This window comes from Castor canadensis, chromosome 12, assembly GCF_047511655.1.
Source record: "Castor canadensis chromosome 12, mCasCan1.hap1v2, whole genome shotgun sequence".
Classification (NCBI taxonomy): domain Eukaryota; kingdom Metazoa; phylum Chordata; class Mammalia; order Rodentia; family Castoridae; genus Castor; species Castor canadensis.
Genome location: NC_133397.1, coordinates 55,877,039 through 56,165,396, shown reverse-complemented (window position 1 = coordinate 56,165,396; position 288,358 = coordinate 55,877,039). Strand labels below are relative to the sequence as shown.

The 288,358-nt window shown below is 41.3% G+C and overlaps 2 protein-coding genes, 1 long non-coding RNA gene, 1 other non-coding gene and 1 pseudogene across 9 annotated transcripts; 1 reads left to right on the top strand and 4 right to left on the bottom strand.

The window, feature by feature from the left end:
* Window positions 1-63,328: 63,328 nt before the first annotated feature.
* Trnat-ggu (transfer RNA threonine (anticodon GGU)) lies at window positions 63,329-63,400 on the bottom strand. Its single transcript has one exon. It is a non-coding gene; the product is annotated as a tRNA-Thr (tRNA).
* Window positions 63,401-76,525: 13,125 nt separating this feature from the next.
* Sertad2 (SERTA domain containing 2) lies at window positions 76,526-180,143 on the top strand. Of its 3 annotated transcripts, none has more exons than XM_020161688.2 (2): window positions 76,526-77,161; window positions 174,949-180,143. In XM_020161688.2, the coding sequence occupies exon 2, from the start codon at window positions 174,953-174,955 to the stop codon at window positions 175,904-175,906; it is 954 nt and encodes a 317-aa protein (XP_020017277.1). In that variant the 5' UTR covers window positions 76,526-77,161; window positions 174,949-174,952; the 3' UTR covers window positions 175,907-180,143. The 3 variants fall into 3 exon arrangements, with proteins under 3 accessions (XP_020017277.1, XP_020017276.1, XP_073905955.1); XM_020161687.2 differs by lacking the exon at window positions 76,526-77,161 and adding an exon at window positions 158,543-158,843; XM_074049854.1 differs by lacking the exon at window positions 76,526-77,161 and adding an exon at window positions 158,976-158,997.
* Window positions 180,144-203,429: 23,286 nt separating this feature from the next.
* LOC141415040 (uncharacterized) lies at window positions 203,430-207,254 on the bottom strand. The gene is made up of 4 exons (XR_012440067.1): window positions 206,991-207,254; window positions 204,264-204,490; window positions 203,998-204,113; window positions 203,430-203,524 (listed from the first exon to the last, which is right to left on the bottom strand). It is a non-coding gene; the product is annotated as an uncharacterized lncRNA (long non-coding RNA).
* Window positions 207,255-214,637: 7,383 nt separating this feature from the next.
* Aftph (aftiphilin) lies at window positions 214,638-287,356 on the bottom strand. Of its 4 annotated transcripts, none has more exons than XM_020161691.2 (10): window positions 287,131-287,356; window positions 251,218-253,181; window positions 238,671-238,822; window positions 236,803-236,929; window positions 236,355-236,411; window positions 232,236-232,358; window positions 226,838-226,898; window positions 225,239-225,322; window positions 221,253-221,376; window positions 214,638-215,770 (listed from the first exon to the last, which is right to left on the bottom strand). In XM_020161691.2, exons 2-10 carry the CDS (start codon window positions 253,147-253,149, stop codon window positions 215,626-215,628), a joined length of 2,805 nt encoding a protein of 934 aa, XP_020017280.1. In that variant the 5' UTR covers window positions 253,150-253,181; window positions 287,131-287,356; the 3' UTR covers window positions 214,638-215,625. The 4 variants fall into 4 exon arrangements, with proteins under 4 accessions (XP_020017280.1, XP_020017279.1, XP_073905954.1 ...); XM_020161690.2 differs by lacking the exon at window positions 287,131-287,356 and adding an exon at window positions 286,648-286,785; XM_074049853.1 differs by lacking the exon at window positions 287,131-287,356 and adding an exon at window positions 285,985-286,249.
* On the bottom strand, window positions 261,808-263,404 carry LOC109685033 (heterogeneous nuclear ribonucleoprotein A1-like; annotated as a pseudogene).
* Window positions 287,357-288,358: the final 1,002 nt, after the last annotated feature.

The following is a 288,358-nucleotide window of genomic DNA, read 5'->3' as shown; positions in this document are numbered from 1 at the left end:
TTGAGGCACAGATAAGAAAAGGCCCAGTTCCCATCTGCAAAGAGTTCACGCTTTGGTGTTGAAGACAGATATGTTGGCAGTGTCACAACCGCACAAAAGAAAAAGAGGCCCATGCATGTGGGCAATTAAGGATGACTTCACAGGGGAGGTGGCTTTAACTAGGGTTTTGTAGGAAAGATAGGAGTTTGGGGTAGAGAAAAGAGAGGCCTCATCCTAGGGAGAAGTTTCTTTCTTAGAGGCTCAATCTGGGGAGAAGGAAGCTGGGCTGCGAAACTGGGAGACAAACCACTGTAGGAGATAGTTTGTCTGAGTTGGTCAGGATGTCTGGGAAGGACTGAAGTGGACACCTGTGAGTTGTTCAGGAGTGCCATTGTGCAGAGGAGGAGATGGGGTGGACCAACCATGAATACCTCCACGGCACCCACAGAACTTCCCCCACGAACAGCCTCCTGTGGGCTCTGGGGCAGGAGTGAGGTTCTCCAGCAGACTCGCTGTCTCCCCCATTCAAACACCATCTCCCTGATGCCTGAAATTCTGCTTCTGGAAATTCTCCCCAGGGTTAGCACCAATCTGTCTTTCTGACAGCTTCTCTTGCTTTTTTCCAAAACTTTTTTTTTTTTTTTTTGGTGGGACTGGGGTTTGAACTTAGGGCTTTTTCACACTAGCAAAGCAGGCCACTTGAGCCACTCCACCAGCCCTTTTTTTTTTTTTTTTTTGTGAGGGGTGTTTTCGAGATAGGGTCTCTCAAACTATTTGATCCTCCTGATCTCTGCCTCCTGAGCAGCTAGGATTACAGGCGTGAGCCACCTGGTGCCCAGCAGGGCAGTTGTTCTATGGTACAATGTGCAAGATGACAATTGAGTGCAAGAAGCCATCTGCTGAGAGCAAAGATGGAGGTGCGCATAGGCAGGAGAGATGAGAGCCCCTGGAACTTCAGAAAACGGGGGACTGTAAGTTTGGGGACCTCTGAGTTCTCTTGAGGCCACACTGTGCACTCTCTCTGCCAACTCCAGTTCTTAGCATGCGGGCTGCCTTTGTGCTTCACCTTAAGCCAATGCAAATGAGTTTCAATTTCTTGTAATTGACAGAGGCCTGGCCTAATCTTCACACTGTGCCATAATTTCCTTTTTCACTTCTAGTTTCCCTTTCAAAATGCAAATGCTCCTGAGGACCGAATGCACACATCACTAATGCTTTAGCATAAATCCCGTTGTCATCTTCCTGAGTAGAGGAAGGAGGAGGCAGCTCACGTGGCGTGAGGGTCAGGGAGGAGGATGCCAAGGGGTGGGAAGTTGCTGCCAGAGACAGAGGCAGAGGCTGCCTCCCAGCTGCACCAGCTGCCCCAGGAGACAGAGTCCCTCCCTTCCCTGGGGTCTGGGCCTGGCTGCAAAATGTCTGCAGGGTTGTTCCAGAGCTCAGGGGGGGAACCCAGGTGGTCAAGACTGGCCAGAAGTGCTGTATCTCCAGACCATCCACAAAAATTCAAGATGCTCTTATTTTGCCTCAAACTCAAGATGCTCCTGCCTCAGCCTCCTGAGTGCTGGCATTACAGGTGTAAAGCACACACCTGGGTACACTTGAGTACTTTTTTCCCTCACTCTCATATCCCAGACAATAAACTGTTATTGAGGAAGAATTTTTAAAGCTCAGCATTTTTAGTTACTTCCAAAATGAGTGGCCATTTTCAATGGCTGGTTTTCAAAAACGGCATTTGAAAAGCCCGCACTGTCAAGGAACCCTCAAGAGCAAGCACCGAAGTGGCATTTTTACTTACTTGAACTTACACCCTTCCTCACTCTACAGGGGATATCGGGGCCTCCCAGCCTTGTGTGTCATCAGTATCAGCGCTCCGAGCGTGCCATGAACACTGGTGCTACAGTTTGGATCTGGAACATCTCCCAGAGGTCCATGTGGACAAGACCTAATCCCAAATTAGGTGCTCTTGGGAGGTGGTGAAACCTTTAAGAGGTGGGGCTCAGAGGGGGTCTTCTGGTGATTGGGGGTGTGTCTTTGAAAGGGATATGGGGACCCTGATCTTCTTCTCTCTCCCTTTTTGATTCTCCTTCATGGGGTGAAGAACCTTCCCACACCATGTGCTCCTGTCACTTTGTACTGTACTGCCACAGGCCCAAAGCAATGGGACTGAAACCTCCAAAATTGTAAGCCAAAATAAACTCTTTTTTCCTCTCGCTTTTTTTGTTTTAGCAGTACTAGGGTTCGAACTCAGGGCTGACACATTGAGGCAGTCCACCAGTTCTTTTTTGTGATAGGTGTTTTTGAGACAGGGTCTCACAAACTATTTGCCAGGGGCTGGCTTTGAACCCAAATCCTCTGATTTCTGCCTCCTGAGTAGCTAAGATTACAGGCATGAGCCATGTTCACCTGGATTCTCTCCTTCTTTTCATTTTTTTTCCCTTTTTTTGATGGCATTGAGGTTTGAATTCAGGGCTTTGCACTTGTAAAGCAGGTGCTCTACCATTTGAGCCATGCCTCCAGTTCATTTTGCTATGGTTATTTTAAAGATAAGGTCTCACAAACTGTTTGCATGGCTGACCTCAAACCTCAATCCTAATAGCCATCATCAGCAACACCACCAACAACAGGTGTTGGCGAGGATTCGGGGCAAAAGGAACCCTCTTACACTGTTGGTGGGAATGTAGACTAGTACAACCACTCTGGAAAAAAATTTGGAGGCTACTTAAAAAGCTGGACATCGATCTACCATTTGATCCAGTAATACCACTCTTGGGGATATACCCAAAAGACTGTTACTCCAGAGGCACCTGCACATCCATGTTTATTGCGGCACTATTCACAATAGCCAAGTTATGGAAACAGCCAAGAAGCCCCAGCACTGACGAATGGATTAAGAAAATGTGGTATCTATACACAATGGAATTTTATGCAGCCATGAAGAAGAACGAAATGTTATCATTCGCTGGTAAATGGATGGAATTGGAGAACATCATTCTGAGTGAGATTAGCCTGGCTCAGAAAACTAAAAATCGTATGTTCTCCCTCATATGTGGACATTAGATCAAGGGCAAACACAACAAGGGGACTGGACTATGAGCACATGATAAAAGCGAGAGCACACAAGGGAGGGGTGAGGATAGGTAAGACACCTAAAAAACTAGCTAGCATTTGTTGCCCTTAATGCAGAGAAACTAAAGCAGATACCTTAAAGCAACTGAGGCCAATAGGAAAAGGGGACCAGGTACTAGAGAAAAGATTAGATCAAAAAGAATTAACCTAGAAGGTAACACCCACGCACAGGAAGTCAATGTGAGTCAATGCCCTGTATAGCTATCCTTATCTCAACCAGCAAAAACCCTTGTTCCTTCCTATTATTGCTTATACTTTCTCTACAACAAAATTAGAAATAAGGGCAAAATAGTTTCTGCTGGGTATTGAGGGGGTGGGGGGAGAGGGAGAGGGCAGAGTGGGTGGTAAGGGAGGGGGTGGGGGCAGGGGGGAGAAATGAACCAAGCCTTGTATGCACTTATGAATAATAAAAGAAAAATGAAAAAAAAAAAAAAAGAAAATCCATCCAAAAAAAAAAAAAACCTCAATCCTCCTGATCTCATCCTCCCAACTAGCTAGGATTATAGGTGTGAGCCACCAGCACCCAGACAACTTTCTTTTTCTCTCTTTTATCTAGGGTATTTGTTACAGTAATGGAAAGCTTAGAAACACAACTGACTATATGCAGAGGGCTAGAACTGTAACAATGGCTGACATGAATCCAGCATTACTGTAGGCAAGATCTTGTACTAAATGACTTACATGACTCAACCCATTCAGTCTGAGAGGTAACCTTGTTTCACAGAAACAATAAATTTCTAAGGAAGAAAAAACGGATCTGTCAATTAGCTGGAAGATGCAGTAGCAGTGAGAATATGCTAGACTGTGCTGTCGAAATCTCAATGGCTGAAAGAAGATTCATGCTTCTCTCCCTTCAACACTCACTGAGTGCCACTCAGCTCCATAGCATCCTTGCTGTAGGACCCAGGCCCATGGAATAGCCTGTGTGTGGAACCCTGCTGCCCTTGGAGTGGGTGAATAAGAAAGAACATGGGGTGAGCCACTGTTGCCACTTAAAGCTCCAGTGCAGATAGGAAGGGTGTACCTTCCTTCACACTCCATTGGCCAGAGCAAAAGGCCACCTTGGGCTCAGCAGGTGGGATGCAGCCCTTCTCCCATAGAGAGACCGTCAGAGGTACACAGTAATACAATCTCCACTTCACATCAACAGTGAGAAAACCCCTGACCTCAGAGATATTAAGATGTGAAAGGTGGTCCATTCCAGAACTGGTGATGTGTGGCGCTATCACCCCCAGTACACAGGTAAGGAATGGAGACATCGATGGTCACAAAACACACTTGATGTCTTAGAGTGGCAGATCTGGGGCTTCAGCCCATGTGTCACCTTTAACTACCCTCTTTCCTCTGTGTGGACGATAGTGTTCCTCAGGTACTGGGGAAGTCCTGAGGGCCCCTAAATTACTCTCCATTTACTTATGATTATTATTTGGGTGGCATGAGTATTGAACCCAAACTGGGCAAGTGCTCTATCACTGAGCTGCACCCCCCTTTCCCCTTCTTTGTGATTTTTTTTTAACTCTTTCATTCAAACGTGGTGAGTCAGCACTGTGCTAGGCCCACTGCTGACGTCTCTAGTTCCTTTAAACTAAGTGTCCTGGGTCAATCAGGGGTCAAAAGAAAGGATGGGCAGAGGTCAGTTATTGGCGGTGGAGAAAAAGGAGTGTGCTCACAGGGTAAGACACATGTGAGCCCTTCCCATACTGGGCTGGCCCTGGTCGTAAATTGTCCCATAAAGAGATGACTATTTACTCTAGGCAGAGGCCTGAGGCCGTGGGTTGAGTACAGAAGTGGGTGAGCTAGCCATTGGAATGTGAGTGTGGGTGGGTGGAGAGGGGAAGTGGTCACCAGCTTCCACTGAGTCATGGAGGGTGAAGGGGAGGGCTACTTGGCTCCACCTTTGTGCAACCAGAAGGAATAAGGACAGGAAGAGGCAAAGGTGGGGTGAGGCAGGGATAGGGACAGGGAGGAGGACCGGCCCAGGCTGCAGCAGATCCCTGCATAGGCAAGCAGGCCTTTGATGTCAATGTTGCCTCATGATACCCACCAGGGATCAGCTGGCTATCTAAGAGGGACCCTCTGGGGTGGCCTTGACAGCATCCATATCCCCTGCCTTTGTCCGGCTTGAACTTGAGAAGCTGCTGGCTGGTGTCTGAAAAGTAGAGGTTTAGGGGCCCTTAGCTGCTGTGTCTCCTTACCAGAGGGAGGGTCTTGACAGAGCAGTTTCAAACCTATCAAAGGTGGTAAATAAGAGAAGCTGAGGGTTAGAAGGAAGTAGAAAGACCATTGGGTTAGAGGGGGACGAGGGGAAAGTACAGACATTGCGCAAAGCCAGGAGCAGAGGCTGGTGGAGTGGCTCAAGTGGTAGAGAGCCCAAGCCTGCCTAGCAAGTCTGAGTTTCTGAGTTCAAACCCCAGTACTGCAAAAGGAAAAAAAAAAGCAGCAACCACAAAAAGCCAGGTGCAGGACATTTGCCCACTTAGCCGAGGTGTAATCCTAGTGTGTGGTGCCCGCTTTGCTTTAGAAAATGAGAACTTGCTCAAGGCAAGTTCCCCAATTGCCTCCCAGCCTCCACATTCCCCTCCCAGCCCGTGTCTGGCCTGTCTGGTGGCTTTCCCTGCTCCTGCCTATGTGGAGCCTCCTTTCAGGTCCTCCCTGTCTCCTCTCCACTCTCCAAGGCCACCTTCCTGAATTACCTCAGCTGGGCAAGCATTGTCTGTTTGACTGCTCTGGGTGAGAACCGGCCTGCCCCAGTTAAAAGGAAAAAGGAGGGAGTGCGTTGTCCCATGGAACCATCTGGCTGGTGGTTTTCCAAGGAAAAAAATCTCAGGAAGTCTGATTGGCTGGGCCTGAACCACCTGCCATCCAGGTGGCCCTGGTGTCTGAGTGGACTTTGGAGGGGGTGGAGGTGGAAGCCCGGGCAGCCTGCACCACAGGAATAACTACCATCACACCCTTCGCTCTCGGTTGCTGGTGTTAGTTGACCTGGGGCCTCAAAGCAGGGTTCTCTCCTCTGCCTGTCCGGGTGACCCCCAACAAGCAGAACGTAATACATTTTTGCTGACTGATTGTGTATAAAACAAACAGATATGACAGGAACTGCTAATTACTAAAAAAGAAAACTATCTGTGAAACTCAGAGTGGTCTAGAGTCCTCAGGATCTTTCAGGCTCTTTGGGAATCCAAAGGAATAAGGAGAAATTCAGACCTCTTCATGCTTAGCTGCTATTAAGAATAAAAACAGCCGGGCACCAGTGGTTCACGCCTGTAATGAAGGAGGCAGAGATCAAGAGGATCCCAGTTCGAAGCCAGCCTGAGCAAATAGTCCCATGAGACCCTATCTTGAAAAAAACCCATCACAAAAAAGGGCTGGTGGAGTGGCTCACCATGTAGGCCTGAATTCAAGCCCCAGTACCAGAAAAAAAAGAATAAAAACAGTAGGGCTGGGGATGTAGTTCAGTGGTAGCACACTGGGTTCAATCCCCGTACCACAAAAATAAATAAGAAAGACAAAGAAGAAACCAGTGGTAATCCAAGCATTGAGGAGGTGGAGGCAAGAAGATCAAGAGTTCGAGGTCAGCCTGGGCTGCATAGTAAGACCTGTCTAAAAGAAAACAAAACAAAAAATAGCCTGTGATGGTTATGGCAGCAGTCACTTAGCAGAGAGGATACTAAAGGTCTGTCTTAGAACAGTCAGTGGGTTCTAACTTATCACTTAATGTGCCCATTTGAGGAGTGAAAATTTCTGTCCTGTTCAGCTTTGTAATCATTTCTGTTTGCCACCCCAGCCTCCCAGGGCTGCCCAGCAATGCCCCCTAGGCTCAGAAGCACCCTCTCCTCCTCACCTTCCTCTCAGCTCTCTCTCCTGACAGCTGGTCTACAGGTTCAAAAGCAGAATAGTTACTTGTCCCTCAATCTGTGAGCATCTATCAATTAATCTGCCAGCCACTAAGTCCTTAGTGAGCATCTGTTGTGTGACCAGCCATTGTGTTGGGATCCAGAGGACCCCTGAGAAGTGTTAAACTGGGTCACCTCCCACCCAAGGAGCTCTGTCTAGGCAGGGAGCTCCAAGGAGAGATGACACTGGACCAGGTGGTCATGAAGGTTCTTCAGGGTCCCGATATTCCATGATGATAGACTAAATGTTGGGTTTGGGCCCAGCTTCTGTGGATGGGTAAGGTCTGGCTACCAACTAGAAGGTTTAGGGGAGGAGACGGGGAAGACAGTCCAAGAACAGGGAAAGTCAAAGAAGTTTTTGTTCTGGGATGGACGTGCTTGACCAAAGCAGAGGATTTTTATGAAGAAAAACATAGGAGGCTTATGAAAACTTAGTAGGTTGGCTAAAGCTAATGGGTAATGTATCCATAGGTAGAAGAGAGCCAGTGAAAAACAGGTAAAAAAACTACAATTGAATGGTTTTCATAATGGTGCTCATATTTCACTTACCCACTGCTGCCTCTGTAATGGACACTGTTGATTTATACTCAGTGATCATTCCTCCTTCTTTCTCCCTAACAGGACTCCAATTTTTTCAAGAGCTACTCCTCCCACCTGCTGCTACTTCCCTCCAGGCAGCTGAAGCTGGCTGTACTGCCATACTCCAAAGTGGGGCTGACTGGTCTATCTTGCTAATGATTGGCTCTAGGTGGAGCATGTGACCCAGTCCTAGCCAACGAGAAAATCCCCATTAGGGGATTTCTAAGAAAAAATGGCCTGTTTCTAAGAGATGCTAACACAGTGTTTGTTCTTCCTGTGGACATTGTCATGTCTGGAGGTGGCCATTTTGCCTCTAGTCACTGTTGATGAAGTCAATAGAGAGGATAGCAGAGAGAAAACTTAATCTGATTATACCATTCAGCCACTGAATCAACCTGCCTTTCCTGTTACATGACATAAAACATTGTTTATTGTTTAAGCTACTTTGAGTCATCGTTTCTGTTACTTGCTGCCCAAAAGCATCCTTGCTGCTTTCCTAACAGCTCTTGACATTCCTTTTTCCAAGCCCACTCTGTAGTGAACTCACTGGAAATACTAATTCTGTGACCCTTCCTTTTCCTCCAGTTCCTCTCCTGCTTCCCATTCTTATTGTCTTTATGTCATCCTAGATATTTGCATGGTAGTTGACCTCCACTCTGGTCTTGTCAGCTCCCTCCAGTCCTTACTCCCCACCACCTAGCACCCTCACTTATGAAACGCTGGCACATGGGTCCATCCAACTCTGCTTTTGCTGCTACCGTCCTTGAGTTATGGTAACAAACTGTTGTGCAGGTTTGTCTGAGATCAATACACTTCCTGGGATTCCAGAATTTCAGTGCACACTGGGATGGGTCTGGTAAAGTGGGTGACCCCACCCTGAGCTGGTGAAGTTGCTGGGGAAAGCACCCAATAATGACCCACTGGTCATTATGGGCTCTAGTTTCCATCAGACCCTTCTCCCATTTGCCAAATACTCCATTTCATCCTCCTAAAGTCCTCAGTGGCCTCCCATTTCCCGCAGGAGATTCAAGTAAATGAGAAGTCCGGTATGAAAGGTTTGAGGGCTCCTTAGGAGACATTCCTGACGTTTGATCCTCTTGGCATAAGGTTTAAGCAGGATGCATCCTCCAAGAACAGTCGCTGGGTGTAAGGACGCAGAACCAGTTTCTTTCTCCGGGCCTCCCCTTCCTACCAATTGTCCTCAACACGCCAGGAGGGGTCAGTAGTGAGCCAAAGGCAGTGTCATAGGACGCGGCTAGTGACCTGGCTTCTGGGCTTAGCACCCAGTTCCTGGGCAGATGTCCGAAGAAAACACTCTGGCCACACAATTGGTCTTTCATTAGCACCTTTTCTGGCAGTCTTGGGGAGAATTTAGGACTGGGATGACTGGAAACAATTATTCTTACTTTTCTCTCTTTCTCTTCTCCCCACTCCCCCTCTGCTCCTGCTTCTGGGGCCAGGAGACTTCAGGGCTAGGAGCAGAGGGATAGGAACAGAAGTCGGGGTGCCCTCTCTGAGGCCCCAGCCCAGGCCACCACCAAGTGAGAAATGTCATGATAATTACTCCCTGGCATCCAGCTGGCCAGCAAGCCCTGCCCCCAGCATGACTCACCCTTTTTCTGCACTGACTGGCAGCTCCCCAGGCATGCACCCCTTAAATGGTACATGCCAGGGGGAAATTCCTGGGGTGGTGTCTGGCGCCCACGGGTATGTACCACCAAATGGACTCACAGCCTGACTGAGCTTTGTTTGGATGAGTCTCAGCCCACACGCCACACACTCCCTTGGCCCACAGCTGGAGAAAAGAAACATGGAACTCTGGGTGGGAGGAGATGGGCTTAGAGCTCACCTCTCTGCTCACTTCCTGGGAAAGCAGCGGCAGAGGGAGCTGGGTCTCTGAAGTCAGTGAGCCCGGCAGTGTTGGTTGGGGACCTGAATTGTCAGGGTGCTGGTGGGGGATGGGATGGTAGAAAAAACCCAAATGAAAGATCCAAGGGTAGTATCTATCTTTCTTGTCAGTTACCCCTGGGCAGTGGGCTGACATGGAGGGGCCCACAGAATCAGATCTGTGGGTTGCCACCCACTTGCCATAAATCATGGGGCCAGTTTAAGATTAGCTAACACCAGCTGTTTATTACCCTGAATTCTAGGGCTTTAATCTTAGAAATGTCAGAGCATCCATGATCCAGGGGCCTCATTTGAATGAGGAAACCTAGAGGGCCAGATTTCTTGATAGGGGCTGCGCTATTCTGGCTGTGAGGAGTGGAATCTGGAGCCCAGATCTCTCCCTACACCTATGGTCAGGTGAGCTTTGTCTCCTAACCTTACCCTCAGGTGGAGGTTTGGGGACAGGACCAAAGGTGCTGGTGATAGGGAAACACCAGTCAAACCAGCAGTCTCCTTTGGGTTAAGAACTTGAGGGAAAAAAAAAAAAAAAAACATTTCAGGGGAACTTTGCATCACCTATAGCACACTCGTCAGAGTTAGGAGATTCTGGTCCAGTTTTGTTTTGGTTTTGGAGACCGGGTTCTGGATTTGTTGCCTAGGTTGGTCTGGAACTTCTGGGCTCAAACAATCCTCTCAGCCCTCCTTCCTTAGTCTCCCTAGTAGCTGGGACTGCAAGGAGTGCCCCTGCACCCTGCTGTTCAGTTTTTTAAAAACTATTTCACAACTCTAATTGTACGTTATTGACAAATACATAAAATCTGTTGGGTAGAGATTTGACTTTTTCCCAATCCTACTCACTTTGCAGGACAAAACAATCACTTTGTCCTCATTTGCATTTCATCTCAATATTCCTTTACTCCATATAAATTTGTGTTTCTATTTTTCTTTGAGCCAGTTATAAGCTCTAATTACCCGGTTCCAACCCATCATTTTGTTACCAGATGAGGGGGTTCCCTCAGATTCCCCATTTCCAAGCAAATACAGACACATGAGATGAACACACATGAAAAGAACTTCAAGGTGCCTCACAACAAGGTGGAAGTTTTAGCAAGGATTTATTTTACTGTAACAGGACACAGTAGTGTAAAGTGGGGGAAAGAGAAGAAATGTTTCCTGCTCCCGGTTCAGGACATGGGAGTGAAGACTCAAAATGGCAGTTCTTATCTGTAGTCGCCTACTTTCTGAGCTGCAGGAATACGCCACATGGCCATGTTGTCTAGCAACCCCTCATCATCAGCCAGTGGTTCTGGGTGGTTAAGATGGTGCTGCTTTTTATTTTAAGCATGGAGATGTGACCTAGAGCTACCCAAAACAGAGGGACAAAACAGAGTGGGTGTTTTAGGACTTCTTTTGCTGGCCATGGCTTTCATTTTTCTGCCCGTCTACCCATTCAAGGAGCCTTGCAGCTTCTTAACATCTCAAAATGAAAGGCAAAAGCAGAGAGCCCCTCTGACTCCCTGTTCTTGTAACTTGGCATCTAAAAGGAGATTGCAGGGGGCTAGCTGCTCTCGTTAATGGCAATGGTGGTCTCTGATCAGAAGATTTCCAAATTCTTTGTGTCCCACGTGAAAGAATCCATGGCGGGACACATGGGTATAAATGGAGTTTATTAAAAGTTGGGGAAGAGGGAATTACAAAAGAGGGCATGATGGGGACCAAGTGGAAGCTGGAAGCTGAGAGAGACGCTTTCTCTTTTCCAGGTGCTTTTAAACCTATGGGAAGGGAAGAACCTAGCAATTCTCATCCAAATAATCAATGAGAGGTTGGGCATGGGTGGTCCCTGGACCAGGTGAGGGTGGTTTGAGCTGTCCTTGAGCTAGAGTGCAAATAACCCATGCACATTTGCAATTGAAAAGAAGGCTCAGAGAAAGGGAGGAATGTTCAATCTGAAATACAATATTAAAGGTCATATTTTCTAAGAGTCCTGAACTTTCCCTAATTCTAGTCTGCCTCACTCTGACTTTTTAAAGTTTTTAGTTCCTGTCCAATTTTTTACTAAAAATAATATAATTTCCTTGTCTCCTCATCTATGTGTTCTGCCTCAATTTGAGTAACATAAATTCTTTACTATATGCTCCTTTTTATATATTTTATGGAAGTCATGATTTTAACTTTAAACAGTATCATACCTTCTCCCTGGGTCCCACAATCTCATGTCTGGTGTCAGGAGTCTGCTGGCTTGGTTTGCTTCCAGAGCTGCTCTTACTTGGGAATGGTGGGGGAAAGACAGTATGGGTGCAGGGATGGTAGTGAGGCCCAGCTCAGGGGAGCTTTTCTCTTTGGGGTCTGAGGCAAAGAGTGAGTGATGTGTGGGTGGTAGTGGTAATGTCTCAGATAAAACCTGGCTGCTTAGGAGACTTTGGGGAGTTGTTCAGGAAAACGGAAGTGGTTTGGGGTGGCCCTGACCTTTAAGAAAGAGAAGGGGCTGAGCTCCAGGCCCATATGAGCTCACACTTTCTTTCTGCCATTAAACAGCTACTTGAGTAGACATCATTTCATTTGTTCTTTCTTCATTGGTATTCATTAGGTATTTTTAAATGTCTAATTGTGAGAGAACTCCTTCTAAGAAGGTTGAATTTTCATGCTAGGTGTGAATTAATATCCAGTAACTCAGAGCCTGTCTGCTTCACTACTTAATTTAGAGATATGCTAGTTGGAAGAAGCCTTCTGGTGCCAAAAAATCTTTCATTTCTGAAACCTTCTAGCCAAGCTCAATGAAAAATACATCCATAAATACTCATTCCAACGACTCTGCAGACCATAGTCACAAAGATTTTCACTGCATTTACTCGGGGCTCCCCAGCCAAAATATCTGGCTCATAGTTCCCCAAGGTTGTGTGTCCCACTACCTGCCTTGCCATGTACCTTTTTCCTGGCACTCCTGGACCAGCCAGTGGTCTATGTGTTTAGATGCCAGGTCAAAGGTGTCAGCCCTGGCTTCCTGCAGGCCATCTCCTGCAGTTGTTAACATCTGCCTCTCTGCTTACCAAATGGTGGTGCTCCAGCCAGAGACCTCAGAATCTGAAGCTTTGCACTTTGTGCTGTCACCATGGGAGGCCCTTGCTGCTGGGTTTAGCAGGTTAGGCAGAGCTTGTGGTCACCCAGCTTATGGGTGGTGGCTGTAGGGTGGACTTACAGTTGAATTTAACAGGGGGAATAGGGAGGAAGGTCTTGGAAGGACATAAGGTCCTTTTCCCCACTGCATGAGTTGCCCTGTAGTCCCTAGGGCTCACTTAGAGCACGAACGCTCCTCTACCATTCAAAGGCCAGGCACTGCCCAGGCCCTAGGAGGATGTGCTAGGATGCTCTCAGTGCTGCCCATGTACCACAGCCAGCTGGAGACTCAGAAATAATGGTGCCTGAGCCCCATCCAGACCACTTAAATTCACACTCTGGGGTAGCTTGGCCATTGGTTATTTTTAAACCGAGTTATAACTCAGATGGAGTAACACTCACAAATCCTAGGAATATAGCCTGTTGAATTTTTGTGTGTGCATCCACCCTGTGACTATCATCTAGACCTAGATGTCTATCACCTCTGGCCTGCTGAAGGCTCCAGTGTGCCTTTCTGTATAGGGAAATTTGTTTTTTCCCTTACTAAGGTTCTCTGGCTGTGTCCCTACAAATTAGATCCACAAAATACAGATCAAGGATGATAAAGTAGACTTGGGAGGATCTCAAAGTGATAAAAATGTTAAAGTTTGGGGGTGGGTGGGAAAAGGCGTGGCCCTCCATGTTACAGAATAAAGCCCTGAAGTTTGTTGCCAAAATAAAAGACAGATCAAGTAGAGAAGTCTGTTACTGTGTATGCTCCGATTTTGCCCAGGAGCACTCTTAAAACGCAGCTCATGGCAGTGTTAGAACCTGGCTTAGGGCATCTTAACAAAAGCACTTTAGCTTTGTAGGAAGTGACAAGGCAAAGGACTGAAAGGACATTCAGCTACTGGGTCAGCAAAATGCAGAAGATAGGGCTTGTGGAGTGGCTCAAGTCTGCCTAGCAAGTGTGAGACCCTGAGTTCAAATCCCAGTGCTGCAAAAAAAAAGAGAGAAGAGAGAGAAAAAAGCAGAAGACAAATCACAGGGCCATCAAGGAAGGCTGAAGATGAGGACATGAGTCTCGTTACACAACTCCCTCCTGTGTCCTCCTGGGCTGATGAGGGTCTAGTTGTCTCTGGCGGTTGACCTCTGCCTTTCCTGGTAGAAAGGAGAGAGGACACCTTCCCAAGTTGGACGTCCTGCTGTTAAGCAAATAGTGGGAACTTTTCTTGCATCTGCTTCTCAGTTGCTCAAAACAACCCTTACGCCAGACTTCCTACCTGCAAGAATACCATGTTAACGCTGGGAGTCCATTTCTGGGGCCTCCCACATGACCTGAGGGGAAGTGAAATGTCCAAGATCTTAGGACAATCCTTTCCTAGTACCCACACTATTAACAGGTTGAAGCCAGGGGTGATAGTACACACCTATAATCTCAGCATTGGGAAGCCTGAAGCAGGAGGATTGTGACTTCAAGGCCAGCCTGGGCTGTATAGCAAAACCCTGTCTGAAAAAAACAAACCAATCAACCAACAGCAACAATAACAGAATCATGTAGATTGTCTCACTTGACAATAAGTGAGCAAGGTGTTTGGAAAGGCACAACTCTGTTTTCTTTTCTTTCCTTTTTTTTTTTTTCTTTCTTAATTCAGCAAGTCCTGCCCAGAAGGTCCAGCACTTTCCCTTAAAAAGAGGATATTCTTCTTACCTACTTTTCAAATTTAGGAACCTCAGCTGTGCCTGACACAAAAAGGCCCATCTTACCTCCCTGACCTTCTTTGTGTGTGTATGGTTAGTAGACAAAACCAAATTTGCCATTCAGCATACAGTCCATTAACATTGTTGTTCAGCCACCACAGCCATCCATCCACAGGAGTTCCTCAGCTTCCTGAGCTGAAACTTCACCCACTAAACAGTAACTTGCCATTCTTCCTTCCCCAGCCCCTGCAACCACCATTCTACGAATCTGACTATACAAATTTACCTTTTTGTCCTGGGAAAGAAAACTTCCTATCCTCTGATGGTTCCATAATAGAGTCTACAAATAAACAGATTGACAGGAGAAAAATGATTTGAACAACCTGACATGCGATGCACAGGACTCCCACAAAATACCCGACTTGCAGAAGGGCCAGACAACTGAAGTTGGTATGGCACTGGGAGCTACAGAAGGGAACAGGGGCTTGGGCTTCTGCTGGGAGGGGTGGTGTGAGTTATGGTGAATGTGTGTTGTCTTGTTACGCAGAGACATCTCTCGGGTGATGAACAGCTGTCTGGAGCAGCCCAGCAGAAGGGGTGACAATCCTAGCCTGGTGCCTTCTTTCTTTACTGCAATGCAGCTAATCTCCCAGACTCATTACAACTGAGTTCCCTTCCGGAAGATCTACTTTTAGGAAGGTAAAGGAAGGAATTTTAGAGAAAGCCCCTCCCTGAGCTTTGGGGGACAAGGGAGGCAAGAGCCAAGAGGGCAGGAAAAGTCCAAAGAGACCTCACTTCTAAGGCTATTTCTGAGGCTTGCCATTCTTTAGTTCAAAGTACTTTAGTGCAAAGTACTTTGCAAGGCAAAACACTATATTTTGGGGGTATCACTTTCTAGGCCCCAACACCAGCTTAATTCACCTGGCATAGTGTCTTTAAGGTTTATCCATGTTGTATTATGTATCAGAATTTCTTTCCTTTTAGACTGGGTATGGTGGTACACACCTGTAATCCCAGCTACTCAGGAGGTGAAGACTGAGAGGATCAAGGTTCTAGACCACCCCAGGCAAATAGCAAAACCCTCATCTCAACCAATAAAAAGTTGGGCATGGTGGCACTTGCCTGCCCATAAGCAGTAGGACCATGGTCTAGGCTATTTGAAAAATAACTCGAGCAACAAAAGAGGGTATAGTTCAGTTGGTAAAGTGTCTGCCTAGAAGTGCAAGGATCTGAGTACAAACTCCAGTACTGTCAAAAAAAAATTTAAAAAGAATTTCTTTCCCTTTTATAGTTGCATAAAGTTCCATTGTACACACCTCACATTCTGCTCTTCCATTCACCCCTTCATGGATATTGAGGATAATTCCACTTTTGACTGTTGTACACGATGTCACTGTGAACCTCAGTGGACAAACAGCTGTTCAAGTGCAGCCTCATGCACATTTTCAGATGTCTCCTCTCTATCTATTTCTCAGAGCTACAGCCAGTTTAATTTCGGTTTCACACCCTCCAACTCCCCATCCTCCCAGGGGTCAGGGTTCTGAAAGCAAGGCTGGTACCCAGGTGGGAACCTGAAGCCCTAGAGCAAGGAGTTAGCATCCCAGGATACTCTAGCCTTCTGGCTTTCATAAAGCAGTTCTCATACTGATAACCGAAGCTGACAGGCAGCAAGAGAAAAGTGCATTAGGTCTTCCTGTTGGTGGGCCAGAACTGGTCAGACCTTTCTGGGATCTCTATCTTCTCCAGAGCTTTTCAAATTAAAAGTCTTCTTTATTAATGGCCAGGGAGCCAGATACCAGAAGTCTTCCTTAGAGCAGGAGCTGGCCCTCTGCAAAGGAGACAGGAATAGGATGGGGCCACCCTAGACAAGCACTGTGAGTTGGAGCCTCTCAGGCCCAGTCAACTCATCTTCTCCACAAGGGGCTGTGCTCACCACACAGCTTCAGTGCAAGTCACATTCTTACGCCTGAGGGGACAGAAAGAGATAAGGCCACAAGAAGTTTACCAGTTGGTTGGGGACAGAGTCAGTCATGGAAGATGAGACATCAGGGCCCCACATAAAGCAGCAGCAGAGAGAGCGTAGTTCTGTGCAGAGGAAATTGTCCCCAACCTGTGTGGGATGTGGTTGTGTTAGGGTTGCCTCACTAGTGTTATATAACTGTGGGGTTAGTTGAAATAACACCAGAAACTAACGTGACTGTGTTAGGGTCAGGTGTGTGCTAAACACTTTAAATGCACAGAGCTGTTTAGTTGATGTGACAATAGTAAGAAGAAAGGACTGTCATGATCTTCATTCCTAGTTTCAGTAGATAATCGCCCTTGCCCTATCCGAAGTTTTATCTAAGTTCCCAGGTGATAGGTGTGGCCAAGTCTTCAGGCCTTGTGTGGATCTGCTGTGACACTGGACAGTCAGGATTGACATTCTGGCAGACGCCTGCCTGATGGTCCTCCTTGCTACACACCTCAAAGCCGGCACCCTTTCAATGACTCAAGACCACAGGCAGGAGGCTGGTTCTGGCCTAATGCTCCCCACACCCTGCTCAGCCTTTTCGCTTGAACACACTTGAGGACAAGTTGCCCCCTTGGAGCCAGTGGCCCTCTGCTCTGAGATCATCCATCACCCTCCTCCCTGGGGCCAGTGGCAGCTGCAGGCCCTTTTCTCAGGGACCTGACAAACCTTCTACCTCCCTCTCTTCTGATCCCATGTACCTGGAGATAAGGTAGTCTTATTCTTGTTTTTTCCCATTCTAATATTTATGCACAAACTGGATGCCTTCTACTATGTAGACTTCATTGAACTTTTGCAGTTCAAAAGGCCTCATTCCAACCAACTCTAAGAGGTTTTGCTGCTTTTCTGCCTTATCGCTCCTCCCGGGGGCAATAATGATAAGGGAAGTCTGCAGACTGCCTGCAGAGAGGGGTGGGCAGGCATAAATAAGGTCAAGAAAAACAAACAACACGACAAAAAAGCTTTTAAAACTGCTCAGAGTACCTTCCTATCACAATCTCATTTAATTCTCAGTGAGCACTACTTTATCTGATGGAGGAAAGACACTGAACTCCATACTTAAGATACTTTAGGGCACTTTGAGAGTATTGTGGATGGAAGAAGTAAGGATCTTTTTATTTATTTATTTATTATTATTAATTTTCAGTCTCCCTCCAGCCTAAGATCATTTGGAACTGGCAAAAAGTTAGAACCAGAGCTGCTGCAGAGGGCCACCGTGATTTCATTTAAAGGCCAACAAAAATTCATTGCTATGAAACCTGGTCTAATGGAGACAAGTCGACTTCGTGCAACAAAAACCGAAAGCACACTTGAAATTTGCACTTGCCATTTGCAAGTTAAGCCTATTGTTTGGGATTGAATAAAATAAAAGGCTTGAGAACTTCCCTCTTAATTAAGTTAAAGTCCCTCTTGGAATCTCTTCAATGATTAGCTTATTAGAAGAATCCTTTTGTTTAGCCACAGTGTAAAATTGAAGTTTGATTAATTCTTCAATAATATTGATCGAGGCCATTTGAGGCCCCCTGTCTGAAGACTGATTAGATTTTTAGTTCTATGGTTTGCTCCATTCACTGTCTTGGAGTTGCCTCTCTTCCTTAATTTGGGCATGCTTTTCTACATTTGCCCTGGGAAGTCTTCATCCATTGAATGCTTGCTGGACACCAATGAGGTGCTGGCATTGTGCAGTCACAGGGGAACAGGAAGTCCTGCCCTGGATGACTGGGGTTAGGTGCCTTGCAGGGGAGAGAAAGTAAGCAAGGAAGGCCAGGAAAGAGGTGCTTAGAATGGGAAGGCTAAGGAAATACCTCACTCAGAACAGGTATCAATGAAAAGTTTGAAGCACTACCACAGTGATTCACACCAGTAATCTAAGCTACCCTGGAGGTGGCGATTGGGAGGATCATGGCTTGAGGCCAACCCAGGCAAAACGTTAGCCAGACCCCATCTCAACCAAAAAGCTGGGCTAAGGGGCATGCACCCATCATCTCAGTTACATGGGATGTGAAGGGGAATTGTGGTCCAGGCTGGTCTGGGCAAAAAAAACCCACAAGACCCTATTAGAAAAATAACTAAAGCAAAAAGAGCTGGGACATGGCTTAAGTGGTAGAGCACCTGCCTAGCAAGCACAAGGCCCAGTTCAAACCCTTGTACCACCAAAGTTTGAGGTATGAATGACATACCCATTGTGTTGGGGAAGAAAAACACATTTTTCTCTACCCCTTACGTGTAGGGATAGGACGCTGCAAAATAATACCACAAATTAACAGGAGAAAAAGACATGGCTTCAATCTGCATGTAGGAGGGAGGCCTCATGGAAATGAAATGAAAGCTCCAGAGAGATGCCAAGCCTAGAGGCTCCTGTCCCATTTTAACACAGGGCAATATGTTTGTGGAGAAGTAATAAGATGAAGAAAAAGGGTTGTAGCTTCTAGGGCCTGTTAGTTGTGGGAAGGCAAATATATGAGGAAACTCATTTATATATATATAAATATATATATAATATATATATATATATATATGTTTGGTGGTACTGCAGCTTGAACTCAGGGCTTCATGCTTGCTAGGCAGGCACTCTACACTTAAGCCACTCCACCAGCTCTGCTTTGTGTTGGGTATTTTTGAGATGGGGTCTTGCGGAACTATTTGATGGGGCTGGCTTCGAACCACAAACCTCCTGATCTCTGCCTCCCGAGTAGCTAGGATTACAAATGTGGGTCACTGGCACCTGGCCTGAAAGGGTTCTTTATTTATTTTGTGGCACTGGGGATGGAAGCCAGGGCCTCACACATGCTTGGCAAGTGCTCTACCTCTGAGCTACACCCTTGGCCTGAAAGGGTTATTTAGTGCAGGCCCATCTCAATGCTGACTTTTGTCTTCTTCATGGCCACAAAACTGTCCAGGGAGAAAAGATTTATGGCAGTTCTCCTTTCTCAGAAGTTCCTGCTCTTGGTTAGATACAGCAAGCTCCAGGAAGGCTGCTTTCTGCATCCATTGATTCCCAAAGGCTTTCTGCTCCAAACAATTCATTTGCTAACCTGGCATATTTTGGGGCAGCAGCAGATCCTAATCATACTCAGTCCCAATGGGTGCTAACACCTCCATTCCTTCTTGGAAGTCTTTTTTCTTTTTTCTTTTCTTTTTTTGTGATACTAGGGTTTGAGCTCAGGTCCTCATGCTTGCTAGGCAGGCGCTGTACCACTTGAGCCACTCCACCAGCCCTCCATTTCTTCTTGGGAGAATAACTCACTCTTCATAGAATGCTACCTCACTAACCTGTTTTGACCAAACCTTAGTGCCCTTGGACAAGAGGACTTCTCTATACCCTTTAGTCTTACAATGCCAGGCAGCACCGGAGAAAAATTTGGAGCAGCAAAGGACATGGCTACAGAATGTGCTTGGGGTCGAACCAAAGGCCTTTTGTGTGCTAGACAAGCACTTGACCATTCAGCTACACTCCAGTCTCGCAAATGAGCCTTTTTTTTTTTTTTTTTTTGGTACTGGGGTTTGAACTTAAGGCCTACACCCTGAGCCACTCTCCTGGCCCTTTTTTTGTGATGGGTTTTTTTCAAGATGGGGTCTTACAAGCTATTTGCCCAGGTTAGCTGGCTTCAAACTGTGATTCTCTTGATCTCTGCATCCTGAGTGCCTAGGATTACAGGTGTGAGCCACCTGCTCACAGATGAGTCTTAAGAGAGTGGATTACTGTAGCGGCAGTAGCTAAGGGTGGCTAGGGCTCTTATTTCTAAAAGGAACACAGTAAAATGTTAATTTTGAAGCTCACAGATCTTTACTTAGGATTCCAAATAGCACTTATCAAAGAGTCTCCAGGTTGGAACTCTGAACCTTAGGTATCCAGAGATAGATTCAGTCAGGGACCATCATCTTACGGTAGAAGAGTCAACACACCTCTGAGTCTTGCTGAGGACTAGTCCTTCTTGATAGAGTGCAGTGCAGTTTGCGCTCGCGGGCCTCTTTATCAAGTTATCTAAGTAGTGTTGATATGGCCACTTAACTTCCTTTTCAAACACTAGAATCAATAATGGCCACTTTCCAGTGCTTACGCAGGTTCATAAGGAAGCCTGGAAACACCTGTATAGGAAGGAGTCAGGCCAACCTGGATTTGAATTCTAGTTTCACTCTTTCCTAGGAGTTGTGGATTAAAGATGATTGCAAACTCCTTTCTACCACCTCCTCCCATTAAGAGATGAGTCTGTTCTCTTCCTCTTTAATTTGGGCTGGGCCTGATTCACCTTGGCAAACAGGACACCACAGAAGCAGTAGCCAAAGTGCCTGGGACAGTCTTTCTTGGATACAGCTACCACATGAAGGGAGCCCTCTGAAGTACTGTAGGTGACAGCTCCTGCCAGAATTGGTTCAGCGAAGCTGTGCTTAGACATCCAGATTGGTGAGGCTTCTTGGTGAGAACAGCCACAGTTGATAGCTAACTGCGTGAGAGGCACATTTGAGGTCCACCCCGCTGAGCTCAGCCAACACGCAGGGTCATGGGCAGCAGACTGCAGTGTTGTGTGATTTTTACTCTGTGCTGGGGTGTACAGTGTAGGCCTCCTGTGAGATCTTAACCACTTGGAGATTTTGTTTTCTTCTGTAAAACAGGCAAAATAACTGAGTCTACTCTGCGGTGTAGTTTCCTTCTGCAACTCCTTCTCCAGGAAGTTCTACCTCCCAGGTGTGGGTGAATCTTGGCTGCTGCTCTGAACTCCCTCGGGCAAACACCAGGTCCTCAAAGGGAATGCCTACAACTGAGCTTGAAAAAAGGGGGAGGGAATGGGGAGGGAATCACACTGGCTTTGTCTTTCTAGGACAACCTGTGACCCTCTTAGGAAAAGTACTACTGCTTTGTATTAGAAAAGTTGTATTTTTTTTTTCTTTCTCCTTTTTTTGCGGTACCGGGCTTGAGCTCAGGGCCTACACCTTGAGTCACTCCAGCAGCACCCTCCCCCCCACTTTTTTTTCCTATGGGTTTTTCGAGATAGGGTCTCGAATTGTGATCCTCCTGATCTGGCCTCCTGAGTAGCTAGGATTATAAGCGTGAGCTCAGGCTTCTTTCTCTTTAATTAAAAAGGTAAAGGAATTAAACTTCCATCTTATCATGTTATTATTTAAACAAGGAGTATGCTTGCCCACACTGGAAAGTACCAGCCCTGTGTCTCACAGCCAGCAGGTTTCTTTTAATGCCTCAGTCCTGGGGAGCTGCAGACTACACAGCAGGCAGACTTTATTGAACAGATGAATAACTGTGGCTTAATCTGTTTTTTTTTGGGGGGGGTGGGGGTTGGTGGTTAGTCCCGAAGCAATTGGTAAATAAGAGGCTGAGGTCAGTGTGAAGGAACAGCAAATGAGGCCAGACTGGGGCACTTTGACCCTTAAGCCTCTTTCATCCCCAGTCCTGAACTGAGCCTGTGAACAGTGGTCAGGACTAATCCTGCCACGACAGGGATCTCCAGAGCCTCTTGGATTTCCTGATTCTAGAGATGTGGATTTTTAATTCAGTTATTTTATATTTTGGAGGAAATGTTAGTTAGTGTAGTGTAACAGAAAAGTGTACAAAACATAAAGAGGGATGAAAACAGGTGGTGAAACCAGCACCCAGGTGAAGAAGCAGGTTATCAGCTGTGCCCTAAATGCCCCTATGCTGCACAGAGATTTACTTCCCTGACTTATTGCCTTCTTCTTATTATTTGATAGCTTATGCATATTCATGTGTGTTCTAGAGAAGTCTATAAGAATATACATCTGCTATTATTTTATACAAATGTAGTAAAATATACTTTAACTACTATGTAGTGTATTACCTAGACTGTTCTGTCTCCTGCTTGTTTCACAGTTATCTCCATGATCTTTGTGTTAGTGGTTGCCATTGTTGGAAAACACCACAATTTATTCAAAGCAAAGCAACTGTGTCCAACCTTTTTGAAGCATATCTACACGCTTCAAAGATATATGAACATATAATGTTCATATATTATATATATCATATTCATATTATATATATTATAATAGATATATGAATTGTTTTTCTTTTTGTTTTTGAGACAGGCTCCCTCTATGTAGCCCAGACTGGCTTCAAACTTGAAATCCTCCTGTCTCAGCCTCCTGAGTCCTGGGATTACAGGTATATACCATCATGACCAAAAAAAAAAAAAGTATATATATCCTGACATAGCTTTGATGACCTTTATTTAAGGTGGCAGCTAAGCACTACTCTCTGGAGACCCTGAAAAATATTAGTTCTTACTCAGTTCTGAACAGTGTTGGGTGTGGGGCCACCTAAAGTGGTTGCCTGTTTTATTTTCTCATCCTGTGAGGACTCAGTTGTTCCATGTTTGAATATGTAACCAGGAAGTGGAAATAATATTCCTGACACCCTCACTTCCTTTTTGAATCCAATTACTTTCACCACCCCCCCTTTCCTTCAGTCAGCTGCATGTATACAGCATTGTTCTGGCTACAGCGTGGAGATTTCTGAACATAGGTCCCAAGAGGGCTTCCAAACAGGACCGATTAGAGGAATATTGCTGATTTTGACTAAGCCATGCCTTCCCTTTCTGCCTGCCTCTTCCTCCTCCTACGGACTCCTCATCCCTCACCTCCCCACTCTGACCTCTTGCCCCTCCCTGTTCTATACTCAGCTCTCAGAATTCTTGGGATTCAGCATGAGTTCAAGTCAGTGCCTACTTCTTTCTCCTAGGGATACTTGCCCTTTAAGCTCCCTATCCCCCATAACAGAGAACAAAAGGCTTTGTCATCTGAAGACTCCATGATTGGCTGACAGCAGGATCAGTGTCTCCTCGCTTCCCTCCTTCACTGGCAGAATCATGCCCATTCTTCCCAGGGCCCTACAGGCCAGGCAGGAGGGTCAGGAGCTCAGGGGGCGGTGGGAGTATGTCAGTATATGATCCATGACAAGAGGTAAGTCCCACAGCATGCGCAAAGGGAAGCCAAGGCTGAATTGCAGAAGTGTATCTTCCACAGATAGAGATCCTAGACTAGGAGCAGCCCTGACTAATGTAGGAAGGAAGGACCTAAGGGTGTAGATGCCAGAGGCAACATCAGTGGGCCACCTCTGGGAGCTGGCAGTGATATCTTCCCAGGGCCTCAAGAGAAGGCACTACCAGCGATCCTTCCTTCTGGTGTAGTTCATAGAGAGCCATGGTAAAGCGCTGTAAGGGTCCGTGCTCTGATTACCATGTGAGGTGGCCTGGACAGTGGCCCAGACTAGCTCTGTTACTACTCCGTTCTTCCTACTCTGTGACTTTTCCTGCTGTCCTGGCTGGGCCTGAGTGGATGGCCCAGCCTCTTCCTGTAGGAGCCACTCTGGTCTCTGCAGATCCCTTCATTGGCCCTGTTTGCATGGAGTCTAGGAGTTCCCCCACGCCCAGGTGAGGGGCTGGTAAGGACAGAAGCACAGCACAAAAGGCACCAACAGGAAAATCAGTAGATGGAGATAGTGCTTCAGCATGTGAGCTTATTCAAGCTGAGTAGGACTCACCCTCATGGCTAACCTAAAGTGGGAGTAGCATTCAGCAACTTTCTTTTGTAGCTCCAAAACTGACAGAAATTGATGGTGGAGTGGCTCGAGTGGTAGAGCATCTGCCTAGCAAGTGTGAGGCCCTGAGTTCAAATCCCAGTACCAAAAAAAAAGCCTTAATCTACTTGTGCTGCTATACCCAATAACTTAATAATTGAGTATGGGTAGCTTATAAGGAACAGAAATGTATTTCTTTCTTTCCTTTTTTTTTCTTTCCTGCAGTACTGGGGTTTGAACTCAGGGCCTACACCTTGAGCCACTTCACCAGCCCTTTTTTGTGAAGGGTTTTTTTTCAAGATGGAGTCTTGCAAACTCTTTTCTCAGGTTGGCTTCTAACCTCAATCCTCCTAATATCTGCCTCCTGAGTAGCTAGGATTATAGGTGTGAGCCACCAGTGCCCAGCTCAGAAATATATTTCTTACAGTTATGGAGTGTGTCAAGCCACCAGCATTTGGTTTCTGGTGAGGGCCTTCTCACTGCATCCTGAAAGGTGGAAGAGCTGAAGAGCAAGAAAGGTAAGCTCTCTCTGAAGCTGCTTCGCTAAAGGCATTTGTCAACTCACAAGGGCTGAGCCCCTAGGACTTAATCACTTTCCCAAGACTCCACCCCTTAATGCTACACTGGGGTTCAAGTTTCAACATGAACTTGGGAGAGGGCACATCCAAACCACATCAAATGTCTATAATGAAGGTTAGAGTTGATTTTCTACCTGAAGTCTTTCCACCTCTGATCCCTTCTGAATTTTTTTTTTTTGGTGGTACTGGGATTTGAACTCAGAGCCTTGTGCTTGCCAGGCAGGCGTTCTACTGCTTGAGCTACTCCACCAGCCCTCCCTTCTGAATGTTTGCTCAGAGGAACTTTACTGGGTTTAATAGCAACTTTCCCCAAACTCAAATCCACACAGAAATTCAGAATATGATTGTACTTGAAAATAGGTGTTTTGTAATTTGTTAAGATGAGAGCTTGTTGGATTAGGGAGGACCTACATTCAATGACTGATGAAACCTTATAATGAAAAGGAGAGGGAAAATTAGACCCAGCCACAAATAGGGAAGAAGGCCATGTGACCATGGAGGCAGAGATGGGAGTGATGGAGCCCCACAAGCCAAGGAATCCTGCAGATTGCCAGGAACCACCAGCAGCTGGAAGAAACAAGGAAGGACTCTCCCTGAGAGCATTCAGAGGGAGCAGGGCCTGGCCAGCACTGTAGTTTTGGACTTCTAGTCTTCAGAACTGTGAGAGAATACATTTCTGTTGTCTTAAGCCACCGCTTCGTGATGGTTTACTATGGCATCCCTGAGAAACTAATACAGGAACTCTCAGCTAACTAAACAAACCAGCAACCCAAACCCTCTGCCTTTAGTATGAACACTTCCATTGATTTTATCTTGTTCAACCCCTTACCCCCACCCTGAGTGGTGGTGGTTGGGGAGTTTTACTACGTTGCTCAGGCTGGTCTTGAACTCCTTAGGCTCAAGTGATCCTCCTGCCTTGGCCTCCTGAGTGACTACAGGCACATGCCATCATGCCTGGCCTTGGCTTGTTTTTGAACAAGACTCTCTGAACCTCAGTTATCTCACATCAAGACTGTGTATCAGTCATTTGTTTCTGTAACCACTCCACAGCTCAGTAGCATAAAACAATGAGCATGTATTCCCATGCTCACAGTCTGTAAGTAGCTGGTGGCTTGACTCCACAGGGCTCTCATTCTTCTGAGACCTACAGGCCTCCCAGGACATGTCCTTATGGCAGTAGTAGGGGCCCAAGTGGGGAACCCCCATTATGTAAATACAGCCAAAGCTTCTCTCTGCATTATGTCTCTTAGCATCCCATTGGCCAAATCGAGTCATGAGGCCAAGTTCAGCATACACACTGTGGGAAACACACTCTACTCCCATGAGAGGGGAAGAGGAGAGAATATTTGATTATTGACGGGCCAGTAATCTCAACCATCACAAATAGGGTAAAATAATCCATTAGCAATGTTACTGACAAGTTTATTGTAACTAAACTAGAATAATAATTATTTATTATTCTGTTTATTATTTATTGACTGGTTATTATATGCAAACACCATTCCAAGTACTTCGCAGGGTATCTACCCCAGCACAAACACAATCCTAAAATACAGTTGCTTAAAGCAACTGCTTTGTCAGCAGTGGCTGGGCTGAGCTGACCCAGAGGGTGTCACCCACACGTCTGGCAGTTTGGTGCTCTTCAGGTGGCTACTTGTGCTTCCTCACAGCATGGTCACTCACCACAGCTGGCCTGCTTACATGACAGCTGACTCCAGAGGGGTAGAATTAGAAGCTGCTAATCTCTTAGGGCCCAGCCTTAGCTGTCACACAGCATAACTCTGCCCCATTTGATTAGGCTGCATTAATTTCTGTTATAACTGCAATAAAATTGCAGGAAAAGTAATGGCTTAAAACAACACAAATGTATTATTTTATAGCTCTAGAGGTCGGAAGTCTAACATGGGTCTCAGTGGAGTGAAATAAAGGTTTGGGCAGGGTTACTTTTCTTTCTGGGAGCTCTACAGGAGAGTTTGGTGTTTTGCCTTTTCAATTTTCTGGTAGCAGGTACTTGCATCACTTGATCTGTGTCCCCCTTTCATCTTCAACGCTACCAATGGCCAGTCACGTCTTTCTCACCCTGCACCACTGGACTCTGACTCTCCTGTTTCTCTCCTTCACACCTAAGGACCCTTGTGATTTTACACAGGACTCACCGGATAATCCAGTCTATGCTCCCCAAACTCAGTAGACTAGCAAATTTAATCTCATTCCCCTGCACCATATATTGCAATACATTCGTAGGTCCTGGGTGTTAGAACTTGGACACCTTTGGTGGCCATTCTTCTGTCTACCATATGGTGAAAGCCAGTGACACCGGGGAAGGGGAAAAAGACTCCACTATTTGGACAGGAGGAGGAGCAAGGCTCTTGTGGCTCTTTATGGTCCACTACGGTGTGCATCAACTCATGCAATCTTCAAACAATCCCGTGAGGCAGTACAACATTACCCACATTCACAAGCAAGAAGCAGAGTGCAGAGGTGTTAGGAACTTGACTGACATCAGCCAGCTGGTTAGCAGGAAAGCTGGGTTTCACATCTGGGCTGTTTGACAGCCAAGATGCTTGTGCCTGGAGTGTCTGGTGCTCAGCAAATGTGTGTTTTCTCCTTTGCTTCTGCCCCCAGGTTTTCAACCTCTTAAGGGCAGGAAGTCTCCTTAACCCTGCTTCCACACACACAGATCTTTCTCACACACACAAGCACTTGCATACAGGACTTATGGTAAAGTTCCCTTAATACATGGGTTGTGGAATGACACCCATTTACGTTTCTATAAATTCAGTTTTGGTTTTCTGGCCATGTCCTGCTTGGTTATTAAAGTTTCTTGGTAACTTGTTTTTCCCTGGGTTCTGACCCATACGTGGTACTGCCACCCAAATGCTACATTTTTTTGGCTTTTGGACTCAAACTCATGTCTGATGGCTGGTCCTTATTCTCAGAGGTTGTGCCAAAAGGAAATGAAGGAAGCAACATTCCAATTTAGCATCTTATCAAAATACACTGGAATTTAGGTGGATTGTGAAATCGAAAATACTTTTTGTATGTGTGGTGTTGAGGATAGAACCCAGGGTCACGGGCTCCATGCTGATATACTGCTCTCTACCACTGAGCTACACCCCCAGAACCCAAATAGGTGTAAGTAATTCCCTAGCCTTTCATTCCATAACCATGTGGAGAGCACTATTCCTAGCACGGGAGTGACACATTAGCCTGAAAAAGAGTCACTTGGATTGGGTTGAGTTCTGCACTTCCCATGCCGGACTGCCTAGTGTGAACACATACTTCCAGACTGCAGTGGACACAGGCTTTGCAAACAAAGTAATGCCTTCTGATTCCTCCACTGGGCCAGCAAATATATACTGAGCGCTTGTTGTGAGTCAACCACTGTGCTGGCCACAGAGGACAAAGATAAATAAATTAGATGGGCACTGCCCTTAAGCTGGTGTGGTAATACACATCAGGAGTCCTAGCTATGCCACCAGAAGCTGAGGCAGGAGGACCTCTTGAGCCTAGGAATTCAAGGCCACTTTGGCAGTATACCAAGACTCCATCTCGAAACAGCCCATGGCTCATAGTAAGTTATTATACACATTTTATACCTGCATATGTGAAGCCTAGAGACGCTAACTACAATGTTTGTTTCCCAGTAAGGCAGGGCTTCTCCCCAACCCCCAATTCAAGCTCAGAATAGAAGGGGTTAGTTTAGTTTTGTCTTTGAGTTGTTACAACCTCTGTCAAGTTACACCAATGCTTTCTAAATTACTTTATACTTAACAATTATGATACAGTTTGAGGAAGACATCAGCCTAAAATCACCTCAATTAATGCTAGGTTTGGATGCGTGGGGGATATCACGGAGTTGGTATGAACATAGACTTGTTAGTTATTCCTGGGAGTGTGACTTCACATCACAATGCTGAAAGTTGCTATAAGCAAGTCTCTTATGCTTACTTTAAAAAAAGGCATCATGATGGGTAATTATGTTGGAGAGACCAGTGAACACCAACTGACTAGTGTTATTGAAGGGCATTTTGCAGTTTGGGATCAAGTTTCCAGTGACAGCATCCTATTCGGAGTTGAAGAGAATCCCCAACACTCCAGATGGAAGCAAGAATGCCCAAAATGGCTCTAATGATAAAGAGGACAGTGATGACCAAGATGCACATAGAGAATCTGAATAGATGTTTTATGAAATTGGAGAGTGGAATAAAGCAGTCTTTATAAATTAATTGATCATATTGTATAAATGGTATTAAATATGTATGCATGTATGAGTTCATAGATTGAATAAGTATACTACAATTTCATTTACATAAAATTTTGTCATTGTTATTGTTTGTTTGGTTTGGTTTGGTTTTTTGAGACAGGGGCCCCCTACATAACCCAGGCTGGCTTTGAACTTGCAATCTTCATCTCTCAGCCTTCTGAGTGCTGGGATTACAGATGTATGACACCCTCCCTGGCTCCATAAAAATTTTATGCATTGGGTTGACAAAACTATTGTGGGGTGATTTGCCTATTGGAAAATGGAGGATAACCTTATACTTTGTATCAACTTTTATTTAGGCATAAGTGGAATCTTTGCCCAAAGTTGAATAAGTAGGCAGGGAACAAATAACATTTTCTTTAATTCTTCATTAGGACTAGATCTCCTAAATCTAGCCCAATGTGTATATGTCCCATTGTCTATCAATTTCATTCCATTTCAGCTCAGAGGATTTACTGAGCCATCAACATAATGGAGGAATTGTTTTTCAAGTCTGTAAATCCTTTTTATTACTGAACTAAGAGAAGAGACTGACTTTTAAATGATGACTATAGAAAAAGAGTGGTTTTGACTGAGAACAAACTGGATTTGGGATTTGCAGGCCATTCTCCTTGTCACACCATGGGTTTTCCCTGTCCTCTTGCTTATTTTTTAAGAAAGATCAAAAATGCCTGAAGACTCAGCCCTCAACAGGATGGTCACAGGGAGCAAGTACATATGTAATTTCCCTCTGCTGACTTTAAAATACTAAACAAACCCTATTAGTTTCTCTGGGTAATAGGATTTTACTCTTTTCTTTATACTTCGCAGTAGTATACATGAATTTTCTACATGAGTGTGTCTTGTCTTTAATCAGAAAAAAAAAAAACAGTAAATATTCTTCTCTCTCTCCTTCTCTTTTTCTTTCTGTCTAGAGGATTGAACCCAGGGCCTTGCACATGCCCCAGTCCCACCAAAAAAATAGAAAAAGAAAAAAATTGCACCAGCAAAAAATAAACTATCATTTGAGCTACACCCCCCAGCTCAAATATTTATTTTTAAAAACATACAACTATTAGGCTATACAATTTTGGTTTCAGCCAAGCATGGGAGTACATGTCTGTAATTCCAGCACTCAAGAGGCTGAGGCAGAAGGATTGCAAGTTCAAGGCCAGCTTGGTCTGCAGAGTGAGACCCAGTCTCAAAAAAAAATCAGTTTCACAGGCCAGATTTGCACTGAGCCTACCTCACATTTAACCTTTTTCCTTATTAATCAAAGCTGCTATGGGTTGGGTACCGTTTAGGTGCGCTGCCCCAAAGATTCATGTACTAGAAGGTTTTTATTGTTGTTTTTACTGTGCTGGGGATTGAATTCAGGGCCTGATGGCATGCTAGGCAAGCATTCTACCACTGAGCTATAGTCCCAGCCCAGTGTGCTGGAAGATGGTCTCTAGTGTGGCAGTACTGAGTGCTAGAGGCTTATGGGGAAGGGCCTGGGGGAATGGAATTAGATCATGGGGGCTCTACCCCCATGGATTATTGATGGTCTCTCAGAGTAGGATGAGTATGTAGGAGTGAGTTAGCTCCTTTCCCCAAGAATGGGCCATTATAAAAAGAGCAAGTCAGACCCCACCCCAGCCTCTTGCTTTCTGACTCACCAAGTCATTCTCGTCTTTCATGCTCACTTTGCCATGATGCTATCCATCACATTGTGATAGAACCAGAAGGATCTTACCAGAGCCAAGTCAATGCAGGTGCCATAATTTGGAACTCCAAACTGTGAGCTAAATAAATTTCTTTATAAAGTACCCAGAGCTGGGCACCAGTGGCTCACACCCATAATCCTAACTATTTGGGAGTCTGAGATCAAAGGATTGAGGTTAGAGGCCAGCCTGGGCAAATAGTTTTCAAGACCCCATCTCCAAAATAACCAGAGCAAAATGGGATGGAGTTGTTGCTCAAGTGGTAGAGCATCTGCTTTGCAAGCACAAAGTCCTGAGTTCAAGCCCCAGTCCCACCAAAAAAATAGAAAAAGAAAAAAATTGCACCAGCAAAAAATAAACTAAGACACAAGCTAAGAGAAGCAAAGCATCTACCTGTGGGTAACATATGCCAGACTCCACTCTTTCAGCATCTCTTGGTTCCTGCACACTACTCTCCTTCCTCTAAAAACCATACATGGAAGAAAAACAGAACAGAAAGATATCATGATGTATAATTTTCTGTGCCAATCGGGTACCCCGATATTTAGCTAAACATTTTCTGGATATTCTGTGAAGGTGTTTCCAGATGAGCTTAGCATTTGAATCAGCAATTCAGATTGCTTCCCCAGTACATGCGGGTATCACCCAATCTGTTGAGGACTTAAACAGAACAAAATATAGACGAAACAATTACCACCCACCACCACCACTACCTTTTTTTTTTTTCTGCCTGACTGAACTGCTACATCAGTCTTCTCCTGTCCTCAGGTTGAGACTTACACCATGAACTCTTCTGGGTGTTTGGCGTTTGTACTCAGATGGAATTACACTGCAGCTTTTCTGGGTCTTCAACTTGCAGAATTGCAGATGGTGGTGCTTCTTAGCTTCCACAATTATATGAACCAATTCCTCATAATAAATCTCTACATATGTGTGTACACACACACACACACACACACACACACACACACACACACATACATGTGTCCTCAAGCCATGTGAGGGACCCAAGAGATGGATCTGGAGTGCTTGGCCTGGCTTTCCTGCCCATCAGAAGACTGAGGAGGCTCAGAGAAGAGGTGTCAGCTGCTCTGCTCCTGCCTGCTGGTGAGGGGGTCTGTAGCAGATATGACCGGAGCCTTTCACTACAGTGAAAGCTATGGCTTCCCAGCTTTTTGTGTTTGTTTTTTGAAGTACTGGAGTTTGAACTCAGGGCCTACACCTTGAGCCACTCCACTACCCCTTTTTTGTGGTGGATTTTTTTCAAGATAGGGTCTCGCAAACTATTTTCCCAGGCTGACTTCGAACCATGATCCTTCTAATCTCTGCCTCCTGAGTACCTAGGATTACAGATCTGAACCACCAGCACCCAGTGGCTTCCTGGTTTTTTATTAACTGGAAATACCTGGTTTACCACATAACTATTTTCCACGAAGATAACTAATATTCCTAGTGTTAGTCCAAGCCCTAAGACACTGAGATTCAGAAGTCCTCGTAGTGTCAGAATGTCTGAGTCCATGGCAGACAAACTTGGGAGTGATGGGTTATACTATTGCAAGTAGCCTTCACGCAACTGCTTTCTACCAACCCAAACAGTTGATGCACTTGGACGTCCCATTCCGCAATCATGTCAGACAATAAATATTTGCCATATCTGGTGGTCAGGTTCAACTGTGAGTGATGTCGAAATGGGGAGAGAACATTTTCTTCCTCCACAGCTCAAGTACGCTTTAATGCCAGGAAGTCTCTCCAAGGCAGCCCTCAGATGAATGATGTTCACAGTGAACCTAAGTGATGAACCTACATGAAAATGCACGCCCCTGCTCTGCATATGACTGCAGATGCAAGTCTCAGAACTCGAGAAAATGCTTCCCATCCCAAACACCAACTCCCCTACAGTTTCTTTGCAGTTCACAACCGGAGTACACTAGGGAGATCAAATTATTTTATTTCAAGTGTGTGGAAACACATTGTTCTCAGAAAACTGTGCTTAAGTCTAAGTGTCATCATGCCTGGTCATCTGGAGTTATCCCAGTCATGCAATGAATGTTGATTTAGCCTTCTGGACATTACAGACATGCTAAATCCAGAGCCAATGTCCACCCAGAAAATTTGAGTTTGTCTGAATAACATTCTGGTGCCTACAGGAAAAATGAATGCGCATGGTGAATTGATGTGTAGGAAATTGTCAGATGTCAAGGGATGTGATGGGGGATGGTAGAGAAGAGAGTCAGGAAAAAAATAAATAAATAAAACCAACAACCCAGGGAGGTCATCTTGGAGAATTAGGAAATCCAGACCTTTTCTGTTATAAGCCCCAAATCTTTCCGGGATTCCATCTGGCTTTCATTTCCAGCCCCTTGTCTTCTAAGAGAGAATGAAGATGGTTTTAAAACTAAATATGAGCCCTTCTAGAAAAAGAACAAACAAGAAGTCCTAACTTTCCCCTTTAGCCTGGTAGCAGAATTTTCTTTTGCACTATTAAAAATGTCGTGGGTCACCTTTTCTCTAAAAACACATGAAGCTGATGCATAACTCTTTTTCAAATAATTAATCTTTCCAGTGGAATCTTTCAAAGCCCCACATTTCCTGTTATTTTATACAGCTGCAATTTGTAACTGGAGCTCCTGCCCAGCGTTCTACGGGCAAAAAGCCAAATCCACTACATTTCACCTACCGAGGTGCCCCACACAAATAATCCTTAACCACAAGTTAAACAGTTAGGTCCCATTCAAGCCGAAAAGAAAAGCTCAAGGAACAAAAGACTTTTAACATACTTCTGTGTTAAAATTTTAGTGGATGCTCACAATATTTTATTTTCCAGCGTCAACATTTGGAGGTATCACCATTATGCCACAAGAAAAGTTCTTTTTTTCAAAAATGGGTTGGTTCTTATGTTAAGCTAATATTTGTGAATCATAAAACTGACAGCCCTTGAGTTATCTGGAAGCCAAAAGCTGGGGTGGTTGTTTCAGACCCGCCTTGTTTGCTTCCTTTTCTACGAGCGAGAAGACCAAAGTCAAGATTGGCTAAAGGATTATCCAGGGTGACAGGATTTTGAGGTTGACATGTGACCCCCTTCTTTCCTGCATTTCCCCTTTCTTTCACACAGTTGTCTCTCCTTCCAGGAGCCCATGGACTGAAGTTCTCTCCAGATCACTAAGTTAAGAGTTTCTTCTAGTTCAAACCTTCCCCACTCTCTGTAAACACCTCCCTCCCCCACCTCACATTTCTGCCTATGACCTGCCTCCTACTTTTCACAAACTGATGCCATTGAATCAGACCCCTAGCTTCCTGCTCCAGCCCCACCTTCTCTGGCGCCATCCCCACTTCCTTTCCTCCCATCCCTTAGCGGATGCTTCCTGCCCCGAGGTCAGGCCCCGCACCTGTGTTTGGGATGCCAGTCCGTCCTGCTTCTTCCGGATCCCTACACTGTAAAAGTCCCCTCTCCCTCGTGTTCGCAGTTTCTCTGACACCTGAACCCGTCCCATTCCATTTAGAGAGACATGCTATGCCTCTCTGAAACACAAACAAAAACCCTATCTCTATTCTTTCTTTTCTTGCTCCTAATGAAGTTGAATGGGTTGTCACACTCATCCTCATCAGCTCCCCTCATTCCTCAGCTCCATTGCCTTGGACAGAGTCCTCACCTCCGATGGCTTCCCTGGGAAGCCATTTTCTCCTAAGCTTTCCTTCCCTGGGTTTCAAGACACCAAGACTCTTCATTTCCCGCCTACCTCTCTGCCTGTTCTTTCTGGTCTCCTCTGCAAGCTCACACTTCTCTACAGAGCCATTAAACATTTGGGTAATCAAAACTTCTTTTTCACGCTAGCTTCAATCCCTACCACCCATGTCCCCTGTTCTTAATCAGACGCCCATATTTAATTGTCTACTCAGAATCTCTACTTGGGTTTCTCATAGGCACTAGTCCAAACACCATGTCAGGAACTTTCCCTTAAATTTGGTTCTCTCTCTCTCACCAAATGACACCACCATCCTCTGAGTTGCCCAAGACAGAACCCTAGACCTCCTTGACACATTTCCCTATTTCTCAAACTCAACTTGTCCCTCAGCCCTGGCAATTTTACCTCCTAGCATGTCTCATATGCATTTACCCTATCTCCATATCTACCTCTCAGCCCTGGACACCACCTACACTCTTCTGGACAGTTGCAATAGTCTCCCTACTGGTCTCCCTACATCTAGTCCCAATCCTCTCAGCTGTTCTCCATAATGTCGCTTGCTGAACAAAAACAAAAGCAAAAAAGGAACTGGGGAGGTGTGGCACAAATGACTGAGTGCTTGACTCCCAGTTGCAAGGCTCTGAGTTCAAACTCCAGCACCACCAAAAAAATAATAAGTAAGTAATAAAGTGGCATTATTTTTTATCTTTCCAATTGGAAAATTTCACAAAATTTGATAATTTCTTCTCTTGATCAGGGCACTCAACAGAGACGTGCCAAATGTGCCAGAGTGCATATGAGCGTTTATGGAGAAAGTCAGTTTTCTTCCTTTACTGAAGACAGTCAGGGAGAGCTATTTGATTACAGTAAATACCAGATCACAAGAGTACATGCTTTCTGCAATCCAGCCCACAACTCAACTTTTAGGTATTTAGCCACTTAGACACTGCCTCAGGTGGGAAATAGTGAATATATAAGACCATTTATTGCAACCTTATGTGTTTTGTAACAAGGTCTTGCTAGGAAACCCAGGCTGGCCTCCATCTTGATTCTTCTGCCCCAGCCTCCCAAGTGCTAGGATTCCAGGTGTGTGCTACCATACCAGTACTGCACCATTTGTAATAGTAAAAGATTTAATATGTGACATTTAGGAACTGGTGAAGCAAATGATGGTATTTTTGGACAATGAAATATTATGTAGCTGTTTGAAAAGACTAAGGAAATGCTATCCTTTTGAATTCCATATTCCTATACATGGAATTTTTCATACTCCTTCTATAGAGTACTCTATATTCTTATATATTCCTATATTGATATAGAATCCTCTCCAAGTTAAGTAAAAAAAGGAAAGAAAGGGGAAGGAAGGAAGGAAGAAAAGAAGGAAGGAAGGAGGACCAAGGTGCACAATAGTTTTAGAATACACCACCATCTGGGTTGAAAATGAACATAAAAACCAATTAGACTATAAAATAAACTCAGTGAGGGTAGTGGCCTCATGTAGTTTTTTCTTATATTGCACAGCAAATGTTTTATTAATGTTACCTGCTTTTTCGATTAACGTTTGTTGATTAATTTTAATAAGAAGAAATGTCCTAAGTGGTAAGAGAAAGGTGATGAAGGAAAAAGAGACAAGTAATTGCTGCTTATACTTGTTAGATAGTTGAGTGAAATGTCATCAAAGGAGAAAGTGCAATGTCACACATAGTCAATATGATGGTTTCAGGTCATCTGTAGATTTTTTTTGTCATTCTCCATGAATTAGCCATCCCCACGGGAGTGGAAGAGCTTGTGTGCCCTTGATTGTCTCAAAAAGTAAAGATACTCTAGAAAGCTCTGCCTACCCATGGCTTACTCAGAGCAGGTCCTTGTTATTGTGTCCTCACTGCTGGTTTATCTGGTTTCTCTCTCTTATACCACATCAGGAAAATCAAATGCAAAGATATTTAGGTATTGGCAGAGAGTTTTGCTCATTCTAAAGAAGCAGGTATAATTTGATTAAAGCCAGGGTTTCATATTGCTGCCCGTGTGTGCTTTTGGAAGATGTATAACTTTTTAGCTTAGACCTGGGAAGTAATAACTGTGAAATCTGGCTGTTGCCAAAGTAAATATCTGCATGTTTTCCTGTCAAAATGCTCAGTGTGAGAGCTCACTGTGCCTCAGTGGGGACATTACTGCTACAGAGGCACTTGTGCCATTTCTTTTTTGAAGGCTCTTTTTTTTCCTAAATAGTAGTTAAGTGTATGTCAATACAAAACATGTTTCCTACTGTAACAAAGGCCCAATGATATTAAAACTCTGGAAACTTGTTTTCTTATTCCGTCATCACTACATCAAAGGCAACGAAGACTGGGGGCATGGCTCAAATAGTAGAGTGCTTGCCTAGCAAGTGAAAGGCCCTGAGTTCAAATCCCAATACTACCAAAGAAGAGGAGGAGGAGGAGGAGGAAAAAGGCAATAAGAATCTCACAAAAGAGTGGGCTGTGGGCTCTTTGCAGGACTGATTTTGACCCCTTGGCTTTATCTCAGGTTGATTGATAAGTAAGTAGGTAGACAGAAGAGGGGCTGGGGATGTAGCTCAATTGTTGAATGTCTGCCTATCATGCATGAGGCTCTGAATTGAATCCTCAGTACAACAAAAAAAGTAATAAAAAAAATAAGATACATAGCTAAGGAGAGGCATGGGCTAGAGATTACATTTCCTAGCCTCTCTTGCAGCTAGATATGGCTATACAACAGTATGTAAGTGCTATTGTTGTATGTGTCTTTTAAGGACTTAAGGGAATGGAATCGATGGGATGAGCTTTCTTTTCATCCTTTGGTGTTTGATGTATTAGAGTGCTGGAGTAATATGGAGATGAAAAAGACATGGTCCTAGCTAGGTGTAGTGGCGTACATCTTGTAGTCCCAGCCATTTGGGAGAATGAGGTGGGAGGATCACTTAGAGACCAACTTGGGACACATAAGGAGACCCAATCTCAAAATAAAAAAAAAGAACAGACCCTTCCTCAAGGTATTTACAATGTACAACACACTTAGATCTGCTGAACAAAAGGCAATGAATTCTAAATGAAGGAGACCGAGAAGTCTGCACAGAGGACACTACATAGACGGGTCTTTAGAGAATGAATCATATCACTAAAAACTTAGATTTACTAGGACTCAATTTCCAGGCAATGTGCAAAATGCTTTACAGGCCTTCTTTCACTTGTCCCATATAATAATCCTGTGAGATTGTCATTCCATTTTACAGATAAGAGGACTGAGGGCCATAGAGGTAAATGACTTGCCTGACATTAGAGAGCAAGGCAGTTGCTGAGTCATAGTCTGAGCCTTGGCCCATGTGACCACCAAATCCTCAAGGATTGCTTAAGCATTTTAAAGGGAATTCAGACGGCATGCTATTCTACCCTTACTTTGGAAAGCATTACCAAAATACCAAGTGTCATTATCACTCCTATCACAATGAAAATACTTCCTTATATATTTATATTTTGAGCAAGGTCTAGCTATGTGGCCCAGGCTAGACTTGAACTTGAGCTTCTCCAGCCTCAGTCTCCCAAGTAGCTGGCAGTACAGATACATGCCACTATACCCAGCTTTTAATATAATTGAATACCTAGTTTATAGTTCATGTTCCTGATCACCTAAAATAAAAATCCTAGCCCTCCCCCTCACCCCCCACCTTTTTTTCCAGTACTGGGGTTTGAACTCAGGAGCTTCACCTTGAGCCACTCCACCAGTCTTTTTTTGTGATGGTTTTTTTCAAGATAGGGTCTTGAGCACTATTTGCCTGAGCTGGTTTGAGTTGTGATCCCCCTGCTCTCTGTCTCATGAGTAGTTAGGTGCCCCAACATTTTTTTTTTTTTTAAATAAACAAAGACCACTGGAACCCTTTCTTTATTATGCTGATTCAGTTTTACAGCCAACTGATAGTAGTAAGCAATCATGTTCTAGGAAAACTTGCAATAGTTGCCAGTTCTTTCTAGGACACAGTTAAAGAGTTAAAACCTTCCTAATCATTCAAGTTGAAAAATACAGATCAAAGTACACACAGTCCTTCATCCTCAAAATGGCTTTTGGCTAGTGAAAAGACTAGTTACTGAATTATAAAAGTTTTTTTTTTTTCATGTGACTTTCCAAACAGGAACAAAGGGAAAATCCTCTTTGCATCCCATGAATACATATTCAGATGAACACAGTTTGGGAAACATTGATTTTGAGAAAACTACCAGTTAAAAGATAGCTTTACTTTATTTAATTTTATTATTTTATTTTTTATTTATTTATTTTTGAGACAAAGTCTCTCTCTGTAACCCAGGCAGGTCTTGAAAACACCATCCTCCTGCTTCCACCTCCTGAGTGCTGGGATTACAGGTGTGAACCACCATGCCTGGCTCTAAAGCTTCAGTTTTCATGGATGCTTTGGTATTTGATAACTGTAGCTTTGGATTCTGATTATGCAGGCTTTTCTTTTTATTTAAAGTCATCACATTCTAAAAGAAAGGGCTGAATAATTAGTCCTAGTTGTGACTCCTGGGACATCTGTGACATTAACAAACACACATACACATAAAGTACTGCAAATCTTAAAACAGATATCATCTAGTTGTAAAGTTAAGATCAAGTCCAAACCATACGAGGCAAATGACTAGATGATTCAAGATCTACTTGAAAGAGATTAATTTAAAAAATACACAGGCAGTATGGATCTGTAAAGTGACAAAGTAATAAACCACACAGCACCATAGCAATTTGGCTTCCTGGTCTACGAAAGCAACTACAATAAACACCTCAAACCAGCACACTGTCTTCTAAATGAAAGGACAGAAGGAATGATTTCATTAATTGATGCTTCAATGGCTAGCTAAATATTTATATACCCCACAAGCACTGTACTCAAAATTTACAAGAGCAAAGCAGGCCTGCAGCTACCAAAATATTGATTGAGTCATAAAAACTCAAGGTTATTAACCTAAATATCTTCTTGCTTTGTGTAAAACTAATTGCGAGGCCAAGGAATGCAATTTCTGAGACAATTACTGGGAATGGGGGTTTTAATGACTCTGTCTTATTGTTTTGCACAAATAAATAGTGGCTGCCTAATGCAGGACTGTTTTGAGTTTCAGTGTTAATTGAAGGCAGCTTCTCTAGGAGCCCAGGTGTTCTTTACCTTAAGTTAGAAGGCAGCTTCTCTAGGAGCCCAGGTGTTCTTTACCTTAAGTTAGACCTCTGCACATTCCAGATGTGAAATTTGTGTTTCTGAAGCAGTACATATCCTCAGATAAACATCAGTATCTGATGATACATTGTCGACCTTAAAGTAGTAGGGAGGAAAACAGCAAAAAATGTAATTTACCGGGGGTGGGGGGAGCTTGTGGAGTGGGGTAGTGCGGCAAGACGAACCCAAGTGTTTTAGCTAGGGTGTAAGCTAGCTGCCTTATAAGACTCTCCAGGGACCCAAGAGCACTTCTGTGTAGAGCATCCATCTTTGTGAACAGGGTTATTTTATTGTTCTACCTGTCCCCTGCTCTTGGTCACAGCCTGCTTACCAGTACCACACTGGAGTTCCAGTCTGTGGGACAAAGGACATGGAAAGTAGAAAATTTGTGGTATGATCTGAGTGCATACCCTCCCACACACTCATATATCAAAGTCCTAGCCCTCAAGGTAATAGTATTAGGATGGAGGACTTTGACAGGTTACTTGGTCATGGGGGTGGAGACCTCATGAATGGGATTAGTGCCCTAATCACAAGAGACCAGAGAGAAATTCCTCATCCTTGCCACCGTGTAAGGATGTACTAGCACAGAATCTTCTGGCACCTTGCTCTTGGGCTTCCCAGCTTCCAGAACTGGGAACAGCTTCTAGTGGCTGCTGTTATTCCTTGCTTTGTGGCCACACCACTCCAGTCTCTGCATGTCTGTCATATTTCCTGCCCCTCTTCAGTCTGTGTACCCCTTCCCCCACTTAGAAGATCACATTATTAGGGCCCATCCAGTTATCTAGGAAAATTGCCCCATCTCTAAAACCTCACCTTAATCAGATCTGCAAAACTATTTTTTCCAAATAAGGCAACATTTACAGGTTTCAGGGCTTAGAACCTGAAAGTTGGGGTTGTCGTTATTCAGCCTGATAGGGGTACACAGTTACTAAAAAGAGGGACAGAATGGTCTTTGCATTTTGTGGTGGTCTTTGCACCACCCAGCAACCAAGATAGTTCATTCTGCTCAATGCAGCTAGCCCTACCCCATGCTGAGGACAAAGAGTCTCCAGCGCTGCACACTTTCCCTATGGGTTCTACATTGGCATGAGGTCTGAGTAGGGATAGGCCCTGGCTGGGGCAGAGTCAGATAGGTAGCCCTGTCACCTGGAAAGGAGGACCACAAGTGGAAGCAGTGGGCAGGTAGTCTGTGGACTATGTCAAGATCTGCCACAGAGAGAAAGCTCAACAATTGATACCCAGGATACATACCAGGTTCTTGCACCAATAAGTGAGGCCTGGCAAAGCCCTGTCTACAGATCACAGCCCCTTGAGATAGAAAAGATGCTTTGTGCTCCCCCACAGCCCTCACTCTCATCACCCCACTCCACCCCCAAATACCAAGCTGTCCAGGGAAAGGAGAAATCCTCTTCGACCCACTTCCCCAATTCTACTCCTCAGAATTAGTCACTCCTAAGATCGATACTTCCTGATTTGTCTTTCTTTGTTTATAAACACACACACACACACACACACACACACACACACACAGAGGGTTTCCTTTTTTTATAAATGGAATTCTGCCACACGTGTTTTCTTTTTTCACTTAGTATTATATCGCAAGTACTGTTGCTTATCAATAATAATAATAAGCCAGACACTGGAGGCTCATGCCTGCAATCCTAGCTACTTACGAGGCAGAGATGAGGAGAATTATAGTTCGAAGCCAGCTTGGGCAAATAGATCCAAGAGACTCTTTCTTATAAAAAAAAAAAAAAAAATCAGAAAAGGGCTGGTGAAGTGGCTCAAGTGTAGAGCACCTGCCTAGCAAGTGTGAGGCTCTGAGTTCAAACCCCAGTACCACCAAAACAAAAATAAATAAATTAATAACAATAAATTTAGTGCCTCCAGTATTCTAGACAAGATGCTGAGTACTTTACATGTTTATTTCCTGTCACTCTCCCAACCACTCTATTCAGTAAATGTTAATATTTTCCTCTATTAAAAGTGATATAACAGTCACAAAGTACTTAAATGACTTGCCCAAGGTCATATAGTTGATGAGTGGCAGAGCTAAGGTGAGGGCAGTTACTTGGATCTCAGTTTTTGCTAGATTCCTTTGTAATTTATTACGCTTCTGCCATAGTCATCTTGTAAGTCCTTGTCACACAGCTCTTTCCCTGGGGACCTCATCAGCTATTGTACCAGGTAAGTTCAACTTTTGTTATCAGCACCTCTTAGACTTCCCTGGAAACCAGCATGGTCTCCTGGCTACTGGGCTGCTGGCTGCCTTATGGAGGCTTTGACCTTGCTGTCCAGGGAGCTTGTGTTGGGAAGGAACCACACCTGCCCTGGTCTGGCCCTTCTCTTTGCCAACTTGTGCTCTAGGGGGTATGGGCCTACTTTATTGCCCCTGCTCAATACACTGACAAGGGTCAAAGGCCTCAGCCACCTCATTTTTCTCTGGTGCAATTACTTACTTGTCACCTTCTGCCAGCAAGTCGATGCCTGTGGTGGAGTTTGATTCCTTCCTGGGTCCCTGGGTCAACACTGCTCCCCTCTGCTGCTGTAGCAAGTGGAAAGTCTTTGTGATGGTCAGCAGCCAGCACCAACCTTTCCCCAGCATCTCCAGATGGCAAAAGCCTGGTACCAATGAGACTTCTGCTCCCCTTATGGGCTGTCACCATGGAAACAGATGCCTCCAATGGGCTATATCCCCCTTTCTTTGGGTGCTCACCTTCTTCCATTAAAACCTTCTCCTGTGTGTGTGCAGGTGGGCATGGCTGATCATGTGACTAGACTTCAGGCCTCTCCGAATCCCCTCAGGGAGTACAGGGCTCTGCTGTGAGGGCAAATGGCCCTGCTGACCAGAGTCACACACAGATGCTGAGGGTTTGCTACTGGGATATGGGAAAGTTCTTCTCAGAGAACTTGAAGTTGGTGAGGACTGACTTCTCACCTTTGGGGGCTCAAGGCTCTGCCCAGAGCAGGACCCTGAGGTGCCAGGGTCAAGACCTCAGCAGCCTCATCAATCTAGGGAGCCCTGCATGTGTGCCACACCCTTACTGGAGATGGCCTCCCTAGTCTGTCCCAAGCAGTCTTTGTTCCCTGACCTAGTTACAACAGGATTTTTCTCAAGCCCCGCCAACCAGAGGGCAGAAGATGTAGAGAAAGCAAAGGGGTCCCCTGAACACTGGCCACAGAGACACAGGTCTCCGGATGAAGCCCATGCAGGGGTTCCAGGTGGTTCCACATGGCCTGTGGAGTCTTCCATTTCCCCCCTTCATGAGCCTGGGCCCTGCTGTTCTGGCCTCCGCAGCCATTTCATCCCTTGGCTCTGCCCTAGGCTCTAACTTGGTGATGCCATGAGCAGCAGGAGGCAGAGTAAGCACTTCCAGGCCTCCCTTAGTGGAGTTGCCCACCTTGGCTGTATTCTCTGCTTCTCCTGCTCACTCCTCTGGAGACTTGCAGAGACAGGAAGGGCATCTCCATCTGGCCAAGGTCCCTACCTGGACATCCTCCCCACTACCTAATAGGCCAGCAGATGCCTGTATGCCCCTCAGAGGCCTGTATGACCTTGGCTTAAACCCTCTTTTTACACTCAGGTAAATTAAAGGCAGGGCAGAATTGTAAGAACCCCTAGAACTGATGTCACAAGTTTCCCCATTCTGCCTTCTGTCTTTTACTGCTATGATAACATACCTGAGATAAACATTTCTAAAGGAAGAGAGATTTGTTTTGACTCATGGATCCAGAGGTTTCGGTCTATGGTTGCTTGGCTCCAGTGCTTCTAGCCTGTGGCAAGGCAGAAACATCATGGTGGAAGGCAGAGGGAAGCTGCTTATCTCATGCCGCCAGGAAGGGGGAAGACTGAGAGGAAGAGGCTGGGGACAAGGTGAACCCTTCAAAGGCGAGCTCTCTGTGACCCACTTCCTCCGAACAGCCCAACAATGGATGCACTAATGGGTTACTCATTGACCAGATTAGTGCCCTCACGATCCAATCATCCCCCCAAAGCACCACCAGCCCTCAACACATGATCCTTTTGGGGAACACTTCATATCCAAACAGTAACACTGTTTCAACCAAACAGAGGCAACTTGGTCAAACTAGAGGCAAAGCTCAGAGTTTCACCCATGTCAACAAACAGGCCTCTCATCCCAAGCATTTTAGAAGTCCCATTATCTTTTCTGAAAGTGTAGGTATCAGCAGCAAGATCCCATGTTGAAGCCTACTGCTAATTTTCCTTACTCACTTTCCTTTCCCCTACCCTCTCAGGCCTAAATGAGGCTCTCTCCTTGTAGATAAGCCAATTTAGTCTCCACTTTTGGTAGGTAAAATTATTAGGGTCATTATCTGCTCCCTGGGTTTATTAAAGTATTTCTTGTAAACAGACACCAAGCTCTTCCGAAGAATTGAGGTGAATAAAAATTTCTGTGTAACATGACACCCCCCACTCCTGGATTTCTGACTGGGGAAGTAAGGAAGATGCTGCTCCCTCTGTCCAAGGCTGGCACTCTGGTCCTGTCCCTAAGAGCACTGGTTCTCCAGGACCAGCAGCCTCAGCATCACCTGGGCACTTGGGAGAGAGGAGGGTTCTCAGATCCACACAGACCTACTGAATTTCCAGCTCTGGGTGTAGCCAGAGCCCTCCAGGTGAACCTCAAATGTGAGAACCCTGTCCTAGGACCCCTCCCAGTCTCTCTCTCCCAGGAGGAAATTGGTCCTCTTCTTGGGTTTCTCCTAGGGAGTTGTGGCTTGTCACTTTACACAAGATGCCATGGTCAGCCTTTGTTAACCTATCCTGGTCTTGGGCCATGAATCAAACAAACTGTCATGAGAAGCCAGCTGTCCATCAGAGGTAGGTACGAGTGAAGCCCCTCCCAGGGGTACTATTGTTTAAAGGCCTTGAAAACTAACTGTGGAGTCTCAGGCTTTGGGTAGGGAAGGATTCTGGAGAGGCAGTGTGGTTCTCCTGGCTATCTTGAAACTACTGTGTTGTTGCCAGAAATCAGGGCTGGGTTGCATGTTACACACTCATGAACTGTTTTGATCCACTCATACTGAAGTCAGACTTCAATTTACCACAATCTTTCACAGCACAGACAAGGCTGGAGTGGGGAGCAGGGGCCCATCATAAATGGCCTTGGACGCCATTTCTAAAAGTCAGACTTTGCCCTAAGAACAATGGGGGACCCTGTAAGACCTTTAAGTACAGGATTTGAATGTAGGAGACAGGTCTAGCCTCCTTGCAAAAGAATGAATTGAAATAGGACTGGATGGGTTCAGAAAGAATGAATGCTAGGAAACCAGTTAGGGGAGCAGGTAAGATGCATTCAGCAGCAAGCCTGAGTTAGGACATGGGCAGTGGTGATGGGAGAAGTGGACAGATTTCTGGAGATTTTTTATATGGAGGGGGCATGAAAAAGAATACAGATATATAACAATTGTGTGCTGCTCTGTCTCTCTGTCTCTGTTTGACTCTGTTTCTCTCACTCCTAGTATCTTGACATTTAAAACTTAACAATGCCCAATCTTGTGAAGTCTGTCCCATTACATTGTTCATTTTACAGATGAGGAAACAGAGGCACAGAAAAGCTAAATAATATGCCTAAATAGTTCCTATTAGACAAAGGCATAGAGTGAGGGCAGAAGGAGTACAGGAAGGAGATGCTTTGGTTTCTGACATGAGTACTGGGTGAATGTAGATGCTACTTCCTGAGATGAGGAATGTGGGAGGAGAAGCAGGTTTTTCCGGGAGGGAGGTAATGAGTTCTCCTTGAACTTGTTGGGTTCTGGAGATGGAGCCATCCATATCCTTAATGTTCTCTTTTAAAGAAGCCCAGTATAATTTTATTTTGCATTTCTTTTCAGAAAGGGCTGTGATGATAAGACATTCAGGTGCTGGAAGAGTGTGTGACCAGTGATATGGATAACTTGTGTGGATTATTTTTAGGACTCTACAGTTGTGCCCAGCTATGGGATGTTTATCCTTGAATCATGGAAGATAAAAGCCCTTGTCTTTACATGAGTGGCTGCCACCTCCTGCATTTAATTATCTTGTTTTTTTTTTTGTTTTATGTAAAGCCACTTCTTTAGAAAAGGATTCATCACCCAAGAGAACAGAATGAATCGAGTAAATATGGATTTAGACATTTTCTAAAAATCTGTAGTTTAACTCAAGAGACCAGAAAGGTTCTTGTCCCCTAGGCACACAGCAATTAAATGGTATATTAAAATATATATTATGTACCTGATTGGTCCATGGGGTAATTATGTATTTTAAGAATATTTCAAAATATGCATCCCACATCCCTCAGCACCATTTAATCCATCAAGTAACTGTATACTTAGAACATGTGTTCTGCACATAAGAGTCGTTTTACAAACCCTCATTAAAGGAAACTGAAGTTAAAGGCAGCAGTGCAGCCCACTTTTCTGAAGTGTTTATGTTAACCAAATGTAGACAGAGAAACAAACCAAGGGACACAAAAATCGTCGGACATGGCACCTCTTCCTTGTCTGGGAGGACCTCAAGGGCTATCCTAAACCCGGAAGAGCAGGCTTTGGGACTCACTTGGACACCTTCCATAGGTAGGTTAGAAGCTGTCAGAAAAAAAGCAAAAGCCACAGGTTATAGCCCCCAGGGAAAAATTCTCACTTCCCTGAAGAGAATGAAAAGCAGGTGTTCTAGCAGCTGGCTGGCAAGTGAAAAGGAAAGGGTTAAGGTCCAGCTTTCTCTGGTGTGTTTTCTTGGCCAAAAGGTGAGTTGGGGAATTTGAGGGGGCACCCCAGAAGAAGAAATAACAAATCCCCCTAGAAACCTGGGAGAGGACATGTGGCTACAGTCAGAGGACAGCAGGTACTGCTGGGTTTCCTGCCTGGGCTATAAGGCCTGCCATGGCCTCCCTGCTGTTCCAAGGAAGCAGCGACTTACAAAGCCTTTGTTTCCTAATGTTCCAGCTTCTCCTGGGCTTCCTAAAGTGCTGGTAGGGTGTTGACTCTCTCAGGATGTAGGGGAGCAAGGATCCACTATGCATGCCTTTTTCCCAGTCTCGGCATCTCTCTAAGCCTTGGCCATGAAATAGAAGGAGCCAAAAGCTGTTCCTGAACTAATGAATTTGGTAGAAAAGAGAGGCTAAGGGTTTCTGAGCCAGGGTGGCCATGAAAGCATCTCAACAACCAGAAGTGCTACATGGGAGAGAAAGGGTGCTTGGAACGTAAGGTCCCAGCTGGGAGGACTGTGGAGCGGGTAGATTCACTAAGTATACCAGGCAAAGATGAGAGAGAGGAAAAAGAAGTAGGCAAACAAGAAGGTGAATAATAGGGAGGAGCTGAGAGGAAGTAATAAGTGGAGGGGAATTTTTTGAAAAGCAAGGAAAAGAAAAGTAAAACTTTCAGAGGAAAAGCCAGGCTGTATCAAAGTATGGGTTTTCGTGAGGCTAACCAGTGATTCGCTTGCTTCAGATCATTTTTCTCCATACCCAAAGGAGGAGGTTCATTGCCCGAACATAGAAGCACCCTTCTTGTTTCACTGTGGTGTCAGAATAGCCGGCAGCAGCAGCTATTATCTGAGAACAGGGGAATTCTTTTGACATTAGTTTTGGACACCATCCTAATCAGCTTTAGAGTATGACATGATGCATTCTTCTAATGTTTAATGTCTAAAGTCACTGATGCTGCTAGACAAGGGAGGAAACGAGCTTGTGAAAAGACTGAGTGGGTCTTGGCACTGCCTTCTGGACTTAAATACCTGTGACCTCAGAACCCGTATCAGGTAAGGCTGCCAAGTGGCCCTGGGCTTTCTAAAGGCCACATATTCATTACTGGGAATGCATGGTGGCACTGGATGGAGGGTCAGGGCTGACCTTGCTTCATCATCTAATAGTCATCATTGAATGAGCACATTCCAGGTGCAAGAATTGCCATGGGGACTTTGCACTTATCATGCCAGATCCTTCCAGCAACCTGCTTCCTTCACAAAGGGAGACTCTAGCATGATCTTGGTCCCATAAGAGTTTTTACTTCCTCTCCTCCCCCATGGTGCTTGGAATTGAACCCAGGGCCTTGTGCCTGCTTAGGAAGTACTCTACTACTGAGCTATACCCCCCGCCCAGGGCTTTTACTATTTTTTTTTTTTTTGGTGGTGGTGGTGGTGGTATGAGATGTTAAATTCAGGGTCTTGCACCAACTACACAGGTACTCTACCACTTGAGCCAAATCTCCAGTTTTTCTGCTTTTAGTTACTTTTAGAATAGGATCTTGCATTTTTGCCTGGGCCAGCCTGGAGTACAATTCTCCTATTTATGCTTGCCGTGTAGCTGGGATGACAGGCATGCTACCGTGCCCAACTTATTTGTTGAGATGGGGTGTTGTTGACTTTTTGCCCAGACTGGTCTCCAACCACAATCCTTCCTCCCAATCAGTGCCTCCCGAGTAAATAGGATTACATGTGTGTGATGCCGTGCGTGGCTGCCTTTACTTTTTGTGTGTATGTGAGAGGTACTGGGGTTTGAACTCAGGGCCTACACCTTGAGCCACTCCACCAGCCTGTTTTTGTGATGGGTTTTTTCCAGAGAGGGTCTTGCAAACTATTTGCCCTGGCTGGCTTCAAACCATGATCCTCCTATTCTCTGCCTCCTGAGTAGCTAGGATTACAGGTGTGAGCCACCAGTGCCTGCCTGTCTTTACTCTTTAGTGTTGCCTTCAGAGCTACCTAAGAGCAGTGTCTTGCTGAATTGAATTATGAGCTCATTCTTTGCAAGACAACAGCTGTCATCCATCTAGACTGCATTCCTCTCAGGGTACAAGAAACAGTCATGAAAAAGCAGTCAGTCCATCAACAACTGTTTATGGAGCATTTGTTCAATAAAATGCTGGATAAGTCCCATTCCAGACCCAAGATAGAGCAATGACCAAAACAGACCAAAATCTCTGCCCCCACAGACCTTATAGTCTAATGGGGCAGAGAGAAAAATAAAACACACACATGTCAGACAGTGATGGAGACAAGAGAAGTGTAAAGATGGGAGGGAGGACATGGGGCTGTTTGCACTTTTGCATGAAGTAGCCCGGAAAGCCTTCATGAAGAGGTGACAATTGAGTTGAAGCCCTGATGGGAGGTGAGCATGATCTGGAAAAGAGTTCCAGGCTGTGGGAAAGGCAGGTGTGAGGAAGCTGGGATGAGCATGCCAAGGTGCTGTGTGCAGCTGTGCAGGGGAGCCAAGGAGGGGGTGGAGGGGCTGAGCTCAGAGAGGGAGGGCATGGCACAGAACCAGAGCAAGAAGGGCTTCCTTATAGGTCTTTGTAAAGACTAGGGCTTCACCAGAAAGAAACAAGTCACTGGAAGGTTTGGAGTGGAGGGAGAAGATGATGCTATTTTTAATCAGCTCACTCTTGCTACTGTGTTGTGAACAGACTACAGTTTTAAAGGAGAGTAAGGCTAGTGCAGAGAGACTGGAGAAACATAGTATCTATCTACATAATAGATATTATGTAGGATTGGCTGTCATGATTCTGAAGGCTGAGAAGTCCCAGATCTGCCATCTGCAAGCCACAACCTCAGGAAAGCCAGGGGTGTAGTGCCAGTCCAAGCCCAAAGGCCTGAGAACTAGGAGCACTGATGATGTCTTAGGGCAGGAGGCTGTCCCAGTTCAAGCAAAAGCAAATTCACCCCTCCTCCCCATCAGTGAGGGTGCTCCCTTTATACTCAGTCACAGATTGAAATGCTAGTCTGTTCTGGAAACCCTTTCACAGACACACAAAGAAATAAGGCTTTATAAGCTGGATACAGTGTTTCACACCTGTAATTTCAGCACTTGGGAGGCAGGAGCAGGAAGATCCCAAATTGGAGGCCAGCCTTTGCTGCACAGCAAGACCATGTGTATCAAAAAAAAAAGGGCTGGTGGAGTGGCTCAAGTGGTAGAGTGTCTGCCTAGCAAGCATGAGGCCCTGAGTTCAAACCCCAATACTGCAAAAAAAGAAAAGAAAAGAAAAAAGACTACCTATCTGGAGCATCCTTTGAGCCAGTCAAGTTGGCACAGAACTAAACATCCAGAAAGCAATCCAGATGTCCATCCTTCTTGTCCTCCTACCCCAACATGTAACTCATTACTAAGACTAAACTGTTCTGCCTTCGTCCCTCCTTGCTGTTCTTTCTACGGACTTCTTGCAGAAGCTTATTATCTTTCAGTGGAATGTACCAAGCACCTGGAAGAGTCTCTTCACCCCTCACCTCTCACCCACCAGACTCGCCTCCCCATCACTGCTAGGGTGAGCATCTTGAAACACAGGTTGGGTATCATTACTTCTCTGATAGCTTTGCTGTGCCAGATGCTGGGGAGCTCAAAATATGAAAGAGCTAATCACTGCCTTGGAGGCCCTCACAGTCCACCTAGAGAGGTACAGAGAAGCAATGATGCAGCACCAGGTGACGTGTTCCCCCTCTGCTAAGCCCTGCAAGTGCAGAACGGGCCCCTTAGCAAGGCCAAGGACAGAGACTGTGGTCACTTTATGCCATGGCTTAATGGATGAGAAGCAAATCCTTGACAGAAAGGAAAAGAAGGGTGTTTGAGGTGAGAAGATCACCTCAAATGTGTCCATTCATCCCAGTCCAGGAAAAGAGCTGACCCTCCTCTGGTACACATTAGTCCAACGTCAGTGACTGTTAATTTTCTAACTTGAACTCTTCAAAAAAAAAAAAAAAAGCCAAAACAAAACCAGACTTTATTGTATAGAGCAGTTTTAGCCAAGCTATGAAATCAGCCCAGGTGCCCAACAACCGATGAATGAATGGATAAAGAAAATGTGGTATACATACAACCTGGAGTATTATTTGCTATAAAAAGGAATGAAATTATGTCATGTGTAGAAAAATAGATGGAACTGGAGTTCATCATGCTTGAGCAAGATAAGTCAAGCTCAGAAAGACAAATATTGCATGTTTTCATCCATGCGGAATCTAGACCAAAAAAAAAGACATGGATGTATGGGGGAACCATTGATAGAGGGGAGGGTAGAGAAGAGTGGATGGTAGGGGGTGAATATGACCAAAATACATTATATTATATATGAAAATGGCATGCAGAAACTCACTAAAAACTGTTCAAAAAGAGGGAGGAGGGAAGTTAAGAGAGTAATATGAAGGCTAGGGGCATGGCTCAAATGGTAGAGTGCCTGCCTAGCAAACACAAGGCCCTGAGTTCAAACCCCAGTACTGCCAAAAAACAAAAGTAATATAGGCAGAGTGAGTTTGACCAAACTACAATTATATGCATGTATTGAATATCACAATGAAACTCCTTCCTGTAACTATTCTATGCTAATAAAAACTTTTTAAAAAAGAATCTCTGCTTTAAGTTGATGGCTATGTGTCTATCGATCATGTGTGGTTTTGTCATTTACCCCTTCCTTATCCTTGTTTGAAGAAAGGTGGTGCTTTGTCCAGAAAGTCTCAGATTTACCTGAACAGGTCCTTCCCTGTGATTTCTTTCCCAACCCCCATGAGCCTCTTTTGTAAAACTCATTCATAATATAGCACTTATTGGTGTCGAGTTCCCCACCTCATGTTTTTTTGAGACAGGGTCCCACTATGTTGCTTTTGGCTGATCTGGTGGGCTTAGGGGTCTCGCTGCCTCAGCCTTCAAAATAGGTAGGAACCACTGAGCCTAGCTTCAGTTTTCCCTCTAAAAAAATAGTAAAAATAGTAAATATTACTCATTTTTTCCTAATTATACAAATAATACATATCATTGTAACAATTTTGAACATCGCATAAAAGCACAAGGGAGCCAATAAAAATCACTAGCACCCAAGATAACCACTGTTCACAGTTGGTCAAAATCAACCTGCCTGATGTCTCCATGAGAAGTATTGATATCTGTTGGTCTTCCTTGCTTAACCATAAACCCTATAGGGGCATGAACTTGTTGCTATTAAAGGAAGAGTAAAAACTCTTACTCGTCCAAAGACCGAGCAGTGAGTGAAAATTGTTTCTCTGCTAAGAGAGCTTGGTCTATCACAAATCTGGACTATCAAGTCTGAGGTTAGGAAAAGGAAAACCTACTTACTTTCTTTGTATCCTAGGAGCCACTGATTTCTTCTTGATCTGTTAGTTGGGCAAACACTGGGCTTTCAGGGCCTGTGCTGGAATTCAGGCATCTAGCTGCCTCTGATAGCTCAGGTTCACCCGTCAGCAGACTGCTGGTCACATCAGTTTCCATCATTGGTATTTGTTCTCCAACAGTATCTGGCATGCAGTAACTGCTCAGTAAATCTCTGCTGAATTTCTGTTCCTCTGTGCTTTCTACAACGTGTTCTACTTTGGGGGCAGTCTTGGAAAGCCCTCTTCTTTCAGCTCGGAGAGACTTTGAGCTCTCTTCATTAAGTTATTCTATACTGAACTGGGACCCCTATTGTTCCTCATCCATCTGGAAGACAAAGGGTTCTGGGCTAGAGGGAAATGGACAGAGCCTCTCTCACTGAAGTCTCCAGGTAGTTCCAGAGACTATTTTGCTGATTGCTGTGAATAGACAATGAAAATGAAAATTAGGTCTTTTCCTCAGAGAAGTCGTCCAAGTTCACCCTTCTAAAGTGAGTGTTCTCACTCCCACCTCTGTATTAGGCAACTCAGCTTCTGTAACAAAATACCATAAACTGGGAGGCTCAAACAACAGGCATTTATTTTCAGGAGGTTGGAAGTGTGAGATGAGGGTGCCAGCATGGTCAGGCTCAGGTTTGTCTTCCTAGCATGACACAAGCACTAGCATGACCTCAGGCAAGCTCTCTGCCTCGTCTGATAAGAGCACTGACCCTGTCTTTAGGGCTCCGCCCTGATGAACTAATCACTTTCCAAAGGCCCCAATCCATACTATCACACTGGGGGTGATGCTTCCATATGTGAATTATAGAAGGACACAGACATTCAGTCCACAGTATCTCCGAACACATCATCCATTCTTTATTTTGGCCCCTTCTTGGCTTTTTCATATTACATCATCTCTGGTCCTTGTTTCCTCTGTTTATTTGGTTCATGCCCATCCCCCCCAGATAAGATAACAGATCAATGAGGGCAGAGAGACACTGTTTCTCTTATTGCTGGGTCTCCATCTCCCAGAACACAACACGTGGCATACGATAGGTGCCCAGTAACAGTTATTGATTGAATTTAAAATGAATGAATAAATGGGTGTGTAATTTCTAAGACAGAGGCTTCACTTGCACCATAGGTTAACGCTGGGAAGGATACTTTCTCCTGCAGAGTGTGAGCTGCAGAAGTGTCTGCCTGACACGTGCACAGCCTCTCCACTTTCTTCTGCTCCTCTGCACCAATCTAAACACTATTACATTTTGGTCCACGCTATATGACTGATCACAGTTGTTCTAATAATTCAGACTTTTTTCTGTGCCCACGACACAATTTCAAATTCTTGAATATTTTGTTGTGAGCTTGAAGAGATTAAAAGATTCTGAATAAGACTACATAAGGGAACAAAACCAGGTCTTACTGAAAGTATCAAAATGTCTATGAGACAAAGGTTTGGGTTTTTTTTTTTGGCAGTAGTGGGGTTTGAACTCAGAGCTTCATGCTTCCTAGGCAAGTGGTCTACGGCTTGAGCCATGTCCCCAGGTCAAACTGTCTAAAGTTTGACCACACTTCTCCATAATGTATCAATATTCTAATCCTAGGTGTGGCTTCTGTAGTATTTAACACATCAGCAGAAAACTGTACATAGGACGATGCCAAATTGCAGTGCTCCTAACCTGGTTGTGATTGTGCATGACCTTTACAGATTGCTCTACATGTGTCTGCCCTCCTATTTAGGGTTTGCAGCCCACCAGTTGCACATCTGGAGTAGTCTATTGACTGTCATTCTTCCCAGTCTCAACTTGAACCAACCAAACAACAAAGCCACTCTTGACATTTTGGCTTCTCCTATCGAGTGACACAGTCCTGCATCACCTAACAGAGCACGTTGAAGTCTACTATGGACTATGGAGATGATGACAGTCACTGAAAATTTCCCATGACCTGGTGACAGTGTTGTCATCATAATGTCATAGCACAATGTAGTAGTGATGCTGGTATAAAACAAGTCTGCTAGCTACCAGTCATAGAAAAGTATAGCACAGAGAATTATGTATGGGACACAATATTTGATAATAATAAATGACTGTCACTGGGTTATGTACTTACTATATTATACTTTTATCATTATTCTAGAGTAAACTCTTTCCACATATACTGCAAAACAGTTACATCAGCAGCAGCCTCATATATCTCATGTCAAAAGGCCCTGTGGCGAGACTGACCTATACCATCTAGGTTTGCACCCTCTGACAATATTACCTTGATGTATTTCCCAGCAGGATCCCCGGAGTCCAGAGACATATGCCTGTATTTCTATCTGTGAGACACAGCTGGGTATTTCCATCAGGATAAGCAGGATAAAGGGAATTGAGAGTGAGCTAGACTATCCCAGGCCAAAGAAGGAAACATGCCAAGAACAGGCACTATTGGTGGGTACTGGTGGCCACATAAAATAGTCAGAAGGAAAGATTAAAAGCCAGATCAGCCAAGAGTCCAGAAGAGCTCCTTGCACAGACTCCAGTCCCTGGCTGTCTCCTAGGGAACTCAGCCTCTGGTGGACCTCTACTTATGAGAAGGTGCTTTCAAGAGCTACAAAACAGACCCCTGGGATCAGACATTCTGTGGCCAAGAACATGAGGGTAGAGCAAGGAGGTTCCCAAGCAGGAGCACAAAATGGGGAAGGATAAGAAATGATGTGGAGTACAAAGGAAGGTGGACGTATAGCTCAGAGTCAGAGCACATGCTTAGCATGGACCAGGACTTGGGTTCAATACCCAGCACCAAAATAAAATAAAAACCTATCCTAGATAGGTTAGACCACACACCAGATTGCTGATTCAGCCTTGGTTAGGAGTTCTCTGACAGGAAGGATTAGGCAAGGATTAAGTGGAGAGAAAGTGAAAGTGGTTCCACATACATGGGCTGTGACTTTCATCAAGGGATGAGATTGGTAGCTAGGCTACTATGTGGCTCCAGATGAGGACCCAGCGAGTCAGACAACAGTCAACAGGTGCCACTGATGTCCAGCTCTATCCCACACCACCAAGTTTTGTTTTAGTCTGGCAGTACTGGGGACTGGATTTAGGGTCTGTTACTTGCTAGACAAGTGCTCTATCACTTGAGACATGCCTCCAGCCCTTTTGCTTGTAGTTTGCTTTTCAGATAGGGTCTTGTGCTTTTTGCCCATAGCCAGCTGTGCACCATGATCTTCCTACTTCCATCTCTTGGGTAGCTGGGATTAGAAACACGCACAACCATGCCTACCTTGTTTTTGTCTGTTTTGAGCATGGTCTCACAAGGTAGCTCATGCTGGTTTCCAACTCTCTATCCTCCTGCCTCAGCCTCCTAACAATTTTTTGCTATTCAAATGTAATAATATTTCAGTAGTAGTTTATCCAAGCTCCAGCCTCCTACCCATCTTCCCACTTCTTCTCACTTACAATTTTACATTTGGGAGCTTGCTCAGCAAGAGAAGTGGGCTACAAGAGTCTGTAAAATTCAAAATAGCTGATTTTACTACTGGTTAAAAGTAGTTTTTTTTTTCTTTCTGCAGAAGAGACTTACATGACAACAATAACAAAAAATAAGAGCTAGTAATTTTCTGTAGGTTTCAGTTGACATCTTCTACTAAAGTACCACCCCTAAAACCATTAATCACCAAGAATCATAGAGTGAAAAGGTTGAAACACAGTTGCAAATATAAATGTAGATGTGGGCATGAATTTTAAATTTAATATTGTCTAGAGGTCATTAGAAATAGAAAGGTTTATTGTTACCAGACACATACCTATTATTTTACCATGGACAAGAATGTAAAAAAAAAAGTTTTTTCTTTTTTTTTGGTGGGACTGGGGTTTGGACTGGGGTTTGACCTCAGGGCTTTGTGCTTGCAAAGCAGGTACTCTTATCACTTGAGCCACACTTCCAAAAAATTTTATATATTTGAATCCATAAATGCTCAAGAAGCCTAAATAAGTTATTTGTTGAAATCTAACGTGTAAGATATTTTAAATAATAGATGGATAGATTAGAGTAGAAACAAGAAATGGGATACTTAAGGTAGCTGTTTTCACTATTTGAAGCAAAAGAAAGAAAAGTTTCACTTACTCATTGCTAATTGTGTGGTGTAGACAGTCAAACTAGGGAATTGAGGCCAAAATACCCAACTGCGACCCAGCCTTTTAAATTTGTCTGCAACAAGCCAATGTTACTAATTTCTCTCTTATGCTATACTGCACACAAGGAAACAAATGGATTCAATTTCCAAACCAGGTCACCACATCAACAGTTTTGAAATCAATTTTTATAATATAATGGTTGATTTCCTCAGAGTTCACCAAAACAGCAGCTTTTGACCTATTTATATCTTTCATTGACGTATAATAACAGGCTATAGAGAGTTTTGAACCCATTCTACCCTCTTAAGTGAGTTAATGAGGGTTTTAAAACAATCTTTGATTACTCCACACTGCTCTTTACAGTTCAGAGACATAGCCCAATCTGAATTCATTTGGTTCTGTATATTAAAAGTAAACTAGTCTGTAACAGTCAGGGCTTTGGGGAGTCGAAAATCACAAAAACCAAACCTGAACCAACTTAGAAAGGGGAAATGTACCGGAAGACATTGGTGTCGCCACTAACTGCAGTCAAGGCAAGGGTATCTGTGGGTCTCAGGTACACAGGATACAAATGCCATCAGAATTACCTGTCTCTGTTTTACATTGCATGTTTAGGTCTTAACCTTCACCTGGTGAAACCAGGGCTTCCAAACAGTGCTGTGCCCCACTCTAGAAACATCCACCACCGTAGAGATGCTGACTCCCCACCCCCCACCAACAACTATTAGAAAAACAATAACAATAAAACCCCAAAGAAGAACTCTGATTGGCCCAGTTTAGGTCAGGCACCACACAGGGACCAATCAACTGAGACTATGAAGGTGGAATCATGTAAGAAAAGGGTGGTTTTGGCTGGAGGTGTGGCTCAAATGGTAGAGCGCCTGCTTAGGCCTGAGGCCATGAGTTCAAACACCAAATACCACCACATAAGAAATTGGTGGTCCTAATAGTTGGGGTAGTGGAGAGAAACAGTTCCCAGAAGATTAGGGGAGATGGTGGGAAGAACCCTTCCCTCCAAAAAATGTCTTCAAACTCATTTACAGTTGTGGAAATTTAGGCTCAAAGAAGTTAGGTGACTTACTCAAGGGTACTTGTATTTACACTCGACTCTTTTGGCCTCTAATCTAATACTTGACTCATTCCCCTACATTCTGTGGAGTCTTTGCTTCAGGTTCTTTAGACACAGGAAAAGCAGAGAGTAAGATGGTGTGGGGAGAAATCAATGGTCTTATACCATGCTTAAACTTCTAACCCAGTCTTTTACTGGAGTTCTAACTCTACCAGTCTTTCTGTTGTCTGGTTTTGCTTTATTTTCTTACAAAGGGAATGGATGCCTGAAGTGAATATCTCCTGTGGCCTCCCACCCTATGAAGTGCTTTGTGTGCATTTGTTCATTTAACTCTCGAAATAGCCCTAGGAGTATGGTAGCAGTATTCCATTCTCATTTTTACACACAAGAAACTGAGACACAGAGAGGTTAATTAATTTGCCCACGGTCACAGAGGGAAGGACTGGAGGCAGGACTTGAACCCAGTGTCCTTGCTGTTAAACACTAAGAAAACCACCAGCCTGTGGACAGGGTCTGGGGCTTCTTGGACGTCTGCAGACCTAAGTGTTGCCTCATCTCTGGTGCTGTTGCTGATTTGCCTGATGAGGGCACCTCCAGCTGCCTCCAGCTCTTTTTGCTCTGGATGTTTGGGAGGTAGGTTTTTGTTCAGGCGGGCCTGGACCTTGATCCTCCTGATCTCAGCCTCCCCCAACCCTAGCCTCCTGCCACTGCCCTCCGAGTCACAGTATCAAGCCCTGGGCTTGCCTTCACCTCTGCTGACAGCTACTGCTGCCATGGCAGCTTCTGGAAACAGATCTGCCCTCTTGCTGCTGCTCCACGTGGGCAGAGGCTTTGCTCCCTGAACTTGGGGGCACAGTTTAGGGGGCAATCTCACTTTTTCAGACTGACAGGGTCTCCTTAAGAGAACCTGAACCAAGTTCCCCAGGGACAAAGGTGATTGCCTTAGTGCCCCTTGCAGGCTGGTATAGGACCTCATAAATACATTCCTGATTGAGCAACTCCTGCTTCCCACTCACCCCAGCCACTCACATCCATTCTTGCTTCTAAATATTTTAGCCACAAAAGATATGCTTTTTTTTTTTTTCTTCTTTTTTGGTGGGACTTGGGTTTGAATTCAGGGCTTCTGGCTTGCAAAGCAGTCACTCTGCTGCATGAGCCATACCTCTGGTTATTTTAGAGATGGAATCTTGCAAACTATTTGTCCCAGCTGGCCTCCCAAGTAGCTATGGTTACAGGTACCCAGCAAAGTATGCTTTTTGTTAACATTTTAAATCAATATTTTGCCTGTATTTCTTCAGGTCTCAAGTCTAGGAGCTACTTGTGATGTGTGAGGTTATAAAGTACTCTCTATCACTCAGAGCAAATTCACCAAGAAGATGGCCCTTCACAGACAGATGCTGGTATTCCAGCTTTAAACATTATATGATCGAAAGTTTGCTTTGAAACAAGTGGAAGTTGTAAAATCCCTATTTATAGAGACCTAATTTGAAAACACTTCCCTCTGCTTTTCCTGCATACCTTTCTCCCCACCCACCCCCACCCCCGTACTGGGGTTTGAACTCAGGGCCTTACACTTGCCAGGCAGGTGCTATGCCATTGAGTCACACAGTCAGCCCTCCTGCATGCCTTCTTATTGTAAGCAAGCACCCAAACACCCAAGACAGTACTGAAGTTTGTGACTTCTCAGGCCAAGCAACATGACCTAAATATAAGTGGCCGGCAAGCCCTCCTTTCTTGCAAGTGGAACTATAGCACATTTCCCAGAAATAAAAATGCCATAAAATCCTCTTGGTTCTCTTCCCCTCCCCCCAGGAATTCTTGAATCCTTAAGGGAACAGGACTTACGGGCAGCAGGAAGAAAAAGTCATGCAGATGTGGCTACCTGCAACAGCAAAATAAAGGAGAGAAGGAACTGGAAGGAAAAATTATGACAGATTGAAATAAAAGGGCAGGGAGAACGCAAAGGAGGCGCCAATCAGAAGGGAGGAAAGAATTGCAGGATAAACAAACAAACAAACAAAACCAAATAAATAAAGCAAGCAAGCAAGCGCCAATGGAACAAAATGGTGTGTGAGGCAGGGAGAGGAGGTAGAGACCCTGACCGGGTCAAGCTGGAAGGACAGGCAGAGTAAAACAGAAGCCAGGGTGGGGGAAATCCCACGGAACGATCTGCTTACAAAAAGCCAGGCCCATGGAAATTCCAACAATGACTTTAGAGATTCAGATCTGAAATAAAAAAGGACCTGAAATCCACACGCGGACTGTGTGTTTTAATCAACTGCACTAGAGGGAATTCTCCCCTGCTCCAACTGACGCTTTGGGATTGTCGATTTCAACGGACCTAAATTATCCTCCACGTGGCTGGCGACAGTGCCCCGCCGCCCCAGGCCCCGGCTGCTCCGTGTTGGCGGGGGGTGGGGGTGGGGGGCATGCAGGGGGCGATCACCAGCCATCCGGGCCTGGCGCCCCGAAGTCCGTCTCCCGCCGGCCGAGGCTCGGGGTTCGGGGGCCCCCGCCGGTCCCGGGTTCCCGGGGAGCGGAGCTGTGACGCGCCCTAGCTGTATTAGAACACTTCACCTACTATTTATAGACACTCCTCCGACCGCAGAAGCAGCTCGCGCTGGCGCTTCTGCCCCTCCACGGGGAAGGAAAAATCCTACCGAATGTGCAAAGACTGGGAAGAACTCCACTCTGTGAGCCCTTTCATAATTCCAAGTGTTCATTGTGGGTCTCCCGCACGGGGAATCCCCCAATTTTCTCAAGCTTGAAAACTCGACACCACTTTGTTTTACATGCCTCCTAAGCATGTCAAATGAATTCGTCTCTTGTGAGTTCATGAAATGTTCTCCAAGAATTTGCTCAAGCTGGCTAAGACCTAAACCCTTTGAAATCAGAAAAAATGATTCCAACCTGGCTCCCTGTATCTACTAAAATGTAGCAATTCTAAACTTAGAATTTATTCGGGAGATGGGCCATAGAAAGGGACACAATTGCACATTTCAAACAAAAGCAAAGTTAGTCTTAGGTGGTGGTTTTTTTTTTTAATTGTGGCTTTTAGATAGGGCCTTTATGCTTTGAGATGTCCATTCTTCATGTAATGATAAGTGGTTAAAAATAATTCGTAGTCACATTAACATTTGTGGCAATTAAACAGGGAATTTAAAAACTGTAACTTATTTCTCGTAATTTGGCTGTTTGTGCTGCAGTCAACTAAAGAGGAAGCCTGCTGCTGATTTTTCATGTTGGTTTCTATTAAGTTTCACTTTCTAAACACCAGAAACTCCGGAGTCGACTGGAGATTTAAGAAAAAAGGTTGGATATACATCCGCAGATACAGGATTGTTTTTAAAAGCCTGGATAACCGCACCTTGATTCCCATGCGGGGAGATCTATGACTGCAAAATGCAAGCAGAGTGGCACACAATGGGCCAGTTCTTGCTAACACCTAGGCTATGAAGTGGGGGTGGCTGTGCCTGTAACAAGAGTACTAGGGCACCGTGCCCTAGTATATGTGAGTACTTAAAGATGAGCACAGTAGCGATCGTTCCAGTGCCCTGTGAAATACCCACTCGATAGTAGGACTGTGTTAAAGAGAATTTGACAACAGCCATCAAGTTTATACATTTGCTTGGACCCAGCATTCCACTCCTTAGAAGTTTAGCTACAGATGCAGTATAGCCATTGGTTGTCGCGAAGCTTGTACTAGCAAAAGGTGAGAAATTACAATTGTAGTCGCCTATATAGTGAATTATTATGCAGCCTTCAAGATTAAAGCAACTGAGGGAGAAATGACCCAAACATTGTATGCACATATGAATAAAATAAATTTTTTTAAAAAGATCAAAGCAACTCCTTTGTAGGGAAGTAACTCCTTTGATAGGGAAGTAACTCCAAGATACACTAAAAGTGAAAAAAAAGAAAGTACAGAAACAGTCAGACATCATGGTATACATCTATAGCCCCAGCTACCCTGGAGACTGAAGCAGGATTGCTTGAGCCCAGGAGTGTGAGGTCATCTTGGGCCCTCCCTCCCGCCACCAAAAAAAATTTTAAAAAGGCAGAAATAATATACATTATCATTTACATTAGAAAAATAAGTACATATATTAACTTGTATATATATTTAAACACACATATATAAAACTGCAAACTGGCAACAATGTTTACCTCCTGGAAGGTAACTGGGGCATGGTGGGGGCCACAGTGGGAGAGGAACTTATCTTCTCTTTAGGTGGAACTGGAGTTTGAACTCAGGGCTTTGTGCTTGCAAAGCATGTACTCTACTGCTTGAGACACACCTCCAGTCCATTTTTCTCTGGTTATTTTGGAGGTAGGGGGTCCCCCCTTTTTCCCCAGGCTGGCCTTGAACTGCAACCCTCTTGATCTCAGCCTCCCAGATAGCTAGGATTATAGGCATGAGCCACACATGCCTAGCTATCTATTCTTTTTTAGCTTCCAAATTTGTTCTATCAGCATGCATCAGCTATTAAAGACTTTAAAATAAAAAATACCTTCAAATTTCTTTCTAAAATTGCCTACATATGGTAAATCTCTAATTTATAGAGGAGTTAATCTTTGGAGGGAAATCTCTGATTTCTTTTACTCAATTGTGAAGCTCTGAGGGCATATTCAATGTTTGTAGAAGTTCTATGCTGGGGATTATAGTTATTTTGGAGAAGTTTATTGGGGGGAAAATAACAAAGCTAACTTCTCATTCTTAGCACTTTTAACCTAGTTGCACTGAATCTATGAATTGTCACAGAAGTGCTTTGTCCAAAGGTTACTAGAACTGTGCTATCAGCATTTTAAATGAAGGCACTGGTGTTCACACTTTTTCACCTATTTTTGTGGCGTGTCATGGATGGGATAATGGCAGAGTGAAAAGTATATTGAGTACCCATTGTGAAATAATTATTTGAAGAGATTTATAACTCATCAGTTCTATGTTGCACCAGACTTAGAACAAAGACCTGTTTATCAGAATTCATACTTCCTATTATGGATGTCTATACTATAAATCAAGGGTAAGATCTCAAACTGTTCCAGCAGGGTAATGTGTTCAGAGTGCTCCTGCCTCTGTTACAAAGTGAAAAGACAGAACTTGAGATAGACAGGAGTGGTTACTACCTGGGTTATGCCAGAAATAAGTCATAGGATTTTTCGAAGTCCATTGCGCATGTTTTTTAGGAGTTGGCATAGTTTGTGTTGTCTGGTCAGTCCAGCAGCAGCAATGGGTCTAGAAGTGATTTTGATGGTGTGAGTTCCCTAGCAGACTCTGCACTTTCTTGTGAAGAAGATGATGATGAAAATTAAGGAGGAGAGAAGCCATCTTTTTTTTTTTTCAGGTGAGAGGCCATCTTTGAACAAATGGAAATGTGTGTTCACCTGTATATGACATATACATATGTGCATAGAGCACTTTTCCATGGTCAGGCAGATAAAAATGGCTCAAAATTGAATTATTGTTGGAATCATAGTCTCTTGGGTCTCCAGTTGTGTTAAGGTCATGGGGTGAGGCTACCCACTGCATGTATCCTATTTTCTTAAGAACCACAAAGTCCCTGTGCACCTTCGTGTACCAACAAAGTGAAGATCCCTTCCTTCCTTGTGGTATAGGGTTTGAACTCTGGACCTCATGATTACTTACCAGGTACTCTACCACTTGAGCTATACTCTTAACCTTTTTTGCTTTAGTTATTTTTGAGATAGGATCTCATATTTTTATTGAGGCTGGCTTTGGTCTGCAATCCTCTTACCTACACCTCTCATGTAGCTGGGATTATAGGTGTGTACCACCACACCTGGTCAAAGATAACAATGAACATATAATATGCATGTAACATTAGAAGAAAATATACTGTGCACATAATAGAATAAAGCTACCTGGGAACCTGCTGAAATGCTCTCATGTAGCACCGTACCCAGTGTGATAAAAGAAAGGAGAAATCACGGTGTAGCTTTGTCCTTGGGGTATTGCTGTAACCTGAAGAGGACCCTGTGAGATAGGTGGCAGCTACTTCTCCCCTTCAGCATCCCAGGCTTGGTTGGGGGAAGTGGTCCTGGGGCTGGAACAGCAGGCTTTACACCAGCTGCTCATGCTTACGGCCGAATCGTCAGAGTAAATGCTTCCCCAACCCCCGCTGTGCATGGTTGGAGCTGTATGTCCTGTGTGCTGTGTATCCGTGTTCCAGTGCATCTCACATCACTGCTGGAAACGGTTCAGAAACAACATTTCAGATAAATGTACTCCAGTCAGCTGCTTAAGAGATATGAGATTAAATTCTGTGAGTGATGAAGAAGACAGTGTTTCTGGGAAAGAGCCTGTTTGTACAGACTGCCTGGCAAACTTCAGGATACAGAAGAAGGGGTTGGGGAAGACTTAACTTTAGGAATTGGCCTCAGATATATAGGCCTGTATGCCATCATATATTCCAAAGATTATATAAAGCTAAGGTGTACATTTGTAAAATAATAAATTGGCACTTGTGTGTCTACCATCCATGTTAAGAAATAGGACATTGATAGTTTTTTTTTTCTTCTCAGTACTGGGATTTGAACTCAGGGCCTACACCTTGAGCCACTCCACAAGCCTATTTTTGTGATGGGTTTTTTGAGATACGGTCTTTTGAACTATTTGCCCAGGTTGACTTTGAACCATGATTCTCCTGATCTCTGCCTCCTGAGTAGCTAGGATTACAAGTGTGAACCACTGGTGCAGGGTATACTGGCAGTTTTTTGAGAAGCCACTGTGTGTCTATTCTAAACATATTTGCCTCCCGGGCCCTCCTCCAGATCCACCTGCATGAGTTTTGTCTTTCCCTATTGTTTGTTTTGCAGTGCTGGGGATTGAACCCAGGGCCTCTTGCATACCAGGTAAGTGCTCTGCCACTGAGCCACACCTCACCCTTTACAGTTTTTTTTTGAGACAGGGTCTTCCTAAATTGCATAGGCTGACCTCAAACTTGCTATCCTCCTGCCTCGGCCTTCCCGGTGGTTGGCGGGCAGGGCACTACCATGCCTGGCTTTATTGCTTTAATGCTTATGTAGGAATTACTGACTCGTGTACTCAGGTTTTGCCTGCTTTTGAACTATGTGTAGTGGAATCTTACTTTTTTCATCTAACAGTATCTCAAATGTGGACCGTGATCCTTTTGAATTATCATTGCTATTATTATTCCCTCCTTTATCTTCTCACTGTAAACCTCTAGTCCAGATCACTTACCAGGACAGATTCTTCTCTCAGCTACTCGTTGTTCAAAACTACCACCAAACTGGTCACCTTAAAAAGCAAAATTGAGCGCTGGTGGAGTGGCTCAAGTGGTTGACTGCCTGCCCAGCAAGTGCAAGACCCTGAGTTCAACTGCCAGCACTGCAAATAAATAAATAGCAAAGTTGAATTAAAAATCATTTTCTAAAAGCATATGTGACCTCACTGGGTATGGTGACTCACATCTATAATCCCAGCACTCAGAAGGCTGGGGCAGGACAAGGCCACCTTGGGCTATGTAATGAGACCCTGTCTAAAAAACAAATGAGGACTGGAGGTGTGGCTCAAGGGGTAGAGCACCTGCTTTGCAAGCACAAAACCCTGAGTCCCACCAAACAAAAAAACCATATGCAGTAGTATGGGAAATATTTATCATGTGTTGTTACATTTCCATATATTTTAAAAATGTATGGCTAAAATTTTAGATTTTAATGTAATTAGAGATTTTAATGTAAGATCTGAAACTATGAAACTACTAGGGAAACTCCTCAAAGATACAGGCATAGGTAATGTTTTTTTTTTAGTACTAGGGTTTGAACTCATGGCCTACAGCTTGAGCTTCTGCCAGCCTGTTTCTGTGATGGATTTTTTTTGAGATAGGGTCTCAACAGCTATTTGCCCAGGGTTGGCTTTGAACTATGATCCTCCTGATCTCTGCCTCCTGAGAAGCTAGGATTACAGGTGTGAGCCACATGCGCCTGGCATAGGTAATGCTTTTCTGATTAGAACTCCAATTGCTCAGGAAATAAGATCAAGAATTGATAAATGGTATGCACTAAATTGCAAAGCTTCTGCACAGCAAAGGAAACAATGACCAGAATCAAGAGACAACTTACAGAATGGGAGAAAAAAATCTTTGCTAGCTATTCATTAGATAAAGGAGTAATATCCAGAATATACAAAGAACTCCAAAAATTAAACACCAAAAGAACAAACAAGCTAATTGATAAATGGGCAAATAAATCGAATAGGCAGTTCTCAAAAGAAGGACAAATGACTGATAACTACGTGAAGAAAAGGTCAACATCCTTAGGCATAAAGGAAATGCAAATCAAAATGACATTGAGATTCCATCTCATCCTAGTAAGAATGGCATTCGTCAAGAGACGGGGGAACATAGTTATTGGTGAGAATGTAAATCAGGGCAGCCACTATGGAAATCAGTACGGTGGTTCCTCAAAAGACTGAAAATATAACTACTATATGATCCTGCTATACACTCCTGGGCATATATTTGAAGGAATTCAAATCAGCATACAATAGAGATATCTGCACACCCATGTTTATAGCAGCACCATTCATAACAGCCAAACTGTGGAATCAGCCAAGGTGCCCATCAACAGATGGATAAAGAAAATGTGGTATATATGCACTATGGAGTATTAGTCAGCGATAAAGAAGAATGAAATTGTATCATTTGTGTGACAATAGATCATTAGGATCATGGTGTTAAGCAAAATAAGCCAGACTGAGAAAGACAGATATTGCATATTCTGTCTCATGTACAAACTAGATCTTAAAAAACAAATGGCAAGAGTGCAAAATGGGGACTCTGTAGGGGTGTGAATGAGCTTGAGGGGAAGGACAAAAGCAGAAGGTGAGGGGGTGAATATGGTCTCAGCACTTTATACACGTGTATGAAAATAGAATAATGAAACCTGTTAAAAATGGTTTAAAGGGGAGGAGAATGGGAAAGAGTCATAGAGGGGGCAAATTTGATCAAAGCATGTCATATGCATGTATGGAAATATCACAATGAACTCCCTCTGTACAATTCATATACAGTAATTCTATATAAAACAAAGATGCATATGCAGTGGTATGAGAGATATTTACCATATTTGTTACATTTACATATATTTAAAATTATCTGTGGGCCAAATTTTAATAATGGCTGTCTCTGGACAGTAGAATTATAGATAACCTAATTTTTTTTTCTTTTTGTGAGTTTCTATATTTACAACAGATTACATGAAGCTTGGAAGTGAGGTAGGGGTCTTCCTTGACTTTAATTAATTAATTCATTTTGGTGGAACTGGAGTTTGAACTCAGAGCTTTGCACTTGCAAAGCAGGTGCTCTACCACTTGAGCTACACCTCCAGTCTATTTTACTCTGGATATTTTGGAGATGGGGTTTTGTGACCCATTTGCCTGGACTGCCATAGAACCATAATATCCTTATCTCCCAAGTAGCTAGGATTACAGATGTAAGCCACTGGAGCCCAGCTTCCTTGACTTTATATTTTTCCACCTCCTGAGGATTTTCTGAGGTCTGACCAGGTGAGGACATGGTCAGAACTCTGAGCCCCATTTCTCAGAGACACATTCGTATGTGGAGCTCCTGGCTTTCTTTCCCATCCGCAGTTCACAGCATCATTATCCTGTCTGTGACAGGGTAGCCTGGCCCTTCATCCACCCTTCCAGATGTGCCCCTGGGCTGCCCTCACATGCGGAAAGTTACAGATCTGGTTTAATGTTCTGCTTGAAAGTCTTTATTTCATTTTCAGTTGTGGTATGAAGGTGGTGTCCACTAAGAGGGTAAAGCATGGGCTGAGGGCAATGCATCAGATGTTGGCCTGCTGTTCCTTACTGCCCAGAGAGCCAGCACTGAATTCTGCTGGAGTCCAGCAAGTTGTAAGTGTGCTTCATCTTGGAGGAAGTGGGGGTGCTGACAGCCCCAGAGGTCACTGTCTCCATTCAAATCCAAGATACTGGCATTCTAAGAGCCACCAGTGACCAAAGAATCATCCTTTCTTCCTTGAGCTATTTCCCATATAAGTAACAAATGCTGAACATACCAACAGAGAAAGAAAGGGAAGTCAGGGAACCTATGGCTCTTTTTCCTTTGTGGCCTTCCTTCCTGGTCAGCAAGTTAAAGGTAGCAGGGTGAGAGAAGTGCAACAAAAAACAGTTGAGTTAATTGTTCAACGTTCCCATCTGTTGATAAGACTAATCACATAATGAAATAGGAGTTGGACAATGTCAGTGATTCCACATAGGCGTTGAATGCTCTTATATTTGCATTTACTGGTATTGTACAATATAAAAATCAACAATAAAATCCAGGCTAATAAGTTAGTATCAAGTTTTGTTTACTTAAGACGACAGTAAACATATAACAATGAAAACAAAATAAAACAAAAAATACTATGACAGGTTGAGAGACAGACTGCAGAAGGAAACCTTTCTATTCTAGTACTTTAACAGCAGTTTTTCTTGGGTCTCACAAATTATATAGCTGGTCCTGTTTCTAAATCTCATTTTTGTAGCATTGTAGATTATGAAAATGCATCTCTCATCTCTGAAACTATAGACTCTGCAGGGGTTCTTAAAGTCCATTTTGAAAACTGGAAGTCAAGAATCAACTCTTTTTGTTCTTTTTAAAATCTCTGTGCTATCTTTACCCTAAGGAAATGGACAGAACAAACCACATTGATTAATACCTCAAAATTCTACTCCTATATTAAAAATAAAAACAGCTAGGCACCTGTGGCTCACACCTGTAATCCTAGTTACTCAGGAGGCAGAGATCAGGAAGATTGCGGTTTAAGGGCAGCCCAGGCAAATAGCTAAGGGCAAAAAAAATCATAAAAAAGGGCTGGTGGAGTGGCTCAAGGTGGAGGCTCTGAGTTCAAGCCTCAGTACTGCAAAAATAAATAATAAATAAATAAATATAAAAAATGAAATCTAGCAACTATAAATCCTTTGAAGGCAAGGACTTTCTTCTCTGGGCTTACCACAGTGCTTTCCTTATTTTTGGCATCAGGGACTGGTCCTTTTCCTTCATGAGTGGTTTGTTCAATTAAACTGAAAACGTGGTTCACATCATACCATTCCACTCAAGAGCCAATGGAGACTTGCTATTGTCTTCTGCTACAAACTGAAACTTGTAACTAGGTATTTCAGGCTCTTATGATCTGGGCTCCATTTCTTTTGCACATACATTGCCCAAGTTTCCCTGGAACTCAGTAAGAAATTATTAAGCAAATACAGAATGACTGATGATGTAGCCCCTGTGAGTTAGAGAAACTACAGGGGGCTGTCATTGGTCCTTTCAGGATTATGTTTATTAAATTGTGTAAGCTAACATGAATGCCCTAAAACTGGAAGCTAATGATGGGTACTATAGACCCTAAGTGAGAATCATAAGAAATGCACTATAAGAACAGTTCTTTCTGCCAGATCACATTCTGCCTTTGCAGAATTGAGGGCCCAGGGTTGGGGGCATAGCGTGATAGAGCACTTGCCTAGCAAGACTCAGACCCTGATTTCAAACCCCAGTCATGCCAAAACAAAACAAAAAAACCTTAACAGAATTTAGGGATCCACTGCTAGTGGAAGGGTTGCTCAGTCCACCAGGAAAGGGTGTGGGCAGTTGGGCTGATGCACACCATGTGCCTTCCTGCAGAACTCTCCACCTGGGCTCAGGCCTGATCTGATGGAAGTCTGAGGTCCATGAAATTGTAGCCATTACTAAGGGTCAGAATTTACTGTGCTAGTAATGAGCCATTAAGGAAAGCTTCAGGCAGAGTCAGGCTTTTAAGGCCATGTAATCCATCCAGGGGTGATTCTGAGTGTACCTTTGTGGGAAATGATTGTTTTCATCATGCCTGTTGAGGAGAGACTCATAACCTAACAGGGCTGGGAGAAACTTCCAGAACCGTCACATCCATTCCTCTGTCTTTAGTTAGAAAACTCCTAACTCTTTTCAGAAAACTACCTGCTATCCCAAAACCTTTGGTAACTTCTTCACTTTTTTATTAATCCTGATTTTGGGAAGCTACATCTGATATTTAACCTAAATCTCTACAGGCAATTCTCTTCATCTCATCCTTTAACTTTAAAAAGCCTTTGTGTCTACTGCTTACTTACTGATACAAAGCTAATAATATAATTATTGTTATTGTATTATTCTTATGGTTATTATTAGTACTGATAGCACAAAGAAGTGTATAGAAACACAAGATACAAAGAAACAATTTTTTCTGAGTAGGACTGAGTTTTGAACTCCGGGCTTCATGCTTGCAAATCAGGCACTTGCAGAGCAGGCACTCTACTGCTTGAGCCACACATCTATCTTGTCCACAAGCAAACACATTTTTAGGCCAGTCTTGAAATAAAGCTTTTTAAAATCCAGGAATGCTTGGACATTTCCAACTTGAAAATAGGGAGTGGGCAACAGAGTGACAAGATTGTGTTCCATATTTCAGGCTATGGTCCACTGCTCAAGAACCACCACTCATCTTGCACCCAGCTTGGGAAGGAAACTTATCATCTGTTAATATCCATTGATCTGGTGAAGGGAGCTCAGGGAGGTGGTGGGGAAGGCCATGGTGGTAGAGACCATGGGGCCCCATAGGAATCACAGCTGTGGAGGTGGGGGGACTGCCTGTAAACCTGCCACCACCTCATGTGAGAACAAGAAGAAAATATTTGAGTCAGAAGTGAGTCCCAATAGCACCTACCCTCAACATTCCTGCTAAGAGCAGAAAGGGAAAAGAGAGATGCACCCTAAAATAAAAGACATACCAAGACCTGGACTTATGTGATCTTGTCCTGTTTCTTACCTTTTTTCTACTCAAAACATTCTGAAGATTTGTCTGTGTTGCAAAATGTACTTTGTGCCTTACTGCCAGCTGCAGGCTACTCCATAGTGTGCAAGCACTGGACTTCTCCAATGTGCTGCTGACACAGGTTGGCCAAGTAAGCTGCTACCCCAAGTGCTGCTGTGATTGACGTCTTCCACCATGCCTGCTATGGACTTGTGCATTTGTGTGGCTGAGTAATCCCAGGAGGGGAGCTGCTGGGTCATTGGCAAAACACATCCTACATTTTATTAAGTATTGCCAGATAAGGCGCCAAAATGTTTGCACCAGGACTTAACTACCAATAGCAAAGCACAAGGGAAGGTTCATCCTTCTTCCCATCCTAGGCAACACTTGGTACTATCCACTGTGCTCGTTAATGGATGTTTTAACATACGTTAATCTGATCTGTTTGAGGTTGAATATCTTTTCATCTACTTCTTAGTTTTTCAAAGTTTCCTTCTATAAATTTACCTGTTTATATCCTTAGGCTAGTTTTCTATTGCATTTCCCATTTTTGTTTTCTTTTCTGATTGATTTTCAGGAATTCCTGATATATTCTCGATGTTAGTCTTTCACTGATGTTAGCCTTTGGAAGGACCTTCCAATCTGCCAGTTCTCTCCTGTTTATAATGTTTTTTGTTGATTAGAAAAGTTTGATTTTTATGTCATCAAATTCCTTACTCTTTTGGTTGTATGGTTTATGCTTTTGGAGTCTTAAGAAGTCTTTTTCTAGCTTAAGATTGTAAAGTGATTCTTCTATTCGTTTCTATTAGCTTTACAGTTTTATTTTTTACTTTTTTTTGTGGTGCTGGGTGTCCAACCCAGGGCCTTGTGTAAGTGTGCAAGTTTTAGGCACGTGCTCTACCACTGAGCTACATCCGCAGCCCATCATGTACTTTTTGATTTTTATTCATCTAGAGCTCACTTTTGCATATGGTAGGAAATATGGATGGTACTTTATATTTTTTTATGGTGAGCCAGTTTTCCCAACATTATTTATAACACCAAGCCTTTGTGATGGATTGGATTACTGTTCCCAATCCTTCATGTACTCCTGGCTCTGGAATCACACACCCATGCCCTTTGTCCTGGGACTTCGCTGAACCTTCCACTGTTGTTGTTTGACTTAGTCATATAATTTATTACATGGAATGTGAGTGGGCATGATGAGAGCAGAGATATTAAATGTGTTTGAGTGATTTGGTTTCATCTTTTGAGCTACTGTCATTACTAGAATGAGACAAATGGAGAAAACTTGAACCTGACCTGCAGTTTGGGACCAAGCTAGCTAAATTTGGCTGAGTCTAACCAAGTTTTTACGAGTCTGGCTGAGATCAACGGAATATCAGTTTATATACAGACCCATGGGGGAGAAGAGCAAATGATAATATCTGAGGATTATTGTTATATAGTATTATTATTACAGCCAGCAATACCTGACCATCTCAACATGCTTTCCCCGTAGGTTTGTGGTGTAACCATTATTATATACCAAGTTCTTACAGGTTAATGGGTTGTTTCTGAGTTCACTATTTTGTTCCATGATTCTATATGTCTGTTACTGTTTCTTATGTCTTAATATCTGGGAGGGCAAATCACCCTTCTCTCACACCAGGTTTACTGGGTGTGGTGGTGAACACATGTAATCCCAGCACTCAGGAGGCTTAGGCAGGAGAATTTGGACTTCAAGCCCAGCCTAGGATATATAACAGGACCCTGTCTCAACCAAAAATGACCAAGTTATAATGGACTTTTTTTTCTGTATATATTTTAGAATAAGTATACATTCCTCAAATCTTGCTCCAAGTTTGATTTGTAGTGAATTTATGAGTTAATTTCCACACCATTAATATTTTAATAATGTTACATTATTCTATCTATAAACATTATATAGACCTTTATTTGGGTCTGCTTTGAAGTCCTTTAATAGAGTTTAGTTTTTTTCCATAAAGATTTTGTGCATTTTTAGGTTAAGTCCTGGAGATTTCATAGTTTTGTTATTATCATAATAGTACATTATTTTCTGGTTTGTTAGTGAAAAGTGTAGGAATACTTTTGGTCTTCATAAGTTGATTTTGTGTTTGAGAATATAGGTATATCAGGGTTAAGTTTGGCTATAAGTAACACACACACAAACTAAAAACTCCATTTCATGGTGAAATAGTTTTATTCCAGAAATTTGGGACGATTGGCTGACATTGGCATACCAAGTGCCTTCTCTCCTGTTGCTCTGCCATGGGAAGCTTCTATACCCAAGATCAGCTCATGGTCTAAGATGACTGCTAAAGTACCAATCATTATGTCTGTATTCCAGATGGTAGGAAAGAGGACAAAGGCACATCTTCTCCCTTTAAGAATGCATGCACCACTTCTGCTTATAACCTATTTCCTGGAACCTGGCAATACTTAGCCACAAGGGAGGCTGGCAAATGTCTTTATTCTGGTTGGCCATGTGCCCTGCTTTTAAAAAAAAAAATCTAATACTATGGAAGAAGGGGAGAACAGCAGCATCTCTGTCACCTTGCTGAGCTCTCATTATTTGTGATAGGTGGCTGTTTCTAATGATTGTTCTCTATGGCTGATTATACTATTACAACAATCCAGCTTTGTTTCCTTCTTTCAGATTCTTCCATTTAATTACTTCCTTCTTTAAATAGTATTATTCTGGTAGCCAGAACTTTCAGTAGTTCCATGCCAAACAATAGGGGCTGCCCTATCTTGATCGCAAACTTCAATGGAATGTGTTTAATCAATTAAGCAATATCCTCACTGTATATTTTGTTCCTTTAGGGCCTTTGGTGAGGGAGTATGTCATGGTGGGAACACATAGTAGAACAAAGCTGTTCACCTCAAGGAACCCAGGAAGCGAAAGAGAGAAAGAGGGCAGGGTTTCCAATATCCTCTTCAAGGCATGCCCTGCAGTGACTTAACTTCTTCCCATGAGTCCCCACCTCCTAAAGGTTCCACCACTTCCCAATAGTGCCGCAGGCTGGGAACCAAGTCTTTAACACACATGCCTTTGGGGGATGTTAAAGATCTAAGCTATAGCAAGTAACCAGACAGATGTATTCTAAACTAAAGGCAAGAAAGTAAGTTTCAAGGTTTCTCCTAGCTCAATGGAATAAGCATGTTAAAATTTAGTTTGCTAATACTTTATTATTTCTGCAACTATGTTCATAAGTGAAATGGGCCTATTTCTTGAATTGTCTTCTTTTAGATTTGGAATCTAATTACGGTGTGTATGTGTATTTTCCCTGATGCTTCTTTCTCACAATGGCTTTTTCTTCATTTGTTTTGTAATTTGGATTGTAAACTGATATTTGCTCAGGGAATACTGAGAGGATTCATTCTGGGATGAACCCTTTATCTGTGATAATTAGCTTCCTGGTCCATGTGGGTAGTATATATTCAAATCTATTTATAAGGAGTTTAAAATCAAATTTGAAGATCAGTTATAACTTTATAAATATTTAAATAACAGTAAAAAGGAAACCTTTTTTTCATGTTGCTTGAGATTTTTTAGACTTAAAATATTACACATGTGATTTGTGATCACAATAGATTAGAAAGTACAGAAAAACAAAAAGGAAAACTGGATGAACATGAATCAAATTCTGCTCATCTTTGACAAACACACCTAACGGCTTCTTAGTCTTTTCCTCAGGCTCCTATTTAAACGCTGCATTGGGTACTTTTGAGCCTCTCAATTAGATTGTAAGCTGTTTGAGACAACACAAATCTTTTACAATACCTGTTTTTTTTTTTTTTTTTTTTTTGCAGTACTAGGAATTGAGACTCAGGGGTTTGTATTTGCTAGGTAGGTGTTGTATTGGTCATTTTGAGATACAGTTTCACTTTATGCCTGGGCTGGCCTGGACCAAGATCCTCCTATTTGTGCTTTGCCCAGTAGTTGGGATGACAGGTGAGTGCCACTGTTGGGTTAGGGGCTTGCAGACTTTTTTCTGGAGTTGAACTCCAACTGTGATCTTCCCCAATCTCCACCTCCCAAGTAACTAGGATTACAGGCTTGAGCCACAGTTCCCAGCTTCAAATGGTACTTTCTAAAGAGTATCCTCTCTAGTCTTAGCACATTCCCAGTCTCACTCTACTGTGTGGAAGATAAGTGACAGTAACAGTATAAATGTGCTATTTTTATGTTGAAATTTGCATTTTGAAAAGTGAATGCCACATTAGAAAAGTTCTATGCCTGTGAACTTTTAGATCATAAACTAGCAAGCATATGATAGACTCAAATTCAGTTACAGTGATTTTTCAGTCTTATACAACTTTTATTTGCCTTCCCCATAATTTTCAGTGTTGCAGTTATGAGATATACCCATGTCACTTATTATTTATTGAAGTTTTTTTAGACAGGGTCTCTCTATGTATCCCAGGCTAGCCTCCAAGTCACAATTCACCTGCCTCAGCTTCTGCTGAGGATTATAAGCCTGCTCATCACACCTGACTTTGTCTTGGCCATTTACAAAAAACAGTTTGCCAGCTTCATCCTCTTTTTTTTAGGGATCATTCCCCACTCAGGGTTGTGTAAAGAAATAGAGAAATGATCACAAAAATGAGAACTAGAAGATATATGGGAGAGAGGAAATAGGTGCTTGAGAATAAGGAAAAGGAGAGGAAGAAAGGAAGGAATAACCAGGGGTTCTCAAACCAAATTTTTATTTTAGTATTTGGATATTTAAAATTTTAATATTCAAGTCACTTGGGATATTTGCTTAAAAAGTTAATGTCCAGGTATAACCTAAAGAGATGATGACTCAGTAGACCTGAGAGCAGACCCGGGAATTTTACACAACGCTTTAAGACATACTAGAATTAGAAAGTGACCCAGTGTGGGGACTGGAAGCATGCCAAAAACAATTGACAAAGGGGCAATTTCTGCCACAAGATGCTAATCCTGGGTATTTGGAGAGCCTTTGAAAGATGTCAGTGTATGTCTACACTCAAAAATCTTCTGTTTTTAGTACTTGCCATAGCATATAAAACAATACTCTAACCTATTACATTCACCTTCCCATAAAAGGAACTCACAGCAGAAGAAGAAAGAAAAGGACTTCCTAAAATGGATCATTAGCACATTCTTAAATGTGTACAGTAACCCAAAACATTAACGGAGAAATTTTCCCCACTTGAGGAATCTAGTTTGTCTAGCCCATCATAGGGTAATCTGGCTGAAGGAACTCTGTCAATCTGCTGTGGATCACCATGTCTTGTGGGGGAGGACCTGACTTCTTTGCCCTGCTGAACTCCAAAGGAGTTTTGACACCTTGAGAGGAGACCCACAGACAAGTGTGTGCTACAAGAAGTTTGTGGCACAGTTCATTTTCCTTAGTGGACTTGGGACTCAAGAAAGAAAACATGGAGTAGGACTAACATTATAAGGGGAAGAGGTAAAAGGTGTCAAGCTGTGTGACAACTAAGCTCAGGGGAAGGTTTTGTATCCTAAAGTGACAATAATCAAGAAAGCCCCAATGGGGGCTAAAGTAAATCTTTGTCTTCACTCAGTATCTTTTCTGAGTTCCAGACCACTCTAGGTTTCAGTTTTCTGAAAAAAAAAAATTACCTTGCTCATTTCAAGACCCTAAATAAATCCTCTGCCTCTCTAGCTGAGTCCTACGTGGAAAATGGATGTAGGGAATTCTAAGTAGATTTGAACAGGAATGCAATGTCCGGTTAGCCGTTCCTTGGTTTCTTGACAGGAGGCAATTGCTTTAAGCTTCAAGAATGCTCCTCGTAGGGAAGGAGGCGGGTCTGCCAGTGTGTTTGTGTGCTTTTTGGACATCTGTATTCGGGCTTATTAGCGGTGGCAGTTACTTCCAAGTGGAAGCGCATGCAAAGGGTTAAGGTCTCTGAAATGATTACTGGACAGTAGCCAACACACTGAGAAAAGCCATAGCTCCTGGGAATCAGCAGGGAGCAGCTCTTCTAGTGGGTGCGCCTGAGCTCAGCGGCTGTCAGGGTTCAAGGTGAAGAAGTAGTAAAGCGAGAGGTGGGATGTTTGCAGGAAGCTAAGGTACATGCATGCACTGAAAAAGCAAAGCCCATACAGCTTCGCTCATGCCAGGTTTAGAAGGGCCAGTAAGGAAACCGTACGTATGCAGGAGCCGTTTCAACCTGTCCACACCCTAGTCTGACTTCCCCAGAAAACGGGCACGCGAGGGGGCAAAGGCCATTGCCAAGCCTCGGCTCTCTGGCTCCCAGGCGCCTCAAGTCCCAACATCACAGCCCCAACCGGACATCACACAGGAGTGGGCACTGCATAGACGTGAGGCCAAGTTTTGGTCTGTTCACTGCAAATCTGGTCTTGCCCCCAACCCCCACCAAGAATGGGATTTGGCCACAGGGGCTCCGCTGCAGCGCCAGGCAGAGGCTGAGCAGCAGCTTGCAAGCTTAGTGAGGAGCCATCCTCCGCCGCCGCCTCCTCCTGCTGGCGCGGAGTCGGCAACACAGCCAGTCCCCATCGCTGTCACTCAGCCAGCAGCGCGGCCCCCGCCCCCCCGCGCGGCCCCAGCCCTCACACTGTTATTTGCGTGACTGACCCGAGCTGGGCGGGCGGGAGGACCGTGCAGAGGAGGGGGAGGCAGGGAAGGAGGGAGGGAGGGAGAGAGGGAGCATGTGGGCCCACCCGCTTCTTCCCGTTGGCTAGCTACGGCAGCTTTCTCTTCCTCATTGGTCTCGCGCTTGCGTCCATCACCCCAAGCGGCGCTCCGATTGGTAGAAGGAGCGGATAGGGGAGCGAGAAAGGCAGAGTGACTCCGCCGGTCTCCGGCGGCTGGTCTTTCCTTCTACACCCGTCCCCCTCCCCCCAACTTCAACGTCCACCCACCTCTCCCCACCCCCCGCCACTCCACTTCCCCCGCCCGGTTCGCGGCAGTGTCCTTAGAAGACTCATTGGGCCAGGGGCGAAGCCAGCCGCCTATGGAGCCACGCCGCCATTGGCGCATGCCCACGCCCATCTCGGCGGCGGGCGTCACTATTGGGCAGCTCTTCTCTGTTCTCCGCCCCCTCCAACGCCTGGCCCTCCCGGTCGCCTCCTCCCCTCCCAGCTCTCCCTCGGTCCCCTTTGCCCCGCCCGTCCCCGCCGCATCTCCCCTGTCCAGCTGGGCGGGGACTGCTGTACGACTCTGTAAAGTCTGTGAGTCACTGCACAACCCATCAATCCAATTAAATGTCTTGAGCGAGCCGAGCAGGCGGTGCTGCCGCCCGCTGCCGCTCGCCCCGCCGCGGCCGCCCCTGCTCGCAGCGCCCCTCTGATCCATGGCTGTCTGTCTGTACTTGTTACGGTGTAACATCCTCCTCCTCCTCCTCCTCCTCCTCCTCTTCGGGAGCCGCTGCAACTTCCCCTCAGCCAGCCTCCTCCTTTGCTTGGGGACTGGAAAGGCATGGGATAGACCCAGAGCCACTTCTGTCTGTCTCCCCTCCCGCCCTCGCTCAGTTTCGCCCCTTTAAATTAAAGTCCGTTCCTCGCTCCTCGCCGTTTTAAGAGATTTATTTGACAGTCTGTTATTTCTTTCCCCCGGTTTTCTTTTCCCTCCGCGGGGTAGGGGTCATAAAGGACCAGGGGTGGGCTTATTTTAGGGAGGGGGGCGCTCCAGCACCCCACCCCCTCCGTTTCTTCTCCCTCTTCCTCGGCCGTGACTCGATTTCCCCTGCTGCTCCCTCCCGTGGAACTCACCGTCCTGTCCTGAGTGACGCACCGACACCCCCCTCCCACAGCCCAGACGTCCCCTCCCTCGCTGCCACCCCGACCCGCCTCGGAGCTGGACCGGGAGCCTACTTCTTCGCAGAAGGGTGAGTATCGTGTTGGGGTTTTAAAAAAAAAAAAGGGGGGGGCCTGAAAAAATGTGGTAGCCGGTCCACTTTTGGGGAGGGCAGACACCGGGTTGTGGGGTGGAGGTTCCTGGTCCGGCGTGGATTTGAGGAGGCGACTCCCTCCCTCGCTCCCTCTTCCCCCGCCCCTCGACTCCTTATTCACTAGCCTTGCTGTATTTCTAGATATTGCCAGACTTCTACCATGGGGCATTATAACGCTTATAAAATAATTGGTGATGGCATGCTTTCTGTCTTTTGGATGCCCAGTGAGTGGTAATAGTCAGCGATGTGATCTGATAGACTCTGTGACCCGCAAAGTGGAAAATGGCTAATGGGGACATTTTCCTCTAAATCAAAGTTAACTTTTATTCAATAAAGGCAAAGTGAAAGGTATTTTTAATTTGAATGCATGGTGATAGAAGAAGAGAAGACTGTTTGCCTAGTGGCGTCATTTAGTGCTTTTATTTTAAAATAATTTGATAGGTTCCCTTTTGAAAAAAATTTAATTTAGTATTAAAGGTTATGAAGTCTTTGAACCTGTGGGGAAAAGCAAGGTAAAATGGAAATTCAGTTTGACACTTCATCTTTAGCTTATTTCTGTTCTAGATAGGCGTTACAACATCGAATTTTGTATTTCTCTCACTGGACACAGGGGCATGTGTTAAGGATCTAGAGAAATATGGATTATGTTTTGCTACTCATATCTGTGTTCTTGGTTACCCTTTACACAGTGTCATTTTACAGAATTTTGTACATGTTTAAGTTGACTTCTTGGTTGTCAGTAGCTCAAAAGCACAAATACTTGCCCATATGTGTTTAATGAGAATCTGTCTTTACACGTCTTGAATATTTAGTTTGAGATAAAAGAATTAGAAGTGGTTACTGAGGCTGCTGTTTAGAATTCAGCTGTTTTAAATTGGCATTACTCTTTTGGAATCAAGTTTTGGGCTAGTTGTCCACAAGAGTCAAATTAGGCCAAGCCAAACATGTTTTGAAATATTCAAGTACAGGAAAGGCCTCTTAGTACTTCATTCTCTCCTTCTCTTTCAGACTAACCAGAATAAGTTGTTACTAAATTTAATTTTAAAGAATAGACTGTTCCTGTACTGAAATCTGCCAAGTTGCTACAGAAAGATTTCTTTTTAAAGAGCAGAAATGTGTTTATGATCAGTCTAAAGTGGTAAAGTTGAGAAGTTGACTTACATGTAAGTGCTATCTTAGGGCGTGCTTGTCACAAGCCCCCAAATCTTTTTGGTGTATTTCAGGAAGACTCATACAAAGTCTTTTTGAATTGTTTGATAACTATCACCATGTGACCTTTTTCATGAGGGTGAGACTGAATCTGAAAGGCTTCATAGCACAGGAGAGGCATCCTGCCTGAATTTAATCTTGTCCTCATCTCTCCCTGGCTCTGTGACCTTGGGCAAGTTTCTAACCTGGCTTGTACTGTGGTCAATGGGAGGGAAGACTCCTCTTGAAAGGGTTGTTGCAAGGGTTAGAGTGCTTGTCCCAGCACTCAATGTTGGCTGGAGGGACACCATCACCATTTTAGGGGGTGTCTAGTGTAATAGGTTAGAGTGGAGCCTCTGGGGGCAGGCAGGTACTGGGCCCCTGTAGCCCAGCTAGTTGGGAGGCTGAGACAGAGGATTGCCTGCCAGACCAACTGGGCAGCATAGCCAGTCCTTGTCTCAAAAGCAAAAACAAGCCTGGCGCTGGTGGCTCATGGCTGTAATCCTAGCTACTCAGGAGGCAGAGATCGGGAGGATTGAGGTTCGAAGCCCGCCTGGGGAAGTAGTTCCGCGAGACCCTATCTTGAAAAAACCCTTCACAAAAAAGGGCTGGTGGAGTGGCTCAAGGTGTAGGCCTGAGTTCAAGCCCCAGTACTGAAAAAAAAAAAAAAGCAAAACCAATAAATAAGTAAAAAACAAGGGGGGGAGACCTCTGGAATCAGATTCTTTATGTTTAAGTCTCAGCATCTCCTCTTGCCATCTTTGATCTTGGTCAAGTTAACGTTAGATTTTTCATCTGTAAAATGATAATAATAGGGTTATAGTGAGGACAGAATGAGTTAATACATGTAAAGATTTTGTGTAGTGTTTGGTACCTCTTTCCAAGTTCAGTGATGTTATGTTAATTGCATGCCTTGAAATATGGGTGACTGTTTTTTAGGAAGATGATCATTGCTGTTAATAAAACAAGCAGAAACTTTATCAATATGCCTGATATTTGAAGTAGAGTTTACATGAAACTTTAAGAAATTTAGCTCTTGGACCAGATGGGAGGCACACTCAGAGGTTGATCAAGTGTTTGAGGCCAGCCTGGGCTACATAGTGAGAAACTGTCTCTAAAAAAAAAAAAAAAAAAGAGAAGAAATTTGGTTATTTGGTGAGTTGAGTTGATCACTCTTTCATTTCAACTTGCATATTAGAACTACGTACCTCCATATTAAACATATCACAAGCCTGCTGTTGTGTGTGATTTTTCTCCCCTTCTAAACAGAAGGCTGTTTGAGGGTAGCAATAGTGTTTCAGTCAGCTACTGTCTGGTGCCCTAGCAAAGTGTGTGGAGTATAAAGAAGCATAATTAATGCTTGTGGAATTAATTAAACAATGTTATTCTTAAGTTGTTTATGAGTACTTGAATAAACATTATAAGTGATACTGTGGAGAATACTGTTATTTGTATTGTTGAATTGAATTTTTACTTTTTCAGTTATTTATAAATAGAGAATAAATGAGATTTACAATGTAATTTACCTTTTATTAAAAAACACTTTTTCACTTTGAAGAGTGAATTGAAAATAGTCTGAAAAGCATGTCTCATACCTTCCTTTGTTACCTCCCATGTCCATTTTTTAATCATAAGACTTTCTGACTCCTAAACTTTATCATTAAGTTGAATGTTATTATTAGTTAATGTGAACTGTACAAGTTAGATTTTGAATGTCTGAAATCATGATACTATGTTATTCTCTGCTTCAGAATAAAAAAGAGAATTTATCATCTTAACAGTATAAAGTAAAATGGTTTAATTTCCTTAAGAACCAAAGCTTTATTTCTCTTTTCATCTAAGAATAAAATTCTTTCACTTGAGCAGGGTTAATAATAAATAGCATAATAGGAATCATAAAGAAGATATGTATAATTAGCAAATAAAACACTTAAAATTTAAATTCCTCCACATGCCTAATGGGCATTGCACAACTGGGAAGTGTATATTTTTAAACAAGCAACATTGATGGGGCCCACTACCAGCTTCATTTATACAATCATTCTATTTTACTTGTCAGTAAAATTCAATTTAATTACTGTGCCCTCTGAAGTTATAAAATGCAAGAATTATCTTTAATAAAAGAAGGCTCTTCAGTAACGAATCTGAATACTTACCACTCAGAAGTGTTACCATGTTCCATAGCATCATTAAAACTTTTCAGATACCTGTCTGTCATAACGTGGATGATTTTGTGTACAGAATCCTTTGTTTAACCAAATCATGTTATCCAGTTTAGTTGAATACATTGCATTTTCATGGGCTAACCAACTTTTAGAAAACTTGTTTTGTTTCTGTGCTTTTTGTTTTGTTTGATTTTTGGTTTTTGAGACAGGGTCTTGCTAAGTAACCTGGGCTGGCCTGGAGCTTGTGATTCTTCTGTGTGTTGGAATTATAGGCATGAACTACCATGCCAAGCTATTTGTATACTTTTAAAGCGGTTAACCTAAAGTTAAGCTTTAAAAAAAAAAAAGCATTTATGGGTACTTGGAAACAACGCTTTAGTGTCTGGTCCGCAAAGTGGAAGGTCTCTTATTTTTCATTTGACAATATTAGCATGATATTGTTTTCATAGCTTGTATCTCTATATTTCTTTTAACCCTTTTTTCTGGCAGAGTGACAAGCGATAAGAGCACCTGCCTAGTAAGTGTGAGGCCCTGAGTTCAAACTCCAGTAGTGCCAAAAAAAAAAAAAATCTGTTCATTTCGCCTTTTTTTGTGAAAATATTTGGGTATATGCAGTGTTTCACCTTTTTTGTATGTGTGTGAAAATATTTGGGTATATACAATGTTTCCAACCTTTTCTTTTTAGAGACAGAGTCTCTATGTTGCCAAGGCTGACCCTGAGGTCTTGGGCTGAATTAATTCTTCTGCATTAGCCTCCCAAGTAGTTAGGAATACAGGCACATGCCACTATACCTGGCTAAAGTTTCCAACTTAAAAAAATACAGCACTTATTGTGAAGAATTACTTGGAAAGAAAAGAAAGCAGAAGTAGAAATAACCTTTTGGGCTTGTGATTTTATGCTTATCTTCCAACATTTGGAAAATGGATAGCTATATACTCTATGTCAGTGATAAAAAGGAGAGAAAAGTAATGGAAGCATTATCTAATGACATGCAACATAGGATGAAGGCCCATGGAGTTCTACATTCAGTGATACCCTGGTTGACATGTGACCTTGGACACTACACTTAACCTCCACTACTCTGTTCAGGCAGTTACCCCACCTTCACTCACAGGGGAAGTCATAGGTGTAAAATGTGAGGGCCTTTAAAAAGCCATGTGAGAAAGACAAAATTCAGGTAAACACAAAGTTAACATTAGTATTTAAAAGAAGGTATTTGTTCATCATTATGTCAAAATTAGGATCTTTCTTTTTTTAAAAAAATATCAAGGGCATTTTTCCTTTTGATTTTAGATTTGAAGAGACTTCTTACTCATCATGCTAGGAAAGGGCTCTACCACCTAACTACACCTCAGCCCTCTAAGGTACCTTTTAAAGAATCAAGGAGCTTTAGTTTAATTGGGGTTTTAAATTTTAGCACTGAGTTTTGGTGCATCCTGGTTTATAGCAGATGTTGATATTTTAAGAACAAACTTTAGATATTTGGGAGATAATATATTTCATTGAGTTAAAGTTTGTCAAACTTGTACTTGCATTTTAGGAGAAAATGTGCTGGCTTAATCAGATGCCATTAGAAGTATATTTTGTTTATTTATTCTTTTTTTTTTTTTGTGGTACTGGCATTTGAACTTGAGCATGCCTCAAGTCACTCACTTTTTAAAATGGAAATGAAATTCTCATATACTCAGAGTAGGACCTATTAAAACAAAGGAGGCATATTATTTATTTTAACAAATATTAAGGATAGTGAATAGTGATCCTCAAACATGAGGTTTCTAAATAGAAAGCACCTTTTTTTTTCTTTTTTTTGAAGGGTATTGGGGATTGAACCCAAGACTATGCATGCTTAGTGGCAGAGCCCCTAGCCCCTAGGGGCAAATTTTAAAAATATATTGCTCTTTTGTCCTTACTGTTTAACAGCCAACCAACTGACACAGAGCAATCAGCTTTCTTCTCCACTTTTGGATTTAAAGTCTGTGTTGATGTTTTGTGTGGTGGTATGTGTAACTCTTCAGCATTGAATGTTTACTTATAGCATATTAAATAAAATGACAAATGCAATCTTTCATTTAATTTTTTTTGTTTTCACAGCCTTCTTTTGTTCTAAAGTTGCTTTCAGTTTTCTTAATATTTCCATATTAGTTTGTTTTTCCTTCTTGTGTGGCATTGTTTTTATTGCTGTATCCTCTTCTCAGCAATCACTTGATCATAGCATTTTTTCCCCCCTGTTTGGTTCTTTGTGCATTTGCTTCTGTGTGAAGTATGGAGTAGTGATTTTCCTTTATTTCAGTCTGCTTTATTACAGGAACGGAAAGGCCTTCTAAATAGATGATTTTTCTTTGCCTTATCTTGAAAGTTGAGCTCTGATCATCTTATCTGTACAAGATTCAAGGAACCACTTTAATAATAAAACTAAAACCAAGTTTTAGCTTATGTGAGGCTAAAGAAAAGGTGTAACATGTTTGTTAGTTACTGATTTTCTGTTAATCCACTTTTTTGGGGGGGAATCCACAGACTTTTTCTGTCTATGTTACCTTGAAATGTCTCAGACATCCAAACTTTGTTTTGCTCCATCCCAAACTTTGCTTCTCCAAACCCTGGTGAGCTTTGGAGAAGGTTTCTGTGATAACCATTGCCACCTGACCACGTTGGGGATGGCTTGCCTGAGCACATCACCTTAGTTGGAGGAGTAGCCCCGTTGTTTTGTTTTGAAGTCTTTAAAGCCAGACAGCACATCAGATCATGTCCACTGTGAAGTTTGCCAAGACTCACCATTGTTGCATGATTAATGGTCCCTGGTGAAGTAACCATCAGCGTTATTGTCTGCCATGGCTTCAACTCAAATAAAATGTATCCTTTTGCGTTTACTTTTGTTTCCATGTAAAGGATTCTTTTTACTCAGAAAATTGGAGTAGGAAAATCATTATTATTATTATTTTTTTACTAGTTTCTTTGTGATGCTGGGAATTGAACCCAGGGCCTCATGCATACTAGACAGATCTCATCCATTGAGCTATACTCCCAGCTCCAAATATGTGCTTTTAAACAAGATTTGCTCAGAAATCTCGAGAGTAAAAAGTTTTTGGAAGGACCCAAATCCATTGAACTGGAGAGAATGTTTAATAGTTTCTTAAAACACTTGCCCTTACTCAGGCTTTAGATACTATTAAATAAAATAAACCCTCCTTTGATTTAGAAAATAAACAGCCCATTGTTACTTTTTATTTGAACAATTAAATTATAAAATTAGATAAACTGCATTTTGGAGTTAAGTAAATGATATTTTTCTAGAAAGCATACTTTATAAAGTCTATGACTTAAGGAAAAAGTTCTTTTTTTGCACACCTGTACCCATTTTGGCTTCCAGTCATTGACTTATTCAGCTCATTAAATGGATTTTTGTGCAGCACTCACCATGTGCCAGCAAGTCTTTAGAGGCAAGTATGATTACAACAGTGAAGAAAAGAAAAAAAATACCCTATACTTGTGGAAATTAAACTATTTTGGCATGTATACAGCTTGTTATCTAGAATTTGGAGTAGTCATAATTAAACATCATACAATAATGACCTGAAAAAAATAAAGATTCTTTGTATGGATTTTATACCCTTTGACTTTGTGAAAAGGGAATCTTAAGTTCCAAAAGAAAATTCCACTCAGGTGGACAATTTATCTATGAATTTGAGTTGAAATATTAAAAAACAATAATGTTATCAGTCGTTTCCACCAGAATCATGAATCTTCCTTATTAGTCCTGAGAAACTTTAAAGTGGACATGGTCTGAAATTTCTCCTAGGTTTTCATTTTACTTTTTAAGTTGTTTTCTCCTGTTGCTTTGTTTTCTTTGTGACAGAGACTGAAAAAAAATAGCAACATTGAAAGTTGCACAATGCAAATGTAGTCATCCAGCTATATTGCACAATTAAGAAAATCTTAGGTTTGCTTTGTCTAATATGATTAAGAACTCATTTTTTTTGTTTCAGTGATTGTAGTTGTATAATTTCCTATATAAATAAAGTTTTTAGTGTTCATTTCCACAAGTGAATATACCTACGTTTTTATAAAGTGCAAGTGGCATTGATACCGTATAACATATAATGTAACAATTTTCATTAATTATTTTATTTTTATTTATAAGTACTTAATACATGCTTCAAGAGCTTGGGAGTGTAGAGACTAATAATAGGACCTGGCATTTGCCCATGATGGTGCTCAAGTCCAGTTGGATACAAAAGACTCCTACGTGGAAATTAGATCTCTTGTATTTGGCAATATGCGATTGATCACAAGGGAAAATCCAGTGTCAATCACCACAGTAAGCCAAGTCCTAGGTCAGGGGGACCTGCCTTCTAGAAGTTGTGAATGGCCTTCTTGAGAATCCATCCTTCCTTTAAGTCTAAGCAAACTGATTAGAAGGCCTTTTTTGTGCCTTGGCCAGCCAAGTATAAAATAGTCTCTCCTGTAGCTACTGAAGTGGCTCAGCCAGGAAGGAGAGAAAAAGAGAACAAGAAGCAGACATCCTGGCCATGTTTGATATTCAGTATTCCCTGGGGAAACAGAAACTGCCCCCGAGAATGGGCTAGATGGACACAGCAAAGATATATTTTAGGTTACTGAGAATAAAAAGAATTCCACTTCTGGGAAGCCTAGTACATCAGTGAAGGCATTGTGGACAAAGGGAGTTCCCTGAAAAATGGAAGAAACACTGTAAGGGGAGGAAAGAGGCTTTTGACAGTTTCCAAAGACATTTCTTTCCTCAGTTTTGCCTGAAGCAGCCCTGCCTGCAAGATAGGTATACCTGGGCCTAATGTGACAAATATAGTACTTCTGTATATGTTGCTGTAATATGTAGGTATAATCTTTCTAAATTATTTTGCTTTGGAATTAGCTGAAATTCCTGATGTGTGTGTGTGTGTGTGTGTGTGTGTGTGTGTTTAAATTCTCAATTATAATGATGTATGACTATGGTTTTTGTTTTCATTTTTCTGGTTAATTTGAAAGTGCTAATGCTCTCTCTTTTTAAAGTACATATATTTATTTATTTGGACCTACATCTAAGATAGGATAATACAATGTATGCTTGTGCCTTAGATTGAAATTCAGGGGTGGAGGTGGAGGGTGGAGAAATCCAAAGCATCACAGTTTATTTTGTCTGTTAATGAAAGTGTTTAGACACTTCCATAGAGACTTTTTTTAAAAAAATAATTTATGGAGTTCCTTTTCTGAAGAGTTTCTCATCTCTGCTAGAGCCATCACTCAGTCTACTGATTCAAAAGGCCACTTGGGATAGCTGTGTGAATTATCTTGTTGATGATGATTTCTAATATGTATACATCTGTCACAACTTACCAAGTTAAGCCAGGAGTGGTGGTGCATGCTTGTAGTGCCAGCTACTTGGAGGCTCAGGCAGGAGGATAGGGAGTTTCAGGCCAGCCAGGCAAAATAGCAGAGACCCTGTCTCAAAAAAAAAAAAGAAAAGAAAAAGTTAAAAACTTACAAATTGTACATTTTAAGTGTATGTACTTAAAGTTTATAATTTATCTTTTATATATCTATGCATATGTATATATGTATATATATATATACGTATATATATATATATATATATATACACACACACACACACACACATATATACATTTTAAGTAAGAAAGAAAGAACTGAGAAAGCCTGTGCAGGGTCGTAAATTTACATATTGGGCCTCAGAGAACTTTTTCCATATGTAGGACTCACTGGAGTATCTTTAAGTAATTAGCATGAATTTGAATTTGGAGAATTGGAATTGTGTAGTCTTTTTGACATGGAGCAAAGAGCATGATTTTAGCAAGGCTTTTCCGTTTTTTTAAAAAAGTGGTCGACCAGCTTAATGTTTCTCAAACGTTGTTGTTCCTCTTTCAATTTTTGCATTTTTATAAACCAAGTACTGGCATGATGGACCATAGACTTTATAGGTTTAGGGAAGAACCAAAACCATTTTGTTCTGTCTGTCTGTCTGTGGTCCTGGGGACAGAACCAAGGCCCTCTGGAGTGGTAGGCTAGCACTCCACACTGAGCTGCGTCACCTGCCTGTTGCGTGGTCTTTGGCACGGCACAAAAGGCTTAATGTAAGGTTGTTAGGTGTGGGATTAATGTTAATTAAATATTCCTTAAGTTACCCCAGTGTATGTTTTAGGCACATTTCTTTATTGTTGAAATTAATGCCTGTATTAAGTTTACAGCATTGGCAGTTTTTCATGGCAGAAAAATAATTTGGAAAAATGATCTGATTGTGTTTCTGGGGTTAGGACTACTGGAGTGTATGAGCTGTGACTTAAAGCTCAGGCTCTTTCTACCATCCCAGCAGGACACTAGAATTATAGGAGCGAGACCCTGGCTTCAGGTACTTGTGAAAGTCCCTGGGTAATTCTCATGTATAGCCACACACTATAGAGCGCTGTCTCCCGTGCCATAGTCCCCGCAGCCAAACTTTTAAGACACAGAAAAAACCTGAAATATTCCCTCTACTTAGTTTCAGTTAATTGTTTACCTTTTGCCATATTTGCTTTATCTTTCTCTCTCTGTATGTGTGTGTGTGTGTGTGTGTGTTTTCTGTACCGAGTGAAATTAAGTTTCAGACTTCCCGACTATCATTAAGTACTTCTGTGTGTATCTCTTGAGAATAAGGATGTTCTCCTACATAACCACAATCCCATTAGCACATCTCAGAAAGTTAATAATAACTTAGAATGCTCCTCAAAAGTTTACTTCCACTTATTAAGACATAAGAATCCATATTCTACTAAAAATTAAATGTCTACAAATGAAAAGTTCTGCAGAATATGAAACTCTGGGAATTTTTGCTAAAGATACTTATTTCTTTTCTGTGTTGCAAGTAAGTCTACTACTTCAAGTATTTTTATGAGGTCAATGGTTTTTCTTATGGATGGTAAAGTAAGAGCCTTTCTCATTCTACCATTATTATATCATGAGGAGAAGCATTGATCAAAGTATATGCCATAGGATGATTTAGTGGAAAAGCCCAGTTTCATCCAGATGGTTTTAATTCAAATCCTTGTTTTGTCACTTGCCACAGGTGCCCTTGGGAAAATTAAATTCTTGTATCAGTTAGGATGCTTTCAGAAGCTGCCCTCAAACTCACTGAAATCTTCAGAAATTTATTGTCGTACAACAAATTCAGAGTTAAGGAAGGCTCTGGGACTGGTCAGTTCTGTAGCTCAGTTCTTAGCTCTTTCTGCCAGCCTCAACAAAGCCAGTCCCAATTCCTTGTTGGCTCCAACTTCTGCTTGGACTCCTGCCAGCTGGTCAGTTCCATACAGTACAGTATTCTGAAAAGTTAGAAACCTCTACACAGCTGTGGGCAGGCCTTTCTGTCTGGGCCTTCTGTCTGGGCATCTCTACCCACATCTGGACCAGTAACCATCTTCAGAGGAGCATTCTGTCCTGACTGGCATAGACTAACCTGTATCTCCCTAGAGCTGGGGATTAGGTTCTCTTTGAGAGTGGAAGGGAGAAATGGACATTACCTGCTTATTGTTCCTTTCTCAGCTTCTATTTTCTTTGCTGTACAATGGGAACAGAAGTATCTCTATGATTATTACTGATGTAAAATAGGTAATCAACAAACACAAAGCTGATGTGTAATTAATGTTGATTCCTAATCTTTTTCCATTTTCTAGAAAATTCTCTCCTTCAACACTGCCACACTATACTGTAAGCGTTTATTAAGTGTCTGTCCCTTAGAAGTCTACCTGTCTTTTTCTTTTAGTATCTAGGGCACAACATTAAAAACAACATATATTAGTGTGTGTGTACATTTATACACGCACACATGCACATATATACACGCTTTGTTTGAGTAGTATAAGAGTTTGAACTCAGGGCTTTGCACTTGTTAAGCAGGTACTCTAAGTTAATCCATACATCCAGTCCTTTTTGCTTTAGTTTTAATATAGGGTCTCGTGATTTTTGCCCAAGGCGAGGCTGAACTGATACCCTCCTGTTTATGCCTTCTGTGTAGCTGGACCACAGGCACATAGCTTATTAATTGAGATGGGGCCTCTCTAACTTTTTGCCTGGGTTGGCCTTGAACTGCTATGCTCCTGATCTTATTCTAAGTAGCTGGGATCACAAGTGCAGTCCACAGTGCCTAGCTGTTAGTGTATATTAATTGTACAAATGGTGTATTTGATCATGGCATTTTTATACATGTATATAAGGGACTTCGTATTCCATGTCCCCTTCCCCAGTACTTACACTTATCTTCCTTCCCTACTCCTGCCAGTCCCCTTCCTATTCCATAATATAGGGCATAGCATTATATGTGAACTTCGTGGCTTAGTCTCATACCTTCCTTTAACCTATCTTGGCTCATCTTATTTTTAATTCTGTATCTCAGTGTCTCTATATTATTCTAAAGTCAAGGAAGGGAAACTGTCAACAATATTTGTCAAGATCCAGATCAAATCTTAACAGAAATCTCTTCAATTTTGCTAGCCATAAAAAAATAGAGTTGAAATATATTTTCCCCCTTTAGTAAAGGAAAAGCACCGTGACCCATGAAAAAGTCAGCAAAATAGAATGCTTTTTGAAATGGAGTAACTTGTCTGTCGGGATAGACCAGGTCTTTGATATTTTGGGAAAGTCCAGGGTTACTGTGGTGGTTGAGCTACACTGGTTTCTCCAGAACTTCCTCCCTAAAAAGAATTATGTCTAATTTTCCACAGATTTTTTTTTAATTGTTTGGTCTTGAACCCTCTTACACTCAACCACAGGAGAGTCATATTCCAAAAAACATGTGTGCTAATGCGTGTCAACACTGAAGGGGCTTTGTTCAGGCATGCCCTTTTCAAAATAGGTAAAGAAAGATTGTGAGTTTTTTTCCCTATGGCATTTCTAAAGCACCCCTGGAACACCTGTCATGTCCCACAAAATTGTTACAACCCAATTACATGGGAAGGTGTTCAGCTTTGTAAATTTTTCTTCCAAAACAACCAGATTGTTTTTGAAAGAGAGCTCTCCATCCTTCTTGACTCCTCTAAGGAGAATGTTCAGTTCCTGTACCCTCTATGGCAAAGGAACAGAAGAAGGGTGAAGTGTGTCTTGGAAGATGCTGAGTCCTGGCTATTCCCCCTCACTTATAGGGTTTTTCACTGTCTTAATTTTTAGATTTAGTGTTGACAAGGTACCTGTTGATCTATTAAGTTCTGTGAATACTGAAAATGCTCAGATTTTGAATGGTCCCACCCACAATTCAAAGCTTCTACTGGTATGAATTATTTCAGTCAGAGGGATGTTCTTAAGTGTGTATTGTTATTTCTTAGATATCTCAAAAGAAGGTTCTGCATATGTTATAAAGTATCACAAGGAATGTAAAACTCTGAACTAAATTATATAATTTTATTGAAGAAGCAGGAAGGGACATTGTGGACTGGGAACCTTGGAGAGCTGCTTCTGATAAGGACTGAAAGTGGTGAGGCCCAGCCCAGAAACAGCTGTCCTGGGTAGATAAAAAACTACCACAAGGAGAATTAAAAAGAGTCTCCCCACACCCTTCAGGGGCATCCGGTTTCTGGACCCTGCTGCTCAAGGCACTTCTCTAAAGGCAGCCTTTCACTTTTGCTTTTTTGGCAAATAAACTTTTCTTGCTTTTATCTTGCTGGAGTTTTCTATCATTGGTTCTTTTAACGCTGTAGAAAACAAGAACCTGTGTTGGCTGAGCATAGCGCACCCATGCATGAAAAAGCCCTAGACTTTGGAGGAAAAAAGTTTGAGGTTTATATTGCACATCCTTGAAGTGCTATTAGTTGCCTTTAAGAAGAGTGAAATAGGATTTTTCCTATTTCATTTTGGGCAAATTTTTAATTTTAGTGCCTTGCAGAAAAGTTTTAGGAACAAGATTGTCTTTTCTGTATAACACATGCTTCCACTGTTTAGCCATGGTCTTCTACCAATGGCTGAGAAGCTGAAATGAAAAGTGAAATGGCTGTTGTTTCCCATCTAATAACCAGATTTTATTTTTATTTCCACTCACCGGTGTTAAAAAAAGAAATGAAAAAAAAAAAAGCAAAAAAGCAAAGATCAAGATCCAAAAGCTCAACAAGCTAAAATTTAAATTTAATTTCCTAACTAGAATGAGGCTGGCTTTGCCATGATGTGAAAAGCATATGTAGGAAACATTTGCTCACAGCACATAGTTGACTATGTGATTGCTGCATTAATGCTTAGATCAGGCCTACCCCTGTCTTCAGACACCAACCTGGCAGGTACAAACCAGTGAAGTCTAAGCAGTTGACTTACTAGCCTTCTTTCTTTACTCCCTTTGAAGAAGCATTCTCATTGTGCTTTTTGCATCTGCTTCTTAGTGTATCTGACAGAATGGGACACAGGTCTAAATAACAGTAGGTTAGAACAAGGAGGAGCCTAGAGTATGTGGTCTGCTTCATATTACAGAAGACTTACACTCATGGTAGGTCTTGTCTTTGCTTCTTTCTGGATTCTGTCTTGAAGCCTCTCACAGGCAACCTCAAGTTGTATGCAGTGGTTCTAAAGACAAACTGCTTTTGTACCAGGTCTTGTATTGTTTTCATTTTTGAAAATTGCAGCATGACTGATGAAAAACTGTTGATCAGCTAAGAAAAATATACTTACATCTTCAACTGTGTGCCCTGTGACTGAAACTTTACTAGTGAATTTGAGTGTTGAGAATAATTCTTTAAATTATTTTGTAGCTGGACAAAAACAAAGGATAGTTTGAGAATGTTATTGGAATTATATTATGTTTGGAAAATTTGTCTGTAATTTGGCAGTTTCTAGACATGGATTAGTTTTATTGTGGACCAAGCCATGGATCCGTCTTTCCTTCCTTAGCATGGAAACCTCATGGAACAGGGGCATGTGTGTCTTCTGAGCATGACTGTGTTCCACTGCAGCTCATCACACATGACCGAGTGATCTGGCTCCAGATTGACTAGGGTATGGAGTTTGGGCTTTATTTTTTACTGTTTTTATATATCCTAAGAATAATATGATGGCAACTGGAGCATTTCCCTTTTCAGCTAATTTAGAATTTGTAACTGAGTCACAAAGGCCTTTGGAGGGCCTGGGATGTAGCAGCTCAGTAGTGGAGTACATGGTTGGCATGTGTGACTTCCAGCACCATCAGCACTGCGACCGCGCACGCGCGCGCACACACACACACACACACACACACACACACACAAAAGACATCTGACCAATTTTTTTTTTTTTCTGTTTTGTTCATACACATCACAACAAAGAAGAGATGGGCAGAGAATCTGGGGTGATGAGGAGAGGTGTTTTGTTGATGGCTCCTACATCTTTTCATATGGCCTCTGGCATATTCTGGTGATGTAGGAGAAATATTTATTATTGAGTATTTATATGAATAAGAATTTGTTTTTGAGATAGGGCCAGCCTGGACAACAGGCTTGACTCAAGTTATCCTTCTACTCCAGCCTTCAGAGTATCTGGGACTATAAGTGTACACAATTGTGCCTGGCAGTATTTTTAAGTAGATTTCCTATTTCCTAAAATAAAGCAGAGGCCTTTTCTTTGATTCTTCTGCTTCATCTTATGTTAGTGATTTGTTCAGCGATAAGCATTGTTGGTGTGGGAATTACTCTTTTCAAAGCTTTTGGATTGTTTTCAGTCCAAGTTGTTGGCCTCTCAGCTTAGCCCTACCTCTTACTTAAGAATACAAAATAAGATGCACTTCGCAATACTTACCCTTTGAATACTGAATACATGTATTAGTGCATACTCAGTACATCATCATGTGGTAAGAAAAAAATGACAGTTATGATGAGGAAGAAGGCCTGGCAAAGAGAAGTTCAGTGTCAGTGAACTTCAGTCAGTCACTGGAGTGGAACCGAGGCTGCTTTTATTAGGTGTCTTTGAAGCTGAAATTATTTAACACCGTAGTGGACGATGAGCGCTAGTTGTGTGAGTTCTCGGAACCCTTTGTGCTCCCGCGGAGGTCGTTCAAGCAGCAAATGTGGCGTGAGCAGTGCTACGGCCTTTCTAAAGCGCATGCGTGCACCGGTGATCTTGTGGGGTGCTGGGGTGCAGCAGTTCAGCCGTGACCGGTCATTCCACTTACACGTTTCTACTCTTCCCATGTCCTGTTTCCTCTGGGTGAACTTGTAATTGCTGCTTTGTAGTGACCCTGGCAGTTTATTTTCTGATGAACAGAAAAGGCAACAAAAATAAATAAATAAAATAAAAAATAAAACATCCCTGACAGCAAGACTGTGCTCCTGCCGCCATGCTGTTATCCTTGTTTTACGTCATCATTGACTTGTATATTCAGGTGTCATTTGCCCCATAAAACAATGAAGCTGGTAACAGCCATTTTCAAATCTAAAACTACTTCAATATTTTTCTGCAACGGTTTTTTTGGCATCCTTTTCCAGTATCCAGGGAAGAGCCCAGGGATGGACCTTCAGGTTTCTTGAGGTATTAAAGAATATGTAGCCAGCCAGGCATGGTGGTACATGGCTATAATCCCAGCTATTTGTAAAGCAGAGATCTGGAGGACTGAGATTTGAGGCCAGCCCAGGCAAAAAGTTCATGAGACTCCATCTCAATAAATAAGCTGGTACAGTGGTATTTGCCTGTCATCCCAGCTACACCAGGAGGCACAGATAGGATTGCAGTCTAGGCCAGCTAGGGCAAAACTTGTAAAACACTATCTGAAAAATAACTAAAATAAGTATGAAGGGCTGGGGGCATGGCTCAGTGGTTGAGTACCTGCCTTGCAAGTACAGGTACAAGACCCTGAGTTTAATCCCTGGCACAGAAAAAAAAAGAATACTTTGCCAGTGTTACTTGCTGGAACGGACCCTGAGCTGGTGCCGTATTTTTCATGCTACTGTTGTGTGTCACTGTGAAGTGAGTGAGTAACACTTCCTACTTGTTTAGCACGTTCTCCTCCCTCTCTCAGAGGAGTTGGCCAATATCAGGCTGGATCCCCAGCCTGTGTTCTGTTGTTTGCTAATTCTTCCTGTCATGGAATGTTGCATAAAACTTTCACTTGTTAACTTCTTTTTTTCCTATGGTCTTCTAAAACAATTAGAAAATAATGCTTACTGTTATCATCCCGGTTCTCAGATGCTGAGAATAAAGCGTGTCTCAGCTAAGTGTTTGACGAGGTCTGTGCTATACCCAGCCCCAGAGCCAAAAATCAGAACTCGGATTCTTCCTTGGCCTCACTTTGTGACTGAACCAGTTTCTCTCCTTTTCAGCTACTCTTACAGGACCAAAGAAAGCACATTTCCTCTACCAAGCATGTCTCGTCTTCAGCGTTCCAGTGTTAGGACGGGTACTAGATTTCTTATCTGAAGTAAAGTTTCATCGCCAGTTATAAACCTGATCTGTGCTCATGTTAATCCTCAGCTTACTGCTATCCCAGAGGGGATGGATAGTTGAAGTGAGAGTCTGATGAATGCACCCCTTATTTTCTTTTTTCTCTTTTGAATTTGATTTAACAGGTTGCTTTCTGCCAGGAAATTTTATGAATGGGTAAATGTTAATAAGCGAGATTTTTTTTTCTTTACAGTAATAAATGGAACAAAATCTTTTCCAAAGTGGATTCAGTTAAAGTATATGAATACTTGCTGAATTTATAGGTAAAAGAACCTTCAACCACTGTTGAAATGAAGTTGTTGCTATAAAACTTGAAGGTATTATTTTATGCTTTGAAATCTGTTGTCCACCGTTCTCATTAGTGAATGTCTGCAGAACTTTAGGATTCTGTAAAAGCTAGAATTGACTGTCCCTCTTTCAAAATGTTTTTTAAGAACCAAACTGAGGATGAAGTTTCTGTGTGTGACAGTTTCTCCCGTCCCCTTCTCTGAGTAAGAAAAGTGAAACTTGCATTTTGAACAATTTTACTTGTCTCCTTAGTGAAAACGGAAGGTTCAAAGTGAGTGTGATGAGCACACACCAAGAGGTTTTGTTGTTTTAGTGCCCTTCATGTGACCTGGTATATGTACACACATGCCACACATAAAGAGCTCATTCTTGCTCATGCAGCCGAGGGAGGCTGGCTACTGTGGTCCTGCGCTCAGTGGAAATTGGCAGCCTTTTTCCTCCTGTAAACAACAGCCTGACGTCACCCCCAGCGGCTGTGATAGCAGACCCACTTCAGAGATTCTCAGTTGGCACAACTGTGGAAGGCTTGGCTGTAATCATCTTCCATCACACTGAGCAAATCAGTGCTGAGAAATTCATCGATGTCAGAAATACTGGCTAACTCTTTAAAATTGTTTTTAAAGTATAGTACTTACCTTTGAATTTTTATGTAATCCTAACAGCAAACCTATGTAATGACCAAGAGAACTGTGGTTATTCCTGCTTTAGAAATGCACCAACCCAAGAATTGAAAAGTCAGTGAGTGGTGGCAGAGGGACCGAAATGCAGGTCTTCCAAGCCCTGCACTCATTCTTCTGTCTCTCTTTCTTCCTTTCTTTCCTTCCTTTCCTTCTCTTCTTTCCCTCCCTTCCTCCCTTCCTTCTTCCCTTCCTTCCTTCCCTCCTTCCCTTCTCTCCATTTATCTCTCCTCTCTCTTTCTTTGTTTCTCTCTCTCTCTCTCTTTTTTTTTTGGACTAGGTCTTACTATGGAGCCCAGGCTGGCCTGGACCTCATGATCCTCCTGCCTCAGCTTCCTGAGTATTGGGATTATAGGCATACTCCACTAGGCTTTTGATGTCTTTCTTTTCACTCTATTAAATAACTTCCTTAGAATGGTAATTGTTAATTGCTCTGTTCTGTTACTTCCTCTCCCATCTCAACTGTGTGGGATGATGATTTATGAGTTTCTTTTTTTCTAGTCAAGACATTTGTGCATTAAAATCAGATACAGCCTTGCTGCATTCAGGAACTCCTAGACAATGAGATAACCTGCTCCTGCATCTGAGAGCCCTCTGAAACATCTAGCAGAAGTCTACACTCACCAGCATAATAAGATGATCCTGCTGCTCATTTGACCTCTGAAAGCTACATAAAATTGAGGGTATGAATGATCCTAATTTCTTGTGTTGTTAACTGGAGGAGGCAAAACCATCATGAAAGGACTGTTGCATTTGTTAGAAATTAGAATTTGATTGGGGGAGAAGACGGTTTATGTAGTTGCATGTATGGTTGTGAATACTTCAGGTTGTAGGTGCCTCTTGGTTTTCTGTTTGTGACTCTGAGTTAGCTTTTCAAGGTGACATTAAGAATAGGAAGAAAAGGTGTTGAGAGAGGTGTGGATTTGCCACCGTAAATTATGCAGACCCTAACTTCTCTGCTGAAGCCCAGACTCCCAGCTCACCTGATTTTGAGGCATATGTTTAGGGAATGCAAATTAATGTTGATTTTTAGCTTATCCCAGACAGAAAATATTTTAAAAGCCTATACATTATTTAAAAAAATAATAGACTGCTTTTAAAAAAATGCATATTAGCATACAGTAGGAACTCAAAATGAATTTTAATTAAAGCTGTATAATCATAAGTTAACTATACTAGCAGTCTTAATAACTAGCATCTATGTAATGCTTGACTAAAATATACCTCAACCAAAATAGTACATTTTGGGTGAAATAAACATACCTAATGAATAACTTAAACCGAAACAAAAAGACTGTTTATTTTGCATTTTATTTGATAAAATAGAAAGAAAAGTTTTTCCTTTAAAAGATGATGCTACCAGTGTTTTAAATCGCAGCAGGCTTCAGGAATAGTGGTGAGGTGCACAGACCTGCTGGAACAAAGGGAGCGAGCTGCTGCCTTCTCTCCAGCTCCACTTCTTTCTGTGAGTGACAAAGAATGGGAGTAAGGAACAGCTGCCAGCCCCTCTCACTTCTGCCTGCAGTGAAGGCCGCTGCCGCTCCTGCAGGCTGGGGAGCGCCTGGGAAGGGAGTGGCTATGCCCAGCACAGCAGAACCAGGCAGAAGGCAGCCAGTGCAGTGCACAGCATGTGGGCTTCCCCACCCTGGCCCGGGAAACCCATGGCTGCTGCTTACAGGAATGGCATCGGGGGTCCCCCAGCCAGCTGTTAGTTAGAAAATTTATAAAGATTCCTCAAGGGTCCCAGCTTATCGCACAGCTTTGGAGCCCCCCCACCCCCAGCTCTGCCCAAGATTGTTTGTAGTTGTAAACAAATAGTAAGGGCAGAGGCCAGCCGTTAAATCACTCAGTCAGCGGGAGACTGACGGTGGGAAAGCCAAGTGGGGCCTCAATCCGATCTGATTGGAGCTTTAAGTAAGTTTCCTTGCTGTCTGTTCCATATGGATGTAGTAAGAGCAGAAAACAAACTAGAATTTTAATCTCAGTCCTTCATGAAAGTTTCATCTCCTTTCAGCTTCTGAGTTTGTTGAAATTTGGGCAGGGTTGTTGTAGTAGCAATGCCACCTGGATCTGATGCTCTCAGGAGCACTTTCCTTTGTGACACAGCCACCCTGACTATGAGGCCTCTTTTCCATTTTATAAGCAAGGATAAACCAGAATTCTCAGGTTTACGGCTTGTCTGTGGGCACACAGCTGGCTCTCACTAGACTGTCTTGCTCCTGATCTCCCCACCCTTTACTGACACAGAAAGCCACAGTCCCGAAACCGCCTTCGTACCATTTCATGTTGCTCACAGTAAGAACATGCTGTCATTGGATGGCCGCTTCTTGAGGGACTTTGTCCTTAATAACTGAGCAAGAGAAGAGGAACCTTACTTACAGTCAATGCTGGGGACCAGTGAGGGCTTTTTCTTTTTTGTTTTGTTTTCAGTACTGGGGATTGAACCCAAGGCTTTGTGCATACTGATTAAGCGCTCTGTCACTTACCTGCAACCCCAGCCCCATCCATTCCCCCATCTCTAACCCCTCTTTTTTTGGCTGGACTGGGATTTGAACTCGGACTAGGCAGCCTGTCTCCCGCTTGAGCCATGCTCCTAACCCTTGTTTGCTTTAGTTATTTTTCCAGCAGAGGCTCATGTTTTTGCCTGGCCAGCCTTGGACCTTGATCCTTCTGTCTGTTCCTTGGATTATTGACATGAATCACCATGCCCAGCTTTTTGGTTGAGGTAGGGGTCTTGCTAACTTTTAGCCAAGGCTGGCTTTGAACCTCGATCCTCCCTATCTCTGCCTTCTAAATTGCAATTACAGGTGTGACTCACCATGCCAGCCTTTGTTTTAATTTGGAGACAGGGTCTTGCTAAATTGATTGTGCTGGCCTTAATCTGTGCAGGCTTCCTGCCTGGGACTGTTGAGTTTTAATATCCATTTTTCAATCTAGAGTAACACTCTTCATCAAGAAGACAAAACTCCAGTTAATTGCAGAGATGAGGGCCCACTTCCTCAGACTAGACCAGAGTCATCTTTCTTTTAAAGCCACCTCCCTGAGCCTAGACTGTTCTTCTCCCCCTAGGAGCTGATTTGCCTTGAGCTTTTAGCAGACATTCCTGGGTATCTAGCCTGTGCAAAGCCCATGCGGAACCGGCTTGGCAAGAGTTTAGACCTAGTGTGGAGATTTAATCCCTAGGAAAATGCATGCAGTGCTAAGTGTTTCACCATCTAAAAGACTCACAGTGTCATTGATAATCCAAATACTGTCTTAGGTGTCTGGAAACAGTTATGAAGAAGCCCTTTCTTGAAGCCATGTGCGGTGGTACATGCCTGTAATCCCAGCTGCTCAGGAGGTGAAGATTAGGGATTAGGGATTGAGGTGAAGATTAGGGATTGCCAGCCAGGGCAAAAAATTAGTGAGATCCCAACTCAAGAAAGAAGCTGGGTGTGGTGGTACAAATCTATAATCCCAGCTACACTAGAGACAGAGGTAAGGAGGATCAGAGTTGAGGTTGGCCCAGGCAAAGAAATGCAAGAACTTACTAGAAAAATAACAAGAGCCAAAAAGGGCTAGGGGTATGGTTCAAGTGGTAGAGTACCTGTCTAGCAAGTGCAAGGCTCTGAGTTCAAACCCTAGTACTGCAAAAACCAAAAATAAAACCCCCAAAAATACTTCTTAATTGAGGTCACTTTGGAACCTTTGGAATGACACTGCTCATTCCCAGAAGGCTGAAGTATGAAGAGGAAAATCAAGTTGTGATTGTTAGAGCCGGGTTTCTCTTTAGGCACTGTCCCTCGAAGTTTTCACAGAGAGAGTACTTGTGCCTTGTTAACGAAGTTATGCTTGTGACTTTTAACTCTGAATGCATTTTCAGAGAGCTGGTGGTGAGCAAGCCACTAGCTTCCTTGTCTTCTCCATGAGCTCTGGTCAGCTGGGAACACAGACAACCTTCGGGATGATGGTGACCTGGCCAGTCTCTAAGTGATACTGAATTATCGATTCACCAGCACGTATTGCCTGATACCTTCTCGGCCTCATCTGCACCGGAATTACACTGCCTTTCAAGCAAACTTGCCTCCAGAGCTGAGCAAGCTGCTTGGTGTGCGCCATCAGTCAGGGCAGCATTCTTCACGCATTGCTCAGGTACACACGGAGGCAGTGGGGTTGTATGTCTCAAGTGCAGACAAGCCTCTGATAAGGCAGCTATGGAGGAAGCCATGCTGGCTTCTCAGAGGAGGAGTGCTGCGTGTAGTTTCCTGGTCTCTTGGCCTGGGTTATACTCACCTCTGTTGCTTCCAGTTTTTGCTTTTAGCCAAAGTCTCTTTTCATTCTCTCTCACATTACTTTTTCAAAAAATTATTAATTATTTTATTTGGCAGTACTGGGTTTAAACTCAGGGACTCTACCACTTGAGCCACTTCGCCAGCCCTTATTTTATTTTTGATTTAACATACATTAAGAATATGAGGGGATTTCACTGTGATAATTCCATACATGTCATGTGTACTGTGTGCCTTGAACAAGTTCACCCCCCATTATATTCCTATTTCCCTCCCTCTCTCTTCCCTCCTCTTTCAAGCAGCGTTTGGTGTTCATTATGCTGTATGTATATATACAGCACACTTGCATCCTCTTCACCTCTCAGCATCCTCTCCTTTCCCTGTCTCATCTCCTGCTGGTGCCTTCAGTCTCCCTGGACATTCGTGTCCAGCAGCAGCATCAGTTTAGGTCTACATTCCACCAGTGAGTGAGAGCATGTGACTTTTGGCTTTTTGAACTTGGCTTATCTCACTCAGCATGGTGATCTCCAGTTCCATCCATTTTCCTGCAAAAGACACAGTATATTAAATGATATATATAACTTTTTTTAGCCATTTATTGGTTGTGGGGTACCTCTGCTAATTCCACAATGTAGCTATTGTGAAGAGACCTGCAACAAATACACGTGTGCAGGTATCTGTCTTATATGTCATGCCCAAGAGTGGTATGGCAGGCCCATAAGGAAGTTCTAGTTTTAGTTTTTTGAGAAGCCTCCATACTGATTTCCATAGTGGCTGCACTAGTTCACACTCCCACCAGCGGTGTGTGAGGGTTCCTTCTTGCCCACATCCTCGCCAGCATTTATTGTTGTTTGTTTTCTTGATGGACAATCTGACAGGGGTAAGATGGAATCTTAGTGTGGTTTTCATTTGCATTTCCCTTATGGCTGAGGATGTTGAACATTGCTTCATGTATTTATTTGCCATTTGTATTTCTTCTCCTGAGAACTGTCTTTTCCATTCATTTGCCCATTTATTAAATGAATTATTTTTTCTTTTTCTGTTTAGTTTAGCTCTTTGTATATTCTAGATATTAATCCCTTATCTGTTCAATAGCTAGTAAAGATTGTTCTCTCATTCTGTGAGTTGTCTCTCAATTTTGGTAACTGTTTCTTTTGTTGTGCAAAAATCTTTTAATTTGGTACAGTCCCATTGGTCAATTCTTGCTCTTCTTTCCTGGGCAGTTGGAATCCTATTCAGAAAATAATTGCCTGTGCCTATATTTTCCAGTTTTCCCTATTTTTTCTGGTAGTAGTTTCATTCAGTGTTCCAGGTCTTACGTTAAGATTTTTGGTCCATTTAGAGTTGATTTTTCTGCAGGGCAAGAGATAGGGGACCAGCCTCAGTCTTCAGTATGTAGATAACCAGTTTTCCCAGCACTTTCTCTCATACTTCCTAAGTTCTTGAGCCACACCTGAGGAGAGCTTGGGTATAATCAGGTGACCCTACCCTCACCCATTGTTCTAGGGCCTGAGAACTCCATGGGATGATTTGGAGTTAGCTTTTAAAATATCTACATGCCTTTCTTAAACAAAGGTCTTACCATACCTCTCTATGGTATCTTGCTGGCTTGAAATCAGCCAAAGGCAGAGGCAGAGTATTATAAATGGTACATACATGAGCTTTGCAAAGAACTTGAGTCTTACCTCCATTTACTGTGTTTACCCCAAAATATCCTTCATTTCATTTTAGTGGTGAAGACCAAAGTTGAGTTTCAGTGCTCTTTTTTTTTAATAGTTGTAGTTTTATGAATTGTGCTGTTTTCCCTCTTGCATGATAAATGGGATGGGGGAAGGAGGACATTCCAAAGGTTTTAAGGGAAGAACCTGCTATTCATTGGAATTGAAATTTTCAGTTCGTTACTTCAGCCCCCAAGGAGAGCAGGTTATATTTCTGCCTCTCAATCTCTATTTCTCTTCCACCTTCCTGGTCTCTCCAGGGCTTTACAATGTCGCTCACGCTGACCTCAGACTCGTGATCCTCCTGCCTCAGCCTCCTGAATGCAGGCATGCATCCCCACACCTGGCTGCCTACCTCTTTGACTGAAAGTGTCAAAAATCTCTCAGAGTTCTTTAGGGTTAAACTGGGATGTTTTGGTTTACAGAATTTAACAGAGACTTGAGCACCAAACTCTGGGAAGGGCAGTAATACAACTGGCCTCAGCATGGCTAGAATTCTGTCTTTCATCTCTGCCTTTTTCTGTGTTTGTTTTATTCCTTCTCATAGCAGACCACTTCTCTCTGTGGCTAGAAACATGACCATCAGCAGTTTATCTTACTAGCTCTCTGTTCTCTGGGTACCAAGTTAAAAAATTGAAAGTAAGAAACTCAGGATGAACATGGGTCAAGTGTCCATATGTTGGCCAGGCTGGTGAGGTCATGTAGCCATACAGATGTAGGCGGGTATATTCCAGGATGAGAGATGGAAAATTGCCCAGCAGGTATGTTCACAACAACATGCCAGACTCTAGTGCCTTTCAAAGGTTTATACAGAAACTCCTAATAAGAAATACCTCTCGTATTGAGGTACAAATATACACACAAGTTTAATTGAAAAAAATTGTGTAACAATACTCGCCTTCACTATGTTCAGGATATTCAGACTTTCTTTTGTACTCATTCCATTGTAGTTCATTTTTAAATAATGTTAATTGTAACCTACCTCATTGATTTCATGACTCATTAGTGAATAATGATCTACAGTTTGAAAACTACCGTGCAAGATATTAAAAGTAACAATTAAGTCCATGTTTCAACAGACGTTTAGGTGTTGGGCATATTTTGAGTCTTGCAGAAATGGCGTACATTCTAGAAAGATGCTAAGGTCTCAGAGGATGACAAATAGGTGTCATGAATGCCCTTTCCAGTTCTCGTAGTGGATATGATAGTACCTTTCCTTTCCTACTGAGGAATATTCTGGAGCTACTCCCCAGCCCTTTGTAAAGTCAAGTAAAACAAGTGTCATGCACTGTCAACCACATACCCCTCAGTTTCAGTGCTTGCTGAGAAGCACTGAAAATTTCCTAGCGTGCTCTCAGTTCTCTCTTAAAACAGAACAGCAACACAGGATGGGCAGCTTTCCTGATCATGGTGGTGCTGTGAGAGCATGGCCCGTCTTTACCTGTCCAGGGGATGGACCATCAGAAAACTGAAGCCCCCATTTTTTATCTTCTATGGCAGCATTTGAATCCATAACCTTCCATTTCTTCAGTTGTATTGAAAGATTCAGGTAGAAACTCAGCATGGATGAGTCCTGAACAAGACGGGAGAATGCAGGGAAGAGAGCGTGAGTTCCTTCCTGCTGACAGTCATAACCCATTGAGATCCTGAAAAAACAATAGCTGTGAATGCATTGGTGAAGTACAGTGCAGTGAAACTTTTAGAAGAATATCTGGAGACTGTAGAGTTAGGAATAGGGAACAATCTTCCACAGGAGACACAAGTACCGACCATGACAGAAAAGACTGATGAACTTGACTACTGCTGGCGAACTTCTTTTCATTAAAAGACAGACTTGGAAAAGTCTGTCTCATATTCTGAATATATAAAAACTACCACCACATGAAGAAAAAGGTTTGCCTTCAGTGTGTAGTGTACTGGAGAGAAGGTAAACCCTGTGGTCCCACAGTTTCCCTCCTGGGTTTGTACCCTGAGTTGGCTGGCTGTTCCTAACACCTTCTCATCTCACTCTATGCTTGATTTCTTTAAAAATATTAAAATATTAATACTTTAAACTTTAATATATTAAAACTTCAAAATATTATCGAGGAGATCAAATACCTCCTGGTAATATGGATTATGTTTATTACCTACCATGTTAGCAAACAGAAAAAATTAATATTATTCATTAAAAATGCATTACATGTTAACGTACATAACATTTTATTTGTTCTTTGGTGCGGGATCTTGTGCATACTAGGCAAGCACTCTGCACTGAATTGCTCCCCCAGCCCGAATAATATATTTTTCATGAAAAATAACTAAATTTTACCAAAACAAAAATGTTAGTGGAAAGAGTAACGTCGTTTTACTATTCCGCAAATCTGTTTATTGTCTGCTTTAACAGAAGACAGCTGGATGGCCATTTCTACTTTTGTATATAGGTAGTTGTGATTTGTTTTGGTTGAAGTATATAATGAAAACGTGGCCTCATATTGGTAGCTGGAAGAAGGAGGAATATTTCAATAACCTTTTCAGATAATTGTGGATATTCTTCTTTTATACTCAACTCAAACTTGATTCATGGTAGTTTGAAAGGTTGGTGGCAGCGTGAGACTTAAAACCTTATCAATGGACGTTTAGTTATTTGTTACATTAAATGTGCATGTTGAATAGGTTTTTACGTGTGCTTAATTTAGGAGTATGAAACATTGATTATTTGGAAAATATTGGTTTACCAAGTTATGCAGATTTCCTTATGGTTAACATATTTAACTATACAATGTGAAATATCTCATTCTTTAACTTCACCACTAAGTATTGGGAAGCTGTCAAGCTCTTAGTGGCAGATACAAGTTTTCTGAAACCCTCATTTTCACTTGATAGCCCAGCTTTTACCACTGGCACCAAAACTGCGACAGGGTCACTGTTGGCCAAATCTTCAAGTCTGCATAAGCGTGGTTGTGTGACTGTCATGCCTTCAAGCAGAAATGGCCTGTGTACTTGATAAAAGCAGCCCTGAGTGCTCAGAGGTGACCCTGGGCCACATGCTTTTCTTCCCAGCACCCTGTGAAACCTCGATGTGGCCCAAGTGCTTCCTGAGTACTCTCCCATGGTGTAGTAAGAATGCGTGCTCATGGTGTGAGGATTCACAGATGTGATACTTCTGCCTTACACTCAGACACTTTGAAGCGGTGTGGAGGTGAGGGAAGGGTGCAGGGACTGCTGGCTCCTTCCTGCCTTTACCCATGAGAAGGTCCCAGCAGTGCCACCCACCAAATATTACCATTGAAAAAGGCAAGTACTACCTTAGAATTATTTATGATATAGTCCTAGCTTTGTGCACCCTCTGCAAGGGCCCTGTCCACCCCTGGGGATCCCACTTTGAGAACCACGCCTTACTGCATGCATAGCTGTTGGGTCTATGCAGGCCAGAGGTAATGGGGGTGGGGCTGGGGAGAGGGGCTCTGATGGAAGACGGGTGCATGGTTGGGGGGTTTGTGGGTAACTGATGCTGTTCTATGTCTTGACCTCAAATGGGGGACATTTGTTCAGAATATGTAAATTTTTCCATTTACACTTGTATACTTTTTTTTTTTTTTCATATTTTGTGAGCCTAGGCTTTAAGTTTTTAACCAGCATTGTTAGCCTCTGGTTTAGTGATGTAAAACTGGTGGGGAGAAGGAGGAGTCATCCTCTAGTCTTTCCCTCTTTGTATTGTATGTAGGATTTACTTATTGAATCTTTTCTGCTTTGGGGCTGTGGCTCCTCTGGTTATATTACAATTGACATAGGAATTAAAGTACTTCTATGTGCATTTTCCCCCTCATAGTTTGTGACATGACTAAGAATGATAATTTTTTAAATCTAAAATTTCACATAGAGCTTACTTATTTGAGGCTGAGAAACCCTGTCTTAGAAGCTGTCCCCAAATAATTATTTCCTGGAAAGGAAACAAAATGAAGAGTGACTTGAGTAAGGACACAAAGTGGAAAGTAAAATCATTTCTAACTTTATTTCATAACTTTGCTAACTAAATCATCAAAATATGTTGGCTTGGTGAATAAAATAAATAGTAAGATTTTGGCATAACTCTATTATGGTCATGCTTTTAGAATTTTAGGACATTTCACTTTTTCTCATTTCATCTCTGTAACATTGTGAATTAAGCATAAAAGTTCTAAGACTTCCATTTAATAGATGAGAAGACTGAGGCACAGAGAAGAGTACTGACTTGCATATAACTAATTCAATGCCAAAACCAGGACTAGCCTAGATTTCATGACTCCTAGAGTTTGTCTTTCCCACAAAGATCATTAATTGTAGCAATTCAAGATAGTCATTGAGCCTGGTGCCAGTGGCTCATGCCTGTATCCTAGCCACTCAGGAGGCAGACGTCAGGAGGATCATGATTCAGGGCCAGCCTGGGGGAATTGGCCGGGGTAGGGGGGGAGTGTTGTTCGTGAGACCCTTGGTTCAAAGCCAGCCCGGGAAAATTGTTCATAAGACCTTATCTTGAAAAAAACATTATAAAAAAGGGCTGGCAGAATGGCTCAAGTGGTAGAGCACCTGCCTAGCAAGTGTGAGGCCCTGAGTTCAAACCCCAGTAACATTAAAAAAAAAAAAAAGATATCAAAATCTAGCTGCAAACCTGACTCTCCCACTTTTGATCAGGGACCATTCTATTTCATATGTATGTCAACATCATCCATTGTGGTTCCTTATGTCCTGAGACTTGGAATGAGAACATTTAGAAAACTACAAGGCTTACTGTGGTGGTGCATGCCTATAGTCTCAGCTACTCCCAGCTATTTGGGAAGCCAAGAAAGTAGATCACCTGAGCACAAGACCAGCCTGGCAACATAGTGAGATCCCAATTCAGAAGAAAAAAAAAGTTAAAAGAGAATGATGGAGGGGGTGAATTCAAATATGATATATGATATATTATAAGAACTTTTGTAAATGCCACAATGTACCCCCAGCACAATTAAAAAAAAAAAAAAGAAAAGAAAAAAAGTCCACAAAGACTGAGTCCATTGAGATATATTTTCTGTGCTACTGAGTAGCCTTCAACATGTACCCAGGTTGGTGAGAAGTGTTTATTGTTTATTCTTCATCTGTATGCTGTTAGGATGACTGGAAAGTGGTGGAGTTGGGCTGCCAGTGAGAGCGGCTAACTTTCAGATGATCCTGCTCTCCCAATGGGAGTATTCTCCTGTTCTTTGGCATTGGTTCACACCAGGCTTTGGGTGTGAGTGTATGCAGTAAAGAATTGTTGCAGTATGCGTGCAGGAGTCAGGCAAGGATTGCCAGGCTCTGCAGTGTGTATGCAGTGGTGTCCTGCAGCTTGCTGATTTAAATGGACATGCAGGCTTCCCAGAAGCGGCCAAGAATCTTGACAGTACAGCAAGGAGATTTGAAAATAAATTAAGGCTCTTTTTGTAGTTTGTCTAATTTTTTTTTTTTAAGGCAGGGTCTCAGTACGTAGCCCAAGCTGGTCTCAGACTCATGATCCTCCTATCTCAGCTTCCCAAGTGCTAGAATTACAGGTGTGTACCACCATGCCCAACTTTTCTACTTCTTTTTCCTTTTTTAAAGTAAGAATTAACCTTTGTTAAATGTTAGCATCCCTAAATAAATAAAAACATTTTTGGATATTATAGGCCTTGCAGTTCACAACCAAGATCTGGATTCAGTGAATACTTTTCTCATCAGATCCCACCAGGATATTATTCGTAAGCATAAGGTCTTCATCTGAGTGTTTCACAAGTGAAATGTAACAGAAATCTAATAAATGAATCTGCTAATTGTGCTCTTCCTGATGCATTTCAAATAGGGCCGTCTCTAATTATAAGCAACCCCTCCAAACAAATGGCTGGTGCTCTTGTCCTAGTTTCCCCTCTAACCAGGCCCAGATGCTGCAGCCACAGACGGCACTGGCAGTAGAAGGGGAGCCTCCAAGTGGAGGAGGAGGAGGAAAAGTTAGGGACACAGCCACCAGGGGAACGGACCCCAGGAGCACAGTGGTGCACTTTCCTGGCCTCTCTTCATTGCCAGAGTTCTTTTTCTTACTTATCCTCATCACATGCCAGCAAACAGAGTAACAAGTTTGGGGTTAACACATGTCTTCTTTTACATATAGCCAGGAGGGTGTATCATATGGTATGAGCTTTGGAGCCTGACAGTCCAGACATGAAATTGGGCAATACTGCTTCCCAGCTATGTGGCCTTTGCACAGGTTTCTGCGCCTCCCATGCCAAATCTGTTTGTCTTTAGTGAAGGTATTTGTACCTATCTCCCATGGTTACCCTAAGGATTAAATCAAGACCTGTATGCATTCAGCGTCCATGACCCCATGCCCAGGATGCAGTAAGATCTCAGTAGACAGCAGTTCTTGTGGTATATGTGGACCAAGAGAAGGCTCATAAATGATCCATGCAGTGTACAATATTTTTATGGCAGTGTATTATTCCAAATGTCTCATCCAACTATTTTTCCTGGAGAACTGACAAAGGCAGAAAGGCAGTATGAAACTTTAGCATGAGATACTAGGGGAGGGGCAGGTCAGTACGGGGAATTCAGGAGATTTAGGGCATCATTCAGACCTGGGAAGTGGGAAGGGGGATGCTAAAGGTAGGAGTGGATGCATTCTGCCTGCAGTGAACCACATTCTCGTTGCTGGGACTGGGACTAGTAATTAATGTGGCTCTACTCTGGCTGCACATTCAGTCACTTGAAGAGCTTAAAATTAACAAAACAAAATAAAACACCATGCTCGAGCCCTGTCCAGCTGTTAAATCTGAATCTGTGTGGTGAGACCCAGCAGCAGCTGTGGCACCTCAGGTCCTGGTGTATAGCCAGGGTGGGAGGCTCTGGAGCTGTACATTGGATGAGGATACTTACGAAAGCTGGCCTGGAACTGTGCCCATTCCCACGTCTCCACCCCCCCAACACCTCTCCACATGCGTGTGGTCTTCTTACCTTCACCAAAACTTAGTTGTTCACTGCTCAACAATTGTGAGGAGTGTAGAGAAGATGCTGTTGTCAGTACATCTAAAGTAGAACATTTTGTGAGTAACTTCCAAGTGTCCAATTAGGATGCCAGTGCAGAGGAAGGCACAGCATCTCTAGTGCCAGCGGGGATGTCTTTCTGAAGGGAGTACCATGTGAGCTGCATCTTAGAACAGTTAGGGTTAGAGACAGGAGAAGGGCAAAGTTATTCAGAGGGATGTCATGAGGAAAGTCGGCATAGCCCAAGGCATGTAGAGGAAGTAATGACTGGTTCTGGGTAGCTGGGGTGGAGAGGATAATAAGGGGGAAACAATAGATGGACGAGAGAGAACTTAAGGTTCATGCTAAGGAATGTGGCAAGTTGATGCAGGTGTTGGAAGAGGAGGGTGATGTGATGGGAGAGCCATCTTTCAGGAAGCTGAATCCGATAGAAGCAGAGTTGGGACTGAAAGCAGATATGCTTTTGTGGACATACGTCTTCCCTGAAGAAAAGAGGCCATGTGAAGGTGTGGATACTGCATGGTGAGTGATGAATGGAGGGGAGTGACATTTAGAGAATGGGAAAGGGCCAGGCACTGGGTCAGAGAAGAGAAATCTCATCTTCACTCCACCTGCCCCTGCCCAAAGTTGGCATGTTTTCTGCAAGACCTATGTTGACCTGACTCAAACCACTGTTTGGGTTATTCCAAGAGATGCAAAACACAGAAAAAAAGCTGGAATTTTTTTTTAAAACTACCCTTTGAGTTTAGAAAATTGGAAAAGATTTTCAAGATAAAGGTGTTTCCATTACAACCTGTTTGTAACTGCTGATTCCTCTAGGTTATTTCTAGAAACCTGACAGTCACAAGACTAATCTGGAAAACTGTCTGAACTCTTACTTCCCTGAATCTCATTCTCTCTGTGTCAGGTATTCTTTGTCTAATGACTCAGATGAAATGAACTCTTTGGGAGAACGTGAGTGCATTTCCACTTTAGAAGCACAGATAAATACTTTATTTAGAAATAGGAAGAGCTTTGCTGTGAGCCTGTTCAATGCAGCTGCACAACTCTCATATTAAGAAAGTAAGGAAGGAGTGTGTATATGCATTGCCTGGTTAGCGCTGGACTTAAGAGTCATGGGAAGGGATAGTGATTTGTATTATGTCCATTTAATATACATTTAATATTAAATGCTAAGGGTGGGAAGAAAGACTGATGTTAGTGCTGCCTTAGAAGTGAGACAAGGAAGAACTGTGTGTGTGAGAAGCTATAATCAGTAGCTGAGTGCCATGACTCAATCCTTAATCCTAGGTACTTGGGTAGTGGAGATCAGGAGGATCGAGGTTCCAGGCTGTTCAGGGGACCGCATCTCAACCAATGGCTGGACTCAGTGGCTTAGGTCTATCACCTGAGCTACATTGGGAAGTACAAATAGGAGGATTGTGATCCAGGCATGCCTGGGTATAAAGCAAGACCTATCTTAAAAATAACTAATGCAAAGAGGATTGATGGAGTGGCTCAAGTGGTAGAGTGCCTGACTAGCAACCATGAGGCCCTGAGTTCAACCCCAGTGCTGCCAAAAAAAAAAAAACCAGATAATCACATGAGCTTTCTATTTTTGCTATTTGCCTATTTGCAAAATACACACCTTTATATAGGTATAAGTAATACCTATACAATGCTGTATGTAGAGATAGGCCCTTAAGATAGAACAATAATTTTTTTGTATTTCTGTATCATTTTTATAATAGAAATTTTTTTAATATGACAAATATTTTATTATGTTTGTAAGTCATAGTTGGTCAAGCAGTTCTCTAATGTTAGATTACGTATGTACAAAAAACCTTTTTAGATCCTAAAGAGATGCTGCGTTATGTATCTTCTACATATGCCTTTTAGATTTTATTCAGTTATTTCCTTAGGTTCCTAGGAGTGAATTTATTGAGTCAAAGGGTATAATATCTTGATGGTGCTTGCCACAGTTCCTTTCTGAAAATAAATACTTTATCTGCTCGACACTCTAATGAATATACACCTAGAAACGATGATGCTTTCTTATTTATTTATTTTGAAGCTTTCTTATTTTGCCACAATTTTATTTTACTTTTTATATTTCAAACTGACAAAAGCTATTATTTCCATAAATTTAGCATCTCATAAATAACTGCATGTGTAATATAAGTTAGAAATCAATTCATTAACTTATAATTGCCTAAATAATCTATAACCTGTATTATATGTTTTCAAACCCCACACATTATCTTCTGTTCTTCAATATTTCCAGAAAGTTTATATGACTAATTTCTTGAATTATAATCCCCTATAAAACTTAAATTTTTCTTTTCTTCATATTATGTGGCATTAGCTCAGTCATAGTCACATACTTGGGATGTCTGAGTTTACTTTATAAAATTGGATGTTTGTGCATGTACATGTGTGTTTCTTTTGTCAGTTTTAAAAAGGAGCAGCCTGATTTTTATTTTAGCCTAGTATATAGGGATCTAGAATATTCAAGTATATTTTTCTGTAAGATGAAAGTTATTTTGTGTTCAGGTAGGTCTTTTTCCAGTGACTCATTTTCTGTGTGTGTGATACATAGCTTTGTTAAGACTAAAATAAGCTTTGTGGCCTAGTATAACTGCTTAGGCCACTGGTCCCTGCCACACTTTTCTTTCCCCTCCAGTCCATCCTATTCATTACTACCAGATTACTTTTCCTAAAACACTGCTTACTGGAAAACCTTAATTGACTCCCTGTTTCTAGATAAATTGAGCATAACCTTTTTACCTTAGTGTTTAAGACTTCAGACAAAACATGCCTTTTCAGGGTCCTGAGAATGGCTGGCAAGGACATCAGTGGACTCTTCAGCTCCTCACCCAGATTTACCTGGTCAGAAACCCCCTCCTTTTTAAAGGCCCAATTGACGCCCCACTAGCCAGGGTGACAAACTCTGGCACTGGAAGCAGGCGGACAGAGGTTTACTCACTGGCTTCCCACTGACAGCTTGATGTTTCTTTCTGTAAAATGGATGAGTAGTGTTGTGAGAGTAGCTACAGTGTGCATACAGTAATAATTGGCATAGGGTGAGCACTCAACACATGCTAGCACTGTTGTTGTGTAGTAATAATAAAGTCACAAGCATCTCAGGCAGATGTAGGCTCAAATCCCAGCACTGTTCTTCCTGTCTTCATACCTTCCCCTAATGCCTGCTCTCTGACTTTCATCTGCAGATAGGGCTGCTATAGGCTTATCTTATTTGATGTAAAATAAAATATTAGTGCACCACTATATAGTAGCCACAAAGTAATAACTAGTGTTTTAGTATGTGTCAGGCACTGTTCTAAGCTCTTTATGTTTTAAGTACTCTTTCATCAACCCTATGAGGTAGTACCATTAATAGGACTTTACAGAGGAAGAAACTAAGACACAGAGAAGTTAAGTGACTCCTGCAAGGTCACACAGCTAATAGGCCTGGATTTTGTACTCAATCCTCAGGCTCCAGAGTCTACTCTTACTCACAATGCTAAGTAACTCCTCATTATTGTATTGTATTGCACTGTTACTGACTCCCTTAGGGTTGTGGGTAATTATTCTTTATTTTTTTTGGGGGGGAGAGTTGTACTTGAAATTGAACTCAGGGTCTACTTGTAGGCTAGTGCTCAACCATTTGAATCACATGCTCATTTCTTGTGCTTTTAGTTTGTTTTTCAGATAGCATCTCAAGTTTTTGTGCAGGCCAGCCTTGGACTGTGATGTTCCTACCTACACTTTCCAAATAGCTGGGATTACAGATGTGTACCATCATGCCTGGTGGTGATTCTTTTTTATATCCCCTAAGCATTTAGCAAGTACTTCATATGTAGAAGACATTTAATAAGTGTATGCTCAGTTGAAAATGATAAACATCCATTTCTGACATCTGATCACAAGTAAGCACTATTGGCTTTCCCTTTCTAGACAACTGTCTTTGGGCAGACCATCTTCCAGCCTCAAGATGTAGGGCTCTGGTTTGCCCACTTAGCTACTGTCAGGAGCCTCTTTTCTCTGAACTTTCACAGTCTATGTTTTTGGGAAGAGAAGAGGCAGGAGGAGGCATAGGACTTGGTAGGGACTCTGGACGTAGCAGGCATCTTGAAGCAGCCTGGTTGGCTCTGATGGACGGTGAGAGGCCAGGCCAGGCCAGGTGAGAGCTGGTTCAGCAGGGAGTAGTCAGCCTCCATCCATGTTACCTTACCCCTGTGACTGGACTAGGAAGATGCCTTAGCCTTGGGCTTTGTGATAGTTAATCCTGGGAACTTTATCACTAGAGAGAGATGCTATGTTCTTACCTCAGATGCATGCCCCTGTTGACTCGCTGCCTCCAAGGGTTCCTTTATGAGCTTGTTGTCTTGTCTGACCTGTTTTGCATCTGCTTGCACCGTGAGAATGTCATCATATTGTCTTTTCACACGGCCGCTTGCTTCTGTGAATTTCACACTTACTCCTTGAAAGACACTTTTATTCTAGTTTTCTCCAAAGGAGATGTTAAGGTGTGCATCATCCTTTATTTTATTACTTATGCTCTGAAAACGTGGAGATTTAATCAGAAATCCCGTCTTACTGAGTAACCTGAAGTTCTGTATTTACCACTGTGATTGTTTTTCTTTGTTATTAAATTTTTGATTGTTTCTTATGATACTTTTTTCTTATTTCATGATTTTTCTTATTACCTCCTCAGCATATATTCATTTAGAAAATTGTGTAAAAATGAAGGAAAGAATGTGTTAAAAAATAAAAACGAGGCTGCATTTTGCCACTTAGTAATACTTTTAACATTTTGGTAAATGTGCTGCTTATGAACACATGCTCACCTTTCCTAAAGTTGGAATACCACCACATATTCTGTGTCTTAATTTTCTTTTGTTGTATGAATTACAAGTATTGTTCTTTGATATGTTTAAAAAATAATGGAAACCAATGAAAAGGAGACTTTGTGGATGCTGCTGACAGTCAGCATTAGGCATATATTGCTAACACATTTCTTAGGACCTAGGCAACCTTTTGTCTGAACTCCATTTAGGAGTCTCTCTCAGTCCTCTAAAAAAGAGTAACTTTAAAAACAAACAAAAAAAGAGCTTGACAGGGAGTTTTGAGTTAGTTTCCTCTGTGGATGGCAGGCTTTGGGGTCCAGTGCTTGCCATTTGAGTCCTGTTACTGAAAACAAAGCTGGCTTTGGCTGTGCGCTACTGTATGTGGTACTTGATTCTATATGCCTTGGTTTTCCACATGCCTTGCCAAATTGGTTTCCTGACCATGACCTTGTAGTTCAGCATTTCCTTTTCCCTCCACCGGTTTCCTGCCTTCACTTTTGATCATTGGAACTTTTTTTTCACATGAATCCCTTGGTAGTAAAGTGGTAGCCAGATCTACAGTGAGGTGATCCCACCCCTGGTCTCCTGAATTCTTTTGGGTAAAATACATTTAACAGGTCTGTACTCAGTAACTGTAATACGAAACCACCATGCAGTATAAAAACATGTTTCTCTTTCTATTTTTTCATAGTGGGTGTTGGAACAAGAAAAACATTTTTTCTTCGTTAATCTTTGTATCAACTTTGTTCTTAAGAAGTATGTCACCTGTATGCGTGTGACCCCTTCATCTTGTCCAACCCTGACATCTCCCCTCTGCTGTACTTTTGTATTTCTGTGTACTGTTAGGACATCTTCAGTTAAGTATAATGTTGTCACTTTAAACTCAGCCTATCTTAAAAGGACCTCATTATCTTGCATAGTGCTTGTCTTTTTGTGGAACTCAATACTTGGAGACTTCTGGAGTACTAGTTACTATAGACTAGTAAGAAAAACCAGTAAGGTGATCAGTTGCAAGGTAAGTATGAAGAACTTCCTGACTTTCCTATACATTATCAGTGTCTACTTTGAAAGTATAATGAAGTAAAGCCCCAGACACCATAGCAATTAAAATTGTAAAATACTCAGGAAAATTTTTAATGGTAATTCTAAAAGACATATACAAAATAATCTTCGCTGAAGGGCTAATACATGGAATCATATAGTCCCAGATGGGAATTAAAGTGGTCTATAGATTAATGCAATTCCACCATGAGGTAACAGCAGGATTTTTAATAGAATTTGATAATCTGATTCTAACATTTCTTCTAAATTTGAACAAAAAGGAATGAGTGGAATAGTCCTATCAGTTACAAAAATATGCCTTCAATCTAAAAATCTAAAACATTGTAGTGTCAGTACAAGAAGAGACACACAGATCATTGGAGCAGAATAGAATCCAGAAAAAAAAAAAAACAACTAAATTTGGTATTTGATAAATGTAGCATTTAAAATCAGAGGGACGAGGAGAGACTATTCAGAAAATTAGAGAAGACTGCACAGGCCTTCATGTGGTAGAGCATGATATGTGCGTCTCCTGGAGCAAGACGGTTCTGTGGCTAGCACTGTGGGGCAGTGGTGGCAGAGGTGCGAAAGGCCAGACCTCATTCTAAAAGTTTGGACTTGCTGAGGCTGGCTTCAAACTCCTGGGCTTGAGTAATCCTCCTGCTTTATCCACCCAGCTAGCTGTGACTATAGACACATGCCACTGTGCCTGCCTCACAGAACTTTTGAGTGCCCTATTCACCCCCAGGTTGGTAAAAATGTTCTCTCATATGTATTTATTTATTTTCCATTTATTTATAGTTTAATTAATTTATTTTTTTGTGGTGCTAGGGGCCGAAACTCGGGCACTGTACATGCTAGGATTGTGCTTTACCTCTGAGGTACATCTCCAGCCCTTCATATTTTCTTTTATGCTTTTTGTTTTAATTACATCTAGACTTTTATCTGGAATTTATTCCTGTTCATTACACAAGGTAAGAATGCAATTTTTGTTTTTAAAATAATATATTTTATAATGATGACAGTTTGCTCTGCTGATTGTACTGATGTGTGCTCCTCCTAACTTTTTGAGAAGTTTCATTACACCCAGTTCCTTCCTTCCTAATCTGATTCATTCATTATTTTATAACTTTCTGAGTGTCTATTTCATGTCAGATGCTGGGGTTTCGGTGATAAATGATTCAGAAATGTTTTTTGCCTCACCAGGATTTGTTGTTTTGAAAAGCTACAATCTTTCTGGGTTTTTGTTTGCTTTTAAATCTCTGTTTGTTTTCTTCTCATTGATTTCAATATCCTTTTATGTATATATTAACTACTTTTATGTATATATAAGACTACTGTCTTGTGAATTGCATATTCACACACTTATTTTTCTGTATTTTTTTTCTTATTTTATTACTATTTTTGGATTGTTATATGGTCAGATCTTTTCTATTCAGACCTTCTCCACCCTAAGATCATAAAGTTTGTTTGCCCATTGGACTAGCCAAGGTTTTTGATTGCAAAAACAGAAAGTGACTGTGGCCTACTTAAGCCAAAAATGGTATTGGGTGCTCCCAGCATTGCCTGGAAAGAAGGAGGAAGGCCAAATGGCAGGAATGGGCCCTGAACGTGTTGTTGCTGCTCAAATAATAGTATGAGGATGATGTGGTTTTCCCACTTCTTCTGTTTTATCCTGTGGTGTCTTCATTCTTAGGGGCATTATCTCCGTGTGGTAGTAAAGACAGCCAGAACCAATAGTCTTACTGTTTTAACATCCCAAGCTGAAAGAATACAATGGTTGTGCACATATCTTGGTGTTCAGTCTCATTGGCCTGTTTTGGGATATGTACGTGTCTGTAGCAAGAAGGAGGGAATGTTTTAATTGGACAGGCCAAGGTCATACTGGTCAAAATGGATAAAAGGGATGGGTACTTCTCAAAAGAAAGGGTGCTATTGTGGAAGAAGGGGTATAGGTGTCTTCTGTGATCATGCTCTATGACTGGATTTTACAGTTAGTTGTTAAGAATTTCACTTTGCAATTTTATTGTTTTGGAAAACTTATTTTTATTAAATCTGTTTTTCTTTATTATTGATTAATCACTAGGTAGAATAAATATTAAAATGCCTATAAGGAAAATAAGTCTCACCCTTCATTTTTTAATCAGTTATGCTGAATGAAAGACAGCTGTTCAGAGGAATAGAGTTGCTGCTTTTTCATTGTGTACGGGGAACATGTTTTCTTAAATATGAAGATTCATACATGGTGAAAATGTACATTTTGTTAAAGGCTCTTATATTTATGAAATCTGATATAGTGTTATAGACATGTTTAGAGGTCTAGATAGTAGCATATACAAGGAAAGCCAAAAATATGTAAGTGAAAAAAAAAAAACAACTTAATCACATGCCAAAAAAAGTTACTGCTGTGTGTGTTACAAGATCATCCTGCAGTTATTCAAAACTGTTTCCCTATTTGAGTCACCACTTGCTCAGTATATTTTCTCCCATGAATGTTGGTAATATGTTCTTTAGCAAATGGAAAAATATGAAGCAAACAATGGAGTATAGTGACACAAACATGGATTTTAGAGCCAGACAAATCTGGATTTCAATCTGATCTTCAAAATGTCATCTTGAGTGTGTCTCTTTTTTGTGAAAAGTGTATGTTTAAATAATGTTTGTGTAACAGTAGCTGTTACCATTATTACTACAATTTGGGATTATTTGGGTGGAAAGTAGCTTTCTTTCGGAATATCAGTTGTGGCAGCATATTTGGAAACAGCTGTGTATAAGAAAGCATAGGACACATTTCAGAACATGTACTAGGATGTGTTTATTTATTTTGTGGTGCTGGGGTTCTGACTCAAGGTCTCTTGTGCTAGACACAAAGGGTTCTACCACTGAGCTACATCTTCAGCCCTGGGATTTGCTTTTGATATCTGCAGTTTGGTATAACTGTGATGTGAAAAAACTAATTTACTAATGACAGGCTGTGATGTTCTACCTGAGATTTTTTTACAGTGTTCAAGGATCTGTGAGATGTGGTACTTTGAGTACTTTTTCAGGTGTCATGTAGACAGCAGTGGCCCCAAGTGCCTGGTACTGCACAGTGGTCTTAAGTTCCTCAAAACTGAAGGAATCATCTGTGGAGTTAGCAATTCTGGTTCATCAGGCTTTGAACTCTGGGCCACACTGTAACACTTTCACTTATTGATGGTCTTATTATTTTGGCACTTTGCAGTTGAATGGCTTATACAAAGGCTTTATTCTTCAGGCAAAACATATATTTGTTGTGTAAGTACCAAGTTTAGCATTGAATAATTTTATGACAGACCACATTTGGCATGCCTAGTTATTCAGGGAATTTTCAAAGAACCGTAGAGGGACTTTTTAGTCACACATCCTCTCTGTTCTTAGTCATCTATTCCTTTTATGGTAGTCATTAGCAAATATCTCTCAACCCCTTCTATAATGTTTAACAGTCAGTGGAAGCTCTCTGTAGTGTTGGCTGTTTTGAGCTCTGTGTACTTAATTATGAGACAGTCAGCATATACTTGTGAAAACAAACTAAATGTTGGTTTATTCTCCACATGGCTTCTTTTTACAGAACCACAGTTGTTGATGCCCACATTAAACTATTTCGAGATCATTAATTAAAAGAGTTTCTCTTATATACATTTTTGGGTATTTTCTCCTCTTGTACCACTTAAGTATCATTGATCACATTCATAATTAAGGAACGAAACCAAAAGTTAGTGTAATTAGAAATTTTGCTTTAATGCACAGGAAACAGACATTTTTTTCCATTCTAGGTGATCAGAAGTGCTGTGTACATTTAACTGCTTTACCCTAAGGCACTGGTCAAATTCTACTATTGCACAGTTGCATTGGCCTTCCCTGATACCTAGTAAATGCAATTGTTTGCCGCCTATTCCTCTTAACCTTTAAAATCTGTTTTTAGACTGTGCTTTTACAAGGGTAGATTAGAAGCACTTCTTGTCACCTTTTCTAAAAATTTGATAATTTTCTCTTCAGCCTCTTCTAATCCTCCTACTTTCTCCCCAGACTGGTAGATACATTTCCCTAAACATATTCTATAGTCTTTTTTTTTTTTTTCATGCAGCTGAAGAAACTGAACACATGTCTTAAAAACATTAAAGGTAATAATTAAAGTAAGATTTTGCTTGATGAGTAAAATAACTGGTAGGGCCTTCCTCCTCATTTCCAGCAAGACATTGTGTTACAAAATACTCTTCTGAAGTCTCGCAGATCCATGACTCAGCATATCCTGACAAACTTGTCTCTCTCCCAGGCCCCTAGCTTTCCCTACTTAATTCTCTGTCTTCTGTCCCATTGTTTTCCATCCCACAGTCATCTAAACTGGAACCCTGCCCTCTGCCTCACTCTATCTATCCCTCAGCCTTTTGGAGAAGAGGGAGAGTAGATCCTGGGCTCCCCTACACCCCAGTGGGCTCACCCAGCAGTGCTAAGAAGGGGTATATCTGTCCACTGTGGTGCTATGCAAATGTCATTTTCTCTGTGCACTGTGATGTAAGGAAGTTTGGAAACTATCCTCTGCAGGGTAAAACATCCCCCCCACCCCCAAAAGGCTATGTGGAAGTGACTCCCAGCTTCATTATCTCTTACCCAATAAGTTCATTTTGTGTTATGGCCTCATCAAAAATTCTCAGTGCCCTAAACGCACTTTGCCATTTCACTCCCCTGTCTTAATTAGCTCATTTGTGTTGTCTTTTCCTATTTCTGCATGGTGAAGTTTTATTCATCCTTCAAGCACAACCCAAACATTATCTCTTCCTTGGCCTCACTAGGCAGAATTGATGGTGTTTCTTTTCATGACTCTAGAGCTCATGCTTCTAACTGTTATTAACGGCCATGGTGAACCAGTAAACCTCTGCTGTCCTGGAATTAGGCTACCTTGTTAGCTCCCAGCTGCATGCCAGCAGAATGACTTTGGATGATTGCATAAACCTTCAAGTACTCGGCTTCTTGTTTGTAAAATGGACACAGTAATAGCCTCTACCTCAGGTGTGGCTGTGAGGACAGATAAAGTATTTAGTACTCAGTAAATGTTATCTTACAGTGATGATTTGATCCCCTGAATATTTGAAAGATAAACTTCTTGTGGTGTTCCCTTTGCTGGGTTGTAAACTCATTAAGTCTGACTTTAAAATGTCTTGTTCATTTTTGTTCAATATCTTTGATAGTGCTAGGCACTAATATCAGTATTGTAAAGCACTCCAGAGATCTTCCTGTATGCTAGGTCCTAAGAACTATATTCTATATCTTCCTGTATGCTATGATTAAGAACTGTATTAACAGTATATCCTTCAAATACCTTCACAACAACCTTATGTGGGAAGTACTATTTTATCCATTGACTGATGAGGAAACAGGTATGGAGAGGTTAAGACCTTGTTTGAGGCCACAAAACTTGTAAGAAGAGGAACCAGAATTTGATCCCCAGCAGTCAGGCTACTCTTAACTACCACACTAGGCTATTTCATAGTAAATGCTTAATAAATATCTGTTGAGAACTGGGGTTGTGACTCGAGAGACTAGCAAGCGTGAGGGCTGAGTTCAAACCCCAGTGCCAACAAAAAAACACAAAAACAACTGTTGGAACAAGCAGATGAAATTCAGATAAAAAGGCTGTGGGACACAGTGCTGAAAGATAGTCTTACTGAAAGAGATGTGTGTAAGAAGTGAAACAAATCAACACGAGATAGAATCAGTAAGTAAGAGAAACACTGATAATAGTAGTGACACCAGGGGTAATTGGTGTTAGTGACCAGGAGTGGCTGGCCCAGTGCAGATGCTAAAATTCTGTTTCTTGAGTTGGAATGCTTCTGGATTGCAAAGGTGACTTTATATCTCAGATTAGCTCAATTCCTACCCAAATTAAAATATAATGAGGGCTTCTTTCTTCCACCATCATAGAATAATTGCTACTGATCCTGTCCTCTTACCACAATTAACTAGAAAGCTGGACAAAATGTATGAAAGAGCTATTCAAACACTGGACAGCAGGCAGTGTGGACTGTGAGAGGGGAATGGGGAAGGCCTGGGGTCATCACAGGTTTCTGCTTGGAGACACTGCTCATCCACTTTGTAGAGCTGAGAATAGAGTTGGTCATTAAAGCTGAAGAGGTTGGGATTTGTGAGGACGGAGCCATGCAAAAACAGCCCCAAAGATCTGCATGGGGTCCCTTGAGTCTGTGGCAAACAGTAAACTATGCATGCCTACAGTGAAACTCCACATGGCTGGTGTGTTGGTGAACCCCAGATTACTCTCGGTTTGCGGATCTGCTGTGAGGACTCACAGGACTCAGTGTATAGTCATCATATTCATGACTGAGATTTACTACAGTAGAAGAATACAAAGTGGAAAATCAGCCAAGGGAAAAGGTGCATGGGGTACAGTGAGGAGGAAACCAGGCACAAGCTTCCAAGAGTCCTCTCCCCCCGGCATTGCACAGGATACACTTAATTTCCCTAGCAACGAGTTGTGACAACATGTGTAAGGTGTTGTCTACCAGGGAAGCTCATCAGAGCCTCAATGTCAGGATTCTTATTAGGGGCAGGCCTACCGTGTTAACTTTATTCTGCATATTGGTCAAAGAACTGAGAGAGACTTCAGGACATTTGGCAATTTGGAGGGACATTTTGTATTGTTACAACTAGGAACTGCTGCTGATACACTGGGTAGAAGCCAGGAATGCTACAAAACACTTTGCAGTTTACAGACTAGCTCCCCTACAACCAACAATTATATGGCACAAAATGTTAGTAGTGTCAAAGTTGGGAAACCCTGGTCTAGACCCACTCTAACAGAACTTAAAAACTCACCTGGAAAAGGATCAAGTTGATTTACAGGTATCTTAAATGCTAGTCAGAACAAAACCAAACCTTTTTAAAGGAAGGCAATAAAATCCAGACATGTAATAATGCAACATGTATAATGTCCAGCATTCAACTAAAAGTCACTGGGCATGTGAAAAAGAGGTAATACGATCTATAACAATGAGAAAAATGTGGCCAATCTAAAGAGGACTAGAAGGGCTGGTGGAGTGGCTCAAGTCGTAGTGCCCTACCTAAAGAGGAACAGAAATGATTAAGATGGTTCACTGGCAGACAACTATTATCAATATGACAAGGATTTAAAGTAAAACATTAATATAAATAAGAATAAAAATAGAAGATACACTTAACTGGAACTTCCAGAGCTGAAAAATACAGTGTCTGAAATGAAAACTTCATGGGATAGCATTCATGACAGATTAGAAATTATAGAAAAAAGGTCTGTGAATTTAAAGACATAGCCATAGAAACTGTCCTGTATGAAGCATGGGGAAAAATAACTACAAAAGAAATGAACAGAAAACCATAGTAATCTGTGAGACTTTATTAAGTGGTCTGATATGCATATAATTGAAGTTCTAAGGGTGAAGCACAAAGCTAAACTAGACAAAGGTTCACAATGTCCACATTTGATGAAAACTACAAGCCCACAGACTCAGGAAGGTACGTGAATTTAAAGCAGGACAAATACACAGAAAACCACAGTAAGGCACATCACAACCAAATTGCTAAAAACCAGTAATAGTGACAAAATAGAGAATGTCATACACTCCACCATCAGAAACCATATAGCAGAATCTAATAAAATAACATTTAAGATGCCAAAGAAAAAATACAGCCAATATAAAATTATGCACTAGGTGAAAACCTCAAAAATGAAGACAAAACAAAGACCTTTTCAAACTAAAAAAAGCTGAGAAAATTCATAGCTAGCATACCTGCACACCAGGAAATCGACTAGGGAATATTTCAGGCTGAGGAAAAGGATCCCAGATGGAAACTTAAATGTATGTGAAAGAATAAAGAGCACTGGAAGTGGTAAATATGTAGTTAATCCAAAAGACTTCATTCTCCTTTAAAATAAAAAACAGCTCTTTAAACAATAATTGACTTTTTAAAGCAAACACAATAGCATTGTATCATGGAGTTTATAACTTTGGTACCAGTGAAATATATGACAGTAATAGTACTAAGGATGTCCTTACAATATATGCAAAGTAGTCTGGTATAACTTGAAGGTATAATGTATTAAATTTTAAATGTGTATTATAAACACTAATGAAATGAGTTATAACTAATACACAAGTGGAAAAAATAAAAAAGAAATCATAAAATGCCAGTTCAAAGAGGGAGGAAAGCTGGAACAAAGAGCAAGCGGGACAAATAGGAAACAGTACCAAAGTCCATGCCTGTAATCCTAGCTATTGGGAGGCTGAAATTGGGAGGATCGCAGTTTGAGGTCAGTCCCATTTCAACCAGTAGCTGGATGTGGTGGTGTGATGAGCTTGTCATTCCAGCTAGGCAGGAGACTGGGGTCAGGAGGATCGTGGGTCCAGGCCAACCCCTGGCAGAAAAAATTTGCAAGACCTCATCTCAACAGAAAAAAAACTGGGTGTGGTGGTGCACACCTGTCATCCCAGCAATGGTGGAAAGCATAAAATAAAATAGGAGGGTTGTGGTCCAGACTGGCCTGGGCAAAAAGCAAGATCCTATCTCAAAAATAACCAGAGGAAAAATATGGCTGGAGTATAGCTCAAATGGCAGAGCACCTACCTAGCAAGTGCAAAGTTCTGAGTTCAAACCCTACCACTGCAAAACAAACAAAAACAAACTAGACTTGAACTAGCCCATACCAATAATTGAATTAAGTGTAAATGACTTAAGCAGCCCATTGAAATGAATTACAGTGGCAGGGGCGGGGAGAGACAGACCCAGCTATCTGCTATCTGCAAGCAGGACCCAAGTATATGTCATCTGCAATTATGTGATCTATGCACTTAGAATATGAAGACAGGTTAAAAGTAAAAGGATGGAGAAAAACTATGCAAATACAATCAGAGTCAATATAGAGAAAGTAGATTCAGAATAAGAAATATTGCTGGACCCTGTGGACTCAAGCCTAGCTTCTCAGGAGACAGAGATCAGGAGGATTATGGCTCAGGACCAGCTTGGGCAAAATGAAAGCAAGACCTTATCTCAAAAATATCCAACACCAAAAAAGGCTGGCAAAATGGCTCAAGTGGTATTGTGCCTGACTAGCAAGCATGAGGCCCTGAGTTCAAACCCCAGTACTGCAAAAAAAAAAAAAAAAAAAGGTGCTAGGGATAAAAGAAAGGCACTTCATAATGCTTGTGGTGACTTAAAAATATGTTCTCAAATTATTTGGTAATTTTTTCGTTAAGAGGTAGAGCCTAATTCTTCTCTCCTTGAATATGGATTGGACTTTGTAACTCAAAAATAGAATATAATGAAGAGAGAAAAAATACTGTGGCTTCCAATTTGGTTGTTTTCTGTTCAGTCATTGACACTGAGTGAAGGTGGGGCTGTGCTGTGAAGAGAGGTCTACCTGGTGAGGAGCTGAGATTGCCAAACAAGAGATCTCAGGTGTGCATAAACCATCTTGAGAACAGATCTTAAAACTCCCACCAAGTTGACATATCATTGGAGTCCCAGCCAACATCTTACTGGCTACCTCATGACAGACCCTCAGCCAGAACCGTATTTCTGACCCTCAGAACCAGTGGCAGATCATAAAACTTTATTTTTTACCTGCTAGGCTTTGAAGTCGTTTGTTACATAGAGTATACATAAAAAGGTCAGTTTGAAATCTTAGGATTGTATCAGTTAATGACTTCAAAATATATAATAGATAAATGTGTAAGCAAGGTTGATAATCCCTGTTCAGTAATTGAACAAATAGACAAAAAAAGAGAGAAAGCAAAAGGAACACTTAAACCCACTGTCAACCAGCCTTGACATAGTTGATTTTTATAGAATTAGTAGTAGCAGAGTATGTTTTATTTTCAAGTGTACATGAACATTCACCAAAGTAGACCATATTCTGGGCTGAAGAAAGAGTCTCAATAAATTTAAAAAGATAAAAATCAGAGAGAATATGTTTCCTGGCTACAGTGGAATCAAACTAGAAATTAATAACAGAAATATATCTGACAAATTCTCCACATATTTGGAAATCTTTCAAATATTTAAAATCATACATGGTATAAAGAATAAAAAATCACCAGGAAAAACAGAGAATATTCTCAACTGAATGAAAACAAAATCATAACATACCAAAATTTGTAGGGTGTAGTTAAAGCAGTGTTTGAGGAAGTTTATAGTTTTACATTATTTTACATTAATAGTTTTGGAGAAGTAGAAAAAAATCCTGCAAATTAAATCTATAGTAAGTAAAAGGAAGAACCTTAATAAGGAAAAGCCTGTAAAATAGAAAAAGGGCAAACACACAAAACAACTGTGGAACAAAAATGATAAAATTGATTAAATGAGTCTAATTTTTTTTATACTCTTAAAACATAGTACAGTATACTGTTAAAATGATTTATTTTTATTTTTTGTGGTACTGGGGATTGAATCCAAGGCTTCACTGGCAAAAATGAATTTTTAGAAACCAAAAAGCTAAGTCTGAGTGAGATGCATGGCCTTGTTTTAAGACCTGGGTATTGAGCTATAATAAAACTTATTTAAGCAGGTGTCAGTGACAAGTTTAGTTCTGATAAGTTATATTTATTTTTTCTAATTATTTCAGAAAATGTCCTCTAAAAGATAGCTATATTTATGGAGATAGTATTTGATTTAAAAAAAAAAGCCTACAATTTTTGTATTCTCTATTTTGTCTTCAGTTTTGAAAAAAAAAAAAAAAAGAAGGCATATAAAGCAGGTCATAAAAAGTTTGAGATCAAAAGCAAAAAGATTTGTTCTGGGAAAATCCAGCTAACATACAGGGGAGTGGAGGGGGTGAATTCAAATATGATATATTTGATTTATTGTAAGAACTTCTGCAAATACTCCAATGTACCCCCACCCAGCACAACAACAACAACAACAATTAAAAAAAAAATATAGGGAATTTGTGGATTCCATTTTGCAAGAAATATATTTTCCTAACACTCACCATTTACTGTCAGGTGGTATTTCACGTACCATAGGCTATAAACAAATACCTGCAAAAAGAAACTATCCAGAGACCAAACCACCATATGCCAAGTGTTGATGCCCAATTTTAGTAGTTTATCTCCTTGGTTATCAAACCCATCAATAAATAATCTGTGGCACTATTTGTGGTGTTATTCATAAGGGCAGAATCTTATAATGAAGATGAAGTTAAGTATGTAACAAGGAGTCATTCTGTCCTTAATGATTGTAATCTCAAATATTCAATTCTATTTGGCTTAGAAGATTTAAAAAAAAAAACAAAACTACTTCATTGTCTGCTTCGTAAATGCTGACTACAAGCTTGAGAAAAAAATAACAGTTAAAATTCTCTTAATCACTAGGATATTTACTAAATTCACATCCTTTCATGGTTATTCACTATCTGATTATTTAGTTCATGAATTATACAGATTTTCGGTTTGCTTATAACATCTTAGACTCTGATAACATAATCCAGCCCCCTCATTCAGTTTCCTTTAGCTTTCTATCTTTTGAAACACTTCACTGATTATGAGCCTTCAGATACAGGAAGAAATACTTAAAACTAAACCAGTCAGTTCAGCCACATTCTAATAGTGCTTCTGAAAGGTTTCTTCATGCAGGAAATGGGGATGGAGGTGGAGGAAGGATGTACAATGACAAAGCAACTAAGTCAGGATTTTAGGATTATAGGTGCAGCAAAATTTTCAATTCAGATATTTAGCTTCATTTAGTCACGTCATGTTGTAGTACGCTTGTCAGGAGTTCCTTTCTGTTTTTGATTATCCTCCTTCTGAAGTATGAATTTTCACCCTAGGCACAAGATGCAGAGTCAGTAGACTGATAGTATAGGAATTCACTTTCTGAGGGAACTTGGGCGATGTGAAGGTCAGGGACAGTGCTCAGAAATAGGGGATGTTTGATTGACCCTAAAACGAGCCCATATTAGGACAGGAAGATCATTCTTCCTGCCTGTTGGGATTAAGTGTAACAGTGATGCTACCCCTTACTGCTGAGAATTATTTGCACTCTTGTTTCTTATATGCATGTGCTCCTTGCACATTGTTGGAATTCTCCATATTTGACAGCTTTGCCTCAGCAGTATTTTTATAGCTCAGAGTAAATCCAGTCTGCTCTAGCTGTAACTCTTTTCCATAATTTCCTCTTTTTTACTCTCTAGTATAAGGGTTTTATTTTTGCTTGCTTGGGCTTTGTTTATAAAATAGTGAGAAATAAACACCAGGTAAAGTTGAATTGTAAGATTTATTATTGGATGAGGATGAGGTCTAAAACTATCATAAATTATCAGAGATATAAAGTTAATTGAAACCTTCCATATTCGCTTTGCTCTGCTGTTTGATTTGTTATAATGATTTTTTCCCTTTTCTCAGCTCAAGGTCTCAACTTATGCTTTCCCTTTGCTTATTACTATTCCTAGAGGTCTCTTTCTGGCCTAGGCAGCTCTTGATATTTTTCTTCTCAGATCTTATGTTCCCTATGTTAAAGGAGGTGGGTAATTTCCTATAACCTTGCTTTTCTTACCAACATTTATTTGACAAATAGCATTTTAAAAAATGAGATAGTGAAATCTGTAAATTTTCTATTTGTTTTCTATCATAGTAGGCAGTAAATAAATCTGTGTTGATATAATTAAATGGATTCCTGTGCTTAAATTTAATGCAGAATTGAGAAATTCAGATTATTGGAATCCCCAGAAAGAGATCAGTTGATCTTGCAGATGAAAGATAAAGATCACGTGTTCCCAGTATTTTAGTAGTTCTGCAGAGGCTGACAAAAGTGAGCACTTTAGATACTGGGTCACATTGCACAAGAAGAGTCTGAATTCTATTCATTTAACAAAATGTATTTAATACCTGAAGTAAGTTAGCCACTATGCTGGTGTTGGGACATGGTGGTAAATAAGGTAGAAGTTGTTCTGGCCTTCATGACACTTGCTTTCTGGGTTTTCTGAGACATCTGTTCCTTACCTAGAGTAGCCATTTCCTATCTGTCTCCCTCTTTCCCTTCTGTTTGGTTTCTCAAACTAGGTCCAGGAGTTTTCTTTGTTACATTTTGTTAAGCCATTACTTTGGAGCTCATATTACAGTATATTATAATTATTAATATTATGTTTTCCATTTTATAATACTATCCTATGTTGCCTCAGTATCTAGCAAAATGATCAGAACATGGTTGGTGTCAAGATGTACTTGTAACTGAATAAGTCAGATCATAAGAATGCTTCACAACTGTCTCCATGTTATGACACTGAAAACACAGAAGTGGGGAGCCCTGGAGAGCCACTGGCTGCAGGGTTCCTATTGCTGTGGGTGCTGGTGGTCCCCACGCATCTCCGCAATCTTACCTCCTTTCTGGCATTTTGCATACTGCAGAGGCCCTTTGCGGGTCTGTGTGCTTTTGCAGGTCTTTGGATCTGAAGACAGTCATTAGAGGGACTAAGGAGAGGCCAAGAGCAAGTATATGACTGGAGGTCTGGAGGGCAGGAGGGCAGTCCTTTGAGAATAAAGACTGAAAAGACATCTAACTAATTGTCTGAAGGAGAACTTCTGAAGCTTTCAAAAAAAACATTCCTGCAAGGTAGCTTTGGAAGATGGGAGGAAGTCCCTTCTTTTTGCTTTCTTTCCATCCTTGCCTATCAAAACACTAAGTGCAAAAAGCAGCTGGTTTTAAAACTCTGTGAATATACCAAAAGCCCTTGAATTGTGTACTTTAAATGGCTGGATTGTACAGTATGTGAATTCTTTCTCAATAAAACTGTTAAAACTTGTTTTCTGCTTTATTTGAATTTTAAAGAAATGAATTTGAAGAGGGAGGGGAACCCCAGTTAGTTACTGTCTATGTGAGAGTGTGCTTTGGGGATTGGAACTGCCAAGACATGAATATTTAAATTACCAATATTTGAACATATCTAAGTTGTGACCATTTAAAACTTGGTTGTTGTTATTGATACTTCTGGTGAATTTTGTACCATTTTTTAAATGGCTCAGAATTCCATCCTGAGTCATAATCAACACGCTATTTTAGTTTGATTAAAAACATAAGCCATCTTAATGGCTATATAACATATGTTATTTATGATGAAGCCATTAATCTCAAAAGATTGAAATAAAATTAACTATTTGGTCATTTTCAAAGACTGATTTGCCAGTATCCAAATTGTGACTGTAAACAAAGCTATGTTCATTCTCTAGATAAGGTATTCTTTTATTTACTTTTTTTTTTTTTTGAAGACAGAGTCTTACTGTGTAGCCCAGGTTGGCCTCAAATTCGTGATCCTCAGCCTCCTGAGTGGGGGGTATTCATTTTCTTTTCACATAAACATTACTTACAAGTTTCTAGTATGTTTAAAAGCTGAAAAATTGCAAAAGGAAATGAATGTATGCCTCTTCAAAATTATGGTCTCATTGATATTTATATTTGATATTTATATTTTATAACATTTGTGTTTGTTATCTGTTGCTGCATAACAAATTATCTCAAAATATAGCATCACAAAACAATAAGCATTTACTATTTCAGTTTCTGTGAGTTAAGAGTCCAAGTACTGCTAGTTGGGTGCCTCTGCCTGAGTGTCTCAGTGTCAGACAGGGCCATGATCTCATTTGAAGTCTAGAATGAGGGAGGATCTTCTTCTAAGTCAACTCACTCTGTGAGTGGGGGCAGGATTCAATTCTTCATGAGCTGTTGGAATGAGATCCTCAGTCCCTTAAAGGATGTTGGATGAGTTCTTTGACATGTGGACTTCTGTCTAGGGTAGTTAACAACATGCAGCTGTCTTCCACCAGAGCAAAATAGAGAGCAAAGGAAAGTGAACAAGATGGAAGCCATGGTGTTTTTGTGGACCTGATCTTGAAAGCATGATTCCATGACCTTTGCCAAGTCTGTGTGAGAAATGAGCCACCAGGTGAGCCTTTTATACTCGAGGGAAGAAAAGAGTGAGTACCAGGAGGAAGGAGTAATTGGGGGCTCATTTTGAAGGCTACCTACCACAACATTCCTTTCAGAAAGTACTACGTAATGTATGTTTTAATTTAGATTTTTAAATTTTTAAGGATTTCATGGTTGGTATCTCTTGAAAATATTACTCAAAGATGTAATAAATAAAGGATTGGGGAATGTTACACTAGAACTATAATGTCACTTTCTGTCTTGTTGTTCCACTGTCCCTGGAACATTGCATTTGTCTAGGATGGCAATTAAAACACCATTAAAACACCCATCAAAACACCCATGGGCATAGTGGTACATGCCTGTGGTTCAAGCTACTCAGGAGGCTGAGGTGGGAGGATCGCTTGAGCCCAGGAGTCTGAGGACAGCTTGGACAACATAGCAAGATCCCATCTCAAAATCTCAAAAACAACAATAAAGACCTAAGAAGGGGAAGATGGAGGGGCATAGCACAACCCAGAGTGACAGTTATAATACCCCACTTGCCAGAACATTATCACATGACCATATCCAGCTACAGAAGTAGCTAGGAAATAAGTCATGGATTCAACTAACAATCATTTTATTGCATAAGAAAGGGAGTATAAATATTGAAGGGGAGGCTAGACGCCTCTGCCGAAGCTTCCAGCAGCATTAAGGATTCATATGGCCAGGCACTAATGCAGTTTACTCACAGGTAAGCTAATCATGTCCTCATTCCGAGCCTCTTACCCTTAATTTAGACCAAAGTCTTATTAAGTCAGTTATGGAGCTACCCAAACAAAGCACTGCAGGCTGAGGACGTATAATGAAAGGCAGGCATCTTGACAGTGCAAAAATTGAGAGCAGAATGTCCAGTAACAGGAACGAACGAAAGGCTGAAGCAAAGGCTAAGCTGGCAAGTGTAGAGGAATTTGATACAGGGGCAAGCAGTCCTGAGCTCCAGGAGCCTGAGGCAGTGCGTCACATAGTAAAATCCTGAGATTCAGTAACGATGCCCTGGGCTTCCACGGTGGTTAAAAGAGAACATTTTGGCACTGTAAATGAGTTAGGCCTCACCAATTACCTGGGAAATTCATTTGTGTAGTACATTCTGTAGAAATGGTTCTTGCCTCGCAATGCTCATCACCTTTATCTAATTACTGCCACATTATTTGCATTGGAAGACTTTCCAAGTTCCATTTCTCTGGTGTAGGATTATATATTGTCTCAGAGCATTTGGCACTTGCGAGTCCTTTGTTTTTAAAGAAAGCGTTTATACTTATCAGTCCCCATATATTTAAAATTATAAACATAAAGCAATTACCCTCCGTCTGCACAGAGTATACAACTCTCCGACTGTACAGAAAATATTACTAAAGATACAGGATTATCAAAGACTTCTCTAGTTCTCATATTTTTTAAGCTAACTGGCATCCTAGCTAGTATTACAAATGTTAACCTTGAATGTTCTTTCCCATTTCTATATCTGGCAAACTCTCATTTAAAACCCAAGTTCACTGCAAAATAAATTCTGTTACAAATATATAGCCCATCAATAGCAGGAAAAAGAACTACAAACAAATTTGTCCAGCAAGTTTAAAAGTTCGCTCCCTGAAAGACCATAATAAGACAATAAAAAGAAGCTGTGTACTGTGGCTCATGCCTGTAATCGTAGCTATTTTAGGAGGCAGATATCAGGAGGATCGTGGTTTGAAGCCAGCTCCAGCAAATAGTTTGTGAGACCCTATCTTGAAAAAAACCCATCACAAAAAAGGGCTGGTGGAGTGGCTCAAGGTGTAGGCCCTGAGTTCAAATCCCAGTACTGCAAAAAAAGAAAGAATAAAAAGATAAGCTGCAGACTTGGGGAGAATATTTGCAAACTATTTATCTGACTAAGAACTAGTATTTAGGATATATAAAGAACTCTCAAAATTCAGCAGGAGGGTTGGGGGTGTAGCTCAGTGATACAGAGCTTGCCTGGCATGTGCAAGGCCCTGCTTGGATTGGATTCCCAGGACCACAAACAAACAAAACAGCAATAACAAAATTTCAACAGTTAAAAAAAAATTCAATGAATAATAATGCAAGCTAAAAAGAGGTTATACATGGAAAAAAGTTTTCATTATCAGGGAAATGCAAATTAAAACAAAATATATATACACTATGGGTCACATTTTTTTGTCTTGGTGACAAAATGCTTGAGAAAACAACTTAGGGAGGAAGGATTTATCTTGGCTTATGTTTTCACAGGTTTCAGTCCATGGTCAGCTGACTGTTGTTTCTAGGCTGTGATGAGGTAGAACAGCATGATGGAGTGGTGTGTCACAGCAAAGTTGCTCAACTCATGGCAGCTACGAAACAGACAAAGAGGGGCCTAAGACAAAATGAGTGACCTTCCAGGGGCACTCCCCCCAGTGACTAGACCCAATGAGGCTCCACCTTCAACTAAGCCCCACCTCCAGAAGTTTCTGTCACCTCCCAATAACTCCATCAACTTATGAACCCATCAGCAGATTAATCCATGGATAGGTCAGAGCCCTCATGATCCAGTCACCTTCCAGTGATTGTATCTATCAGCTGGGGACCAAGCCATTAACACATGAGCCTCTTTGGGGAACACTTCATAGCCAAACCATAACCCATACCTATCAGAATGGCTAAAATTAAAAGTTGTGAAAATGCCAAATGCTGGTGTGGATGCAGAGAAACTGGGTCACAGACACATTGCTGGTAGGACTGTCCAATGTTGCAGACACTCTGCAAAACAGCTTGGCAGTTTTTTAAAAACAGAAAAAACTAAACATGCCACATGACCCAGCAGTTGCACACCTCAGCATTTATTCCAGAGAAATGAAAGGCCATACGGAAACCTGTACACAGATGTTCTGTACACAAATGAGGCTTTATTCACAATAGCCTTCAATGACTGAGTGGTTAAACAGGCCATGGTACATGCAGTACTACTCAGCAATGAAAAGGAACTATAATCTGGATTAATTATGCTGAGCGAAACAAGCCAACCCCAAAAGGTTGCATACTGTATTATTCCATGTACGCAACATTTTTGAAATGACAGAATCATAGGAATAGAAAACAGATTACTGAATTCCAGGGGTTAAAGAAGGTGGGCAGGGAAAGTGTGAGGGAGGATAGTGGATGTGATAACTGTCAAAAGGCAACCCAGGGAATTTGTGTGATGATGGTAGAGTACTGTCTTGATTATGTCACTGTCAATATCCTGTGCTATGAGTTTGAAGATGTTACCATTGGAGGAAAATAGTTAAAGCGTATTTGGGACCAACTGCATGTGAAAATACAGCTGTCTCAAACTAAAAAGATTTCTTAACAAATTATGAACTCTTTAGAACTCCACGAGGGAAGCAGTGTCTGTGTTTCCTAGCTTGTAGCACAATGATTGACTTGGAGAAAATGCTGAAGAATGTTTGTGGGCTGCCTTAGGAGAGAGAGCCCATAGCTAACCGTACATCCCAAAATGAAAGATGTCTCTCTGCTGACCCATTCAGTTAAAAACTATCTGTTGAGCATCTACCTTATGGGCCACCGTGGCTTAGTCGGTTCAAGCTGCTATAACAAATTACCATAGACAGACGTTTAATTCTCACAGTTCTAGAGGCTGAAAGTCTGAGATCAGTGCCAGCATGGTTGGTGAGGGATCTCTTTATGGTTATGTCCTCACATGGCCTTCCTCGGTTCATGCACACACAGAGAGCTCTTGTGTCTTTTTCTCAAGGTAGTAATTTCATCACAGAGGCTCCACCCTCATGACCACATCTAAACTGAATCACCTCCCAAAGGCCCGCCTTCCAGTACCGTCACAGTGGGGAGTAAGGCTTCAACATATGCATTCACAGGGGACATAAACATTCAAAGAAGCTAAAAATACAACAGTGAACGAAATTGGAGGGAAAAGCCCCTGCCTTCATGAAGCTTACAGTTTAACTGAGGCAGAAGACAATAATAATTCATAAGTTATGTAGTATGTTAGGAGATGATAAGTGCCATGGAAAAAAATTTCAATCAGTGTTTCAGGGTCGAGGACAAGGGAAGGACTGCACGAACAGTGGGTTGCAGTTTTAAGCAGATTGAAGCCAGAGCCAAGTACCATTTGAGCCAAGTCTCGGAGGAAGTGAAGGAGACAACGATGTAGACATGGAGGAAGAAAGCTCCAGGCAGAAGGAACAGTCAGCGTAAACATGTCTGTCATGTTCAAGAAGTAGATAGGGGTAAAAGCAGTGTTGGTAGAAAAAGAGTAAGTGAGGGAGAGTAGTTTTGTGATGAGGTTCCAGAGACGGTTAAGAGTAGAGAGGTCAAACTCCAGTCCCACCAAAAAAAACAAAGATGTGAGCCTTCTGGCTTTTACTTCAGGTGAAATCAGGAGCCATTGATAGATTTGGAGTGGAAGAGTGGCATATCCTGACCTACATTTTAAAAAGGGTTATTCTGGCTGCTGTGTTGAGACTAGACAGCACAAAAGCAAGGGTAAGACCTAGGAAGATTGTATCCTTCAGAAGCTATGTCAGGGCTCCTGGTGATTTGGACTGCGGTGGTGGCACTTATTGGGTGATAAGTGAGCCATTTGTGTTCAGGTTGTTTTGTTTTTTGTCATCCCGGGATCAAACCCAGGGTCTTGTACATACTAGGCAAGTGCTGTACCATTGAGCTATACTGCACCCCTGTGTTGAGGTTTGGAGACAGACAACAGTATTTCCTGCCAGATTAGACATGAGGAATCAATGACAACTCCAAGGCTTTGTTGCTGCAGACTTGAACAAATGGTGCTGCCATGAACTGAGATGGAGTGAACCGCAGGAGACAGCTTTGGGGGAGTGGAGGGCGCATGTTGAATTCAAGGAGTCGGCATGGAGATGTTCAGTAGACAGTTGGAAACTCAAGGATCAAGTTCAGAGAAGACAAATACAGCCTGGAGATGCACATTTGGAAGTTGTCAGCATTTATGTGTTATTTAAAGCCACGAAAGTAGAGATTTCCAAGGGAGAGTATGATGAAGAAGCCAAGGACTGAGCCCGGGGACCTTTTGGAGTTTTAGGAACCAGGGAGAGGAACCAGTTGAGAAATCAAGAAGTATGGCAAACGAGAAAGGAAGAAAATCAGAAGTGTATGTCCTGGAAGCCAAGTGGACAAAGTATTCCTGGAGGAGAGAGTGGTCAGCTGTGTGTAGGTCAGGTAATGTAAGGTCTGAGAACTGCCCATTGAAGTCAGCAAGGTGAAGGCAATTGGTGACCTCCACACATCACAGAGAAAGCATTTTAGTCTAACTTAGGCTCATTACAAGGACAAAATTAAATTTCAAATGATTTGTTTTAAAAATCCATTTTTTGGTTCCTCAGAAAGTTAAACATAGAATTACAATATGATGCAGCAATTCCACTTCAAAGACTGGAAAGCAGGGACTCAAACAGATAGTTGCCAATACTCATAGCAGCACTATTCACAGTAGCCAAAAGGTAGAAACACCCCAAATGGCCATCTAGAAATGAATGGATAAATAAAAGTGCTGGAGGCCTATAATACTAGCTTGAAAAAAGAATGAAATTGTGGTTTGTGGTACAGCATGTTGTAAACCTGGAAAGCATACTAAGTAAAATAACTCCGACGCAAAGGGACAAATACTGTGTGACTCCACTAATACCAGGTACCAATAGTTAAATTCAGAGAAACGGAAAAGTAGACTAGAGTCTTAACAGAGGCTGGGGCAGGAGGAAGTGTACTATTACTGTGGGCTTTTTAAATTTACTCGTTTTTTGGTTTCTTTGGTGGTATTGGGGTTTGAACACGGGGCCTTGCGCTTGCTAGGCAGGCGCTCTACCATTTGAGCCATGCCCCAGCCCTTGAGAGTTCTTGTTTAAAGAGTGTAGAGTTTCCTGTTTGGGGTGATGAAAAAGTTCTGGAACTTGGCAGTGCAACAGGAGTTGTTCAGGATTATGTGAGAACGTAATGCCCCTGGATCAAATACTGGAAAAGGGTTAAAATAGTAGATACAAATATCACAAAAATAAACGTAAGGCTAGGCTGGGGATGTAGCTTAGTAGTAGAGAGAGCGCTTGCCTAGCATGCTTAGGGCCCCTGCTTCAACACCCAGCACCACATTTTTCAAAGTGTAGATGCCAGAAACATTGTCTAAAGGCAAATTGATAGTGTGCATATGTATATGTGTGTATCTATCTATATCTTAGAATTAATGTCAGTGAACAAGCAAAAGCAAAGCTGTCTTTCACTTGTTTCTGATTTAAATTTGTAGCATTATCTATACCTTGGCTTTCCTTGTAGATCTTTTAGTACATATATGTTGTGCTCCTACTTTATGGCTCACCCTTAGCCATTGCAATTAAAGAAAATAGTATCCCTTTATACAGGTCATTATCAGAAGGATAGTGGAAAAGTCAATTTGTGATCCAACTAATTATGATTCCTAGAAGAGTACATCTCTTAAATTATATATCTATGCTATGAGAGAGGTCTGTATATATCCCTCACTCAGAAAAACTGTTCTTTCTCTCATATAATCATTTTTTAAAAATAATGTTCCTTGGATGCACATGTAAATAATTTTCCTGCTAAAACCAGCACTTCTAATAATTTCACAGAGCTGATATGGAGAAACCTTGACCATTGGAGGATTCTTTGGTGAGGCATATTTAATAACCGTGACAACTCAAGAATTTTAAGCAGACTCGCCTCCTTGTCTGAGGTCTGCCGGCAGCATTGTGTCTCTGCTGGCAAGCCCCTCAATGCACTGTTTGAGCCAAAGCTGTGCTAATGATGGTGTACCAAATTTTTACAGGATATTTTTAAGTCTTCATCATCTCTGGATTTAAAACAAAAAACAAAGCAAAACAAAAACAAAACTTCCCCAATTCCTTTCCAAACCTGGCACTCTAAAATATGTAGCAATTTTTTCAAAAAGGACAAGTCTAAAATTGCTTTCCAGCCTTGATGAAACAAAGGCTGTATGTCAGAGTGGCTGTGAGAGCGCGGCGCTGCTTCTGTATGATTTCAGAGGTGAATTTAGATGGCTGGAAGATAGATGGGTGCCAGATGCAGTTTGACATAGATTCAGGCAGCTGCTCCTGGGCTAGGTTTCATTAGCTGGTGAGTGCGCCAGCAGAAGCAGCAGCACGAGGCCCAAAAGCCAAAATGACAGTGAGAACAGTGGAACAATACAATATTCACTAAGCGATTTTAATCTTGGAGATTGAATGTCACCCAATCAGTTTCCAGGTTTTAAAAACCAACTCAGATGCAGCCATTAGCGGGCCTCTGTCTTTGTCCATTGGGGGAAGAAAGTTTTTTCTTTTTTTGTTTCTGTCTGTTAGCCTTAACAACAACAGAAGTACTTGAACCCATTTTGGGAGTTTTCTGTTAAAAACGTCAGCCTCCGTAACACACATACTCTATAAGAGAAGTGCACCTATCACTGCAGCCAGCCAAGTGTTGCTCAGTAAATGCAACTTTCTTGTTTATCTGTCCTCAGTGAAAGTCTTGGATGAGCTTCCCAGGCCTCTTCCAGCTTTCAGGTCCCCCACCATCGATGTCACATCCATTCTTTGCCAAAGAAAGGCACAAGTCTTGACACAGAGAGAAGACGTACTTGTCTTTTGAGACCATAAGATCTGCAGAGCTAGTGGTGAAAATACATGCCGAACCATATAATTGAGAACTTTAGAAATGTTCCAATAAAGGATTTTTGTTCTAAGTACTTGCGGGGTCATAAGTAATTATGAAACTGACTCCAGACTTTGTGCTTGATTTCATCTCAAATGAGAAGGGGAACCTTTATTTAGTATATTATTTATACCTGTTAAACTTATCTTTGCTTTTCTGAAAAGAGTGCTATGATCTCACCCACCCATGATGCAACCATTTCATGTGGGCTATTTTTTTCATTAAAAGTAACACAAAGTTAGTAATTGGTTGGAGATGCACGTATTTGAAGTCAGTACCCTGCCCAGCCCCTCCTTTCCTTTCTTAGTGTTAGAAAGCTTATGCAGCACCTCTCATAGTTCTGAGGCATTGCAGGGTATTTTTTCCTCCATATGTTTTGTGCACTCAGCTCTCTTAATAACAATGCAACTCAGAGAAGAGTAGCTTCCGTTGCACTTAATAATTTTTAGTATTTTGCTTAGTAATAATGTCGTACTACTTTTTTTTGAGTCCATAGAATAAGTAAAGATTTGGAAGTAAGCTCTGACTGAGGTAGAAATTCTGTGTTCAGAAGCAAATTATAGGCGGCTATGGTAGTATAATCCCAGGACACTGGAGGCAGAGGCAGGAGAACCGAGAACTTGAGACCAACCTGGGCTACGTAGGGAGATCCTGTGTCAATAAATAAATAAGTGAATAAATAGACAAATAAATATTATTTAAAGTAAATGTTACGCCGTCTAAGTTTGAATATGTACTGGGTTTTAGTATGTTGCCTACATGTTCTGTGAAAGTTTGATGTTCTTGCAGCAAAGCTCCCATCTGTGAATTTCTATTTGAATTAGAGGGAATCACATTCTAGGTGCTGTGGTTTTACTTCATCTGTATCTTTAGGAATTGTTTCTTGGTGATCAAAGCCCCTCTTCCTTCTCCTTTCCTCTCCCGTCCTCTGTGGGTCCTCTGAAAGCATGACCACATTGACCTAAGTACCAAGACTAATGTGTAGTGCTCACAAAGCTGTGCTTGCAGACCTCTTGTATGGGAAGGAGGTGGGTATGGGGTCGTGGAGAAGTGCTCCTTGAGCACTCTCGGTTATGGTGGCATTTCTCTTCAACAGCCTTTAAGGGCCTATCTAACTTTCTCAGTCTCTGGATTTACATACTTGCTCTCATCCGTTTTACTTCCACTTTAGCCCGAGGTCCGGCCCTTAAAAGAGATGTGCGAAGACAGAGCAGGTGATGAGAATAGCATAGGATTTGGAGTCCTTCACCCCAGAGCTGTCCCTCCCAGTGAGACTGAGCCTTGCACCTCATAGGGTGGCTGGAAGATGTGGTAGAGCAACAGAGGTGACACCTGTATCCTGGTACTGGGCACAGGGGCTCATTTCATAGGTCTATATCCTGTGTGTCTTTCCTTTCCCTTACACATCTATCCTCAGGGAAGTTTTGCCTTTAGTCTTATGAGGAAAGTTAGTATGCGTAGAAAAATATACTGTACTCTGGAGAAAACTGCTCTGTGAATAAATCCAAGGGGCCCGTGATTGTTACTAGTAATTACCAGCCAATCAATAAAAAGACATTTCAATTGTTAATAATCTTCTGCCATTATAATTCATTTTCCCACAATGAAGCCATGCATTTAAGCCACAGTGTCTTACCACTTACCACAAGTTCTATTAACTTTCTGTGATCTCCCATTTCATTTTTTGTTTATTTGGGGGTTTGTTTGTTTGGTTGGTTTTTCCAGTGCTGGGGATCGAACCCAGCACTGTACATGCTGTTGTACATGCTCAGCAGGTACTCTGCCACTGAGCTACATCCCCAGCACTCCCATTTCGTTTAAGGAAACTATGATTTTATTTGGGGCTAACTTTGTGCTAAGCTAAGATATTTGATGTCCTAGTATTCTTCTAGCTGAGGTGTCTAGGTTCTTACTCTCTTCTGGCCTGTGAGATGTGGTTAGAGCTCCCTGGGGATTTTATCCCTTTTTTTGAATAAAAAGACAAAGCCTCACAAAAAACAATATATTTAACTCTATTCTTACCTAGAATGTGAATGAAAGGCCTGGTGGGTAGCAACTTTCTTGTGACCCTGAGGACCATGAAGATGGTAGAGCAGGTACCTTTGAGCTGTCATCGTGCTAGTCCTGAACTGTTTAATCCCAGATTTCTAATTTTGTGAGGGGGGAAAAACAAAAACAAAACCAAAAAACCTTAGTCATTTAACCCAGTGTTCAGAATTTCTGTACTTACAACCAAATGTAAATCCTCACGTACCATTCAAACCCCTTAACCCCTCAACCAAAGGAAGTATTTGTGTCTATGATTAGCACCAGTGTTTTTCAGAGAAACTGAGGTTTGTGATCTGTGGTTTGGCTATACCATGGCACAGTGGGTACCACCTAAAGAAAAATGGTACATCTGCTCTAAGTGGGACTTACAGGTCTCTATTTTTGTGTACATTCTGTGTCTGGATTCACTTGCCTAAAATTACTGGCATTTTTTACCTTGAAAAAAAGTATTGTAGTACGATTCTAGCAATAAAAGTCAGGGGAGGCACGCTGGTTGTGTCTTGTTACTTAGATTTGAAGAAAGTAGCTGATTTTTCCTAGTCTTTATTATGTTTTCCCACTGGAATGTAATTAAACAAGGAGAGGAGGAGGAGGGAAGCTCATATAGCCAACGATCCACAGTTTTCACGCTACCATCATTATTTGATGGACAGTCTTAAGCCTTGCATAGGGCTTAGTGCAATGCAATTCTGGAAATGTGTGTTAGACAAAAATAGAGGAGTTTGTGTTAGATTGAATTGCAATGACTGAGTACATTTTGAATGCTAGTCAGATGAGAGTCATTCAATAAGAATGCCTTTTTCCTGTACTCCAGTCTGACCTAACGCTATGAGTGGACCTGCATCTCATCTCCAGCGCAGCACATGCTAATGTGTACCCCAGACCCTTGCATAAGATGCATCGCAGAGCAATGCTGACTAGGCCTGCGGGGACAACCAGCTAAGATAGGCACTGTTGCTCATCGTTCTCAGAGGCTGCACCGCCTTCCTTACACACATGATCTCATTTAATCCTCACAGGGACACCAGTCTACAGGTTCTATTTCTGTGTAGCTCATCCCGACCTCAAACTCATGATCCTCCCACCTCCACCTCCCAAATACTGGGATTACAGACATGCACTAATGTGCCCAGCCTGTATCCCATTTTTACAGATGAAGAAATTGAGACCCAAGCATCTTGCCCAAAGTCAAACAGCCAACACATGGTTAAGTCAGAACTTGAAACCCTATGTGTCCCAGGAGTATATGACACCAAAGTCCATGTTCTTAGGCACATCAACTATATTAACTATAACTTGCTACATTGCATGTAAACTAGTCTCAAAATACTCCGTATTTTGTCCTTTGCTTTCTCTGCAAAAGAAGCAGGAGGTAATGGCATAAAAGCGGCCAGACCCACGAGGAGGACTTTTTTGTTGCTGTAGAGAAGCTGACTGCTAACTCTCCTTGTTTGTCAGTCGCGTGGCATGTGCTCTCCCCAGGTGGGAGGGTGGCTTGGGGGTGGTGAGTATGCTGTGCTGGAGTCACGCGCCGTGGGGGCAGAGGAGCATGAGTGTGCAGGGGCAGAATGCTTCTCACCGCCGGCACGTCCATGACCAAGCTCCTGGCAACCTTGGATGAATCACGACATTGGACCCCACGTGTGTCATCAGCATACGTGGGCTGAGGTAGGCGGAAGCATAGTAGTAATTCTCTGGAAGTACAAACAAGTAAAGTGAACCACGGGGCTCACTACCTGCAGATTTTCATATCCCAACCAAATGCTTGTGAGATCTGGACATTGGGGCTTTTCGTCTTGAGAGCTAATATTTTTACTAGCCAAAACCAACTTAGCACTTTCTATTTAAGTGTCTAAGATTCAGTCGTAAAATTTCACTCTTAAGCTGAAGCTGTTCATAGAAACTTAGCTGATGTGTGTGGGCATATTAAAAAAAGAAAGATGGGCTACACTTTTAAAAGATATGTTAAAGTTTTTCTGATTCATGCTGCTAGCTAGCTAGATAGACAGACAGATACTTCAAGTTCCCATCTGAATTTGTTTTTAGGAATGTGCTTTACAAAGAGTCTTCATTAGAGCATTAACAGAAGTAATGTGTACAATAATGTGAGTTCAAAAGCAAAAACTGGACCTTGAATACAGTTTAGTTCTGGGTTCTTGTCTCAGCTTTGCTACCCAGACTGAGAAAGTTTCTCAGAGCCTTAGTTCCCCAAGTCTTAGACAGAATAATGGGTGGCTTTTGGGATATCGGGGTTGGTGGGCAAATAAGAAAGATGATGGTGCTAGGTGCCAGTGAGTCACACCTATGATCTTAGCTACTTGGGAGGCTGAGATCAGTAGGATCACAGTTTGAGGCCCAGCCCAGACAAATAGTTTGAGAGCCACCATCTCCAAAATAACTAGAGCAAAGTGGGCTGGAGGTATGGCTCTAGTGGGAGAGTGTCTGCTTTGCAAGCATGAAGTCCTGAGTTCAAACCACGGTCCCACCAAAAAGAAAAACCAAAAAAATCTTTACATTAGTGTTATTCCATTTTTTCTGCAGGTGGCATTGACCATATTGTTCCCTTTTCTTCATGATTTGATGGGATCATTTAGATTGCTAAAGTGTTCCGTTGAAATAGTTCTTTAGGCAGGGCTAGTGAGGGGCTTCCACACACATTGCCTACCTTGATCTTCATATAGTCATCAGAGGCAGGTGGAACAGACATTGTTTTTGTACTTTACAGATAAGATAGCTAAGACATAGCTGGAGGTTATTCAGTGCATCAGTGCATCTAAGTAAGGCATTGTGGCTGAATCTTCCAGTGTGTGTGTGTGTGTGTGTGTGTGTGTGTGTGCGCGTGGGGGGGGGTTGTTTGCCCATACTTAGGCTAAACAAGTTTGGGGTACTTAAAGAGATAAATTTCTGGTGACTGTAAAATTCACGTGTACAGAATGCAGGTGTGGTATATAAGTGATATCCCAATATCATTTATATATGGGACATATATATATATATATATATCCCAGTATCTATGGGATATTCCAATTCTGCATGTCTAGGCAGGACCCAGGGATGTATATTTTGCAAAGAGATCCCAGATAATCTCATGGAACAGAATTTGCCCAGACCTTTCTCTACATCCTCCCATCACCATCTCTGCTCACATTGGGAGCTCTCACCTGGAGGTCACAGGAGAGCCCACCAACAGTGGCTTAAACCCCTGGTTTTCAGTGGCTCCATAATCAGCTGATATGGTGGTCAAGTAATGTACCCCATGTCACTTTCCATGCTGAAAGTTATAGTTCTTGAGATGATCCTGGATGATCTGATACTTATAAGAGAGAGGCAGGCAGGGCCAAGGTGGAGGAAATGGGACAACAATGATAGGAATGGTGTGCTTTGAAGATGCAGGAAGTGACCACGCATCTAGGAGTGCAGGCAGCCCCTAGAAGCTGGAAAAGACAAGGAAACATTCTACTTGAAGCTCCAGAGGAATTCAGCTCTGTCAATACCTTCATCTCAAACTTTTGACATCCTAAACTGTAAGAGAATGGATTTGCATCATAGGCTTATCAGACTTTGTGTTGAGAGTACAGTTAGAGATCAGGTTTTTTTGCAATAATTGCTTCATATCTGACTAGGGGTAAAGCCAAAGTTGTTGCTTTGGCTTATAAGGCCCTCCATAGGCTATGCTCCTCTCCTCCCATACTTCCTCTCCTTTTGGGCTCCTCCTCACCCCCTCCTCTTTTCCACATTGACATCCTCTAGCTCATAAGCAGGTGCTCTGCACTGGAGCCTGTTTGCATTTGCTGTTCCCTCTGCCATGAAAGCTCTTCTGCCAGATCGCTGCTTGGCCTGAACCCTCCTTCATTCAGGTCCTTACTCAAATGCCATCTTCTTAGCAAGGCTGTTTATTCTGTTTTCTCCTTTCCCCTCTGGATTGTCAGATCTGTGAGAACTTGGGGCTCCCAGAGCCTAGGACAGTGGGCATTCGTTTGTTTGATGGATATGTTTTTAATGCATAGCTCTGATTGGTTTTGGAGGACAAATTCCTAGAAATGAAATCAGGTCATGCCACTCTCCCATGCAAAATCTGTTAATGACTCCTCATGGCCTTCTGACTGTAAAGGTTGTTCCCCTTCATGTGCCTCCAAGGCTTTCTAGGACTTGCCCATTAAGTTCTCTGGTCTTCTGTATTGCCACTCCCTGCCTGGAACCTGCATGCCAGATCTGTACTCATATTCTGTGCAGTTTCTTACCTCCCTGTTTTTAATCAAGCTGCTCTGTGTGCATGTAATGAATGACCTTGCTTCATGACCTTGGCTGATTCTATTTGCCCTAAAATCAATTACTCCTTCCCAGCTTACTTCCATACTGGCCAGGACTTGTGGTTGCTCACATATGTCTGTTGTCACCCTGTAGCCCATGTGTCACAGTGATGGGTTACTCCTCCAAGAGAGCTCCATGGGAGCATTTCTGTTCATTTTGTTGTCTTAGTCTTTTTTTGGTGGTACTGGGGTTTGAATTCAGGATCTTGCTCTTGCTAGACAGGCGCTCTATCACTTGAGCCATACCCCTAGACCTTTTTGTTTTATTTGGGGGATGGAGCTTGGGTTTTTGCCTATACCTGTTTATGTTTCCTATGTAGCTGGGATGACAGGTGTGTGCTACTACTCCAGGTATTGGTTGAGGTGGAGTCTTGCTAACTTTTTGCCCAGTCTGGCCTTGAACTGAAATCCTCCAGATCTCCACCTCCTGAGTAGCTGGGATTATAGGTGTGAACCCCTGTGTCTGCCACCTGTTGTCTTAGTCTTTTTATGGTGTGGGAATCAAACCCAAGGCCTCACACATGCTAGGCAAGTTCTCTACCACTAAGCTATGCTACCTATCACACAGTTGGTTATGTGCATGGATAGAGGAGAACATTTAAGACTAGAAATAGAGAGATAGATCATTGCAGTAATCAAAGTGAAAGGTAATTAAGGTCTTGACTAAGGCCATGGCGGGAGAAATGGGACATATTTGGGAAAAAAGAGAGAAAATTTGTAGCATTTTGTGCCTGATGAATGTGAGGTAAGAGAGGGGCGATACTTTGAATCTTAGATTTACAGTTTTGACACCAGGTGGACATTGGTGTCTGAGCTATATGTAGGCATTCAAGAAAAGGGGGAAATTTAAGGCAGATATAATTAGGACAACTTTAGATGTGCTGTGAGTTGAAGATGCCCTTTGTGATAACCAGTGGAGATGTCTGATAGGCAATGAGATGTAAACAAGCTAATTATATACCTTTATTATTCAAACCAGGACCCTTTTGCAATTGAAAGAGGATGCCATTCATAATTATGGCATAAACCAGGAATGACCCTGATTCCAACTGATAAGTGTGGTCTTCCTAGGTTTGGAATGTAGTTAGTTAGTTATTAGCATATAGATGCCCTGAAAGTGGGTGAGGTTGCTAGACAGTTTGTAAGATGAGAAAAGAAGACAAAGACAAAACTACAGCAAATACTAACATTTACATTAGTGATTGTCAACTGGAAAAACTTTTTTTCAAAATAGTTATGTTCCCAAATTTTCCTAAAGACTCTGATATCCTAACCAACCTTTCCCATCTCTCGCCCCATGTACCCAGTATCATACATCTCTGGCTCCAAACTGCAGCCAGAGATGATTTTTTTTTCTTCTTCTTCAAATTCCAGGGACTGTCAATGTTAGCACACCAACAGAGCAACAGAGTACTTGCCTAGCATGTGCCAGACCCTGGATTTGATCCCCAAGAAAAAAAAAAAACAGAACAAAACAAAACAAAAAACAAACCTCTGGAAACTACAGGTTTATAAGGAAGACAGAGCCAGCAAATGAAACTCCAAGTGGCCAAAGAGAAAAGAGTCAGGAAACTGCAGTTTAATGGGAAAGAAACAGTGGGAGGTAGGCAGGCTAAGCATTGTAAGCAATGGAAAAGGGTCCAGTGGCCATGGCATTTAGGGACACTGTTGCCCTTTTCTGAGGTGACCAGTACAGTTGTCCTGCAGTAGGCAGAGGAGACAGGAGGAAGAGTAAAGCCATGCAGAGTAAAGACAGGAGTTGCTATCAGCTTTTCTGCAGTAGTTACACAGAGAAAGGTGGCTTCTTGTTTAAAAAATGAAGATAGAGACTGTTAGGCCTATAATTTATTGACTGCAGGAAGGAGCCAGTAGAGAGAGCAAGACTGAGTGTACAGAGGATCAAACACCAGTGTGCAGAGCCTGCTTCCCTTGTCACAGGTAGCTATGTTTTGCTGTGCTATAGTCCATTCCAGGAGGAATCAGTAGGACTTTGAAAACCACCATTCATGGCTGGAGGAGTGACTCAAGTGCTAGAGCGCCTGCCTAGCAAGCATGAAGCCCTGAGTTCAAACCCCAGTGCCACCAAAGAAAAAGGAAAACACCACCATCATCCAGATGTCATTATTGTTGGATTTAAATTTTTCTCTCTCTTTTTCTAAAGACTCCAGGTGGGAGTCTTTGAAGAGAATATCAATTTGTCTTCTCGCTGCATTGATTTGCTGAAATGTCATTGGTAAAATGTTAACACATCAACCTGTATTTGTGGGCTATACAACACATCCTTCTTGATAGTGTCAGTAACATACCACAGGCAAACATGTTCCATTAACACATGCTTATGTGTTTACGTGGTGTCATAGGTATTAGATGAAAAAGTGAGTTTTTAAGTCAAAAATTAACTTTTTTTCCCTCAGGAAGCTCCATTTAAAAAAAAGTTACAATAGAAAGCTGTCCCTTTTTCTGATTTGCTCTTTCATAGTAAGAAGTTAGTTGTAAGGTTAATTAACTTCCTTAGAGGGAAGAAAGCAAGGACACCAGCAAAAGGATAAGAAATGTTTCCTTGCCCTGCAAAGGTTCCAACATGCTCTGAAAAATAAGGATTTCAGGCTTAATGTGTGTGGAACAAAAGGCCGTTGTGAACTGTGTATAAGAGTTGGTGAGAGTTTGTATTCTGCCCCTTTTTTCTGTGGGAGTTATTTCCTGTTGTTGACTAGAGTTCTTTATTTAGAACCACCTAGCTTCAGAATGCCTGCTAGCTCGCAGAAAAGCATGTACTTAAACATAGGCTCATTTAAGACAATCTCTTTAAAAAAAAATTCACACTACTCATGCACTGAGACTACATGATATTCCCAAAGGTCAAGACTCCCAATTTCAAGAGACACAATAAAAAAGAACCAAAAAGTGTTTGGTGTGGCAGTTAGTGGTTACCTGAATATCCAAGTGAAAATAGTTCACAGGAAAGGTGTGTTTCCATTTAAATAACAACAAGTTTTGACTTTGTAGTGCTATATGAGTTCTTTGGCATTTCAAGGAAGTAACCAAAAACCACTCCATCTTTTATGAGGAAGAGTATTGATAGAAATTAACCTAGAAGGTGAATAATATGCTCAGACACAGGCTTTAAGCCAATTATTCCTTTATTCTTGCCCTATCAGATGGGCTTCCTATTAAGAAATTTATGGATTGTGGTTTGAAGCCAGCCTGGGCAAATAGTTTGCAAGACTCTGTCACCACAAAAATAGGACTGGTGGAATGGCTCAGGGTGTAAGCCCTGAGTTCAGACCTCGGTATTGTGAAAAAAACATTGTTATTTTAGCATTATCATTGGATTTTACAGTGGGCTTTTTGTTTGTCTGTTTGAGGGAGGGTCTTGGTGTATAACTCAGGCTGGCCTTGAATTCCCCATCCTCCTGCCTCAGCTTCCCTAGTGTTAGGATTACTGGTGTGCAGCAGCTCAGTCTATTATTGAGAGAGAAGGGGAAGAAATGAGCAAGAGGAATAAATTGTCAGTTAAATCATGGGGAATGACTGAATGTAGGAAATACAAATATTGTCCAGTATTTCTTAACAGACACTGGAAACGGTAGGGAAAAAAAACTTTTCCAAGTTCTGTTTCATGGGCAGCCATTAACCTAGTAAATTCCGAATTAATAAATTTAAATTGTTTATTACAAAGTATTTATCTTCTTTTGAAGTTTTTAGAAAAAGTATTTATTTTCTTTTAAAGTTTTTAGAATTTAGTAAATTCTGAAATAATAAATTTAAATTGTTTATTACAAAGTATTTATTTTCTTTTGAAGTTTTTAACTCTAGGTAAAATAGAAGAAGCTATCTCTCCCTCATTTCATTGCCCTCCTCTCTTCACCAGAGGTTCCACTTCCTGATCTTTATTATCTCTTAACGTATTTCTGTCCTTGTCCGCATACAGATACCTCTAAGCACTATGTAACAATGTTTTAAAATATTTTATAGTAGTGGTATTACATTGTGTGAATATGTATATTTACCGTACTTTATTCAACACTACATTTTTGAGGATTTAACCATGTTGATCTATAACTTGAATTCTTTTTAACCACTCTGGTTTTCAAGTGTATCACTTTGCTCTGATCTTGAGGAACCTTAATGTTACTTCTGATATTTTGCTGTCACTAACGTTCTTCCTATGTGTCACCATGGGGATAAAAACAAGAGTTTCTTTAGAGTCTGGACTTACCCTTTCTCATCTAAAATTCCTCAAGAGAACTAAGCCCCAATACCACAAGGGACTCATAGAAATCAGCAAATGCCACAAGTGAGAGCTTCCTTTTCCACCTTCCCCCCAAGCCTGTTGTTAAAGCCTGTTGTCAAAGGCATACCACTGCCTTTGACATTATGCCATCCTTGGGAGAACTGAGGCAATACGTATGTGCTTTTCTGAATGGTCATGTTCTCATGGAACCCCAGCTGAGATGGGTAGGGGTGTGCATATCCAGCTTTTTACTGAATGGGTGGCCACACCAACTTATAAACTCACCCAGGGTTCAGGAGAGTTCATTTTTTGTCTACATTTATTCATTGTCAGACTTTAGTTTTTGTCGATTTGATAGCTGAGAAGCTATCTCTTTATAACTTGCATTTTGTTTTACTGATGAGGTTGAGTGTCCTTTCACATGGTTATTAGACATTTATTTCCTCTTTTTTCTGTTTTTCTATTGTATTTATGTGTCTTTTTAAAAGCAAACTCAGAGGAATCTTTTCGTTTGCTTTTTTAAAAATTTTTTTTCTAGAGGAATCTTTGTTATTCCTTAATTCTTGTCTTTTGTTGAGTTTACCATGCATTATCACTTTATAACTTTTAGCTTGCCTTTGATTTGTTAGCAGTATTTTTGTTTAATAGATATTTAATTTTTAATGTAATCAAAGTTATTGATCTTTTTCTTTGTAGTTTGTGCTATGGGCATCTTTTCTCTTAATAGAATCTCTATAGGAAACAGAATTCCATTCAAAAGATTCAACAAAAGAGACTTTAATGCAGGGACTGGATTTTTTTTTTTTTTTGGTGGGACTGGATTTGAACTTGGGGCTTTTCACTTGCCAACCAGGGGCTCTACCACTTGAGCCACACTTCAGTCCATTTTGCTCTGGTTATGGAGATAGTCTCATGAACATCTTGTCTGGGTGCAGTCCTCCTGATCTTAGCCTTCCCCAAGTAGCCAGGATTACAGGTGTGTGAGCCCTGTACCAGGCTAATGTAGGGTCTTTTTACAGAGATGTGACAAAAGCTGAGGCATGGAACAGTGACAGTTGGAAGCTTTTGCTGTGTTTGTGCCTGAAAAGGGAGTGGGGGGAAGTGAATGCTGGGGTCAGCCCTATAGAATACACGGTGGAAGCTGGCATCCCCGGGAGGGAGGGGCCACGAGGCAGAGACTGTGACTGTGGAGAGCTGTTTGCTACCAGGCCAGGCCAGACCAGGAGGGAGCAGAAGTACCCCCGCTCTCTCCTTCTGACCCCTTCTGCTGCTGCTGCTGTCTTCTTTGACTGAATTGCAAACTAGTTGGCAAAGGAGCTTCTAGCGGCTGTCCACATATCAAGGTGTGGAGCAAAGCGGAGGCAAGTGGGGAGTGAGCCTCAGGAGATGAATATAGCACATATTTCTTATCCTGAAGCCAGAAGCATATTCTCCTATACAAGCTCTGAAAATTCCTACTTTTGTTTTACATATTTAGATTCTAGTCCACCTGAAATATTTTTTGGTAAATATTAGGTACCCAATTTTATTTTGTATTCAGGTAACCACGTGACCCCAAGCTATTTATTAAAGTCCCTCCATTCTTTCCCCACTGATCAGCAGTCTTACCTCTTGTTATACATTATACTCCAGATGTGGAGATTCTGCACTCCAAAATCTGTTCCATTGATCTATTTGTCTATACCTATGCCACCACCACTCTATTTTAATTACTAGAGCTTTATAATAACTTTGCTATCTAATAGGTCACATTCCCTATCTGTTCTTTGAGCTTATTACAACTATCCTTGGCCTTTTCTATTCTAGGTGAATTTTCAGATTAGTTTACCAACTTCCATAAAAATTGGGATTTAAAAAAACTAATGCGCACGTGCACATGCTGGGGATTGAACCCAGGTCTTTACACATGCTAGAAAAGTGCTCTACCATTAAATTACACTGATAGCCCCACCCCCAAAATTAGGATTTAAATTGGCTACTGATGAATTTAAGAGAGAATTACCGTTTCTATAGGATAGAGTATTCTTTTCCTCTCTACTAATTCTGATCTTCTCATCTGATGAATTTTAGAAAGATGTTTATTTTCTCACCTTTCATTTTTGGCTATAATATAAAGATAGTAATCCTGGAATCTTTATCCTCATAGCTGTTAATTTTTTGTCATTAAAACTGAAAAGCATGATTAAGAATTTTTTCTAATCCTGTGAAATTTGGGCTTTAATTTCTTAAAGAAGTTAAACAGAAATGCAAGTAGTGTTGAAATTACCAATATTAGTCCCACAAAAGTTATTTTTCTGCCTCTCCAGTACTGAATTGTGTTGTACTCTGGGGAATGAGACTGTAGTTACTGTAATTGTAATCAAGGAATCTTTTTTTTTTTTTTTCCCCTGAGGTAAGGTCTCGCTGTGTAGCCTAGACTGGCCTCTAGCTCACAATCCTCCTGACTTAGCCTCTGGTATACACAATTACAGGCATGTGCCACCATGTCTGATTGAATCCAGTACTTTTTAAATGAGATTTTTTGGTGTACTCTCTCAGATGTGTGTTTTCTTTCATATAAACCATCTTTAAGGATGACTAAATACATGCATTATTTGAGCAAAAGCAAGATCATAGTGTATACTGGTGTTTGTAGCAGAACAGAGCAGCAGTGGGCGTTGGTGCTACAGAAGATATTCTCGGAGTATTTGCTGCCATCTACTCTCCTTTCTAAATTTGGTGTTACAGATTCAACTTCTGTTTTTAAAAAGGGAAGTTGCATATAGATCACTCACACTATTATTTTCTCCTTAAAGCCAGTTTCTCTGATATCATATTTCCCATTTAAGGAGTTTTATATGACCTAAACAAGACTTCTCTAAGAAAACAGTTTTGAAAAAAATACTACTTTGCAAGATTAAATTTTTTGCTCACTATTTAAAGCATGTTTAAAAAAACACTTGGCTGGTTACACAAGTGACCCTAATGTGGTGATAGTCTCCATCTGAGCTGCTTGCTTTAGTTTCTTCCTAGTTGACTTCTCTCTGTGCATTTCTGAAATTCTAAATATAAAAGATTATTTTTAATGTAAAGACTTTTTCAGTTTAAAGTAAGAGTCTACTATTATTGAACTGTGGGATGAGTTTTTAAAAGGTCATGCTTATTCTGGCAACAGGTCTTAAAAGACAATTCTACATTGGTAACTAAAAGAAAAGATAGTGTCAGTCTGGGGATGTAGTTCACTGGAAGAGCACTTGCATAGCATGCATAAGGCTCTGCGTTCAACTCTCAGTATGAGAGAGAGAGAGAATGAACAAATATGTCTGTACAAATGTGCAGACCTCTCCTCCAGAAAAGTGGCAAAGAGCTGATTGATTTCTTTGTTTGTGTTGGCTTATATATTTAAACTGTATTCTCAGCTTACGTGCTTATTTTCTTATGATACTTCATAGACTACACTTAGGCATTTCCTGGCATCTGTACACATTAAAGTCTTGAATTTCTTTAGGTAGAAGTTTTATAGCGAGGGTTTCAAAAAATTGGTTTGAGGGTCAGGCAGGTGTCTCATTGCCTATAATCCCAGCTATTTGGGAGTTGCAGATTGGGAGGATGGTGATTTGAGGCCAGCACAAGCAAAAAGTTAGCAAACCCCTATTTCAATAAATAAGCTGGTGTGGAAGCAAACATCTGTAATTCCTGCTATGTAGAAAGCAGGAGCTGGGCTGGCCTTGGACCAAGATCCAAGGCCAGCCCAGCACAAAACACAACATCCTGTCCAAAAAAACAACTAAATCAAAAAAGGACTGGGGTGTGACTCAAATGGTAGGGTGCCAGTCTAGCAAGCATGAGTCCCTGAGTTCAAACCCTAGTACTGCCAAAAAAATTGATTTTTTGATTGATTACAAAAATCACTGCACTTCTTGCAAAGGGCCTCTTTACTCTTAAGTGGTTTTTATTTTGTTTTTGCTTCGTTGAGACAGGATCTTGCTGTGTTGCCCAGGGTGGTCTGAAACTCCTGGGCTCAAGGGATCCCTTCCACCTCAGCCTCCCTAGGGACTGGGACCACAGGTGCTCCACCATGCCTGCCTTTCATAGGTGGTTTGAAGACACAGCCTGGATGGTTAACCACAGTGGCTATGAGAATATGTACAAAAAAATGGAATTTAGTCTTGTCAGTCATATAAACTTGCTGGATTTTGAAACATAAAAAACATCTGACATTATATGTAGTGCTTTTGAAAATAATGTTTTTCCTATCATTTAGGCAAGTTTTCCTCAAAATTAGTATTGGTTGATAATTTTCGTAACATGTTTAATTACTGGCATATTTTTGCATTGCCTCCCCATGAGGGCCTGAAAGTGACATTAATAAATGAGCATTTGAACCATTCAGAATGTCTTGAAATTTGGATAAACAATTAAAGGCTGATGGCCTAAGCTACATTTTGGTTTTCTCCAGCCTTTACCTGCCTCTTTACTCATAAGCATCAAATATTGTATATGCATAATTTTTCTGGTGCTGAGTATCAAATCCAGGGCCTTTTGCATTCTAAGCAAGCACTTCACCACTGAGCTACACCCCCAGCCAAATGCTGTGTTTTTATATATAATTAATGAAACCTTTAATTCTTAGAGTAAATAGAAGAGAAAAATCTTCATAAAGAAGTACAGAATAATGGCATTATGGCAATAATTTGGAGTTTATCTGCAAGGTTGGGCCCCAAATAGTGAGGCTGTGTAGATTAATTTTTATCAGTATGTACTTTGTCAGTGTCCTATAGTCCTTTTATGTTAAGCTCAAATGGAAGATTTTAGAAATGCTGAAATGCAGTTTGATTACAATGTTACATTACTTCCTAGTGTTCCTTCTAACTATGAAAGTTCCAAAATATTGCTTGTGTGTGCATACTTATTTATATGTGCAGCCAGCACACACATACACACACACAATGTAGTGAAAAAGTGGTGAGAGCTCGCATGGTGGTGTACCTTTGATCCCGGCCACTTGTGAGGCTGAGGTGGGAGGATCACTTGAACCCATGAGTTTGAGACCAGCCTAGGCAACATGATGAGACTCTCCATCTCCAAACGAAGGAGATGGAGGAGGAGTCGGAGAAGAAGAGGAAGAAAAAAAAAAAAAAGAAAAGGTGGTAAAAGGGAAGTTTCAGCAAGATGGAACTCCTTGAGTTCACAGATGATCCTGGAGGCTAGACATAGAGTAACAAACAGACAGCTTATGAGCAGTGCTGGAAGTGGATGAAGGTCTAGAAGATGTGGTGAGCTTTATTTCTTTTTCTGTTGTGGTGTGGCTTTAGATTGTCCCGTGGGTTAAAAAAAAGGTCAAGGACAGGTGGGGTTTGTTTTTTTTTTAAGGAAAGAAATAGAATTGACATCCCATGAGCTTAGTGCAGAGATGAAGCTGAGTGAGGTGTCGTTCCTGACACAGCACCCTTGTGCTGGTCCCTCCACTGAGCTGTACTTCCTATATGTCTGTAAACCATCCACTGTTCTGAGGAGTTCACCCTCTTCTCAAGGCACTCAGCATTCTTGGCCTCCACAGAAAGTTATCGAAGGTTAGATGGTGCAGCCTTTGGGCCCCTTTGTCTCTGGGAGCCAGCTTGTTGAAGTCAGGAGTTCCTCAGTTGGTAGGCCCTCAGAACCTCTACTCCTCATGAGATGTGGAGAGCAGCCCCTGCCCTGCCTGTGGCCTAGGGATGGTGTTAAGAAGAGCAAACAAGTAGGTCCATATGAGAGGGCCTTGGAAATTGTCATGCTGTTTGTTGTTCCAGACATCACAGCCAGACGACTTGAGTGACCATAATGGGTAATAAGTCCAGGAGAATATGGGTAGGTCTGCTGAAATTAATGAAATCATGAAAAAAAATCAAGAAACAAAGCCTATTAAAGAGAACACATCATTGTTGTTTGTATTTTTAATCCTTTCATTTAGAAATGTGTGAATGTGAACCTGGTTTTACTCTTCCAAATAAGCTGAGCAGGTTACAAAGCTTCACATGGACTACCCATGAGGGAAGCAGTGAAATCACATTTTCAGAGGCTCTGGGGTTCTAGAAAGGCCTCTTGAAATATGACTCCAAGGTCCTTCTTTTGCTGGGTGTAAAAGCAGGTTTAGATTCTGATTCAGTCTCCCTGCAGGCTGTGGCTGAAGAGCTAGATTCAGAATCACCAGGTTCAACAATCCTGTGCTCAGGCCAACAGAACCCGGTAGTGATCTGAAATCTATGACATAGTAAGTTAAGAAACTAAAATATCATGGCTTAATCATAATTCAGTAGTGGGATTATACAAAGATGTTTACATTCCTTATCTAGGATTCTTCATACACCAGGTTAGTTCCCAGGACAAGAAAGGTCTGGAGGGAGGCACCTGCACATCCATGTTTATTGCGGCACTATTCACAATAGCCAAGTTATGGAAACAGCCAAGATGCCCCAGCACTGACGAATGGATTAAGAAAATGTGGTATCTATACACAATGGAATTTTATGCAGCCATGAAGAAGAACGAAATGTTATCATTCGCTGGTAAATGGATGGAATTGGAGAACATCATTCTGAGTGAGGTTAGCCTGGCCCAAAACACCAAAAATCGTATGTTCTCCCTCATATGTGGACATTAGATCAAGGGCAAACACAACAAGAGGATTGGACTATGAGCACATGATAAAAGCGAGAGCACACAAGGGAGGGGCAAGGATAGGTAAGACACCTAAAAAACTAGCTAGCATTTGTTGCCCTTAACACAGAGAAACTAAAGCAGATACCTTAAAGCAACTGAGGCCAATAGGAAAAGGGGACCAGGAACTAGAGAAAAGGTGAGATCAAAAAGAATTAACTTAGAAGGTAACACCCACGCACAGGAAATCAATGTGAGTCAATGCCCTGTATAGCTATCCTTATCTCAACCAGCAAAAACCCTTGTTCCTTCCTATTATTGCTTATACTCTCTCTACAACAAAATTAGAAATAAGGGCAAAATAGTCTCTGCTGGGTATTGGGGGGGGGAGAGGGAGGGGGCGGAGTGGGTGGTAAGGGAGGGGTGGGGGCAGGGGGGAGAAATGAACCAAGCCTTGTATGCACATATGAATAATAAAAGAAAAATGAAAAAAAAAAAAAAAAAGGTCTGGAGGCTGTGCAGTTACAATGTTCATTGGAATTTTCTGTAGAAGCCAGAACAGTGTCATGAGGAGAATATTAATCCGTCAAGAATGGCATCTCTGTGGCACAGAACCAATGTGTAGAGACCAGTAGTAGTGGCCCCCAGTCTTTACTGGAGTAGTGTCCTGGAAGGCAGGGACCTTGGAGTTAGTGGAGCCACCAAGAAAGATGTTCACATTTCAGTTGACCTCCATACATTTATTGCTGTTGTTGCTGATTTGTTTGTTTGAGACGAGGTCTCACTGTGTAGCCCAGTCTGGCCTCAAACTTGTGATCCTCTTGCCTCCTGATTGCTGATTTTCCAGTCATCCGCCACCATGCCCAGCTTCCTCACAAGTTTTTTTTTGTTTTTGAAAATTTCAGTAGAAAATAGTAGCAAATGGGATAGGAGGGAGCTAATGCCCGCCAAAAAACAGGCATGGTAGTGCACTCCTGTAATCCTAACACTTAGGAGGAAGAAGAAGGATTGTGAGTTCCAGGCTAGCCTAAGCTACCTAGGAGATCCTGTCTCAAAAAAAAAGAAAGATAGAAAATGGTCTTAATTAAAAGCATTTTTCTTCCAATATTGTCATTAATATTGTATTCCAAGTCAAAATTAAAATATTGTCAGATTTTGAAGAGGGGAAAAGGCTTATCTAACAGAAAAATAAACTCCCTTGAATAGCAGCTCAGTAACAACATGGCAAGCATTGGAAAAGCAGTCCTCCATTGGAGTTCTGCTGTGTGGATAGAGACTTTAGGGAGGAGTAGGAAAAAGCCTGACAACAGTGGGTGGAAGAAGGGCTTGAAAAAGTTTGCAGAGGTAGTGAGTTAACTTGGTACTTTGGAACAGCGGAGGTTTAAATCTAGTACTGAACTTGTCTGTGCCAGCTACATGAGGGTGTTAGTTTCTCCAAATCATTGTATCTATATCAGCTCCTTGAAAATCAGTGAGTTAAGTAATATGACTTCCAGAGTTTTATTTTGAAGATCTATTCCAGGTTTTCAATTATTACATTTTGGAGTTCTGTTTTTTCTATGAAGATATTATTTAGTCCAGTTGGTTGTGTAATCCTTGTTAATAAATGAAACATTTATCCTTTTTTGCCATAAAACCAAGACTAATATTTGCAAGGTATATAGATGGATGATTATTGCTAGAATTTTAGGTGGAGCCTAAAATATAAAATATAATACAGGTAAAAGAAAACTTACAAGTTTAAAGCCTATTTTAAAGTTTTTGTTTCTCCAGCTAGGGGGGTAGCTCAGTGGTAAGTGTGCTTGCCTAATTTGTGCCAGGCTCTCTGGGTTCTGTCCCCAACACACACAAAGATAAATAAGTCTGTATCAGTTTATGTATCTGGCTTATCCCTTGTTTCTTTGGCACATGCTAATTAAGTGCTAAAAGTGGCCTTCAGTTAGTGCAGTATTGTATTAGTCTGCAAGACATGGGAAAGTAAGGGCTGGGGATGTACCTCAGTGTTTGAGTGCCTAGCATGCATGAAGCTCTAAATTTGATCCCAGTGCCCCCCCTCCAAAAAAAAAGGATATGGGCACAGAAACTTTCAAAAGGAAGCACTGAAATGTAAGCTGGTACAAAGTACACAATGATGCTGAAAAGAGCTTCTCTGAACTTAGGCTCATTAGCATTTTTAAGTATACTATCAGAGTTGTATGTTTATAAAAGAAGTATTTCCTTTCTTCCTAAACACTTATGTTCCTGATAATTAAATGTCAATGACTGACCTAATTTCTTATAACTATTCTAAAGTTATGTGAAATTGAGGAGAAGCTATAAATTCTGGATGAAGCCCTGAGAGTAGGATTATTTTAAATGGGCTGTTAAATGTCCCAAAGAGTGAAAACGACACTTGCATGTTCACTAAACATTTCCTGTTCATTTTTTAGGAATAAATAACTTTTTTCTTAAAGTCATGCCATTGCATACTTTGAAAGTGTGGGGAAGCCTTTCTTTACCCTGATAGACTTGCGTTTCCAGGGTGGGCAGGGATTGCTGTGCTGGCCTGTGTGTGACTCACGCTGGGGAAGAAGAAGGGGAGAGGGTTAACCACCTGGTGTTGACATTAGCGGCTGCTGAAGCTGCCACTTCATGCTGTGACTTTTTGGTCATAGAAGCGGGATTCTAAAAGCTGGGAAAGTGGAAGTTGTGTATAACATGTGCATTGATACAATATTACCAATTTCAAAAGTGTAAAGAGGTAGAAACCATTTCACTCCATTCGCCCCCCCCAAAACTCAGCTGTTTTCCTAAGAATTCAAACCTTTATTGAGAATGCACAGAGTAGAGACATTAGTGAATTTTGTGTCTACTCTGGAGACTCAAAAGTTGCCATTTTGATTTTAGTTCTTTTCTTTTGTAGAGGATTAATGTATTGGGGAAGCCATTTGCTAGAAAACAAGTGTCAGCCTGGTTCTGATGGCTCACACCTGTAATCCTAGCTACTTGAAAGGCTGAGATCAGGAGAATCATGGTTCAAGGCCAGCCTGGGCAAATAGTTCTCAAGGTCCCCATCTCCAAAAATAACTAGAGCAAAATGAACTGGAGGTGTGGCTCAAGTGGTAGAGCACCTGGTTAGCAAGCATGAAGTACTGATTTCTGAGTTCAAACCCCAGTCCCACCCAAAAAAAAAAAAAATCCAAGTATCATAAAAATTCTGCAAGTCTAACTTTCTTGCTAACTTCAATCAGTTCATGAATAACAGTTTAAATTCATTTTAAATTTAACAGAGCTAATGCCTGTGGCCTCCTACAAAGATATCACAGGAAGAGATTATTGCAGCTTCTATTTCAATGGCTTTTCCTTAAAGTGAGCAGTGAAAGTATAAATGAGTGGGTGGTTAGGAAACTGTTAGTAGTTAGTGTAGTCTGAAAATGCAGAACTCTGGAAATGAAAAATACTCTTGTCTCCCTAGCAAAATGTTTGAACATTGTGCCACCCAGACCCAGACTGAGCAAGACCTGCAAAGGGTCTTGAGCACTACTTCAGTGATACTTTAACTAATATGGAATGCCATTATAATGAAACTTTACAAAGATGTCCACAAAATAACTAGCTTTCCACATTGTACACTTAATGAAACATCTGTGTAAGATTTCGCTATATTGAGGGTTGTTTAAAGAGAAAACTAGACACATCTCAGCTACTATTTTAGCCCAAATTTAATTTTGATAAGATCACCAATTTGATAACAAATCATTACAGAGTAGTTTGAGTAGGTCTAAATTTGTCTTGATATTAACGACTTAACAGTCACCTCTATGTTAGGTCTTAAAGCTTTATAATCCCTAAATAAAACTGGTATAGTGGACCATTAAATGGCAAAGTGATCTGAGAAGACATTATTGATTAGAGTGGCAGCCAAAAATTTAAGGTGCCTGAATTACTTTTCTAATACCTTTACACTGGATGTGTATATAATGTTAAAAATAATCACGAATTTTCCACTTGAGCTGTCTCCCTGGCCTCTTTTCCTGGTGCTCTTTAAGTTCACACCATGTAGACATACACATCCCTGCTAGGTGTGAGTAGTTTAAAGGATAAACTTTCTTGAACGGGGTGTGGTGGGGGGGTGATTATCAACATGAAAAACTTGTGGGCAGAGGTCATCGCCTCCGACCACTTGCGTTTCCAAGCCTGGCTTCTCTCTGCTGTCTGCCGTGTTTTGCACCGTGGTTCAGCCTGCCACGAAGGATGCGACTCGGTTCTGTTCAGCTCCGAAAGTGCTGTTGACTTAGGTGACCCATTTCGAGTGTCAGGCTGAAGCAACCGAGCGCAAAGGGCTTTTTCTGTCCTCAGCTCCAGCTGGAGCCCCACCCTGCCATTCGGACATCTCTGTCCCGCGACAGGGGCGTCGGGTGAGTGCGGCAGCGCCTCGGGGCGGATCCTGCCCCTGGTCCCCTGCAGGGACCCTGCCCGCCCTGCTGACCGGCCCCAAGTTGCCGAATAGCTCGGATGCTTGTCATATTTGCGGTCGCGCGACTCGGCGGGCTGTTCGCGCGCTGCACCGCCGCCGCCTTTGTCACCAGCCGCTTCGTCATTTGCCTATTTTCCAGAGGGTGGGGGTTGCTGGTGGTAGCTGTGGCCCTCCGGCCAGCGTCTCCTCTGTCCCCTCCTCTGTAAGTCTTCGCTTCAGAGAACACGAAGGACGCGCCGGCGTCCGGCCAGGAGCGAGCCGGGGGCGGCGCTGCAGCCGGCGCCTCGCACTCCGCCTGCCCCTTCCTGCTCCTCGGTGGCCGCGGCCCGGCTCCGCATTTATCTCGCCTCCTGGGACCGCCGGGGAGGGCGGGGCGGGGCGAGGGCCGGGGGTGGGGCCGGGGCGGCGGGGCGGGGCCTGCGGAACCGGGGCTGGAGCTCGCGGGAGGCTCGCGGGCCGCACGTCACTCCTGCACGGCGAGTGCTGGAGCACGAGCTGCCGCTCGCTCGGCCGGGCGCCCCCTCCGCCCGCCTCCCGCTTCCTCCTCGCTGCCCCTCGCCGCCGCCTCCACCATTGTATAATGCTCCCGGCGCGCAGGCAGAGGACGCCGGAGTCTTAGCTACGGTCTCGCCTCCAGCCCGCTCCCCGGCGCCACCCTCGGGCCCCCGCAGCGGGCACTCCGCATGGAGCGGGAATAGCTTGAGGAGTGGGCGGAAACCCCTCCTGATGCGTTAGTTCCCAGGTGGAGCTGCATGTGGTAAGTTCTCGCCGCGCTGGGCAGGAGGGGATCCTCGGTGCGCTGGGCTCCCGGTGGGTGGGGGGCGGTGCTGGGGCTCCGCCAGGGCTGGCGGAACCCGCAGGGCGGAGGAGGGGCCGAGCGCGTCGCTGAGAGGGACCCGGGGCTGGAGCAGGTACGCTGAGCGCTCCTCCCCCGGCCGGCGCGCGCCCTGGGACCCCAGGGGCGAGGACCGCGACCCCCGCGTCCGCGGACACATCTGCGGGGGGAAGGGCGGGGGCCGGGTAATCACCCTCGGGGGTCAGGCGGGGGTCGGGAACTGGCTAGAGCCGGAGGCGGGGCGGAGGGAGACCGGAGCTGTCGCCTTTTACAGCTGGGATGTGTGTGCGTGTTGTGACGGTTGTGTTGTTGTGAACGTGCGAGAGTTTTTTTAAGGCTCGGATTGCTGGCACTGAGGCTGCTTCACTTTTGAGTTCCGTGACCGGATTTGATCCAACTTGCTATAGTTTGTGTGAGTTTCCTGGGATTTTTATGTTAAGACAGCCCTCTCCACCCTCTTTTCGTCTGTGACCAAGTGAATTGATTTTGGATCTGAATGTATATTAAACTTAACGTCTCGTTGGTTTTTAAATTAGAAATCTACAAGTCATCTTCGTGGTAACCGCCTATGACGGAGGGGGAGGGGGGCTGAGGGGAGCCAGCTGTCCCGAGTCCTAGACTTTGTACCCTTAAGACAGAGGGTGGCTTCAGAGGGCCATTGCATGGAGAGAAAATCCTGAATTGTTCTTATTTTGCCGTGGCCATGAGTTATCTTATCTTTAGCAGAAGTAGTAATCAATTGAGATGATAGTTGAGTTTTAAGTTTCACAAAAACATCAGACACTGTTGGCCATAGAGTAACTTTGTGCTTGCGAGCTGGGTAGTTTCAAGAGGTAGAAAGTAAGTTTTACAGGCACTGGATGCGGAAGGGCAGTCAGCAGGGTGAGAACTCATCCTCAGACTACAACAGTTTTTCTTTGAATCGAATTGGGCAGCCTCCGTTGGCCTGAAAAGAGCAAATGTTTTCAAGCTTTGTTAACGAGATATGCTTTCTGATTTCCCAGTGTATGTTGTTCATAGCGAATGTATAGAGCCTGGAAGTTGTAGTCACCAATAAGATTACTGAGGTCTTAAGTATTCGAAATCCCTGACTGTAGTAAGGTGGGCTTTGGGCTCCTCAACTCCTGGAGGGCCGCCCACTTGAGAGCCCTCAGTAGTTTTGTGATGGGGGTGGGAAGAGAACATGGTTGCTTGGCTCACCAGAAAGCTCCTCTCATCCTAGCAGCTCCTCTTTTTAGCAGTCTATTCTGATTTGAGCGTGCTGGGAGGATGAAAATACCCATTCCAAGATCCCAGCTTCTGGCCTAAGCAAGAATAGCTTGTCTACAGATCCCTTTTTCTTGTTCATCTTATTAATTTCTTTATGCAAAAAGCTATAGAGGCAAATGTTTCATTTTCCTTTAGCTTCATGGACTTACTTAGAGGTATTATATATGAATATAAATTGTTTATGTTGTACATGAAGTTAGGAGCCCTTTAAATAGTTTTTACTTCTTTCTCCTCCTCCTAATTAAAATGTGCATAACCACAGTGCTCTCAAATCTTATGAAAGGATTTGGTAGCTTTTTTTTTTTTTTTTTAGCACCCTGTTCTATTACTTACTTCGTTTTGACAGGTAGAGGAGAGGACTCACATTTTATAATGCTAACCAAATGGATGGCAGAAGGTGTCCTAGGGAACAGTTTTATTGTCAAGCAAGTGTCACGGCCTCTTAGGTAACAGCTGCTCAGGCTTGCTTCCATTAAAGCGCTAAGAGAAGGATTTTAACTCAGATTTAGAAAAATCTTTACACTCCTGTTTGCTGAATTGTCCCCCATTAAAGCTTTTTAAATTTAGTTGAAGAGCTGAAATGCAAATTTTGCCCACTTGCTACATGCTAAATTATTAATAAATGGGCATGGTAAAACAGCCACATATTTTGAAATTTTTAAGTTTATGTACACTTACATGTGGTAACTGATAGTTTTTAACAGTGCCCCAATGGCAGAGTAACAGTCACACGCTACAAGTGTATCCTCAGTCAAAATGTATTTTACACTGTAGTAGCTAAGAAAAGCAAAGGCTGCAGCAGAAATTGTCACAGGTTTCTTTTGCTCTGGTTTTTTATTAAAGAGCACTGGTAAAAGTAAGAACTTTAATTTCATTCATATTTCAGAATCAAGACCCCTTAGTCAATATTTTATACAGATAAAAGAGATAAAGTCAGCATTTAGGAGGGTGAACTTGTAGAATTTTTTAAACTTTGTGACTACAGAAATTTCGTATTTGCTGTCATGGCATATCGTTTAGGAGCTAGCTCTAGTTGCAGGAGTTTCTTGGGGAGCGAGAAAGAGAGGTCTCTGATTACTGAGTCCAAAGATCAGGTGTATGCTGAAGGCAGCAGAGGGCAAGCTCCAGTTTAAGTGAAAATGGCCTCACAATAAGGTAATGTGGAGGCTGTGCTAGCAATTAATTCTGACTGTCAGACATGAAAATGAGAAGACACTGTGGCCACTTCGTATGCACAAATCATGTATTTTCTGCCTTCCATCAACAATTACCTAGTAATTGATTGAAACCTACAAGCTATGATTTTTGTGTTAAGAAACTTATGGCTGTTTAGATAGGGACATAGCTCAAGTGGCAAGAGTGCCTGCCTAGCAAGTGTGAAGCCCTGAGTTCAAACCCAAATACTGTCAAAAAAAAAAAGTGTGTGTGGATATTTAATTCAGTTACAATATTTTTGAAGGGAACAACAAGTCATCAAAGTTTGTGTGTCTTTTAAAAGGAAAAATTCCTGTCTTAAATGGCCTGCACAGTCAGTATTAAAGACAAATTTCTGCCCTATGTGCAGATGCTGGGGACCCTAATGAACAGAGCTGCCCCTGGAGCGTCCATCACTCATTGTGTAGAGCTGTGTCTTTCTTCATTAGCCTGCGAGCAGTTCATTCTTTGTATGAATCTGTGAATGGCATATGTCAGCCCAATAAGACAAAATTCTTATTCTGGGTAATAAATAGAGGCTTTGTTTTGTTTTTCTCAAAGATCATGAGACAAACAAAAACATGCTTGGCTGTCTGAAATTTTTCTTTGAAATACAAATTAAATTTCAAAGTCAACAGCACAATATCTTTTAAAATAAATGATTTCTAAGAGGACAAAACGGATCTGAATTTTTAATTTTAACAAGTACCACATACAGACCATGCAAACTCCCTATTGGAAATTTGGCTCTCTGTGTGATCTGAGGGGTCCTGAAGCTGGAAAGACTCACGTGTCGCCTTTCAAGATCCCCTGGCGCTCTGAACTTCATTGGAAGTGCCTGCCCAGACTCAGTGAAGCAAACGCCACAACTTGATTGATCTGTTGCAGAAACCCAGGATCACCTAGCTACATTCTGCCCCCCATTGCAGTTTTCAGTTCAGAATGGCGTCTTGTCTGGCCTCTTCCACTTGTGTGCTGTCTGCCTGAAGCTGGTCTTGCCTCCCAGCAGGGACAGCCAAGCGAGCAAGGGGTGAGTGTGCAGGGCGGGTGCAGGAGGAGAGTAGACTGAGTGTGCGGATGTGTGGGGGTGGGGGGCTGAGGGAGGGGCGGAGGACAGCTCAGCAGCAAGGCTCTGCAACTGCTACAGCAGGTCTGACTAGTTTGAGGTGCCCAAAGGCAGCTTTGTTTCTCCAGGCAGTAACTCCAGGCAGCAGCAGCAAACTTCAATTCTTAAACTCATTCACATCTGCATTACTATCTTTTTGTCACTTTGCAAAAACCTGTAGCTTTGCAGGGTTACTAATTGATTGTACACTTTTTTTTTTCTTTTAAAACCTTCATTGGTGGCTAACTGAAAAGCAGCTGAACCAAGCATTTTTATTCTTCTAAGGAGTTTCCTGTAGAATAATGAAGGGGAAGGAATTCTGACTCTAGTGTATGTGTGTAGACACACATTTCAGTGGGCTGTGTGAAATGCTGAACAAAAGTAAAATGTACCCTTGACCATGCTGTGGTCAAACAAACTGAATAATCACAAGCCCCTGGTACAGATCAACCTTTAGCCCTTGCGCTCCTCTTCTCTGGCTGGCTGCTTATCATTCCAGGCCACGCTGTGGCTTGGAGCAGGCCTGCCAGAGTACCCCACCCTTGTGTGGAGAGGCATTGCCCAAGTTAGACTCAGGGAATCTGAAAGTCCCAAGGTCATCCCTAGTCCAGAACAGGTTTGCGTACAGTACTAGCCACATGAATGAGATAATGAGGTGGCAACTGTTTTAAACTGGTTATCCCATTCCATGATAGGTGATATAGATTAGCTTTTCAGATTTCTTCCATTTTTTTGAAGAGGGTATCTCACTGTTGTCCCTGTGGTATCCTCTGTGCTGTCATAGAAAACTGATCTGGCAGAAGAATTTTGGTGCTACAGTCTGCAGCAGAAAAGCGTTTTTTCACTGCTTCTCTGTTTGTCAGGAATCTGGTTATGGTCTTTTCTGAACAGTTTGTTGTGGTTTTTTTTTTTTTTTTTCATTTTGTTTTGTTTTTTTCGGAGCTGAGGATGGAACCCAGAGCCTCATGCATGCTAGGCAAGCTCTCTACCACTGAGCTATACCTCCAGCCCCTGAGCAATATTTATTTCTTTTTGTGGTGCTATGGGTTACAACCAGAGCCTTGCGTATGCTAGCATTGAACAGTTTTTGAAACAGTGTTGTTTTTGTTTTTAAAATATTTTTACCATGTCCAGAAATATAAAATAAAATAGATTTTAAATCCTGGTAGTGATTCTTAGCTATCTGGCAGAAGTAGTTTTACAGATTTAAAATAGAATTTCTTAGGTTGGCTCTGCTTCTTGTAAAGCAACCAGAGATAGGTGGGCAGATAGAATGTCAGGTGTGGCTAGTTGGGTAAGTTAGAGAAAGGTTTCCATAAAGGTCCTTGAAAGTGATTAAAAAGGAGGTATTTCCCTTAAAAAGAAGTGTTTATTACATTTACTGTAGCACTCTGGTTATTTTGACAGTATTTAAGTAAAAATTTGCTTGAAGTTCAGTGACTCATTCGTTATCAATACATAGAAATTCTTAGGAAGAAATGCATTTTATACCTGTTGAAACTGTTCCAGGATTGGGGGGAGATGGGGAAAAAGGGGAGTGTAGAAGGAGTGAATTCAACTATGATGTAGTTGATACATTGTAAGAACCTTTGTAAATGCAACAATAAAGAAAAAAAGAGAAAGAAATGCATTTTATCTCAAAATAGCCCAAAAGTAATTTCTAAAAAATGGTTTTTGTATTTGCAAAGTATCATTCACTACCCTCAAATTTAGCTTATATTCCCATTGCCTTTTTTTGCTGTGTGAATTATTCAAGTATATAACACAAAGTTTAAATTGTCTTTATAAAACTGTATCAGCCTACTTAATTCTTAAAGGCAACTAAGATAAACATTCTGAATATGTAGGTTACTTAAGCCAGACAGATATTTACACATTAGAATGGTTGTTGCCTCCCCTTTACCTGTCTGTGAAGCATATTTCTGTATATTCCTATAGCTCAAATTTTTGTACACATGTTCATATTGTAGAAAAGTGACACCTTTCTTTTAAGGAATCCAGATTTTGGCCATACAATATAATAGTTAGTCTTATTCAGTAGATAAATAAAGAAATTACATTTTCGGTTTTCTTGTTGAGACTGCACGTAGAAGATAAAAGGTGAAATTTATTTGGTATTTGTGAGGATGTTTAGGGGATTTTTTGTAGCAATAAGCCATTTCAAATCTGGAAGCACAATTGTTTGTCTTTCTCTCTTTTCTCTTTTCTCCTCTTCTCTCTCTCTCTCTCTTTTTGAGATAGGGTCTTACTAGCTGAGATTGATCTAGAATGTTCAAGCTCATGGCCTTGAACTCAGTCGTCCTGCTCAGCCTCCTGAGTATTGGGATTACAGTCGTATTCCACTATGCCCAGCCCACAAGATTAGTTTTTAAACTTTAACTTTTTAAGAAATGCTTCTATAAAAGCACTTCCTGAGGAAGTACTTAGTTTTTATTATTCCTCAGTTTTATTCCATTCAGTTCAGTTTTTGATTTGAACTCAGGGCCTCTACCACTTAAGTAACACTACCAGTCCTTTTTGTTATGGTCATTTTTCAACTAGGGTCTCAGGTTTATGCCCAGGCAGGCCTAGAGCACGATCCTCCCAATCTGAGGCTTACAGGGGATTACAGGGGGGAGCCACCACGCCTGGCTACCCTTTAGTTTTAGCTAAGATGCAACTGGTTTTTTACAGAACTGGTCTAAAAATTGTTTTAGTGTGGCTGTTTTATATATCTGGTGAGTCTCTTTAAAGAAAAAACCCGTCACGTACTTTTGGCCAAGCCTTTGGTTTCTACCTTTATTTTCCCCTGACATTGTTTATAAGGGTCCCTAGTGTGAGGGAAAAACAAGCTATCTTTGGGGAAAGGATGCTACAGGAGTGTTGAAACCAGAATCCCATTCAAGCAATTATAAATACTGGAGAAAAAATATTTTCGTTATGCATGGGAATGGGGGGAGGAGGACTGGCAGAGTCAAATCAGAGGGTTCCTTCCCCTAATGTAAGTGGCATTGAGACTCAGGATGTCGTGAACATTGCTGTGTGAGCATACAACATCATATAACCTGCACTTGTAATCTGACTGGAAGGAATTCCAGCAAGTTGTTACACAGTGACTTGCTTCCTTGTCTCCCTGAGGTTAACTGCATTGCATTTTACAATTATGGGGCTCCTCCCCAGTGTCCTTTATGAAGGGCTTTCCCAAATAACTGCCTGAAGCAGTATCTGTTCAGTGTGGAGGTAATTTACTGTTATTAAGAAGCAATAGGATGTTGAAGCTTCCATACTAGTAAAATCCTTAGTAATAAAAATGTGGGAGGTTCGTTGCATGGTTGGGAGTCCAAGTTAGAACCCCCAGTGGAAACCGGAACCGTTGGCTCCTCCAAGTCCACACATCACGACTTGGATCCGTGTTAGGTTTTGTGTGTTTGTTCTCCTTTCAGGAATCCTCCAGGGATCTTAACCAGGATTTTTGAAATATTGCTGTTACTTATATAAGGCAATTTACCTTTCCTATACAGTGTTTCCAGAGTTCGAACCATAGTATAATATAATTTAGTTTGGGCTTGGCAAGGCTCCCAGCCTGCTTAGCACTGCCAGGTGAATACCTGAATTTGGGAATGATTTTGGAAATGTGTAGACTTTGAGAGATCTGTAGGCAGACATTGCAAGTGAAGTCTGCTTCAGGGATGCCTTTGCTGTTCTGCCATGCCCCCTTGTGGCTGGATGTGACATGCTGTCTTTCAGAGTTCACAGCCTCACAGCTGTACTGGGCATTCTTGTTTACATAGAAGCATTCGTACCTTTCTTCTGTGTAAAAACACTTATCAAGTTAGTAAGGGTATAAATAATTTACTGTGCCTATTTGATTTTTTAATTTGTAGAGTTTTAAAAATACATAGACATGTTGTGTGTTTTCAACTCTTATGGAAAATTCCAAACATACTCAAAAGTGAGAGCACAATGCACTGCCTTGTACTTGTTACTCTGCTTCAGCAGGTGTCAACATTTTGTTGATCTTGTTTCATCCATGTGGCCTCTTTTGTTTCATTTTGTTTCTGCAGTATTTTAAAGCTCTCTTCATACATCAGCTCTTGCTGAGTATATTTTTATGAAACTTAAATTGAGAAACTATCATTCTACTCATCCTTTTACTTGAATTAAATGTGCCCTGTTTTAGCCAGAAGCCTTAGGTAAAACATAGGAATGTTAGTAATTACACCATCTGTAGAAGAAGGTGACTGGTGTCCCAGGCTTCACCAGCCTTGGAAATTGAATCCTAAAATACTCTGCTGGCTGACAGCAATAAGTCAGGATATTGGAAACATTTTATACTAGTGATATTTATGTTCTAAAAGCCATTTCCCTGGATGTTTACTAACAAGGCCATAATTTATTCTCCCTATAGATCTCTCACCTCTTTATTCCAAAGACTCTCCCAGAATTTGACTCTTGTTTACTGAATACAGTTGGTTGTCAACATTTTATAACTTCTTCTCATTTTCCAGGGGAAAAGATTACATTTGACAAAGCACAAGGGTTAGAAATTGTCTTCAGTGTAGAGGCATGTAAAAATCCTAAGGGGGAAAAGCTAGAATTTGTTAAAATGTGGACATTAGAGAACAGTCCCACATAGTAAAAGTTTTTTCTTAAATTTGTTTGGAGGTTAACCTACTGGCCTAACATAGTTTATCTTCAGGCCTCAGGTGTCCATCAGGAAAGCTGGGAAGGAGACTTGCTTCTGTGGTCAGGTCCTGGCAGGGTCTGGTGGGACACAGGGCCGGCCAGGGGCTGAGGGGCCTGGGTGGAGGTGCTGCCACCAGCTCGGTGTCAGGTTACAGTCAGCCTTCTGAGCACGGGGAACTGGCTGGATCTAGTGACTGGCTTTATAATTACATTGTTGATTTGTTAGGGGAGGCTTTGTCTTACTTACCAATTAGCATGGATGTTACTGCAGGGACCTTCCAAACCCTGGTTGAGCTTCCCAGTGCAGAAGGCAGCTTTAGGGGTTTGTCACCAGTGCTCTCTGGGCATCCTTGCTTTGTCTGTAAATATCAGAGCCTCTCTCCCCGTTGGACTTTTGTCTCTGTTGCTGTTACTCCCCTGGGCCAGGGCCAGCTCTTTGGGGGCTGAAGTCTACTTTTGGAGTGCAGGTACCATCCCCCCTCACGTCAGCACTTTGCTGGGGCTGTGGGAGACCGTCACCACTCAGCAGGATGCTGGGAGGCCCAGTGGAGGAGGACACACTGGCCTGTTCCTCTAGCTTCCTTTGCGTCCTTCTCAGGGCAGTCTTTCTGCTCTGACTGTGCTTGTTGTTGCTCACTCGGGAAGCCATGGCGTTAAAAGCTTAGATGCCATCAGATTTCTTTGCCCCGTGTGTTTTCAAAGTGTAGTATTTCATGTGGGGAAAGTTGTCTAAGCAAAGTGGTTTCCCACTTTTTCTGCTTGCTGGGGAGCTGCTGTGTCACAGAAAGACAGTAGGTTGCAGAGTAGGCTCAAGGTTCTTTTGACTGGTGGGAGTGTCCTTCTGTCACAAACAGGCTCTTCATTTGAACCACCTCAAAAGGAGGATCTCAAATGCATCTGAAAGTAGGTGGATGGCGGGAGGAGAGGAGAGATGAGAATATTCTGTTTCAGAACTTGTCAACACAGTTTTTAGCTCAGCTTTGAACCACCACTGCCACAAGAGAAACTGGAAGTGTTTCCACTTAAAGGATTGCAGGCTGTGGCTGGGGGCCAGGTCCCAATGAGGCTGCAGCCTCTGCTGGCTGCCTTGGGAGGCACTTCTCTTTGCTCTTTTTTTCTTCAAAAGCAGCAGTTCCATGTTGACATTAATATAAAAAGGCCTCATTTTGTGTTTTTTAGTGTCGGTGTTGGTGCTGCCAGACTCTTCAGTCATCAGTGTTCATTCTGGTAGTCACACTGGACTGTGTACCGAGGAGATTAGGGGAGAGAACATAACCAGTTCCCCAAAGGCCACAGGCCACACTAGTAACTTCTCTGAGCTAACTGCAGGTGCCATACATTATATACAATTGACATTTGTAATACATGTCACTTAAGTTTGAAGCCTGAGAAGGTAAAATGCTAAACTTTTTTTTTTTTTTTTGGTGGTAGTGTGGTTTGAACTCAGGACCTCACACTTGCTAGGCAAGCGCTTGTCCATGTGAGCCATTCCGCCAGCCCTTTTGTGTGTTGCTTATTTTTGAAATAGGGTCTCATGAACCATTTCCCTGGGCTGGCTTTGAACCATGACCCTCCTGATCTCTGATTCCTGAGTAGCTAGGATTACAGGCATGAGCCATCAGTGCCTGGCTAAAATGATGAACTTCTAGTTGTTACTTACTCAGAAGGAAGTTGGACCAAGCTCTTGAAAATGTATACTCAGTACAAACCAATTAGGCCTTCTCTCTCTCCTTACCCAACCTGAGTGCTAACCAGCATCCCTTCTCCAGGTGAAAATTATGCTGGGCACAGACCCTTTACCATGCACCCTCCACATCTGAAGGACTAGGTGCTTTCATTTGCTCTTTGATGACTTTTCATGCCTTTTTGGTCACAGTCACTCCTCCAGTCATTTCCTCACTTCAGAAATTGGGACTCAACTGTCAGTTTTGACCCCTCGAAAGGACCTTTTGTAGCATTAACTCTTTTTGTCTGGGTAAGGAGTAGAACAGTCTGCCAGGGTTTTCCTTCTGCCTAGAATAACGACTGTTGTTTCAGACTTTTACTTTTTTTTCCCCCTGGCTGGCACAATCAGAAAGCTAGTCCTAATAGGCCAAGGGGGGCTCCACAGCGCAACCCAATCCAACCCAAGGGTCTGTCAGCTAGCTAGGCCACTAGGAAGCCCTAGTAGACTGGGGTAAGCCTGCAGGTGAAAATGGTGGGTTTTGTTGGTAGTGTTGGGATGACAGAAAAGAATAATTGTAAGAGATATAGCTTTTAAATAACTAAAAAAATGAGTTAAAGGGTAACTGTTTCATTCACTTTTATGTTTGCATTTTTTCCTGAATGTCTTAAAAACAAGTTGTGAAATGTTATCCATTAGACATAGGTACTATTTCATTTCCTTTTTGGACTTTGGGCATAAGGTCTCACAGGCATTCACGTTAAGATCACAACAGGAATCACCTGGGAACTCCAAGGACTAGTAGAATCTGATGTTTCAGTCTGAGAAATTGAGCTTTGTCACTCAAACTGAGCTTCAGACATCTTAATTCTTCACTGTAGTGTTTTTAAAATATAAGTTGTCGAGCAATGCACGGAGATAAAGCACCTGTAGCCCCAACTACTTGAGAAGCTCAGACAGGAGGATCACTTGAGTCCAGGAGTGCAAGTCCAGCCTGGGCAGCATAGTGAGACCCTACCTCTTTAAAAAAAGAAGAAGAAGAAAAAAGAAAATATGACTCATCAGTTGCCATCACAGACATTCCTTTTTATCCTGCTTGCTTAGACAGAAATAGGGAAGACCTTCAGAGACATGATAAATTGAGTAAAGATGTTCTCAGGCTTACATGTGAAAAGACCTAATGTGAAAGGAGGAAATTGTGGTTCCCAGTGGTCCCCAGACCAGCATCAGTTGCAACTTGTTGGAAATGCAGATTCCTGGGCATAGGGCCCTGCAGTCTGCATTTAACAGGCCCCCCAAGTGCTGCTTGCCCAAATTTGATAAATGAGAGGGGCTCCCACAAATGGACTCTCTAAGCTGGGGGCCTTCTTGCCCCATCCTCTGTGTCTCAGGCTCTACTGCCACGTCCCGTCCCCCTCCCCCCCACCCCTCCCCACCCATCACCCCCATCTCCACCTGTCACCCCCACCTCCACCAACTCTGAGGTCTGTGTGGCTCTCCCTTCCCTTGGAGACACACATGTACCCGTGTCTCTATTTTACACTTCTCTGCTGTTCCTCTATGTCCTTTCTCATTTTTTCCACTTGCTGTTCATTAATTTAGCCACTATAAATAGGACATCTTCTGTATGCCAGGGACTGCCCTATCCTGAAGATACAAAACAGGCAGTCTTTGCCCTCATGGGCCTTACTGTCTACAAGTGAGAGACAATTATTAGGAGACAGTCTTACCTTAAACCTAGGCCTATTTTCCAGAGCCTGCCCCGCTACACCCTCCCTCGTGTGGAGCTGCTCACTCCTGTGGAGCTGCTCAGAAACCAACATTGCAGAACCTGTAGTCAGCTCACACAGTCTCCTGGCCCTCTGGTTCTTTGTCTTCTGAGGAAACTCCTGTGACATTTGTTACTTTGAACATCTGCCCGAACAGATTGTAGCTTTTGAGGGTCGGGGCCTTTTCAATGAAAAGCTTCACAGTTGAAGCCAGGTCTGGCACACAGAGCATTTCTGTTCACTAATCTCCCTGGAAAAGTTTTCATTTATTTGCTACCAATGAGTTTTATTCTTTAAAATTTAGTATGCTGTGGTTAGTAGTTGCTAAAATCTATTTTTGAAAATATAGACAGGGCTGAGGTGTAGATCAGTGGTAGAGCACTTGCCTAGCCTGAATAAGCCCTGGGTTCCAGTTCCAGCAACTCAAAAAAAAAAAAAATCTGTAGAAATACAGAATGCCAGAAATTCGTTTCTAACAAATTTATTGGGGAGGAAGGGTACTGTGTGGTTATTTTGAGGCCCTTTGGGTGACAGAAGAGGGAAGGAGCACCCACCTGATTCCATGTGGCAATCTCCAGTCTAGCCCTGGAATTTGGAGTCTCTGGAGTCTTTGTCTGAAAAACTGGGTAGAAGAGGTGGACTGTGGGCTTGGTCCTTCACGAGGAAGGAGACAAGGTAGGGTGTCAAAACGCTAGGGTGGCCTGGATAAGTCTCCACCCTCTCTTTTGGGTGAACTCCAGAGTCCATGTTCCACTGAAACCCAAGGGAACCTCCTTCCCTAGTTTTCCTGGGAAGCTCTTAATGATCTCCTGCTACTTCTCCTTCTGCAAGTTGCTGCCTCGCCTCGTGAGGCCTTTTGAAGGTCACGTGCCTTTCCAACAGCTCTTAAAGAGCCATTGTTATTTTTTCTGAGTGCCTGAGGAAAAAAGAGGCTTCTAAGGAGCTGGTATCCCTAGCAGTGGCTAGCCTGAGCCAGGCCTGGAGGGGCCCTAGTGCCTGGCTTCTTGCCTTCTGATTCTTGAGGGCATATCTTATGTTTTCTGCTGTAAATTATGCCCTCCTTGATGAGGTGGTTGTTAGTACAAAGACTGGAGAGTTCTGAGTTCTTGTTCCCTTGCCCCTTTCAGGAGTTGGAGGTCCCTCCTGACCAAAGGGTAATGTTACTGTGATGTTTTAAAACTTTGGTAAAACTTCACTTTTAAATAAAAATGTGGAATAGATTTGATTACATTGCATTTTTATTCCTTTAGCTAGAAGTAAGATTAAAAATTAGGATTGTGTACATTCTGCATTTGTACTGGATTGTGGCGCCAGTTTGCCTCAGTACACAACAGAAATGAAAGCAAGCCTGCCTTTGGGACACATTCTGTCAGGGGTCCTTATTTACACATTTGAAGAGCATCCAAGGTTCAATTTCTGTATCTGGTCCTGCTCACAGACTTTGCTTATGCTAGCCTGCTACCCTCCCCTTCCAGGCAGCATAACGGATGTCTTAGCAGGCTTTTCCTAAATCGTTAGGATTATCACACAGCTCAGACAAGTTGGATCATTCTAATTGGAAATTAGGTGCTTCTCACGTTGAAACCTCTCTGAAAGTATCTCCACAGATCTTGTTCAGCTATGGGAATTCTGCTAAATAGCTTACATTATTGTATGGCCTGGACACTTTTTAAATAATGTGAGTTCTTTTGACTTGGTGACAATTTCTAGAGAAATGTATTACTGAAAAAGTACTGAGAGCCAGGCATGGTGGTACTGTACTGTAGTCCCAACTGAGGTGGGAGGGGTCATGAGCCAGGAGTTGGAGACCAGCTTGGGTAACAGAGTGAGACCCTGTCTTATATGAATGAATGAATGGGAAAAAAAGGATTGTTTATTCTGCAAATAATTCTTTAAAAATAGCCCTACATTGGTTGCTAAAAGACCCTCTTCCCAAGATTACCTTTCCTCTAGAAACACAAGTAAAATTTCAAAATGGCTGTGAACTTCCTGATTTGTTTTTCCTTGTATTTGGTTTGGGGAACAGTGCTTCTCAAACTTTCTATGATAGTGGGACATCTTGGTTTTGGTTTTCCTCCCAAGTCCTTCACGAACTTTATAAAAACACAACATAATTACTTTAAAAATAAGGTAAAAATATAAAGATGTAGAAGATAGAAACTTCTGTTTTACAATATAGGTACTTTGTATTTTCTGTAAAAGTTTCTAAATAATGTATCTATACTTACCTTAATTTTGTCTAGAAATAGTTCACAAACTGGCCCCACTGTGAGAAACACTGTTCTAGAATGTGCATGAATGTGTGCGTACGCACATACACATTTAAGTATGGTGGCCTGATCACATTATAAAAACATAGATCAGATAACAGCTTTATATGCAATTTAAATGCACTTAGAACCGCTCTGGAAAAAGTGAGATTTTTCTGGAAGTATTTAACTGTTCAAATTGTAAGTGAATACAGATAGTATACTTAGGAATACAGTTATGTGTTTAAAAACCCAATTGTCTAGTAACCTAACTCTTATTCACCCTCAAGCTTAAAAGCACAGATACTTCAGATAGGAAATGTCCTATGCAAAGTAGATATGCAAATGAGACTTTTAGCACTAAACAGTAGGAACTACATCTGTCACATGAAGCATTTCATAAGACAGCTGTTCTGTTAGCCCTTCATTAATTACAGGACCGGTCTTTGGTCCTAGGATTGATAGCTAGTTTGCTAATGCTTACAAAATGAGGGAAAATGTTTCCTACACATTCTTCCTAAGCATTAGCAGATCTCAAGCTAATGCTGTCATGGAGAGGTTGCAGCTGTCTATACCACTCCCTTCTGGAGACTGAGGCATCAGAAATCAGTCGTCCACACCAGGTGAGATTGTGTACCAGACTCTGTGGCCTCTGTATGTCTGTTTTGAGGGGCACCATGACTTTCTTTTAAACAAAGTATTGGAAGGAAGTTCTGTCTGTGAACTGTATATATCCTGTTAGCCTTATTCTTAGGGTGAGACTCAAAATTCAAAAAACGCGGGAGAAGATGGTCAGCTTCTTAAAGACCAAACTTTGCTCATGGGGGATTCCCACTGTGCCCAGCAGAGTGCCTTAGACAGTGTCGATGTAGAATAAGCTAATGAAAGAAAAATCAGCTAACTACCAAGCAATTGCACATCTATGGAGATGTCACAGGAGTGAGTCACACTTGGAGAGGATTAGCACGTGCCCAGGTGTGAGTGCTGTAAGAGAGAGCTCTGGAGCAAGCACAGGCCTGGCTGAGGTAGAACCATGCCTCCTGATCTGGACAGCAGAATTTTCTGGCTTAAGTGGTTAGAGATTGAGGTCTGTGAAGCAGAGGCTACTGGCCTGAGATCCTTCTGTTTCGATGATAGAAGTTCTGAGAGGAGGTGATGATAGTATAGCAATGGAGAGGCCAGAAGGTGACAGCCAGCTAAAGACCAGTATTCATTAAAGAATCTTAAATTCAACGCATTATCACATCTCAAGGTCTGAGACATGGGGTCCTTGTTCCTTTGAAGTGCATTTGAATTTCTAGAGTCACAGTAGGTATTTCATTATTGAATATCTCAAATACCCAAACAGCAGTGCTTATAATCAGAGCAAATTACTTTAAAATTAAAGCAGTTGCATTCAAACATGGCCCTGTGCAGTGAAATTGAGCCAAGGAGAAACTTAGGGTGGGAAACATGTGTTCCTGCACTTATTTTAGGATGAAAAGCAGTGGCAGCTCAGTCTCTGTGGTCATTTAGCACAGGCCAAGTGCCTCACCACATTCACCCAAACAGGCAGGAAGGTTTTGTGCATAATGAGGAAGGAAAGGCATTTGGAAAACATGCACAGCTCTATCAAAATTGTTCATGTTCTCCTGTCTGAAACTGGGTTCTTTTAATTGTTCAAGATGTGCTCAGGCCATAACTGATGGCACCTCTCTCTGTTTAGGTCACAGTATTGTAAGTGTTTCCTTATGCTTTAAAAATGAATGCTGTTGGGGGAGGGAAATTGAACCTGCATGATAATGTTAGGCATGCGAACACAAGCACATGAGCTGAGAAAGTCAAAATCACGGTTTCCATGGTAACTCCTAACTTGTCTGGGTTGTACACATTTCTCAAGAAACACATTCGCCAGACTACCTAGTGATAAAAATTGCTCCACAGGCATACCGAAGGTAGATTTCCCAATTCTCTCATCTTTTAAAAGGTCTTCCTCCAGTAAGTCCATCTGCTCTTCTGAATGACTGGGCAAGAAAATAAAGTCCAAGTCCTGACCTCTAACTCTGTGTCTTTTTTTATGGTGGAAATTAGCCTTTGTGTGATTCATGCCATTTCCTGCCTTTCTCCTTTGCAGATATATGTTGGGTAAAGGAGGAAAACGGAAGTTTGATGAGCATGAAGATGGGCTGGAAGGCAAAATCGTGTCTCCCTCTGACGGTCCATCCAAGGTGTCTTACACCTTACAGCGCCAGACTATCTTCAACATTTCCCTTATGAAACTCTATAACCACAGGCCCCTGACAGAGCCCAGCTTGCAGAAGACTGTTTTAATTAACAACATGTTGAGGCGGATCCAGGAGGAACTCAAGCAGGAAGGCAGCCTGAGGCCTGTGTTCACCCCATCCTCCCAGTCCAGCGACTCACTGAGCGACAGCTATCGGGAGGCCCCACCCGCCTTCAGCCACCTTGTGTCCTCTTCTGCTCACCCCTGTGATCTCGGAAGCACTACGCCCCTGGAGGCCTGCCTCACCCCTGCCTCACTGCTCGAGGATGACGATGACACTTTTTGCACTTCTCAGGCTGTACAGCCCGCAGCTCCTGCCAGACTCTCCCCTGCAGCCCTCCCTCCAGAAAAGGACAGCTTCTCATCTGCCTTGGATGAGATCGAGGAGCTCTGTCCCACATCTACCTCCACAGAGGCCGCAACAGCAGCAGCAGCAGCGGCTGACAGCTTGAAAGGGACCTCTAGTGAGTCCAGCATCCAGAAACCTGAGGGGCCCCAGGAGAGCCGCACAGATGACCCAAAACTGATGGACTCTCTGCCTGGGAATTTTGAAATAACAACATCCACAGGCTTCCTAACAGACTTGACCCTGGACGACATCCTCTTCGCCGACATTGACACCTCCATGTATGATTTTGACCCCTGCACATCCACATCTGGGACAGCTTCGAAAATGGCCCCTGTGTCTGCTGATGACCTCCTCAAGACTCTGGCTCCTTACAGCAGTCAACCTGTCACCCCGAGTCAGCCTTTCAAGATGGACCTCACAGAGCTGGACCACATCATGGAGGTGCTTGTTGGGTCCTAAGGCCTCCGGGACCCGGCAATTGTGCCTGCCCAGACCCTGTGAGCATCCCTGCAACCTTGATGATTCTCCACACTGTGCATGCGCCCTTGCTTGCCTTTTGCAGAGAAAAAGAAAATTTTACAAAAGGATCACACTAGTTTTTGCTTTGAGCAGAGTTGGAGTGCCTTCATCCACGTATGACCACTTTTAATGTCTTTTTGAGTGGTTCCTCAGAGACCTACTACCCTGGGATAGGGAATACATTTGAAGACAATATTGCTGACGTTGAGTGACAGGCAGTGTATGGGAAGCACAAGGATTAAGGTGGAAAGCTGTAAATTGCATGTGCATACTTGTCTATTTTTTCTATGAGTTTTATTGCAAGAGGCAAAAGAGAAAATATATATATTATTTAGATAATCTCAGTACCTTTTCTGGCATTTTCGCCCTGTATAGGTTGACTTGGCAATTCAGCCTTTTTAGAGGCATTAACTACTCCTCGTAAGTGTTGCATTTACATGGCTGTTTAGAAAACTGCTGCCCAAATTTATTTTATATTTTTGTACAGATTCTGCAGTTTATGATATTGTTTTTCTAAAAACAAATGCTGTTTATACATATGAGATAGCTATTTTGATAGGATTTGCTCACATAGTTCCTGCAAACTTCAGATGTACAAGTAGCACTTGTACTTTTATAGAGTTGTAATGTTTTATATGTGTATGGTGCAAGAGAAAATTGGATCAAATCAATCTGCAGTTGATGTCCCCAGATGCAAACACACCACCACACACACTCACTCAGCTCTTTAAGAAAGGGCCAGGTGATATCACACCCAAACTTTACAAGCACTGGCTTGGTGGCACAGACGCCCGCCAGTACTGTGACTTCCAGAGCCTGAGCTGGTCTGCTCATCCTTGGTGGGATGGCATTGACTGGGCTGTGCATTGAAGTGGTGGTCTCCTTAGCCCCCTCTTTTGAGGGGAAGGCTATCATCTTACTTTAAGGATGTTTTTATGCCAAGTTTGCTCTTTTAATTGTTTTTATTTTTTTTAAGTGAAAACTCAGATCTTTCCTTTTTTGGCATAATTTTTATGATGAACCCAAAATTTTACATAACAAAATTTTATGAAAAGCAACCACGCTCTTCATGGAGCTGAGCCCAGTTGCAATGCTTAGGGCTCGTAAAGAAGAAATTCTCAGAAGGCATCCATCATGTTGCTAGATTGCCTTTTCCATTGCCCCTTCCCTAGACCTTTTTTTTGTTCCCTCTGTTGCTAAGAGCAGCACATGGCATCTTCATGACCTCCACAGTGAGCTCGGCTCACCTTGGCTGCCGGCCTGGGATGCACTCTTCCAACAACTGACTCTAGAACCTGGAGTCTGTCACCTTACTTCACAGCGTCCAGTCTGGTTGCTTTCTTTAATCAACTGCTAATTTAACTATACTTTACAAGGCTGTTATACCCAAATACACAGACAGGAATTTCTATGCATGTTTTGCCTCCTCACCCCTAGGACCCCTTTAAGAAGTAGCTTTTTATTCCCAGTGGTGTATATTTAATTTTAAAACATTTTGCAATGTATCGTGCTTGTCGCCGAGATTGTTTATAGCCTTTCTGTTTTTTTCTTTCTTTCAATGGTACTTTAGCTGTTGAGTGCAGGTTACAACCTATATTGTTATGCAGATGGCTTCTTTAGGAATAACTTTTATATTTATTTAAAAATTTTTAAATTATGGGATTTTGTTTTTTGTTGTTGTTGTTGTCTTTGTTGTTGGTCATTTGTCAATATTCAGTCACCAGTTCTGCTCACTTCTTGCCATGGATAAAACTGGGTCTTTCTGGCCCGTTAAAAAAGACAACTTTATAAATGGCACTTTAAACAAGCCATACATAGTTTTATTTTTATAATGCACATGGCAAAGCAAATATGTTTGTGATGAAGGAGCTGCTCATCTAAGATTTGTGTATGATGAGGCTGTCTTTCTGCATTCTAGTTTACTTTCCCACTCAATGTGTTCTAAAGGCTAATTATCAGCTCCCTAGAGCAGTGAGAAACTGATCAAATTGCACTCATTCTCCTACAAGCAACCTCCACACAGACACTGTAGCTGTGTCATTTCCTTTGATACAGGACCAGGGACCATGTGACTAAGGTGAGGGTTGTTGAAGGTGCTTCCATGTCACTGTGCCTGTCCATTTTAAGAGCTTCCCTTTCTTGTAGAGAAACAAGTCAGCCCAGAATCCATGCGTTTTAGAACGGAAGGACCCTGTGAACTGGCCACACGCTGCACTCTTCTTCATACGTACTTACAATAGTGTTGATTATTCCGAACAATAATGGGGTAGAAAGCAGTTGATTTGCCATTGTCAAAAACTGATTTACAGTAAGTTAGAACAACTGTACTTTCGTTGGATTAGCAAATCGTGTGTTTAAACAAATCCCATATGTTGGGCAACAGTTCAAATAAGCAGAGAAGTGTTGCCCGAACTTGGTTCTCTGACTCTAGTGTATTTGTAAGGCTGGGCTTCAAAATTAAAACAAAAACCCCCAACAACAGCAGGCCAGTGCTCTTCAACTCTGACACTCCTGCTGAAATTCTTAATGCTCAAAGTCTAACAAGATATACATGGGAAGCTAATGGCCCATTTTCAGAAAGAGCAAAGCCATCAAGAGATCAAAGTGTCTGTGTCCTATTTTTACTAAGTGATGTCCCAACAGAGAAGAGTAGGAGCCGGAGTGGGATCTCCGAGTCCCCATTGGAGTGTGGGATGTGCTTCCAGATGCCTCTTGGCAGCAGTGCCTCCCTTTATAAAGATATCCTGTGGCACCCAGAGCAAGGCAGGCAGCTTGAGGTGCCTTTTATAAGAAAGACATGCTGGGCAGGGCTGGGTTGGGAAAGGACAATTATTGACAGTGATGTGCAATGAAGTGACAAGATGAGAGCAGAATCCTAAGAGCTTTGAATTTGAAGTGATTTTTTTTCCCATAAGTTATTTATTCCTTTTTTCTGTGTAAATATATTTATTTTTCTGTGGAGCTCGAACAACATCTGGATGGTAACGTGCAGAATGTATGGTAGGAATGTATTCTCTTATAGGAATGTAAATCTGCATTAAAAGGGGGTCCAAGCCAGACCCCCTGCCCCCGGGTCTTCTCATTGATTCACAGTCCATGTTCATTTTTACTCTCATCTCTAATATGGGTCTATTTGAAATATGCAAAAGGTATGGATGAGGAATGTTTTAATACCTCCAAATTTTTAAGAAAATCAAGCATCAAAGGGTTGATATTTTTAAAAGTTTTCTTAGTAGCACTTTCTCTTGATGACAAAAGGGCAACCACATGGGCACCCACATTCATACCAAAGGGTGAGAAATGGCCAGAGCTTCCTGCACCCCTCAGTGTCTTTACGATTGAGCTTTCTGTCGCCATAGCCCCTTGGAGTGCCCCAACTACCCTGAGGTCAATCAAGGAAAATTTCTTAACTACATAAGCTCCAGAGAGCCAAAGTATCAACTTACAGATTGTTTTTAAAGCTTAAATTTTATTAACCACCTTTGTGGTAAACAATGAATTATGAATACCACAAGGGCAGCCTTCTTAAATGACAGATATTAAAAGAAAAAAGAGACTGTACTTTGTGCAGCAATTATTACTCTACTCTATATGAATTGTCTTAATTTCAAAACCTTGCTGTTACGAATTGGACCTTTATACATTTTCAGAAGTATGGAAAAGAGCCTGTTTAGCCTGTCCTAGCTGTAAATGGCTAACTTCTGTAACTACCCCACACTTGGATGGCAGCTCGGTGTGCATCCTGCTTATGTACAGTTGTTTTCAATGCTTCCAAGAATAAGTCTAAATGGTTCTTGAAAATTAGCTAGGATCAAATGCTATTGCAGACAAAATAAAATAAAAATTTTGGAGTTCCTTTGGGGATAACAAGTTTGGAAGAGAAGTGCAGTCCATGTGTAAAACAACCAAGAGTTTGAAAAAGTTGTACATAGTGATAAGTTTGGTGCATGGGTTTTGAGGAGGGCTTTTTGTCAGAAAGGAGGTGTGACCTTTCCCCACAGACCTGAGAGCTGTGCCTTTTCTATGCAATATTACAGACGTCACATCAGAACCCAGAGGGCTGTGTTCAATGTAGGTTCGGGCTGTAATCGAAACAATTGGACAGATTAAATGTACATGGAAATGAGCAGTCTTACTTTTGTAGTTTTATATTATACAATAAACAGTTAAAAGATGAGAGAGGCTTGTCCATGTTTTTTTTTTTCTGACCTGAGCAGCTTGTAAGTGACCATTAAACCACCTACACCACGGAGACCTTTGCCTGGTGCTTCCCAGAGGGGATGTCACCCACTTAGGACTCAAAGCTTGGGGCCAACCCCTCCCAACTCTGGAATCCAGTATCTGCCAGAATTCGCCATCTCACACACCCGTTTCTCAATCTGTCTTCTTCCCCATGGGGCTGAGCTCCGTCCTGCTGGCCTCTCGCTCACCTATCCACACTCAAGATCTGCCTCCTAGGCCTAGCTTTGTTCTCTCTGTGGCCACAATCTCATCCCCACCACCTCTTCTTTGACCTGTGCCTTCTGTCCTCCTCACCTCTCACTGTTGCACCTGCTTCCTAACTGGGCTCCTGCCACAGTAGCTTCTCTTAACACCCCCGACACCAGGGTTACTGTGCTGAAATAGCAGCAGCTCACCAGGTTGCTGCACAACCCCCAGGAGCTCCTGCTCATACACGTGGGGACCCTCTCTGCCATCTTCAGAGGCTGAAGGAAAACATCTTGGTCCCCTTCCTTGGTCCTGGGCCACCTTTGGAGACATGGGATCCAGGTAGATATGACAGAATTGGCCAATGAACATTCCAATCAATCAATGATGAAATATGGCAGCAGGGTTGACTATGTGTTGAATTGTGTCCCCAAAAGGGATACATTTCAGGACCTCAGAATGTGACTTCTATTTAGCAACAGGGTCTTTAGAGAAATACTTGAGTTAAAATGAGGCTATTAGTATAGGCCCTAATCCAATATGACTGGCATCCTTGTAAAAAGAAATTTGGACATAGGCCAATTTATATACAGGGAGAGGCTGAGTAAAGATGGAGGCAGAGGTCAGGGTGGTGCTTATTTAAGTCAAAGACAGCCAGAGGTAAAGGAGAGGCCTGGAAAAGTCTTACAACCCACAAAGGATCTTACCCTGATGACACCTGGATCTTGGACTTCTAACCTGAGAAGCAGATTTCTGTTGCTGAATACACACAGGTTGGGTCCTTTGTCACTGCAGCCCTAGCAAACTGCCACGGGGCAGAAGAGCAGAACAAGCCCTCTCCAGATGTCCAGTGGAGACCTCACCAGGCAGCTGGAAAGGCCCATCGTGCTCAGTAGAGTGGTTCCTGTGTGGGGTCATGAACATCTGCTATTAATTATTGATACAACTTTAGCAAATCATTCAGCCTCAGTGCTTATGAGGACAAGATGCAGCCATAGCCCCTAAAGTCCTTTGAAAATGTTGGCAGGGCAATAAAAGTGCAAGTTAGGAACGTTACGTCTGTCCTCTCCTGTCTAGAACCGTGCCTTGTCTAGCATGTTCTTTTAATTCAACAAATGCCTCTTTCTCCACCTCCTGCAGCCCTGTCTGCAAATACGTTATTAAGTCCTACCATGTCTTCAAGTTAGCTGTTCACTGTTTCCTCTGCCACCTTCTGTGGTTCTTAAGAGCAGTGTCCCTGTGATGTTCATCTTTGCCAGACATTGTAGCCCATGGGACCAAATCCTGGCCACTGGCTGTTTTGTTAGTAAAATGATCCTGGACCATGTTCACACTTGCTCATCTGTGTGTTGCCTGTGGCTGGCGTCTACCACACTGGAAGGGCTGAGCAGTTGCAGTTGAGGCCACGTGGCCCTCAAAATCCAGAAGATTTGCTATTTGGCCCTTTACAGAAAAAGATTGCCCACCCTGATAAATATAATCCACTCAATACATAAGACAGTATCTGACCATAGATGGGACGGGCGTTCATTGACTGGGGACATGTACGTCTGGAAAGATGAATGCAGTGCTGGAGGTAGGAGTTCGACGGCTAGAAGGGCAGAACAGTCAGGAAAGCCACATATCAGGCGACATCTTCAGAGAGCTCAAAACCTATCCGGAGCTTTGGAGGTGGGTCTTCCATTCAAGGGGCCTATTTCATAGTTGTGAAAACTGAGACCACAAGAGGAGAGGTGATGATTGTCTACAGCCAAACCTGCTTTATTTATAATCGCAGGGTTCAGAGTTTGGCTCTGCAAGCAGAGCGCCTTAGTTTGAATCCTGGTCCCATCATTAACAGCCTGGAACCTTGGGCAGGGTCCTGACCCTAACTGTGACTTGCTTTCTCATCTGTAAAGTGGAGGTGATAATTGAGCAGATCTCATGGAACACTGGGGATTCACTACAACAGTTGTAGAACTATAAAAAACAAGTCCACAAACATTGGCTAGAGCCATGACGGTGGGCAAGGCTAAAATCCTGGTCACTCTCAGGGCTGTGTTTTAGGTGGGGAACCTTAACGCAAAAGCTGGGGAGCCTTAGTGCTGAAAGTGTGTTTGGTGGGGGCACCATGACCTCCTAATGCCATGCTTTTATTCACGGTGGTTGGCTATGTATTTACAGAGAACACTGTGCTCTGTTCTTGTGAGGTAGTCTGGGATGTCAGAGTCCCCTTGCCTCCTCCATCCTCGCTTTTAACATCCTTTTTTTCCTCTTGGAAGAGAATCATCCCCAATCAGGAGTAATAGCCCCCAGGGTACCACTTACTGAGTGCTCACATGGGCTGACACTGCTCAGTGTGTGTGTGTGTGTGTGTGTGTGTGTGTGATCTCTCTCCCCAGCTCCCAGCTTTACAGAGGTGGGAGTCTAGGCTCAGATAGGCTAAGTAATTTCCCAAAGGGTATACAGCAGTCAAGTGGCAGAGCCGAACTAGGACCTCATGATGCTAGACAAACAGTCTACCACTGAGCTACACTCTCAGCCCTAAATTAAAAAGTTTTTTGTTTTTTGGTTTTTTGCCTGTACTGGGGTTTGAACTCAGGGCTTCACACTAGGTAGGCAGACATCCTACCACTTGAGCCACTCCACCAGCCCTAATTAAAAAGCTTTTAATAATATTTTTATTTGGTTTTGAGACGGTCTATGTTGCTCAGGCTGTTCTCAAACACCTGAGCTCAAGCAACCCTTCTGCCTGAGCCTCCTGAGGAGCTAGCTGCACCCTGCTCTTATAACCTAGCAGGATGAGGGGAGAAGATGGCCTGTTCTAATGCAAGAAAATTACCTCTCACTAGGGGCCATGGCCCCTCCCCACACCTACAGCATTGCCTTGAGGAACAAAAGGAGGAGGTCCTGGTGGGGCCAGCAGTGAACCAGGCATTTGGAGAGTTTTTCAGGACTAGAACCCTCTCCTCCTGCCTGCGTGATGGTAGACCAGTCACTTCCTCTCTTGAAGCAAGGAGGCAGTGTGCATGGTTTTCCCTTCTCCCTGCTCCCTGGAATCACTGTTGGGGTGATGGCCTGCCAGCATTTCTGGCCATGGGGTCCTGCCCTCCAGGATTTCACAGACGCTCCTGGCTGGAAGGAGAGCTGCTGCCCTAAGGTGTCATCCTTTGAGCTCTGGTATGGCTGCCACCACCGTGTGCATGATGGGAGGCACAAATGTTGGCATTGTCCCTGGAGCCAGCAGGAGGCTGGCCTCCCCAGCCCCCCAGCTCCACAGCCCGCCTGGCCCCCTCCCCCAGGCAGGGCAGCCAAGCTGCCAGCTGCTAGCAAGGCCTATTGTTCAGCAGTGACAAGAAATGACTGCAGAGCCCAGGCCAGAGAAAGGCTGGAGGCAAAGAGGGGAGGGGCTGGGGAACCCGCTTCTGACTCTGACTCCCTGGGGCTTGGCCTGCATGCCTGAGAAAAAGTCAGAGACCTCTGCAGTCGGTCCCCTCCCTTCTCAGGCCCTAACAGGCTTCCTTTCAGTTGTCTTCTCGGGACACAGTTGGAGTGGAAGTGTGTGACACTGTTTGTGTGTAAGTGGAGTCAGCCGCCTCCAGGGAAGGATGTGCGGTCACTTGTCTCCCAGCTGAGTGGCTGAAGACAGTGCCAGGTGGCCAGTGCTTTGGCAACGGTGCTCCAAGTAAACACAGTCCATGCTCTCGTGTGCAGTGCTGCGGTCTAAGTATGGAAAGGGGCCAGCAATGAGGACAGTAACCCCTGACATTTGTGCACGGCTTAATGGTATAGGAAGCATTTCTCAGATGTTCCCTCTACTTGATTCTTTTGACAATTCCAGAAGGGGTGGCAGGGGAGAGGGGCTGAGCAGGCCTGAGTCAGCCCAGGAACAGGGGGGCACAAGGGCACTGAGTGAGGCACTAGGGGGCTGCAGCCCTGCACTCCGGCCCCTCCCTTCTTCACCCTCCTGTGGGGTGGGGGCTTCAGAGCTTGAATAAACTGGCTGTGAAAACATCAGAGTCCACAGGGAGCCATGGAACCAGTGGTCACGATTCTCTAGGGGCTCAGTGGAACCGAAGCCATTCAGAGATTGGGTTTTATCCTTTCTGTCCCTGGGAATCTCCCTTCCCTTGCACACTCAGCCATAGTTGAAGGGGCAGAAGTGACCTGGCTATGGGGCAGCTCCACAGAGCCATCCCAGACATGCATCCAAAGAGCAAGCTAAGTCTTAGGACCTAACAGCAAGACCCAGCTCTGAGATGCATCCTGGGTTCCCTTCAGACAGATTGCTCCCCCTCAGCTCAGGTGGAAGAGAGTCCCTTGCCTCCTCCTTTTGTCTGTGCCACTTGCTCTCTTTCTTTCCCTTTCTGTCTCTCAGTCAGTCCCTCTGTCTCTATCCTTCATTCCTACTTGAAAGCAAACTTTGCTGCCACGAAGCAGCTGGGTCTACTCAGGGACACCTTGGCCTGGTTTGGGCTTATTTACAGGGTCTGGTGTGCTGGGCTCCAACTCCTGGGCTTCAGAGGCCTGGCAGTGCAGCTCTGAGGCTTGGCTCATTGAGGTCTGGGGACCTCTGAGTTCCCAACAGAGGCTCAGGGCATCTTGAGAAGGACTCACTGTTGATCAGGGCCTGGGTGCTGCCCCCAAAAGCCTGCCTTCCCATCTGGAGCTATCCAGGCCCCTGGCTTTGGATTCACTGGGGTGAGGCTTTCCCTCTCTGTTTCTGGGTTGAGCTGAGCAGCTCTGATCTTGTACGACTGGCCTGCAGGTGTGGAGGGAGATTCTAGACACAGAGGCAGCCTGCACTGGGCAGGCAGAGCTGGTGTCATGCCCTGGGGGAGGTGGGCTCTGGGGAGAACTGTATGCCAGGTGGGAAGGCGAATGGAAGCCCATGGCACCAGCAAGGAGGGGCAGCATATCCTTGAGTCATTTGTTCTAAGTGGTCAGCAAGCAGTCTGGTGTGGCCAAAGGCTGCTGGGGACCACAGGAGAGCTGATGAGTAAGGGCTAGGGAGAAGTGGGAGAATTACCTTTGTAAAGCACTTTCATTCTTGGATGCTGGGCTGCCCTCTATCCCATGGGCACCCTGACTCTGATGCAAAAAAGGAAACCAAAGCCCAGAAAGGTTAGGCAAGTTGTCCAAGGTGGCATGGCTGATAACTGGGGAGCTGGGGTCTGAGTGTACATGTAAGGCTTTGTTCCACACCTTGGGGACACACTGCCCTGCTGTCCAGGGACATCAGCCCACATCGTGCCATTGTGGAGAGGCCAGGTAGGTGAAAAGCTTGGACATGATCCCTAGCTGATTTGGGTTGGCTCAGAGGAAAATGGGGGCCAGGAATACTTTCTGGTCCCTAAATCCTAGTAATCTCCATCCTGGTCTGTCAGCCTCTCGGCTCAATGTAGGGAAAAACAGGCCATCAGGAGATCTTGCCAAACCTGAGAATCATGGGCATTGAAGAAGGAGAAGAGGTGCAAACCAAAGGTGTAGATAAATGGATGGAACTGGAGGACATCATCTTAAGTGAAGTTAGCCAGGTTCCGAAAGCCAAAGGTCACACGCTCAATATAACATCAGCAATATAGAAAACAGGTCACACTAAGGCGAGGTCACATATGAGAGATGGAGGGTAAAAGAAGGAAGTTAAGATGATGAATATGGTTGATGTACTCTCTATATAACAGTGAATACAGAATGTTTAAACCTTTTGAAATCACCATAAGAAGGGGACTAAGATAGAAAGGAGAAAAACAGAGATGAACCAATTCGGGTTATAATACATATATACATGAAATGTCACACGGAAACTCCCTGTGTAGCTCTCTCAAACAAAAATGTCATTATTTTTTCTTTTGCAAAATTGGAGAAAAAGAGGGCAGAACAGGTCCTGTCTGGGGGTGTTGGTACCAGTGGGAGGAGTAGGATGTGGGGTAAGGGCATAGGAGGGTACAAACGCTGTGCACACTTGTATGTAAATGGAAAAATAAGACCTGTTGAAACTATTCCAGAAATGGGATGAGGGGGAGGAGAACTAAAAGAGAATGATAAAGGGGGTGAATTCAATTGTGATATATTTGATATAGTCTAAGAACTTTTGTAAATGCCACCATGTAACCTCAGCACAACAATAAAAAAAAAAAACAAGTGGGGCTGGGATGTAGCTTGGTGGTACAGCGCTTGCCTAGCATGCGTGAGGCCCTGGGTTCAATCCCAACACCAAAAAAGAAAAGATTAAAAAAAAAACCTCTCCCCAAAAAAAACAAGTGGTTCTTGGAGAGAGAAGGGATCACACCACTGAGATCAGCACCTGTTAGTATAGAAAGGACTCTGATGGCCAATGAGCAGCTGCAGGCTGGGGAGCCCTGGTGGTTCATTGGCTCTTTCATTCACCTAACCTTACTGGCTCATCTTCTGTGTTCCTCATGGTGGTAAATGGCTCCGCCATTCACCTTAGGTCCTGTGACTCTTCCTTTTCCCACCCACAGCTAGTCTCATCAGCAAATCCTGTTCACTCCATAGGGAGATGCAAGTCCCATGCATGACATCACCCAGTGCCACTGCCACCAACACTTCTCACCAGAATGCCAAGATTATCACCAATCCCTCCCATTGTTTGGGTCCTCCTTCCTTAACAGAGCACTGGAAGTGATCCTTTAGAAATACAGATGAGGGACTGGGAGTGGCCCTTAGTGGTAGAACACTTGCTTAGGGAAAACAAAAAAAGAAATCTGAAGAAGGCCTCTGGGGAGTCTTCATTTCTAGCAAGCTTCCAGGCCATGCTGGTCCATCCTGGTCCATGGGCCACATACCAAGAAGTCAGATATGAGATTGTTTCTTTTGTTCTCCAGGATTTTCCTTGCTTTCTCTAAATAAAGTCCAAAATTTCTCGTCATGGCCTTTGTGACCACCGCTACTTGTCCCACCTGTCACCTGCCCTTAGCCACACTCACCTCCTTTCAGTCCCACCAACCTTCTTGTAGCTCCTTAAGCAGGCCTGCCTGCTGCCCTTGGCCTTCACCCAGGTGGGCCTCACACACCCTCCCTGATGGCCCTGCCGAAGGCGGCCACCCACCCCTCACTAGACCCTTTCTTCATAGCACGTGTCACTTCTTCTTAGTTCACCTCTCTGTGTTTATCTGATACTTGTGTTTCCCTCATGGAACTGTAGAGTGTGGGAGCTGGAGTGTGTGGGAGGGCTGGAGTGTGTGTGAGTGAGTGAGTGTGTGTGTGTGTGTGTGTGTGTGTGTGCGTCCAGTGTCTGGGTGCTGGGACTCCAGGATAGCATCAAACAGATCTGGCACCTGCCCTCTCTGTCATCTGCAGCTTTGTTCCCCAGCAGGAAGACAGGGCACAGGACAGAGGGTGCAGAAACAGTCCCAGTAGCTGGTTCCTGACTCCTTCTGTCAGTGCTGAGTTAAGGGTTTTTCTTAGATTACCTCATTTAATTGTCACCACAGCAAGGTAGGCATTGTCATTTCTACCTATGGCCCAATGGTGGGTGGCCTCCTGCTTACTGCCTCACATATTCTTGGGGTTTCCCCATCTTCCCCTTGGTCATTGGCCTGACTTCCTTATCCAACCCTGTCCTGCCCCGGGATCAACACTTGGTAACCTACAGGGAGAAGAAGCTTCTAGCTCTGCACATCCTCAGGCCCAGGGACCATGCTCTGTTCCTGGATTCTTAAATAATCCAGATCCTGCAGTCAAGGACACTTCGAGGACTGGGAGAGAGGATAACTCACCTGGAAGGAGGAGGCTTGCAGACATCACCCCTGTCCAGATAACAGATTGAAATGATCTGAGTGCCAGTCTTGTGAAAGATAGTCCCCTTTCCCAGCTGAGCTGCCACAACCCACTCCCCATCCACTCCCTGCCTCAAGTGGCACCTTGGGCTCCATGATGTGCAGAGGCAGGAGAGGGGAGCACCTGTCAGTCTCCTGGCCCTGCCCTGAAGGAAAGAGGGGGAGGGGAAACAATCTTTTATAAATTATTAAAATTTTTTTTAACTAATAGATTTTATTTTTAGAATATTTTTAGATTTAGTGAGAAATTGCAAAAAAGTATACAGGGTGGGGGCTGGGGGGTGTAGCACAGTAATAGAATGCTTCCCAACACACACACACACACACACACACACACACTATATAGATAGAGAGAGAGAGAGAGTGTTCCCATATGTCCCTTCTCCCTGCCCACCCCAACATTTAGTACCAGTGTGATGTTACAATAGCGATGAGCCAAAATTGATACACTGATACATGCTCACAGCTTAGATCAGCTTTCACTGTTGGGTGGTATATTTTATAGATTTTGATAAATGTAATGACATGTGTCCACCATTACTGTATTACACAGAATAGTGTCACTGCCCTGAAAATTTCCTTATCCCTCCACTAGAACCTGGCAGTTCTGCTTTTTTCACTGTCTCCATAGCTTTGGCTTTTCCAGAATGTCATAGTTGAAACCATATAGCACGAAGCCTTTCAGACTGGCTTCTTTCACTTAGCAAGGCACATTTACGTTTTCTCTGTGTCTTTTCACAACTTGGCCTCCTAGTCCTGAGGACATGCCACTGAGTGTATGCACAACATGTCAGTGCTTGGTGTTAGTGTTTTTGGAGTTTAGCCATTCTAACAGGCAGGTAGCAGCATCTCATTATTGCTCTAATTTGTAATTTCCTAATGAAATAGCATGCATATTCAGATTTACTTGTCATCTGTATGCCTTTGGTGAGGTGTCTGCTCAGATAGATCTTTGCCCAGTTTTAATTGGATTGTCTGTTTTCTCTTAGTGTTGGAGTATTCTTTGTATATTTTGGAAACCAGTCCTATTGCAGATATGTATTTTGCAAAGATTTCTTTTCACTCTATGGCTTGCTTGTCTTTCCATTTTCTTAACTGGTTTTTGCAGAGCAGAAGTTTTTAATTTTATTGAAGTCCGACTTAGCTTTTTATTTCATAGATCACACTTTTGTTGTCGTATCTAAAAAGCCATTACCAAATCCAAGAGCTCCTAGATTTTCCCTACATCATCCTCTAGAAGTTTTGAAAGTTTTCTATTGTACATTTAGGTACAATAAAATCCATTTCAGATTAATTTATGTATGAGGTGTAAGGTCTGTGGCTAAATTCATTTCTTGCTTGTCTTGTTTATTTGTTTGTTTGTTTTTTGGTGTTGGGGATGGAACGAGGGTGGGGGAGATTGTGTGCGCTACATTTAGTGCCTAAATTCGGTGCTGTGTGTGAATCACTGTAGCAACATCTGTCCCAGTACCATTTGTTGAAAGGGTTGTCCCTTCTTCCTTGCTGTGGCTTTGCTGTTTTGTCCAACATTAGTTAAGCTATATTTGTGTGGACCTATTTTGGGAGCTATCTGTTGTCAAAAAATAAAATTATACCAAATTTAGTTTAAAAATCTTAATTGGTTTTATTTGCAATTCTAGAATCAGGTAACCCTGATTCTCATTAATGGAATAAATGTTCCAATAAGCAAAGCAGAAGAAATTAGAGGGTTTTGTTTTGTTTTGAGGGGAGAAACAGTACTGATGGTTGAACTCAGGGTCTAATGCTTGCTAGGCATGTGCTCTACCACTTGAGTTACACCCAGCCCTAAGAAGTTAGTTTTATAGACAGAGCAGGGTTGAAGAAAGCAGGAAAAAAAAAAAAAAAAAAAAAAAAAAAAGAAACAGACTTTTTTGTCATTGTTTTTGTTTCTGTTGTTTGAGATAGGATCTTACTATGTCATCCAGGCTGGCCTCAAATTTGAGATCTTCCTGCCTCAGCGTTCAGAGTACTGGAATTACAGGTGTGCACCATTGCACCTAACTTGGACTGGTAATTTCAAAGTTACTTTTCCATGTAAGGCAAAGACAGGGAGATAAAATAACAGGAACAAAAAACTGATTAATTTAAAAAGAAAAGTAAAGATTGGAGGAGTAGCTCAAGTGGTAAAGTGCCTGGCTTGCAAGCTCGAAGCCCTGAGTTCAAACTTCAGTTTCAGAAATAAATAAATAAAGCAATGTGTGACTCACGCCTGTAATTCTAGCTACTCAGGAGGCAGAGATCAGAAGGATCACAGTTTGAAGCCAACCCCAGACAAATGGTTTGTGAGACCCTATCCTGAAAAAACCCATCACAAAAAAGGGCTGGTGAGGTGGCTCAAGGTGTAGGCACCACAAAAAAAAAAAAAAAAGAAAAAAGAAAAAAGAAGGACTTCATTATCATGCTGATGGAAACTGGCTTGTTACTTCTATTATGTCTCTTCTGGTTTCTTGGAAGGTAAGGTAACAATTTAGTTTCTGTTTGCTGACATGAAACTAGTTTCAGTGACATCGTTTCAATTTTTACTCTGGTCACTGAGCCTCATGCAGGAGTTTAGTCCACAATGGCTTCCTATCACTTTTATTTAATATTATTCTATTCCATCCATCTATTTGTGCAGCCCCTTTTCAATATTTTGTCATCTTGAGCAGTGTAGTTTTGTAGAACGTCCTTATTTGGGTATTGTCCATCCTCCCAGCTTTGTTTTTCTCCTTCAGCTCCAACATTGTGTTAGATCTCCTGGGTCTTTTTGTTTCTTCCTATCATCTTTAGAATCACTTTACTACCAGCCACAAATAATATGCTGGAATTTTGATTGTGATCACATGGAATCCATACATCAGTTGGAAAGACTGATGTCTGAATGATATTAAGTCTACCTATCCATGAACATGGTCTGCCTCTCCATTTACTTAGATCTTTGATTTCTTTCACCAGAGTTTTATAGTTTCCCCTGATACAGATTATGTACAAGTTTTGTTAAATTTAGAGCAGAGTATTTCTTCTTTTTGGTTGCTAGTATAAATGGTGTTGTGTCTTTAATTTCTCATTTCAAGACATTCAACATTTAAACATTTTAAACATGAGTTAGGTTACTTGGCCCTCCAACATCATTTTACCTACAGAACTAAAACGGTCAATTCCTAGCCTAGCCAGACCTCCCCATCCACCCTCACGATTCCTAGTGCTCCCTCCGGTAGTGTCCTCATTGGACTAGCCTCTGAACTGGGACCAACCACTCCATGCTCCCTCCTGCTGCAGAACTTGACCTGTGTTGTACCCTTCACCTCTAGCTTTTTATTTATCCGATTCTACTGTTTTTCTAAAGCAGAAAAGGCTAAATCCCAGTGACAACACAGGGTCCTACCTAATATTCCCACTTGTCATCCTCCAAGTCTCAGCTCAAATGCCACCTCTTCAGAGTGACCTTCTCTGGCCACCTCATCCCCATGCAAGCATACCACTATGTTTCATTTTCAACAGCATCTATTGCCATCTGAAGTCATGTCATGTTTTCATTTTCTACTTCTTTTTTTTTAGGTACTGGGGCTTGAACTCAGGGCCTACACCTTGAGTGGCTCCACCAGCCATTTTTTGTGAGGTGTAAGGAAAGCTCCCAAACACAGAGTAGCTTTCCTTACATCCACCATGCTCCTCTAGCTCCTACACTGATCCACAACCTTTAGTGGCTCCCTACTGCCTTAAGAAAAGATTCAACCCTTTTCCCATGTCTTCAAAACCTGGGTTTCTTCTGCCCCCACTGACTCCTCCTAGAGGTCTCTGCCCTTCTCCCTCTCACCCTAAGTCAACTCTGCCCATCCTTTGGAGCTCAGATTAAGCCCACATCTTCCGAGAATGTTCCCTATTAACCTCCAATACAAGTTTCCTGTCAGTACCCAGCTTAGTTTGCTCAGCTCACTGGGCTTCTTTGAAGATTGCTGGGCCTGTTTCAGAGCTCAGGCTTCGGAAGAATGGAGACTGAATGCTGGCTCCTGAGTATGGCTTAGGAAGGGAAGGAGGACCCTAGCCCGAAAAGACCTGTGAGCTATGTCTCCTCCGTGGTGGGGGCTAGACCCCAAGAGCACACCACACCAGCTCAAAGTCGGGTGTGGTGCTCTGAGCAGGAATCCATGTAGCAGTTCCTCCTCCTCTTCTCCTCCCCGCCCTTGAGCATGGAGCCAGCCGGTTTGACTCAAGTGGCAGGAAAAATGCTCCCCCCCTTTCCAAGCTGCTGCACATCTGTGCCCAGACAAAGCCAGCTATTAATCCTAGCCTTTGTGTGGAGTGTTCGGGTGTTGAATTCCGCTTGGACCTGCTGGCTTTTGGAAGGGGAGATTGGAGGGATTTAAGCAAGACAAAAGGAACCCACTGAGGAGAATTGGGGAGTGAGGGGGAGCTGAGAAACCCAAGTGCATTCACTCTGAGCCTGGTGAGGGCTCCTAGGAGCCCAGCTTCTGCCTGAGCCAAGCAGGGCTCCCAAATTCCCAGGGTCTGAGTCACAAAAAGGGGGCCGCTGCCCAGAAGAAAAACATCCACTGTTGGCCCGACTAAGGCCTAGCCCATCTTCCACTTCACTTGCAGTTTGGGGAGGAGGCCCGGGTCTGAGAGGGCCTGTGCACTGCCCCTTTCAGACTGGGGAGCCTACTGCCCAGTGGGAGATGGGAAAAAGCCCAGAGCCCCAGGGGATGTGTCCAGGTTAGGAAAAGGGTGTCAAAGCCACTAGGAAACCTGACATGGTGGCTTGCCTCTATAATCCCAGCTACTTGGGAGACAGAAATCGGGAGAATTGTGACTCAAAAAGCGAGATTCTGTCTCAACCAACAAGTTAGGCATGGTGGCTATGTGGGAGGATAGGTAGGAGGATTGCAGTCTGAGGCCAGCCCCTGACAAAAGCGCAAAACCCTATTTAAACAATAACCTAAAACCAAAAAAGGACTGGAGGTGTAGGCCAGGGGATAGAGTGCCTGCCTAGCCAGTGTGAGGCTCTGAGATCAAACTCCAGTATCACCGAAAAAGAAAAAAAGCCACAAGGAGTCCCCAGTTAAGGCAGCAGCACAGGGCTAGGATGAGGACCTGAGACAATGTGGCTGCTGGGGGGCTGTGCGGAGCCCTCGGGAGTTCTTGGGTTCCTGGTCCCAGGCAGAAGCTCAGAGCCCTGGGAAGACTGTCCCTACAAGTTCTAACTGGCTGAGCCGTGAAGCACTCAGAATTGCCCAGGGCGAGGTCACAGTGCGGGTGTGTTCACACACATGTGTGTAAACAGCACACAGACCTGAGGGGAAAACCTGCAGGGGGGTTGGGGTCCTGTGAGTAGCTGACTTAGCAGAAGCCCAGGTCTGGTTGCCAGATCACTGGGTGAGCAGCCTGGGATGTAAGCTGAACACCCCACTCTGTCCCTGCCCCTCCATCTTTGTTAACTTCACATTTTAAAAATGAGATTCCCAGGGTGGGGGGAGCAGGGAGGAGAAATGACCCAAACAATGTATTCACATGTGAATAAATGAATGAAAATAACAATCATAATAAAAAGTGAGATTCCCATCTGCAAGTGCTGGGCTCCATGGCTCAAGGAGTTGGCGACTCACACTGAGAAGCAGAGTGATTTTAACTCTGAGGAAACACACTCCCAGCTTCCTCTGCCTTCCCCACACATCTGAGATTTTTGCTAACATCATTTATTCCTTATATAGTTGGCACAACTCTTACACTACAGGCCCGAGTTCTGGATTAGCTGCTAGGCAGCAAATGCAAAATGTGTCCTCTGACTGACACTTGTGTGTTGCTCAAAGAAGTTTCTGGGCTTATTTAGCTATCTTTTAATTGGTGTTAACATATCCACCGATGTTTAATTCTCTCTCTACCTTAATTAGCTCTAGGACTAAAAGTGTGAACCACAGTCCTTTATTCATTCACCCCTTACTCATTCAGAAGGTGTGCCCAGGTGCTCTCCCAACTTCTTGACCTTCAGGGAAGGGAGTTGGGGGATTATGAGGGCTCTGCCTGTGGGCTGGACTCTCTCCTAAAGAATCTCCCTGAGGCTCTGCTCCCAGGCAGCCCCAATCTGGAGGGTGGCAGAGGGCAGGTGGGGCAGTGACTTAACTTTCATATGGGGTCTTTCAGAAGACCACACAGCCATTTGTGGTCCTCATTTTGTCAGAGGCATCGCCATGGTTGCTGAGGAGTCCCCTGTGTGTGGGTGAAAGGCCTGGCCATGGGAAACTGCCCCTAGAAAGACCATGCTCTGCACTGCAGAGCTAGGCCACCGCAGTGGATAGCTCCCCCTGGGCTGACAGAGCCCTGAAGCAATGGTGGTGAGCATGGGGCTGGGTGCTGAGGGGATCAGCGAGAGGCGGTGGCTATGATGCCCAGGGCCCACATCGTTGTAAGGGGCAGAGAGAGATGAACAGTGGTGAGACGTGTTCTGGGGCTTTGGGCAGTTCTGACCTATTGACCAGTGGGCTGTGGAAAATGTGGATTGAGAGGGGACAATGGACATTTATGGGAGGGTGTGATGGCAAACAGAGGAGTGAGGGTCAGAAGGGCAGGCACAGAGTCCAAGTGGACTTCTCTCCTCAGCTTCCTTCCGGGCTGGGTGCAGATGGACTTGGTGGTGGGGCGTGGGGAGGACCATCACTGCTAGAGACTCCCTGTGTGCATCTGGCCACCCCTTGGCAGGAAGGTCTGGCTTCCTAAATCAAAACCAATCAGAGTAGCATTTATTGAGAGTTCTGTGCCAGGCACGCAGCCTTTTATATCACATCGTCGCGGTAAATTTCATAAACACCCATGAGGTCGGTATTCTTCTTCTTTCATTGCTGTGTTCTGAGGGTTAGAGAGGTGGGGGAGTCTGACCCCAAGTCACGTGGCTAAATAGAGCTGGAACCACGATTTCAAAGCTGAGGATCCTTCAGACCCCTGAATCCTCTTTTTCTTTCCCAGATCTACTGCGGCTACTTGGTCAAAGGCAACATGCAAAAGCTAGGGTGGCTGACCAGGGGATCAGCTGGGGATTTCACTGCTCTGAGGGGATGACCCATACCCTTCCAGGAGAAAATAGAGTAGCCAACTTTGCCCTGGAAAGTAAATTTTTTTAAATAAAAATTTCCCTTTAATCAAAGTTCAAATATGTCTTTCACAGGGAAAAGTTAGAAAATCCAAAGAAATAAAAATAAAAGTGTGAAATACTCATATTTGGACTAATTAGAGGTGCTGACTGCTAAAACCTTGCATATATTTTTGCAAGTTTTCACAGATACACTTCTCATTTTTTTTTACTTTAAAAAGTGTTATCATTATCCACTATGTCAATGACTGGGTAGCATTCTAGTCTATGTCTGCACCATAATTCATTGAACTAATTTCCTAAGGTTAGACTTTTCGGATTTCCAGTTTTCTGTTCCTGTTATGATTAGCACTTCTAATTCAACCTCAGGACATCCTTATTTAGAATCTTCATGTGGAATTGATGGGTCAAAAAGTATGTCCCTAACTGTCTTCCAAAAAGACTGTAACCATTTATACTCAAAGAGTTTTTGAAACTCAGCCCTTCTCCCAATACACATACAAATACACGCTTGTTATTCCTGGGAATATTCTTCCATTAGGAAAAAAAAAAAAGGTTGACAATTTGATACATGAAATGCTATCTCATTATTGTTTTATTTAACATTCTTAATTATTAATCGGGGTCAACAGGTTTTCATGTGCTTATCAGCCACTTTTATTTCACCTTTGGGAATGGCATTCATGTTCAGTGTCTACTTTTCTATTGAATTTTTTTTTTTTTTTTTACATAGCTGTCTTGTTTAGGTGAGTAGTTTTCAGTCCTAGACTGTTAGAATCACCTGGGAGACTTTGAAAACCATGAAAGGACGGAAGGAAGGAGGAAGGAGGGTAACTACCTTTGTGCTTCTAATTTGAGCCATGGCTGAGAAGCAGTTATAAACTGCATTACTCCCACTGGCTCCAAATGCTTTCATTGCAGAATCCATTCTCATTTCTTTGACACCTAGTTTTCTTTTGTGAAAAAAGGGGCAGCAGAACCGTGAAGTAACCCCCTCCCAAATTCTGTCAGTTCCATGGAGGAGGCTTTCAGGAGAGAAGGGTGAGGCCACTGCTGTGGTCAGGCCCTCTGCCAGGTGGATGGAAAGAAATGAATGGACTTCCCTGAGACTGCCAGCTCTAAGTGGAGGAGCAGGCAGGTTTTATAGGCTGATTGCTTCAGACACCCAGTAACCTTGCCCTCTCTGGGACTTCCAGGTTCAGGATTAGTGGCTTGTTGGAGCAGTTCATCTGCCAGGTGCCCTGAAGCAGGACAGAGAGGAGTTTGAGCCCAAGAAAAGGAATCGCTCAGGAAGGAGCCACCAATACCCCACACCCCTCCTGCCCTGGGCTGCCCCACATATGGACGGCAACCCTGAGTCCTGCAGGGCTATCCCCCCTCTAGTCTTCTCAAAGGATGTGTGACATTCTCAAAGTCACCTAATTCACTTTGGTTCAAACCCAAACTTTCTACTTCTGCTCCACCCTACACCCAGCTCAGGACCCACCTGGGCACAGGATGGGAGGAAAGGGTCTTTCCTGTGACTCAGTCAGGAAGGTCCCTGGCAACCCAGGATACCTTGGTGCTACTCCAGGCCAGGATAGGGACTAATGAGGCCTTGCAAAGGATAGTCAATGCAGGTGAGAGGTGGAAGAAGGTATCCTGTAGCCCAGGTCCCAGTCCCCTCCATGCCCCTAAGCTTCTCAAATTCTGTGTTTACAGTCATGCACTACCACACCCAGATTTCGATCCTCTTTTTTTCATGCTCAGAAACCCCCTACTTATTCAGCATTGCCCAAGGCAGCTTTGGCCTAATGGTCTTTCAGCCTCCAGGGCTGAACACAGCCTGCTCCCGAAGCTGCACTCAGCCTCCTGGCAGAATCCCACCTCTCTGACACATATCCCACTTTGAACACCACAGCCCCCATATCTGTCCCCTGCAGACCTTGAGATACCAGGGTTTGAACTCAGGGTCTCACACTTGCTAGGCAGGTGCTCTACCACTTGAGCCACTCCACCAAGCCCTTCCTGCCCACATTTTAAATATTTTATTGAACATGTACTTTGTACCAGGGACCATGATCTGTCACTGTTGGTTTATTAATTGCTCATGGAACCCTTTTATTATCCTGTTTTTACAGATGGGGAAAGCCAGATGAACTTGGTGGAACTTGCCCAAAGTCAAGGGCCAGGCAGCATGTCTGGGGCTCAGACCCCATGGTGCCCTACTGCTCTGTTTTTATATCACAGACACTGCCCAGATATGTGGTTGCCCCTGCGGGCCTTAAATTCCAGTGGGCATCTTCCTCCCCAGACTGGCTGCATCTGGTGAGGCATTTATCCCGCCCTGTCTCGTATTGGTATTTTCTAGCTACCTCTTATCTCCTTTGACCTTGATCTTCCCTTGGGTCAGAAAATGTATCTTTGACACTTGGTCTCTGGATGTGGCTTAGACCAGCCCTGAATTCTCTGCCTCAAGTGATCCTCCTGCCTTGGTCTCTCACGCACAGTGACTGCATTCTCTTTTGAATCTATATTTTTCCCATAGCCAGGTGATACATATTTTGCATCAGTGGGCATCACACAACACCATTTTCTATGCTGCTTTTCATCTTCGATCATGTGTAATCCTCATCTTAGTAATTCACTGAAAATAGGATTTTTATTTTATCTATTAGTGTTATTTATTTATTTATTATTTTTTGGTGGGAATGGGATTTGAACTCAGGGCTTTGCACTTGCAAAGCAGGCGCTCTACTGCTTGAGCCACACCTTCAGTCCATTTTGCTCTGGTTATTTTGGAGATGGGGGTCTCTCGAACTATTTACCCAGGCTGGCCTCGAAACAGGATCCTCCCAATCTCATCCTCCCAAGAAACTAGAAATACAGGGGTGAGCCACCAACGCCCAGCCTATTTTATTTATTTTTGCAGTGCTAAGGATTGAACCCAGGGCCTTGTGTATGCTAGGCAAGCACCCTACCACTGAGCTTCACACCCTCCTCAAAATGGGAGTTTGATGGCTGCAGGCGGTTCTCTTCTGTGACTATGTCACTGTTCTTCTTAAGCCATTGTTCATTTAAGGCCGCTCTGATTATTCCCACAGGAGAAACTCCTAAAGTGGAATTGGAATGGAGAAAGGGTATTTCTAAGACTCTCAGCACAGAACAGTTGGCCCTGAGCAAACGCTTGCTCTATCAAACCCTCTCCCATCCTCACCCACTCAGGTGCACCCATGGACCAGTCAGAAAGCCCCGTCCACTAGGCCTACTCTCATCCCAACCCCCTTTGAAGGCTCAGAAGCAGGTGGCAGGGTCACCTGGGAGATGGGATTTGAGGGACCTTGACAACCTATTGCAAATCTCCCCTTCTCTCCGATCTGAGCTTCACCATCAGAATTACTCCCTCAGGTCAGGACTAGTGTGGCTGCAAAATAGAGTCCAGCAGGAGGCGTTCTGTACTGAGCCAACAATTCTTAACTCGCCATGGCCACGAGGTTAATCTTCTGTCACTAGGTTATCAGTAGAGACTTGAACCTCAGAGAATGGGGCACATTACAAAGATAGGCATGTCTTAAACCTTATTGCGAACATTACATAAACATATTAAAGAGTATTCTGAGGGGAAAAAAAAACCCCAGAAAGTCATGGCCACATCTTTTTAATTTTCCCACATTTTTCTTGGCCAGAAAGTAGTTTCTTCCTATGAAATGGGAAGAACCTTTGTAACCTTTAGTGAACTACAGATCAACATCTTCAAACGTATCAAACATCTTGGATAGATGTTCATTCAGACTATGAATGAGGGCTATAAAACTGTGGCTGAGTATCTCCAGAAGAAGACTGACTGTGTGAACCCCAGGAAGTGCACTAAGCCCCTCAGAGGTCATTGGCAACAGAGTCCCAGTGCTTCCAGATCCATTGTAAACAACTCGGATTTACATGCCAGGATCAGAAACACAAAAGACGCATGTTTTCCCTCTCGCAGGAAAAATAGATCCAAAGATAAACATATACACAAAAACAAGCATGATCATATACAAACTCAGATGTAGAACATGTTTGTAACAGTGGAACTACTCCATGGAACTCAGAGGAGGGAAAGGAAAAAGGAATGATAGAGCATCAGTAATATCGCATAACATAAGATGTGAAGGTAGAGGACACAAGGATGTGTATTGAAAGCTGTTGAAAAATGGGGGTTGGGAGGTAAAAGGGTAAGGGAGAGTTTTCTAAGGGATTGAACAAACCAAAGTAAAGCACACCCACAGTGGGCATGCATTGAGACACCCCTTTGAACATCAACTTAAATATTAATAATGAAAATCAGGACTGAAAAACAGGTGCAGTGTGTGCGGGGTTGTGTGTGAGGGTGCTAGTGGAAGAGGGGAGGGTGAAGTTAGGAGATAAAGGTGACAGTATATGACAGATGAACTTCATATACCTATATGAAACAGAACCTCTTGCAATTGCTTTAAATGGGGTGGGGAGGGGGCTGAGGGGGAGAGACGATGGGGAAAATGTGAATGATGTACAATATAAGACTAATCAGAATTGTCACTACGAATCTCCCTCCATAATGAATATTTCCTAATAAAAAATTTATTTAAAAAAAACCAAACTCGGATTTAATCTAAACAGGTGCTAAGTGGATCAATCTTTTGAGGAAATTTGTGTCCATTTCCACATCATTCTAGCAGGGTCCAGGAAAGACCATTTTTATTAAAGAACGTGAGGCTGCCTATGGGAACAATTCTCCCTGTTTCATCAATCAGTAATCAGCAGGCCACCCTCCACCTGAGGGAAGAAGGACAAGACCCCTAGCCTCTAGGAGCTTAGTCCACCCTCCCAGACACCGCTGCTCCAGAGCCACCGTCAGCGCCTGGAGCGCCTGGGCCACACAGCTGGCTGGGCAGAGGTTGTGGTCCCGGAGGCCTGGGCTGGCCTGACAGTTTGCATTTCTAACTGTCCCTCGGGGTGCCGCTTCTGCTGGTCCCAGGACCACTCTGAGGAGCGCTGGCTCGGGAGGTCAGAAGGAGTGGCAGCCTGGGGCGGCGTCCGGGCGGGGAAGGGGCGTGGGGGGACAGGACACGTGGCTGGACAAAGAAGCCCCTCGAGCCGAAACCTCAGGCGCCCCAGGCCGGCGACTCCAGGCGGCTCGGAGCTGTTGGTTCTGTGCGGTCCACGGCGCGGGGTTGGAAGGCGAGGCCGCCCGCAGGATCCGACGGAAGCGGGTCCAGGCCCCGGCTACACCCTGGGAGTGGTGCGGAGAGGGTGGAGCGGGGGCTTCCGTGGTACTCTGCACGGCAGGCCAGAACCTCTTCCCGGCTGGACCCAGTGGCACGGCTGTCCCCCACCCAGGCCCAGCGCCAGACCCGCCTGGGCAACAACCCGTTTGGCTTTTCTAGTCCCCCAGAACACAGGGAGAGCTGTGAGCTGTCTACACCAGGGCAGGTTGAGACCTGTCATCTGCTTCCCTCTTGAGTGTCCTTGCTGACTGGACCTGGTGACAGCTTCCTGCCAGGTGAGGGCAGGCACTGGCCACTAAGATGGATTCTATTCCCAGAGAGGCGCCTCAGAGCCGGCCTCAGTTTTCCTTTTGGAAAGCATCTGGCTCGGAGGAGAATGGTTTCTTAGACAACCTCTTCTGAGACTGCCCACTTTAAACAGCTCTATGTAAGGGGCAGGGGTGGAATTGGTTTGGTCCAGGGAGGAGAGCCACCATTAAAGTTGGCTGAGGGGCAGGAGAGAGGGCATGGAGGATCCGTGGCCAGCCTCACCCCCAGCCCTGGCCTCCAAGAGCACCCTCGAGGAACCCCAAGGGCCTGGGCTACAGAAGGCCTCCTTGGGAATCACCTATCTGTCTGGTGCATGGGTTTGCAGAACTTTTTGCCAAAGAATGGAGGAAGGAACAGGAAAGAACATGCAGGCTCCACTGGAAAATCCAGTTGGGCAGGAGCCAGCTCTGCTGTCCCTCACACTAACTGGAGGCTGAAGCCTGGCTTGGCAATGCCCCTGTCATGTTTGACTGTTGGTCCTCAGGAACCCAGTTCAGGGAAGTGACTGCCATTGGGCTTCAAGTCTAATAGCTTTTAGCTTTGGGTCCATACAAATGTGCTCAAAGACTGCAAATGACATTATTTTCAACTTAAATTAACTTTCCTATAGATTTATTCAATGTGTTCAAAGATGCTGTTTTTTGGTTTGGTTTGGTTTGGTTTTTGCCTGGTACTGGGGTTTGAACTCAGGGCTTACACCTGGACTTCAAACCATGATCCTCCTGATCTTTGCCTCTTGAGTAGCTAGGATTACAGGTGTGAGCCACCAGAGTCAGCTAGATGCTGGTTTATAATTTGTGAGTTTGATGGCAGCTTTCAATACATTAACCCAAAGGCCGCATCTCCCCCTTCCCCCGCTCACTCCATTCCTCTCTGCAGAAAGGAAAGCTTTTACAAAATATCCAGATGGGTCAGAGAAGTAATCAAACAGTCTGGTTCCAATCTGCAGAAATGCTTCTTCAAGAAGCCTCCAGGTAAAGATTAAACAACTAGCACCAAGGACAAGGAAGCAGTTGAGCACTGAACACAGTAGGACTTTCCCACAGTGGCTCCCAAGTTTAGCTACTTGAAGTCTCATTGCAAGTTTTCTCCAAAAATCTAGAGTAAGAGAATCTTTAGCACAGTTTAATGTTGCACCCTTCACCACTCAACTGTGTTCAAGAAGTCAGGGTGCTGTGATTTGAGAGGCCTGTTCTAGGCACTCACTTCTGAGCCAACTGCAGGGCCCAAGGGCTGACCCATGCAAGTTTTGCTTATTCTGCATCTTCCACACCAACAGGGTTTTGTAAAGTGGAGGTTGACACACAGTCCCAGGGATGCTCTGGAGAAGAAACCGTACTGTACAAACCATACAAAACATCTGAGAAATGTCTGCTGTAGGCCCTGCTTCCGATAATGGCTCCAAGATGAAAAGACCTTAACTCTGCTTGGCTGATTAAGCCCATACAATTAATAGACCAAGCCCTATCAGCCAGGTCTGCAGGACAGCTGGGTCCAGAGGATGGGGCTTGCCATGTTGGAATTAGATCTGTTCAAGCAGAAGTGCCCAGGCCATTGTGTGTGGTGGTGCAGGTCCTGTGTTCTAGGGGTGCCATTCGTGCTGACTCTGTGATGGTGCCCCTGGAGTTGTGTAGTGCATAGTGCATGTGGTCCTGGGAGCATTTCATTTGTTATTTGGGTCAACCAGGCAGCTTGGCAATCTTTAGCAACTTTAGAGACAGCTTCCTGAGATTCCTGCTCAGGTGACCTCTCTTGTAAAGAGCCCATTTTTCTCCTGGCCTGAATCCTGGCACCTTGGGGATTTCTTCCTTCCAAGAGTCCAGGACTGTGAATAGGCCCTGTGCAGTGAAAGTGGGGAAACAAGCCTAGGGAGGAGCATTGGGTGGGGGTAGGTGGGCACCTGCAGTGGTGAGTTCTCCCTGCCCATAGGCAGAGAGACTCGGGGGACCCTGAGTCTTTGGCACAGAAGCAGGCATGAGAGTGTGTGTGAACCTTAAGACCTGGATTCTTCTCCACCTCTAGGACCATAAGCCACCTCTCCTGGGCTCCGGCCCCCCAAGAGCTGTTCCTTCACAGCCTTGAGATGCCACTGCTTCCTAATGCTGCCTGCTGCTCTGCCTACAGTGACCTCTTACCCTCCGAAGTCCTCTGACTCCCCTCTGGCACTCAGCCCTCTCAGCAGGGGTATGGTGAAGCATGGGATCAGTGTGGGCAGGTTGCCCAACCTCAGTGTTATCACCTGTAGCATAGGGACAATAACAGGTGACTTTTCAGGACAGTTGTGGGGCCCAAGAGAGATAACAGAGCTTGAGAGGTTGTACAGGTGTGTGGATCGAGAGTCAGGGCTTCTGCGTTTAAATCCATTCACGTGGGCTTTGGGGGAAGCTAATTAATGTCTCTGTGCTGAAGGGTTATTTATTTATTTATTTATTTTTTGGCTCATGTGTGTATGTGTATTTTATTTTTTTTATTATTCATATGTGCATACAAGGCTTGGTTCATTTCTCCCCCCTGCTCCTCCCTTACCACCCACTCCACCCCCTCCCTCTCCTCCCCACCCCCTCAATACCCAGCAGAAACTATTTTGCCTGAAGGGTTATTTTTTGTTTTGTTTTTTGAGACAAGGTCTCATGATGTAACCTGGGCTGGTCTTGAACTCATGATCCTTCTGCTTCCTAGTGCAGGGATTACAAGGGTGCACCATCACATCCAGCTTGTGCCTTGGTTTGATTATCTGTAAATTGAGATGAAAATAATGGCACCTATTTCATAGGAGATTTAAATGAGCTGCTATATGGAAAGCACCTTGAATGTGGCCTGGCACTTACTAGTGCTGGGGAAGATCTGGCTATTGTTGTTCTAACATTGTGCTGTGTGTGAAGGGAACCATCAAGAAAATGATGACCAACCCCCCCGCCTCCACCTGTCTCTTCCCAAGGCCTCGTCTCCTCTAGTAGCCTGAGCTCCTGGGTGAGGTAGGGACAGAGCAGGAGTTTGACAGTTCCTATGTCTGAAGAGCTACTAGGTGTTCTTCCTGCACTTCTTATCCTCCTTTTGGAGTGTTGAGGTAACATGTTACAAAATCCCTTGGGAAATGGATGCAAATAGTCCCAAAGTGTGGCATGCAGGTTCAGTGGGTCCTGAGAGTCTGGCAAGAAGCCCTGCTGTAGATGATTGCAGGGCACATGTCTTATTTGTTGCTCGTACCTCAAGGAAACAAAAGCTAGCCGCCCTCCTTCCCCCATCCTGCCCTCTGGCTCAGTGCCACTCCAGCCACAGTCCTGGGTGAGGCGTTGATTGCAGCACCTGTTCAGCATTTGAGGCTAAAAAAGAAAAGGGGGGAGGAAGGGAGAAAACCAGATACAACTTTTAAAAAAATCAGACAAAAGGAATCACCCTGTAAGCCAAATGCTGTAATTCACAGGGTTCTTCTTTGCCAAATGGTCCTTATGGTTGAGAGGCCTTTTGCTCACCTGAATCAAATGAGCCAGGAGTTGTCCAAATTCTAAGGCAGATTAAAGAGCTGTCATTCACAAACGTTTTCCCCACTTAATGTGAAATGTAGTTTCTGAGTTTGGTACGCGTTTCTCGGAAGATGAGAACCTCTGACAATATCGTTTACATGGAGTCAATTGTGAGCTTGGCTTTGGACCGGTTGTTGGAGGCCCATTCAGTCATTCCAGGCTTAATCAGGTGTCTTCTGTAAAGAGAAGTGCTCTAGGTACTTAGGGGTACGGTAATGAACAAAGCAACAAAGCTCCCTGTCCTGATGAAGTTTTCAGTCTTGGCAAAAGGACAGAGAACACAAACTAAACAATACAATGTGGACGGCAACATGTGCTGAGAAGAAAAATACAATGAGCCGGGGCCTAGAGAGGGCTGGGCCACTGTTTGAGAAGAGACCAGAAGGAATGAGGCAAGGTTGCTGAATGCCCTCACACTTCTAGGCTATAATATTAGAGAATATATAGGAGCTAGAGGGACAAGCTAAATGACACCAGGAGGAGATAATCAGGTAAATTCAGGGTTCTGGATGTTCCACAAGATAACTGACCTGTGACTAAAAAGTAATTTAAAAATCACTGTAGTGAAAAAATAAAAGGATGGGAGAAGTGTTCTAGAGGAAAAGAAAGAGACAACCAAAGGGAGGTAGACTTACCTGGTTTGATCAGGTAAGTATGTAAAAGACATTTTAGGAACTGTTGGGGGAACTCAGTACAGGCCAGACCGTTGCAAATGGTATTCAGAAAGGATGTCTTCTTGGCTGTGAGAATGGGTTGAAGTCAGGAAGGACAGGAGGAGAGTATGCCTTACTTTGGATATGATGTTGCTATGCAGTGGTGACATGGGATACTGTTCGTAGTTTATTCTGAACAACTCCAGTAAGGTAAAATACATAAAACCCAGAATATTTTGAGGTTTGGAATGACTGAAGGAAGGAGGCTTGACAGCCTTCCTGGGCTGAGCAGATACCAAATGCTTGGTAAACCCCAGGGTGTGTTCCCAAAGGGAATGCATACCAGCACAAGTCATATAGTAGGTGCCTAATAAAAGGTGGATGGATGGAGTCTATGTTGGGATTCATGTCCCAGGATGGCCTCTGACTGAGCCCCTTCTCCTGAATGCTTATATCCCACCCACCTTTAAGCCCACCAGGTGACAACTAAAGGTATAAAACGATTAAAAATGCAGGTATAAGCTGGGCACCGGTGGCTCACACCTGTAATCCTAGGTACTCAGGAGGCAGTGATCAGGAGGATCGCAGTTTGAAGCCAGCACTGAGCAAATAGTTCACAAGATCCTATCTCGAATAAACCCTTCACAAAAAAGGGCTGGTGGAGGGGCTCAAAGTGTAGGCCCTATTCAAACCCCAGTATCCCCCCTCAAAAAAAAGTGCAGGTGTGGTGGTGTATGCCTGAAACCCCAGCAGTTGGGAGGGGCAGGATTGAGTTTGAGACCAATATACTTATATACTGAGACATTGTCTCAAAAAAGAAAAAAAAATGCAGGCAGATGTCAAGGGTCACCATTATGGAAATGACAGGAAGGCTCTGAGTTCTCCCTGGGTGACTCCAGGAAACACTGCCACCTCCCCAGTTTGCGCCTTCAGTCTGCCTGGCCCGGCCAGGAATAATGGTGGAGCTCCATTACTTCCATAGCGTCACCACTCAGGTCAAGGGGAGGTTGCTTATGACTTGCTGATCACAAACAGGTGGGCTGCATGCTCCTCACAACTTCATCCATCAGGCGCTGCCTCCTAAACACTCTCAGGCTCCCAAAGGCTCCCAAGTCAAGCAAAGTACCCTAGATGCTCAGTAAGGACTTGTGTCCTGGCTGCGGTTATAGTCAGTGGTTAGGTGCTTGCCTAACATGCACAGGGCCCTCAATCCCCAGTACCACAAAAAAAAAAAAAAAGGAAAGTGGGCTGGGATGCAGCTCAGTGGTACAGCGCTTGCCTAGCATTCGTGAGGCCCTGGGTTCGATCCCTGCACTGCCCCCCCCAAAAAGATAACTTGTGTCCTTATCACAATGCTTAACACTCATTGAGCTTTTACTATTTCTAAGTGTTGCGCTGAGTGTGTAACATTGGTGCTATGGTCTGCATGTCGGTGGCTTTCCATATCCTTACGTTGAGACCTAATCCCAGTCAATAGTGGTGGCACATACCTGTAATACCAGCTACGTGGAGCTGGAGACCAGCTTGAGGCAAAAACCTTTCTCAAAAACAAACTAAAAAGTCCCAAAAGGGGCTGGGGACGTGGCTCAGAAGGTAGAGTGTTTGCCTAGCAAGCTCCAAGCCCTGGATTCGACCCCCAGTATGGTAAAAAATAAAAACAAAACAACTCCCCCCAAAAAACAAACAAACAAAATGAATCCCCAGGGTGTGGTATTAGGAGTTGAGGCATCTGGAAGTGATGAGGTTAAGGGGCAGAGCCCTTGCGAATGTGATTAGTGCCTTCATAAAAGGGGCCTGAAGGCACTGTCCCCTTCCAGCAAGAAGGCAGCATCTACACAGACACACTGCAGGGCGGACTTGCTCTTGGGCTTAGCAGCCTCCAGAACCACGAGCAACACACTTGTGTTGTTTCTAAATTCCCCAGCCTGAGGTATTTTGTTAGAGCAGTGCAAATGGCTTAAGACAGTGAGCTAGCTATCTGTTGAACTCTCCTAAGAAGGCTATTTTGGTATTTTTTACCTACCTTTCTATCCTCATTTTACAGATTGGCCTATGGTCTCAGAACCAGGAAGGGGCAATGCCAGGATTCAAGTTCTGCCTGTTTCCTTCTTGCTTCTCTTCTGGGAGTGACATAGGCCACACTGGTGGCCCATGAAGCCTCAGGATTCATTTTGTCCTGGGGCTGGTCTGAGCTGTGGACAGTGGCCTCGGAAAGTCTTGCACCACCAGGCCGGAGCTCTGACTCAGATGCCAAACCCAACCCTAGGACATGTCCTTTGTTCCCTACCAGGCCTCATGTTGAAATGATTATCTCGAACAATAGCTCGCGCCCTGGCTTTCCCAATCCCAGAAACGTACCACAAGACAAGTAAAACTCAGGCAGATTGGCCAGGGTCGCCTTTTATGGAAGTGCCTGGGAGGACCCTTTCTCTGGAGGTCACTTGGGGGAGGCTATATGCCATGGTGGCAGACACACCCCTTCAGCAGGAAAATATTTTGGTTTTCTTGTCATCATTAGAGAAAAGGACTTTTCCGCAGGGCTGTCCTGTGGGAGGCATCTGCAGCTGGCTCTGGTCACCTTTTCTCATATTCACTCCTCTCTCGGTGATGGTTGCCTGTCCGTTTCCCTGTCGGTGGAGGTTGATGCCAGACAAATACCAGCTGTCACCCGGTGGGCTCTGCCCAGCTTTTCTTCTCCCGAATGCATCCTTTCAACAGGTGTCTGGTGACACGGGCTCAAGAGGTCCTGTCTGCCTCACAGATGTTAGACTCTAGCCACAAAACCAAAAAAACCTGGGGCTGGCAAGAAGTGTCCAGATTTCACTGAAAACAGAGCTTTCCAGGGCCGCTGACTAAGGCGTTTTCTTTCCAAACATCTGAAACAGCACACAGATTGTAAATTAGGAGGGAGTTCAAGACAGTAGCCGCAGGGGAACATCACCTCCTGGCAGGACGCTGGTGGACCAGGAAGGCAATTACATAGCGGGAAGGGGTGGGAAATAGAGCTGGAATGGGACACCAAGACCAGTGTTAAATTGTGGGGAAGGGGTTCAAGGGAGAGCCAAGAAGAACATTTTATTCTGACAGGAGGTCGAACACTGGTCCAGGCTGTTCTCTGGAGCTAATGAATTAACGATTTCCACCCAGATCAAAGTTCTGGCCCTCAAGGCAACTCAGAAGAATAAATAAATAAATAAACAAATAAAATTAAAAAATTGCAGCCTTGGCTCAGTACTCCATCTGATGCTTCCCTGACAAAGGCCCTAAGTGAGGAGGTGGAGAGTTCACTGGAACCCCTTCTCTCTCACTGAGTAAAACTACAGCATTTGATGAAGGCACTCTAGCTGTAGCTTGAATTGATAAAGAAAGGGGAGTACTGGGATGGCTTTGGCAGAAATCCTGCTGGATTTGGGGTTCTGGGGCAAGAACCCCAAAGTCAGGAGCAGCCCTCCCGTCCCCAGTTCAGACACAGAAGGAAGTCTTACTTTGATTAACAGAGAAAAGGGGTGAGCTCACTATGCTGAAAGATGAGGACTGAATGAGCTGACCCCTCTTTTGGGGGTCTCAGGCTTGTTTGGTGACACAAAAATACATAGTCACCTGAGGTGTCTTTACTGATTTCCTTTGTACATATACTCAGGCTACCCTCTGAGGAATGGTCAGGGTGGATTCTAGGTTTTGGGAGTCTCTTTTGCAGAACTGTGTACTTTTCCTTTTCTTTATTTTTGGTTTTTTGAGATAGGGTCTTGACAAGCAGCCCAAGTTGGTCTTGAACTTATAATTCTCACATCCCAGTCTCTCCAGTGCTGAGATTGTAGGTGTGTGCCACCAGGCCTGGCTTGAGCTGTGTTCTTTTTAATCGGGGGCTGCCTGGTGGTGTCGCCTGGGAAACTGTACCCACGGGGTAGACGAAATAGCCCCTTATCCAGTGTTTACCTTCTGTTTGGTAAAAGGACTAGCTTGGGGTTGCTCCCAGGGGCAGCAATGCACCAAGAGGTTAAGGTTAAGGCTCTGTCTCGAGTGCAAACGGGTGCCACGAAGGATTTTTAACAACAGGAAAAGGACATTTTGTCAGCATAGTGGGAGATTAGATTGGGAAGAGGAAGGTCATGTGGAGGTCAGGAGAGTAGTCAGAAAACAGATGAAGTAGGTTGGGCTAGAGAAGTGGCTCAAGTGTCCGAGCTCCTGCTGAGCAAGCTCAAGGCCCCGAGTTCAAACTTCAGTTTCGCACCAAAAAAATCCTGCAAAAACCAAAAACGTAGTGGGCCTGAAGAGAGGAAGTAGGTATTTGGGAGGGATAATTGTTGACGGGATTCAGGCGTACAGGAATGGGGTGAGGACAGACAGCAGAGAAAGAGTGACCATGTGTGAACCAATGGAGAGAGGCCTACCGAGGCCAGGCATAGGTGGTGCATGGGCTCAACTCAGCGTTCTGTGTCTGGGCAGGGCTGGCCTGGGGTGGCAGAAGAATGGCAGCTCAGGAGTCGGTTATGGGCTGTCTTGTTGTTTGAGGATTCTGCAGATGAAACACCGTGTCAAAGATAAGAGCACAGAACAGAGACATGAAGTCGCATCATTCTTACTCTTTGGCCCTTTTGGTCTTTGGGGATCCAAGTCACTGACCCGAGGAGAGAGACAGTGAGGTGGGAGAGGGCTAGGACTCTGTCAGGAGTTGAGTCTGAGGGTGAAGGCAAAGGAGTCTTTCAGAGTTGAAATAAGGTGACCACCATTTTATACCCTTAATTCTGATTTTGATTTTTTTTTGTCTTTTTTTGTTTTGCTTTTTTTTTCTATTTTTTCCTTTTTTTCGGTGCTGGGGACCGAACTCAGGGCCTTACACTTGCCAGGCAAGCGCTCTTCCACTGAGCTAAATCCCCAACCCCATAGGTCTTCTTTTTTTTTTCTTTTTTAAAGTTTTGTGCAGTACTGGGATTTGAACTCAGGACCTCACACATGCTAAGCAGGTGCTCTACATCTTGAGCCGTGCCCCTTGCATTAATGCCTGGGCTGGCCTAATTCTGATTTTGAAAGCTGAAGGAAGAGGACTGTGAATGTAGCTCAGTGGAGAGTGATCCCCAGCACCACAAGAAAAGACAAAAGGAAAGCTGAAGGAGTGATGTCCTGGAGGCTCATACCTATAGTCCCAGCTGTTTGGGTAGCTAAGATTGGGAGGATTGAGGTTTGAGGCAAATAGTTTGAAAGACTCCATCTCTAAAATACTCAGCAAAGTGGACCAGAAGTGTGGCTCAAGCAGTAGAGAGTCTGCTTTGCAAGCGTGAGGCCCTGAGTTCAAACCTCAGTCCCACCAACCAACCAACCAACCAACCAACTAAAAAAAGCAAAAGAACATGTAGTGCTATCTTCGGTGATGGTCCAGAGTGAAAGATAACTGAAACGAGGGATAATGAAAACATACCACCACCTTAAGGCTACCTTAGCGTCCTGGAGGTCAGGCTAGCATTTTCACTACTGTCAGGAAGACGAGTCAATTGAATTCTGCCATCAACCTCTCATCCTCCTCTTCAGTGACAGAATACTGACCTGGATGAATGATGACAAAAAGTTATTTACTGAGTGCTTACTGTGTGCCAGGACAATCTGGGCTATCCTGTAATCTCCCATCCTGAGTAAACATCATTTTCTCTTCTACTTGTTTTGTTATCCTGGCGCCTCTTTGGGAGCACTAGGTCACAGAAACTTTCCAGCTGTCCTAGGTTTTAGAGACAGAAACACTCAGGATGGTCCACGAGACATCACGTGTAGTGTGACTGGATTCAGCAGGGCTTCCTTTGCTTGCTCTTATATCTGTGGGTGAGAGGAAGGAATGTAGCATCACTAGCTGAGGGGCCACAGTTCCCAGAGCCCTCCTGGCACACTGCATGGGCAGTTGCTGAGATTTTTACTGGTCAACATTTGTGTTGGTGATTTAGATCACAGAGGATATTTCTTGATCTGTGGATGACAAAGCTGAGGAAGGAGGGCAAGTGTGTGCGTTGGGTAGTGCAAGATGGGAGGAAATGGGCAGCTGAAACAATGTCTACAGTGGAACCTGCTTCTAGATTCTAAAACCTCAAATGATACAAGTAGATGACAGAAAATCTGGCTGATGGCAGTTAGGGGATAAAGGCTGCTCACATAGTGAACTGAAGAGGCCACACTGTCACCATTAATAATAATGCAATTTTAGGCAACATTAAAAGAAAGGTCAAATAATATGAACTCCAAGCCAGTGGTAAAGCACCATCTGGTCCAGCCCAGGGAGCACATTTTTAAGTAGAATCTGGCAAACTGGACTGTGTCAGAGAAGAAGGGTGTGTGTGAATAGGAAAAGGCTCTGTGGAAGGAGGAACACGATATGGATCTTCAGATCAGGAAAAGGGATTAGGTTTATCCCAAGCAGCTTGGGAACTTGAACTCACAGGAGGAAAGTTATGGGGAGCCAGGTTGGAGTCAGTGGGGCCCACAAAGCACGTGTGTGTGTGACACCAGGAGCTGCCCCGTGAGGTCCTGAGCCCTGAGCAGATGTTCAGGTGAAGGCTGAACTGGCCACCTGTTCAGGGGGAGATGCGGGAGGGTGTGAGCAGAGGGCTGAGTTAGAGAAGGGGCTTTGGGTCTTGCCTCTGGTGGAGAGGTGCAACATTGTACAGTTCAGTTTATTAGGGTTTAGTTTCCTCAGCTGTGAGAATCAGATCCTCCATGCCTCTTAACTTTTCATAGCAAAGAGAATCTTCTGCAACTGATGCTATCCAATATGTGAGCAGCAGGACACCCTGGCCACTGGAGTGGGGCTCCTGGGAGGGGTTTGGAAAACATCTCATCTTTCAGTCCTAAAAGCCTCTTTCTTCCTTAGTATTTTAGCTTTGGGTGCTAGGGATCGAACCCAGGCACATGCACCATACTGTGAGCTACACTCCAAACTCCTCAGTTTTTTTATTCTATTGACTCCAATTTGCCATTTCATAAAATACCCTTGAGACTTAGAAAAGGTATTGATCCAAGATCTTTCCACTGGCTATTGGCAGAGCTGTTTCACACAACTTCTATCCAGTTCCATGTTTCTTCTACCTTGTCTCCCTCCTCCTACTTATGATTATGTTAGCATTTGTTCCCCCCAGGTCCCAGGAAATCCTGTACTGCCCTTAACAGAATCTTTTCCTCCTTGGGAAAGCATGAGGAAGCAATAGGCATTGCATCCCAACACAATGGTCCTGGAATTCCTTTCTCCATATCTGACTGTCTCAGTGAACCACTGTTTGTGGGGGCTGAGAGGTAAAAGCTAGGTGAGATCCAGACTTCTGGCTGCCCTGCATTTTCTGTTCTCTTCTGTATTCTACCAGAACCCATCTACTTTACGACAGCTTTCCAAGTGTTTCCCAGGCTCCTTGCAGCTACGTAGAATGCTGCAGCTAAGTTCTGGGCAATTGGTTATTACTGGAAATGTGTGTGTATCATGGAAAGTGTCCTGAACGGGAGCGAGAACCCCTTCCTCACTCTTTGTTCTGAGATGGCTGGAATGTAAGACTGAAGCCCATAAACTTAAACCACCTGTGGAGCACACGGCAGACACGTATGTAGAGAACACAGAACACAAGACGGTGAGCGCCTCAGTCTCCGAGGATCCTGGGCATTAGTCCTAGACAACTCCCCTCAGAGTGCCACGAAGGGTGAGGGAGGAAGAGAAACTCCTGCTTTGGTCACCATTACTACTTCTATCAACTCTGTCATTGGTTGCATGACAGCATTATTTAATACAATCACTAAGAAAAAGAAAGCGCTGCCAATCAAACAGACACTTCCAATTGTATCACACATTCCAATGTGTCATTGGAATTAAAAAGAAATTAAAATGTGACAATAGCATGTGCCTTATTACATGAGATAAAGTATTTTGGATTTTTGTTACTCACAGCCAAGCCTTATCCTGATTCAAGAAATATGAAGGAATGAAAAGATGACAAGTTCTAAATAAAAAAACACCATAATTGTGTAGAGGAAAGTCTCTCTAGAAGAAATGACTCATAAAAAGCATAGCAACACAACTGAGTTTGGGGAAGTTTTCTCCTATGCTTCCCACTATGGTGTGGATTAGCCTGGGGAATTACGTATGGATATTTGAACTTGGCCATGGAGTGGGATGTGACCCTGGAGGTGAGCTGGTTTTAAGGCATAAAGGACACAGCTGACCGCTAAATCTGTGTGCCACTTGGCTTACTGGCTTCTTCTTCCGCAGCTTCTTCCCCTCCTCAATTCTGTAGGGTCCTGCTTTCCTGGCTGACTTTGAGAAAGGCAGGGGGTAACTACTACTTGAAGTGGCTAAGGACCAAGACAAGAACCCAGGTTGGTGCTCACAGTCCTATCTATCAGAATCGGTTTCTGTGAAGGCTTCCTGGGATACTTAAGCCTGCTTGGCTGCAAAGTGGAGCATTTTTGGACTTCAGTACCATAGCACCAACTTTAACCTAGGACAATCCAATAATAGGTTAGGACTTGTGACTAAACAGCAAATTCCAATATGGCAAACAACAGAAATCTGGCTTATTAGAAGGGGCTTTAAGGTGAACCATCATTCTGTGAGTCGTTACAAGAGGGCCACTTGTTTTTCAACATAGCCTGTTCTCCTTTGCTGCGTCTCCAGTCCATCAGAACTCTTTTCATCAGGGCTTGCTGCAGCCATACTGGGGCTACCACTGATAGTCTACATATGTCACAAGTGTCATATCTTTAATTTTTTTTTGTTGGTGTTTTGAGATAGGTCAGTATCCTCCTGAGTGTTGAGATTACAGGCATGCACATCTTTTGTTTACTACATCAACCCTGTGAGGTAGGTAGTATCATTCTCATTCTTCAGAGCTAATAGGATTCTGGGGCTGGTGGAGTGGCTCAAGCAGTAGAGTGCCTGCCTAGCAAGCACAAGGAGCTGAGTTCCAGCCCCAGTACCATCAAAAATAAATAAATAAAATAAAATAAAACAAAAACCAAATATGCAGAGTTAGTATGATTCCAAGGCTGATTACCTCTCTCATGATAATGCAGCTAGTAAGCAGGCTCATTAAAGTGAGTATTCTGAAGGAAAGCCTCAAAAAAGACGTGGTGGGGTGGGGTAGTGTGGTGGTGGGGGATGGGCTGGATAAGCATCCAGTTGCTCCAGGCCACACTTACTTTACACTCAGGAGAGTGTTCTAGTCACCTATGGGATAACCTGGAACCAGGCACCTGTCAATGGTGGGGGTACAAGAGTTGTCCTGGAACATTCCCTTATTGGATGAGGTGGACTATTAGCTGACTGCCTGTTCCACATGAAATATGTCATGTGATTTTTTTCTGGACCCAATATCTAATGAAAATATTCCAAAATGACTTTTTAGAAATTTTCTGTTCACCTTAATCTCATGGAAAGAAAATAACTCCCTACAAATCTCCACTTCACTGCCAATATTCTGAAGAGATGGTATCATGAAATAGGAGAATTTCTTTTATGACTTCATGTTGTACACATAAAAACAAGAACTAACAGCACCGATCTAATTCTTACAGGCTAGATTCTGGTCTCAACAAACTATAAGCCCTACTAGATGACTTCTTTGGAATGAAATACATTACCTCTGAATAAAACTTCAAATCCAAATGCATCATAGTTTTCCTCAGACACCAAAGTACAAAGACACCAGGCTAAATTTCTTTTAAATTGTTTTATTTCTGTGTGAGCTAAAAGGAAATTTACACACTGAAATCTCAGAAGACCTTGGGCATGCACATTTCCCTTGCCAGAGGCTCCTTTCCATGTCTCTTTTCCATAGGAACTTCCCCGAACAGTTAAACCCATAGTTCTTACTGCATTTATAGCCGAAACCATAGCAGTCTATGATTATGCCATTTCACACTGTGCAAAATCCTCAAAAAATAGTGGTACAGCACAACAAAAAAAATCAGTAACAAGTACATTTCATTGTAAGACATTCATAAAATTTGGTCCTTCTTCAAATTAAACTGACTTAAAACAATCTGTCTAAACCCCTCCAATCAAGTTCTGATAATGATCCACACCCCATAACAAAAAAGCAATTTATGAAGTACTTTGTAAAAGGTCAAACAGCAATATGCCAGATTGAAAAGATTAAAAAAAGAGCCCAAAAATGTTAACCAAAGCCAGATCTGAAGTAAACCCATCACACACAAAATAAAATAAAAAAAAATTAAACAGAACTTTGGACCTTATTTATGATAGCAAAAGTAATTTGTTATATGGAAAATTAAAAGGACATTCAATACAACTGGAAAACACTGAAGGGGATTTCACAGACAGTGGAGATTTGAGTTTTTAATTTTCTTTTTTTATTTCAAAAGTTTTGTAAGAAGGACACCACCAGTGTATTTCACAAAGACATAAATGTATACACCCCAGCAACACAAAAAGAATAAATCTTCAAAAATGTTCATCCCCGATTATTTACATTTTTTCTAATATAAATTTAGGACTTCAGTATGTAAATAAATATACATTACTATGTATACCTTTCTAGTGCGGCTTACCAACAAAACAGCTGAACTTGAATTTTTTTTTTTTTTTTTTTTTTTAAATTAGAGCAGGTATGCTTTTGATGGTAGGGAAGGGGTGGAGGAGAAAACCAGCCTATGAAATGTCCAGTGCACCCCGTTTATCAGTCAGCCTGTTCTCGGGAACCTGTGGAAGGCATTAATGTGGCTGGGAACATCAACACCTTGGCGTGCATGAATGTCAAGTCAGGAAGGCTGGCGATCACCTGGACAGCTTCTTCACTCAAGTGCTCTTCTCTTTTTGGTTTCCTATCAACAAATGAAAAAAGCCAAGTGTGTTAATGGGACTTTGTTATAGGTCAAACAGGAGAAAATCAACTCTCCAAGTAGGCTGTCGGCAATCCTTGGGTGCTTGAGCACCTCCCCTCAGCCAGTCACTAATGGTGTAATACTTCTATGTTGTGTGCTTCCTGTGCCAGATGCCAAATCTCTATGCAGGGCAACAGTGGCCTGTGTTTGTATGTTCACTAAGGCTAGGCACATATGTACATATATTCACATGTCCATGGGATGCAGCTTATAGTTTACTAAAGGCTAGTAGCATCTACCCAGTTACGATGTTAGACTGTTACCAAAGAAATGAACAGTGCTAAAGCCCTAATACACTCTACCCATCTGGACTTCTCTGGTGGAACTACCAAAATGACCTCAACATAAGGCACTGCAAATCATTTTAAACTCAGGCTTTCTTCATCCCAGTAGAGAATTCCAGGACAGAAAGCTCTTAGCATGGCCGGGAGGCAGGCAGCAGCCTGAGGGCTGGGGGCAGGAGCCCAGGGGAGGTGATTTCTAAATCCTATAGGCCTCAAGGTCCCATCTATTTTACTAGATTGACCCCCAGTATGAGCAGTGAGTAGTTTGGGGCCTACGAGCTGGGCTATCCTCATAGGTAAGCTGTAGAAAATGCCAAAGAGCCTTAAATGTGGCTCAATCTACACATAATTGCAATCCAAATTGTACATATTTTTTCCAGGATGTTAAATACATTGGAGGAATAGTTAGAATCCTGCAGATTAATTTCAGGCCAAAGATTTTTTTGGTGAATTTGGGTCCTGAAGCTTGCTAGACAGGCGCTCTACCACCTGAGACACTGTGTCAGCCCTTTTTATGTTGGTTACTTTAAAGATAGGATCTCACTTTATGCCCAGGCTGGCCTGAACCATGATCCTCCTATATATGCTTCTTGGCATAGCTGGGATGACAGGCTCTCACTACTGCAGTCAGCCACTGGTTGAGATGGGGTCTCTTGAGCAATTTGCCTGAGCTGGCCTTGAACCTTGATCCTCCCAATCTCAGCCTCCCAAGGAGTTGGGATTATAGGAGTGAGCCACTGCTTCTAGCCCAAAGATCATTTTAATTGACTACAGAAAGTCCAATTTTCTTTTCAGATCAATCAACACAGAACTCAGTTCCAAGGTTTCTTAGAAGAATGGGATAGAAATCAACATTGTTTTTACTAAAACCTACATTTTAAATTGCACTGAAATGGTGGCAAAACTATTAAGTGGCTGTTTGTATCATTCCACAGTCAAAGCAACTACGTTACTTTCTAGTCTCAAAGTGAAAACCAGAAGTATAACAGACTAGGTCAGTCTCTCACCACGGTCCATGTTAGCATCAGGCATCATTTAATGTAGTCTAGACACAATGTTTACCTGTATTTGCAAGCTTTACAGGAAACTGGGAGAAGAGAGAAGACAGTATGACTTGAAGGATGCAAAGAGGCAAATGCAGAGCCTAGGATATTCTGTAGGACAGTCTGACTCGTGTTTTTAACAAGCTGGTATTATGAAGCAGAAAACAAGCAACAAGGATGGGGGAGAATGCTGGGTAAAAAAGGAACTTAAGAATCCTAACAGCCAAGTGCAATACCTGGATTGAGTACTGGTTTGTACAAAACAGAAAGGACACTGTTGGTGAATGTGAATGCAGCCAGGGTATTTCATAAAATGAAAACTCACTAAAACTGACAGATGCAGAACACTGACTACAATAGGTTTAATTCAGTATAGACTATAAAAAAATCTCACTTTTGATTAAAAAAGAATACACACTTATGTTGGCATGGAAGAAGACTTGAAAGAATATGCACTAAGAAGTTATGATGATCTACAGACTAAGAAGATGATACTTTAATTTTCTAACTTCCTACAATATGCCTTTCCTGATTTTAGAATAAAAAAAGGCCATTTAAAGCAGTAATAAGTAAAACCTGTCCTGGGTAAATGTCCTATGTGTGGAGTACAGTTGGGTATGGGAAAGAACAGCAAGGAAGAAGCTTTTAAGCAAAAAGTTTTTGTGCTTCAATAGATGCTGTATTAAAGAGAAGAGAGAATCCAAAGAACAGGGGAAAATATCTGAAAATTATGTATCTGATAAAGGTCTAGTATTTTTAATCAATAAAGAACTCCCCCAAATTGCATAATTAAAAAAACAGAGGAACTGAACAGGTATTTTTCCAAAGAAGAAATACAAACGATGAATAAGCAGAGGAAACCACACCCCACATCATTAGCTCCCAAGGCAAGCGCAAACTGAGATATAGTGAGATACCACTTCAAATCCACTGGGACAGCCATAACCAAAAAGTCAAAAAATATCAAGTGTTGGTAAGAATGTGGAGAACTGGAAAACTCTATGGAATCAGTGTGAAAATAAAATGGTGCCATCACTTTGGAAATGTTTGGCAGTTCCTCAGAAAGTGAGGATTATCACACGACCCAGCAAATCTACTTCCAATAGAACCGAACACATTTATCTACACAAAACTTTGTACACAAATGTTCATAGAAGCACTACTCATACTGGTAAAAAAACGTAAACTTAAGTGTTCCCCAATTAATTAATGGATAAACAAAATGGAATAGTATGCAGCTATAAAAAATTTAAATACTGACACACATTACAACAGGGCTGAATTTGAAAACAGTGCAAAGTGAAATAAGCAAGACACAAAAGGCCATGGAATGCAGGACCGCACTTATATGAGAACTGGAGTAGGCAAATCCATAGACAGAAAGCAGACTACTGGTCACTAGGCGCTGGGGAAAGGAAGGGGAGTGTTGAATAACTGGTAATGTAGAGTACTGAAAAGAGAAGCACACATTTCCTTATGTATTCAAAAGCACTTAGAAAAGAGTGCAGGATGTTTGTTCCATGTCAAACTCCCTCTACCTCAACCACTAAAGTTTTGTTGTTGTTGTTGTTGTTTTTCTCTCTCTCTTTTTGAGACAGTGTCTTGCTATATAGACCAGACTGGCTTCAAACTTGAGAACTTGGATTATATGCCTGCACCACAACCTAGGTTTTAATCACTGTTTCTTACTTACTCTACATCCCTCACAAAACTTTTTCACTGTTTTCTATGTACTGCTAATAGCTAATAAGATTTTGGTGAGTTTTGTTGTCTATGTTTTTCCAAAACAAAAAGAAAATGAAACAAAACCTTACTAAGAATGCCTTTTTCTCAGTTTAAAAAAACTTATTAGTATATATTAACTGTACAAAGTGAGGGTTTCACTGAGATATTTCTACACATGCATGAAATGTACTTTGATCATGTTCACTCCTCTGTTAATCTTTCCTATTCCTACTTCACCCAGCCTCTATTTCTTTAACTTCCTCGCAAATGTTAAAAAGGCTTCATTGTGGCCTTTTGTGTGTTGGAAATGCTTTTTGAAACCACACATGCCATTCACCTGTCTATTCTCTGTGCAATTAAGAATCAAGAATCACTCACTGAGGGCTGGAAGTGTGGTTCAGAGGTAGTGGTTGCCTAGCGTGTGCAAGGCTCTGGGTTTGATCCCCAACACTTAAAAAAAAAAAAAAACTTGGACAATTATAAGAGAATAACTCAGTGCAGCCATACACTGGCTCCGGGAGGTAAGCTACAAGTTTAGTTCGTTCTTTTAGTTCCAAATAAAAGAAAAAGGAGAATAGCTTACAGTGATAGGGTTGGGAAAGCTCCTGGGGCATGTACAGTGTGTTTCAATGATGGGTTAAAAATTAGGAGCAAGCTACAACGTGGTCTAGAGCGCCTCCTAATGGCACAAAAAAATGAATTCTCATTCCTGGGATTTCAGCACTACTATTGGTTGGTGTTAAGAAAGAAGGTGAGGAACCAGCAGGGCTGTCCCAGAAACAGGGTGGGAGGAGCCCAACAAGAAAGGCATCAGTTCCCCCCCCACCCAACACAGTACTGCAGGTTGAACTCGGCCATGTTCTTGATAGGCAGACTCTCTACCACTTCTACCATGTCACCAGCCCTTTTTTGCTTTAGGTATTTTTTGAATAGTGTCTTGCATTTTTTCCCAGGCTGGCCTGGACTCTTATATCTCTTGCATAGCTGGGATCACAGACACGTACCACCATGTCCAAATTTATTGGTTGAGATGGGGTCTCACTAACTTTTTGCCCAGGGTTGGCTGCTAACCACAATTCTCCCAATTTCCATTTCCCAGAGTAGCTGGGATTCTGGGTGTGAGCCACTGTGTCTGGTCTAGGTTTCTGTGGTTTTGAAAGTCCAATGTGCATTTGCTTCTAGTTAACATATATAGAAAAATAGATGTGTAATTAGTGCGAGAGGTTTGAATTTGAAGAAATGATTTGGAAAGGGAAAAAATTAAAAGCCTGTACGAAGTCCACAGGTGCTGTAGTTACAAGTAGGTTAAGTAGGTTCATTTACTGGGGGACTTCAGCAGTGCCAGGTTGCTCTGATGAGGGACAATGAGAGCAATGGAGAGAATCAGTAGACAGAAAGGACCTGTGTGCTACAACTCTATTCTAGGGAAAAGTGAAGGGTCTCTACAGCTGCAAAATGAGTAACAGCTGCTTCTCAAAGTCATAAATATTAATAGTAATAAGTATTTGTTGAGTGAATGGATGTAAGTACAAAATAAAGTTTAAATGGCAACATGAGCATGCAAAGCATTTATTCATAAGAAAAATTGGAAAAATGAATTAAAAAAAAAACAAACAGAATTGACTTTAAAAGGTGTGAATTTAACATGTGAATGAAAAGCTGTAACACTTCTCCCAAAGTGGGCAACCAGCCAGTAACTACTGTTCTTTACAAAGTTGATAAATTCTGATTTGGGATGCAGTACTGGTACTGTTCCTTGCACTAGAATGTTTTGGCTCATTTGGAACTGGCTTATTCTTATGGCTAACAGGTCAAAGCAACAGATTATCCCAACGCTTATTTATGTCAAGCTAAGGGTTTCCTGAATCCTAAACATATGACATTGTCTCTGGTTCCAACACAGGGAGGTAACTGCTTCTCTAAAGGCCATGTCCTTAAAGAGGCTCCCGGAGGCCTAGGAAAGGAAGGCTTCATGTTAAAAGAGTGGTTATTTTTTATTCTATCTTAGCTTAGATATGGAAAGATTAGCCTAGGTGGTATAGCAATATAAAACTGGTTGCCAAAGATATCTTCTCAGTAATTATGAAGGGAAAGGGAACTTTTCTACCATGGCTTCATCATGTCAGTACTCAATCAGAATTGTTTTCTTATCACTGGGTCTTTTCTACTAAGTTGGGGGGGGGTAGTGGAGGGGAGGAGGAGAAGGAAAGGAAAAGCAAAACCACATCTGTCAGTCCTTTCCAGTCGCTTATGAAATAACTGCTCTAATAAAGTTCATAATTAAACATACAGAAAATGAAACACTATCGACTTGCTGTTCTAGCTCGGAGTTCAAACTTGGGGTATGATCGGCACTGGCTGCTCATTTACCTGGTAGATGTGCTTGTCTTCTCTACTGTGGACATGAGTCTCGCAAACGCATCGGTCACTTTGAGGCTTGGGGTAGACATTTCCAGCTTAGAAGTTGTTAGTTCATACAACTCTGGATCCACACCTTGTAGTATAAAACAACAATCAGTGACGGTAAGCTGCGTGGCTTACTCAGTTAGTCACAATCAACAGCAATATTCTGTAAACATCTGAGCCTTTTATAACTACAAAACAACTTTACAACACTGTGATATTATGTTTATTTTAAAAATAACACATTCTACTTTTTGGAATATCTATAAAACAGGAAAAAACTTAAAACTCCAATTTGGAATACATTTATCTTTAAGTAGCAGAAGCCTTCCAAATACTTTCAAAATTTCTGCCCTCTCTAGAAAACTCCCTCAGTTTGCATTCACTTGTGATGCGAGCTGTGTTCTATAAATAGAATGTGTACGATTTGTTACGACATTCTCAATTTTTAAAGTGGCTGATTAACCTTCCTTTCCCACCTCCCCAACCATTTTTTATGCATTATTTTCTCCACAGGAAAAGATTTGAAAGTTAATAGAAAGTCTCAACTGTAGCAAATGATTTGGTTAAATATATTATGACTATTTAAGGACATGAACTATTATTAAAATTATCAAGTTATTACTAAAACTATTATTAAAGCATTACATAAATTGCCATAATATACCATTGTTCTTTCTTCAGGTAAGAAGTGGGGAGAGTAAACTCTTTCCAGAAAAAGTGAATAAAAGCACTACTTTTGGATAAAATGAAAATTCTTATCTCCAGGGTTAATTATATTTCTGTAGTCTCATATCTGAACTGGTGGCCTATAGTTCAAATATCTAGATAGAGTAGTTCAAAAGGAAGCTAAGCTAGAGGATTAGACTTAATGTAAAAGTCTACATAAAACACATTCCCCCATCAGAGTTCACTAAAATAAACAACTTACAACTTCTTATATCTGTAATATATTAAATAGTAGCGACTACAGAAAAACTACTTTAAACTCAAGCTAAACTCTGGATAATAAAGATACTCATAAAACCCATTTTCAATCCTATACTCTCCCTGGTACCATCAAATTACCTGAGCAGAAATGTTAGTAGTTTTATGGTATAACAGTAAAGTATAAAAAAGAATGTTTTACCCAGCACTTGCTAAAAAACAGTATTTTACAGCTTCTTCAATTTTCACTTCTTTCTTTTTTCCTTAATATGGGAGTCTCACTACATTGCCCAGGCTGACGCTGAACTCTTAGGTTCAAGTGATTCTCTGGCCTCAGCCAACCTGAGTAGCTGGGACTACAGGTGTGCATGTCTGTGCCTGGCTAAGTTTTATTTCTAAAGCAAGCAAGACTGGATAAAATTAAATAAATGCATATATTTATATTATCAATTTCCTTCCTTTTATGATATTTCAGGGTTTAAAAAAAATCAGGAATTGGCTTCTATTAACCAACTCTAGATGATGGGCAGATATAAACATAGACCTCAGATGTTTACAGAAATTAAACAAGCAAAAGCAACTTCCACAGTTACCAAGTCCAATAAGGAAGGAAGGCAATAGAAAATGTAGGCTGACTCTCCCAAGTTCTTAATATTTCATTAAGGTATAGTTTCAAAGTATACTTAAAATGATCTTTCTTTTTAATAAGTATATAGATTGCAGTTAAAATGTACAAAACTGTAGACGTCTGTAAAGGGATCAAAAGAACCCAAAGCACTCTTCTCTTCTGCTAAAGGTCAGGTCCCAAGTGGCCCTAGAATTTAAGTTGATATCTAATATATAAAGCAGAATAAACTGCAAAGTGCTAGCATCGTCTTAGTCTTATAAAATAGTGGTTGATGGCAACAGCAAAATCACCCCTTTCTAGGTCCAGATGACCACTCCCTGCACATCCCCCTCAAACAAAACCAAAACCCACCAAAAATGACTCTAAAATCTACCACAACTATGGTTAAAAATTTTCAGAATTAAGATAATTACCTACTATGCCGTAATAATTGGAGAATAATTTTTTATGGCAGTTTTTTCTTTTTTTCAGAACCTTAATGAGGCATAGTTTAATTACATAATTAAAGCTAGCCAACTAAGTTCTATGCCAACCTCCTAAGAATCACACACAAAATAATTAACTGCAAGCTAAGACAAAATGACTTTCCCAGAAACAAGTTAGAAAAAGTGCTAGCAAGTGGTGAAATGGAATACTAAGGAAGGTGTTGATACCTGTAGTTTGATGGTAAGTTTTAACAAAACCCATTAGCAATAAAAAGAAGCCAAAGCAAATTTATTATAATCAATTTAAATAGCAGCTACGGCACACTAATGACAATACTGAACAGAAATATTTAAAAGGTCCCAAAGTAAGGAGGACTATGTTTGACCACGCTGATTTCATGTCCATTATAGCTCTAAGCTGTGAAACTGTTTGTTCTTCACACAGCTGTGTACGCTGGACCTGATTATCAGGTCATTTCTGTACTTCTTTATGTGGCCAGGTTATTTGTGCTCCTATGGATGGTTTTTAAATGAGTTTATAATGTAAGCAAAAATTAAATCTAAATCAGTTTTTACGCATCCAAAAGAAAAAGTGACCTCATTTAAATTATAATACAGTTCATGACCAAGTGAAGCTGAGAACAAATTTAAAGTGGGAGCTTGGTAACTACTTCTCAGGACTATGTAATAAGGAAAGTGAAACTGAAGTTTTTGGCTGCTGCCTTTTACCCCCATTAATGAAATGCCAGACAACTGTAGCTCACCTAGGTCATTCCACAGATTAGTTATATTTGGAAGTTATTTAAAACTAAACTATCACCTTGAAGGTCAAAACCAGATACAGCCTGGTTTTTCATATACTTGCAAAATCTTGCAAACAGTGAAAATGAAAGCTAGGGACTTGTAAGTCAATGGCACCCCAGGTCCCAGGCTGGCCCTTAGCTGACTATGTTACTCTCCCCCTTATCCCATCCTGATTCCAAAATTTTGGAAGTGGGTACCTGAGTTATCTAATGGAATGGAATAAGCCACCAAATTCTCAGGAACAAGACTGGCTGTGAGACTGCCATAGTGGCAGAGAGAGGGGTCCTTGCTATGCGTGCTGGGCATCAGCACCTACAGTAGTACCCCAGTTGGGTAGCTGATGGTCAAAGGGCACGAACACCAGATCACCACTTGGGATGAGAGAGACTCACAAAATCAAGTGAAATGTAAACATAAAAATGCTATTATAATTTTAATCTTTTATTTAGTTAGAAAATGACAAAGTACATCAGTCCTTTGGTCAACAAACTGAACTTTCATAGGGTTGAACATTAATTTAACAGGCACTCCAGTAAGTTTTAATTTCTAGCTTTTAGTATCTTATAGCAATTATTTTCTATTAATTTTTGTTAATATTTTCCTAACAGCATACTTTCTGTTTAAGAGCTACATAAAAATAATAATATTTCTATGTGGGATTATATAACTATGTGCTAGACTCCAACATTCTGGAATCTAATTATATATTTAGTAGCAATAATAAATTAATTAAACTGCTAGAATTTGTAAAGGTTGTATTACTACAGGTACTACAATGTAAAGTCATCTTTGTGTACTAAAATAGTTTTGTGTCTCTAAACTTTATTTTTTCAAATGACTTTATAGAATATACTTTAAAAAATAAGCATATAAATTCATTTTCTATTTTCAGGGAGTGAAGAAAACCTGCCTTTAACTGTCTAAAGATACTAGGACTGTATTATCCTAGAGACAGTCAGTTTTGAATATTACATGCTAAGAAAATTTTTCTTAAAATACATTTCACATAGATCATTTGTTGTAGTGAGATACTAGAAAATAACGGATGAAAAAAGTATTAGAAAGACATTACAGAGAATACACTTTACTTGTTTCCTTGTTTATAGGAAAGTCAAGTGTAGTCATGCTTTTAGTAAATCGACTAGAATGTGGTTTAACACTCTGCTGACCTGGGATTGTGGTGCTGCTGCTAGAGCTACTGTCATCCACGGGCCCAAAGAAATCAAGGTTCAGAAGAGTGGAACCTCCACTAGCTTGAAATTCAGTGACCGTGTTGGTAGTCAGCCACACAGAAGGTAAGCCAAGGGAGGAGGGGTTATGTGTAAAAAGGGGTAAGACACACACTTGAACATGCAGGTTATCATTAGTAGTCATTACACATCTTAAAATCAACATTAAAACAATGTATACAGTATTAGGTTTTCATCACTAAGGACATTTCTAAAGTAACAATTTAATTTGATGTACATTTTCTCATGTACAATGTAAAGAATGTAACACTTAGGTTTTAGTTAGTTCAGTTCTTTCAACCAAAACTGAAAGCCATACCAGAAAGACCAAGGGGAAAGCGTACCGTTAAAGGGAAACAATACTTTAATCTCAGCTCAACATTAAATCACCTTACATGCCCAATCTTTCATGTTAGTAATGCTGGTTTCTAATTAATGATTTTTTAAAAAATGACAAAGCTGTCAGTTTCAGAACACACACCAATACATTAACTTAGTTTAAAATAGAATAAGGAATGTCATAATGGCCCTACCCTGATATGCAAGTTGTACTGTTCCCCTTTAACTCTGCAACAGTAATCAGAAATAGTATACATTTTTAAAGTTGTTTGTTAATAAAAAGCATGATGATTTGACTGAAGACACCAGACAACAGCAAAAGGTTCATCCAGGCTTTCCTTCAGCACTGTGTTATTCAATTGGATGCTTTCAGATATCCTAGGACCCCAGCTATAAGGCAAAGCTAATAGTGTTTTAGACAATGGCAAAGATAACTGGCACTGAGATGATGATGACAAGTATTGTAGTCATGGCTAAACAATTTAAGGAGCACAGGAGTAGGAGCACTCATATCTCAGGGTCCACTGAAAACCTGTGGTATAAATGCTAGAAACTAACATTGTGTGTCATTTTAAAGACCCTATGTTACTACACTAAGTTACTCCTTCAGAATTTTCTTTTAAAGCCACAAGCAAAACCAATGCTCTCTGGAACTGCCTTACTAGCATCTGGAGGTAAGTTTTAGAAAAGAATCAAGAAAATCATTCATTTTTCATTTGCATATAAGTGTTCTATAAAATATTATTAAATCTGAAAACTACTTTGAGTCAATAAATATGGATCTATGTGCACATTTTTTTGATTAAATAATTGTGCTTTGAAGCAGTCTCTAGCCACAAGACTTTGCATCCAGAAAAACTACAGATGCAAAATAAAACTATAAAACCAAATTCAAATAAATTAGTCTTAGCTAAAATATCATTTAAACTATCTAGATTTTTGTAAAAAATAAAGCTTACTCTTGACTTAAAGAAACTAAAACTTTACCTTGCTCTTACTACTTATATTTGGACATTAATATTGATAATAGTAATGGCTGGTTTCTTGAGCAATTACCATTCAGAAAGAAAGCCTGAATTTCCAAAGGTAGTAAGAAGTTATGTTCAAACAAAAAAGGAAATCAGCAGAGAGAAGTTTGTCTGAACTTTGTAGCTTTCTTAACTCTAGCTCTGGTGCTAGAGGCTCTACGAAGAGACGTACCATCTAAAGGGTTAGTAAGGCCACTGCTACTCCAGTCAAACTGGACGGGTGGTAGAGACTCCTAGAGTTGAAAACCAAAAAATCAAAATTAATCAGTACAGGTTGTAGCAATGCAAAGAATCCTTTAAAAAATAAATTATAAAAAAAACTATTACAGCAAAACCATTAGGGAACAAAGTACCCACAGACAAAACTGGGACAACTTACAATTCCAGAAGGTTACTTGCAAATATTAGCACAAACCAAAATTGCAAAATTTATGCACAGTACAGTTTACTGACATTAAAAAGTTGCATATGAGAAACAATTATCTTTATATTTCAAACAAATTTATGGACTAATTCTATGTCAAGATTTCAATCTAGCCTCTAATCATGATTTAAACTATTAGCTTGATTATAAGAAAAATATTTTAAAAATTTTACTTTTTTCCCAAAGAGTATTAAATTTAAAGAGGACCAGCCATTTAAAACTTAACAGATAAAATATAATGCAGTAGAAAAAGAACCATACTGAAAGCGAGATTTGAGTTGTTCAAGACAGCATTACCACTAAGTAATTAGTTACATTATCTTGTAATAATTAATTTGGTCTCCTACATACAAAATGACAAGGTTCAAAGTCCAAGGTTTCTTGTTTTTTACAATGTTCTAGATTTCAAATGAAATTATAAGCCAATAAATGGGATGTAGATATTTTAAAGAGCTGACTTCAGATAATTAATGAATTAATTAATTTTCTGCTTTATTTGAGACAGGGTCTGTGTTGCAGAGGTGGCCTCAAACCTGTGATCCTCTTGCCCCAGTTGCCCGAGTAGTTACAGGTGTACAGCACCATACCTCACTAGATATTTATTGTAGTCAGGTTCTCTGGCTTAGAAATTACTTACAATTAGATATCAGAATTTTTGTTTTATTTTGTTTTTTTTATTTTGAGGCAGGTTCTTGCCATGTAAGCCCAGGTTGGTCTTGAACTCATTCGTGATCCTCCTGTACTGGCCTCTGGAATGCTGGGATTTACAGATATGTACAACCATGCTAGGTCAGAATTTTTTTTAAATAATGCACTAGAAAGAATCCTCAGCACTGCTATGACTAATACAGGTTTTAAAATTTTGCTAACTGCAAACACATCAGGTTAAAATAAACAAGTGGTAAATATAAAATGGATTGCGGTACAGAAAATTTTTCAAATGTTCAAATGAGTAGTCACTTCATTTTATAGTCTTCTGAGGAAAAACTGTTCTGTTTTTTGTTTTGGGGACAGTGTTGACAACACTTATGGAAATGACCTTTTATTAGACTTTTAAAGTCAACATGTTGCTGCCTTTTTATTTATTTTTGGTACTGTTTACCACTATGCTTTACTGTAAGGTGGGCAGGTATTAATTTGGGAAAGACACAGGTCCCTGTAGTATAGGAGCGTGAACTGGTTATTCTGGGAAGTCTAATTCTATGATATTATAATGCAATTGTTTTGATATAACTGGGATACCAATGACAGGCAAATTAAGATTTAATGTATAGCATATATAGTATATATTAATACATATAAGACACAAATCAACATTTAGTGGAAATGAAGGAGATGAACTTCAGGTCCAACCTGGAGGTGAGGAAGAAAGTATAAACCAAGTAAAATGCTAACATTAGGAATACCAGGGAGAAAGACGGTGGGGAGGAGGGAGTGTGATTATTTAGGGAGTTCTTTGCGTGGCCAAAAAGAGTTCTATTGATTGTTGGGGTGGTTACCTAAATCTACCCTTGTGATGAAGTAATATCACACTCTTTGTTCTTAGACTGTGCAATAATTATGTAAGATGTAAGCCATGGGAGACATGGTGAAGAGTACACAGAACTTCTCTGTACTATCTTTGTAACATTCTGTAAATCTGTAATTATTTCACATTAAGTTAAAAATAATGTTTGGGAAAACCTATAGTTTATAGTCTATCTGAAGATTTAGAAAAAAAATTTTTTTTAGCTGATCTCAAAACAAACACAAAGCTTTAAGCATCCTACTAGATTATTCCACTTTTGGAGAAGTGAGACCTTAATTTTATTCAACAATGACTAGATGGACAAAACGTAGGCTGATGCAATAACAAAATTTCTGAACAAACTGAACAAGTTCTTTGATTAATATGTTCTACCTAAATAATGTTAAGTAGCTGGGTGCTTAAAAATATTTCAGTGGTTTAACTGGTATTTTAAATTCCCATACAGGAGCATGGCATTTTTAAGGACATAACCAAAATTATAATAATGAAATGCTACATGAATTTACATTTAGTGGAAATGAGAAGATGAAAAACAGAATACCTAAAGAAAAATAAAGGTTAACTAATGACAGTCACAGTAAGGCAACTCAAAGAGAAAGCACTGGAATGAAGCATTTTGAAACAGCTTTAAGCAATGTCCTATGAATGGTTATGGCAGAGACAACACTAAGGAAGTAAGATCATAACAAAAAGAATGAACATAGGAAGACTAGAGAAAGTGGATTTGACTCTAATCCTAGCTGTATCATGATGTATGATTCTGGGTAAATCATTTAGCTTTCACAAATATGTTTTTTTTATTGAAAAAGCATGGTACAAGATAATCATTTTTTGTTCTAGCTTTAAAATTCTGATTCACAAATAAAATGGTCATACCAAGTAGCCTAAGAGAGAAAGTTGCTAGAGGTGACTAGATGCATAGCTGCTAATCATAGTTGACTCTCCTGCAGTGAATGAAGTGTGGCTTAGTATTGATCTTACTGAGAGGGGAATCAGTAATGGTATCGTAAATAATAGTGTGACTTTGACATTCAGTACACAAAGATTAAAAAACAACCACAAAGGTATTACTGTCATTTATTATACTCGAGCTATCTTTTCAGGTAAAAGTAGCTTAGAAAAAAATTACCATAAACTTTTTTTTTTTTTTTTGAGATAGTTGTTATGTAGCCCAGGCTAGCCTCAAACTTGAGATTTTTCTGTGCCCTTCTCCCAAGTGCTGGGATTGCAAGCCTGAACCACCACACTCAGCTAGTAAACTTTTTAACTCCTTAATAAGAGATGGAATGGTTACAAGATTGACAAATACAAGCCAATCTGGGAACAAAACAAAAAAACCAACTCAAAGGGTACTCAGACTGTGACAGAACAGATAGACCCAAAAGCATGCAATCATCCTAAGACTTATACAACTGTGATAAAAGTTACTGTTTAATGATACTAAAAATCAAAACATAGACAGTACATGTGGCATATTTTTTTGGAAAAAGAAGGAAAAATGAGGTATAATTTGCTAAGCTTGTAGCACTATAGGCTATGAGCATTTCATTTGAAAAATGTGACTTTTGGGAAGATGTAACAGTGTTACTGTGGGGTCAAATATTAAAATGAAAATTATATATGGCATGCCAAAGACAAGAGGTAAGAAATATCACTTTGTATAAAGAGAATCTTTACAATGCATTTCAAGTATCTGTTAACTATTTTAACCTGAATCAGAGGTATGGAGCTAAACAATGATCATATAATTCAGTGATAGAGGTCAGGCATCTCAGCAGAAAATTCTAAATTAACGTACATGTTCTTCATTAGGTCATCTAGAATATGCTTTAGTTAAGTGTAAATTAACTTATATAAGATAAGCATAATATAAATGCTTATTATACTTCACATAAGCATAAAGTATGACTAGACTGAAACAAATAAAATCAAATCAACTAGGGGCAAAAATGACAGAAAATAACTTACTCCAATAAAATAAGCAATAGTTTATGGGGTTGAACATGTGGAAGTAGTAGGATGGTAGAGGAAGCAAGCAAAACTAGCAACAAATGTCTTAGTAAGATAGCTGCACTTTCAGTAAATGAACCATGTAGATAGTTTCTTAATACCTAACCAATAGGAATAATAATTTCAATCAAGGTAGAAGTAGAGATGTGCTATGGTAGAGAGAATTTTGGAATATACATAGATAGGGCAGACTTATGAGAACAGATGATAGCCAGAGGGCATTACCAGGGTAATGAAATGAAGGTAACTAAAGACAGATTCTACCTACCAAGGTGTTTTGCCCAAGCCACCTTGTCTGCTTCCCAACTATCAATGAAGCCAGACATTGTACGTATCAGTCCCCCTTACCTACTAATTCTGTACCAGTAATAATCTGACTTCAAAGTGAAGTTTAAACAATGCCCATGAGTAAACCATAGTGGTACACAGCAGTAACATTAGATATTTCTTGGAACACATCTGAGAGGGTTGGATCTATGTTTTACACAATATTTTGTAATGTATGTTCTTCAAAACACTAGTTCTACAGGAGTTATGATTCTTCTCCCTCCTATGCCTTGCAAGAAAGGATATTGTGGCCAAGTGAATTTGAGAAGTGAATTGAAAGTAAATAGGATTATTTACTTCAGGACTCTCCAGACTCCTTAGTATGTGTGGAATGAATCTCCACAATGGGGGCACAATATAAAGTATTTCCTAAGTTTACTTTACCCTATAACCTTGCTTTAATGGACCATTCCTGGGGATTATAGTTCAATGAAACATACATTTGGAAAAGGCTGTCCAAACATAATGTTTTGTGTCAAGATACAATTATAGATGGTATTTAAGGTAAATAAATGACTCAAACTGCAAGAGCATGTTTTAGAAATGGTAATGGCTCACTTAAAAATACTTATCTTCTAAAAAACAATGTTTAACCCGCACTGAGTCAGTTCCTAATTTGATGTGTGAAGAATAAGCAAACCAAAATTTCCCATTTTTCCCAGATAAAAAGTGAGAGGCAGACTGAACTGGTGGAGTAGCTCAAGTAGTAGAGCATCTAACTAGCATGAGTTCAAACCCCAGTTATTGTTCCCCCATCCCAAAAAAATGTGAGAAGGAAGTCTTTAATAGCAGATATACTTGACTGAAATAAAATTTTGCTTAAATATGTCAAAGAGGTAAAGAATGAGAAAGGTAAGATGGTTTTTGTTGCTTTGTAAATTTTCAGGAAAAAAAATGCCACAGCAGATGTGAAGTGCTGGAATAAATGCAGTGTTTCCCATTTCTGGAAAATAGAGCACTTACCAGATTTGTGTCAGTAATTATCATAAAATGTTCAAACTGCAAAGCATTTTAGTTCAAACTCTTCATTTTATATGTCAAGAGATTAAGCTTTGGACTGGTTTAAGAACTTACCCATAATCACCCTATTTTCAAATTGTACTTTTTTGTTTTTGAAAATGAGATATTTTGTTCACTGTATTCAAGGGATGTTAATTAACAATCAAAATCATGTCCATTATCAAGTTTTAAAAATATAAAATAAGGATATAAATTAAGGAAAATAAAACATATGTATCCATACGTGGATAAACATATCGATATCCATATAACTGATTTTACCTGGAATTGATCAGATGTGCATGTGTTTATCTCTGGTGTCATGGTGGTTGTCTGACCAATGGAAGCAATTTTTTCTGCAGCAGATAGTGGTTTCAATGGTTCCTTGGTGGGCTCTAACATACCCTGAAAAAGATAAATTAAATTAATGGTAGAGGAAAATCAACTTATAAACTTTATAAGAAAGCTAATTTAGAAGAAAAAAAGGAAGGGAAAAACCTAGGTCATGTGGAAAGTACAAAGACAAAAAGGAACTATTGTTAAACTTTGTTTACAGATAGTCTTGTAGCATTACAATGGGAACTGTTTATAATACCTTTGAATCAAAGTTGTGGGTTCTCTTTCAGTGCTGGGGATAGAACTGAGGGCCTTGCCATGCTAGGCAAGTGTTTACAACAAAGCCACATCCCTAGTCCAAGAGGGAAAAGTTTCTGAAGGTAGGTCTTACATTTAACATCAGATGGTGTAAAGAACATAAGCATCACTGTTGCACAAAAGCATAAACACAACTTGGGATGAGGGTGTGGTGGGGATATAATCACATTCAGGTCCCAAGAATCTAACACCTTTATTTTCCTTTATTTATTTTTAATTTTTATTTTTTTTGGTGGTACTGGGGTTTGAACTCAGGGCTTTGAGCTTCTAGGCAGGCGCTCTTTCTTGAGTCATGTTTCCAGCCCACAATCTAATGCCTTTATGGGGTTTAATACATTGATATGCAGGAAAGGAAAATCATACATGATGGTACTTGGAGAAGTGAGAGGTGATTCTGAAACATGCCAAACGATATTCTGGTATCTGTTTCTCTTAGTGTGAATTTATAGTTTGACCCCAATGTCACTAAGGCACTGCAGTCTTAGTACTTGGCTTTTTGGACTGGTAAAGAGACAGCCACTTTAGGGGTGGGTGCCAGTGGCTCACATCTGTAATCCTAGCTATTTGGGAGGCAAAGATCAGAAGGACTGTGGTTCAAGGCCAGCCCTGCAAATAGTTTGTGAGACCCTATCTCAAAAATACCCAACATAAAATAGGGCTGTTGGAGTGGTTTTAGTGGTAGAATGCCTGCCTAGCAAGTGTGAAGCCCTGAGTTCAAACCTCAGTACTACCAAAGAGAGACAGGGAGGGAGGGAGAGAGAGAGAAAGAGAAAAGGGGGGGGGAGAGAGTGAGGAAGGTAAGGAGGGAGGGAGAGAGGGAGAAAGAGAGAGAGAGAGAGAGAGAGAGGGAGGGAGGGAGGGAGGGAGGGAGGGAGGGAGGGAGAAAGAGAGAGGCAGAAAGAGAAAGAGCCGTTTCAGAGGGAAAACACCATATATGTTCCACTAGTTTTGTTACAAATCAAACACACTTTAAAACAAGAAAGGAAGACATTTAGGATGGGTGTAGAAACAAAGACAAAAACATCAGTACTTTGTACCAAACATAAAATGGTAATAACCCAGGTTAATAGCTTGAAAAAAAGCGAAGCTTTTACATATTTAAAAATAATATTTGAGGTCTAGAGTGCTTGCCTAGCATGGGCAAGGCCCTGGGTTCCATCCCAAGTACCACAAACAAAATTTTAAAAAACCCCCAAACATCTTGATAAGCTCTTGAACATTTATCAAATGTTAAATCCCGGACAAAAATAACTTAACTGAAAGAAAAAAAAAATCGGAACTGCTGAGTCAGTAATATTAGAATCTGTGAATTTCTAAAAATATTTAAGAGAATCCCCATTCCCTTATAAAATAGGGCATAAACTACTGAAAGCAATTTATAATTCAATTGTTAATAGCAGTATACATTAAAGGCTTTCATCTAGCAGCTAAAAAAATGAAAATAAGTTCATGGTTTATCTTAATACCATACATATTATAAAGGTTGTCTAGTGAGCTCTTATGCAAGGAGAAAATTAATTTTTTTTTTTTTTTTGTGGTTCTGGGGTTTGAATTCAGGGCTTTATGCTTGCTAGGCAGGCACTCTATTCCTTGAGCCATACTGCCAGCCCTTTTTGCCTTAGTTATTTTTCAAATAACTTTTTATTGCTTTTATCCCTGGGTTGGCTTGGACCAAGATCCTCCTATTTATATTCCCTGTTAAGATGGGATGACAGGCATGTGCCACCAAACCCAGCTTTTTATTGACTGGGACAGGGTCTCTCTGTTTTCTAGGGCTGGCCTCAAACCCTGATCCTTGATTTCTGCCTGCAGAGTAGCTAGGATTACAGGTGCAAGCCATTACTAGTGTCAGCCAAGATTTCTAATTTGAATTATCATTTAAACTACAGAGTCTCAAATTGTGGTTCCAAATCAGCAGCTTCTTCAGTATCTGAGAATTTGTTAGATATGTAAATTCTGAAGCTCTATTCCAGACCTACTGAATAAAAAAGTCTGGCACGGTGTCCAGCAATTTGTGTTTTAACAAGTCATTCACTAAGTGATTCTGATGCACATTAAATGTGAGAATCAGTGCTTGCTTAAATGATCATTTTGGGTACTATCTCTCCAGAAAAAAAAAATTGAAAGATTACTGAACATCTTCTCATCTGTGAAATGCATCATGAGGAAAATTTAGGTATAATTAAAGTCTGATATGAAGATGAAAGTTCCTAATTGAAAGACATTACAAAGACAGAAGCAGGAAGTTACATTTATATGCACTAAGTAAACTTTGATATTAAGGCTTATAAAATAGTGCAACTTCTATGAAGAAGGTAATAAGACAGAAAAATTAAAGGATAAGCTTTAGCATCTGGCTCCTCACAAACTTCTGGTTACTACCTAATGTGCTGAGGCTGCACCTACGTGCTAAGTAGGCCACTGTCCTCAGCTCACTGAAGGAAGTGCCTGCAAGTGAAATTCTTAGTTCCTACTTGAATCATACAATCCAACACCAACCATCTCTGGAGTGCTGCTACTCCTTAAGAAAAGAAGAAATCCAAATAACCAACAAGTTAAATAAATGTTCTAGATCATATTTATCTAGAATAGAAAACTGTATAGGGAATATCACAATGTTTTTAAAGTGTAAGATAAATAACAGAGCAGAAACTGGTAAGAAAGCTCAAGCTCAGAAAAGAAAATTCCACAAAACAAAACTGTAAAAATAAATCACAACGTTCCAACTCAATGCCAATAATTAGTGGCTACTTATGGGAAAGGTCTGTAGACTAAGCAAAGGTAAGCTGCACAGCAAATTCAACTTTCACATGCACATATGGTTGGTACAATTTAAATTCTATACCAATGGCTACATTTTTTTTTTCATTTCTAAACATAGTAATTTTTCCTTACTTCCAAGTTATTGGTTATAACAAGGTATTTTTAGTTTAATAGATAGTACATTTTTATTCACCAATAACTCAATGACACACCAAAGTCTTCCTTCAAACATCAAACTTTCAAATGTGACTGAGTCTTGATAAACAACAGAATGAAGATGCCTCAGCCTCCCAGGACATTATGAAGACATTAATGGAAAAACTAAGGTCCAATTGTGTGTCATGGTTCATTTCAGGATTTGGTATTTCCAAGCTTTCAGGAACATTGCAGCCTCAAGACTGCATTATTTAAAAGTAGTAACTGGATTAAATCAAGTATCTTTAAGGCTTTAGATGCTTCGGTGTCTTCTTTTTAAAGCAAGTTTACAAAAGGAAAAAGAAATGTCCTTCAAAAGTGCATTTTAAGCCAGGCACTGGCGGCTCATGCATGTATTCCTAGCTCAGGAGGAAGAGATCAGGAGGATTACAGTTCAAAGACAACCTGGGGAAAATAGTTCGTGAGACTCTATCTCGAAAAAACCCTTCACCAAAAAAGGAATGGTGGAGTGGCTCAAGGTGAAGGCCCTGAGTTCAAGCCCCAGTATCTCAAAAAAAAAGGACATTTTACAGTTTTAAGTGCCAAAGTTACCAGGATAATATAGTATCTGTTAACTAACAGAATAGAGAAAAATGTCCTGAGAGAAAGACCTGAAGGGATTTATGAGGTAAAAAAGGTTATTATATATAGCATAATGTATGCCCTTAAGATTATAGCACTGCATGCCTCTTAAAATACACTCACTACACTCACATGTCATGCTATGTAGGATGACCTTAGAGTAAAAGTGGGAATGATAAATACATGCAGGAGCACTTCTGTACTTACCAATCCTGCTGCATACATGGGCACTATAACTGGTTGCTTCTTATTGCCTGTGAAGAGCTACACACATTAGAGAGAAAGAATATGTATTTAGACAATCATCTGTTATACAGCAAAACTGTTTCCAAAATATGCTTATAATGCTTTATTACACAGTGACTGATGAATAAATTGTTAAGTTATTTATTAAATTTCTCAGTCCAATTCTTTCATTTTATAATTAAAGGAAAACACTAAAACAACTTTTTCCAAAAATAAGAAATATCACTTTGAGGAACAATTAAATAGATTGGTATTTAAAAGTCAGCATATTTAAAATAAATGAACATTAAAACCAACCAATGTTTATTTTTCTGGAGAACTAGAACATCACAGCTTGAACAGAAAGTGTAACAAAATTTAAAAACACTCACAGGTTGATTAAAGGATTTTAAGGTACTAACAAACTCACAATGTTTCTGGTGTCTATTCCCAAGGAGCATAAAAGCTTCTTGTTGCTATGGGAGCCACCCCACTGATATCTCAAGCCACGTGCATCATGGATATCTTGTAGCTCAGTCCACACATCCAACAATTCGCTGCAAAGGCCATGATGAAGCCAACAACAGGTTACTCATGAGCTTCCACCATAAATTCCACTTTTAATATTACCATGTCATGTGATACACTCCAATGAATCTTGTGTCTAACATAAGTGTACAACTGTTAACAATATTCCAGTAATTAAGCAGAAATTTAGTCCTATGAATTATTATAAAAGAAAACAATTTAAAAGGAAGAAATCATTTGGCATTACACTATCTTAATACAGCTAGTCAATATTTGTGTTTTCTCTTTGAGTCTTGAGCTACAAATACGGTTGCAATTATGGTGTATATATATATAATTTTATATTCCATTTTTCATATTCTAAGTATTTCCTAGTCTACATATATGTACAGTAGTCTTCCCCCACCCCAATCTGTTATTTTGCTTTCCATGGTTTCAGTTACTGGTGGACACTATGGTCTGAAAATATTAAAGGAAAAATTCTAGTAATAAATTTTTTTTTTTGGTGGGACTGAGGTTTGAACTTAGGGCTTCACACTTGCAAAGCCGGCACTCTATTGCTTGAGCCATACCTCTAGCCCATTTTGCTCTGGTTATTTTGGAGATGGGAATCTCTCAACTATTTGCCTAGGCTGGCCTTGACCCTCAATCCTCCTGATCTCAGCCTCCCAAGTAGCAGGGATTACAGATATGAGCCACTAGTGCCCAGCAATAATTAATAAGTTTTAATTGGGTGATGTTCTGAGCACTTACCTCATGTAATCATAAAGACACTGTATGATCTCACATCATCACAGAAAAAAGGTGAGTATAGTCCAATATTTTGAGAGCAGTATTACATCCATACAACTTTTATTACAATGGCTCTACTGTTATAACTATTCTATTCATTATTGCTTAAAATCTCTTACTGTGCCTAATTTATAAATTAAACTTTATCATAGATACTGATGTATAGGGACAAACAGTTATAGTACTATTTAAGGTATGAGGCATCCTCATGGATCTTGGAACGTTATCCCTTTAGATGGGGAAGGGGACTATTGTGATTTTTTCAATGGCTGTGTAATGTTCTATTAGGCTGATATAGCATCATTAATTTAGCTGCAATCCTACAGCTCTGAGTAATTTGTTTTTACTGTTTGGCTTCTATTATCAATAAGGCAATACTGTCTTTCTGCACTTTATAGTGTGTATTATTAAGTGGTTGTATTTTTTTTTTTAGATTTCAGTGCATTGCAGATTCTAATTTTCAGATTAGGGATACTCAATCTACATAAAGTTCAGGAAAAAGTTGTATAAAGGAGACATGGAATTAGCAGTGAACAATACTTACATGACTATGATAAGGAAGACACTAAATAAGATGTAAGTACACTGGGAAAATGAAGAGAGAATAGTGGAAGTAAAATCTAATTCCCATTTAAACTAAGAGTTGTGACACATGCCTGTAATCCTGGCACTCAGGAGGAGAGTTAGGGATACACAGTGAGACCCTGCCTCAAACACAAACAAAACAATCCCCTACCATTTATTATACCAGGAAGTCAAAAAAGCATATATAACATTGGTTAGAATACTGACTTAGCAACATCAAAAGAAATAGCTCAAAAGTAGAGGAGAGTTTTCTCATTGTGAATTTTTTAGCATAACATGGTTAAACAACAAAACGTTGTTTTGTTTCATCTTACTGATGAAAGATTAATCCTTAGATTAGAACAGCCTACATGAGCAAAACCACATGCTATCTAAAAACTGTCCACTACTTACCCATTTTCAGCTAAGGCCTCTCTTGTTTTTATTGGCAAGGTGCTTGTTTCCAGCAAGTGCTTTAGGGAAGTAACTTCCTCTTCAGCATCAGGGACAGATATGGAAGGAAAACATGCTTCGAAAATTCGTTCCAGGCGGTTTATTAAAGCTGTCTGCATCAAAACACCCCCCCCCACAAGTTTCTTTTAATTTCTCCAGTTTTAATAATGTCCTAATTTTATCATAAACACACACATATGCACATCCTATCCAATACTGTAAGAGAGTGAGCGAAACCACCCTCAGGAACAGAAAACACTAACTGAAAGGAATCTAACCCCCTCAGAATAGTTATTTCATTTTTTTGTGCTATTATTATGTTTTTAACTCTTTGTTAAAAAAATTTATTAGCATATTATAGTCGTACTGGGGGTAGGATAGTTATTCTAAATGATTACCTTTCCTGAGCTCAAACTTCAGTCCCACCAGAAAAAAAAAAAGTACTAAAAGACTACCTTAAATTATCATGTGCTGATACATTAGATGACAAAAAAATGTAGCTACAGATAAGCAAGCATGTGCACTTACATAATCCATCACAAAATTCTACAAAGAAGAAATTACTACTCTACTGTACAGTAAGAAAGCAATTTCAGAGCTACCGGCTTCCAGACTCCGCTACTCTTCTCTAGCTGTAGCCTTTCCTTTCTCTCTAATAAATCCTACTTTATATATATAAAAAAAAAGCAATTTCAAAGTTTGAATAATTTGCCCAAAGCAAAACCAATACCATTCATATTCTTTCCACCATTCATGCATCAGAGTAAATCAAGATATTTTGGAACAATGAGATTGGATGCTTGTGAAAGGTATTATGCTATCACAACTGATTAAAACCCTTTCCTTGAACATAAATGCTTGAATTATAAAAGCCTTTTTTGAAGTATCTCTGCTGCTAATACTGCAAACCAAAGTAAGATAGAATGTCTCAATTTTTACTGATAAATTCAACAGCTCATTTATCATTTTGATAACCTGCATTACCACCTAGAAATTCCATCGTTCTATTCTTCTGTGTTGCATATATATATATGTATATTTTTAAATAGAAATTATGTTCCTTCCAAGTGAAGCCTGGGTATTCATTCCCTAGAGTGTTTTCACCAAGAACAGATAAATTTATTGGCATTTTAGAATATTTTTGTTAATTCAAACTTGTTGGATTTAGATTAACTTATTTTTTGTTGGTATAATCAGGTTTATTGTAGTATGCAACCTACCGCCGAAATATTTATTCCCATTTTCCTAACTATATTTCAGATTCATATATTTTCAAACCTAGCTCAATTTAGTATTTAAATATCAAATAGGAATATAAACTGTTAATAAGTTAAAACCTGTTGGAAGATTAAGTGTACTGCACTTCTATACTAACCAGTATAGAAGAAAAATTCCACATCACAGTAGTATTTCCTGCCAAGTAACAAGACAAGTTAACACTTGGTTTCTTTGTGTAATATAGTCAGCAACCAGGAAAAGAAAAGCAAAAGGAAAAATTTTCATAAACATATTTTCTAGACCAAAATCTCCCTTTTGGAAGCTAAGTTAGAGCAAAAAATGTAACACTGCATAATTAGTCTCAGGGTACTACTCTTCTGCTAACTCTAAAAGTTACTCTGACGTCTTCATTATAGTCATGTGTGAGATGGGAAAAGGTCTCTCTTTCAATTATGAACCCTAAAGTAAAGAGCAGACTCAAGTCCCAAGGCTTGTGAAACTTGAGTGCACCAGGGGGACCCAGCACTTACTCGTTTCAACAGGGGGAATGGACAGACAGGACTTTGAAAAGGATCAGATAACTAACTAATTGGAAACCTGATGAACAGTTCTCTCCTGGGCAGGGAAGGTAAACAAAAACTCACCTATGATCAAGTTTTATTTCCTTGTAAATTAAATGTATCCTCTTTGTTATCCTTTTAGTGGAATAGGAAAAAACATTTTTTTTTTTTTTCCCAGAAGAAAGCAATGATCCTAAAACACATTCAATCAGCTGGGCAATTTTACACCTAGCTACCAGGTCTTAGGTACACCAGTAAAGACATTCTCAAGTGAGTGTAAGAACTGGAGGGTGTGGCTCAAGTGGTATAGTACATGCTTTGCAAGCGAGAAGCCTTTGAGTTCAAACTCCAGTCCCATCAAAAAACAAAACAAACAAACAACAACAAAAACCCCTCATGTGAATGTAATGTACTTGAGGATAAGAAATATTCCATTATAACCCGATCATTTTAATTTTACTTCTTCCTCAACCCTTTCCCTTAAAGGATATAAATTACATAGAACATTTTAAAGAAAGCTCATGTATCTTTAGGATTAGATATAAAATCTGACCGCTTCTAGACAGGTGGCATAGTGAAATACCCCTCTACTCTCAGCACTTGAGAGTGGAAGTCAGAGGACTGTAAGTTCAAAGCCAGCTTGGGTGGGCCACATAGTAAGTCCTTGTCTCAAAAAATCAAAAAACCAAAAAATGACGACGAAAATTTGGTTTCTTCAAATCTTTTGTTGAATGAGGTAAAACAGAGGTCAGCAATGTTTTCAGCAGAGATGCAGATAGTAAATATTTTTAGGCTTTAAGTATTTTAGACTTTGCAGCCCCTCCAGACACAAGTTAAGTGTGGGTGTGTTCCGAAGAAACTTTAGTTACAAAACAGTCAGTAGGACAGATTTGTCCCCTGGGCCATACTTTGCTAATCCCTTAGGTAGAACAATAAATAAACATCAAATAACCAAATTCACTAACAACATTCCCCACCACAAGGAAAGAAATCAATTCAGCAAGAGAGTAGCTAATGGAAATAAAAATAATTTTAATTAAATTAAATTTGCTCTGACATTTACTTTTAAAAGTATCAATTTCCGACTATCTATGAGATCAATTTAATGGCAAGGGCATCTCATAAAAATATTCACTACTAAGTCATGCCAAATTTCGTTTGCTACTAGTTTATTCCAGTAGGTAAATGTCTGATATAATAACACCTTAATGGAGGGCTGTGGACCCAGAGGCTAAGACTCAACTTCTGTAACTTTTTTAACCTGGAGGTGTCAGGATTTATCTCACAGGGTGGATGATGAACTAGAAGATTAAATACTTGGCATCAGTGTGTGTCAGAGGTGACAACATTTATCATTACTATTGTTATTATACAGGTGATATATGTAACAGTGGCCTGCCAGGTAGTAAAATAATGAGCCAAAACTAGGCTATGCTCACTAAAGATGTTTCTCTACCTCAATTTAGCATTATAAATCACAGTATCTGCCTCAATCTATCAATTCCTACAAGATTAGAATGCAACAAGAAATTAAATTCAAGTGTTTTGCATGGAAAGATTTCTAAGATCTTTCCATTGTGTCTGTATGGGATGGAGGCTCCTAGTTTTCAAGTATTTATTCTTTTTTTTTTTTTTTTTTTTTTTTGGCAATACTAGGGTTTGAACTGAGGGCCTCACTCTTGCTAAGGCAGGTGGTCTACTACTTGGGCCACTCTACCAGTCCCCCCTCCCTCCTTTTGATGTGTGTGTTGGGCATTTTTGAGATAGGGTCTCTGTAACTACTTGCCAGGGGCTGGCTTTGAATTGTTATCCTTCTAATCTCTGCCTCCCAAGTAGCTACGATTACAGGTATGAGCCACTGGCATCTAACAGGTCTCTATTTTTTTTTTTTTTATTTGTGGTATTGGGGTTTGAACTCAGGATCTCATGCTTGCTAGGTAGATACTCTACAACTTGAGCACTCTCCCAGACCAAGTATCTATTTTTAATAGCCTCTTTTGTAAAGAGAATCCGTTACTGCTACAGATTCTAAATTTTGGATGTTGATGGTTGGTTTATTGGCATTTTTTAGTGGTCCTGATTGCATTATGAACTACAAAGTGAACGAAGCACACAGTAAGTGTGTGTGTTCAAGGGTAATTAGCTTCCCCAATAAAGTTAAAGTTAAAAAATGTGATGGCATATAGTTCAAGTAATGTGGTAAGAAGAAAAGGCATAACGAATACAATTAGCCAGGTGCTGGTGACTCATGCTTATAATCCTAGCTACTCAGGAGGCAGAGATCAAGAGGACTGCAGGTTAGAAGCCAGCTTAGGCAAATAGTTCACAAGTCCCTATCTCGAAAAACCCATCACACACACACAAAAAAAAGGCCTGATGGAGTGTCTCAAGGTGTAGGCTCTGAATTCAAACCCCAGTACCACACACACACACACACACACACACACACACACACACAGAATATAACTAATGTAATGCTCAGATGAGAAATCAACCTATCATAAAGAACAGTTTTTGGAGAACATCATTCTGAGCGAGGTTAGCCAGGCTCAGAAGACCAAAAATTGTATCTTCTCCCTCATATGCAGACTTCAGATCTAGGGCAAACGCAGCAATGTGGTTGGACTTAGATCACATGACAAGGGGAGAGCTCATACAGGAGATATAATAGGTAGAAAATCCAAAACATGAAAGCGTTTGATGTCCCCACTCCAGAGCAACTAATACAGAAACCTTAAAGCAACAGAGGTCAACATGAGAAGGGGATCAGGAACCAGTGTAAAGATCAGTTAGAGATGAATCAACTTGGGTTGTAACATTTTTGTACATGAAAGCAAAGCTAGGAAATCTCTCTGTATAGCTATCCTTAACTCAACTAGCAAAAACGCTTTGTCTTCCTTATTATGCTTATGTCTTCTCTTCAATAAAATTAGAGATAAAGGCAGAACAGGTTCTGCCTTGGAAGGAAAGGTGGGAGGGAAGAGGGGTGGAGAAATGACCCAAACAATGTACGCACATGTGAATAAATGAATTAAAAAAAAGAGAACAGTTTTTCTTATAACTAGACAGACCTCTTTAAAAAAACAGATTTTATAAGTAATTGTTATCAGACATGAATTTAAAACCAAAACATTGTAACCCACTGTACTGAGAGCATAAAATTAAATCACATCAAAACTAGGGTCAACCAATACTGCCAGGTGTCAGTGCCCCACACCTGTAATCCTAGTTACTCAGGAGGCAGAGATCAGGAGAATTGTGGTTGGAAGCCAGCCTGGGCAAATTGTGAGACCCTATCTCAAAAAAAAAAGCCCATCACAAAAGAGGGCTGGTGGTGTGGCTTGAGGTATAGGCCCTGAGTTCAAGCTCCAGTACTGCAAAAAAAAAAAAAAAGTAAATAGTAAACTTGAATGTATGCTTGAACTCAGAGCCTTGTGCTTGCTAGGCAGGCACTTCAGTCACGCCTCCAGTTGAACTTATATTTCTATATAGACTCTATCTGGCCACAATTGAGAAATCTGCTCCTGGTTTATTTCAATGGGGGTATCACCCAATTTTTAAAACTTGTAACTCAGAAAAAGATTGCACCGAATAATGACTAATTTTTTTGTTGTTGTTTTATTTTGTTCTTTTTTGAGACAGTGTCTTACTATGTAGCCCAAGCTGGACTTGTACTTACAATTCTGCTTCAGCCTCCCAAATGCTGGAATAGTTGTGTGATACCATGTCTGGCTGACTAGTGACATTAATGTATTCAAGTATTCAAGTAATGTGGACTTGTGTTAGACATAAAATTCCAAAAAATTATACTGTGTTATTTAGAATTAGTGGAAAAGCCAGACTGGCTGAACTCTAGCTTCCTCACACAGTAAGACAATATATGTAAACAAATAGACTCAATATAACCCAGTTTAGCAAAGTAAGGGACTAAAACAGCAAAAGATCAAATGATGTTCCCTGAACATACTCAAAAACTGCAAAAGCCTGACATGGTACATTATAGTTTTTGTTTAATGCTTACATAGTACTTACATGTACCACGCATTATTCTAAATGCTTTACAAATAGCTCGTTGAAATCTTGGGTTTTTTTGGTGGTACTGGGGTTTGAACTCAGAGCCTCACACTTGCTAGCAGGAGCACTGCCACTTGAGCTACTCCACCAACCCTTTTTTGTATCGGGTTTTTTTTGTATTGGGCTCATGCTTGCTAGGCAGGCACTCTACCACTTGAACTACTCTGCTAACCCTGTGTTGGGTATTTTCAAGATAGAGTCTCTTGAACTATTTGCCCTGGCTGGCTTTGAACCACAATCCTCCTGATCTCTATCTCCCGAGTGGCTAGGATTACAGGCATGAGCCACCAGTGCCTGGCTCATTGAAATCTCTTCAAGAGTCATGAGGGAGATTACAATATTATTTCCATTTTCTGGATAAGAAAAATAGAGCATGGAAGGGTTGGTGGAGTGGCTCTGCCTGCCTAGTGAGCATGAGGCCCTGAGTTCAAACTCTGGTACTGAGAAAAAAAAAAGAAAGAAAGAAAAATAGAGGATGGAGAAGTTAAATTAACTTGATTGTGGTCACATGAATATTAAATAGGGAGGCTCAATTCTAACTTGGGAAGTATAATTTCAGAGTAGGTACTCTTAACCAACCGTATTTTATTGTCCTCAAAGCAGTTCTAAGTTCAATTTCTGAAGATTACAGGAGCTTTGAGGGCAAAGACTATGTATTATTCTTGAATCTTTAGGACCTAGATTTGTACACACAGTTGGTAGAGGAAGGCTAACTAACTCAATATACATGTAATTTTTTTTAAAGCATTTTTATTTAAGACTGCAGGGGGCATAATTGTTCTACTTAGGAAAGTATATCTTATTTTGAGCCATCTAAATCTCTTATACATATACTGGGCATATTTACCTATTTATAACATATTAACAACAGCTAAATGTTTTCTATGCGTGATGCTGTATGTGTATTATTTGATGAAAGTTCTAAAAGAAATCCCATCAGGTAAGTACTATCACCAAGTTACAGATGAAGGGACTGAAGCTCAGAGAAATTAGGATCATTAACCAACAGTCACATCACTGGTATGATGCACAGCAAGAATTTGATCCAAAGTTTACATTCTCCTCACCAAATCACACTTTTATGTACTTTTTGTGGTCTTTCAAACATTTCTAGCTATTACGCCATTAACTGATGAGGTGATAACTGTACTGAAAAAGCAAGTGATTTCATCTAATGCTACAATTCACAGTTTTCAACAAATAGGTATAATTTTTATTAATGATTCAGGACCACACTCTATGAGGGCAACAAATGCACATATAATTAACATTCTAAGTATTTAGCCAAGGTTAACTAAGTAGCAAACTAAATACAATAATACTTACACAAATTACTTGAATTTTAAATGCCTTTAACTCCGAAACATGAAGAGGAAAAATCATCATCAGTTCTCCATTAAATATGGAATATGGAAATTGTTGACTAGTTAGGTGAATACCAGCTTATGCAACTTAGTCATGTCATTTCATTCACATATATACTAATTCTAAGCCTGGCAAATTAGTAGCATTATCTGGCCATTGCACAGAAGTGCACAGTATCCAGAAATATTTGTGTCAAAACCATTCTTAGAAAGGAACTAGCCTAGTGCAAGAGCTTTTGTTCTCAAAATAGCAAGAAAGGTAAGTATATTGTCAATAGCCAGAACTACAAACTTCTATACAAATTCTGATTTGCCTTCCTATTTCTTTCCACCATTGCCAAACAATACAGTTAGTAACACTTATTTCTTCTATCTTCAAAGACCATTTTCCATTAAGTTTGTTTCTGAGGTTATTTAGTAACAGCTAACATTTACTGAAATTTACTATGTATACTGTACTAAGCACCTTTACATGTACAATTTCATTTATCCTCATACTGAGCATTTAAAAGTAAGTACTACTGTAATTATATAAACCTTGAGCTTCAGGAAAGTTGCTAATATGACTTCAAATCTTTGGATCTAATTCTAGCAGCATGACTACAGAGTCTTAGTTTAATCACTATACTAAATGCTCACTATGCTAACTGCACAATACTTTTAGAGCTCTAGGCCATGAAAATGTTTCAATATTTATATTAACACAATATATTATCATATAATATTAATATATCCATTTTTATACCAAGTCATAAAATATAACCTTAAACATCTTTTATGAAGAATAGGCTCATGAAAGTCCTAATACAACCTTGGCTACATCACATCTCCAAAGGTACACTGGCTTTTATAACTTTTATCTTTCCCCATTTTCTTATATATATGTATTTCCTATCAGACTCTTTCATTTCCTTGAATGTAATGAATAAGTATTACTTTTTCAAACCACATTTATTTCTGGAAAGCAAAAGAGATCAACTACCCAATGGTTTAATTCATCAAAGGGGGCAAAGTATCATGTATGCTTCACTTATATCATTCCCAGTTCTATCCAATCTCTATGTCTGCAGGTAGGGGAAGAAATGTGGGGTGTATAAATAGCCATTTCATTTTATCTATTGATATAAATATGCTACCTTATCTAATGCAGAGTTTTTCACATGGTATGTCTTAACAAGCCTTCCAAAAATCCTGAAAGCTATGAACATATGGTATTCCCTCATGTGATGGTTAATTTTATGCACCAACTTGACTAAACCGATGTCTGGGGTGCTGAGACATTTGGTTCAACATGCAAGGGTATTTCTGGGTGAGATTAACTGGTAGACTTAACTGAGGCAGACTGCCCTCCCTAAAGTGAGTGGGCCTCACCTAATCAGTTAAAGACCTAAATAGAACAAAAAGGTTGAGTAAGAGAGAATTTCTCCTGCCTGACTTGAGTTATATGACATCAATCTTTTCCTACTTTCTGATATGAACTGAAAAATTGGCTCCTCCTGGCTCTCAAGGCTGCCAGCTTTCAGAACTTACATTGGCTCTCCTAGTTGTCAGGCTTTCAGATTTAAACTGGAACTATATCAACTCTCATGGGTCTTCAGTTTGCTGACTGTGTATTTCAGAACTTCTCAATTTCCAATAAATCCCTATCTGTCTGTCTCTTTCAACTCACACAGCATCCTACTGGTTCTGTTTCCCTAATTAACACACCTGTAGTTTTTTTTTTGTTTGTTATGCAGTACTGGGGGATGAACTCAGGGTCTACTGCTTACTAGGGAGGCTCTCTACCACTTAAGGCATTCTGCCATCCCTATACTCATATTTTATAAATGACTACAGAGTACAAAAAGAATATAAGTACCACAAGTCTAATTCAGCTTTCCAGAGGTGTGTGGAAGACCACACCTAGGATCCTAGATTCTGGTTCTTATGCCACTCAAATGCATATTTCTTTTAAAGTATTTTGTATTTAAGGCAACTCTTAAAATTCTTTCAACATATTTCCTGTCAGTTTTCCTATCAGGCTTAGGAACAGAAGTTGGTTAGTGTCAATAGTTTTAATATTGATAGCATTGGGTCTTCACTTAAATGGAAGTTTAGAAGAAACATAAAATCCACTGAGTAATTTAATCTTCCATTTAAAAGGATACTTTATGCCTTCCCACTATTAAATATTAAGTAAGATATCAAGTACAATCTACACTTGTATGCTTATCAATTTCCAACTTCAAGTTATGCAAAAAGAGTAACCAATTGTAATATTTACAATGTTCTAAAAAAGACAACTTGCTACTTCGTACAGTTTCTGGATAACTAAAAACTATTTCTATCTATGTTAGAATTAAATACCAGAATGTCAAATTTTCTGAAGGGAAAAACAGCAAATGTAAATGCTATCCAAATATTTAAAGTAAGTTAGCAAAGATCCATAAGGTTAAAATCTTAAATCTTAATTCTTTTATTTTGTTGCTTATAATTCAAATGTTCACCCACAGAAAGGAAAATATGCACAAATCTTAGGTAGGTGATTAAATAAAGGCAAAAATGTAGGATTGGTTACCTTCAGTACAAGAATGCTGATTGTGAAAAATCAGTAACTACTTAATCTGAAAATAGCACAGGACAAAATATTAGTGATTTCTTTTTTTTCTTTTTAATTTTCTTTTTTTGTTTTAATTTTCAAAGCTCTTAAAAAAAAAAAATCGTCGGCTAGTAACATTTCCCCAGTATTCTAAACAATTATTAACAAAAAAATCACACACAGTCTTCCTTTCTATAGGGGAATTTTAATATGAACAGGTAATTATCATTTACCTAAATTCTCAAGTAACTTCTAGAGCAGTATCTTAAAATTTTACAAAAGCTCAGTTCAATGCTTATGATTTTATCTTTTGTTTTAAATCTCAGCCCAAAAAAGTGAAGATGAGCTTTGACCTCTTTCTCCTTTGCACAATAGAGGTACCATACTTATCTTTCTCTACCATTTATAAGAATGTTAGGGCTGGTGGAGTGGCTCAAGTGCTAGAGTGCCTGCCTAGCAAGGTGAGGCCCTGAGTTCAAGCCCCAGGACTGCCAAAAAAAGAAAAAAAAAAGTATATATATATATATATACTTTTATATATATATATGTAAATAATGTAATACATAATATATAAGAATGTTTACAAGGGAATGAAAGATACTGAACTCAGGGTTTGCAGAAAAAAAATCACTGAAGAGAAAAGAATACATTTTCTTAGAACATCTTAAAGTTTGAAAATTTCTTCTTGGTTGAGTTTTTCCCCATCTAAGTAATAAATTATTGCAACAAATTCATGAAGGATATCTTTATTGAAATTTTATTCTTTTGATAGGCTAAAAAAAAGTGCTAAAAAAAGGGACTTGGATAATGTTAATTACACACCAAAAACAGTGAAAAATGAAAAATATCTGAAATGACAACTATACTGTTTGCCTGAGTTCGCAAAACAAAGAGTTATTCTCCGTGTTGTTTAACTGAATTAACTGAGCCCTGAATCCTAAAAGACTCTTAGAACATTCTGCAATCATACTTTGGACAAAATCACTTAATGACATTCTGCTCAGGACCCTAACTGCATCCAGGTAAGATTCCACAGGAGTTAAGTCATTTCAAGTTTTACCATTAAAAAAAGTATGTTTATTATCATGTGTATGTAAGGATTTCTGTGCTGTCTTAAATACTTCAATAACTAGGAGAAATATTTAAAGAGAAATATTAATGAATCTAATCCTTTCTGAAAGGACAAGACTAAGATTGATGTACTTTTCCAGCTGATGGTGAAGAGAGGAAGTGCAGGCTATAACTCTCCTTCAAAACAGGAGGATAGAAATAAAGTCACTGTTCAATCTTCATTGACTTCTGACTTAGTTAATTTACTTGGCAGGGATTATCTACTTTCTTACCTCAACTTTCTTCCCAAACTTCTTTCCCTTCTTCCAGCAGTTTCTCTTCCCAACCTAGATCCATCTCCAAATTCTGTCATTTTGAAAAATCCATTCTACAATAATAAAAGCCTGAGGCCCTAGCAAGCAAATCTCATCTCTATACAGTTTCTATTTTATTTTTACAAATCAGAATCATACTACAAATTTCTTCTTTCTGAAGATTTATTTTGTTGCTTATTATCTAAAACCATAAAGCTTTTAAGAGGCTGAGTGAAGATCCAAACAAACCTGTCATATTCCATGAAGATCATATGCTATATTACGTTGTCCAATTCTAATAAATAACTCCAATCAACTTGTAATGATGTAAGAAACTCTTACTTGAAGTGGTCTATACTTTTAAAAATTCATTATGTGATGATGTTAAAAGTTCTAAGGCTACAAATTAAAGATCATCCAATACCAGTGTCACCCTATACTCTAGTGAGATGAAACAAAACAGGACAAGGGTTAGGTCAAGACCAACAGTCTTCATTTTGCACTATAATTAGTTTACTTCTTATTTAAAATTTTAAGGTTCTGACTCAATAATAAATTACTCAATAGGAGCAATACAGATAGCCAAACCATGTAATAAAAGAATTAGCAAGTTAAAACTATTTAGACACTCAAGGCCAACTGAAAAATGATTAGTGGCACACAGCAACTGGTAATTTTGTAATCTAATATCTTAATGTGTCAAAGGTACCAATGCAATGACATACAACCATTTTCATTAAAACAGCCTTTGTGTTTCTTAGCAAACAGCAATTGGAGAAATAAGGTTTGTAGACAGTATGAACCAGAAAAGAATAGTATACAGGTCTGAGGGATAAAAATATTCTCTCTGATACACCTACTCCCTAAAAAGAGTATACATCTATGTATATTTGCAAAAAATTATAAGCAAATCAATATAACCATAAGTCAACCTATAGCCATTTCTTGTTCTAGAACTAACCTTTAATTCATCTCATACTCTCCCTGTAGATTTCTTTTGTAGCCATTAAATTATGAGGTCTGAAACTGCTTTTTTTCCCTATTGTTCAATCATTATAGCATTTATACCTCAGGATAAGGTTTCAAATTCTGCTTGCCTTTTACTGCAATAAAAACTGTACTTCAATTTCTCTCTGGGATAAAAATCTCACAAAGCTTTACCACATGACTGTCTATTTGTAATTTCTCTCAAAGGTTTGTGAAAAATGTAACTTATCTACAAATCAGGTAAGTTTTATATATAAAACAGAGACTCCTTCAATAAATACTCAATTGAAACTTTTCTAAAAAGCTAAATTAGAAGCCTCCACAATTCATGTGTCATAAAAAATATAGGAAATTAGTAAATACCTGAACTGAATTGGCTGATTCCTGTAAATGGCCACAAGCAACTGCTCCTTTGGAAGTTGCTAAAGGGACACTATGTATCTTGGGGGTTCCCAGAGTATCAATATTTTCATCTGTCCTATGTGACTGCCAGACTTCCTTTCGATGATGAGATTCAGTAGCTTGCTGGTCTCCAAAAGCAGCCCAAGAACAACCATCTTTTTGTTCATCCTCAAAAGCATTCCAATCTACAATTTGGCTAGGACCAGCTGAACTGAAGTCTGCAAAATCATCAGAGTCTTGAAAAGCACTGCAGTTGTCTTCAGTATTTGGCACAGAATCAAAATCTCCAAACTCACCATCTTGCTCATTTTTCAGTTTTGAAACAGGTTCAGTACCTGTTCCACTACACTTTCTTGCCAACTGACATTCCTCTGATAAACCATCAGAAATCTGTTTTAGGTCTGACTGAGTAAATATCATTTCCTCTTGGCAAGAAATAGCATTTGTATCCTCAAATTCTCCAAAGTCATCACCTGGTTCACTAAAATGTGGAAAGTGCTCTGAAGACTCTTCAAAGGTAACATCACTCATTGAATCTTGAGTACCAGTAACAAAAGGTGGAGTGGTACCACTGGCTGTGCCAAAGTCACCAAATTCATCCTCATTGGTATCATTGCAAGTCATGAAGTCATTACTACTATCACCATTTTTTATGCTTACAGAATCATCCAAAACATTTTCTTCTGTGGGATCAATGTATGGGCTTTGGGAATTGGTAAACTTTCTACTTTCTTCTTTGGAAGAACCAACTTCATCAGCATTAGAAGTTTTAATAGAATCCATGCATAGGTCAGCACATTTAGAAGTAAACTTATCAAGTTTTTCCTCAGTTTTACATTGTTCTCTCCTAATGGCTTCTGAATTATCGGCCGAGTCTACCAAGCTCCAAGCCTCTGACTGAATACTTGAATTTAAAAATTCATCTTGTTGCAGTGTTGGAAGGCTTTGTTTTTCAACACTGAAATCTCTGTCAGTCATTTCACTGATTTCTGAACCAAAAAGCTGATGCTCTCCATCAGTGTCTCCTTTATCACCAAAGCTTCTATCCAAAGACACTTCTTTTACAGAATTCAGTTCATTGACTCTATTAATTTTGTTGTTCTCCTGAATGGTTAATACATCTCGATCCTTTAAAACTGCACGTCCTATTTCTTCTAGTTGTATTCTTTCCTTTTTGGAAAATGTGGCAAAGTCTGCAAATTCCTCAGCAGGACTAGGTGCAGAGTCTAAATTGTGCTCAGTGCTGTAAGTGCTAAGACTGAGAGGTTTCCGTCCCTTTGAATCAGCGACATTGTCCAGATCATCTGTTCCCTGAGGATTTACAGTTTCCAACCCTGCAAACCCATTTGTTAGAATCTCCAGACAGGGAGGCTTTTCACCATTGCAGCTCTCTAACTGCTTGTTTTGATGAACTATGTTCATATCAGTTCTAAAATCTCCTAGAGAGAAATTTTCAGGTGTTTCAACATTTTGTCTCTGTTCCATTACTTTATTTAAATCTCCTGGATTTTCAATGCCATCAGTGGAAGTATCTGAAGTTATAGATGAAATAATTTCTTTGCTGGTGTTAGAAAGTAAAACAGACTGTTCTTCCACAGGAGTAGAAAGTTCAGCAGTTATATCCTTATCATTACCATTTTTAATGGACTTAAAGCTTGTAAGGCTAGCTACGTTTTCTGAGAAATCATGAATTGGCATAAAATGGTTTGAAGATACGAACTCTTCCTTGGGACAAGTATAATCTGGTGTATCAAAATCTACAAACCCGACACTGGAAGGGCTAACTTCTGAAAACCCACCAAATTCTCCAAATTCATCATCATCATCCTCCTCTGCTCCATTGTCCAGTGGTGGTGGGGATGAAGAGTACATTCGAATGATGTCTGGCTCCATTGTTCACGTTCTTTCAAATAATTAATTTATATCTGAAAAAAAGAAAAAAAAGCTTTTATGGAGGGGGAAGATCACATATAATAAGAACTTTCAATAATTTCTCAAAGCTACTTTAAAACAATGCAAATTTATGCTGCACTGTTCTGTATCATGCAAACAATTTTTGTCTTTGATAACTATACAGCTATTACCTACTAGCAAAATATGTTTTTTCTCTTTTAGCATATGTTACCAAGGGCACTGGTAGTACATGAATGAAATTTGGGCATTTCAGAAAATCTTGAATATACATTTTCAAAAGTATAACTACAAAATTTTCTCTTGGGTACAGGTTAATTCTGTTAAAGTCTTGTTTAAATCTTAACTGGGGACTCAGTGCTTGCCCCATGGATTTGTATGAGTTTTATATATATGAAAGACAAAAATTTATCTCTAATAATTTCTACAAATATGTGCTTCACTTTGCTTTTCAATCTTTATTTCTGATTTGAGTTTTAATAATTTTTCATTGTGAAGTAGTTTAAGGCTCGTAAGAAGTAGCAAATAGTAGAGTCCTCATGTATATTCCACCAGCTTCTAGCCATGGTACAGATGCTCCTTGACTTAGGATAGCATACATCTTGATAAATCCATCACAAGATGAAATGATCACAAATTGAAAATGTATTTAACATACCTAATCAAATGACCCCTATAGCTCAGCAACATAGAAAACTGCAGAGGAATGGTTAGTTATCCTTATGATCATGTGGCCACTGGGTTTCACGCTGCTCACGAGAGTATCCTTCTGCATATCACTAAACCAGGATAAGATCAAAACTCAAAATATGGTTTCTACTGAATGCATACTGCTTTCACAATGTTATAAAGCTGAAAAATTCTAATCTTCTTGTCATGGTTTCATCCCAGTTAGAGACCATATGTAAATGGTCAAACCAGAAAACAGGCAAAAGTAAAATACTATTAATTCAGGTTCAGGCCTTGTTTGGATTTCATGAATTTTATTTTTTTGGCTCCTGTGTTGATTTATAAAATTTTGTCACGTGTGTAGATTAATCATCACTATAATCAGGACTAAAAACTGCAATCAATAAAAGAAACTCCCTCATGATGACCTTTTATAGTCACACCCTTCCCTGAACCCTAACCCTTGGAAACCACTGATCTATTCTCCATCATAACTATGCTACATTGAGTATTTTGAAACTGTGTAATATGTAATCCTTTGAAACTATCCTTTTTCCCATTCATCCCTAGAGAGCCATCCATGTGGCATATAGGACACCCAGGTTATTTCCAGTATTTTACAATACAAATAAAGCTGTTAGTTGGGTACCAGTGGCACATGCCTACAATCCTAGCTACCTGGGAGGCTGAGATTGGGAGGATCTCTGTTTGAGGACAGCCAGGGCAAATAGTATGCAAGACCCTATCTCCAAAATAACTTGAGAAAATGGACTGGAGGGTAATATTAATATTACCTGTAGGTAGAGCATCTGTTTTGCAAACACAAAGTCCTGAGTTAATACCCCAGTCCCACCAAAACAAACGTACAAAAAAACCAAAGCTGGTGTATGAACGTAAGTTTTCATTTCTCTAAAACATAAATATTCAAGAATGTGAATGCTGGGTCATATGGTATGTTCAACCTCATAAAACAAACAAAAAAACCCTGCCAAACTGTTTTCCCAAGTTATTTTATGGTGGCAAATAATAAGTTGATCTTCTTTGTAATTTTCTTTACAATTTTGCTATCATATAAGCTTAAGAATTAATACTTTTATTTTCCTTTGTTTTTACTTTTAACATTTATATTTTAAATACATCTAGAACTTATTGTGCTTTATTATATAAAGCAAGGATCTAAGTGAGTTTTTTCCCTAAACCGCTGGTGATCAAAATTACATTTGCTCAATAATCCTTCCCATATTCATTTATGATGGCTTCTTTTTATACGTATTTAATTCTTAAATGAAATCTGTCAGGGATATTCTGATCTTCTGTGATAAGCCCACAAATGAGACTTAACATTAAAAGCAAAATAAGGATGGGGAGAAGATGGCAGAATAGAAGTATCCTGCAAACAACTACAAGTGAGAAAAGTCAGGACAACAAAGAAGAGACTATATTCTGAGGAGAAAAAAATGGGAAGAGCTCTAGGAATCAAGACAAACATGTCAGGAAAACTAAAAAGTATGCAGAAGGAGAAAGGCAACTTGGAGAAGTACAAAGCAATCCATAACTACAACCCTGGCTAGGAGGTAGAGGGGACTGGAGCAACCAGACTCAACAAGTACAGTTGTTAGTGAAGTTTCTTTTCTCCTCTTTGAACAATACTGGCCTTTGAAAGAAGGCCTCAGTGAAGACCCTCATATAAAAGCAGAAAAGATATCCATTTTAACAGATATGCAAATCTCAACATAGAAACACAAGAAATATGAAAACACAGGCAACATGACTTCTGTTCAAGTTCATAACTTACTAATAACTGAATCGAAAAATATCAAAGAGGATAAAAGACCAAAGAATACAAAAGACACATTTAAAAAATGGTTTCAAAGAGAATACAAATAAATAGTTGAAAAGAGCAATTCAATAGAGAGATTCTGAAAAAAAAAAAAAAGACCCAACAGAAATCTTTCAGATGAAAAAACTCCGTAAGTCAAATAAAAAGTCTTAGTTGAAATCCTCATCAACCGACAAGATGAAATGGAAGCATACAAGGGCTTAAAAACAAGATTGATGAATTATCACAAACAGTAATAAAAATATGAAGAGATTATACAAGGCCTATGTGACATGATTTGGAGACCAAACTTATGAATAGCTGATATAGACAAAGAAGCAGCGAGGCAGACTAAAGGTATAAAGAACTTATTTGGTAAAATAATAGCAAAAAAAATTCAGGTACAGGAGGCATGTGGAACAACAAATGGACATGATCAAAAATGAACCTCTCCATGCTGTATTACAGTTAAAACTAACCAACATAAAGTTAAAACTGACCAATATAATAAAGAATGATGAAAAAATACTGAAAGGTGCAAGAAGTGCCAAGTCAATGAAATTATCCTTCAGAATCGAAGGAGAAATAAAGACCTTCAATGATAAGTATAAAAGAATTCATGACCACTGAACGAGCATTACAGAAGATAAAGGAATCCTACACACAGAAAGGGAAGCAAGACAAACACAATCACAACAGCATAAGCAAGAATAAATCTGGTCTGAAGGCATGGCTCAATCAGTAGAGTTCCTGCCTATAAGCATGAAGCCGAGTTCAAACCCCAGTATTACCAAAAAAAGAAAAAAGAAAAAAAACCCCAAAAAAGATGCTACTAGAAGAGTAGATAAGTAAATGAGAATTAATAAAGACTCAAACATGATTAATTCAGTAAGCCATCAAACCTCTAAAATGCATAAAGGAGAAACAAAGAAAGATTATTCAAAACACCAATGAAAAAACAACAAAATGGCAGGAACTAGTATATACCTTTTGTAATAACCATGAATGTAAATGGTTATAATTGTCCAATTAAAACACAGTCTGGATGATTAGATTAAAACATATGACCAAGAATATGCTGCCTATAGAAATACACCTCAGCAACAAAGGCATACACAGATAAAATGAAAAGATATAAGATGATATTTCAAGTAAATGGAATCTATAAACAAGCAGGAACACTTATACTAATATCTGACAAAACAGACTTTAACCCAAAATTGGTCAAAAGAGACAAGGAAAGTCACTACATATTGATAAAGTAAACAACTCATCAAGAAGCTATATATGTATAGCTATAATGACTGGAGCACCCAGTTCTATAAATCAAATGCTACAAGACACAAAGGGAAACACAGGCCCTCAATACTATAATAGTGGGTGGCTTCGATACCCCAATTTCACCAATATATGGGTCTAGACCAAACCAAACCATGTAAAATGAGAAACCAACTAAGAAACAATGGAGTTAAATTACACTATAGATTAAATGTACGTAACAGGCATTGATAGAATATTCCATTCAAATAGTGTAAGAATATACATTATTTTCATTAACATTTGGAACATTTTTCAAATGAATCCTATTTTAGGCCATATAAAGCAAGTCTTAACAAATACAAAAATTCTGAAAAAATTTCTTACATCTTATCAGATTACAGTGGAATGAAACTAGAAATTAACATCAAGAGAAACTACAGAAATTATACAACTATATGGATGTTGAACAATACCTTTTTGATATGAGGGGATTAAAAAATTTCTAGAATAAAATGAAAATGGCAACACAACATGTAAGAATCAGTGGGATCCAGAAAAAGCAGTTCTAAGAGGGAAGTTTATAGCTAGAGTGTTTTCGTAGCTTTCAAGTAAATAACCTAATGATGAATCTCAAGGTTTAAGAAAAATAAGCTCAAACCCAAAATCAATAGAAGGAAAGAAATAAAACCAGCATGGAAATAAATGAAATAAGAGACTAAAAGAACAATACAAACAATCAATGAAACAAAGATTCAGTTCTTTGAAAAGACAAAGTTAACAAACATTTCCCCAAACTAACCAAGAAAAAAGACTCCAATAATTAAAATTAGAGATGAAAAAGGGGATATTACAACAGATACTACTGAAATCCATAGGATCATTAATGAATACTGTGAAAAATTATTTGCCAATAATTTGGAAATGTGGAAGAAATGGACAAATTTCTAGACATACATGACCTACCGAAATAGAAACAAGAGGATATAAAGAAATCTAAAAATATCATTAACAATAAGATCAAAGCTGTAATACAAAGTGCCCAACAAAGAATAGTCCAGGACTGGATGGATTTGTGGCTGAATTCTAAGAGTCTTTTAAAGAAGAACTAATATCAATGATCCTAAATATAAATAAAATAAAATATAAATAAAATATTTTCTATTTTATTCCATAAAATAGAAAGACAAGGAACATTTCTAAACTCATTCTATAAAGCCAGTATTATCCTGATACCAAAGCCTAATAAGGACACAACCAAAAAATATATACACCAATATCCTTGATGAACACAGACGCAAACATTTTCAAACAAATTGAATTCAACAACACATTGAAAAGATTGTAACATCATGATCAACTTGGTTTCATTCCAGGAATGCAAGAATGGTTCAACATACAGAAATCAATAAAGGCAATATAATACATAAAGAGAATCAATGGAAAAAAAATCACATGATCATAATAGATACAGAAGAGCCTTTGATAAAATTCAACATTTCTTCATGATGAAAACTCTGAATAAATGAGGTATAGAAAGATCATACTTCTACATACTAAAAATTACCTATTATATACCCATAGTCAATATCTTGTGTGAAGATAAGCTGAAAATATTTCCTCTAAAATCAGGGTGTTCACTTGCTTTTTTTTTTTTCAGTATTGGGGTATGACCTCTAAAAAAGACTTTTAGAACTGAAAAATTCAGCAAAGTAGCAGGATACAAAAATCAATGTACAAAAATCAGTAGCTTTTCTATGTACCAATAATAAACTCCCTAAGACAGAAATCAGGAAAACAACCCCATTCATGATAGCCCCCAAAACAAAAACAAAATAAAACCAGGAAAAACACCTAACTAAGGAGGTTAAAGACTTCTACAATAAAAACTATAAAACACAGAAGAAGGAAACTGAAGGTGACACTAGAAGATGTAAAGAACAGGGAGAATTAATACTGTTAAAATGGTCATATTATTGAAAGTAATTGACACATTCAATGCAATTCCAATAACATTCTTCCCAGAACTATAGAAAACAATCCTAAAATTCATATGGAAGCACAAAAGGCCCCAACTAGCCAAAGCAATCCTGAGCAAAAAATGAAATTCTGGAGGCATCCTAATAACTGATTCCAAAATATACTATAGGGCCACAATAACAAAACCAGTACAGTACTGGCATAAAAACAGGCATAAAACACAGATCAATGAAATAGAGGACTCAGAAATAAACCCATGAATCTGTAGCCAACTGATCTTCAACGAAGGTGCCAAAGCCAAACACTGGTGAAAAGACAGCTTCTTCAACAAATGGTGCTGGGAAAACTAGATATTCACATGTAGAAGACTGAAAGTAGATAGCAATCTCTCACCCTCTACAAGAATCAACTCAAAATAGATCAATAACCTTAATGTAAGACCTGAAAATTTGAAACTACTAGAGGAAAATATAGGGGAAACACTTCAAGATATTGGTACAGGTAACAGATCCTGAATAGGACTCTGACAGCTCAGGAAACAAAATAATTGACATCTGGGACTGTATCAAATAAAAAGCTTCTGCATAGCAAAGGAAACAACAGAGACAGCATATAGGAATGAAGAAATCTTTGCCAGCTATTTATCTGACAAGAGGACTAATATCCAGAAATTATAAAGAACTCAATAAATTTAACAACAGAAGAACAAGTAGTCCAATTGACAAATGGACAAATGATCAGAACAGATACTTCTCAGAGGTAGTATAAATGGCTAATAAATACATGAAAAAATTCCCAACATTTTTAGCTATCAGGAAATACAAATCAAAACTACAGAGCGATCCATCTCACCCCAGTGAGAATGGCTATCATTTAAAAAAATTAAATAATTGGCAAGGATGTGGGGAAAAAGGAACTCTTAGCCATTGTTGGTGGGAATGTAAATTAGTATTGCCACTATGGAAAATGATATGAAGTTTTTTCAAAAAACTAAAAATAGAACCATTATATGATATAGTAGCTACACTATTCCAGAGTTATACCTAAAGGAAATGAAGTCAGCATACAATAGAAATACCCACATACCTGTGTTTACTGTAGCACTGATTACAACAGCCAAGCTATGGATAAGCCTAGGTACCCATCAACAGATGAGTGGATAAAAGACAATAATCCACTGGGTGTGTGTGAGCATGCATACCCATACATACATATGTACATATTCAATGAAGTATTATTCACTCATACAGAACAACAAAATCATGTCATTTCCAGGAAAATGCATGGAACTAAGAGGTTCTCAAGTTAAGCAAAATAAGCCAGATAAAGAAAGACAAGTATCACAGGTATTGTCTCATACATGGAAACTAGAATTAAAAGAAATGAACAAACAAAAAGATAACCTGAATGTAGTAGAGGTACTACTAGGGAAAGGTAAGGGGACCAGGCATAGGGGAAAGGAAAGAGATGGTAAGAGAGGGTAGTTGGGAAGGTGGATACTATCAAAGCATGATATAGGCATGTATGGAGATATAACAGTGATACCCACTGATATGCACAATGTGCAATAAGTACAATAAAAATGCAAAGAAAAGACTGACAACTAAAGTCCTAGAATAAAACTAGCCCAAAAACAATGAACTGATTACTTCTCTGAACACACAGTTGCCAAGTTAAGATATATGAAGAAAATGTTCACCACAAAACCCAACCAATTTTGGATAGTACTGGGGTTTTAACTCAGAGCCTTCACTTTAGCCATGCCTCCAGTCCTAGATTAAAACTTAAAATGTTCCAATTTTAGGGTAAAGGTACTTAGAAATCACATAGTGTAATTTAGAAGTGAAAATAATGAGGCCTTTGGCGAATAACGTCTCCAAAGTTCATACAGTTGTTTGGTGGAGAATGGCTTCAGAATTTTGAAAAGGTTCTTTGAGTTAATGACTGATCAATCACTGAGACTTATTTGAAAGAAATGGGCAAGTCATAAAAAAATAAAGACTCCAGTGTAATACTTGTACTTTAAAATTATCTTCCTTATGAAATCACCATTAAAAAGAAAACAGCATTAGCTCTGAGATACTCTTTTTGCTGATTTACAAAATAAGAAAGTTAAAATACACAAAAAATCTTATTTTCTTCTCTTAATTAGTGTCCTGATAATCCTTTCTGATGCTTTAGTGTTCCAAGATAATTTGATCTCCACCACTTTCCCCCTAATTATGAAGTTCTTATTATTTAAAAACACTGTCACTGTCAATGATAGTATGGGGAAAAGGACACCCACACACAACACGCATACAAATAGTTACAAGAATTCTAGAAGGCAATCTGGCTATATTATGCAAATTCCTTTTGTAAAAACTCTAGAAAAAAATGGTCCAAAGGAAACATTTAAGCAAATTACTACAATGTCCCCACAATAGCATACTACGCAACTATTGAGTACATGATTCTTTTCTCTAAAATTTAAAATCATTCATAAAATGGTGACATGTCAAAAGGACACACAAAAACTAGCTTGAAGGGACTCTTATTAGTTAAGCCAGGGACAATTTGAGCATCAAAGAATAGATTATACCTTCTGAATAAAATACTAAGTCTTTACAGATTTAAGTATAAGCGAATAAACTGAAAATGAGAGGAGGCAGAGGATATTTGCATAGTTTCAAAGCGCCTTCCCACAATCTACTTAAATTACAAAGGGAAAAAGTATAACTTTACAGTGGTGAAGCCTGATACTATCCTTAATCAAGTGATCAACGTGAACATAATCAGCAATGGAACATGGAACTCATGCATCACCTGAGCAGATGCAATGAGAAGAACACAGGACCACTTCTTTTTTTTTTTTTTTTAAAAAGACACATTTATTCAGCGTCATGATCAGACTATTATATTTAGCAATCAACAGCATGGGTGCAAAAAAAAAGTCTATATTAAAACCCTTTGTTGGAATGCTTTACACTTTCCACAGAACAGAAACTAAAACAACCTGTTATACAATTAGTCACAAATACAGTCCTCGAGTTTTTTGCCCATACACATGAGTATTGTCTAAAACATGTCTTCTTTGTAGCAGCTAGGCCCTGCCACCACTGTGCTTGGCTGAGTTCACAAATCTGTTGTAACCTGTAGCTTCCCTGTCACTTCTCTGGCTCTCCTCCCCTGCTAATCTTTGTTTCCTGGCAATTAAAACCTTCTGCCACTGCCATAGCTACTGCTGCTGCTGGAACCACCATAGCCACCTTGGTTTCATGGTTTAGCAAAGTACTGGCCTCCACCACCATAAGGGCCAGAGCTTTGGCCTCCAAAGTTTCCTCCCTTCATGGGTCCAAAATTTGAAGATTGATTGTTTTAACTGCCAAAGTCATTGTAGCTTCCACCACCTCCAAAATTGCTTCCATCATTACCAAATCCATTGTAGCCATCCCCACTGCCACCATATCCACCACCACCACGGCTACCACCAAAGCCACCTCGACCACTGAAGTTTCCTCCCCAACCAAAATTGTCATTGCCACCAAATCCACCTCCACGACCACCACCAAAGTTTCCAGAACCACTTCGACCTCTTTAGCTAGATGAAGCACTAGCCATCTCTTGTTTCGACAGGGCTTTCCTTACTTCGCAGCTGTGGTCATTCACAGTACAGTGTTTCTGAATGACCATCTTATCCACAGAATCATGGTCATCAAAAGTGACAAAAGCAAAGCCCCTTTTCTTTCCACTGCCTCAGTCTGTCATGATTTCTATCACTTTGATTTTTCCATACTGTTCAAAATAATCTCTCAGGTGATGTTCTTCAGTGTCTTCTTTAATGCCACCAACAAAGATCTTTTTCACAGTTAAGTGGGCACCCGGTCTTTGACAATCTTCTCTTGAGATAGCTCTTTTTGGTTCCATCCACCTTATGTAGCCTTGCGTTCATAGCTGCATCCACCTCCTCCACAGTGGCATAAGTGACAAATCCAAAGCCCCTGGAGCGCTTGGTGTTTGGATCTCTCATTACCACACAGTCCGTGAGGGTTCCCCATTGCTCAAAATGGCTCTTCAGACTCTCACTGGTCGTTTCAAAGCTCAGCCCTCCGATGAAGAGCTTCCGCAGTTGTTCGGGCTCTTTAGGAGACTCCGACTTAGACATAACGGCAATAGGAAGAGAGACTTAAGCGATGCTTCCTGGGCCACGTCCACGGACAGAAAGGAGTAAGCTAATGAACATATCCCCACAGGACCACTTCTGTAGTATTCTTGTCAAAAATACATAATCTGAATTCATGAGGAAACTTCAGACAAACCCAAATTGAGAAACACTACAAAATAACTGGCCTGTAATCCTCAAGAATGTCAAGGCCATAAAAGTCAAGGAAAGACAAAAGAACTGTTTCAGATTAAAGATGACTCTAAAAGGATAAAACAAATGCAACACTTTATTCTCAACTGGATTCTCTTTCTATAAAGGTCATTATTGGAATTATTGTGAAACGTGAGGTTCAAAGATTAGATAGCAGCAATGTATCAATGTTAACCTCTTGATTTTCATAACACTATTATATAAGAGAATGCCCTTGGTTGTAGGAAACACAAACCAAAATATTTGAGGGTGACAATGTACAAGTCTCAAGTTGTTCCACCAAACTGTCATTTGTAATGAATTTGTAACATCGTGCTTGCTAGGCAGGTGTCTACCATTTGAGCCACATACCTCTAGCTCTATTTGCTCTGGCTGTTTTAGAGATAGGGTCTCACTTTTTGTTCAGGTCACCACAATCCTCCTATTTTAAGCTTCTGCTGTTGCTAGGGTGACAGGCACATACTCGCACATCCAGCTTTTTTCTGTTGAGATGGGTTCTAGAAAACTCTGCCTGGGTTGGACTAGAACTTCTAATTGCAGGTTCAGTGCCAGACTGAATTTGCACCTTTTTTTTTGTTGGTTAATTTGTGATTAACCAACAATGAAATTATTTGAAAATTTAAAAAGTATTCAGGGAGTTATACGTCTGTTTTTGTTTTTTGCTTTTTAAAGACAGGATCTCATTATGTAACTCACGCTGGCCTCAACCTTTCAATCCTCTTGCCTCAGCCTCTCCAAAGCTAGGATTACAGGCTATGACAGGCCACCAAATCCAGCATGTCTGCATTTAATTAAATATGCACATTAAAAAGTATGATCAAAGTTCATAATATGCATATGTCAAATTATCACAATGAAATATATTATTTTGCATAATATATGCTGGTAAAAATAAAAACAAAAGAAAATATGTATATTTACAATGTGTTATACATAGCTTATTGTTAAAAAGTATGGTAAAATTTACCTAAAACTTATCATTTTAACCAGTTTAAATGTACAGTTCAGTGGCATTAAATACATTCCCTTTACTGTGCAACCTTGCCATCATCTACCTCCAGAAACTTATCTTTTTATCTTCTAAAATATCAAAGTATCTTCTATACCCATTAAACAATAACTCCTCAGGCTAATTTTACTTAATATAAAATCTTGGATGTTCATTTGTAGTATACTCAGAATTTCATTCCCTTTTTTTTTTTAAAGACTGAATAAGCTTGTAATATAAATGTACAATGGAGTGTATACATATATGCTATAATTTGTTTATTCATTCATCTGTGGACACTTGAGTTGCTTCTACCTTTTGGCTATTGTGAATAATGTTTCCATTAACCTGGTGTACAATGTACCTTAGCTTTAAAACTTTTTATCTTTAAATCACAATAGACTAAAAGAAAGCTATACTCTAGTCTTACCAAAAAAACCCCAAAATAGTATAGAGTCCTGTGCAGTCTTAAACTAGCTCCCAGACATCTTATGTAGCTCTACTACAATAGCAAAACCAGAAATTGACAGTGTTGGTATGTCACTATTAACATTATAGTTAACAAATTTTTTTCATTTTTTCCATTTTTTAAGAACTTGCAGCTGTGTTTGTGTGTAGTTCTGCTTAATTTCATCCCTTATATAGATGTGTTTAACTCCCATCAGTATTAAGATAGAACTCTTGTAGGAAGAGTTCCATCCTTGTCCACTAGACTGTCTCCACAGTTTTGTTATTTGTGTTATATAAATGTTTATCGCAGGTAAACTCTTTTAAGTTGACTTCTTTTTAAAACTCAGATTTGGACCCTTGAGGTCCATCCTCATTGTTGCGTTATCAATAGATCAATCCTTTTTATTGCTGAACAGTGGTTCTGTATGGATGTACTACTTTGTTCAACCACTTACCCATTGAAGGACATCAGGGTTATCTCTAGTATTTTACTACTATAAACAGCATTGCAGTAAAGATGCTTAAGAACATTCATGTACAGGTGTTTATCTAAATGAACATTGTCATTTTTCTAGGATAAATGCCCAAGAGTATGATTGCTGGGTACTATGGTTAAGTGCATGTTTATACTTGTAAGAAGTTGCTAAACTAAGTTTCAGAGTAGAGTAGCTGTACCATTTTATATTCCCATAATATAAAATAGGATGGTGTTTGGTTTTAACAGAACCTGACTGTGGTTAAACCACTGCTTTTTCCAAAACCTTTCATTGTCTGAAAAATGGAGCAATTCATTGGCTTAAGGCCCATTTCAAAATTAGTTATTAATGCAAATATAAAGATCTGAATCAGAAAATTTGTAACCAAGGCAACAACACAGGCAGTAGTTTCTTTTTTTGTCACGCCTTGGCAAGATACTCTATTTCCCCTTCTAGGTGAAGCAGGCTATCTCAGCCTTCTAGACTATAGACATTTCCATACTTGTCAATCCTGAGTCACCTACGGATAGGAAGAAATTGGGCTGGTGCATGGTCCTCTCCAGCAGGTATTGGCTCTGGCTCAACTCACCTTTCAGAAAGAACATGCCACTGCCTCTAAGTGTCAACCAAACAGTGTGGAAGGAGGCACAAACCTTTCCAGAAAACTCCTGTGTCCAGGCTAACTCTATTTAAAAGAAGCTTCATGTTAATTGAAGTATTACTTGCATAATGAACTTACAAATTAAATTTGAGTTAGATAATCCACTTTTTTTAAATACAGAAAAGATGGGCTTTAAATAGCTACTTCTACTTAACAGAAATTTAAAAGGGGGGGAGGGGATGGATGAGCTACTTTAATACTGTGCCTGGCATATAGCAAACTTAATAACTGTTTTTTTCACTCTTCCTAATGGAGTACTTACTCTACACCACAAGGTGTCCCAATTAGTCAACTAATTTCAAAACAAATAAGGAGGAGGAGGAGGGTGGAAGAGAAAGAGAGGGAGAGGGAGAGGGGAGGGGTAGAGGAAGAGAGAGAGAGGGAGGAAGGAGCTGTGTTCAAGTTGTCATTTTTATGTCTGCTTATTTTAAGACCTATTAGAGGGGTTAGAGGGGAGTAAACAAGTAATGGGGCTATTGTCTTGGTAGTCAGGGAACACCGGAGCCACAATCAACACAAACAGTTAACACAAGGGTCTAATTACTTGGTAGTAAACAGAGTATGCTAAAAGTAGTCAGAGCAGGGAGATCAAGCATCTGGAGGAAATCTCCTGTACTTTGGAGATTTGTTCATGGGAAATCCTATCCTTCTAAGAAGACTAGAGGTCAATGGAGGTGAATAACAGTAATTAAAAATGCAATCCAAAACAGACTTTCAGGGTCATAAACCAGGTAGATCAAAGGGTTCTGAGTTTGGGAATTCTGGTACAGCAGGTGGGACATAAAGGGGAATAATCCAGGACTGGTGGAGTGGATAAAGTGGTAAGAGCGCCTGCTTAACAAGTGTGAGGCCCTGAGCTCAAAAAAAAAAAAAAAAAAGGAGTGGGGTGACCAATCCAGAGGTCCAACAGCAATCAGTAATGGTCTTAAGTCCTGTGCCAGATTAGAGCCAGGATGGCAGAGCATATTATAGGTGAAGGTGATTCAGAATTAGTTTTTCACCAGAACAGAAGCTGCATGTTTAAGGCATTCTGGCTTCAAGTCTGAAATGGTTATGGAAAAGAGAAACTAAGTCAGTAGGCTGAGAGCTCTGGAGTCAAGAGGCAAGGTGGGTTTAGGAAGTCAGAGGAAAGAAAGAAGAAACGGGCCCAACTATTATCTGAGATTATTTAGCCATTTAAAAAATTTCTCAAGATGATCAAAGTTGGGGTTGGGGGCATGGGTCAAGTAGTAGAGTGTCTGACTAGTAAGCATAAGCACAAGGCCCTGAGTTCAAAACGGCTAACCACAAAAAAAAAAAAAAAAAAAAAACACAGTTGGAGGACAATATTAAACTATCAAGACTTGGTGTAAAGTCAAATGATTGTGTGATAAAAATGCCACTCCAGTGTGGTATGGGAAGCATAGGCTTTTCACAAAATGATGCTAGATTAATTGCATGTACACACAGGGGACAAAACTCTTTGATTCTACCTACCATTTTACATAAAAATAAGCCCAGATAGGTCTTATTTGTGAAAAGTAAAACAACCTTCTAGAAGATAACAAAAGAGATTATTTTCATGATCCAAAGAAGACAAAGAATATATGAATGATAAAAAGACTGCTAAATGGGACATTAAAATTTAAAATTTCTTTTCATCAAAAGGACACCATTAAGAAAGTGAAAAAGGCAAGTCATTGCCATGAGAAAATATCTGCAATATAAATAATTATCAAAGAATTTAAGTAAAAAAATTTTTTTTGGTGGGACTGAGGTTGAACTCAGGGCTTCACATCACTTTTTAAAGAACTTAAATCCAGAATACATAAAGAACTTCTACAAATTAATATGCGACAACCCAATAGAAAAAGAGCAAAAATATTTAAACAGGTATTTCACAAAAGAGGATACCTAAATGGCCAATAAATATGTGAAAAGTCACCAGGGAAATGCTCATTAAAACACAATATGAAAAAAATGCAAATTAACCCCCCCCCCCATACAAGTCACACGTGGTTGGCACATGTCTGTAATCCTAGCACTTCTGGGAGACTTGGGCAGGAGGACTGTGAGTTCTAGGAAGCTTGGGCTACAAAGTAAGGCCCTGTCACAAACAAACAAGCAAACAAACAACAACAACAAAAACACAGGAAGATACCATTACATACTCACAAGAATGACTAAAATAAAAACAAAATTCTTCTAATGATAGCTACTTTGGCAAAGAGCAACTGTAATTCTCACATTTTATTGATGGAAGTCTAAACTGCTCCATGTATTTGGAAAACTGTTTGATAATATCTATTAAAACTATACCAGATCTTTCTTTGGTTTCTGGGTCACTTGGTCAAGCCACTGCTTTTTCTTTTGCAGAGCCTAGTCTTTCCTTTTCTTTCAATAAAGCTTTGCTACTGTTTTGAAAAAACAAACAAACAAACACTATACCAGATCTTCAGTACCTGGCACATTCTGTGCACTCAGTAAGTCACTAACTATCATCACATTTTAACTTTCATCAAGTCTATTCCTCAAATAATAATCTACCTGTAACAAAAATGTAAGTCAATGTTTGCTTAGTTAGCATATGACTCTAGATTTTAAAAGGTCATTGAACAAATAAGTCATTTAAGAAAAAAGATTGGACCTACACTAAAGATATATGAAGGTGATTTTATTGCTAATTTTTATAACCAATTCCTAGAAAATATGCAACTTATGTAAGTAATCTATATAAGTTCTCAGGCTTAAGTAAGCCTGAGGACAAACAAGTCTGAAGGATTGACACAAGTCTCTATATCAATTTAAAAAACCAGTAACCACCTGTTAAAAAGATATAAGTTTTAACGAAGAATAAGAAAATGCAACCCAGAAGTTCTCACAATTGTCTTAAACTGGCTATAGCTGTTACCCAGTTTATAGGCAATACTACAAGAATAAAGGTTTAGGAGAAGGTAGCTGGTTGGGATAGAAGAGATTCTTCATATGTAGGAAATATAAAAGGTATTCCCTGCATATCCCTCAAAATCATAGCTAGAATAGGCCTTTCTCATCCACACTCAGTTATTATTTGAGGTTCTTGGGCTCTCATTTGGTGGTGGTGGTGTCTGTATCTCGATGAAAGGGGTCCTCTAGGAATCTCCCACTCTCATCTTTTACGGGGAACCATCCCAGCTGCATCAATGTGTACATCACTTTTTAAGGCCAGATAGGTAGACCTAAATTATACAATCCAGCTTTACACAGAACACTTTCCTCCAAACTTACTTTTATAGGGACTGAGTGGGGGTAGAGGGGAACATAAACAAGAGGGATCGTGATTAGGAAAGAGAAAAGAAAAACAACTTTATCTGAAGTCAAGCAAGCGCCTGACTGATCATACAAATTACGGATCACATACATATAAAAATCACTACCTTTTACCACAGAATCTCTGAAGTTTATAATTAGTCACTTGTTTAATATTTGGGTGAGGAAAGGAAAAAAGGAAAATGCATATTTTCTTTAGAGGAATGAATTAAGATGTTATAGAACAATATCAATTTGAATTATAAACACTGCCTGGTGTTGTAGTAGCTCAAATTCTTCAAGATAATATCCATATGGGAATTAAGATAATGCCAAAACATACTGTCAATGAATCTGCCCATCCAGCCTACATTTCTGTTCGGCTTAAGAGTCATTAAGAAAACAGAGGAGGGCTAGAGGTGTGGCTCAAGCAATACAGTACCTGCCTAGCAAGCACAAAACCTTGAGTTCAAACTTCAGAACAACAACTGTAACAACAACAACAAAAAAACCAAACAGAAGAAAGAGCCCTTCTCTAGGCCACACAAAAATTTGGATTTTAGCTCATATTTTAGTTTCCAATATATATGGAGGGCCATGATGTCACAAATGTTTTCAATGGCAAATTAAAAAATTTACAAAATAATAATTTTTATTTTCTCTTTTTGGATGACTTGTTCTTAACATTATTGTTAGCTCTACAGGGGCTAATAGAGTGAGTCCCTAGAAGTAGATGTTTTTAGTAAAAAATTGAGAACAGTTTTTGTTGTTTGTTTGTTTTAAGGACTATCATCTTCTTCAGACTGTAAACTGTAAGGCTACTTAAAGTTTTGCAATTCAAAAACCAAGTATTTAAAAAAGATCTCATAATTAACTTGCCAACTTAAAAGCAAGAACCTAAGATAACACAGATTATCAACTGCATGTCAATATCATCAACTGTAATAATATTATGCAGTATTACCTAAGACATTTGTTAAATATTGTCTTCCATGTGTTTTCACTCCCTATTTATAAATATTAATTTAATATTTATTGAGGGCTTACTATGTTCTAATATTATGTAAAGGACATTCATGAATTATCTCAATTAGTCATTAAAAGTTTTTTTTCTTGAGATGGGGGTCTTCCTATGTGACTCAGGCTGCCTTCAAACTGTCAATCCTCCCACCTCAGCCTCCTGAGTAGCTGGGATTACAGGTGTGCACTATCATTTAGTCCTTATACTATTAGACGAAGTTGTAATTACCTGAATTATCTTCATTTTACAAATGAAGAAATAAAAGCTTAAAAGGTTAAGCAATTTCTCATTATAGCATAACCATAAGTGGTGAATTAACCATTAGCTAATCAAATATTTGATAAGTGACTTAAGATATTGCAGAAATGATTGGTAGCAAATATTTAAATTATAAGAAATACTCCCAAAACTCATGCCTATAATCCCAGCTCGCTAGGAGGCAGAAACCAGGAGGTTCATGGTTCTAGGCCAGCACAGGCAAAAAGTCTACCAGACCTCATCTGAACTAATTAGCTGAGTGTGGTGGCATGTACTTGTCATCCCAGCTACCTGGGAAATATACATAGGAGGACAGTGGTTCAGGCTAGCCTGGGCAAAATGTAAGACCCTATTCCAAAAATAATGAAAGGAAAGAGGACTGGGGCTTGGCTCAAGTGGTAGAGCACCTGCCTAGTGAGCAGGAGGCCCTGAGTTCAACTGCCGGTAACACCAAAAAAAGAAAAGAAAAAAATTATCTCTAAAAGGTTTCTGAGTGGTACAGAAAAAAATGTGAAAGTTTCACAGTAAGTTGGAAGGAGAAAGATGATTTTTATAAGGTAAAGAAAATATAAGTATAACCAATAAAAATGCCAAGAAGCAAATCTTTTGTTTCAAAATTTATGTACAAAGTAGCAAATATGTGTGAATGAAAACAAGGAACAAATTATCTTTATGCCCAAGTTGATCACCCTAAAAAAAGACAGACTGCTAAAAGTGACAACAAAACTTTCTGTCTTCCTTGTCTTGGTGTAAAAGGATAATTCACAAAAGTACAATTATTATATATATGTCAACTGCGATATGAACAGTTACATATATTCACTCATCAAGAGCTAATTACCTTGTTAAACAGCAATAATAGTTATTTTTATAGAAGCTGGTATGCAAAAATACAGCTGAAAACATTTTCTCTTGACTAAACATTTTAACCTACACAAACTCGTAATAATGCATTTTATTTATATTTGGATAGTTTCATGTAAAAATTAAACAAGATAAATAAAAACACTAGAGATGATTTTACCTTTAAATTGTCATATCAACGGACCATATTTAAGAATTTACTAGTTTCCCCAAAAACTATTTCAACAGGAGATGGAATAAATAACACGGGATAACTGTTGGTAACAAGGCAACAAAACAGAAGCAGCAGTAGGATAAGATGCATTAGTCCTTGGAAACAATTTTTCCTTCCCTAGGACTATGTTCCTATTGTACAGCAAAGAATAAATTACCCATTCTATTCTCTACCTTCATCTCCCTGAAACTTTACAATGAAAATACAATCTAAAAGGCAGAAAGAACTACCTTGATTTCATGCCTCTTCACTAAAATGTTGCTTACATCTACAATCTTGTCTACAGAGAAACCCTGGACCTTCCGTTTTTCCTCTCAACTGCTATTTCAGGGCTCTTCGAATATTTCCATCACCACTGATGCTTCTCTTTGGCTCAAAAATGTTGATTCTTCTATCTTCAAAACAAACCAGAACAAAAGTCTTCCTTCTATGCCCTTCTCTTCCTCATGATGCTTCATGACAGGAACCTCTCTATGCATTATCTCTACTTCCTAACCTCCCACTCAGTCCTCACTGCAGCACACTTGGGCTTTGGTCCTACCACTCCCCTCCACTGAAACAGCTTCCACAAGTTACTTACTGAGCTCAATACTGAAGTTGTGCAGGCCATGGGCTTCTTGCTGTGGCCACTGCATATTCAGGGCCAGGTTCACACTAGGAACTGAATACATTATTGTTGTTCCTGCTGGGCCATTTACTCTACTGACTGCTCTTGTGTGGGCAATTAGATTTCAATAACCTCACCTCTGGTCTCAGTGCAAGTATACAAGTTCAATCAAGGTAAGTACGTGTGACCTGTGGGAAGTTCATTTGAAATGTGCTAAATGTCAAAGAAAATGAATGCAATCCTTTGTGCTGCTACCTAGCTAAAGAAAAAATTTATTGAGATAGGTATTACTTTATGTGCAAGCTAAAGGAAAAAAACTGCCATAGTACAAATATTTGTTAATGTGTTTTTAAGACCTAACACAATTATCTGCTTTGATTTGAGGCATTTTTTCAGCATTCAAGGAGGCGTCAGCTAGTGTCACAAGTGTGTTATGTTACTCTGCATAGTCCAAATAATTCCCCTTGCCCTTTCTCTGCTCTCCAGCAATTTCCTTTAGTACCTCATGAAAAATTTTCCACGTAAGTTTCTACAATCAGCTTACATGAATGGTTGACATGCTTTGAAAGAAATTTCTTGCTGTAGGTTTTAAATTAGTATTAACTCATGAGTTAATCACCAAGAAACCAGGATATTCCCAGGAAAAACAAACATCCTCCCAATCCAAATCACAAATATTTGTGGTCTTTCAGAACTAAAGATGCACTACTTACTGTCTGTAACTTAAAAATGTATACCTTGATAGTACCTAGCAGCTGTCTTGTCTGACAGTGCTGCTCTCCATACAATTAGAAAAGCCTACCATGAAAGCAACTCACCTTTTAGAAAAGGAAGCATCCACTAAAGTTATAAAACTGCAACCAAATGCAGTTGCTCAATTACCTGAGCTATTAGGTAGTAGGCAATATCCTAGATAATCTAAAACTCGTAAATATGGCCTTAAAATATTGCCTATATAACTGAAGATTTTTCTCACAAATTAGGTCTTTGTTAGGTAATATTGTAAGTTTTCTTGGACCAGACATCGATTAAGAAACAAAATGATGTAGGGGCATGTGAACCGACAGAAAGAAACCAGAAAACAAACCAGGCTTAGACATAGTTATCCATGAGCCATAGGTAAAAAACTATGATGACATTCTTGGGAAGAATTATGGCGAAACAAAATTGTGCCAAAATGGTGCTCATGAGTCTATGTGTGTGTAGTTCATCCAGGTGTACTCTCTGTACTTCTAACTCCTTGGAAACTATGGAAGGAATGCTACAGCAAACAGATTTCTAGCTGGTTGACCTTTTCAATGGTGTTTTTGCTTGGTTTAAAGTTTTACTTTTTTCTTGAGAGGTAGAAAGACTAAAGGCTGAAAGGAAAAAAGTATCAATCATTTATTATTTGCAACCTAACAAATACCTTTGGTTAGAAATAACTGGCAAGTTAGCCTGTTAAATAGAGCAGAATTTTTCAGACTTTTCTCCCTGATGACCCAGAGTACACATTTCACTTGTGGACCCAACATATATTTTTAAAAAAGTTTCATCAAATAGTATTTACTCTCTGTGTACTTTGTTTTAGTTTTAGTTCATTTTTTTCTTAAAAGCTGGTCATGACCCCCTGAATGGATTTTACAAACCAGAAATAGTTTCTAATCCAAAGTATAAAAAAAGTATTTTCTTTCCTTCTTTTCCAATTCCTTTAAATCCAATTATTGCTTCCAGCAATAATTGCTTCCAGCAATAATTGGAGGGAATGGGCTTCTTTTAGAACAAGAACTCCTTGATATGGGACTTACAGGGAAAAAATGCATTCTTAAATTACATTATTTCAATGAACCAGCTAATTTGCTAAAAGTGTTTTGTCTTTATAGAATGTTTTTATAAAAGTAATAAAGATATTTATTTTCCCTCAAATTCATACTACCTTCAATCTAGGAAGCAAGTTGATTCAAGGATGAATTAAAAACAAAAAGAAAACCCAACACACATTCCACAAAACAAACATGTTGGCAATTTCTAATAATTTTCACTTTCAGAAGACATTTACCAATTTTTTAAGTTTGCTAACATTAAATTTCAAAGGGCTTGGGATGTAGTTCAGTGGTAGAGTGCTTACCTAGTACGTACAAGGTAACTGGGTTCAATCAACAGCACCACAAAAAAAAAAAAAGTTGTGTAGTTATCTACAATGTAAATGTTCTCTAAAAGATACTACTGGGTGGGAGTATGTATTGGCTCACATACCCTTTGGTGACTTAACTATATATCAAAAATTTTAATGCTTTTTTTTTTTTTTTGGTAGTACTGGGGTTTGAACTCAGGGCCTCACACTTGCTAGGCAGGCACTCTACCACTTGAACCACACCTCCAGTTCATTTTGCTCTGGTTATTTTTGGTGACAGGGTCTTACAAATTATTGCCCAGGCTGGCCTTCAGCTGTGATCCTCCTGATCTCTGCCTCCTGAGTAGCTAGGATTAGAGGCGTCAGCCATCAGTGCCAGGCAATGTACATTCTTTTACTTAAAACAATTATATCTGCAAGGATGTATCCTATATATGCATTTGTGAGGCAAGTATGTGAAGTTATTTCCATAAAAATGTCGATTCCAGTATTATTAAGTAAAACGAATCAACTAAAACCAAGTATCTATCAATGAAGTGGGTAACTATAAAAAGTGAAGCCATTAAAAAAAAAAAAGCCAAAGCTATATTAGAAACAGGGCAAAAGTTTAAAACACACTTTTAAGAGAAAAAGGATTTCTGAGAGACATTCTCCTTTGACTCTCCTACTTATATCTGATCTTTCCCCCTTCAACAGATCTGCTTTTGCTTGCCTCATAATTGTAAAGTGCTTTCCAAGCCTTAGCTTTTCTATATTCTTAATTCCTGAGAGATCTCCTCTACTTCATAAGGCTGCACAACCTCCAGATCTGCCTATCCAAAAGCCTTTTAAAATATCTCTACTGGGATGTCCCAGAAACATGTATTCTCCAATTCCAAAACCAAAGTCAACTTCTACTCAAAAAATGAGCAGATACCATTTGCTCTTACACAATATTCTGAATTCTAAGTCCAGAAATCTGAGTGTTACCCCTGACCTTTCCTCCTTCCTTACCTCCCTTCTCAGTATTAAATCAATCACAAGGTTCTACCTTCTTAACACCTCTTACTGTATTTATTTTAACCTACAACCAATACCTTATTGCAAGGCCTCATTATTTTTGGCCAGAACTACTAGAGTCTCTTTGAAACTATTTTAGCCAACATGGCTAAGATTTCCTCTTTGCTTCAGCCAGACAAAACTACCAGGGGTATCCTCCACTGGTATTATGTCACCTGTCACCTCTAAGCTGTCACACTGTCCTTACTAATTTCCTGTTCTTATTTGTATAGAGAACCCACTAACTAAATCTTTAACGCCCTGTTCAGGATGAAGTTTTCTGTGATGTCTGCGAAATGAGATCACTTACAATTATTGAGCTACCATGTGATAGACAGGTGCCATACAAGGTATGCACCTATACAAGGTGCTATATAAGGTATTCACATACTCTCCAGTTTAAATAACAACAACAAAAAATCCATTTTATAGATGAAGAAATAAGCCCAAAGAGGCTGAATAATCTGTTTTCATAGTCCAACAAAAAGTATAGAAAATGGAGCTCTAATATCAAAACCAGTGTTTTTTTCATTATGTCATGTTGCTAATGTTTCTTTTTTCATCTACCACTTTTATCACATTTAACAAAGTGAATCAAACTTGCTTCCAATTTTTTCTTCTCTATTAGGCTCTAAACCAATAGTTCTCAACCTTCCTTTTGTTTTGTTTTTGTTTGTTTTTTTTTTTTAAATAGAATAGGTGGATCCTGACATCTGTTTTGTTTTTTTTTTAAGTTTCAAATATGATACTAATGGTCAGCTAAGGTTGAGAACCACTGTGCTAAGCTCCCAGGGAAGACATAAATTTCTAAACTGAACTGGTGAAATTAGTGATATAGGTAATTTAATTACTGCAACAATCCTTAAAACATTAAGTATTTTAGGTAACTCTAGATGTGGGGAATTCCATTACTGAAATATTTAATTGCTACTTCTACTAATCAGAAAGCTTATTACTCAATTTATTCCTTTTTTAAAGATTCACTTATAATTATGTGTGTAAATGTCACAGGAGTCTTAGGGAAAAAAATGTTTAAAAAATTAATAGTGGTTTTACTTGCTGAGCTTTAAGAGATGAATATGTGAATAGCAACTAAAAACTTTTTTCTACATCCAGAAACCAAAGTTACAGGTAATCTGACTGAGATCTGAGATTTTTATTTAGGTTTAACACTCATACTGTGCTTCACACAAACTTCTGAAACCTAATGAGACAGAAAGCTGTCACCTGCTGCTCTATGAGGAGATGGGGGTAGGGGTGAATCTGAAATATGGAAAGAAGCACAAAGTAATGAATATTCAAATATTCTGCTTAGGTTTTGGGTAAGACAAAGATTTGAGTTTGATACCTGAAATCCCTGGTAATGTTTTTAAGGAAAAAAGAAATAAACAATTAAAAATAGTAAAAGGAGTTCAATGATCTCTTAACTTCATTGTGAATCTGTAAGCAACATAGGGTTTTTATATTTATTGTTATCATTAGGTATTTTGTCTTTCTGTGCTCAGATAAATGGGAGTCTTCACTGGTAGATATTATTTCTATAAATTAAAGCTCTCTGTAGTGATATAGCATACCACCACATTATAAGCGAATGGGTAGACTGACCTTTTTCTTTCCAATCCTTGTTTCTACCTTTCTTAGTTAATTATGCTGGCTATACCAATATCAAGTTCGACAGAAGCAATAATGAAGATACTGACATTCAAGTTGAGATACACATTTTATCAGAGTTGTCTAGTATTTCTAGTACTAAGTTGCTTTAAGAAAAACATCAGATACTATGAAAAAATCAGCAATATTTGCTTTTTTAGTATTTATGGGGATAATTATATTACTTTTCTTCAGCTCTATCAATGTAGCAAAAGTACCAGTACCTATTCATAATTGTCTTCAGCCTGGTAGTTAAGAAGCCCAGTTTAGGGCTGAATGTGTGCCTCAAGAGGTAGAGCACTTGTCTAGCACACACGAGGCCCCAAGTTCAACCTATAATACCGCCAAAAAGAAAACAACAACAAAAAAAGCCCAGTTTGTTTTCTGCTGCAGGAGAAAGGTAAATGTTTCCAAAGAATCAGATAAGCATTGTATAAGATTATTTGGTTATACATATGTCAAGTAGTAGTTACTTGATTTTACTCCTTCCACTTTTACACAAGCAGGCTTCTAAATAAACTGTAAATTTCTCTTAAGTATTAAACACACTCAAACTAGTAATATAGTTCGTTCTCCATAACCATAGGTTCTTTTTTTTTTTTTTTAGTATTTCCTTCCCTTTCTTTCTTTTTTTTTTATTGTTTTATTATTCATATGTGCATACAAGGCTTGGGTCATTTCTCCCCCCTGCCCCCACCCCCTCCCTTACCACCCACTCCGCCCCCTCCCTCTCCCCCTACCCCCTCAATACCCAGCAGAAACTATTTTGCCCTTAGTTCTAACTTTATAACCATAGGTTCTTAATGTAAATTTGAAGAACTGAGGATTGAAAATACTTAGGAAAAAATGCACTGAAACTATACCGATTTTTGCTGTAATTATTCCCTAAATGGTATAGTGTAACAACTATTTACACAGCATTTACATTGCATAGGTATTATAAGTAATCTAGAGATGATTTAATGTATGCAGGAGGATGTGCATGGGTTACACGAAAATTTGCTATCTTATGTAAGGGACTTGAGTATCCACAGATTTTAAAATTGCATGCATGGGGCGGTGGGGGGGGGGGGCGGTAAGTATACTAGAACCAATTCTTCATGGATACTGGAGACAACTGGATGTTTCCAAGATCTCTCTTTAGTCAACATTCCCTAAACAATCTCATTTACCTAAGGTTTATAGTCACCATATTCTAGGACTCCCAGACCTATCTCTACAGTCCCAGCCAAGCCAACTGTTTACTAGACCTCTCCATTTAAATGTCTCAAAGACCTGAAACTGAGCTTCATAAGAACACAAAACTTAACCAAAAGGCCTGGTTAACATGCACAAGGCACAGGGTTCATCCCCAATGAAAACAGAGCTCAAACTTTTCTTACACCTTTGTCCTCCACTTCTAGGATTCTGTAATTGAATGAAAGGTCCCACCGGTCAGAAAACTGCCATTATCAACTAAACTTGTCTCCCTAACTAGTATTCAATCACACTCAACCTAAGCAATCTTTTAAAAAGGCAAATCTGACAAGTTGATCCTCTGCTTGTGATAAAGTTTTTTTTTTTTTTTTTTTTTTTGGTAGTGAAACTGATAGTGAAGTTGATTAGGAAAGGAATATACTTTCAATTGACTGAAAGCAGGTCATCTCTAAAGAGATAAAGAATTTTTAAGTGTAACGATGCCTGTAAGCCATTGCTCTCTCCAGCCATACCCTTCCCTTCCTCCCGCCTTGTTTTCAATGCTCTTAGCTAGGCCTTCTTTCTGTCCTTGAAAGGCAGACAATAACATTTTCTTGTACCAGTCTTTGCACTTGCAGTACTATTGCCAAAACAATCCCAATACATTCTTCAATTTTTAGGCAAGGGATAAAGTTTCTTAGCACCCTCCCCAAATCCTCCTACTCATACTTCTTTTCGAGCGTAAATTATAGTCTGTAATGGAATAAAAAAAAATTACTGTGTAAACTGTACATACCTTGAAAAACATCAATAGGCTTAAATATGACATGCAATTTTATCATATTTGTTTGAACTCAGGGCCTTTTGCTTACTTGAGGCAAATCACTCTACCACTTCAGCCATGGCCCCAGTCCTGTAATATGTAATTTTTAAAAACCTATTTATTAAACCAGGTGTGGTGGTACATTCCTATAATCCCAGTTACTTGGGATTAACTCAAGGCTAACCTGAGCAACTTAGCAAGCTCCCATCTCAAACAAACCAACAAAAAAAATCCACGCTACTCAAGAGAAAGAGATCAGGTGGATCGAGGTTCAAAGCCAGCCCCAGGCAAACAGTTCATGAGACCCCCCATCTTGAGAAAAAAAAGGGCTGGTGGAGTGGCTCAACATGTAGGCTTTGAGTTCAAATCCCAGTACCACACAAAAAAAAAAAAGAAAGAAAGAAAACTCCAAAATAAAGCTAACCTATTTAGTTAGTACTCTAGAACAGTGACATTAATCTTTATTGCCATAGATAAAAAGAAATCAGCATCAGTTCTTGAGCAGCACTGTCTAATCGAAATGCAATAAAATTACACATACAACTTTTAAATATTCTAGTAGCCACGTTAAAAAAGAATCACATGAAATTTAATATATTTAACTTAACTCAAGTATCTAAATGCTCACCCCCCTCCCCTGGGGGACTGGGGTTTGAACTCAGGGCTTCGAGCTTGCAAAGCAGATAATACTGGTTGAGCCACACCACCAGCCAATTTTCTTCTGGTTATTTTGGAGATATTGGGGGGGGGGGGGCTCTCATTTGCCTGGGCTGGCCTTGAACCACTATCTTCCTGATCTCAACCTCTCAAGTAGCTCTCAAGTAGCTAGGATTACAGGTGTGAGCCACCAGCTAAAAAACATTTTTTTTTTCTTTTGAGACAAGGGTCTCACTGATTTTGAAGCTGTGATTCTTCCCACCTCAATCTCCTATGGAGCTAAGATTACAGGCACTATGCCTGGCTTAAAATGTCAATGTAAGACATTCTTGTCAGAAGATAATATTGTGTCTCTGGTACTTAAGTAGCTTCCTACCAGAATTAGAGTTATGTTTAAAAAGAACATGGCACTAAGCAAGTTTAATTTCATATCAAATAAGGACAGATCTCAGGTTCAACCTTTCACAAAACTTAAGTTATGCTGCTGAAAGGCCTAAATGTAAAAAAAAAGAAAAAATCAGGTAAATAATTTTAAAACTGCTTATTTACTGATCATCAAAAGGGACATGGGTACTCAAACACTGCTAGAAGAAGGATTTCATTACAACCTCTTGGAAAGCAATAGGCTTCCTCCTTGATTTAGTAGTACCACTTTAAGATTTGATCCTATGAAAATAATTAAAGACAAGGTCAAATATTTATGTACAAATTTGTTCACCAAGATGCTCGTCTATGATAATGAAAACCAGAGAAACCCAATTAGTAGGAAATAGTCAGCAAAGTAACTTGAAACTCACTTGATGGCATTCTACATAGCCATTAAAATTATGTTTTAAAGATCACTAGTAACACAGGCAAATGCTCACAACAGTAAGTAAAAGAGAAACCTATGCAATGTGATTTATAGGTATGAGTGTATGTGTGTGCACGATAAACTCATGTACTCACATATCCATGAGAAGAAAAACAAAATAACAGTTTTCTCTCTTTAATGCAATGACTAGTGATGTTTCCATTTTAACACATATATATAGAGAGAGGACCACTTTGTCCTAAACATTAAAACAGATTTTAATGACGCATACCAGTTTTCCAACACTTTTCAAATTTTTGTATAATAAGAATGTTATCTTTTCATAATTTTAATAACCTGAAAAATAAAATATGGAGTGGATGATGATCTCGGCAAATCAACTACACACTCATTTTTAGATGACATGGGGAGAATATGAGTATGGCTTTAATATTAGTTTGATGGCTAAACAGAGCAAAAAAAATTATAGGACAGTATGCACAAGATTACAAGTTGGTAAAAAGTACACACATAAATATATTTTAAAAATGTGTAGAAAATAGGTACTATTATAGAAAGTATCAACAGTGAAGGATCTGTCTTAAAAATGTGACTTTTTTGTCTATTTTCTATAAAGATCCTGCATGTTCTATAAGACTATTTAAAAAATTAACATATATATACACCTACTATTCTCCACTGAGCATCTACTATACACAAAACTGCTAGAGTTGAGCAAAAGGAGTCACAAACTTAATGAAACTTACAATTATGGGGACGATTCAAGAGAACAGTAAAAGTAGTGCAAAACAGAATATAAACATTGTATGAAAAAAAAATGTGGCTACCAGTATAATAAGAAAAAGAATCACACTTAAGAAGGGGCAAAATGGTGAAAATAAGAAAAAAAAATCATGAAGGAGAAAGAATTTGAAATGAGAAGGACTTAATAAAGGAAGTGGTAGGCACTAAAGATAAAGCATGAGGCCATTGTCAAGACTTCATGTAATAAAGTAAGACATGTAATAGAGTTTGGATAGAATGTAGGACAGGGCTGGGCTTGGTGGTGTCCACCTGTAATTCAAGCTATGCTACTGCTACTCCAAAGGCAGAGATAGCATGGAGGTCTGAGGCTGGTCCCAGGCTAAAGCAAGACCCTATCTGAAAAACAACTAAAAGCAAAAAGGGCTGGAAGCGTGGCTCAAGTGATAGAACACCTGCCTATCAAGCGCAAGGCCTGAGTTCAAACCAACATGCCACCAAAAAAAAAAAAAAAAGAATGTAGGAAAGATGAGGGCAATATGGTACAGCATTGGTTGTGAGAGCTTTCAATTGTTAGATGGGAGTACCTCTATAAATTTTCTGAATTTAGCAATGGAGAGATTACTGGAGGTTCAATTCAAGAAACTGTTGTATCACCACTCTTTACCTCTACTGCTACTACCATGGTTCTAGCCACTACAATTTCTGAACTAAATCACTGTTACAGTCTTTCTGCTTGCACTCCTAGTCTATTTTCTATACATCAGCCAGACAGATCCTTTTATTTTTGGGGGTGTTGGGGATTGAACCCAGGGTTATTACACATGCTAAGCACATACTCTACCACCCACAAGTTCACACCACAACCCCAACAGATTCTTTTGTTTTGGCAGTACTGGGGTTTGAAGTTAGGGCCTTAAGTTTGCTGAGCAGTATTCTACCACTTAAGCCACACACCCCAGCCCAGCCACAGATCCTTTTAAAGCACCTTCACTCAGAAACGGTGCAATAGCCAGTCACTGGGGGCTCACATCTGAAATCATAGTTACTCAGGAGGCAGAGATCAGGAGGATTACGGTTTAAAGCCAGCCTGGGCAAATAGTTTTTAAATCCTACATCAAAAAAAAAACCCATCGCACAAACACACAAAAAAAAAGGGCTGGTGGAGTGGCTCAAGATGTAGGCTGAGTTCAAACCCCAGCACTGCAAAAACAAAACAATAGTGTCCCACCTCACATAGTAAAAAATCTAAAGTCACTAGAATCCTTATATAGAGTCTCCAACACTGCGCACTCACCCTCTGAGTATATAGACAACTTTTTTTTTGACAACTTTTAATCTATTAGTGATTAATCTTCAAAAGGCTTGCTTTTGAGTTAGCTATTTGGAATACGAGAGGTACTGACTCACGAGGATAGGAATCTTAAATCTGTTTTCCTCTCTTCCTCCCCACTGAAGTTTCTAGCCTTTTCTCTTTCCCAGACAATTGGTCTAATCCAGAGATCTATCAGTCCCTACCTAGGGTATGACCAGAAATAGAAAGCAGAAGTGTCATACAGGGCTGTTGAGATGGTTGCAGCAATTAGAGGTGTGCCCAGAAGAGAAGTTAATGCAGAGGAATCTGGAGAAGCTAACATCTCTCTCTCTCTCTCTTTCTCTCTCTCCTCTCCCTTCCTCTTTCTTCTGTGGTACTAGGATTTGAACTCAGGGCCTTGTACTTACTAGGCAGGTGCTCTAGTCTACTGAGCCATACCCCTAGCCCTGCTAGTGTTTCTTGATTCACAGTTTTCTGTAAGAAAATCGGGTTGTATGAGACAAAAACAAATCTCGGAACATTCACAACCCTGTTGTTCTTTAGGTCCCTTGAGTTCTAGTTCATTCACATTCTCTCCAATTTTCAGAGTTTTTGTATTTGTATCTTATATGCAGGAGTGCAGCGTTCTAGTTATCCTTAGCAAACAGAGTAAGAACAGTTTATATACTTCATTTTTGCATAAGCAGAACTATCCTTGTTTATTTTCACAAACAATTACCAGAGATATAGTTATATATTTTCTGGATGATTATTTGGTTTGTCTTTCCTTCTAAATAAATCTCTTTCTCTCCTTCTCTGATTGAACTCAGGGCCTTGTGTGCGTTGAGCCAAGCCTGTAGCCCTACCCCCCTCCTTCCTTTTTTTGAGACTGGGTCTCCCTGAGTAGCCCAACTTGGTTTTGAACTCAAGAACCTCTGCCTCCTGAGTGCTGGGATTACAGATGAACACCACCATGCCCAACTGCTAACAATTCTTAATTCAAATATTTTTAACTTAAAAGCTCCTTGTATTTTAAAACGAAGTCAATACAAAGTAACATGCTCTCTCTATACTCTTATCAAACATGCAATGCTGAAAGAACATTATGTTTTGCAATTAAATACCTAATCTTTCTATATTATCATGAAGGATTTCAAGCATACAACAAAGCTTAGGGGGAAAAATGAATGATCATTCATTCCCACCATGCAGCTGTGTTTGTTAATTCTGAATCTCTTACCAAATATGCTTCAGATTTCTTTTAAAGAGAGGAAAGATCAGTTTGAAATTAATGGGACTCTCCTAGAACCTTTATCCTTCTCCAGTTTTCCAGAGGTTAACTTTTATTCTCATTTGATGTCTATCATTCCTATGCTTTTGTGTGCAGTGCTAGGAATCAAATCCAGGGCCTCGCTAGGCGAGGCTCTAACATTGAGCTACCCCTCCCCCCCAGCCCATACGTATTTTTATACTTTTGCTACACACTCTATGAATCACAGCAAATAAATTTTTGCATGTTTTAAAACTATATAAATGATCATATAATAGATATAATAACTGGATCTTTCACTTACCTACTCTTTGCTGTAGGCAAGTTATCATCTTTGTGTCTCAGTCTCCTCTGAAAAATGGAGGTAACATTACCTACTACCTTTTATGCTTGGTGTAACTATTAAATGAATTAATACTGCGCAGAAAGCATTTTTAAAAGGTATCTTGTTGTATGGGGAGTGTAGCTCAGTGGAAGAGTACTTGCTTAGCATGTGCTGGGTCCTGGGTTTGCTCCTTAGCATGACAAAACAAAAAGCTAAAATATCTTGCTTATAGGAAGCAGTGTACATCATATTAGCAAATAACCATGCAAAGCTGCAAAGGACCTGTGATTGTATTTACATATACACACATACATATACTGATTTAGAAAAATCCCGTGTAAAATCCATAGCTGCAGATATTTTCAAAATTAAATTGTATTAAAACAAAAAAGTATGAAATTCAGGATGGAAAAAGGAATTGAAAATGGTAAGAATAGAGAGAGAAAAGCCTTTTTTTATTTACAAATTAGTTAACATTAAATTAGAATATATTTAGCCTAAATAATTCATGATGATTTAAAAATATCTAAATACTTAGCAGCCTCCTTTTATGAGATTTGAGGGGAGGCCTGGGAGACAAGGGGCAATTCTGCAATGAGATACTATTCAGACTTTTTTGCCTATTGAGGGAGGCATTTTAAATTTCACACCAAATAAAAACATCCTGTACTTATTAAATTACACTACTTTTCTCATCTAGTTTTTTTAACTAACTGTAAGCAGAACAAATTAAAATTTAAAATGATGTTTTATAATAGGATTCACCTAGATTATGTGATTTTCATAAAGACAACTGGATTCTACAAAATTTATCAATGTGATTACAGACACATTATCTTTGCTTTGGCATAGATTATTTTTATTATAGTCTCTAGACCAAAAGATCTGAAAACATCAAAACTCAAGTGCCCTACATATTATTTGAATTCCAGTGAATTTCTTTCCAGAGGTTTTTTTTTTAAAATGATTTAAAAATATATCTGTGCTTTGAAGACCAACTGCTACATACACAGAGGAATAACTAGCTCTAATAAGCATTTAGTAGGTAACATTTTCCGGGCCAGAAATTTTTTTTTTATTTTATCATTCATATGTGCATACAAGGCTTGGGTCATTTCTCCCCCCTGCCCCCACTCCCTCCCTTACCACCCACTCCGCCCCCTCCCTCTCCCCCCTACCACCTCAATACCCTGCAGAAACTATTTTGCCTTTATCTCTAATTTTATTGAAGAGAGTATAAGCAATAATAGGGAGGAACAAGGGTTTTTGCTGGTTAAGATAAGGATAGCTATACAGGGAGTTGACTCACATTGATTTCCTGTGCGTGTGTGTTACCTTCTAGGTTAATTCTTTTTGATCTCACCTTTTCTCTAGTTCCTGGTCCCCTTTTCCTATTGGCCGTTCCAGAAATTTTTAAGCAGGATCTTTGAATTCAGGTGCAATATCTCCATGGACAAAATTTAGAAGACTAACACAGATACCTTGTTTAAATAAATATACAAAGTGTTCTAAATAACTACTACAAAAGCTAACATTTAAGCTGGTAAAGCAAATAAAATGTAGGTAAACCGTCCTAATTATATCAACGCAACAAAGTTGAAACATTTGTTTCCCCTGGAGTTTAGCACATATTCTCTAAGAGTTTAACTGAAAGCAACAATTCAACGTAACATCAAAGATAAACTGTGCACTCGCTTCCCCCTTCCCCCGCAAAAGCCCTCGGAGTAGGAGAATGTAGCCTGTGGAAAAGAGATTTATGCCTAAGGAAAAGTTTATGAGTAAAGTTCTATTTTACTTCTCCTAAAGTGAGAACTTTAGGAACCGTTGCATGTTTCAGCCCCCTACCCCTAAAATATTTACATGTATGAGTCAGTCCTTTCCTCAGCCCCAGTAGATTAGGTTGGAAACCAAGCTATAACTTCAATATACCAACAAGGACAAAAACCCATTCTCACCACTTTTCTAAAGAAAAAAAAAGCCACCACCATTCACCCTCTCTGTCTCTGCCCCAAGCAAAACAAGGCGCAGCACCTGCCAAGCCGGGCGCTTAATGCATAATGGTCCAACTTTCGAAAGCAATCTGGGGAAGAAGGCGCAGATGACTTCTTGAGGTGTACAAGGAGAGCGCAGGAAAGGTTCTCCCAGAAAGGGGTGCATGGCTTTGGGAGCCGTCTCCTCTGCCTGTCGGATTCAAATCCACTTGCTTTAGAGACCCTCGGAGGCGGGAGGCTCCGGTCGCCGCCGGCCTCGGGCCTGGGTGAAGCAGGCAGTGTTTACACCTGTCACGAGGGAGGGGGAGGGCGAAGGAGGAAGCCGGAGCAAAGCCCCAAACTTCTCAGCAGCTCCCGGGTGGGAGCGGCCGGCGCGGAGCTGCAAGCAGGTGGAAGCGCAGGGCGAGCCGGCGGAGGCCGGGCAAGGAACGGCTCACACTCCCCCGGCCGGAGCCCGGGGTGGCGAGGACCGTGCCGTGCACTTCAGGCACCGCCAGCGGCGTTCTCGCACCCGCCGCGGAAGAGAGCACAGAGCCCGAGTCCGAAACCCGCAGGCCCGCAGAGCCGGCTCCGTCCCCGCAATCCCGGCTCCGCGGCCGGCAGGTGCTTCAGGCCGGGGTGAAGGGCCGGCTGGTGGGCCGGACTGGGTCCCCTCATCCTCTTCCCCCGCGCGGCTCGGGGGAAGCGGAGCGGCAGCGCTTACCTGGTTCGTCCGGGGCGGCCGCGATGGGCATGGCTCAGGGGCCCGGGGAGGAACTGGCTCCCCGGGGAAGGACCGGCTATTCGGACGCAGAGCTGGGGAAAGCGGAAGGCAGGCTGCTCCCAGCCCTGTCAGCGCAGCAGCGCCATGGACGCCCACCCGGAGTTTCAGTGCTGCCGCGGGACCCCCATCCCACTACCCTCCGCCCTCTTCCGCCGCCGCCGCCTCCTCCGCCTCCTCCTCCGCGGAGACCCCCCGCCCACTCCACACACTCTCCCATCATGCAGCGGGGGAACCGCTGCCTCGGATACGTCATTTCCGGGCGCAGGTGGCTAGGTCGGGGCCGGGCGCTAGTGGGTGCTGGGGGCGGGGGAGGACACTCTGGGGGAATTAGTGTCACAGAACACTTACCCCTGCGCAGGCGCCGTCGTGCCGAGCGCCGGCCGCCATTTTGGGTGCGGGCAAACTGCCCTTTCCTTTACTTACTTGCGAGTCACCCAAGTGTGGGGTAGACGTCCTCCTGCCGCCCGCCGAGGCGTCGCTCTGGGCGAGAGGCGGGCTCTCCTCCGCCAGTTAACGATTACCGTTCAGCCCAGGACGGGGTTAAGTCTCTCATTCTTCAAACAAAACTGGAAAGGTTTGGAAACACAGAATCAGATCTTCTCTACCCCAAACCTGCTAGACAGCATTCATCAGCTTGCCCTTTTCGTCCCGAAAGCGACTTTTTTTTTTTTTTATTCACGGTTTAAGTTACTTCCTCTTTTTACGTAAGCTAACCGAAGAGGAAGCTGATAGTTAACAAATAACAAAGAAGGGATTGTGATAAATCGAATTTAAAGTGAGAAAGCAGTCGCAAACTGTCTTTGACAAAATAATGAATCCGGAATTTTGCTGACGAATGGAGAAAGTGGCCGTGGTTTTTTTGTTCTTGTTTTTGTTGTTTTTAACTTTTAGGGATGGTGGGTGTCTTTCACAGATTCTTCAAATCAGCTTGTGTATTCAAACGCATTTGTCTAGCAGAGGTCATAACTGGTTATCCCATCCTCAGTGGTCTTGCAGCCTTTCCCTTCCTTTATTATGAGTATCTGTCAGGACACCTGCCGCGGTAAAAATGAGACTTCCCGGCAGCAGGGTTATTGCTGTCGAGGGGATGAGGCCGCTTCTGCCCTACAAGTAGTGAGCCTCCCGGCGCCTCATTCTGCCCACGTTTGCCAGACCTCTGCATCAGTTATGTGAATAATTTAAAATAGTTCCAAAACGGCAAAGCTCAGCAGCTACGGGGAAAAAAACAAAAAATCAAGGAGGGAAAACACCCTTCAGCCACAAAGAAGAGTCCACCCCTTTGAGTGGGGGAATGGTAGAAATCAGGGGAAAGATGAGGACAATAGCAGTTTGTCACCGTCCATCCGCCTCTGCAATGTCCTAGACAAGTTAACTCGGAGCGCGAAAACACACCCGCATTTGTCTTTTACAACTCAGTCCCTGCAGGATACACGGACATCACATCACTTTAAATTGGAGTACCAATAGCTTCGTGGTGATGCTGGATTTTTTGTTATTGCTCACTCACCAAAGTGAGAAAAATCTATATGGCTTGTCAAATTTATTCCCTCTGTATTTCGCCCCCTGCTGGCTTAGCTCCTGTGCAAACGTGGGGGGAAAATGTATGTATGTCAGTATAAATGTTTATTGACCGGAAAGGAAAGAAACAAAA

Bases quoted from the DNA above. Each gene is read 5' to 3' on its own strand.
- Sertad2 (XM_020161688.2), top strand. From the start codon at position 174,953: ATGTTGGGTAAAGGAGGAAAACGGAAGTTTGATGAGCATGAAGATGGG.
- Aftph (XM_020161691.2), bottom strand. From the start codon at position 253,149: ATGGAGCCAGACATCATTCGAATGTACTCTTCATCCCCACCACCACTG. The intron at 236,930-238,670 runs GTAAGTAGTGGA...TGGCCTTTGCAG, and splicing joins GAGGCCTTAGCTGAAAATGG to CGAATTGTTGGATGTGTGGA. The intron at 225,323-226,837 runs GTACGTCTCTTC...CTGAATTTCAAG, and splicing joins CCTTACTAACCCTTTAGATG to CTAGTGGAGGTTCCACTCTT.